General features: G+C 40.8%; 4 protein-coding genes and 2 long non-coding RNA genes across 16 annotated transcripts; 4 read left to right on the top strand and 2 right to left on the bottom strand.

Annotated features, from left to right (window-relative positions):
- Positions 1–28,033: 28,033 nt before the first annotated feature.
- On the top strand, positions 28,034–91,775 carry ATP2B1 (ATPase plasma membrane Ca2+ transporting 1). Of its 8 annotated transcripts, XM_075080678.1 has the most exons (22): positions 28,293–28,450; positions 55,993–56,404; positions 61,947–62,144; positions 63,016–63,270; positions 63,349–63,474; positions 63,831–63,974; positions 66,867–66,905; positions 67,970–68,131; positions 69,777–69,991; positions 71,150–71,392; positions 73,784–74,025; positions 76,985–77,222; positions 78,145–78,324; positions 78,408–78,495; positions 78,789–78,895; positions 80,799–80,990; positions 81,195–81,408; positions 81,539–81,750; positions 83,511–83,618; positions 85,472–85,654; positions 85,988–86,101; positions 90,303–91,752. In XM_075080678.1, the coding sequence occupies exons 2-22, from the start codon at positions 56,200–56,202 to the stop codon at positions 90,612–90,614; spliced, it is 3,777 nt and encodes a 1,258-aa protein (XP_074936779.1). In that variant the 5' UTR covers positions 28,293–28,450; positions 55,993–56,199; the 3' UTR covers positions 90,615–91,752. The 8 variants fall into 8 exon arrangements, with proteins under 8 accessions (XP_074936773.1, XP_074936776.1, XP_074936779.1 ...); XM_075080672.1 differs by lacking the exons at positions 28,293–28,450; positions 85,988–86,101 and adding an exon at positions 28,034–28,130 and having other exon boundaries at positions 90,303–91,775; XM_075080675.1 differs by lacking the exons at positions 28,293–28,450; positions 85,988–86,101 and adding an exon at positions 28,184–28,226 and having other exon boundaries at positions 90,303–91,775.
- Positions 91,776–113,539: 21,764 nt separating this feature from the next.
- Positions 113,540–172,711, top strand: POC1B (POC1 centriolar protein B). 4 transcript variants are annotated; one of them, XM_075080680.1, is made up of 13 exons: positions 113,540–113,654; positions 113,925–114,009; positions 122,645–122,816; positions 123,629–123,808; positions 125,665–125,772; positions 126,708–126,823; positions 127,204–127,337; positions 128,093–128,161; positions 132,516–132,668; positions 141,885–141,971; positions 167,549–167,731; positions 169,583–169,690; positions 172,136–172,711. In XM_075080680.1, exons 1-12 carry the CDS (start codon positions 113,640–113,642, stop codon positions 169,685–169,687), a joined length of 1,407 nt encoding a protein of 468 aa, XP_074936781.1. In that variant the 5' UTR covers positions 113,540–113,639; the 3' UTR covers positions 169,688–169,690; positions 172,136–172,711. The 4 variants fall into 4 exon arrangements, with proteins under 4 accessions (XP_074936781.1, XP_074936784.1, XP_074936783.1 ...); XM_075080683.1 differs by lacking the exon at positions 172,136–172,711 and having other exon boundaries at positions 169,583–170,643; XM_075080681.1 differs by lacking the exon at positions 172,136–172,711 and having other exon boundaries at positions 113,575–113,654; positions 113,928–114,009; positions 169,583–170,643.
- On the top strand, positions 113,933–118,997 carry GALNT4 (polypeptide N-acetylgalactosaminyltransferase 4). Its single transcript, XM_075080679.1, has 2 exons — positions 113,933–114,009; positions 114,503–118,997. Exon 2 carries the CDS (start codon positions 114,525–114,527, stop codon positions 116,271–116,273), a length of 1,749 nt encoding a protein of 582 aa, XP_074936780.1. The 5' UTR covers positions 113,933–114,009; positions 114,503–114,524; the 3' UTR covers positions 116,274–118,997.
- Positions 172,712–203,829: 31,118 nt separating the features above from the next.
- Positions 203,830–206,342, bottom strand: LOC142051530 (uncharacterized). The gene is made up of 2 exons (XR_012658532.1): positions 205,639–206,342; positions 203,830–204,065 (listed from the first exon to the last, which is right to left on the bottom strand). It is a non-coding gene; the product is annotated as an uncharacterized LOC142051530 (long non-coding RNA).
- Positions 206,343–206,384: 42 nt separating this feature from the next.
- Positions 206,385–211,317, top strand: DUSP6 (dual specificity phosphatase 6). Its single transcript, XM_075080684.1, has 3 exons — positions 206,385–207,320; positions 207,939–208,376; positions 209,791–211,317. Exons 1-3 carry the CDS (start codon positions 206,918–206,920, stop codon positions 210,096–210,098), a joined length of 1,149 nt encoding a protein of 382 aa, XP_074936785.1. The 5' UTR covers positions 206,385–206,917; the 3' UTR covers positions 210,099–211,317.
- A 3,394-nt stretch (positions 211,318–214,711) lies between these two features.
- LOC142062647 (uncharacterized) lies at positions 214,712–230,796 on the bottom strand. The gene is made up of 3 exons (XR_012662553.1): positions 230,490–230,796; positions 229,081–229,180; positions 214,712–215,320 (listed from the first exon to the last, which is right to left on the bottom strand). It is a non-coding gene; the product is annotated as an uncharacterized LOC142062647 (long non-coding RNA).
- Between the last annotated feature and the right edge of the window lie 57,562 nt (positions 230,797–288,358).

The following is a 288,358-nucleotide window of genomic DNA, read 5'->3' on the forward strand; positions in this document are numbered from 1 at the left end:
TTAGGCATAGAAAAAGAAGAGGATGGTAACTGCAGCAGAAACACAATTTCACTAGTCCTTTGGCAGGTATCATCAACCAACCTACAAGCAATTAAAACATACATGATTTGGTTGAACCAGTGTCCATCCTCCCACTGTGGTTACAGTTTCAGCTGGAGAATGGTTTTGTTAGCTTTCACTGTTGACCACTTAACATCCAATCACTCACTGTCAACCCAGTCCAGTGATACCCTATCACAATATTCATTTGTTCCTCTGGACTCATTCTTTAGGCATGAGTGGCCAGATTCCCTTTTATCATCGTTCCAATGAAATCAGCTACTAATTGGGCTTGAGAAATTCATGTTCTCATGTTTAAGGGTTGTAGACACTGCTGAATAGTTCAAGATGCTGACCATGGAAAAGGAAAAAAAAAGAAAAAAAAAGCCAGTAATGAGAATTACAACTTTATATGGAACTCTAGTGCTCATGCTTGTCTAGTCCATAGACAATGCTGTTGATGTTAGCAGAAAAAATAAACAAGGAAGTGAAGATGAGAATAAGGGGAAGAGAATGTTGTGTAAGTATGAGACACGTATTGAACTACCGTGCTTATACATAGGCCATATGGTGCGGACAAAAACAATGTGCGCTTACTTTACCAGCCTTATGCAGTCTGTAACCTCCCTTTCAGATAACTCCTGTCTGCCAAATGTTTTTGCTGCCTTTAATACTACAGATTCTGTAGACATGAAGCCTCAATGCTTATATATTCCAGAGCAAGACTCAGTAGACAACCTTTCCTAAACTACATCCATTTTCTGCTAATAGTATCAGTAATAGCTAGATTGCCTTTAATTTTTTTTTTAACAAAAAAAAGCTCTTTTGCCACTTTTGTTTTAAAGAAAATATATACTTTTACTGAACTTTAATGTGCAATGTCTATTAAAGGCATAGATTTTTCAGGCAAAGAAAATGCAATTACAATATAATCGTTGCCAGACCTGATGCTTGCCATGGACTACAACTGCAGGGACACATTAAGGTTTTTATCTGGTATTACTGTACATATGGGTTTGAAAATCCATGCCCAGCTATTTGGCAGCCTATCTTTGATCTCTAGACTTTTGTTGCTAATTTGCTTTTATGGCTTCTGAAGACCCAAGGACTGCAGGAGAATACCTTCAGGAGCAAATTACATGCCATCTCAGTCACAATGCTGATAAATGTATAGCTGATGATGAAATATCAAGTGTCCTTAATGTAGCTAGCACCTGGTTTTAATTCCATCATCTAATATATCATTTTGTCATTAGCCCATCTTTTACAACTCATTTCAGCAGTACATATATTGATACTTTGTAAAAGTAATGTAATAATCTTAAAATATTGGGGTCTTTTTTTTATTCCATTGGCCTGCTTGCATTTTATTTTCCAAGAGCTTTAGGAGTAGTACAAACTCCTGCAAGAAGATTTTCCTTTTCAGATTACACCTCCTGTATAAATCAGCTTATTTCCATTTCAGTCAATGAGTGTTAGGCCAGTTTGCAACGTATAACACCCTACTGCAAAAGTGAACTTTTTGGATGGTCAGAGAGAGGTCTTATCTTCCATTTACTGTGCTTGTCCCTAGTAAGAATGAGATGATAGTTCTAGCAGAGTGCCATGTTACCACTGCCTCTCTACAGACCCAAGTCTGGTAGCTGTATGGTTGAAAATATCATGACAACTGGGTAACAAGTCAGATTTTTCCCTGATAGCAAGCAAATTTTTAGGATCTAGTGAGGCTTTGTGCAGCCCAAACCCCCGTAAATCAAAGCTAGTCTAGAAGTAAGGAGTAGACAGGCTCAATACTTACAAACCCAGATCTCTTCTACTCAGCCTTCTGAGAACAACCAACAAAGTTATCCATGACTGCAATGGGGGTAAGCACAATCTGTGAATTCTATTAGGATTTCCACAGCAGTGTCTGTGACATTTTGTCCTGCTGCCTCACTTCCATTTCAGCTCCTGCCCCATTTGTTTCTAAATCAACAGCACATTGTTTGAAGGATTACTATATCATCTGTTTCCAGGAAGCTTTCTGAATTTTACATTACTTTTTACTCCTGCAATATACCGAGCAGGGAGCTGAAGCTGAGTAGCCCCTTCCCCCTCACAGGATTTGGCCTTAACCACCAAACTGCCTGCAAGGGACTTTTGCCAGAAAACTTAGGTTCCTCAATAATTTGAGGACCCTGTTCAGATCATTCAGGTCTATTTCTATTTTATTTATCTTATTTTATTTTATTCTGTTTTAAAGATTGCACATTTTAGTATAGAAACCTAAGCCTATGCTGCATTTCAAAAGCCAAGATTCTACTTCTGATATTGCTCTTTTTGTCCATTTTTTTAAAAGGTACTTGTTTTATTTTCAGGCTGTGAAATGCTTGTAAGTGGAAGCAGCTGTATCACGCATACTGCAATGCTAAGCGCATCAAAACCAGGTTAGCCTAAACTGCAGGTATGGTCTAAAGATGTTGTAACTCTTCCCTGTAAACAAGCTCCAAGATACTTACAGTATTGCGAGGCAGTTCTGCTCAGTTTATGTTCTGTAACTGCTATTGTAAAACACCTTCCATGCTGCTTTCCCCCTCAAAAATGCAGAACCAAATCCCATTAATCCCCCAATGACATTACAGTGAGATGTAAACATTATTCTCATTTTCAGCATATAGAACTTTACTTGTTATTATTTCAGTAGTTTCTTTTTCTTTTAGACCAAACCCAGCAGTTCATCAAAACACTGACGGTTGTTTAAGCCTCTGTTGATCTACACAACAGCTTCTGGGACTGTACCTAGAAACAACCTAACAAAACATTCAGAGCTGGTAATAATGTAAATCCATTTACCCTAACAGATCCTATATGCTTACAGCCTGTAACCATGCAACCAAATAAGTATTTTCAGTTCCTAACCACAAGTCCTCATGTATATTTTTAGCTTTTTTCAGAAGACAGGATAGGTGTGGTCAAAGTGATCAAACAGCATTTTGCAGAAAAGAGATCACGCATCTGCAAAATGAATTCTCAGTCAATGCATGTTTTCTCTATTTTCTCTAGCATCAGTGCTCAAGACTAAAGAAACCGTTAAAGCTCTTGGATTCTTAGTAACTTTATTGTTCATTGTTATTTTTTTGCTTACGAGCAAGCAGTGTGGTTCCTTACATGTATATACCCAACTCCCTCTCCCCTCATCAGTTCTGTCCTGGAGAGGCCATAACCTGTGAACTTCATGTCTGATGGTAGAGGTCACAAATCTCATTATAATCAAGATGATATACTAGCTGAATTATGACTTACTGTATACTGTTACGTATTGTTAGGTTATGTTATGTGCACCATGCTCTAGGTGTCCCTGCTCAATCACGGGGGTTGGACAAGATGATCTCCAGAGGTCCCTTCCAACCCCTACCATTCTGTGGTTGTGTGATTGTGTGATTGTGTGATTCTGTGATTCTGTTATAGACAAAGCCATATTGAACTTGAAGAGGCCACTCAAACCCACCACTCTGCACTAGATCAAATCTCATTTCTATCTTCACAGCTTTTATTATGACATGTAAATCATGCCAGAAAGGAGGAATGCTCCCCTCAAGTATAGATCAATTAGAGTTTATGCCAGTCAAATGTAACTACTATAAATACATTTCTCATAATCTCTTGACTCTGGCAGTTCTTTCTGACCATTCTTTTCTCTCTAATCTAAACAAAACGATACAATCTCTTCAGCAATGCACACAGTAATCAAAATTCCCATTGCTATCACAATACATGGCTTAGGATGCACTTCTAGGAGCAGGGATATATGCAAATAATTAATAAGATAATACAGGAAAATGTGTCCTTTTGAATGATTCTCTGGTGTATTTGGTTTTTACCAAACCTATCTTTATTTTATTCGTCAATATGACGCAGTGTAAATCCAGCTTAATCAACCAGTTTTTGTATTGTTAAAACATGGTGGTCAAGTTGCCTTTCTGCATTAATTTCCATACCTTGCTGCCATCAGGGTGGCACAATTCACATGCATGTATAGAAAAATGGTTTAATTCGCTGTTAAAACTGACCAAAAAAAAATATGTTGTCTTTTTTCCACTCAGCTGAAAAGAAACTAGAACTGCATCAATATTGAAACTCTCTTTTCAGGCTGATTCCTGCCCTGTCATTGCACAGATATGCATGCTGCTGTCTGACATTTCAGAAAAGCATGAGAAGAAGAAAAGCTGAGCTGCTGAGTCTGCATGTTACATGCAGTCAGAGAGGATTAGCTCACCATGAAACATTCAACTTCAGAAACAGATGCAAGATATCTCCCAGAAGTGTTAAACAAAATTAAAAAAAAAAAAAAAAAGAAGATTAAAAAAAGACCTAATTAGTAAACGCAGACTCAAACACTAACATGCAAACCAGCCAGGCCCAAATGGACAAGAGACAAGCTAGACCTGTCAGCTCCGTGCATGATACTCCAGCTCTCACCCTGCCTTTCACTCTCCCATTGTCAGACGCACACCAACGAGTGGAAGGGATGGTGGTCTTCAGGGCATTATCTGCATTGGTCATTCAGTCCAGTGGAAAGACAGACTCAACAATCAATTCCCTCTTTGCCCAGATTTCTGTGCCTCTTGTGAAGGTTAATTCATTTGTTGCCTATATTTCCTGGCACAGAAGGTCTAGGCTTCGCTCAGCTCATCCTCTTCCTTTCATTTGTTTTTTCAGATCTGCTGAGTGACACTCTCAGCATTCAAATGTCAGGCTCCTGTTAGCACCGATTAACAGATTTGGTGCTGGTGATGGGTCTTAGGGCACAATCTGGCGCTCAGGGCAGGAGGAACCCCCTGACAGCAGGGCGTCCCAGCACACCTCCTGGCACAGTGTCTGGCACAGTTCAGCCCCACGCAGCGGCAGGCGCACCCATTTACCTCCAACCTGAGGCTGCCAGCGGCATGCGATTTCAGAAGCCATTTTACAACTCCTCATTGCATCTTCAATTGTTATGTGTGGGCATAAAAGATACAATGGAAAAACTTATTCATGGAAAATTATGCAATAATTGCCTCCCTTCATAGCCAGTTATTACTATGATAAACAAAATGAGCTGGTGATAGTAACTCACCTTTACTCTTTGTTTAAGATATTAATATTCCATATGCCTTCTTTCCTTTTGAAAGTGTATTTATGACGTGTTTGTGATTCATTGTGAATTTATGCCAGCTTACATCAGAATAGCTTTATTGACCTCAGGGATGTTTTTCTAGTTTGCATCTATGTTTACATTTATTTTCTTTAAATTCTGTTGATGCCTACCTATTCTTTGCAGCTAGATATAAGCAGATTATTGCATGGACTCTGCTTGCAAAACAAATATATTCACAGTGATAATCTAAGTCATCAGTTTTAATCCAATGAATTACTGCATGAAGCCCATAACTTCTGATTGACCTACAATATCTTTAGCAAAGAGAAAAACAGTCTGTAGGGGTTGAACAGAGAATCCACTCTCTCCTTTGATAAATTATTCTAATAGTCCATCAGGCTTGTTTAATGTGCATCTGTGGCTCAGAGTTCTCTATCTTGGACACAGTTGCTTTTGACCTCTTGAGATAGTTTATTTTATATTTGGTTTAAGGGTCATCAACACCAGCATAAGGGGGAAGACCAGCGGATCCAGTCCAGCAGAGTGCAGAAGGCAGACAATGGCCTTAGCAAGCCGGGTGCCGTCTGAAAGGAGGATGGCAGGGAAGCCATGGTTGTATAATCTGCATGTTTCTTGGTAACATAAGACTGAACCAGATTCAACCAGCTTCCTTTTAGTAAGCGGATAATATCTGCCAGGATCTTTCATAGATAAGAGGTGGTTATATGTGATATGACAGTAATGTAGCATAGCTGTCTCTGGTGCTACAGATGACACTAGGGTAGGCCAAATTACTATAAGCAAGGAGTGGAAGCAAGAGCAGCTCTGAGCGGGTGGCAGTGGGAAGATGTAAGCTGGAGTTACCCTATGACATCTACATGCTTTTTGGTGTCTTCTTACATTACCCTTGTAGCAGGTATTTGTGGTACAGCTCCATGCTCCCACCTGCTCTGTGTGGCAGTTAGGACCACTTTAATCTAGGCTGATATAGAAACATGCAAATTTTATCCCCATGCCACATCCGCCACCTCTTGAACTGCTGACTTTGCAAATATCCTGAACTTTCCATTCCCATGAACTCACAGAGTACTCATATCACGGACAACTGAAAAAGTGCTGATTTAATTCTCTCTCTTGTGATCTTATTAAAAGAGACATGAGGAAGTAAGATGGAGGCAGCCCTTCCCCTTTCCACCGTACCCTAAGCGAAATCTGCTTCCAGTCATGTTACAAGTGACTTGTTGGTTATGCGGTTGTGCAATCCCTGCACATCCATCCACAGGGCAGCAACAGCCAATAGCAGACAATTCACCCGGTTGTAGTGACCTCAAGGAAGGATCTGACCCTGATTTGGGAAGCTAAACACACAAACAGGGCCATGTGTGTCTTCACAATATCTCAAAATTTTACTTCTAAACAGCTTTAAATTGCTTCTTCTCTGCCTTCCTTCTGCCTCTCCCTAAACCCTGAGGCAAATACAAAATAAAAGATAATAATTTATTGAAAACAGGAAAATCAAACTAAAGGACTATACACACAAGCAATTTTTTTCCTTTAAATCACCAGAATATGTTTCACTAGAAATCAAAGACAATACAAACAAATGGAACAAGATAGCAGATTAAATCAATTTCAAATGTTGATGTCCTTAAAGTTTACTGTTCACACCCTAGTGCATTGGCCAAACCTAACATGATATTTATGCAGATTATTTATTAGGCTATGACTGATTTAATGGAAAGCATTCTCTAAGATGTCTGGCGTCAGAAACCTGGCATCACAAAAAATGCGGCATTTAAGTATCATTCACAATACCTGAGCATATCCATATTGTTCAATACACACTGATAAACTCTTATTACACGTCAATAACTGAAGTTGTTATGAACTCCTGACTTCAACACTACCTACAAAAACCTCACCTCGTTTAAAACCTAGAGGAAGCAGCATGCAGTGTAAACATAGATGATGTTTGAATATCAATATTTAATGAAAATGTAAAACCTGCCAAGCAAAGTCTTAGATCAATGTATTTTTTTTTTTCCAGCTAAAAAGGAGTTGCTATTCAGATGCTGAGTAGCAAGTCTCAGAACTCAGTCTTGTTCATTTTGGCTTCACAAACAGATGGAAAGAATGGTTTTTAAGTTCTCTTGCACTATCAGAATAGGGAAAAGAGGGAGTAGGATTGGTATTGCCCAGTGACTTTAAGCACAAATATGTTGAAACTAATGTTTTGTTCATAACTCATTCCCAAAGGAAAAAAAAAAAAAAAGAAGAGAAATCCACTAAAATGTTAGAGGATTGAAGAGATGGAGATTCTGTCAGAGAAAAAAAAAAATAAACAAATGTCTAATAGAACTGGAAAACTTCAAGTGACCCTTTGTGTCCCCACATGCAGCTTTGGCTTCTTTCTTCATTTCTTTTATCATTCTGCCTCTTTCAACTTCTACATTTGCTTCCTATGTTTGGAAGCCTCCCACTCATTGTCAGCCAAGCATCTTTCTTTTCTTTCAAGCCCTATTTAAAACTCACTACCTCACTGCACCTTTGCTAACATACCCAGTTTTTGTTCATGCCTTCCTCTTCCGCAACCTTTTTCATGTTCTGAGTTGTCCAAAGCTGACCTTTGGAAGATCATCATGCTTGGAACCACTAATTTATTTTTCTGTTGTTGGTTTTGGTTTTGTTTTTGGGAAGCATGGAAGAACAAACCAGTTATTCAACATTCTGGGGTGCTTGAGGGTTTCTTGTGGAAGCATTCTGCTACTCACAGCACCTTCCTGAGATATGCCGCTGTGTCAATAAGGGAGGAAGGGAAGTCAACTGGTGCACATTTTTGCCAGTTAAAATATTCATTCATCCAGACCAGCTAGTGACATTTCTCCCACTTCATCTTCATTTTTTCCAAGTATATTTCAGGATGGGCAAATTGACACCCGCTATCCTGTGGTCTTACCAAAACCTTTACACAGGCTATAAAAGAGATGTTATTTGCTCCTTCCACACCCTTGTCTGTCTTCTACAACCATCTAAGGGAGAACAAGATTTGCCTCTTTCTCGTCTTCCTTCCTCATACCCATATTAAGTATTTTTACAACACAATTGAGATAAGCCTATAATATGTTGCCAGAAATTAAATACTGCTTTAGCATCCCACAAAGCATGCTTAGAACTTTTCTGTTTTCAATCATTCCACTGAATCTAGTCAGAACACAAAAATACATAGAATAAGTGAAACAATGACACCATATACGGTGGTGGGAACTTAGCAACAAATAAAACTTGCAGAAGAAAAATAAAAGGACAAATCTACAGTACTTTGAACTAGCAACACCAAAGGACAGTGACAAATAATTTCTGTGTAGACTAAATATCCATTTTTAGGAATATTATCCTAAAACTTGAACATGAAATGCCAGTTGAAATTAAGTGAGAGTCTCCCCAAGATTGTCACCTAATAAACAAGAATGAAGTTCAATCAAGCCTTTAAAGTTTACACTCTGATAATTCTATGACAAAATATAGTTTGAAATACACACAAATAGCTTAAAGGAGAATAAAGCTTAAAATAACATTGATGAATACATGAGCATTTAAAAAAGTATGGAATATTCAGTAAAGGCAAGACAAAAACAAAGAAAACATAGCAAAGCAGATAGTCAAGGTGTCACCAAAATAGCCAAGGGCCTCTGTCAAGCTTTCTGTCCTTATCACCCTATGTTCACATCTATTTTTATGTCATGTAAGGTATAATAGAAGGCACTGTGAAGCTCTCCAGTTGTGCTTTATATCAACCTTTTTTTTCCAATCTCAGAAAGATGTTTTCTACGTTGTACAATGTATATTGACAAAAATATATGATTTACAGTGCAAAGCACCATATGTGAGCATTCACAAGATCAGAATCTGATTTATGTCACAGAAGCTAAGAATTTGACCTGCTGAACACAAATAAAAAGTTTTAATAGAGTCATCTACAGTTTAATATTGTGAAGTGTGTTCTGATCCAATTGAAGTCCAAACTATATTGATGTAACCTGGTTCATTTTCTAGCTTAAGGTTACTAGCTTTTAACTGAAAAAAAGAAATTCAAGTAACAGAAAATCTGTGTTACATCACTGATAACAATTGATGGCTATTCTTCTCAAATAGCAACCTCCTGTCTGGACCAAGATTACAGGCAGGTTTTCTTCAGGGCCCACCGCATGACACCTCTTGCATTCTTGCAGAACATCCTGTACTTCCTACCATCAATCCAGCTCTTAGAGAGTAGTTAAAATGTGTTACTACACATTCAGGCTGCAAAAGCTGCTTGCAGAGCATGGCCAGCCTGGTGGAGGCAGAGTGGACACTCTGCACTCTGGGAGCAGACTTCAGTGAAAAATGAATGATAAGCCTCTAAGCCATGGCAACACCTAAAATCCTGACTGATTTGCCTCTCCTATTATCAGTAAAGTTGAGAGCCATAGCATAAACAAAGCACAGACGGCCTCTAACATTTTAAGCAGTGTTGATTAGGGCTGCTCCAAATAGATAACAATGTTGAAAATTCTGGTAGCTTTGTTTACCCCAAGGCTGTAAATGCTGCCAGCACCTGAGGAGCAAACCAACTGTTAACCGCACTGGGACAGGTTTGCAGCATTCTCCTGTGCCGATGAGACTTAGAGCTCTTGAAATGTTTGACCCATCTCCCTCAAGCAACATCTGCTGCCAGGTTGGAGAGGAGTTAAAAGAGCCTGCAGTCCTTCCCTTTAGATTAGACAGTGTCTTCTCTCAGCTTTATTTTGGTTTTGAATGAAACAACTGACAACCTATTTATATCAACAGCATGGAAAGAACCATCCTATCCCAAATAGTAGTTACAGACTAGAATACTTAGGAAAAAAAAATTTTCCTGTCCTTGTTACAAGAAGAGAAGAAAGTCAGTTCCACTTCTGGGAAACATAGGATGAGGAAAGCCTAACACCATTTGTGAGAAGAACAGATGAGTTGAAGAACTGAAGCAGCCCAAGCAGAAGGAGCTCTCCTTATCAGCCTGGGAGGAGGGTCACAATGGATGTTCAAATACCCACTGGAGCTGCTGGCACCCTGGATATGGCCTCACCTAAGTGAACACTGTGTTTCCACACAGTGACTTTTCTTTCTACTCTTTCATCAGAAGAGGCTGCAGGAGCCCAGCCCAGAATACCCTACCAGTTTATCTTCAGACTTTCACCAGGAAGTGGCAGGTTGAAATCCCGTACAGAAAGGAAACCAGACTCGTGTGCCCCATATACCAGGTAAGCGATTTAGCCATCAGGTTAGCAGTTAAAGGGGGTTCTTTCAGCATCACAGTTGGGGTTTGGGGTAAGCCTTCTCCAGCTGGTGTTCTCTGAATACATACAGTGGGTTAGCTGAATATTCACACTTTGGAAGCTGATGCCTAATTTATGCATTTCAATGACTCTTTCAGCCCTGTGAGTTCGTCAGTGCCTCAGAGCACGTTCAGGTCAGACCTACACCCGCTTGGGGAACCCTACTGGTAGAAACAGACCCATCTCAACATAGGTGTCAGGCAATGCTAAGTTTGACATTTCATATTTTGGAATTAATTAGTTACATTTGCAGCCTGTAAATAGCACTTCAGCTTGCATTCACTTTCTAAACTTGACAAGAGCAGGGTGAACCTCTGGGGAGGAAGCTCATCTCTTCCAGGATCAAGCTAAACTCTGCAGGAGTAAAGCTTGGATATATACAATGTAAATGGCCATTAGGTCTTGGCTGGAGGTCAGTGTCAGAGTCAAAAGAACTATCACCGAAGGCACATACAGATATATGCGACTGCTCTGGATCACAGGCAGGAGGATATTTTCAACCTGACATTCCAAAATCCACTTAAAAGGAGTTCTGACTACAAATGCCGAAGCTCAGGATATTTATTAAATCCACTGTGCAGAGAGGACTGTCTCCTCAAAGCAAGTATTTTAAAGCATGATCACTAATGACACTGCCATAAAACTTCTAAGCACAAAGAAATTAAACGGTCACTCAATGAATACAGCAATGTCTAATTAAAAAGTGTTTACATAATAAAATCTGCATATTAAGACTAGTTTTAAAAGCAATTTGCTCTTCTAGCAAAGGCCGCTAGCAGACTAAAGGCATTTTCAACACTCAGGGTGGCTGGGTGCTGGCCCTATCTACTTTGTCAGCCATAAAACCCTGTGCAGAATGGCCAACAAGGTTTCATGCTGTCCTTACCTAACCTAGAAACTCCATTTAAGTCAGGTTTCATTTTCTTTACACTTCTGTACTGGCCCTATTCAGTGATCTCAGCTATTGTGTTCATTCTGCCTCAAAGTTGTAAATAAGGAGTATGTCCTCCCCCTCCAATCTGTTCCTTCAGTCAAACCTTCTTTTGAGAGTTCTGTCTCAACTTCCTGCTTCAGGATCAGAATTTTAGACTTTTTCTTTCCCACCAGTACATAAATATGTCACAGATACTGAGCTTTAGGCTGCACTGATCTAAAAGTAAAGAAGTCCTACTACATAGATGGACAAAGCATTGAAGAAATCATTATATCATTAGCATTCATTTCATCATTGTGACAACACTGTCATTATTTTGTTATTGTATGTCCCGTTTTACATATCACACTATTTTTTAACAGTATTTCGTGTTCAACAGAGCATTAGATTTGCTTTACCATTGTATGACTGGAGGAGGCTATGCAATCTTGGCATATTGGCCTTGACCCCCTTCAGGTTTTGTTCATGTTTAAATGCTTACATATTTCAATTGTGATAGTTACCCTAACTTTCTTTAAGTCATTTCTTAAGGCACTTCAGCTGCTGACGTACTTTTTGGGAGTGGTTCACAAACAGATATAGAAGAGCAGACCCTTGGCAGAGGAGATATCCCAAGAACATAACCTGTATTGTTCACCATTGTAACACCTAAAAAAGCACCCAGTTCTGGACACTGCCATGTAACTGAGGAGTTTCAGTTGCTGACTCCCATGTTGAGACCCTTACCATCTGGACAGAATCCAAGTGCTACTTTTCAGTTTGAGAATATAGACCAAATATCTTACATTTCTCCTAAGAGCCAAACCCATAATCTGGCTATGTCTATGTAGGATGCAGCTCCAACAACCACCATAATTTAGACATACATTTTCTCAGAAAAAAACACACAGTAATTATGAGCAACTGCACTTCTGCATGACCTTTTCAAGCCTACTCATTCATTTACTCGAAAGAGAAAACAAAGATAGTCAGAGATTGCTTTATAAGTAGCAGATCTAAATACAGGACTTCTAAGCCCATTCATCTTGAGAGCCCTGAGGGCCCAGCAGTCAGCAAGGAGACAGGAATATTTCCTTTTCTTCAGACTGCTCTTGCAGAAAATTTCTCCTTAAGTAGGCTGTCAAAAATGAAAAAGTATATGTATTTACTTTAGCTCTTTCTGTTCTAAACCTTCCAGTCTGTCTGTCAGACAAGACCCATCAGATGACAACAAAACCCTGCTGGACAAATCTGTTGACCAAGCGATCTGTACAGTTCTACTTCGTTTCATAGAAACTAACTCCTTCCTCTACGACTATTTTTTTTCAGTTAGCTAAACAAACCAACAGAAAATTCCACTGAAATGTTAGTTCACTAAAAAATTGAAACGTTGTGGGACAACAAAGTATGACCATATCACTATTACAGACAAAACAGAGTTGCAGTCTGCAGCTGACTTGTGTATGTATACCTCATAGCATTAACCACTATCAATCAACTATATGTAGCTAAATACACAAATCATCACAGATATGCATTTATATTTTTATACTTGAAAACCAAATGCAGAAAAAAACCTCGAAGACATACATGACTATTGGAAATACTAACATAAAACTGAGATCCCAAAGGGAAATTTATAAGCCCAATGATAGAAGCAGCAGCATATATCAGTGCTCACAAAGGAGGACTGCTTGTCTAATTTTACTGCTCTATTGTACCTTGTAGAGGAACTGCCAATCAACCTTTCTTTCTTTAAAAACTGTAGGAAAGGTAAAAGAAGACACAGCTTTCTTGCAATAGCAAAGAATGTGCAGATCCAAACTGCTTGCTCTTTTCCTGGAGAACTGATCTTAGTGTTGCTGTGAAATGGCAACAATGCAGAAGAATTTGGGATTCTTCAGTGTAGCCCACTTTGCTTTATAAACCCCTTATCTAGATGAATAAGAATACATAACTTATAGGCTTAAAAAATCAGGTTGGCAAATGCAAAGTTATCCTATTCAAGAATTAGGGATGTGGAACTCTGCATAAGCCATATTACCCTCCAGATGAAAAATAAAGTGTTTTTGCCTGCCATGCTATCAATAAAAGAATGTCCAATTTTGTAAAGTTATTTGTGAAGTTATTCTTAGCACATTGTGGTGAGAAATATTTTTCATTGTCACTGAACTATTGTTTCCATGGAAATTTTCTCACTAAACTCCTGTTTTATTTGCCCTTACACAGAAGAACAATTCTTTTAATGTCTAGTTATATAGTTACAATCAATTCAGAAATCTCACTGAATTCATTAGTGCTTCTATGGAGAGGAAACAAGAGAAGGAAGAAAAGAAGAGAGGAAGGGAAGAAGGAAGAATGGGAGGGAAGGGCAAAAAGGAAGAAAGGGAGGCAGGGAGGGAGGCCGCCTGTTTCTGAATACAACTGATTAAGCTCCAACACACACCTCCAATCTCCTCAAATGAAAAAAAGATATAAATAAAAAAGCACAGATGTGGCTATAACTAAGCGGTCTTCTCTGTCCTAAAGCTATACATGGAGAATACCCCAGCTGTAATTAAAAAAGTGAGCAAGTAGGCAGTGGCTCGATAAATACATTGAACCAGATAAGCAGCTGAGGTCCTGATAATCAAGAAAATGCAGAAATCAAAAGTGAAGCCTTAAAGACAGGAAAGCCACAGAACTAATACAAGGCATACCAATCAGATCTTTACATAAAGGCTCGAACCCTTTCCTTCTTAATCTGGTTCTGTTTACTGAGACTGTAAAACCCTGCAGGCTGACAACTTCCTAAGACTGTGGGTTTCAAGTACTTGCTATGCCTTGAAGTGCTGTAGAGCAAAGAATGATAGAACTGGCATGATTCAACAGCCTCAGCAGAGGGTTAAGATTTGTTTGTCATGCTCCCTCCCAAAAGCTGGGAGGAGAAAACTCCTTATCACGGCCAGAACGATGTGGTAAACATCCTAACGCTGCTCTGCACCAGCCTAAAAGAGGGAACAAGTCTGTCTCTTGCTAGCTGTGCAGCCCTGCATGAAAGGTTCGTGCCTGCATGGTAAAGTCTGTTCCCTCGCATGTACTGATTGGTCAGACTGTGTCTTGTGCAACTGAAACGCTGGCGCAAGGGTGGAAACTTTTGGCTGGGAACATGTTTAATGCCTCGAAACACAGGAATGTTACATAGAGAAAACAACTGTATCAGGGCAGGGATACATAAGCTGTTACAGGATATATTTCCACATTTCACTAGCTGCAAGTTCTTATTGTTTCCTATGTTAAAGTGCTTCGCTAGTTCAGATGTGCTTTCCATATTTCTTCTTTTTTTACCTGAGACCACGCATCAAACAAGGCACAATATGAAAAATGATCTAAAAGGGTTTCCAACAAGACCTATGAGAATGTTGGGAATTCAGAAAAATTACTGAGAAAGTATGGATTTTTTTTTTTTTTCAAATTAAGAAGGAAACGAAACAAGAAATGAAATGAACCAAAGACAATATATGACAAAATGAGTAGCTTGAGAAGTGCTATTTAAATCGGAAGTAGCATTTCACAGGCAAATAGTAACTGTCCTAAACTGCATGTAATAGAAGTACTAAAGTCTCATGAGGGACACTTCTTCCTTTTTTTCTTCTCTATTTTAAATATACGATGAAAAGTGACAGGGCCATTGTTTGTGTGGAAATTATGAAGTGTGCTGATTAATTAAGCATGTAATAATGAGGTTACGAATTACCAACATGCTGACAGAAATTTAGGTGTCTGAAAAAAACATTGCAGAGATGTGGCTATGAGTTTTCCCTTCAGCTTCTTCTTTCATTTATTTTTTTTCCTATGATAACTGAACATATGGAGATTAATTTAAGTGTGGGAGTGACAGTGTGGATGTCTAATTAATTGCCCTAGAAAATAAAAAATGTTTCTGCCTTACTCATAGAGGCCATTTAGCTGAAGTGGTGCCTTACATTATAAAAATCTGGATGTAATATGCAGTTTTTGATGTAAAAAGGGAACAAAAGGCAGAAATATTTAGTTAAGAATGTGACTTAGCCATTAGCCAGGTTTTCAAGCTGGAGTAGGTAAGCTGTGCTGTCACATTTGTGTGCTGGTTACTGCTGTCAGCTACTGAAGAACTACAGATATGAATAGGTGCAAGTAAAAGAGTGATGAACTTACGAATAAACCAAATGGTATGGTCAAATAGAAGTACAGGTGAGTTTCCCTTCTCATCTTTTGCAGAGGGTGTTTTCAGAAGAGGTAAGGCTGAAGCAGAATGTGGTTTGTTCCCCTCAAACATCTCAGGTAGATAGATACTGGATTTACATTTCTAAGGTTTTGGGCTTTACGGTTTGTTAATTCTGGCCTTATTTTTCCCTACCACCAGTTTCCCCACAGCTTACACAATCTGGTGTATAATTTTTGATAAAGCATTTTCTGAAAGACCTTTAGTGCCATGCTTCCTACATTATGGGGCTTTTTTCTGAAGAATAGCTGATGGATGCTGTCATTACACTGTGTGCAAGTCGCCTCTTCTAAGGGGAATATGCTCTAAGGGTTTTCAAGCTGTTACATGAAAGAAAGGTGTTTCATGGATAAAGCAGCTCCAACAACAAACCAGGAGAGAGTGTCTCTGAAAAATCTACCCAAAATATGCAGTGGTCTCTGTCAGATAGACTGTAATACTGATGCACAAACTCGGTTGCATCACAGCACTTCAAAGTGGAGCCTGATTACTGGTCTGATGAGTAGACACTGTACGACAGACAGCTCTTGGATGACTACATAACTAGCTAGTGACAGACTATATAACTTAGTAGTAAAAGACCATATAACTTATAAAATAAGTTGGGTATGATTAAAGGAAGACAATCATCCATCAAAAATAGAAACTTCAGTACTTCTCCTTTAAAGTGGCTCATAGTGATCCTGCAGAGGCACAGCCCTCATAGGTTTATACTGGCTATGAAAGACAATTTATATCCCATTCAAGTCTTCGGAGGCAACACTATTTTTCTTCTGTGTTTTCCATTTCCAAAGGACATCACCCAACAAATCAAATGTTTTGAACCTTGCAAGCCTGACATCAAACATCCAGAGTTCAGGAGAACACTTAAGTGTGCATTAAACGAGAGGATAAAAGAGTGTGATGAAAAGGCAAATAGTTTAACCAAAGAATCGGCAGTATTGCTGCGGACAAAAAGAAAAGGATATATCATGGAAACCTTTTGTATGAGTAAAGTAAATTGTTTAATTGCAAGGTAATACTATCATTAAATAGGGAGTAGCAATTATATAAAGCTATATTCATAAAAATATATCCCTGTTATTATCTTGTAAAATTATATTTAATGAGTGAACAATATATGAAGCCTAAAGTGTATCAAAGGACAACAAACATCTTTTTGTAGATAGGATTTTATCTTTAAAATATAGGATTGTAAACTTTATTAAGGAAATTAGAATTTTAAAATTTAGAGAACAAACTGGTCTTATGCACTGCTGATACATACATTCTTTCACTTTATCATCTGTTTCTCGAAGCCATATTAAACCCATTGTTAGGATAAATATTAACTATGGAGGAAAGCAAATATCAGGGAAGACAAGAATAAAATGTGAATACCTTTCCCCCAGCTGCTCTTTAGACTGCTAGAAACTTGACTCTGCCATGCTTATTCTGGGTGAATACTGCTTTATTTATTCACCTACTAAACTGGCACTTTCTGGCAGTTAGTGAATGAGTTTTTCTAAAAGCTGTTGCACTGATAGTCCATTAGAAGGCTGTTCCCTTTTTTAACCACAATAAAAAGTTAGCATATTGCCTTATCAATGTACACGGACATTATTTTAGCTCATCTGAACCCTTGTGATAAGTCTTCCAGAGGTTATACAAATATCACCTTTTCCTCTTTCCTGCATTTGATTTTGATAACATGAAACTTCTTATTCAAGGAAACTTGAATATATTTTAAACTTATTTTTGGCTTTGTAATCAGATAAATCATAACTAATGCATAAAGTATATCAGAGTGTAAAAATGCTGTAGAAGAATAAAATGAAAGCAACAAATACTAAAAATTATTTCTCTGAAGACATTTAGTATATAGTAAAATATGGTAACTATTCCGTAATGGTTGTATTATTTAAAAAATTCCTCCAGTCATCAGCTAAATATATGTAATTTAGAGATAACAATGGAAAATGAAGCCAAAAATAGAGAACAAATAGGCATTATCAGGAAGGAAGAAGTATTGTATAAGCAGCATAGAGAAACCTCACGAGTCATGTTTAAAAACAAAATAAAACAAAAAAAAAAACAACCCTGTGTGACTAAACCCAAGCAGAAACAGGCTATGCCATTGATGTTTATATAGATTTTGTTGGAAAAAATGCAATATCTGCCTTAAGCACTAAAAGAGATAATTATTTGAAACATAATTTAGGTAAATTTGAATTTACTACACCTCTTATTTCACTGGAGGTTCGAAATATAGATCAAAGAAGCAGGTGAATGCCCTTTATATGATTAATCACTTGTATTTTTGCGCTCAGCCAGTTTTTAATTCCTGTAGACTGATAGAGTACCTCTAAAGACAGCCCTGAAAAATAGGAGGTGGCTAGATTGCAGTGGTCTGTGAATTAATACCTAAGATACAATAATTCTGAGGCTCATGCTTGAGATCCATTACCCCTCTGATTTCTCCTTACTCTAAAGAATTAATAAATGTCTTTCTGCTATAATAGGTCAGCATATACAAAGTGGTAGCTGAGTAGGGGTGTGTGGAACCAGGACTTCGTTAATGAATTTTCTTCCTTCCTCCCTCCCTCCTACCGCTTCTTGAAAGGGGTGAACACTCAGCAAAGACGTTCATCTTTTCCACACAGTGGGCCATGGGCAAAAACTGGTGAGAGTTGAACAACAAAATAAATTGGACCTGCCCAGTGATTTCTATTTTAAAAATACTTGCTGATCCTTGTAACCCTGCTGAAAATGACACACACTGTGAGGCTTCAGATACTTCTTTGCTGTATTTCAGGAGTGCAGTGAAGTTGAAATATATTAAGAAAAATACCATTCCATGTTCTCATAACAATGGAAAATAAGTGCACATGTTTAAATTTTCAAAGGAACAGACTGAAGTTCTGGCGAATGCTTTTTAATATTGCAGATGGAAAACAATGACTATACTGAGAGAGATACAGAAACTCCCTGATACAATGCAAGCAATATATTTTCATGAGTTCCTTTAGGCAGTTTATGTCCTAAACCTGCAAAGGCATGCACAAGTTTAACTTAATCTACATACATGTTTGTGTTTGGAGCTTGCAACAGAACAATAAAAAAAACCCTCATCTAATACAAGTATGAGATATATATTATATTCATTGCTTTCTCCCACATAATTTTATTTACTTTTGTCAACCATAAAAGCAAAAACAAAATAAGACTACATTCCAATGTGTGTAACACATTGAAGGAGAATATAGAAATGCCGTAGCAAACTATCTGAAAAACCTACCTCAACCTCAAAACCAAAATTTTGAGGGAAGGCAAAAAATGATGGGTCGTCTTACCTATCTCAGTATTACGGCAACAGTGAGAAACCCCATACAGCAAAAGTACTGCAGTATGGGGTAAAAGTAATGTTGTAGCTTCCTCTATGAACTTCCTGGCATTATGGGTTCAAGAGAGGTACTTTATCTCAGCTTTACTTGTCTGCCAATGTAATGTTTTGTGTAGTTTTTTATCTAATTTAGAAATTAAGAAAAGATTGGGGACTGGACAGGGTGGACCCGAACTTACCTGTATAACATTACCTTTTTTGTGGTTTTAGAGGTCTTAATTAACTCTTTCTGCTTTAATTTCTCATGTTTAACACCCACTGTTTACCACAAGAGTTCTGGTTCCTTTCTAAAAAAAGAACAAAATTTTATATGGTCCCCATATAAAAACATCAGACCTCCTAACTTTTTGTCTAAAATGGATATATTTTCTTGTCTTCTCAGCAAAATTAAAATGGATGGGCATATGCATGAGAAAAAAAATGGTAATAAGGGAAGGAACAATTTTGGTTTAGGTAATAAGGTGCATATTCTAATGCTGACAGAATTTATAGACATTTTACTGTTAGTTTATACTTTTTACATTTTTATTATTTTTCCTTAATGTAATACTGGTTTAGAGTTTTAGCTGGACACATTTTAGATTACAGTTTCCTTCTAAAGCAAGTTCTCTTTACGTATATGTATATTTTTATATTTACTTATACACACCAACACTACATTTTTGAGGGGGATTCTCGACACTTTTCCAAGTGCTAACATTTCCCTGCACTTTGGCAGAGCATCATGGACTTCCACAGAACCACATAAAGGTGGGAGGCAGACAAACATATAGTGATTAGAAAGATCAAAGCTTAAGTCTCAGTGCCACTCAAGCCTCAGTGTCATTTTCAAAATAGGCTGTGATAGTGCTGACAATTTGACACTGCATCTCAAATCTTTTTCTTAAGGAACCCCGGTATGGGACCCACACTCATTTTCTTCCAAAGGCTGGCAGATCTAGCCACAAAGTACACAGTCTCAGGGGACTTTAGTCTAAACTGAGTCTATCAGGACCACGTTCACCAGCTCAGTGGAATTCAAGCCAGAAGCCATATCCTGAAAGCCTTCTGCACGCCAATACCCCTTTCCTCACAGATAGCTCCACTGGGCTCAGACATACTTCGCTCACATTGTTACTTAAGATCATGTAATTTACTTCATAGATATTATTCACCTCAGTTCAAGTTTCCACGCTTTTATTACTAAAACTTGTTAACGAAAGTTGCACTTATTAAATAAGTTGCATTCCTTCAAAATCATGGGCAATGTATAGTTTTAAAACCTGGTTCACCTAGTGTATTTTTCTGCTTTTGGCTTCCTGGCATACATTCTCCAGTTCAGTGGCCACTTAAAAATAATGGCCAGTAGATTAGGAGAGTCCAGAAAATCATGCAGTGTGAAAGAGAAGTTCATCTCACATACCCACCGAGAACCTTCTAAGAGTTAAACATTTAAACTTAAACTACTCACTGTTGTTTGCCTCCAGAATTGAAGGAGATATATAGACAACTGCAGAATTATCCTAAATATTAAACTTAGAATGACATATATTGCCTTCTGGAGGCTGTGGATTCTCACCATTGACTATAAAAGGAGCCTAGGGTTACTAGTACAGGTCTAGATGTGTCCCTTTAGATGCCCATATGAGGACAAAATAAATACCATCCTACTGACAAGTGGAGGAATACCATACACGAACAGCACAAACTGCAAATTCATCATCTGATGCATTAGTTCCATGGGATGTTCTTGGGGTTTGGTTTGGTTTGGTTTGGTTTGGTTTGGTTTGGTTTGGTTTGGTTTGGTTTGGTTTGGTTGGCAGGAAGTGTGGGAAAGGTGTTACTTAGGAGAGAAAGCTAAACTGAAGGGAAAGTGAGGGAGAGAGTACATAAAGGGAAAAGAGGCAAAGGGAGTTATGCAAAGGAACAAAGGAAGTGGAAAAGTGTGGTTCAGCATTTTGGTGCAGGGCTGGGCAAGTCCTGAAAAACGACCTCTAGAAGATCCCAAATGCCCACCTTGGCTATTTCTGAAACTGCACTATGATGTGACTGAATCCTTGGTTGGATCACCTCTGTTTTTTTCCCTGTGTACAGCAGAGAAATATGAACACTTGGGTCATCTTCTTCATAAAACAAAAGTCTCCCCTCTAGTATATTTAGTCCAGAGCAGACAATGGGAAGAGGTGATTCCAGCTGAGCTTGATTTAAACCTCCCACACTCCAGTGCCATTACAAGTCCTTCTATTGTGACCTGTAGAGCAAGTAGTCCTGTAGAGACTGACTCATTAACAGCAAGTAAATATGTTTTTTCAATGTATTAAGCTAAAAACTGCACAAATGTGCTAGAATAGTGGTTCTCAGATGCTTTGTTCCAGTGGTTTAACATTTCTAAAAACCATTGCCTATGCTGTCAAGGACATCACGTACTTTTACTCCTAACTATAGTCCCACAGACCAGCTATGGGCCCTTTCTGGTATCCTGGTGGACCATTCTCACTGCATGGCTTGCAGTTCAAAAGCCACTGCTGGGGGGTGGGGGCATGAACGTGAAAGGTGCTGAGAACTGGCTGGAAGAGAGAAGCAGGCCTGGTTGTTCAGGCCTGAACATCAAGCTGAGTGAAACACAAAAGACAAAGAAATTTAAGATTTACTGTAAATCTCAAACTGAATAGATCTCAAAGCCTTTTATGGGGATTGATTTTTAAATGCCTTTTAGTAATCCAAGGTATTTTTAGTAACATAGGTGTCAGTTTTAGTAATTATTAAGCATGTGCAGCTCTCACTGAATCCAGTCAGAACTGATGATAACAAAACTGTCAATGCTTGGACTGCTGTCATGTACAAAATATTTTTAGATCTTTAATCCACTTCTGCCCTAAACCAAACCGCCTTTACAGCTGCATAACATGTTGTAGCTTGAAAATAACCTGCAGCAGTCCTATTGCTAGATGTGCCCATAACATGATATATTTGAACTCTGGTGGTTCAATACAAGGCTGCCATGTTATCCAATAGATAAAAGGGAACTTAGGGGGAGGAAAATCCTATTGATCTTTTGTACTGGTACATAATGGAAATGTAGATGATGTCACAAGAACCCAGTTTCCTCATTTTTATGAGCTAACAAGCAACATTCTAAATTATTTTTAAAAGTTTGTTCCTACTCACTTTAATATTTATAGCTTTATTATTACCTGGTAATAGAGACAATGTCCTAGTTGAGACTTTCATCTTTTGACTGTCCATGATCTACACATAAGCACTCTAAACATTATTTGTTTTATATATATACAAGTATAAAGATTTCATGTAATTCTTTTACTATAATTTATACTACTATGAAGAGTGATTTATTTTGAGGCTTTGATACTAGACATTTTGTATCCATACCTTTTCATATATATCCAAATTTTCATCTTGATAATCTTCAGATCAGTTACTTGTAAACTGGAAATGATTATTCCTGAATAAGGCTTGCAAGGCTGAGCCCAGAGTTTTAAACTATGCATGTGAAATAGGCCATTATTAATATTTTTTAAATGTAATTTTAGGTAGGTGGGATATTTTTCTTAGTATCTTAAAAACAGCCAAGATGAATTAGAGCTGTGTCTGATCAACAAAGGAAATAATATATTCAAGTATATTCCGGTCATTGTTTATCATTTGAATGATTATTCTTGATTAAGGTAGTGGGAATAAGGTAGTGCATTTTTTCTGATACTCTTCCTTGAGGGAAATGCAGAATTGGAGCTATTAGCTCTAATGATTCTTAAATGTTTCAAAACCATCTTGAACAATCACCAAGGGGCAGAAATACTGATGTTTGCTGAAGGAATCTAAGACTTAACTGAATTATCTATTTTCTTATCCAGATGACTTTGAAGTAGCATTGCTGAGAGACAATTTATTGTTCTCCTCAAGACAATTACCCAGCATTGAAGAGAGGGGAGGGGCTACATTTACTCTTCCTAAAACCAATTTTTGTGAGTCAGGAGTGTGACTCAGACTGGTCAGTGATGTTGATGTTAGCCTCAGAGAGAGATAGCTTGGTTACCCCTGTTGCTTCTTATCTTGGGGAGGGGAAGAAAAATAAACAAAACCGTTGTCACTTGATCACAGAGGAGCAGATCACAACATTACAATTTATGAGCCAGATATTCAGCCAGCAGGAATTGGAACAGGCCCACAAACCCAGTGAAATCAATGAAGCTTCACAAACTAACATCAGCTGATGAGAGGCTCTCAAAGATAAGACTGCAACTTCATCAGACAAGTTCAGCAGAGAAGCCTTAAAGAGCAACACATCTAAAGGTACCCATGGTAGCATAATGCAAATGAACTAACACTTTTTATTTCAACACAGAATTGTACATACCATGAACCTCTCCCCCCCAAGCACATTTGTACCTTGGTAATTACAATGGATATTCTCACATTTTGAGTTTTGGGGCGATAGGTAAGCTGCCTGACCAACACATATCCTTACTTAACCATGGAGAGGTGATGGCTAATAGCAGCTTCAGGGAGACAGGCAACAACATTATTTTCCACAAACCCATCTAGTGAACTGGACCAAATTGCTTCCAGGACAACCTTGCTTGAGACTTTGGCCATCCTTTAGGAATTCAGCAATGAAGAGACAAAGGTCTAGACCTGGGGGAGAAACTATCAGCTCCAAACTGGGAAGTGCTACATGGGAAAAGCCACTGCAGCGGAGGTAGCTGGGGGCTCGCTGTATGTATTTTTGAGCTCTGCTAGTACACTATTTGCAGACTAATAACACACATTCATTCACCGGTCATTTCTCCCTTTCTAAGAGGCAGCCATGGCCATACTGTCTTATCACATCCATACTTGTTTTTATTGTCTAATGTTCTATCATGAAAAGTTTCCTAAACATGTTTTTTTCCTGCTCTTTATAGCAGTGTGAAGTATGGTTACCCTCCCCTGCTCTCTTTTTTTCCTTTCCTCTCTCATGCCTGATCCAAGTCCTTTAACTGGTCAGATTCTCCATCAATTTCAGTATTTCACACTTTGTTATTTTTTTCTTTGCATGTCGACACTGTGCCTTTGTTCATGAAATATCTTTCTATTCTTTCAGCTGATCTGGGGCTGTAAATCTGCTGTGCTGTGGTGGCACCTGAAAAGAACATGCAAAGAAGAAACAGTTAACATATGAAGTCCAGTGTATTTTTAACATATATTTCAAGTATATAAAAAAGGGATTTGTGCCATAACTGTTGCATCTCACATTCCTTTGGTTATTTCTTTTTTATCTTTCACCCTCCTAATCCTGCAGTATCACAGTAAAAGAACATAAAAATAAAGGAAAAAAATTAAACTAAAAATGTTGTGAGGGAAATTGAATAGAGCAAAAAGAAATCAAGTATTTAAAATTATCATCTGCATTCACAACAGGAAACAGAATATGCACAAACCCTGAGCTCCTGAACAGTCAAGAGAAAGAATTTTGAACTGATAAAAATGCAAATGTTTACAGATAGGCCTCTTTCCTAAGGGAGGGGTGGGCTATTTCAGGATGAATTGTGTGATACTGTTTTGTTTCACAAGGTCATTGCTGGGCTGCAGAGATGAATGATAGAGCAATTTGGTCATTGTGACACCTACAAGATGAGCAGAGAGGTCAATTGTTTGCTTATCTAGATGGTTGTGTGGTCTTTTAGGCAACAGATTGATCTGTTAGAACGGAACCATCACATGATGCGGCCCCCACGGCTGGCAGGAATCGGGGCAGGCCCCAGCCAGGAGTACAGGGAACAGGAATCTTCTCCAGGGTGGTCTGCAGAGAGTGGACAAACAGTAGCACTGGGCTGAGAAAGCTGACTGGGGGAAGTGCAGCTGGCATGGAAAATGTTTGGCTCTGCGAGCCCTGTGGAGGCTTTGGACGCTCATCTCTCTGGGCTCTCCCACACAAATATTCTCCCAACTCCTCACGCTTCCTCCGTGCTCTCCAGTTTCATAAAAATTAATTCATTGACTGAGTTTGAACAGGATCAGCATTAGCAGGATAGTCAAGAAACCAGTTTCAAAATGAAATAAAGTTTAGATCTGTGCACACACTACAAAGTCTGTTTTCTACTTTCATTCTCAGGTCAAGCCCACCATGCGGTTTTGCCAAGTGGCCCCTACTTTGTACGGGACGTTGACGTGTTCACTCAGACCTTGGCAGCCTTACTCATTTTTGACCAAACATTGCAATGATCCAAATACTCCAATTCATACTCTTTATGTTGAAAGTCTCAGGTAGATCAGATTCAGGCAACCCACTCAAATTCTCTGTGACACATTTTCTGCCTCTATTAAAACGTATGATACTTCTGTCATTAGAGTGTTGGTCATGGAATGAGTTGAGCTATTGTCACTGATTTGTCAAGCCTGGCCTTTCCAAATTGTCTGCGATCCACACCGGATTTTCCCAAAATGGTAATGCTTCCTCAAAAGTTAAATGAAAGATCTCCAGAAATATTACTTTGTGCATCTTGGTTTTGCTTGCTTTATGCAATTGGTGACCTACATTACATGGAATGTTTTCTGTTAGTCAGTTACATGTCCTAACCTTTAGAAATAGGAGGAGCGCCTATTTTCTCACAAAAATCATGAAGAGTATTGTAGCTCAAGGATTAATTTGGAAAACGTTTTGAAATCCTCAGGGAGAAGATTCTGTAGAGCTAGAAGAAATTTCTTCTTAGTTTCAGTCGATGTGTTGCATGTTTTTGTGCTATCCTGGTATATCAGTGCAAGAGGAACATTAAATAATAATGATTTTGTGCCTTGAAATATGTACCCACTTAAAGATTTCTGCCATAACAGTATCTCAAAAAAATGCATGTTGATATGTACCCCTCCCGCCTCTGCTTCCTTCCTGCAAAGGAAGTAGGATATTATTCCCATTCCATAGACAAAGAACCGAAGCACAACCTACCTACCTTCCCTCAAGACAAAAGGAAGCAGGTACAGACACGTACCCAAACTGCAATGCGTTAAACACATCATCTCCTTCTTAGCTGTACCAAAGCTAATTTTGTCTGCCTGAGAGCTAGGGGATATGACAGAGCCGTGCAGAACACATCTGCCAGTCAGTCTTATAAAGCTGTATCAAGAAATGCAATTTCCAAGTGCCTGGGGAAGCCTCGCTGAGCTACAGCGATCGGTGCAGAGGAGGGTGCTGAACTGCAGACAGATTGTAAGAGAATTTGCTTTATATGTGTTGAGATAGTTTTATATTCTCCTTCTGGGAAGAAATGCAAGAAAACTCCTCAACAGAACAGTCTGCAGGATTGCTTACCTCAGTGTTTTGATTTTTCAATTGACCTCTAGATACGGAGAGGTAAGGTAGTATTTTTAGCAACATCCAAATCGGGCAGGAGCCATTTACTGCTCACAGTCTCTTTTGATTGCCTCTCTTGAACAAGGAGGAAAATGTAACAAGCATTCAGGTAAGAAAGAAAGAGACAATGAGGCTCAGGCAAGCCATGATAATAACGTAGTTAGGATGATTTATTTATTTGCCAGTCCTTGTGGGCTGTTTTGTGCTGACTTCATCCTGTTGCTTTAACCCTCTAGGCTCTGCACCACCTCGGGTCTGCAACAGTAGCGATACATGAGCTTCTCCCTTTCATTTCTTTTGCAGCACTGGCTCTGGCAGCAGTGGGATTTGAGCGGTAACAAAGGAGAAGCAGGGTATTTATGGCAGGCTCGGAGAACCTGACAGCCTGTGGCACAGCTGGCCAGTCATTCCAGCGAGATGCCCAACAGAGAGGCGGGCAGGATGTCAAAACAAGGCTCGAAAAACCACACAAAGGGGTTATAGAACTACGTAGGGTTTATGGATGGGGATTTTTCATTGGGGTGGGCGCGGGTGTGTGCGTGTGAAGCGTGATCTACCGCATTGGAAGAGGAGAACTGAAATCAGGGTCTTTATTTCCACTTTCATTCCCAGCCCTGTTATTCACTTCCAGCGTCTCCCCGGAAAACTCGCTTGGGCTCAAACGTTCACAACCCCATTTATTTCTCTTTCCCCAAGCGAAGAGCCTTCGACTGGAGGCAGGCGAGTGCTGAGCACCTGCGGCCCCCGCACCTTCCCCGCCCTCCTGCGGGGGTTCTCGGGCCCCCCGAGCGGCGGACGCGCCGGAGGGGCGGCTGCACCCACTGCTCCCCGGTCCCCGCCGCCGGCGGGGAGCGACACGCCCGTTCCCGCCGCTCCAGACCGCAGCGGCCCCGCGCAACAGGGGACCCGACAACCCCCGCCGCGGCGGGATTCCCCGCGGGGCGCCCGGTTCCTGCCCGCAGCCGCCGCAGAGCCTCGCCCGGGCTCCGCCGCCCCCCCCGCGCCCGCTGCTGAGGAGCCGCGAACGCGCCGGTGAGGTCCCCGCCGCTCCCACGGACACCGACACGGAGCTCCGCACCGCCCGGCTATCCTCGGGTGGCGGGGAGGGGAGGGGAGGGGGGCGGGGGGCGCCGCCGCGGGCCCCGGCACGGCACGGTGGGGCACGGCGCCCCCGCGCCCCCTGGGGCAGGGGAGGACCGCGCCCTGGGCGCGCCGGCGGACCGTTAGGGCGGCCCTGCGCGGTCACGCCTCCCCTCACGGCGTCGCCGCCGCCCCCGGGACGGCCCCCGCCCACCGGGGCAGCCGACGCGCCCCGGCCCCGCGGATCGGCTCCCTCCCTCCCTCGCGGGACCGCGGCCGCTCCCGCCGCCGGGGGATCCCTGCGCGCCCTCCCACCCACCCACGGGGCAGTCCCCAGCCCCGCAGGCGGCGGCCCACGACCCACCAGCGGCGGGACGCCCCGCCCCCCCCACCCCGCGGGAGCCGCTCGTGGCAAAGTCACCGACCCCCGAAGCCCGCCGGGCTCCATCAAACGCCGCGGCCCCGCCCACCGACGTCATGGAAACAAGCGCGTCAGGCCGCCGTCCGCCAGTGGCGGCGGCGGGGGGGCGGGGAGAGGCGCGGGGTTCCGCCCCCGCAGGCGCCGTGCCTACCGGAGCCCCTCCTCCTCCTCCCTCATTGAAGACGCCGCACGTCGGGACCCCCCCTTCTACAGCCGCGCGAGGGGCCCCGTCACGTGACCGGCGCTCCGCAGGCGGTGAGGGGGGGGGGGGGCGGCGGGGACCGGCGGCGGCGCCGAGAGGGGAGGGGGATAGGGAGGGGAGGGGGCGGTGGCGGCGGCGCGAGCGGACAAGTGAGTGACCGCGGCGGGGCGGAGGAGGGGGGCGGGCGGATCGCGGCGCCCCGCCCCGCCCTGCCCGGTGGCGCCCGGCTCCTGTAGCGGTTGCTCTGCGGCGCTGGGGCTCGGCGGCGCGCTCGGCGCTGCCCGGTGCCGGCGGGGGGAAGGAGGCGGGCGGGCCCCGGGGAGCGGCGGCGGCGGGAGCGCCCGCGAGGAGGGCGAATCGCTGGTTCCTGCCGGTGAGGCGACGGGGGCGGGGCGGGCTGTTCGCGTTCCCCCTCCTTCCTCCTCCTCCTCCTCCTCCTCCCCCCCCGGCTCTCCCCGCGCCGGTGCCCCCCCTCCCTCCTTCCCTCCCCAATTCGGTCGCCGCTTCCCCCCCCCGCCCCCTCTCCCCTCCCTCCCTCCCTCCCTCCCCCCGCGGCCGCAGGGCGGGGGCGGCGCGGCGGGGCCGGCCGGCCGTGGGCAGGGCGGGGAGCGCGGGGACCTTGTGCGCTCGGCGAGCGGGCGGCGGCGGCAGGTTCACGGGCGCCTTGTCCCGGCCGGCGGCTGAGCGGCGGCGGGGTCGGCCCCGCGGCGCCGAGGTAAGCGCGGCGGCTCCGGGCGGATCTCCCGCCGTCTGGCCGGGGCGGGAAGCGGCGCGGCGGCAGGTGCAGCGTTGTCCCGCTCCAGCCGCGGGCCGTGGCCGGCCTCGCCCGGGGAGGCGGCGCGGCTGGTGCGGCGGGGTGTCCGCGGCGGCAGCGGCGGGGCCGGGTGCCGCGCTGCCGAGCTTTCGCCGGTTTTCCCCGCAGGTAACCGGAGCGCGCACCTGGCCGCTGCCGTGCAGCCGGGGCGCGGCGGCGTGACCTTGAGGGCAGCGGATGCGGGGCTGAGCCTCCGCGGGAGCGCAGCCGCCGGGCGCGGCGCCGCCGCCGACCCCGTGGCCGGGCAGGGCCGGCGCGCCGCAGCCCCCGGCGGGCGAGCGCGCACACGCCGCGGATTAAGCCGGGTTAAGTAGCCGGGATTAGCCCGCTGCGGCTGCACGACACCGACATCCCGGGCGCCTCTCCGCCGCCCCGCGGGGGCCTGGAGGCCGGCACCCGCGCAGGCTCCCCCGCCGCCGCCGCCTCCTCCTCCTCCGCTTTCTCTCCCTCCCTCCTTCGCCCGCCGCGCCCCCGGGGCGGTGTTTTTGGCCGCGGCCGGGTCGTACGCTGCTCTCCCTCGGAGCGGGCGGGCTGTTTTGATTTATCGATGCCGGGCCGGGCGGCTCATCGACCGGCGCGGGCGGGGAAGGGATGCGTCGCCCCTTGGGGAGCCGGGAGCGCGAAGCCCTCGCCGGCATCGCGTCGCGGGTGAACGTGGGGCCGCTCCGCGGTGGGAAGCGCCTCTAACGGCGGTGGCGGCGGTGTCATCCTCGTCCCGGCGGTACGTGTGAGCTTCGGATGCGGCCCCACGTGAGTTTGGGAGCGGGCCGGGGGCGGGCAGCGGCCGCCGGGCGCGGGAGGGAGCGCTCGCCGCTCACGGTGGCGCGGAGGGCGGGTGTCCGCGCTGCCGCCTGCCCGGGCTTCCCGCCGATCCCCTCGGGCTGCCGGAAAGGGCTGAGGTTGGAAGGATTTAGGGTCTCGGGAGGAAGGTCTCCTGGAAAGCCGACGGGCGGAGGTGGTCGCCTGGTGTTGGGGAGCGTTTCTTTCGGCGGGGCGAGCGGTGGCTGCCGGAGGGTGGGGAGTGTCAGCCTCAGCCCGGTGCAGCGATCGGCGATCGGGAGCTGTGGGTGAGTCTGCCCCGGGTTTTGCAACCTGAGGGACAACCTATTCGCGCAGATGTAACAGGAATCTATGCGGTGCTATATGCCTGTTCCACACTCGACATGAATCCTTACTGATATTTAAATGTTTCTTTTACATTTTGCTTTTTAATTTGTATGAGAAGGGGGGGGGGAAGAAAGATGTACAGTAAACAAATGTCGGGGGCTTTTTTTCCCTTGTCATTTTAAGATCCGCATTACAGAAATCCTTAAATATCTATTACATATGGCATTCTTAAATTGGTAACTTCAGCTGCTGAGGCTTTCTTCTCAAGGTCTGTTCAAAAGGAACTGGTGATAATACCTTATGCCTTGTCTTAAACCGTTGTTCTGAGCGTGTGTTTTCACTGGTATCTGGTTTAACAGTGTTTGAGGGGTGTGATTAGCTAGGTGAATATTCAAATCATGTCCCTGAACGTGTCCCTTTTTGGAAGTGAGGTCCCAAGGCAAACATACCTGTGAAACATGTCTTGCATGATTAGCGACTGGCAATCCTGACGTGCTGGGGGAGAGGTAGAGTGTGCCTTTGGAAGAAACTCCACCTGTCCAAAAAGCTGCTGCATCTTTAAAAACCCCACGGGTCCTAATGAATTTGAGTTGAAATAGCGTTTTTAAGTGCTTGAAAAGATCTTGGCTACATAACTGGCCAACTCCTTGGTTCATCATACAGTGTATTCAGAAGGTGGTAACTGTGGCTATAGCCAGTGCCCTTTTTTTTTACTTGTTGTTGGAGCTTTTCGAGGATTTCTTCCAAACATCACAAATCGTGAATTCCAAAAGAAGTAAACTTGTGTATCTTTAAACTATTGGCTCTTTTGGCAGTAATAGCTTCCAATGTACTAGGACTTTAATACTTATGGCATAATGAATGGAAACTCTCTCGGTGTCAGTGGAAAAAGTGGTCACTGAATTCAGTGAGGGGAAAAAAAAAAACCTCGTACACTTCAATGTGAAATTTTTGGTCTGGAACAGCATCATTGGGTCGTTTGGTGTATTGAACAGAAAAAGGAGCATTATGGTAACCCACCCAGGTTGGGTTGTCTGAAGAAAAAAGGGGATCCTGTGCTGTGTGCAGATGCTTGCAGGTTTCCCCAGTCAGTGTTGCTATCTCGGTGCTGAACTGCAACATTATTACTTCAAGTCATTCAAAGAAAAATGCTGCTTATGATGCAGATAACTAAAATGATACAAGTCAAAACTAATTTTAAAGGGAATTGTGGCTGTATTCTGTGTATGCACACATACAGTGACTCACTATTGCATATTAAGCAGATGTGTTTGGGAACTTAAAGCAGAAAGCAGACTAGTGTCACATTAGCATTGGGTAAACTGTGTGTTGGTTTCTTACAAAGTTGCATTACATACAGAGAATGATACAAGCAGAGGATCCCTGTTCGTGTAATATACAATCAGCTCATAATCTGTGAGTGATGCTCCCAATTAAAATGTTCTGCAGTCTAATGTCAGAATCTCATTTAGAAAGTAGCTCTTTCGTGGACCACAATATAGAGAACTTCTGTCAGCTGTTAAAATTGAGAAGGTCTAAACCATGTTGTGGAAGCTTAACAGGAAGCTGAGAGGTGTGTAAATGTCCTGCAGCTCACAGTTTTGGGGGGTTTTGGGGTTGTTTTGGGTTTTTGGTTTTATTCTTTTTTTTTTTTTTTTACTGTTTGAGTTTATTTGGAAAAGAATAATATGATAAGCTGGAGTCAGTCATCAGATAAAGATATTAAGAAGGAAGAAATATAGGCTGGATCTGCGGAAGCCACCTCAGAAACGGATGCTTTGGAAGAATTAACTTTGCCAACATGTAAGATTTTAGAGCTGGGAACTCGGTATTAACTGACAAGTTCAAAATTGACTTGGCAAAGCAATCAATAACATTCCATAGCAAACAAGCCTCCCTTGACATAAGGGTGGACAAGATAACCTAAAGTATCTTCTAACTCAAATTTCTTCCATTAAGGTAGACTAAATATTAATGGCACCAAGCATTCTTTACCGCTGAAATGTGACCTCAGTGATGTCTTTCAGTGTTTGAACTGTTTATTTTAATATATGTTCGCTTCTGGTTTTGAAGGGAAAATAGCATTAGTGCAACAAGGATGTGTATTTTGCTCTGTAGAAGTCAGCCTTCAGTTAGCAAAATTTAATCTAATACATAATAATGAACAGCCTTGATTAGCCCAGGCCATTTAAATGTAAATATCCTTTGAGACATAAGGAAGACTACTTGACTCTATAGTGGGTTTTATTACTGAAATGCATGCTTACTTTCCTCCAAAAGGATCAATAAAATTGCAATAATACTCTTAAATTTGTACTCTTTGGTATTCTCTACTTGTCTTAAAATGAATAATAATAATAAAAAAAATACTTGTTAAAAGCTGCTGTTCGGGAGATAATGATCTTTCTTGTAGACTATTTTAATTAAAAATTAGATAAAATCTAGGGGTTGCAGTATTGTGTCTAAAAAGCTAAGGTTAGCCCTGCCTACTGGCTTGCTCTAGTGCTTGTAATAGTCTCAGGTAGGGGGTTTTTTGTTTGGTTTGGTTTTTTTTTTCCAACCTGTTGAATTTTCTCTTGAAGGTATCCTTTTTATTTCTCCTTACAAAGTTAACTGATTGAAAGACAAGGAAGGCAGCGGACATGAGATGATACTGTTGCCTGTTTGAAAAAGCAAAGTGAACCTATGACTATTTATGTAGAGGATGGGTAGTTCTCATGAGCATTAAGAATTACTGATCTAACTCAAAATGGCTTGTCTTTAGATTTGGGTATCTTCACTTTTAAATAACTGTCACTAATGGTAGTTTTCCCCTAGCTTTGGTTTCAAATAGCCGAAAAGACCATGTTCACTAATTGCACAGCAGAATGATAAAAAATAAGGAAGGAAGGATTTTTTTGTGTGTGTTCATGAAGCTTCCCAGACCTTTGTATCCACATTTAAAAACTAAGAATGTGTTCAGCATCTCTGAAACAGGGCAGTTCCACAGAGAAGATGGAAGCAATGATAATAAGCAGTGTAGAAGGAGGATTTCTGGGTGGTACCATGTACAATGAAATCAACAGGCAAAAAATTAGGCTAACCCATCCGGGAATGGTTGTACCTTTTCACACTGAATGTAATTTTAATACAAGTACATGGTATTGTCTAGTTTGTCTTTTATTTCTAAATTATCAGGCTTTCAAATGTAGTTTATAAAAATGAGTTACTAGTTTTCATGACAGGTTTCACTTGATATGGACAGTAAATTTGAGGGATCTGCCTCTTCAGGCTATTCATATTCCAGTAAACATTATGAAAGTGATTTCTGCTGCCACTTATAAATCTTATTCTAACTGACAGATGACAGCAGGAGGTGTTATTAGTTTAATTTTGGTGAATTGCAAAGAAGGCATGAGGCTTTCTCAGTTGGTATTTCAAAGGTCTGGTGGGAGAAGAAATATAAGGAAAATGTAGGAGGCATTTAAAATAAATAAAAAAAAAAAGCCAGAAATAGCTCTGAAAATAAATCCAAATTCTTTTTGACTAGTGAGAGGTAAGATGTAACAGCATATTCCAAGACAGGCAAAAAATATCTGCCCTGCCTTTGGAGAGGAATGGACTGAAGAAAAGGGTATACCCTCCCCTTACTGCTGTTGGCAACCATACTGTGCAGTTCAGGAGTGCATGGATATGTTTTTGGGATGGCAGAGTTGACAAGTTTTGGTGCTGGCAACTAACTCTGGCTGGTTTTGCCACTTAAAATGTGAGCCGTGTCTCACCCTAGGGGTAGTGTTGGCTTATTGCTGGCTATTTTCTGATACTGCTTTGGAGAAGGAGAGAGCTAGGCGAGTTCCTGTATGGCCTCCTGCTTATGCAGATCAGTGAAGTTCACCATATCTCATTTTTTTTTTTTTTTTTTCAGCGTTTGCTTACGAGCTGGATACCACCTTAATTCCCAGTAAGCACAGGAAACACCGTGTTCTTAAAACACACTTCTGCGGAGCCTATCACTTGTAATCTGCTACCCTTACTTGTGCCCTTATATTCACAGAAAGATAAGGTGGCAGCAGGCAATACAACACTGAGTTCTGACCACTTGGTGTACAGTGTCTGGTCTATGAAGAGGAGGCCTGGGATGTAGCATGCTCTGCATAGGTGATAGTGACAAACCCCATCTCAAGGCAGAAAAGGTGATTCAGCCGCTGTTGCTTTAAGCAACTATTTAACTTCCTGGGACTCAACCCAAAGTTCACAGTGATGTGCTCTTTTTCTGCTTGTCTTACGTCTTCATTAAAATTAATATCAAAGTTTGAGTTTCAAGATTTTGAATCCAAGATGAACTTAATCGCCTTTACAATACATGCACCAGTGGAAGAAAAATCAAGTGCTCTTTTCGCTGGAGTGTTAAAGATGTTCCCTTACACAGAGATTACACAACCTTTTGTGTGCTTGTTATTTGACAAGTGACTGGCGGCTTTTCCACGTGGCTTTTTCAGGATTGCTTCTGTGTCTGTGCAAATACAAGGATGTGTTGCTTGCGGTGTGTACTTTGGCTTCCTGTACTACTGCATTTCTAAGGAAATAAAGACGTCTTGGGTCTTACGTGACATCAGAATATTTATCTGGATTAAAAACAACTGATAGCTCTGTATGGTGAAAGGAGGAAGAAGAGACATTAGCTATGTTTGGTGTTTTTCTGCCATAGAAAGAAACAGCCATAGTGCTATGCTCTTTGAAATAAGGAGCTTAGCCACCAGCAGTAAAGAAGTCTTATAGCTACCGCAAACTTTTTGTAGCAATACTTGTAGAATATTATAAAGAGTTAAGAGGATGGCCACTGTGACTCTCCAAAAGCTTAGAAAACATTTGATTTTGTATGGTAGGTGTTTCAAGAGGTGGGAGTCTTTCAAGTCCTGATCAAAACACTTGCTAGATGCTTCTGTTAATGTAAGATGTTTGATTGCTTTTTTTAATATTCCAAAGTTATGGCACACTTTTATCATGGCCTTCTGAAGCTGCTGTGTTGATCAGCATAATGCAAGAGACTGCGAGGACAGTGAGACAGCCTCATTTGTACTTGCCTATTTGGCTTGTCACTGTGATGGGAAAGTTTCGTGGGGTGTCTGGAGGGGCCTGATAGCTACTTTCATTTCCACTCTGGCCTGGGCTGCTCAGTACGCCCCCTTCCTTTGTGCCATCTCTGCTCCTTTGACTCGCTGCCCCAGTAGATTATTTGCGTTACGCAGTCCTCATGCCCAGACCGGGCTCTCCAAGGTGAGAGGCAAGGCTTGCACGAGGGAAACAGCGTGAGTGTTTGGATCGGTGGTTTAGGAACATTCCTCCTTATGTGGTCGTTGGGTGAAGCTGTTCCCTAGAGAGTATTCACCTTTTCACGTAGAAGAACTTGAAGTTACTGTTTTGAAAGTAGATTGGAAAGTAGTTTGAGTGCCAGCCTTCAATTAATGGCTTTCTAGAAAAGTGTTTTTGTATTTATCCATAAGGATCTTTGCACTAAGTAAAATATTGAAGAATATTACAACACTTTAGCTATATGCCTAGGTGTTTTCTGATACTGCAGTGGAGGAAATTAAAAATATGCTTGTCATATTGTGCATCCAGACTTGCTTTCTGAGGTTTTTACTTAGACAAAACTGAGGAGATAGTAAGAAGAAATGGGTAGAAAAAATGACAGGTATGGTTAGCCCTTAAAATATCTCAGGAAGGGTGATATTTTTGAACCTCTCCTGGCTATTTAGGTACAGGAGAGACTAAAGCAGGGTCTTCATATGCATATTGAGAAGGAGTTTTTACACTTCTATCTAGGTGCTACTGCTTTCACTCTTGATACTGCACTTTACATCCTTCCTTCTACATTCCTTCACATCTCTTGGGTCTGCCAGTTTTCCTTCACTTGGGAATGAAGGTGGTGCAAAACTTCATGAAGCCTATGGAATACAGTGCAAATCAATACTTAAATTTGAGCAGTGTCTAGCAGCTTCACTCTGGTGAGGTTGTGTGAAACATGAAATTATTTAAACTGGCTGGCAGGATCTGCGCCAGATGGATTTCAAATATACATAGTTGAGAAGCTGAGGACTGACAGCTGGGGAAGGTGCTCTACCACTGATGGCACAACTGCTTTACTTCTGCTTTACTAATGACTCAAATCACTTCAGCTTGTGTTCACCTACTTCAGCTCCAAAATCCTTGTAGGTAGCAGTGACAATGACTTTCTTGTTCTGCAATGAGCTTGCTTTGCATAGTGAAATGTCTTAACATCTTCACAAAGTCTGATTTCAGATGTGTGTTTTGGTGATATGTGCATCTGGCTGCAGTGACTGCAGATCTAGGGGTTTGTTTCTAAACTGGAGCTGTATTTCTAAAGCGAGTTGAAAGGGATTTAGTAATAAAGCTCTAAATTATCTAGGATTTGAGAAGGCTTTCTTGCCTTTCGGATTTTCTTTTGCATGTTAGTTGGTTTCTGTTAGTGGAGGCACTTGCAGTGGAGCTATGCTTCAGAAGGAGACGGCCGCTCATGGTGCATACCAGCTTACAGGAACCTTTTGAAAGAGCTTTAGTACAAACACACACTTTCAGAAATGAAATACCAGCATGTAAAGCAGTGGTACATACCAAGGATATCATCTGCCTGTGAGTAAACAATTCACATGTGGCTTTCTTTTTTCCCTGTTGATCCTGGCATTGCTGGGCACCTCTCAGAAAAGGTTGTCTTGGTTATGCAAAGTCTGACACCCTAAAGCTGCAGTGTGAACTTAAGCTACCTCAAACTACAGGAAATCAGTTTTGCAGACCAAAAAATACAAGGGGTCGATACTTGAGGGAATTACTTTATATTTTCTGGGAAGATACTCTAGTAACATTTTTGGTAAGTGAACTGCTCACTCAAACTGAAATGCTGAATTTGTGTAGGCTCAAAGTATTCTGTTCTCATTCTACTGTCAGATCTAAAGCTAGATAAATCAATATGGAGAATAAAGCTATATATATAGCAGTGGGCAAAATACTTTGAACTGGACCAAGTAAATACATGTTACTTTGAAGCACTGGGTCATAAAACAGGCCTGTTTCAAGCTCCTGATTGGAGTTGCCAAAGGTCACTCCTGAGCATTATTGAGCCAGCAAAGTGATAACACTACTGAAGGGCTTTCCTCTTTGCTGTGGTGGTCAGCAGTAGCTGCAAATGGTGATATGTGTCTGGTGCTGGACTGTGGTGGCAGGGCTGCCGGGTGGTCTAGCTCCCTAGGGGTAAGGGTGGACAGGGAAGATGGGTCTGCCTCAGCTGCCTGGCACCGGCCTCCCATTCAGTGAGGCTGAAGGAGGAGGTCTGTAGGAAAGATCTTGACCACCCTACTGGGTGGGGGAGCTGGAGTCAGCAGCTGGGTGCTCCTGTGCTGGCGAGGACGAGCCCATGCTGGGCTGCATTAGCAAGAGCGTGGCCAGTGGGTTATTTCCCTCCATTGTGCTTGTGAGGCTGCACCCAAAATGCTGGCCTGTTTTGCACCTCTCCTGACAGAAAGAGGCTGGCAGAGGGTTGCTAAGCTGGTGAGGGGCTTTCCTGTGGAGTGTGGGGAGAGGTTGACTGAGTTGGCTTTGCTTGGCCTGAAAAGGAAAAGGCTAGGGAGGGACCCTGGTGACAATCTCCACTGGGATCTCACAGAGAAGGTGCAACCAGGCTCTTCTGTTCTCTTCATGTTCTGATGAACATGAGGGTAAGGAGACCTTCCGTGATTGACTTGAGCTGGTGAGGCCTGTTCTGTGCTGAAAGGAGACAGTCCTGGTCTACCCATGTGACCTTCCGGAGGAACTGCTGGTGTTGCCGCTGTCTTCCTTGTCACCGCTTCTCATCTAGGGCTGTCCCCTGACCTTGTGGTCAGGTGAGCGTCAGTGCTGGCACAGGCCAGGGCGCAGGACTGTACCTTCTGGCAGTAGTGTAGGCTCAGATATTCCTGAACTAACTGTGAAACCACATCCTTCTTGCATGTGCCTGCTTTGACGTGGTAATGCAGCTGCTTGATATGCGAGTTCAGCCCAGCCTTACTTCAGCAGTGCAATCCTGGCCACTTACATAAGCATCTTAAAAACTGAAACTAGTTGCTGTGGGCCTCTTCTGCTGTCGAAGAGATACAAGCACATCTAAGATGAGATTCATGTGACTGTTTTACATCAGGTCCTAGGTGGCTAAATTTAATCTTTCAGCAGAGAAGTCGTAATTTATCCATTTCCTATCTAAATAAAAAACAAAAGCAACAACAAAACCCAAACTTAAGTGCCTACCTTAGATATAGGTATTACCTTTTGGTCAGGTGAATCTCGGGTGTGATGGGAGGAATGTAAACTTTTAACCTGTGGAATGCAAACAGGTTTCAAAATTAGATCAGACCTCCAGGTGGTGAGAGGAGAAGGGGGTGGGGAAGGGCACAACTTCAGCATTGGCTTCAAAAAAAAGTTCTTGCATCTGCTGCATGCTGTCTGTTACTAATTATTGAAGTACTAAACCTTGGGAGTGATTAATACTGGAATCATTAATTGTTCGGCTGTATACTAAACGAAAGGTCTTGGGCTTTTCAGGTTAAAAACTGGGATAACAACAAAACTCTGTAGATCCTTAAAGGCAGCTGCAGTAATTTTTGAAGTGTAAAATTCTGCAAAATTTGTTGAAGAAACTTATCCAAGAAGAAAAGTGCTCCAAGCATACTCATGTTTCAAGGGGCTTTTTACTGCTTCCCCACCCTACCTATTCCATATAAATGGATCACCTGTTTTAACTTGCTGATTGGAAAACTAATGTCAGTCTCTCAAATGTAAAGGGTATAATAAATGTAAATATATGCTATTAATAAGTTCCCATTCTTCTGGGACTAATACAGAAGCTTGAGGTGACGTACATTCAGCTGTCTGAGATATAGTTTTTTAAACTAGAAAACGTTAAAGATTTAGTATCTTATTAAAGATATTAAATTATTTGGGAGCTTAATGACACTCCAGCTGCAGGATGAATTAGACTTGTGGTATCATACTCAACCAATGAACTGCTACAGGAATTTTTGGCATTCACCTTGCTTATACCACCCATTTGTGACTTTGTAGTCATAAATTGTTATGTATTTGAAAAATCCTGCAAGTATGGCTTCACGTTTACTTTACTTGGGCAGGTTCAGTGTAGTTCTGTGCCCTGTTTTGAGTTGGCACTAGTGTTGGATTATCTGTGTGGTGAGTCTGGTTAGGTAACCAGTCTGCCAAAACCCAACATTTTTCCTGCCTGGATCACCTTCTTGTGTATCTCCAGAAACTCCACTGTTGTTGCAAGAGAAAATTATTTGGGGAAGGGCAGGATGACCAGACCGGTTGGGATGGATCTTGATACTTGGGTATCACTGTGTTTGTGACGAAGAGGCAGGGCTTTTCCTGCCATGGTTGCCCTACATAAAGCATACCGAGCAGCTTGGCCGGAGTCCTGGGAACCAGCCAGGTACAGTATGCAAAGGCAAAAGGGTGTGGGAGCCCTGAATTTTGAAAGAAAAACTGCGAGGTTTTCTTCACTCATGCTGGTGTGTTATATCATATTTAACTGTACGCTCTGTAAGATGGGAACCAGTTTGACCCACTTTGACTTATTTGTTTAGTGAACCTACTATGGGAAAATGAAGCTGGGAAGCAAACACAACTTTCCTCTAGGAAGTGGGGAGTAGAAGCAGCCATCTAACATGCTGAAGGGTGGTTCTTCTATTTTCAAAACTTGAAACAAGTGAATGCTAAATTCCATAGCTACAGGCACATTCTTCTTGGGTAGGTAGTAACCAAAATCTAATGATTCAAGCTGTCAAAACTTCTTAATGTTCATGTGAAGTTTAAGAGGACTGAAATTTATCTTCTTCGGGGGTAGGAAAGTGTGTTGCTGCTCTTCTAGTGGAAATTTTGAGACTAAGGAGTTAATTGCATTTGTGTGAGCTTTTAATGTACAAAGTTTTAAAATAGTGAAATTTAGAAATAACCACACAATAACATAATTTGATAAATGCTTAAAATTGGCAAGAGTAGTATTTTGTCTTGTCTTAGCTTCTTGCCAACAACTTTATTAAAAAAAAAATCTTGTCAAAATTTTGCGGTGTAAATGAGCAAGGAGTGTCTGTGTTTGGAGATTTTGCCAGGAAGGTATGTTGTCTCATGTTGGCCTAGAGCTTAGTGTTCACCTCCACGAGATGGCAAAAAACTATCAATCTGTCTGCTTAAAGCCTGTTCCTCTTTCAAACTGTTTCCACAGCCTCTGCTGTGTCAACACTGTTCAGTCATAATTGCCAACTCCAGAGCAGGCTGATCAATGAAAATGCTAAATAAAGCAGCAGAGCTGTTGCCTCAGAGGATGCGTAAAACCAGATTTGCCAGTAGGTGCGTGCCTCTGCGAATGCCAGCAGAAAGGTTAGCTCTTTGTTTCCTTCCAGTCCAATGCCCCGCCGTACCTTCCTGGCTCCTTTGCTAGTGGATCATCTTGAACTTTGAGCTTCTTAACTTTCTGAAATCCAGATGAAGTTGCTTTTTAAAAAATGAACAGCCAACAGGGTTTAGCTTTTCTGAAATTGAGAAACAGCAGAATACATAGGAATAAAACCTGTTGACTGTCTTGAACTGTAGCTATATAATGGCTTTTTTTTTTACGCATGTGAAGCATCAGGCTTAGGGTACTTGTTAGTTGATCCTACCATTTTTGTCAGATATGAGACTTTGAGTGTGACTGCTGGTTGCAGATCAGAAACAAAACACCAGTTCTACTGGCCATTGACATAAGTGTCTGTGAAAGCTTGAGGAAATTCCTGGCAAGCTTAAAACTGACCGCATTAGGTTTGCAGGTGCAGATCTTTTAGTGCTTTCTTACAAGGTGAGTATCTTTTCCACAGCTGATAAATAAAATGATGTCTGTACTCCCTCTGCTGGCTCTGCAAAAATAGCTTTCGTGAGCTTAAATAGTCGAGTAGCACCTTCTACAAATATGCCTGTGTGAAATTTTGAGTTAAGAGCAGCTTAATGAATGGAAGAGGGATTTTCCTGAAAAATGGGTCACCAAATAGTTACTGAAAGCTAATCAGGTGTCTCAGATGCTATCTCCTGCTATAATGGTAAACACCGGTGTTGTATATACCTTTGTAATTGTAGTCTAGTCTGTTTTTGTATATCAACGATTGGATGGGCTATCCAAATTAAGGTACCACATACTTCTAATCATCCATCTGAGCCCTGTTTTTATGGGTATTGTGTGCTATATGTACATAAAGAGGCATGGTAACTGGAAGCCTCCCACAGGGGAAGATAACTTATATCCTTACATAAATTACAGTGCTCTGTACATGTATTTGCTTATTCTGAGACTGCTGGTTTCATTCTATGTGAAAAGATATCAGACATAAAAAAATCTCAGCCAGAAGAGATTATGTTCAGGCCTTGAACAAGGTCTTGGTTAAGTGTTATATCCATAATCAAAACAATTGCTCTTGGAGGTCAACAGACACCTTTACATGCCAATGCACTGCATTCTGTTTTCTGATTCTATTACTCTACTACTATTATAGTTATTTTTGCTTTCTGGAATTTAGGGATGGTTTCATAGTTTTGGAGGACTGAGAATAACCTACCCAGCTATACTGGTCAGTAACTGGTCTGAAGAAGGATAAGTGGAATAACAAGCCAATCTGCCTTTTTAGCCTTTGCTAGTTCAGGATATCTCTGAACAAGAACCCCTGAGCCAAGTGTTGTGGAGAGCCTGGCCTCTGGTTGCTAAGTCTGAGGATGTTTTCTGGCTTTTCATGCCCTCAAGGTACACTTCCTGGAAAGCAGTCTTTTGTCCAGACATTTGCTTGTATAATTCATGACTCAAAATATTTCAGAGTGGTGAGACTACTGTACAGACCCAGTTTAATTGGTGCAGCCAAACACACTAGTTGCTTCTGTTAGATTTCTCTTTGGGTATACCTGTGGCTGTCTGCAGATGTCTTTAGGCATTGCTGTACTGAGAAGGGACTGCTTGGCTGTATAAAAACAGGCAGTTGCCCAGGTGTTCACGCTAAGGTTAGAACAAGTCTTCCTCTCAGTGAGTGTGTTCCCCCGGCCAAATATCCTGCCTTTCTAGTTTTCCCCTTTGGGCATGCTGTTGTAGATTAAGGTCTTGAAGTTTAGCTCTATGACTTGGATATCCCCTGCTTATGACCAGAATTTAGAGTTTTACTGTCACACTCAATAACTTTTGTTTTAATGTCTGAAGTTGTATTTCAATAATGTTCACATTAGTTGACAACTAAACTACAAAACTTGCGGACCCATATAATATAGGCCATCAAATTTAGCTTAGCAATGCCTCCCTTGAACCCTAGTCTTGTCAAGCAAGAACAGCTGAGGATTCTCAGTGCGCAAGGAAATGCTTCCATTTTCTAGGAAAGCCTAGTGTATTTTAGAAACCTCCAAGTTAAGGAGACAGAGATTCCTCATCTTAAAATAGCTTAAAATAATAAAACAGCTTGGTTTAGGCTTTCTTTGAGCAATTTTGCTGTGAGGCAATTGTTTAAATACTTGAAATTATTCAGTGAAAAATACTTTTTGACAGCTAATAGCTTATTTTAATAATAATTGCTCAATAACAAGGTCATGTTTTAGTAAGTACCAACTTTTTGAGTTTTAAGGAAGAAAGCTGTCTTGAAAGCTGTTTATTCTTAATTATGTGCATAAAGCATCATGCCACAAACTAGATTGTGATTTTTGACAGACAGCTGTGTAACTGCCTAAAGTTGTTTGTTCCTTTATACTTAGTTTGATTCTGGATTCTGACTGTATACTGTTTGATCACATTGCCAAGTTCCTTTAATTAGATAACTGCTCTAAACTGTATTAAAATACCAACAAAATATCCCCACCACCACAAAAAAAAAAAATCAAAGAAACCTCAATTTCATGCTGATTTGGTTAGATGGAAAGATTTCTGTAGGAATGGATGGATACACGTGCAAAAATCTGACTCCTGTAGTGGGAGTGTAGCACACCAAGAATCAACTTGCTATTAATAGTTTAGAGAAAGCTACTAGCTTCTGGTGTCCAGTCTGTAAGTGAAAAATACAAAACTACACATAAATGTTCACTGTAAATGTATGTTTGTTCTGAAGGTGAACTTGAAAGCCCTGTTTATAAGCTGTACTGCTATACCTGTGAATGTTAAACATACGAAGGATATTCAGGATTCTGTTGGCATAAATTTGTGTCTGCCTTGAAGTATCCCTTTCTTCCAGAAAAGGAGGAAACTGAAAGCAATGCTGTAAAATATTGAAAGTTGAATTAAACTAAGAATTTAAGTAAAGATGTATTAGACACCACGGTAAAACTTGACTTTCAAGCTGCTTGACACAACGTACAGACTTGAATATGCATGTCTCTTAAATGAGCCAAATTCATAATATAACTTTGACAAACAACCATAAGCCTCATTCCAATGTGTAGGACACCTCAGTAAGAAGTTTCAGTTCTTCTGAACCAGTGTTTGTCAGTCTGCCTAGACAAAACTTAGGAAGTCTGAAACTTGTTACTGTGAAGGCTAGCAGACTTCATACTTGCACTGTTGTTTTTCTGAAATCTTGTCTTCCTTAGGTATGTTTTCGGAAATGCTACTGAAGTGTTCCTTAACTATAAAGGTTTTCAGATGGCTTCTTCTGTACTTCCCTTGACAAACTAATTAAGTCATTCTCAATAGGACTGAAATAATAAGCAGGTTTTTGGAGAACAGTCCTAGCAAAGCTGCTTTCTAGCAGTCTAATTTCCCTTCGCCATTGGAAATGGAGACAGACTGCTATGTGTCCTTTGAAGGTGCTGAGAAACCAGGTGATGGTATCTTGGGAGGAAGACAGGAATACAGGAGACTGCTTAGGAAACTTACTGAAGCACTAGGAGGCAGAGGGGGGACTTCTATGCATCTTTCAAAATTACCTTTAGAAAGACTGAGTGCCTAACTGTGGGAGTTTTGGTAATTCATGTTATTTTTTGTTTCACAGTGCCATTTAACTCTTGTTTCATGATACTCTGGTGCTCTTCTCAGTCACTTCCCTCCAATGGGAAACAGTAATGTCCCTGAGTCTTGCTAACCTCAGACTAGAGGAAGCGCATGACTTCTCTACTCTGCTTTACCTGTTTGCTGGAGTAAGGAAAGCTTGTGAGCTGCAGGGATTATATTAAAAATGTAATCAGCTTCTGACTTATCAGGGCGGGTCTGTGAGCCCCTACTTGGCTGTATGGGGAAACAAACTCATGCTGAGCTGAGGTGCGCTGTAGTCAGATGTGTAATTGCATTGGCCCTTTGAGGAAGTTCATTGGAAACCATGAGTTGGACATACAAATCTTGTTTCTTGAGAGTTTGTGCCTCCAGCAATAGCCAGTTGGAATTTGTCTAACGTGCATAAATTCAACAGTTTAGCAAGTTGCTTGAAGTTTGTCACCTGAGTGGAGGAGCTGATACAGCCCTTCCCAATTCCTTTTCTTCAGAGATACGGTATACTATTGCTAAAAACAACCTGATTGCAGAAGTTGCAGAACATAGCCCTGCACCACGGTAAAATAAACAAACACTTGCGGGAAGTAGTTTTATGTGGAAAGAACAAAATGGGTCTGACTTAACTGAGTCAGAACGACATTCTGTAGTCCTTATGGATGGGTAGACTCTTGTCCTTAAGGGTCAGCTGCAGCTGAACTAATGGCAGTAGGCTCCCAATTCAGGTGCTGCCTTTTGGAAGGAGGAATATTGCCCTTATTGAACTAACCTTTAAGAATTACTGCTAAGAATTCAGAGCTGCCTTAGCAGGAGATTGACGCCTTGCTAGGTATGACCATGGTAGTTATGCTCTGGGCACTTGAGTGCCTGCTGGTTTACTACGTTATTTCTAATGGCCTTGTGCTTTGACTGGACAGGGGAGTGAGGGGAAACAGATATCTGATCCTCAGCACTGAATAGGTCCAGCTGGTTGCTGTGAAGTTTTTCAAGACATGGCATTTCCTTGCCTAGAGGAATAAGCATTGTGCCAGAGCTAAATAGACACCTAGTTCACCTCCTAATTTGAATGATTGCTGTTCAGACGAGAAGCACAACCATTGACAAATTGTGTTAGGATCCATGGATACTAGTGAAAAGTTAAGACCTTCCGTTTATGGGAAACTGGGGGAGGAATTTCCTTTACTGGATGGAATAGGACTTTTAAATATTATCATGGAATATGGCTCTGTTTGCATTCTTTTCCCCAGTCACTTTTTTCTAGTGAATTAATCATGCAACTGATGTCTTTGTGCTCTCAGAAACCTAAAGAGTTATACACAGGACAGATCTTAACACCTGAAGACACTAGCAATGAACCCACAATTTTTAATTGCACCTAGCCAGTTTGTACAGCAACTATTAAATTGCCTACCAAAACGGAGAAATTAATTAAGTTTACTAAAACTGCTTGAGCTGCTGTTTGGCAGCCTGGTGATTTTGCTATTCAGTTCAAATGGTGTCTGGCCTTGGCCAGTGAAGTGATGTATCATGCAATTTGTTTAGTGCCATGTCACTTTACCTGAATTAACAGAGGGAAGATGAACCTTTCCTTGAATGGAGATTAATGATATCATAGAGGTGGCAGCAACATAGTTCCATGATGAAGATGCTCCCAGCAAGAGCTGAATGTGTATCCCTTAAGTTGGCATATCCACATTGACTTTATGACTCCTACAAATAAATCAGCTATTCTGGCATTCTGTGGAAAAATAAAATGGGGAATTTGTTGTGGTAACTTATTCAGCCAGTAGAAACCTTGGCATTTAAATCTTCTGGCTTTATTTTGTGGCTGGGTGGGGGGAAATGCTTTTGGGGTGACTGCTTTCTGCACCAGGCTGCTGCAAGTAGCCCACTCTTAGACTGTAGAGAAGTGAAATGCATGGCTACGGTCACAGCTAGAGGGAGGGTGGGGGCTTGGGAACATGTGTGGTGCTTTCTATCTCCTTGGATCTGAAGGGGCAGATCAGATTGCTATCAGAAAATTGTCTGTTCTTAAAGATCATGGAAGTGCAGGGAGAAGGCAAGAGCAGTGCAAAAAGGATTAGTAAAGGAAGGGATGCTGAAACTGGTTGGAATGCTGTGTCCCCCATGAGAGTCAGACTTAGAACAGGACCCGAAACGAAGTGCTGTCTCTCAGTGGCTGCAGTGCTGTGAAAGAAGAGTAAAAGGGCGCACAAGAAGTGTGCCTTTCTGAGCCCTGGGTTGCCTGTGTGACTGTTGTGGCAGCAGGCTTTCATATAGTCTATTACTTCATTAATGCAGCTGCCAATTAATGTAGGTGGCTTTTCCCAGTGCAAAAGGATAAGGATGGCAGGTGTAAGTTGCAATTTTGTTACTGTCAAATAATGAGAGCTCCTTCAGGACCTGTGTGGGTGGAAGTCTTATGTCTGACACTGTAGCACAGCTATACCTTTGGTCACCTGAGAATGTGACAGACTTGCTGCATGCATTGTTAGACCCTATGAAGTGGTATAATGGGAATCTGTTCTGTGCATCCTGTTTACTAGCAGTGCTTACACATCCCTGTCTATGTTAATGAGACAAACTGCTAAGAGAAGAATTTATTACCTTATGTTGAACGGTGGACCAAGGATTGTCATGTTGAATTAAATGCTGTGTGATCAGTAAAAGTAGCATCAGTCTATGGACAGATACCAATAGCTATATTGTGGTAATATTTAGATGTATGCCAAAAAACCCAAACCAGCAACCAGCCCTGCATAAATGAGAAAGTTCTTTAAAAGAAGTAGCTAAAAGAGGAGAACTTAGCCTTTAAGTGGGTATCAGACTTGAGAAAGACCAAAAAGTATAATCATGAGGAAGGAGATGTGCCCGAAGGATAAAGCGGTATGTAGTCTCACTAAATGGTAAAACACATCAGATGATACTATGAGGTTCAGTTTACTGAAGATACTTCTTATATTGTACCAGAAAGAGGAAGCCCACTAGAATGGATTAGTGGGGTAAGCTCTTAAAATTTGTCATAAAGACCTTAAAGGAATGCTTAGTATAGTCATAATGAAGAAGTCTGCAAGAGATTCCACACCTATGTTTCATGCAAAGCCATCCAGTGGACTTTCAAATTCAAGTATCAAGGTTAAAAAACAAAACAAAACAAATAAAAACCCCAAAACAACCACCAAACCAAAGAAAAACAGCAAAAAAAACCCCTGAGCCCCCTCCACCAGCATGCAAAGCAAATGTGTGCAGTAATTCTGAAAGAGCAACTCAATTGTAGACTAGTTATAGTTGAATTAAAAAAACTTCAGCTTCCTAAGAATGGATGGCAAACATAATTGCAGTTTTTGAAAGGGGCTTTCTCAGAATGGCTCTTTAGGCAGTTTTCCTGGTGTATTTTCTGAAGCTACCGTAACTTTCAAGTTACACATTTTTTCAAGAAGGTTTTTTTAAGGGTTTGAGAATAAGGATAAGCTGTGTTCCTTTATTTCCAAAAGGCTTTTTAAAAATGTGAAGATGAAGGCTGTTAAACTGGCATGTTATGGGACAAGAGGGAATCTTCTTAAACTTTGGCCCCAAAAGAACAAAACAGATATCCATTTAGCATCATGGTATGTGCTCATTGAGATGGGTGACTTGTGCTGGGGTTTTTGTTTTATTTTTTATTTTCCAAACCATTGCTTGGCAGGGATGACTTGGAGGATCATATATGGATGATTTACAACATAAATATTACTATTTGTGTCATGTGTTTACAGTTCAATGAGCATATAGAATATTTCATAGTACGGTTTCTACATAGCAGTAAGCTAGTCCAAAGTAGCAAAAAAAACCCAACACCAAAACTAAGCTAATTTTACCGCCCTAATAGAAAGGAGTCAGTCATAGAGTGACTTTATGGAAGTAATTAGGCTTAATCTCATTAGCCATAAATATTTCCTAGTAGTTTTAAGGCTAATTTTATATTTATCTTGAGGTTTCCTGAATACAAAAAGAATCCGGTAAGGATGGACTTTTGCCCTTTGCCTGAAGGCTCCTAGCTTTAAAGAGCTTTTGGCACCTCTTTGGTACCAGGAAGCATGGTTACAGTCAAAAGCATACCACTCTGCTTAAATGCATATTAATATAAAAGAATACTTTCTAGAAGAAAATAGGGGAGTGTTCAAAACAGGGTGAGAGGGTAAATGTCTGGTTCTGGATGAAGTGTTACATGCAATTTAACTTGATCACGTTTTAATTTAAATGGGTCCAATGTGTTCTGAAATGAGGCTTCTGGTGTTAAGAACTCCTGAAGCTGACTTGGAGCATTTCCACTAGTGCTACTTACTAATGACATGGGAAGGGAGGAAAGTCATTGCTCAAACTGACTAAAGCAAATTCAATGGTATGCACATACAGTATTCAGGGAATTAAAAGATGGAAGTGAAAATGGAAGTAACACCTGAAATGTGTATTTAGCTCAAAAGGTATTGGAAGCAGGGTTAAGGAGAAGCACAAAAGTTGGAGGCTTTCTGAAAAAAGGTAAAAAAATTTCTCAAGACAAGTAATATATACCTGTGGGAATCACTGTTATGAGGACGTCAGCTGCTGTTTTGCTCTGAGTCATAATTATTGTCAGAACTGACGAGCTGGATGCATTGCTTACAGGCGTACACTAAGCTTTAAATGCAACAAGTGACTAAAATCCAGGAATGCGATTCCAACTCTGTTGGATGAAATTTGGTACCATTTCACTTGCCCTTTACTTGAAACTTGGCTGCATATAAAGATGTCATATGCCTCATTTTACACATGCCTGACAAATTTTGTGACTGGAATGCATCTTGTAACTTGGGAATGCAAGCGAACTCTGTTGTAGTCTAATAATGCATAATTTTAACACATAGGATGTCATGCTACTGTGTCTTTTTGAAAAAGTCCAGCTTTTTGTATTGTAACTTTTTCCAATACCATTTTGATAAATATTGAAGAGAAACATGTAGTAAGTTGTTCCTGAACTTATTAATGTGAATATTTGTCAGTGGAGATGACTTTACTGCAACCACACCCCCACCCGCTAGCCCTCCCCAAAATATCTCCTTTTAGGGTTATGTATTAAGTTATTACTATGATAGACCTGTTAATAGAACTTATTTACAACATAATTATCCTGAATAAATAGGATAAAAGCCTGAACTGTGCAGGATTAAGAGATTTTAAATCCTTAGTCATCTATTTAGGACTTAATGGATCTGAAGTGAAGGAAAAGATTGGTGGACATTAGACAAACATTTTTTCCTTGCATTTTAGATGCTAGTAGGTGGAGCCTTGTGATATACCAAGTTTACCGTCAGCCATCAGATGCCTCAGTCCAAATGATGGGAGCTCCACTCATCTCAAGTTATCTAAGGAAGATGATGCACACAGTAAACACATTTTAGGTACTTGAATATGCTAGAAATAATGCTAAACGGGACAGTCACACCTAGAAGTTAAAACTTTTTTCTCTGTGATTATAGCCTTGGAATTACCTGGTATTATAAACAGCCCTGTCAAATCTAGCCTTTCTGTTTTAGTCTATGATGTCATCACAGACCAAAAAGTAGGTGAGCCTAGTAAAAAGAAGTACTGAGAGGGAAGCTTCAGGTCCTGTGGGTGGAGAAGGGAGAAACTGAGTGCTGGTCAGAGCTGTGGACTGTAGGACACCCTTCAAGACAGTGCTCTGTTAATGGATATCTGGAATGATTAACTCCTGCTTCCAGAAAAGTGTTCTAAGTAGGTAAAAACTCAACTCTTCTGTATGGGTTTGTGTCTCGAAGTGTTCCACTTCTTGTGGACAACTCAGTGTTGTAATATGAAATAGGAGAGTATGAAAGCTAGTATTTTAAATACAGGGACACTTGACACTTCCTGTAATGATGATTGCATTAGTTTTATTCTAGGGGCTCTGCAGTATGTCTCAAAGCCTGATGTTCCTTGAAAGTGTTCATAGGTTTTTCTGAAGCCCTACTTGTTGGATCAGTCTCTTGTATCTATTTAGTTCTCTCATCTTCAAGTTAAAATACCTTAAATTCAGAAAGCTGGTGATTAGTTTTTGATAAAATAGTTTTTCTACTCAGACTATCCTATACAGCACTTTCCAACCTTCTTAATCCAGCTGTCATTTCAGTCAGTTGACTTGCTTCGTGAGTGTGGAAAGGCGGTGGCATGGGGAAGGCGGAGCAGTCCAGGCCTGTGTGGTTGGTGCATGGTATAAGACAATGTCTGATCAGTTGCCGAGCTCCTTGCAGAGGCTGTGGAGCGAGCTGCTTTGGGAGGGAAGGTCGTCTTTGTGCCGTGCTTAACCATTAGTTCAAATGAAAGGTTCTCAGCTGCTTGATGTATATAGTAAACTGATCCAAATTTTGTTGTTATTAATTGCCTAATAGCTCACCTTCAAGACTGCTACAATTTTCCCTTGCTGCTACCAAAATAGGAAGGAAAATGTGCAGGAATCCTTTGCATGAACATTGCTAACTTGTACTAGTGAATTGACTTCAGGCTCCTAATTTGTTAGCCATCACTTCAATATGAAATAATTTGGGGTCTTAAAAGAAACTACCGTTGGATGAAGCTGCTACTACAAAAGTGGCAATCATGGTAGGCAGCAGCAATCCTTTATCTAAAAGTGTGGTAAATGCCAGTGTTTGTATCCACTGCAGAGTCTAGGAAGAGCAGCTGGTTTTTATTTCAATGAAGTGAATACACCTGCCTCCCAAGGGATTGAGCTTCAGAATGAAGGTAAATTTCTCTTTGACAACTCAGCAAAACTTGTGACCTTTGAATTTACTGTTTAGAACACAGGAGTTATAATAAGGGAAACTTGTCATTACAATACTGTTGGGCACATCTAAGGCTGAAGGTCGTGTATTAAAAACTTTCTGTTGCGGAGTATCTTCCACAATTGTGCCCTCTTCCTCTTAGCTGTTCAATGCACTTGTAATTGTCTCTTTGTAAGCCAAGGCTTTCCCAGATGCTTGCACTAAAACAGCATGCCACTGAAGTGATTTAACTCCTAGTTGTTCAGTTAGGCACATTTAAACACATGGGTTAGGGATCCATAAATGCATACTGGTCCATGTGAACTTTCTGTTTTATTAGCATTTGTTCCTATTTCTTGTGGAAAAAGCAGGTGAGTTTCTGTAGCCTTTCAAGTAGGTATGAGGGTCTGCCTCTTGAAGAAAACTGACCCTGCAGTGCAGAAGATCTCAGACTTTTTCAGTGTGATTTCCAGATCAGTTTCTCAGTTAGAATCACTTTCCACTATAATAATATTACAGACAACTTATTCTTTCCCACCCCACCTCCCAAGGAAAAATGTCATGTGACGGCTTGAAGCTGTGGAACACAGCCAGTGCTGTGGGTTTCAAACTAAAGTATGCAAAAGCATATTATATTTTTGAGCATCCTAAAAGTGTGGGTTTTTTTGTGTGTTCTTTTTTTTTTTTTAAACAGATTAAAATGGCATGACAACTGAAATGTGTGGGGACAGTTTTTTATTACTGTAACCTCTTGGTATGTAGATCTGTCCGGTCTTTGCTGAACTAATTAGATTAAACAAAGGCTTTCCTCAGATAATCACTTTGCAAGCCTTTTGCTATGTTGCAGCAACCAGCTTTAGTGTTGTTGAAGGTCAAATGCTAGTACTAGCTAATGCTTAATATCTGAATGTATAGTGTTCAAGCAGATGCATAAAGTCAATTGAATGACACAGGATATATAATTGCCTGAGCTTTGACTCTTGAGGTGTGAATTTGTTGAAGTGCTTTAAGATTTAATTTTCTTAATCAATATTAAAATGCATTTCCTGTAGGTTGGTGAAGCAAGTATTAAATGCAAATTCAATAATAGGAAAGGCTTGGATAGGGGTCTAAGGTATGCTGGGTTCTGTGCATTTGGGCAGTAGTAATTATGCCACTCTTAAACCGTGCTGTTCACATTTGATCATCCGTGCATGGCCACTGCAAACTATCACTTCAAGGTAGCATTAATTTTAATAAGTGTAGAACAGAGATTATAGCTTTCTTCCAAATAGAGGGAGTTACTAAATCACTAATTACTAAATACTTTCACCTATGAAGGACTATTTCTGGAGCCCTCTTTGAAGCATGCTTAATCTTAAGGGCTGCCTCAATAGTAGCTGCTTTTTGGGGCGGGGGGAGTAACATGGGTTTATATTTAAAGTGCTGTGGTCAGCATAGCATGTTCTGGTGGCATTAAATAGAGTTGTAATCTATAGTCTTTTCATGCTTTGGTAAACATCTGTATATGTAGACTTGTGTGGTTAGAGCTTGTCCCTTTTCCATTACTACTGTGAGGTTATCAAACTTCTAACACTGCTGACATTATCCAACCTTTGTTTCGTGGGTTATGGTTTTGAATTATTGTCTTTGGTAACAAAGTATACTCAGCAATAAATACCAGTTTGATTTGGGTAAGGAATTTAAGATGCAGTACTTCTTGCAGGCAGCTGTGATGACGTATGTCAGTGATTCTATTACAGTCATGGAACAGCAGAGTCTTTTCAGAGAGATTTGCGCAAATATCTGAATCCTGCCTGTGAGAGTATGTGCTGCCTACTCTAAGGTGCCTCTGCCATACAGGACTTGTAGTTGCTTAAGTGTGACGGACAATAGCTTTAAAGTTGCTCCTAGTCTCAGTGATATGTAAACAAAGGATTATCCAAAAGTTGATGTACCTAATGAATGACGGACTCCTCTATATCATCTTGCATAGAGCTTGTTTAAGATGGACAGTAACGTAACTTCAACCGAATTAAAGTTTAAATAATCTGGAACTTCAGTAGCGGTCTATAAGTGACTTTTAGTTATGATAACTGTTTCCTGAATTTAAAATGTGGGATATTAGCAGATTGGAAGTTTGAGGTGAGTGGGTCTTAACTATTAATGCTTCAGAGCTTGCGCAACTCAAATAACATATCTCAAATGCCTGCTGCAAGAATTGAGTTGAGAACCGAAACACTGGTCAAAACAAATAAAATATTCATCTAGTTGAAGAGATAAATATTACTAGATGATCTGTGTAGTTTAAAAATATGCTTTCTTTTATGATGCTTGAATGTCACCGTTTACAGTTGAATTATGAATCGCCACTTTGTTTCAAAAGTGGACTGTTGGAACTTGCTGTAACAGGAAGCGATTGAATGTTGCAAGATCTGACATCAAACCACATTGAGCATATTTCTTAAAGAAATTTGTAGCGAGATTTTTCTGTAGGAACCAAAGAAACTATGTTAAGTCCATTCTGTACCCATGTGCCGAGAGGCTTTTGTACTGTCCATTGAAATGCCTGGTAAAAATGGGCTACTGGAGCAGACTTTCTGGTCTGGTTTGGTGTAACAATTGCTAATGTTTAACCAAGGTTTTATGATTTGGAGCAAAACTGCTCTTGCTCAGTATTCAGAATTTGAAGAGTCTTCATGCTGTTACTCTCAATTTTCCAGAGCTATTTTCTAACATGGATGTGCCAAGTAGTCTGTAATGATGCTAGAGCTGATCTGCAGAACCACACTACTTTTGTAGTGCTAATGTAAGCTTATTGAACTTTTCTGTGAACCCCAAGGGTCCATTGGTACCTAAGGACACCATTGAGGTACTTCAGAACATCCGGGAACCCCTTTCAGTATAAACTGTTAGTGGTAGCTAATCACTGGACTGTCACATCTTAACAAAAATGAATCTAGGTCAATAGAGGTGATAGAACTGGAGTGCAAAGCACAGTATGAGCTATGATTTAAGCAAGGTTATTGCTCTTAAGATTACTTGCACATGAAAGCGAGTCTTGCCTTGGCCCAGTATCCAGTCTCAAAGCTTTCCAATGCCAAGTGAGCAGTGACTAGAGCTGTAGCTTTTCCTAACCTCATGTCTGTACTTGGATTTGGGTGTATTTGGGCCTGAAGTGTAGGGCTGCTGCTAGAGGCTTGAAGAGAGCTTTTTTAATTAAAATTCAATCAAGTTTGATGTAATTAGTTGTGGGCATTCTGCTTGGTCTATTTTTGCCTAATTAGCAGCTGCAGCAACTTCTCCATAGCTATACAAACTCATTTGCTTGATCTGCTTCTTGTTATACTGTCATAGCTTGTGACCAGATGCCAATCGATAAATCCTCCTAGGCTACTAGTTTGCCAACAGCACCCAGCTTCTAGGCATTAGATAAAGATGTGGCATGGCTTTAAAGAGCACTCTTTCATACATGATTTGCATGAATTTTTTCACTTACAAGATACTGTAGCAGAACATGTTATAGTGAGCTGAAGAATGTGTGTTAATCAAAACTGCAGCCTGGCATGCAGGTTAACACCATCATCATGGACTCGTCAACTGTTGTAATATTTTTCACAAGTAACAGAAAACAGTGAAGATTTAAAACCAATTTTTAAATTGGGTACCTTGTTGGTGTTACAGGATGTTGAAGTTCTATGCATATGAATATTGATTGCTTTATGCTTTTTGTTGCTCTTCAGAAAACAGCCATAGACAGTGCTTTTCTCAGAATCTCCTAGTGATAGGAAGAGAAGAGCAGTTGTATTTCTGCTGGAGACAGGACTGTCACTTGTGGTTGGGTGACATCAGGGTCTTTCAGCATCAATCATTGTCTTCAGTGCAAATGCAGTACTGTGGCCTGGTGGTTAAAACAGATTGACTACAGCTGAAGCTGATTGTTTCCAGAGCAGAGAACTGAGACTTTCCTGGAACCAAGACCTTAAAATCCTAGTAATTAGGTTCTTATACCTGGACCTCAACACAGACACTTGTGGTTTAGCTGAACAGTCCTCTAACCTGGCAGGGCAATAGCCAAAAATCTTTTCTTTGCTATTTGACTCTTTACCTTCATAAAGCGATGCAGTCAGTGGTAACTGTCTGCCTTTGCTAGGCATATGACACCCGAGGGTCTCGTTGACCTGGAAGTGTCCAAGTTATTGTTCATTTGAGTCTGGCAGTCATAATGTTTCATGGGGGAATATATTGTTACTTGTGCCCACCATGCCCTGTTATGTTAATAAAGTTGACTTACATGATCAGACTTCTGTCTTCTGCACACAGCATCTTTGTATAGGCATGAAGTGTTTGTGCATTCACTAGACTGTTGTGTAGAGACATGTGTACGTGCAAGATGTGTCAGTTGAGAATTAAGTACAGAGTGCCTGTGCAGGTTAAGCATCCTGTGGGCAGATGTTAATTTCTCATCTACAGTGCCTGATAATCAGACAGAAGAGCTGCTCTTAGTCTCCGTATCATTTCTGTAGGAAGGTGGTATTGTGCAATTTTCCCCTCTGTTCAAAGAATTAAATGCAGATATTGTGGGAGGCTTGTTGTGATGAAATGGGCTGACGGGGGGCTCAAAGTATTTGGAAATGAAAATGCTTTAGGTCTGCCTGAAGATATACTCCTGCTTACACTACAAAAGCACTTCATGCGTGGGCTAAGTTAGTGTTGAAACTGTTTTCCTTGAGGTTTGCACAAATGAATTCATGGGAACACACAAAAGCTTGCTCATCCCAAACTCTGAGGTGAAAGCTTCAGTGACAAATCGGGATTTTTAACTTGAGTATGTTCTTACCCAGTGTGACATCAGCAGTGAATGATCCAAACTCCATTTCCCTGGAAACAGATTTACTTGCAGGAGTTTTTAAAGGTTTCTTCTTGATGAATCATATGGATGTACTAAGCAAAATGCAAGACTTCAAGGCAACAGCTGTTCTAAGAAGTTAATGATTTAAGAAAATATAATAACGCGAGGTCATTTTGGGAGGGGGAACATCCATTTTATGCCTTGTCACTCTTGCCAGCTGAATGCTAACCAAAAATATTATAGAAAATATGAAGAAATTGTCCTTAAGCAGAAATTTGTTCTGTGACCTCAATATGACGAGTAGGGTTGTCTTACAATGTATTTCACTATAGCTGTTATGTAACTGAATGTATATTTATTCTTTCCCTAGACTGTTCATGCCATTTGGCTTGGGGAACAGAACACGCCATGGGACAACCTCAAAGATATCTCTCCAGACGGGGTCTCTTACTTGGGTGATGCGTCTGCTCTCCTGACTGTCTTCATACCCCAAAGGATTTATTTTCCTTTTGGAAATATTTTAAGTTGAAATCTTGTTCCTTACTGGAAACTGTCTACACTAAAGACTGCACGCATCATGGGTGATATGGCAAACAACTCGGTTGCATATAGTGGTGTAAAAAATGCTGTAAAAGAAGCTAATCATGGAGATTTTGGAGTTACTCTTGCAGAGCTCCGTTCTCTTATGGAACTTCGAGCTACAGATGCACTGCATAAAATACAGGAGTGCTATGGAGATGTACATGGCATCTGTACAAAATTGAAAACTTCACCAAATGAAGGTAAGTCAATCTTAACACTGTTATGGAGGAAACTCCATTTAGAAAAAACCTTAGTCAAGCAAGCTACTAGTTTTTTTTAATATAGCAAAGTTTATCAAAGCATTTCAGTTACCATGATAAAATATTGCTTCTTACTTCTCCTAAGGCAATGGTATTCAATGGTAATAAGTAAGCAAGAGTTTTTTCATTTGGCTGAACTGCATGTGAGATGTTGGAGCAGTGATGAAGTTGCACTTTGGGATAAAGTTCACTGACCTAGGCATCTATATATGAAATAGCAATGCAACATGGCAATGCTTAACTTACTGTGAAAGTGTAAATTTTGTGAATAGCTCATATGACCTATAGTTCACAATTCAGATCATGCTGTCGTAGACTACAAGGTTTGAATAGTCTAATGCAGGGCTTCTGTGTTGCTACCTAGTTCTTGTATTCCCTAACACAATGATTTTTGAAACTGGTGACATCTGTTTTCTGTTTGTACTATACTGAATTCTTAATAGCAGGGTCTAGTTTTTAAGTCTACAGTATTTCTGTAGATTTCATTTGATCTACACAAAATAACTATCAGTACAGCTCTAGGCACTAAGAGGTAATGTCAATGTTAGAAGTTTTGCGAAGTGATAACATGATCTTATTCTCTAGAAATAGGCATCTTTAAAGAAGTCTTTGCCGTGTTGGACTTGATGGCATTCTGTGAAGTGTGGCTACCTGGTGCTTTTGCTCTCTAGAGTTATTACTCCAAGATGGACTGTACAAATGTGAAGAAGGAAATAAATGTAACAAGTCTCCTTCCTGAGAGCTTTCCAGAAGTTATTCCTTAAGATCTGTCCCTCTTTTACTACTCTCTTCCAATGTAAATGAAAGATATAAGCTTTAATTTGTGAAAGATGCAAGTCATATTGCTTAAGATATCTAAACTGTAGTATCCCGCACAAGTGTTCTTACATATTTTTATCTAACATTAACTCAAACTTAACGTGAAGTCCCGATGTTAGTAATGATTGAAAAGTACCAAAATCAAGATTTTGGCAAATTGCAGTGTCTTAGCATTTAAGCACTCACATAGCTTTTAACCGCTGTGATGTCGTGTTGGTGGCAGTAAAGTGCCTGCTGTCTTAATCCTGGAGAGCTGTTGCTTTCTGTTCTTCAGAAATGCCATGGAAAGGCTTGTCTCCTTGGATCAAGAACAGCCTACTAATGCCATAAGGTACCTCTGGGTACATCTGCATTCAGCATGTTTTGGCTTGATCTGCTTTTGAAGCCAGACTCCTGATTCCCAGGCTTTTGAAATTATCTCAGTACGTGAACTGGGTTCCTTGTACCAGATGGAAAGTAGCCAGCCCTCACGCCTGACCTGCCAGTGAATGGGAGTAGACCAGTTTGAGGCTAAAGGAACACGTAAAACACAAGGAGTGCAAACTTCTGTTCCTTGGCATCCATGGAGTTGTAAAGTTTAGTGCAGGCATGTGAAGCGCTGCTGTGTACAAGCAGTGTTAACACCTCTTAGATAAGAGCAGCAGTCTCTCATTGCCCTCTTGACCTGTTGTGTAGTACTGAAAGCCGGTCTCCATTCTCAGTGAAAAGGGCTGTAGTTTTCTACAGTCAGGAACTGAACTGAGAGTTGAATCCTGTTTTACATTAATCCACAAGATTTAAGGCCCATTATTACCACAAGCCAGGTGGGTGTATGATTGTAGAAGGCCATAATGCACTAAGCACCAATACCTGGTATACTACAGAATTAATTTCATGTCCCTTAATGTAACAAGCAGGTTAACACATGGGAATGATGAGTGTCAGCATACTAAAACTAGAAAGGGTTAGATGCCCTTTCCTGCAGATTGATTCTGCTGTACTGAGGACTGTGATCACAGCCTTTCCTTTTCAAAAGGATTTGACATTTAGATGTACTGTCCTGCAATCTATTAAATACAGTCACTAACTTGATAAAAGGGTGTCATCTTTTCTTTTTTTTTTTTCTTGGTGAAGTGTGAGAGCAGCTCATAAACACAGCGAGGCCTCAACAGTCGGACATGATAATTAGCTCAGAAAAGGTTAAGTAAGATGAGTTAGAGCAGTGTCCTCTACAAAGGTGTCATTTTGGCTCTAAATCACTACATGAACCTTTAGAGAACCAGTCTCTGTCAGGTAAGCTGCTATAAATTTCTCAGAGGTGCTACTGGAGAGCTCTTGTAAATGTAGAACTAGGTCTCCTCTTTTGTCAAATTCAAGTTCTAAGTATAGAAATGGAGACATTTCTAATGAGCCAATCTAGGCAAGATGTGTGCAGAAAACTGTCTTACACTAGTTCTAGCTCTCTAAAAGCTCTATGATACTTCTTCCTATTCAGAAGCTTTTTTTTTTTATAATATAAAATGCTAACTTGTGTAATTACCAGTGGCTTCACAGCAAAAGTACAGGTAGTTCCAGAATGCTACAGTGGCTGAGTTCAGCTTGTATAATTTTTTGCTTTGAACTTGGTGACAATGTAAGGCAATGTCTGTTTTCAGGTGAAATCTGGATCAGACCTACCTGATTTGAAACAAGAAATGGAAACTGTCCTTTACCAGTATTACTAAAAAAAAAAAAAAGACACTGAGCAGATTTTACTGCTTAGTATTTAAAGTTTATTTTGTCCTACACATTTGTATACATTTGTACACATGTAAATAAATGAATATTTGACATATCTGTAGTACTAAAAGTCCTTTCTATAATCTGGAGAGGTTGACCGCTATCAATATTTCCACAGGTCTACATAATTTTGATTGTCTAGTAATTTCTGCTTCTAAATTTCTAATAAATGTGTATATGAAGCTTTAACTAGTTCCTTGCGTAATATTTTTCAAACTTAACCCCAAATAACATAAATTGCCCTAGTTAAGAATATAATGGCAGTAGTTTTTACCTCAGGACTGTAGCTTGTGAACTGTAAAATTGCCAGCTGTGTGGTAAATGTAGCAAGTTCAGTAATGGTGCATGGTGTATTATGCCGAACACTAAAAATACAAGTGCTTTTTGACTTTGCTAGGCTTATTAAATAATCTTCACTAAGTGGTTGACTTTATATAGCCTTGTTGGAAAGCGCTTTTCATTCTTCAGAAGTATACAGCAACCATTTTTGTTCTGCATCCTGGTACCCTGTGAAGGGAGGAGGAAAGTGGTGCCACTGACATTATGTAAATAACTTTCCAGACTTTGCCATACTGAAAGGAAGAGAGAAATGGTATCTATTGCAAAATAGCAATACGGTCCAGCCTTTTGGAATGGCCAAGCTGTCCTGAGTTTCTCTAGATCCTCTCTTAGCTTGATTTTCAAAATGCTCTTGCAGTGCTGTTTGATTTGAGAGCGAAAGTAAGCACCTCAAAGCTTGAACTTCAAGAAGTGTAATGTTATGGCTAACCAGTAAAATTGTTCCTTTGTATTAAGCTTCTGAAGATATGAATTCAAGGTGAATCTAAGAGTGTTAGAATAAATCTAATTTATTATATACAATAAAAGTATGTTTAATTTATTTCACTTTTGAAAAGATCTGCACGTAATATTCTGCTTTTCAATTAAGTGATTACACAGCAGCTGTTAGCATTTAAAACTGAGCTTTGCAGTTCAGTTGTCTTTGCAAAGTGTCTTGAAATATCATGTGATCGTCCTAGGAAATGTCTGTTAGAGATGTTAAATACCCTGCTTATTATAAAAGCCGGTTGCAGTGGTCACTGTTCTCATTGGTTACCCAGCTGTTTGCAATGCCTTTATCATTAAGCAGTTGAGTTGACTACTAAAAAAACCTGCTACTAGTAAAATTGTTCTCTTCAAGCAGGTGCTGATCATAACCTTGGCAGCAATGTGGCTGGAGTATCCAGACCTTTGCTGTGAACATGGCTGGACCCTTGGCCATTTTGCTTTATAAAAATGAGCTAGTGGCTTAAATTCTGAATGGCTGGTTAGGCAGCCAGAAACTGTTGAAGGAGTAAACAGGAGGTGTATTTATGGAAGACCCCGAGTGCATGACCTTGCACTGAATATACATGGTATTCCTTTATTTTTAAGGACGTGGCTAACTCTTGAAGCATGCAGTGTCTTTCAGTGAAGGCCCCTCACTCTTGCCTGGTTATGTCCCTTAAGGATGGTACAAGAATTGAGACAGAGAAGAGGGCTCTGAAAGAAATAAGCCATATAAGAAAGAAGATAAGTACAAAACTGAGGTGACAGACCCTGAAGGGTTCTAAATATGGGATCTTTCTATGTGAGAGGAGATAGAAAGGGAAGCTTCAGAAGCACAAACAACTGCTGTCCAGGCAGAAACAGCATCATTGACCCTGGGCCAGCAATGGGCCCCTGTGGCCAAGAAGGCCAACGGTATCCTGGGCTGCATAAAAAGGATTGTGGCCAGCAGGGCGAGGGAGGTTTTCCTCCCCCTCTACTCTGTCCTAGTGAGGCCACATCTGGAGTACTGCGTCTGGTTCTGGACTCCCTGGTCAAGAAAGACAGGGAACTACTGGAGAGAGTCCAGCAGAGAGCTATGAAGATGATCAGGGAACAGGAGCATCTCTCTTATGAGGAAAGGCTGAGAGACCCGGGTCTGTTCAGCCTGGAGAAGAGAAGACCTATCAGTGCTTATAAATATCTAAAGGGTGGGTGTCAAGAGGATGGGACTGGACTCTTTTCAACAGTGCCCAACGACAGGACAAGGGGCAATGGGCACAGGATGGAACGCAGGAAGTTCCACCTGAATATGAGGAAAAACCTCTTTTGAGGCTGACAGAGCAGTGGAACAGGCTGCCCAGAGAGGTTGTGGAGTCTCCTCATCTGGAAGTATTCAAAACCCACCTGGACATGGTTCTGTGCCCCCTGCTCTAGGTGTAGCTTCTCAAGCAGGGGGGTTGGGTGAGATGATTTCCAGAGGTCCTCTCCAGCCCCTACCGTTCTGTGATCTGGAGAGTGGCTGCCTCTCTCCACATGATGCCTGGAGAGCTTCAGCAGCTTTTAATAGTATTTTATATAAGAATTAAATAATATAAAAATATTATCTTTATAGTATTTTATATTATTAATTATATTAAATATTTCATTATAAATGTTACATTAATTGTAGGATCCTAGGATGTTATCTCTGAATAGAGAATCCCTACAGTGGGAACCAGAGCTGGCTTCACAGGCTGTGGTCATGCTAAAGCTGCATGGTGCTTCTCAGTCTCGCTAGTAGTAACTCTACTAATGATCTTGTCTTGCAAACTTGTTTACTTTGTACAAAGGTATGTCTGTTACTATTACTCTGTTGCTATGTCATATTAAGTGTAAATAGGTAGACCATCAGCTTACTTTGTAATGGCAAAGTGTGAATTATAAAATACAGCTGGTTTTCTATAGTGACTCTGATTTATGGGTAATGGTTGTATATTTATATTTGAGATACAGCTTTTTAGTATCGTTACTGAAATATGGAGTAGGATTTGACTCCGTGAATGGGAAACCTCTGTCATTTCTAATGTGAGAGCGAAATGCAAGTACGTGTCACTAATTTTGTCTTATTATTGAATAGGTTTAAGTGGAAATCCAGCAGATATAGAAAGGAGAGAAGCAGTTTTTGGGAAGAACTTTATACCTCCTAAAAAGCCAAAAACATTTCTTCAGTTAGTATGGGAAGCACTACAGGACGTTACACTAATTATATTAGAAATTGCAGCCGTAGTATCCTTGGGCCTTTCTTTTTACCAGCCTCCAGGAGGAAATGAATCACGTAAGTAAAATTTTTAAAAAGTAGGTATCTACCTGTGTTATCCTATTGATGTTCCTGGTCCAATATGCCTATATTGTAAATCTGATGGGAGGACAGTAAGTCAGTGGAAAAGCAGCTTATTGTTCCTTATTGAGAGAACACTACTAGAAATCTAGCTTGCCTTAAAAGGGCAACATGAGATTTCCGTGGTCATGATCTGCGATCATTCTGATCAAAATAATGCCAAAGCTAAAGTGCAAGCAGCAGGAACAAGGACTTGTCTTAAATCCAGCCATGTCACTGTGCAAGTGTGTTTTTTTTTTTTAGCTGTGTCTGAAATATGAGAGCAAATGATAAATTGCGTAAATATGCTTTCATTGGAAAGACAGCAAGTCTTAAGTTTCACCTTATTTGCAATATGGCACTGGTAACTTTCTAATTTAAGAAATGAAGCTATATTTATACTTCTAAATGGAAGATGAAAGGATCTGGTCTTGATTGAACTGAATTTTTGTAATGGTATCTGGCTTGTTAAGTTGAAGATAAAGCGGAAATTGTTGAGAAAGCAGAAGGTGGTTAACGAATTGTCTGGTCTGGCATTCTTACATCATCAAGTTAATAAGGGCAGGTAACTGTCTTTATCCATTTCTCTTATGTTCAGATAAGCAGGGATGTTAAATTCTAGGTAGTTTAACTTCCTTGACCTGCTCTAGCTTTCAGGTTCTTTAGCTTCTTTGTGTGTTACCCTTACTGAAAATAAACATAAAATTGTAAAGAAGGCTAGCATGGAAAATGTTTAGCAACTCTTAGTAGTTCCTTTTGTCTGGCAAAACGTTTTTGCTGTCGAAATAATTATGTGAACTTTCTTAAATCTAAAACCTGTTTTCTGCAGTATGTGGATCAGTAAATATTGGTGAAGAGGAGGAGGAATCTGAAGCGGGTTGGATTGAAGGAGCAGCAATCCTCCTATCTGTAGTTTGTGTGGTATTAGTAACAGCTTTCAATGACTGGAGTAAAGAGAAACAATTTCGAGGATTACAAAGCCGTATTGAACAAGAACAGAAATTCACAGTCATCAGAGGTGGCCAAGTCATCCAAATACCAGTAGCTGACATAATTGTTGGAGATATTGCACAAGTGAAATATGGTAAACATTTTTAAAGTTGAACTTTATTTTATTTTTAAAAAAGGAACTGCACTCAACATACCCAGTGATCTCTCGTAGGTGATCTTTTACCTGCTGATGGTGTACTCATTCAAGGAAATGACCTCAAAATTGATGAAAGCTCACTGACTGGAGAATCTGATCATGTTAAGAAATCTCTGGACAGAGATCCTATGCTGCTGTCAGGTGTGTAACGTATAACAATTCTTGAAGGAAGTGGTTGATTTCTGGGGTTAAACTGGTTATTTAAATTTTGAGGTTAAAATCTGACAAACTGGCTGACTCCTAAAAGTATCCAAAACCAGTGCAACTAGTACTAAACTTGGTCAAAGTGAGAAGACTCTTAAAATTGACTGACATTTCGTACAGTTGCTTATGGTTTTATTTTCCAGATAGTTTTGGCAATTAAAGCTCTAGGGGAACACAGTGGTTTATACACACATCTTAGGGTTTTGTCAACATGAAGTTTGAGAATTTATTTCCTTTGTGCTCAGCCATATAACTGCTCAAGTCTCAGTGGAAAACCTGATTCAATCTTTCAGGTACACATGTGATGGAAGGCTCTGGAAGAATGGTAGTTACTGCTGTAGGTGTGAACTCTCAGACTGGAATCATCTTTACCTTACTTGGAGCTGGAGGAGATGATGAGGAGAAGGAAAAGGAAAAAGAGAAGAAGGACAAGAAAAGTAGGAATAATAACCTTAAATCCATGGGGAGAGAGGGGAGAACTCCTGAATGTTACTAGATAAAAACATGTTCTAGTTATCTGAAACCTCATCTTTTCAGTAGGTTTCACAGGAAAAAAAACTCAGGTCCAGTGACCTAAGAGTACTAATAACTCATGTCACATGAAGCTTAATTAAAAATCCACATCTCGTTGATCAATTAGAGATTGGAAAGCTTACAACCCCTAACCAGCCATACCATGTATAAGTTGTTAAACTGCCATCTTGTGTAACTTCAAAGTTCATTCACATCTAATAGCAAATACTTGTTTATGGCAAACAGGTTATTACCAGTAACTCAATAAATATCTAGTTCTGCTTTTGACAGATATAAAATGTACTGTATAGGGAGTTCTTCTGTGACACATAAAGGAGAAAAGCTTCTATCATTGGTACTGCTGAGTTTGTGGATATCTTAAACATATATAAGCCTGATTTTGATAAAGGTGAGCAGACCTCTGCTTCTGCCACTCCTTTTCTTCCAGAGCTGAAACTTTGAATGCTCAGATTTATACACAAGGCAGATCCCTAGCAGCACTTTTCCGTAAACTTTATTTTTGGAGGGATGAGGGGCTTGTAATCTGGAGCACTTCGGAGCCTTTCTGCAAAGTGTGAAATGGGCTGTCCTCCTTACTCTGAAGGACTTGTGCAGTAGCTGGTATTATAAGGTCACTCATCTAAGCCATAGCCTTTATCCTGAGAATCAAAGCTTAGGCATGGTAACCAGTAATATTTTGATACTAGCTCTCACAAGGTGTGTTCAGGACCGAGCTTCACCACAGCAAAAATTTTTGTAGAAACTGTTGTGAGCTCTGCAGGATGGGATGGATTCTGAGGATTCTTGGCATAAAATTATGCTTTTTCATCAGAGGACTATGAAACAGTAATGGAAAACCATACAGAAATGTGCTTAGGAATCTCAGTGCCTTCAAACTAACAAGGCAATTGTTAAAAAATAAGTGCTTTGTGTGCAGGAATTAGGATTGAACTGTGCTTTTTGTCTTCTTGCCCAAATCCACAAATACTCTACAGTTCTGATCTTTCTTGAAACTTAAAGCAGTAAGAGTCTTCAGAATTAAGTTACAAGAGTTGTTACAAGAAGAACTGAAAGGTCAAAAATTAGTTTCAAGCTCAAGCATGGTAGTGAAGAGTAAAAGCTGACCTGCAACATTTCCAGGGATTAGTGTGGAACAGTTTCTATCCTTTGCTTTTGCCCTTACAGAGGAAGGAGGAAGAAGCAAGCAACAGTACCAGCTGCCTCAGGAGATATGGAGAAGACTATAGCTCATATTAATATTCTGCCAGTGTCTGTTATGCTATAAGCATAAGTCTTTTTGACTAGTAGCATCTTGGTGTATCCTAGGGCCTGGACACCTGTGGGATTTTTTGTCTCCCAAGATAGACAACTTCCTCTTTTCCTTAGGTTAGGTGCCTGATAAGATTCTCCTTGGTAAAATTCAGGTTAAACTAAATTAGCTTCTCTGTGAATGTTAAGGAGATTAAAGTGGGTATTTTTAGTTGGCTGTGTGTGGCTTGGTTCAAAGTGAAAGCAAACATATATGCAAGGAGTTAGAAGTAGCAGGAGTGTAGAACTTTGCTATTGTAAGAGGGAGAGGAGCACTAGGAAAGAGAAAATACTAAATTAGGAGACAGTGATGAGTTCTGAGGAAGTCTGGCATATTCTGGAGAAGGTGAACATGCCTTTTTTCTCATCAACTGGTCAGAGGATGCTAGGGAAGAAATCTTATATATAGAAGTGAGACTATGTCTACACTAATGATGTAGTGGAGGTGTTAAATGTCATGCCAGACAGGCTGCTTGATAATTTGATTTCCTTTTACCTGACTACTCTCATGCATTTCAGTCTATATAACCTAAGTTGAAAGACTTAATGAATTACCAGTGACAGTGAAAAATTCTGGGTTTTATTCTAGGTTCCTCAATTTTGTGCTTTCATTTCAGGTTATTGCAAATAGTAATATAAACCTTGCTTTCTCTACTTAGGAGAAAAGTTTGTCGCTTGCCAAGGTAGTATCTAAACTTTATCTGAAAACCCAAATGAGAAAAGGTAGTGCCCCAGCCCCGATAAGCTACACATGATATGTCTGTCTTCTAGTTACCTTTAATGTTTCTCTTATCAACTTCTTTCACTATTTTACTGTCCTTTCTTATGATCTCTTGTTGAACTCCATTTCTTACCAGAGGTAGGAGTGATATTTTATTATGAATTTGAACTATTCTTTTAGTGGTGTAATATTGGTATGTTGCCAACAGATTATAGTCATGCTTGCGTAAATAGGGTTATCATAGATCCAGTAATCCAGTGCTGTACCTCCATTAAGCTTTGGTGTGGATTTATAAGTATTTTATACTACAGTACCTTCTGCAGTGTTGTACAAAAGCACTGATTCTGGAAGAGAGATCCTACAGTTCATTTACAGTAGTAGTCAGATACAGTTGCCAAGTGTTGGAAGAACAAGACTGAGGCCACCAGAATCACTTTAATGTCACAAATTTATTTCCTAAAAAAATGTTTAGGCAAGCCTTTTAAAAACTTTCCTCACAAGTAATGAAGTAATAAATGTCTGTATCAGTAATTTGTGCAAACTTAACTATGGTAGCATAACACTGCAGCAGTCTTGTACAGGAAAAGTCAAAAAAACTGATGTGAGCTGTTTCTGTGAGTTGACTTGTACTTTTAAAGCTTCAGTTATGTCAGCCCTCTGTCTCTAGCTTGTTCTACACTTTTTTAAAATGCCATTGCTTATTTCAGCATATGGTAATGTATGTATTATATTTGAAATTATCTCTGCACAGCCAATCTAAAACACAACTTGTTCCCTTCTCCAACAGGTAAAAAGCAAGATGGAGCTGTTGAAAACCGTAACAAAGGTAAATGCAGGTTCTCTGATACTTTCTTGCAAGTCCTTATTTTCTGAGCGTGTATGTAATGAATACATACTTCACTATAAAATGAATATTGAATACTTAGATCCAAAGTGCCTATGCAAAAGATGGCATAAGTGAATCTGTGCAAAACAAATGCTTAAATGAACTTGGTAGTCTCAACACAGCTAGACACTACAAAAGTAAACTTTACCAATGATTTTCAAGCTTGTTGAGGTGAGTTATCCTTGGCTGTCTGCCTGGTGCCCACCTAGTTGCTCTCTTACTCCTTCCTCAGCAGGACAAGGTAAAAAATAGAATTAAAAGCTTGTGAGTTGAGATAAGGACGGGGAGATCACTTACCAATTGTCTTCATGGGCAAGACAGACTCAACCTGGGAACGATTAACTTTGAATTAAAAATAGAGTAGGATGGTGAGAAAAACAACTAAAAACATGTTCCCCCTTGCCCCACCTTCCTTCCAGGCTCCACTTCTGATTCTTCTACCTCTTCCCTCTGAGGAGTGCAGGGGGATGGGGAATGGGGTTTTTTGGTCAGTTCGTAACACTTGTCTCTGCTGCTTCTTCTTCCTTACACTCTTCCCCTGCTCCCTCATGGGGGGCCCTTCCATGGGATATAGTCCTTCATTAACTTCTCCAATGTGGGCCCTTCCGCCAGGGTACAGTCCTTCAGGACAGACTGCACACGTGTGGGTCTCATGGGCCACAGCTCTTGCCAGGAGCCCACTCTAGCGTGGCCCTTCACAGGCTGCAGCTTCTTTCAGGGCACATCAATCTGCTGTGGCATGAGGTCTTCCATGGGCTGCAGTATGGATATCTGCTCCACTGTGGTTCTCCATGGCTGCAGGGGGACAGCCTGCCTCACTGTGGACACCTGGACACCTACACCCAATACACTTGTTTAAACATTCACGTGCAGTATGGCATCTCTAGATACAAGGTCCTGTGCAGTACTGGTGTTTAGTGGAGCCTGGTGTTATCAAGCTTTTCAGGTATCATTGATTTTGGGGACTCCCAAATGACTAAATTTTATTTGATCTTAACTTCTAGCTAAAGCTCAGGATGGTGCAGCCATGGAAATGCAACCACTGAAGAGTGAGGACGGTGGGGATGGAGATGAGAAAGACAAAAAGAGAGCAAATTTGCCAAAGAAAGAAAAGTCGGTTCTCCAAGGCAAACTTACAAAGCTCGCCGTTCAGATTGGCAAAGCAGGTATGATGTATCAGTACCCTCCTTATGTTGATGTCACATGTTTGAATAAAGTTGGAACATGCATAGTTTGTGAGGGGATAACTTAAGTAGCTAGCCTTGACTGGTTTGATTATTTTAAGTGCAGAATTCCAATGCACGCAAATATGCAATTGTGCTTGAGTGTGCTGATGGCTTTTCAGACTGTGTCGTGTAGATGGCCTTATTTTCCTTGATTTAAATAGATTCAGGCTTTAGTGTGTTAGCTTCTGGTAGAGAAAATTCCAACTTCATTACATTGGACAATTGTTATGAAAGATCCTTTTAGATAAGATGTGGCATTTAGTGATGTACTTAGAGAACTATAAATTGACTGAAGTCTGGAAAATGCCGTAGGTTATCTTTTGGTACTTCCAGAGGCTTAGGAGCTTCCACTTAACATATGCCTTGCTGATATGTAATATTTTTATTGACTTTCTACTGTCCTTTAGCTTGTGTTATTCTTCTATCAGCTAATATTCATCTGTCTTGTCAAAACATTTGATAAACCGTTCATTCTTGAAAGTAGAGTAGAACAACAATGCAGTTCTGTGTAAATTTTATGCAATGTTATTGGCATGTAGAGGTTTAATTCAAATATTTCAGGATTTATTTTGGCACATGTAGAGTGTTTGAAAGATTTAGGCTAGAAGAAACTTCTAGAAGGCTCGTAGCCCAGCCCACAGCTCCAAAAAGGGCTGACTTCAGCAGCTATATCATAAGACAGTTATGGTGCGAGGACAAAGCAATTAAGCTTTTAGCTTTAGCACTCCATAGTTATGTATAGCAATGTTAATTTTTCAGAGAAACTTTTACTAACAAACATTGACTAAAGCTTCCATGGTATATTTAATGTAAAATACTGTTCTTATCAAACAATTTTTCACGTCTTTCATAAATGAGAGCTCCTGTTTACCTTTGTGCACCTTTTGACCCAGTGTAATTCTTCACACACCCTTAATGTTCATCTACTTCATGCATGCATTTTTGCATTTTTCAGTCTTTCTGCTTTGGGATGGTCCACACACTGAAGTATCTCGCTGTAAAAAGCTGACACTTCAGTGACTTCTGTTCCTTTATTTCAGTCAAGTCCATTTTGCTTCAGTGTTACTCTGTGTTGGCTTAAGTGTGCTGTTCAGCTTGCTAACAGCGGTGCCGATTTGTCTTCCCAGTTACTCCCAGTTCATTGAACACTGTGCTTACCTGCCATATTTAATCCTGCCTTCAGGAGGAAGCAGGGTGCAGACTGTCAGCAGCTTTCTCTGCTGAATAAGTCAGCAGTACAATTGTTGAAGGCCTACTGAATTATTTCAGATCTTATTCTGCTTAGTCAATTGACCACATATTGGTCTCTCCTGTTGTAATTAGATCTACACTTTTCAATTAAATGGGAAGTAAAAAAGAAAATATTTTAGAAGTTTCTGGGCGAAATGCATGAGGAAATACTTGCTTTGGAAGTTGGAACACCTCTGAGAACTACCTCAATGTTTTCTGGCTTGCCTGTTTAAAACCTTAGCTATAAACTAACTTCTATAAAGGCAGAAGTATTTGCACTTGACTTACCCACAGTCTATATTGTCATAATATTTGAGATAATTTCTGAAAACTGTTTATTCTCTTTTTTAACAAGGTTTATTGATGTCTGCAATCACAGTCATTATCCTTGTGTTATATTTTGTAATTGATACCTTCTGGGTTCAGAAGAGACCTTGGCTTGCTGAATGTACGCCAATTTATATTCAGTATTTTGTGAAGTTCTTCATTATTGGAGTTACAGTCTTGGTGGTGGCAGTACCAGAAGGTCTTCCACTTGCAGTCACTATATCTCTGGCTTACTCTGTTAAGGTAAGTGGATAGATGGGGACCAGATCTTACAGGTAGGTGGGTGTATTCATCGGCTGTAAAATCTCAGTTGAGACATGCTGCATCAGCTATATATATAACAGATGGGGGAGAAACTTGTCTTGCTTCCCTGAACTGCATAAGAAATCTGCCCTAGTATTTTTCTTGATCTCTGAATACACACTAACATGAACAGTGAGCAGTAACAGCCTGTTGTCACCAACTAAATATGAATGGGTTTAGCTCATAACATTGTAGCACTTGCTTAAAATAAATGTTAGAGTTGGTAAATAACAAACTCTTCCGTAAACCTGAACTTGTACCTAACTGACATGTTAAGCAACTACCGCAAAAGTTTCCAGATTGGTTCTTCTTGAGGACTGGATATTGTAGAACGTATAGCTTTCTATTTATTATACAGCAGGTTTTTGACTCATGCTCTTTGTTCTCTTAATTTTCTTTTTGCTTCAGTGTGCCTGGACAGGTTATTGATCTGAAAATCTAATTGTGAAGACAATGGCTCTTTAGGCTGTGTTCTAAACTTAATAACTTCACCGTACTAACTAGTAGTGGCCTCAGTATTGTATCATTTGAAATTACTCTGCCTCTTTGAGGTTAAAATACTGTCCAAACCTGTTAGGTCAAACGTTGTTTTAAATTATTTACTTATGGAGTTTTTGTAGCCCTCACTATCATAGCTTAAACATTATGCTCTCAGTTTGTATCTGATTTTAAGTCTGACTCTAGCATCTTTGAAATATATATCATTTGATGTTCAGATAAGTTTGTAACATAGTTTACTTGATCTTTCTCGTAGAGCAGAAAGACTTTTTAAAATGTTGTGTCTGGTAAAGCTCAGTCTGTATTTCTCTATTTCTAAATATCATCATAAACTACTTGCTCATAAGAGTCTGACTAGTATCAGTAGTCAGCATGACATGCAAATACAGGAGATTAAGACTGTATTTATAACCGTGTTCAAAATAAAGTTTACTGTGACATGATAGACTTAAAGGAATCCTTAAAGAATGTAACATGCCAGAAAAACTTGAAGGCTGAGTGTCTTCAAAACTGCTGTGTAAGACTGGACACCCAAAATGAGAATTTCTGAAATGTGAAGCAGTGATCGTGGCTTGCTGTTGACTGCTTTTATTCCTCTAGAAAATGATGAAAGATAACAACTTGGTGAGACATCTGGATGCATGTGAAACAATGGGCAATGCAACAGCTATCTGCTCAGATAAAACGGGAACATTGACCATGAACAGAATGACGGTGGTCCAAGCTTACATCAATGAAAAACATTATAAAAAAATTCCAGAACCTGAAGCTATTCCAGAGAAAACTATGGCTTACCTTGTGACAGGAATTTCTGTTAATTGTGCTTATACTTCCAAAATACTGGTAAGTGGATTTCTTCATTCTAATCAAGGTAACTAAACAACTTCCTCAAAAGATGCAAACTGTCTGGTGGTCACATGGTAGGCAGTTAAGTGTTAGTGTGTGGCAAAATGCAGTGTTTTGGACCTGCTGTAAATTACTCAACTGTTCATTTGAGACTAAACTTCAAAAATAGCTTATTTCAATTACAATTCATAACTCAGATAAAATCTCAGGAAGATAACTTGCTTTAAGTTTGCAGTTGTATCTAAATTTGTTTTTCTAAGTGGGCTGTTTACCTCACTTGAAGGCATCTTCGCTCAGTTTGAGTGCTATTTCAAAGTAAACATGTAAAAGTAGCATAACATTAGCTAGAATGTAGTGAGAAAATGCAAGTACAGTCGAGGATTTTGATGAATTTTTTATTCCAGATACTGTTATATGAATTTGTAGACTTTAGAATTGTAACATCTTTGCCCACACTTTGAGACTTCCAAAATATTTTAAAATAAAAAGAATAATGAACTTTTCCACATCATAAATGCTGGACTACTCTGCACTTTTGCATGCATCATTTTCTGCGACTCCAAACATAGCTTCCTTGCAGTGTTTATTCCAACATGTTATGTAACTTATATTCTTTAAGGCAGCAAAAATAATCATTAGGATTTAGCTTTAAAAAAAAATAAAAATAAAAATTGCACTTTAATTTAGTATAAGCCTCTACTATGAATGCTTTGTGCAGGAATAGTAGTAAAACCCCATTCCAAAAGCTACATTTCAGCCAACAAAGGTGGTATCTCTGCAAGAATTTCCTCAATAGCAGTACTTGAGGCAGCACATCAAGACCACCAGCACCGATTTCTCTGAAACAAGACTGAAATACCACTAATGAGTAATAGCATGTGAGGAGTTTCACAGTCTATTTTCTAAAAGATCTTTTTATGGAAAGAAAAAAAAGTAGCTGCCTGTCAACTGAGCAGGTCCCTTACTAGTACAATTTTAATCAAATTATATCCAATGCAGTCAGAGTTAGTCTGTTTTACAGAATCACAGAGGGCTAAAAGGGACGTCTGGGACCAGAGGAACTCAGGTGCCCTGTTCAGAGCAGGGTCAGCCAGAGCTCATTGCTCAGGGCTATGTCCAGTCAGGTTTTAAGGATCTCAAAGGATGGAGACTCTGCAACCTCTGGGCAACCTGGTCAAGTATTTGATCACCCTTAGAGTAAAACGTGCTTCCTTATGTTCAAATGGAATTTCAGAGTTTCAGTTTGTACCTGTTGCCTGTTGTCCTCTCGCTGGGTACCACTAAGAAGTCTGGCTTGGCAGTCTTTATTGTTGCTCTACCCACCTGCCCCATTCAGTCATTTAATACACACTGATAAGTTTCTTCCCCAGAGCCTTCTCTTCTCCAGCCTGAACAGTCCCAGCTCTCTCAGCCTCTCCTCATATGTCAGGTGCTCCAGTCCCTCTATCAGCTTTGGTGGCCCCTGGCTGGCTATCCATCTATCTTGTCCACTCCTGGGCTCTCCAGTACATCTTAAACTGCACAGTAAAGTGAACATTTTGAAAATGTGAGTATTCAGTACAGCCAAATCCAAGATCTTGCAGAGCTGAATGATGAAAATGGATTACTGACTTATGATTAATATAGTTCAGCTCTAGCTGTTTGAGACATGTTAGGCTGAGTAGGTGCTTCTGCCTTTTTTGTTACAAACTACACTGCAATGTCATAGCTATATCAGTGCAGAAATACTCCTTTACTTATAGCACTAGTATATGCATGTTCCATATTGCTGAGATAAGAAACTTGTTCTGGTATTAAAGGGTTGGAAACTTGTTTCTGAACCCTTTCCAGTTAAATAGGGCATGGCCTGGAAACGGAACTTGTAGTGAGGCTTAAGAAGCTTAAAGACTTAGTTTATTCAGTAGGAGGCTAACAGGTGATGTGATCATAACCTAAGTCATTGAGGAAGAGTTATTACAGGAGAGGATACTTTAATTTATCAGAAATAATGCCATTTAGCTTGCTTAAATCAGTTTAAGTAAACTTAGCTGTACTCTTAAAATGCAAAATAATTATTTAGGGGCTACACTTAATGGATCAGATAGGTATTTCAAGCAATAGAAAATGCCTTTTAGAAGGGTCATGTTGGGATTTGATACAAACTTAATGGGCAATTTTTGAGTCTGAGAAAGGGACTGAAAGTTCCTAAACAGGTACAGAAGTAACTTACAAAAGCCAGCAGTATGACTTTGGCTCATGACTCATAGGAATTTATAGAGTAATCATTGCAAAAGTGAAAATTCCCCACCCCAGAGCTAAGCTTGGTCTTAGCTTTCTTGTTTTCTAAATGCTGTACTTCAGTGATTCATAAGTTAACATCCTAATCAGCAAAGGTTCTTGTTCTTGCAGCCTCCTGAAAAAGAAGGTGGCCTACCACGTCATGTTGGAAATAAAACTGAATGTGCCTTGCTGGGATTGCTCTTGGATCTAAAACGTGATTATCAGGACGTAAGAAATGAGATACCAGAAGAGGATTTGTACAAAGTGTACACCTTCAACTCTGTTAGAAAATCTATGAGTACTGTGTTAAAAAACTCTGATGGCAGTTTCCGGATATTCAGTAAAGGTGCCTCTGAGATAGTTCTTAAAAAGTAAGAATGACTATTGTTGTATTTCAGCACTTAAATTTGGCTAAATGCTGTGATAGGTGGGGGGACTGATGTGCTAAACATCATTGTGCCATAGCTTGAGAAATATTTCTGTCGCCCTATTCACAAACAAGTGCAGCAATCCTATACCCTTGTGACTGCAGCCAGCTTCCCAGCTTGTCTCCCTCAATTGTTTGGCTTTCTACAGTACGATGGGCAAGTAGTGTTTCTGTTACTTCAATTCTCACACACAACCCCCACCCCCCCAAAAAAAAGAGCTCGTCGTCACAGAATCCCAGGTTGGAAGGGCCCTCAGGGATCATCTAGCCCAGCCTTTCTAGGAAGAGCAGAGTCTAGACAAGATGGCCCAGCACCCTGTCCAGACAACTCTTGAAGGTGTCATGATTCATTTTAACCTGTGATCTCTAATCTGATACAGGAAAGTCTCTATGAATTGATCTATTGTCTGGTTAAACTATTATAGTTTTAGGCGTCCTTGGTCAAAATGCTCACCCATCTTCCATTAAAGTTCCAACAGCTGATATGCCTAAATTCCAGGGAAGATTTGTGCCTTTTAAAAGTGATTACTTTTAAGATTTCTTTCAGTTTCAAAAGACTGCAAGTCGGCATTCAAGTTGATAATTTTAACAGGAGGTTGAACTTGGCCAATGGAGAAACTCAAGGTTTTTTAATGTGACAAAGCAAATTGCTTCCTTATGCATCTGCCCATCTACAGAGGATTTATTAGAATGAGATTAGAGTATTAGTGAGAAATTAGTCACTACTGGGACAAACCTTTAGGTGTGAAGGCGGCTGTGGTAACTCCTAACTAGGTGAGGAGAGAAGTCAAACATGTATATATCATGTTGTCTAGGAACAGCAGTTGTAGCCAGTCTGGTTTTGGTTCTAACGTCAGACTATTTCTAATCTGAGTAGCACACAGGTTATGTTCATCAGTTTGATCTACCTTTTTGCTTGCTACTAGCCCCCCAAATTGTTATCTGGGAAAGTACTAATGCACTAAAGAAAACAAAGATGAAATCTTCCTTCTCCTCAACTAAATGCTGACAATAGAAGGTCAATCTTTAAAGGAATCTTGTCCATTTTGACCTGGGACTTGGATTTAGATGTGAATTTTTTCATAGCTAGATTTTAAGCCAAGTCTCATCAGTGAATAAATATGCCTATATTTGCATTACTTCTCCCTTCAGAAGTGTTTTGTACCTTATCTCATTGAGCAACTGAACTGGAGAAGTTGCTAAAACTCATTTAAACCAGACTCACGTGGTCCACTTGGCTTCATAACTGAGATAAGAAAATAAATAATAACGACATTTCGCAAAGAACAAGATAACCTACACTTATTTGGATACTATTGGAATTGTTGTTACTCTAAAACTATTTCAGAGTATGCACGGACTAGGAAAAAGCCTTAGCATCATAAACCACTTTGGCAATGCATAGGTACCATAACAGAAATTAATGTCGGATCTTGTAGCCTGGTTTGTCAGTTGTGCTGCTCATTCTTTATTTTCACATGTATGACTATTCTTGAGTACTAAAAGCTTAAACATGAATATTTAAGACACATACAAGTTGCTAATAAGTGTAGAAGAAATGCAGCAAACTTTTTCTTTAAAAAAGCAGAACAGTTTTATTCTTCTTTCCTTACCATCAAGTCAAATATTTGAAGGGAGTTTCAAGGAAATCTCTACATAAAGCTTACTGGCTTCCATTTAGTCATCTTGGAATGTTTTGAATTTATTACAAGTCCAACGGCTGCAGGTTACACAAGATATCCCTAGTGGCTGCTGACATTTGAACAGATAACCAAAATCAGGAAATTCAGATAGACTTAAAATATCATTTTTGATTAATATTATGACGCTTTAAGGGACTGCTTTGTTTTTATTTCCTAGCTGAATTGGAAACTTTTAAAAATATGTATTGCACCTGGGAATTCCCTAAACCCTTGGTCTAAATGCTTGAATATAACAATAGTAATTTTAGCAGATCTGCCAGGTCTGAACTTAATATTTTTTTAAAAGTCATAAATTCTTTTTCTCAGTGCCACGTTAGTATTAATTTGTAAAACAAATGCTTATGGCATTCCCTTATGGCAAAACTTTGCTAAGCACGCAGATGAACAAGACTAAATGTAATGTTTCAAAATATTTGGTAGTGTTATATTCATGGCATCAATGTTGGTAAAGTATGTGCGCTGTCTATGAAACATTGGCATCTTTGGCATGAATAAACATAACTAAAAGTGCATGTGTTGAAATATTAGAGTACACAGCATTGAATCTACGTCTCTTTTACAAATATTGGAATCAGATTTAAGTATTTGTTTTTCCTTTAATACTTCATATTAAGAACTCTGTGCCAGATGCTCTCCAAATTCTCTGCACTTAGACTGGGGGGCAGGAGGGAGAGGTGGGGGGAAACCTTACTATTAAAGATAGCATTGGTTCACCATGGTACCAGAGTTTGCTTTTAGTGCTGTAAGTTGACTGCTTACAGCTGTTTAAGCACCACATGCATGTTCTGAAACATATTGTACTTCTGAGGCTTGTATAACAGTTAACAAGGTGGGGTTATTTTGTTGCACTTGAAACTGGATTGCCTGACTCAACCAGCGCAGACACTGGTCTGTTTATGTGCAATGGAGAAATGGATACTTCTGGGAGGTAACTGTTTGTGTCCTAAATTCACTGGCCAGTATTTTCATCCTAGGATGAGCGGCTCCATTAACTTTCTACACCTAGTATGTTTTGCAGTTGGGAAGAGATTAAGTGCACACGGAGGAGTTTACCTTAGAGATCCTGCTACTGCCTTTTTTTTTGTGTGTGAGTCTGGTGAAAACAAAACTTGTGGAAACTTACTGGAGTTGAATAACAATCCACTGAATGGGCTGAAGTTCTGGTTAAAATCTGATAACTCCTTAAACCTTCCTTTTCAGGTGCTTCAAAATACTGAGTGCTAATGGAGAACCAAAGGTGTTTAGACCTAGGGACCGCGATGATATCGTGAAAACCGTAATCGAGCCAATGGCTTCCGAAGGGCTCAGAACCATCTGCCTGGCCTTCAGAGACTTCCCAGCAGGGGAGCCTGAGCCAGAATGGGACAATGAAAATGATATTGTTACTGGTCTGACATGCATTGCTGTTGTTGGGATTGAAGATCCTGTGAGACCTGAGGTAGGGTCGCTGACTAAACTGCAGCGATTCTGTTACAACAGATATTGACTCATGTTGTTGTTCATCACGCAGCGAGTTATAAGGAACTGAATTGGTATTGTATGCCTTCAGAAAGTTGATAAATTAAAATCTAATTTCTTGGGGGGAAAGTTAATGGAGCTGTAAAAGCAGATTAAAACTTCTTAATGTCGCTTATGCTGTGTTACTGAAGCTCTGTACAAACTAATGACTTAAGGCGCTTACTGTGCAGGGTCTCAGTAGATGGAACAACTTGTCTTTTTTTTTTTACCAGTTGGAATATTAGGAACTATTGTGTAGGATAATATTAGCCATTGTGTTTGTTGCCGGCTTTTCCTGGGGAATGATGGAGAGGAGTGTTTGTCACCTGAGTACTGAGGAAAGGAATCTGGCTTGTGGTTGAGATCTAAGGAGGGCAGTATTTTTCAATGGTGAAAGCTTTTATGCCACATGTAAGTGGAGCTCCAGCCTGATCTGCCCTATCATCACTTCACACTAAAAGTCATGGCTGAAGTAGTGGAGTGTGAGCTATAGTTTATTTCACATAATCATAAATTAAAAGCCAGTACTCGGTACCTTTGAATACTAAAGCCTAAGATGTCATGAGGATTTTTTGTGGTATTTGAATACTGCAGTATTTGACAAATGAAGGGAGGGAGGAGGGGACATGACACAACAACAAAGCCCCTTTGCCAGAATTGCCTGTGTTTTTCAGGAAAAGAATTGTGGTAAGCTACTTAATTTTTTTTTTTCAAAATGTTCCATAACAACAGTTTTGATTTTAAAATAAGAGTTATCCTGGATTGAGCCAAAAACATTCCTTTCACTCACATGTTTAGATTTATTCAGCTAATGCACAGTCTCTGAGATCTTTTTTTGTTGTGGTTTTTTTTTTTGCTTACAGGTACCCGATGCAATAAAAAAGTGTCAGCGTGCAGGCATAACTGTACGTATGGTCACTGGCGATAATATTAACACTGCTCGTGCTATTGCATTAAAATGCGGTATTCTGAATCCTGGTGAAGACTTCCTGTGTTTGGAGGGCAAAGACTTTAACAGGAGAATACGCAATGAAAAAGGAGAAGTAAGCATACTGACCATGTAAAGTAGACCAGGAGATATTCTAAGTCTCATAACTGTAAAATATAATCAATGCTCTTTTTGCAGATAGAGCAAGAACGAATAGATAAAATTTGGCCAAAGCTTCGTGTTCTTGCAAGATCTTCTCCCACTGACAAACACACTCTAGTAAAAGGTAAGTAAAAACTATCTGAGTTTCTAAGTAAAGCTGGATTCCCACCACCCACCCCCCAGGATAAAAATCTAGAACAGAGCAGTGAGAAATGCCTATGAGGTTGTCTTCATTTGCCAATTGATGGGGGTTTTTTAAATTATTTTTTTTTCTGCTTGAAAAAAGGAGATGCCTAGAACTATCTGTTATTATTTTTAAATTACTCCGAGGAAGATGAAAACTGGGTTTCTTTCAGGTTTAATCTGTGATGTGTTGTCAATTTTGAACTGTAACACCAAGGTATCATTTTATTTTAGGTATAATTGACAGCACTGTCTTTGACCAGAGGCAAGTTGTAGCAGTAACTGGTGATGGTACCAATGATGGTCCAGCCCTGAAGAAGGCAGATGTTGGCTTTGCTATGGTATGACTTTTTTTTAATTGTCACTATTTTAGAGACCTATTTTGATGAAACAATTTAGCAATTCACTTAAAAGATTAAACAACCTTCCTTGTTTCATGAGCCTAATATACAACTAAGTTAACGGAGTCAACATCTCTCACACTTAATACTAAATAATTTTTCCTTCTCCCTCAGTCTTCTAACTTAACCATGTTTTTATTTGATGGCAAATGTCCTTGTGGCATTTGCCATTGAATGAAACTTAAACGCAGATCCCCAGTCACTTACAAATCAAAATCTTTGTATATAAAGAGTTGTTGCAAAATGTAGTAGAATTACTTATACTGAAGATTTCTGAAATGATATCTGTTCAACATAAGGCAAAATGACTTTAGGTGGTAAATAGCACACTATGTTGACTTTGAGTAAAGCTTATATATGCAATATGGAGTGAGCTTATTAATCTCTTTTCTATTAAATGATGCATAGGAACAGAGAGACTAGAATGAGAGAGATGGCCAGTTGATGTTTAAAAAGCCTTTGGAGGCTATACTAAGAGACATCTCTGGTGCAACTGAAGTAACAGCATTTTATGATAGTCTAGGATCTGCGTTTGTTTGGATGGTTCCTTAGATTACTTGGCTTTCTCAATTCAAATTCTCAACTACCCTTTCAAATTGTAGCCAAACCAAGTCTTGGCTTTAAGTGCTAATATTAGACAGACTCATGCCTTAAGTACGTAGGCTTCAGCTTTCTTCTGTCTCTTTCAAAACACTGTAAGAGAGATTCCTCAAGCTTCATCTTGCCTCAAGATTTCTCCTCAGTCTTAAGCTGAAAAGGTACAGTTTGGTGCTAGTAGGTCACTTTAGTCTTTAAAAAAATCTTTATTAAGCATTCAAGGGAAAAAAAAGTCTCCACTCCTCCTACTCCACAAGCTAATCTTGAAGGAAAAACTGAGAAGAGGAAGAGCTTTCATGTCATTCTCAAGGAGCATTTTTCAAAAGCATGACTTACAAATTTGATAGCTACACATGAAATGTTTGCTGGATTGTAACAGTCTTGATTTAACAAGTATCTGGTTTGTGCTGTTGTATAGCTGCTGTAGCTGGCACTGTCAGGGACAGATTTATTTTCATTTTCCAGAACTTAAATGTTTCCAGCAGTTGCTGTCTATGTTCATCTGTGTAAGAAACTAATTTCTTTAACTACTTATCTAAATAGCACTTAAAATATACCATCTACTATATGATATTTAAACGTGCACAAAGCTGTGCAAGTGACTCATTTCCATGGTAAAATGACGTGTCAAGAATAACAATCATTAAATTTGCTATTGCGTTAGTGTTTCTGAAATGCCAAAAGCAAAATAAACATCCTTGAAGCAGGTATTTCACAGAACTCAGCTTAACTGTTTGATACTGTAGGAGACTACAGGTGCTTAAAACTTAAGAATGTCAAATTGCCAAAAACCTTTTGTAGAAGAGCATTAGCATGAAACAGTAGAATATGCAATGTGTATCATCCTGCTGCGTTATGAACACATGCATTGCGCTACTGCTGGAATCATATAGCAAACTTGTTAGGGCATAAACTGAACTGCAGGACTGCACCATCTGGTGGCCTTTAGCTTGAACAGGGTTTAGTAACCTTTCTTTGGGAGAACTTACACAGTGTCTTTATTGTTAACTTGAGGACTTTTATTAAGGTCTTTATTTTAAAGACATTGCCTTTTTTTGTTTACACTTTCCCATGTTTGAGTAGAACTTGCAAGAAGAACTGATTCAGTAGAACTGCAGGTGCTTACATTAAAATAGTACTTCAAACGTGGAGTAAAGTGAATGCTGACCAACGATATAGTAATAGCTTCTATTATGTAAGTTGGTGCATCCTGTTATATTTCATCGAGTTTTTCTTTTTCTACCAGGGCATTGCTGGAACAGACGTAGCTAAAGAAGCTTCTGATATTATCCTTACAGACGACAACTTCACAAGTATTGTTAAAGCAGTTATGTGGGGACGAAATGTGTATGACAGCATCTCCAAATTTCTTCAGTTCCAACTTACTGTCAATGTAGTAGCAGTAATTGTTGCTTTTACAGGAGCATGCATAACACAAGTACGTAATGGTGGTGGATTGTTTCAGCTAATAAAAGTTGAAAATGTCTTGACAGATTAACTCGTGAATTCAAGCTTTCAGTTAAATACTAGTCGGAAGAACATATTGCTTTTCTGAACATGCCCATGTTGTATAATAAATGCCTTTAATAGCTGCAATTTCTTCACTTATATTTATCTAAGGGTTGATTTATCTATCTTACAGGATTCTCCGCTTAAAGCTGTGCAGATGCTGTGGGTAAATCTCATAATGGACACATTAGCTTCTCTTGCCCTGGCAACAGAACCACCCACTGAAGCTCTTCTGTTGCGAAAGCCTTATGGTAGAAACAAACCTTTGATTTCTCGTACAATGATGAAGAACATTTTGGGTCATGCATTCTACCAACTTGTAGTGGTCTTCACGCTCCTGTTTGCTGGTAAGAATACCAAGGCTTTTCAAAGTTATTCTAAAAGTTGTACATAGACATGATCTTAAAACTAGTTTTTTGTTGTAGAGTGTGTGTAAAGACACCAATTAAGCTGCTGATAAATGCCTTTTATACACAGGTGAGAAAATTTTTGATATCGATAGTGGAAGAAATGCACCTCTGCATGCTCCTCCTTCAGAGCATTATACTATTGTATTTAATACATTTGTGATGATGCAGCTTTTTAATGAAATTAATGCCCGAAAAATTCATGGTGAAAGAAACGTTTTTGAAGGAATCTTTAACAACGCTATCTTCTGTTCTATTGTTCTGGGGACATTTGTTGTGCAGGTAAGTAAATTCTTGGAGGGTGGGGGGAAAACGCACTTGGTACACTGATGTACTTGCTTACCTTGGAAATGCTAATCAGCTAGTGCCAGGCATTTCATTTCTGCAACGTGAAAAACCTTCAGTGTCAAACACACTATAAATCACTTGGAAGTGCTGCTTGACAGGGTTTTCAGCTAAGACCTTTTTGAAATTGGTAAAACTGGAATGTAGGAGTACTTGTACCTTTTGAATTTTCTAGTCCTTCAGTTTGATCTCAGTGTTCTAGTCTCCTGACAAAATGTGAAGAAGCTGTATGTTCCCCCCAGTCAGAACTCTTCCTTGTAGTATTTGCCTGTGCATCTGAATGAGAGCTCATTTAAACAATTATAGAGAAGTTAAAACATCTCATACCTTCGTAATGAGATTAGGACATGAGTAAGCTTTAGAAAATTATGTATCAGTTTTTACCTTCCTGATGCAGAAATTAGTTATCTTTATTGGTACATATTTTACAGTTGTCTTTACAGATGCTGCTGGTTTAGGTGAAAAACACTGATGTCTAGGGACCTTCTGTTGGTGCATCTGGGCAGATTTGTAAAAGCTAGTTAGTTAACTCAGTATATGCTAACAAATGAAATTAAATTATCTGAAACTGATGGAGTTAACAGACTGGTGTTGAGAAACACCAAGTCAAAACTGAATCTAAAGAAAATAGTTTACAAGATAGATTCACCTTCTAAATGGCCTTAACTTTTAATTACCTCTTACCTTAACTTACCTTAACTTTTAAGTACTTCTGCTTCATGTGAAGTTAGTTCACTTATTCTCCCAGGTTTAGGGTTTTTCACATGACACTTCTTCAGAAGCTACTCTTATTTTTAGGGTTGCATATGCAGCAGACTGACTGTTCTCATGCAACAAAGCCAAATGTGTAGAAATTACTTCTGACTGCAACTTTCCCTTTAAAAACTTGGCGACTGAACGCCTTCCCAAACAACTCCTGAGCTGTCACCTCAGTGTTCTATTCTGTGTTAATATAAGAAGATACTCTTGGGCTTTTCAGCTGTCAGGTGTCCTACTTAACGGTCAATACTGTTGCCCTCTCATGCCTGCCCTGCTACTTGAATTGTTGATTCTTCAGGGCAGACTTTCATGTATATAATCCCTATGCAGAGGGATACCCTGCTCATTAGGGCCTCTACAGCTTGCTGTAATGGGTATGTCAGTAGGAGCTCAGTTAATTTAGCTCTGGAGATCTGTCCCCTCCCCCCAGGACTTACTACTTGGGTGTCACACTGTGATGATTTAAAGTCCGATGTTTAACACTGATGGGATACATTGTAAATATCCTGTTAATTTATTTCTGAGATGTTTCATGTCTTGTGGATCTATGCCTTGTATTAGTAGAGGTTTATTAATCAACTTGGTTCTGAGATGGGTGTTCGTATGATAAATAATCACTGTATATTTGTAGCCTCGAACGCACGCTGTAATTGTGAAATGAAGGGAAAGAACTGCAAGCAAAGTGAAACAGCCAACAGGTTTTTGCACGTGTGACATCTGAATACTAAATGGGTAGTTCCTGGAGTACTGAAAAGCAGAAGAAGATGGCTTAGGTTTGGGAACTCGCCCAAACTGCTGAGGCAGTGGAAGTGTATGTTTAATAAGATGGGAAGTCCTAAGTTCTAATGCAGAGTTGTTTGTAGTGAACTGGAAGCATTAAGGAATTTTCTAGTAACAGGTCACTGATACATGTTGTTTAATGATGTTGCTCTTTACAGATAATTATTGTGCAGTTTGGTGGGAAGCCATTCAGTTGCTCAGAACTCTCAATTGAACAATGGCTGTGGTCCATTTTCCTGGGCATGGGAACACTACTCTGGGGCCAGGTAAACTAGCTTTTTCAAAGTTGCCAAGTATCTACTTGCATTAGAATACTTTATATGGGAATGAACAGTAAATACTGATTAAAATTGGCAAGTACAATAGCTAGAAAGTCCTTAGTTGTTGGATATTCCTGACTCTGACTTGGTCAATCAGTTACCTTTCATAACTAGATGCTATGGCTGGCTTAAGTTTAGTAACTTCTTACTAGAAGCAGCTATAGCTACCTTTAAATATGAAATAGTATCTTTAGCCCTATAAGTACTAGAAGAAGTTCCGCAAGAATACAGATGCAATGAACATGTTTCTTGAAATTTATTTAAGTATTGAATGGTTTTCTTGAAAAATCAGAATTGTTACACTTGCTAGTATTTTCTTGATTTAAAAACTTCCTGGAGTAGCAAGAAATGCAGAAAAACTCAAACCAACTTTCTCTTTAGTCTTCATTTGCATGATTGTGAAATAATTGGAAAGTTTTTCCACCTATTAAGCTATTGCACTTTTATCACCACCCCTACCCCCTCCCTCCCCAGGTTTCATTACTATTGCACGCCCAACAGTGCTTTTAAGCAGCAAGCCTATTTAAATGAAACTTTAGAGCTACGGAGTTTTCCATTATTTAATGACATACTTGTCTAAACTTTTCATACCACAAGAAGAGTTTTCCATTACAGTTTCTTTCCTTCCATTTTGTAAAGAACACTTCAGGTTTCAGTATAAAATTGGTAGGGTGAATTTTAGTTGTAAACACTTACATAGACACATATTCTAAAGGAGGATATAAGCTTTTTAATAAGGTTCTCTGGAAAATTAATTATTTAAAAAAAAATCAAATAGAGACACTCTGAGGTTTAAAAGTAGCCTAGAAGAGAACTGAGATGCCTTGAAATACCTTTGACCCAAAGTGTCTTGCAAGGGCAAAGATACCCTGCTGCGGTTCATGCTGCTCTAGCATCTCATTAAAGTCAAAGAACTTTTGACTTTCTGAGCATAGTAGAAACTGAAGTGTGATCTGTGAGCATTCATAGTAGCAATTTCAGCATAAAGGACTGTTTATCTTGCTTTTGGAGCAGTCTTTTTCCTCTGCAGCTGCTGAAATGGTCTTCTAGGTTTGTGATGATCAAGGAAAGCAGTCTTGGAACTGATCCGGATCTGCTAGATGGGACGTATCAAAAGATGACTTCCCTTAACTACATAGTTCATCAGAATAGCCCTAAAGGTGGGGATGAAAAGGAAAGCTGGAACAGCCATATGTAGCTTTTGTTTAGTCAAGATAGAAGAACTAGTGTACACCGAGTAGAAAAGTAATAGCTTGAGATAAGGATTTTGGAAACATCACTCACCTTGTAAATGGATTGATACCTTCCAGGTCACAAAAGAATGCATGTCTGCTCTGTGTTTCTGAATTAACGGTGGCTACTTTAATTAAATGATGTAGTTCTCACTTGAAGTAACACATCATGCTCATCAAACTGATGGAGCTCTGAAAGCTCTAGATACAAGCACAATCTACAGAATTAATGGCTCTTGTAGCTTCAGTACTGCTCCTTCCTGGCATAGTCAAGTAATGATAAGGTAGAATTCTCTGTCCCTAGCAAGGATGTTTTGTTTTCTAGGTTTGTAGTCCAAGTTCAATTTCACACCTCAGTTGCGGTGGTAAGGATATTCCACAGCTTTGCAGCTATTGAGCTGGAGTGATTGCTCTACATTGATGCAGTCATCCCATTTACATAATTTGTTTTTTCATTTTTTTCAACTCTGCTAATTGTATGCAGGGAATTATGTTAAGTCTTAAGTCTGGTATTACTTTTTTTTTTTTAAAGAATAATCCTGACTTATATTTTCTACTCACCGTTAGTTGATTTCAACAATTCCAACCAGCCGTCTGAAATTCCTTAAAGAAGCTGGTCATGGAACACAAAAGGAAGAGATTCCTGAAGAAGAACTAGCAGAAGATGTAGAGGAGATCGATCATGCTGAGAGAGAGTTACGTCGTGGTCAGATCTTGTGGTTTAGGGGCCTAAACAGGATACAAACTCAGGTATGGTCTTGGAAAAGGTAGGATGCAGTGGGTGTTATGAGGGAAATCTCTCCTCTCCATCTCCAGTACTTTGACTAAGGTGGCAGTTCTAACTGGTGTGACTGAGACTGTCAAAAGGGGGTACGGATGGATGTGTAATCCTTCAGGGTCCTCTGTTTTCTTCAGCTCTAAATACAACTCTTGCCTGTGTATCTGCTCTATAAAAGAAGTGCCTTTTTTCTTTACTTTTTGTGTGTTATAGATGGGATGGTCCTTTCTCTTGTTCTCTCTCTCTCTCTCTCTTTCTCTCTCTCTCTTGCTGAGCAAGCTGTCACAATCTCTGATTCCTTGCAGATGGATGTAGTGAATGCTTTCCAGAGTGGAAGTACCATTCAGGGGGCTCTAAGGCGGCAACCCTCCATCGCCAGCCAGCACCATGATGTAACAAATATTTCTACCCCTACACATGTAGTGTTTTCCTCTACTACTGCTTCTACTACTGTGGGGTGTGAGTGTGTGTTCCTAAAGTGCATGAAATTAACATTTCCTAATTCACGTACCTAACGTTTCTCATTTTCTCCTTAGTACTTAAAATCATCGTTCAGGCTTTTATAGAGCTCTTCCACAAAGTGGAGTCCTCAAGACTTTTTTTTCTTAGAGGGCTGAGAACAGGTGGAACAGTTTCAGCAAAAGACTTTAATGTGAAAGCTGTGAGCCTGCACATCCTGTGCCTTCATCCATTTGTGTACAGAGGGATATTTAAGATAAAACGGGAAAACTGTTGTAAATTTTCGAGTATATGCCTCTTAGGGTGACTTACGTTGAATAAGTGAATTAACTGTATAATCATGGACCCAGATCAACAAAAACAGACGTGTTGCACTGCAGCGCAAATGACACTTAAGGTAAACAAGCTCATGGGAAAGCAAATGGTATGTAAAAATATGAATGTAGTTAGAACATGGAGTGCTAAATGCATTTTCTTTGTAGCCTGTAAGGAACTTCTGAATCTCTGCTTTTTGTTGGACCTTTTTATTACTGAATAACACAACTTTCTCAACATCAGGATTCAGGTGGCGAAACAAAGCTTCTAAAATGTGTACAAGTCAGAAGAAATATTTAATTAACTAATATAAAAAGGAAAAAAAAAAAAAGCTTAAGCATTGAATGGTGAAACTTTCATTCAAATCTGAAGGGTTTTTTTCCTCTCTAGGTTCTTCTGGCAGCAGTTCATAAGTCATCAGTGAAAGTAAAGTTTGTCTCACCTTAATTCTGCCCTCTTTATATTGTGCTCTAAGTGGCATTTCAGTTTCAGCCTTCCTCTGTAGAGGCTAGAGATTTAATTACTCGTGTATACAGGCTTAAACTCTGGAGCCTGAAGATGCATAACAGCTGTAGTTGAATACTGATAGCTAATATCTATTGCTGAAAGAGTTTTCCATCTTAATTATATATTACATGTTTAACTTCCTTGTCTAAATTCCCAGAGAGTGGTTAAATAATTGTGTTTTAAAATAACTCTAAGAGGGCTTCTTTCCCATCCCCTTGCTTTTTAAACTTTCAGATTACCAGATGGATGAAGACCCTTAATTTCAGGAGCTGTCTTAAAGGAAATGTTTTCTTCTGATTTTTTTCTTTTTTTTTTTTTTTTTATTTGTCTTGGCTAAAATTCCTGTGTGAGCTTGCACAAGCATTTATTTCTGTACTTATCCTCCATTGGCGAGACAGGTATTTCGCTGCCTTGCAGTAGTATTGAGAAGCTCAGCTCACAAATTCTCATGCCTCAAGAACACAAAATGAAAAATAGTTTTAACAAGGATGCACAGGATTGCATCTCCTAGATAAAATGCTAATTAGTAACCTGTATCCCTAACCACACTCAAGAACATTAATTAGCCATTCAGAGAGCAACTTCATGCCATGCTGCCATTTGAGCAGAAACTAATGGCACTGCAGCATCTCATTGCATCAAATGACCAATGCAGATATGGAGCTACTATAGCAGAGAACTAGTTTTTGGTCCTCACTTAGTAGTACAGCCCTCTGCTATACCATCCAGAAGAACAACTTCTGATAAATAATATGTATTAATGGGAGGTAGATGTGTTATTTTACTGTGTGTCTCTTTTGGAGCTGTTTGTTGGAAAATAGTTCAACTGCTCCTACGAAGTGAGGTTGCAACCCTTAAGCAGCCATCTGGCTAGGAGGATTTGGAGTGCTTACTGCATTCCTTGCTATTCTGGTACTAATATGAGGAAGGCCTGATGACAGTACAAACTACACATTACAAATTGTCTTGTTTGCTCCTCACTTATGCAATTTATTTATAGTTACTTCTCTTGTCTAATTATCTTGAGTAGTTGAAAATAAAGCCTTGAAAACACTAGATTTTCCCTTTTGTAAAACTTAAAATGCTGACAGTCTGATTTCTGCCTTCATGGCTGGACTCTTTGAGGGTCCTGGGTTCATAGGAGTGTCTACACCACTTGTTTAGTATGCATTCTGCATGGGAGCCAAGCCTTTATTGTGGATATGCTTATATTCCTATGATAATTACAGCTGTCCTGTTAAGCCAAAAATTGTTTTCCGTTACTGCTTATGTTCTAACTTACCATCTGTAAGCAATGAAAAACCAGTCCCACGAGGCAGTCATATTTCATTTTGCCACATAAATCAGTGGCACAGTGGGATGCAACATGCCAAATAAAGGCATCGCAAACTTTCAGTCTGGCATTGTCACCATTGATTTTCTTGGGAAGTGCCAAGATAGTTTATGCAGCTTTCTGGACTTACTTAAAGCTGATGTAACACGCCAAACCCTTAACAGCGTCCTCAACTTTTTCATGTGATGAACAGTAAAGTACTAGCTACTGTTGTAATCTTTTACTTCTCAAGCACATTCACACAATTCTTTGCCCTCCCTTTACTGGTAGTTATGTCCTCTACCTTGCGTGCGTGCCTCTCCCCATGGTTTCCATGGGTAATGGGGTTCAGCCATGTACTTGTAGGATAAAAATGGGGACATGATACCTTTTGAGTAAAATATGTTGTGCAAGTGCTCTGAGGGGGTATGGTCAGGGAAATGATGCTGCTTCTGGAGGTCAAAGAACAGCCAGGACCTAAGACTCTATCATGTGCAGTGATTCTCTGGTAGCAAATTTGAAAATGGCATTGCTTTTGGGGATCCCTTCTCTGTGTTTACAGTGAGGTTATTTGGTGTATCTTTGCTGTTTTGAAGTCTGTGCTCTTGATCTGCTTGACCTTCCAGCTTCATCCTTCCCCTAGAAGAGACTTTATTTTTACTATCAAGGAACTCTACAGAAGCACTAGTCATGATGTATTTCTCAGCTTGAAACAAGTCATCTTGGACGTGCAAAAAAAAAAAAAATCTTTAAATTGGACTTACTGTTTGTAACAGTAGGCTCTTGTTCACTAGAGCTGCTCTGCTGCTTACTACACAACAGGAGCTTTGGGATTGAAACTGTGCTGGGGACTTAATCAGAGAAGAGGTGCTAAGAATTGAATAAGGAACTAACAGAAGGGGGAAACTATCTTGGCGAAAGTGTTGGACAAAGGGGTCACTGACTTCTGCCTAACCTTATTTGTTTTATCAGTTCAAGAATGAATCCTGAATTCCTGTAGTTGATCAGGGAAACATGTGGAGCATGGGAGGAGAAGTGGGGTGTGGGCAGGTGGTTTCATCATTCAAATTACAGTATGGAAAGCTTAAATTCATGTCAACCTGGACATGAACAATTTGCAAAATGAAGCTGTATTTGATTCAATCTAATTTCACTCTGAAATGTTTGTTTATTAATTCTGTCAACTTAGCTTTCTGATTTGAAAAATGTTAGTTAAACAATGAAAAGACTTGGAATAGTACTTAGCCTGGGAATTTGGTCCATGAATTCAATGTAAATTGAAGACTCAAGCAAAGGCTGATCACCTGCTTTTCTCATACTTTATGTTACTTGAATACTCTCTTCAGAGTTACAACCTGTCATGGCTACTTAATTGTACAGTGCAGTATTCAATTTCCCAGTTCTGGTCTTAAGTTTCCAAAGCACTATTCAGTAAGGAACCTTGTTTAGTGTGGTAAATGGGTATATACTCGAATATTTACAGCTGTTACAGTGGTATCCTTTTTTGCATGACTCTTTGTAAATGTCCGGTCATTGTGACATTGGCTTACACTTGCTTGGCTTTTTCATAGTCAGTTGACATCCTAATTCCTAGCATGAGAATTAGTAACCCTTTTACCCTCTAACTTATTTTCAGCCTCTCCCCTCTTTTCCCCCCTCTCCACCCTCCCCCAAGTATTCACTAAAACGGTCATTGAGGTTTAATTTGTGAATAAGTAAATAATTGTTGACCTCACTTCTTAAAAATGCTTAGCCCATGTTAAATAATTGAACAATTCTAGTGCCATGTCTGAATTTTTAGGCCCTTCAGCTTTTTGCAGTACTCTTACAATCTTTATTCCTACTGTGTAGACTGGCAGTGCTCTACTGAAATGCTCTTCATTTTTTACAGTTTATTGCAAGTTCCACTGCATCACATACAAATTTGATTCACTCATGTCTAGCTGTTTGTGGATTCAAACTCATAAGAACCATGCCATTACCAGTAAATCTGCGCTGTTTTAACAACCTTTTTTCTTTTTTTACAGATCCGAGTGGTGAATGCATTTCGTAGCTCCTTGTACGAGGGGCTAGAGAAACCTGAGACACGAAGTTCAATTCACAATTTTATGACGCATCCTGAGTTTAGAATAGAAGACTCCGAGCCTCATATTCCCCTTATTGATGATACTGATGCTGAAGATGATGCTCCAACAAAACGCAACTCTACTCCCCCACCCTCTCCCAATAAAAATAACAATGCGGTTGACAGTGGAATTCACCTTACAACAGACATGAACAAGTCTGCTACCTCTTCATCCCCAGGGAGCCCGCTACATAGTTTGGAAACATCACTCTGATTGTAAGCTGAATGTTAACACACTAGCTGCATTGTAAAGAAATTGAAACTGGGTCTCTTACACATTATGATGGACAAGATGATATTCTTGTCTTGGACTTCAACAGAAGACACACTTGTACGAATGTAGATTTATTTTTTTAAAAAAAGCTTTCTGCCAGACTGGAGGGTGCTTTTCTGGGGGTGGGAGTAATAATGAACTCTGACAGATAAACAGTAACTCAGCATAAGTGACCTGTGGATCATCTGTTGTACTTAAGAATGGTCCTGAACAGTGTGTTAGCAGAGCTTTAGTTTATCATGATCCTTTTCTGAGGGGAAGGCTGGGAAGGGCAAGGAGGCCCTGGATCATTGAATTAATACTTTAATTTCTGCTGTTGGCTGTTAATAATTTGGATTATTTATGTTTATAAATGATACAGATCTGTTTACAAGGTTTGTAGATACTTTTTTTGTTCCTGTTCATAGATGGGAAGCTTCCTTATAAATGACGCAGAGACGAAAGAAAAAAAAAATAGTCCTTCAAATACTGCTGTATTTTCAGGAAAAGGGTGTTTCTATTGAAACTGTACTAAATTTTGCCTGCAATTTACCTTGTTAAATATTGTAGATAAATTGCTAATACTAATAGCCAAATAGATAACACTAATGCTTTGTAAAAACATGAGCAGTGGTGTTCTAATGAAGTTACGGCCTCTGTCCTAATTAGTTTCTTAAATACATTTACTACTTAATGGTTTTGAAACAACTGTTTAATTTTTAAAAATTTTGAGAAACTTACTGAATAACTTTTGTTCAGAACTTAGTAGGATTGTTTAATGCAGGACATCAATATGTGATGGAACTTGCTTGAAATATTTCTGTTATCTCGGGCAAAATGGATTAAATCAAAATACATCAGAATCTTAGTCCTTTGTTTTTGTCTAAACATGTTAGTTTAGTGCTGTCTTGGTGAACTGTGAGTGGAACTGTGATTTTTTTTTTAATTTTTTTTTTCTCCTGATCTATAGAATCCTTCATGCAGCATGAGGGCTGTTGGCATTTTGAAAGGTTGTTAGTGGGTAGCATACATGTTCTCCTTTTTGTTTTTGAAACTTGTTTGTAAACATGAATAAATCTGCCCTTTTGTTAAAATAAAATTGCAGCAATGGTTTCTTACAGATTTTTTTTCTCAGCTCCTTCACTGGAAACACTGAAAAGTACTCTCTTGTATTACTGGTTAACTTTAAATTGCAATTTCAAGATGGTAACAGCCCCACTAAAAATAGTACTTTGGGTAAATGGAATGATGGTGGCTGCCTCCAGAATGAATGTAAACTAAGGTACTCAAAAGTCTTCACTGAGCCGAAAGGATACTTCTTGGGAATGAATAGGTCTGCCTGAAATTCCAAGACTTACTGTGAGTACTGCATTAATAAACGTATCCCTGACCACTTAAGTGAGGGGAAACTGAGAACTGACATGTAGCATGGGTGAAAATGCATTTTTCAGTTAATATCTTATGTACCAAAACAGACCTGCTAGTGATTGACAGAAGAACTTATGGTCTGCCTCAACTGTATTGTTTAAACAGCGAAGGATGATGGAACAGTACTTAATCTGGTACTTCCTCATGTTTTCTAGATCCAATACTGCTGAGAAGAGCAACCAAAGAGATGAGTTGTGAACTCTGGGTTTTTTTTCCCCTTTCTTCTTCCAGCTCTGTGTCCTTTGAAATAGTGAAGTTTTTGGTTTTGATGTTTTTGTTGTTGGTGGTGATTATTTTTTTAGGTTTGTTTGTTTTGTTTTTTTAATAATCCAGAATTTTGGAGATTTTTAAAGGGTTCCCTTCAAAGGAGTGCAGGAATTAAGTTGGTAATGAAGGAGGAGATAATACTAGAGCAAACTGCAGAAATGAGCAGGTTAGGAAGCTCAAGCGTGTCTTTCCCTTGTGGTTGGATACATGCATGCTTGGGTTTGTCCTTTAGTGGCTAATGTTCAACCTGTAGCACTGTATCCCACTGTCAACCACTCCTGAATTCAGATTTTTCTATTATACTTAAGTAAATACGCTGAATTCTAGGTAAGGGGGGTTTGCACTTGACACTTTGTACAGTAATTTTGCCCACATGTTTCTAGCACTTCCCTTACATCATAGTTCTTACCTAGAGTGCTTGGAAGGGGGATCAGCTTTTATGTAAGCTGTTTTTCCCCACTACAAAAGTCAGATAAGCATTGTTTTAAAAATTCGGAGAGTTTCTTTACCCATTAAATACATTGCCATATGAGAAAGTATCTTCACTTAACTTCATTAACGCATCATAATTTGACTTCATTTGAAAACAGACTTTAATTTTTCCCTCTCTTCTAACTGTGATCATGACTGTGTGTTATCTTTTTTGGAATAAAGTCTACACTTAAGCCTTTGGCGGGGGGAGGGGGGAGGGGTGGGGAGGGTGAATGTAGGCTTTGTACATCAGTGGTCCCTCTTGATTCTGTTCACATCAGTGTGCTGTTCTTACAGGAAATTTCCTTACAGAAATAAGGAAAAGTTGTTTTAGAGGGGGGGTATGCTTTCTTTGTGATCTCAAGAAATCATAACATGCTGCCTAGATTATGAAATGGTTATCACTAAGCTCATGAGGCCTTCATTGCCTTTCTGGTTGTAAGGTTTACTTGTCTTTCTTCTTGTAACTGAAATAAATAAAAGTGCTGTTCATCTCAGTCTGTATGGGGACTGAAATTCTTGAATGCCAGTACAGTACTGATTTAAACCTGAAATGCATGCCAATTCTATAAAATAGCTCTTGCTACAACTTCAAGCTCATTCCCTTTCAAGAGGTCATGGTGTACATGGTATTGTGACCAAGCAACAGTAACTTTTAATATAAATGCAGTTCTAGGCTGACTACTGTTTGAAGCGGCTTAAAATTCAGTATCCCAGGTAGGATGTCTACTATGCTTGTGTGTAAGGCAAATGTTAGGACACCTCATCTTGGCTTTGAGGGAGGGGTAAAAATTGTTATATAAGAGGACTCATTTTTTTTTTTTTTTTTGTATTGGTCTTAACAGGAAGAGGAAAATGCTGCATCACGGAGTAGTCTGGAGAGAACAATGGAAACAAATGCCTTTATGCCAAACCAATGGGTAAATGCAGGGGTCTGTAGCAAGTGTAAGCAGCCAAAAAATATGAACTAACAGTCTCAGACCTTCTTAGAAAAACAGGAGGTTTTCTAATGTGTTTCAAAGTAAGCAAGCAAATGTAATAGTCATGGAAGGATAACTTGTGTATGGCTGACTGTATTGGGAAGTTATTCCAAAGGCCTGATAAGTTCAGTTGCTACTGCCAGTAGTGCCAGCCTCTGCAGAACCCTAGAAGAATCAAGACCATATTAAGCCTTGTATAAATTAAGGTAGAATGTCTTAATGTCCATACTGCTTTTCTGATGCAAATACGTGGTTCTAAAGAGCTCCTGCTTTTTTCCACCTCCACCCTTTCCCCAAGCAGTGCATATCTTCTGATTTTACAGATTTCAAGCCCTCACTGAAATACCTTAACTTTGTTGGATGAGCCTGGCCAGCATGGAGGGTCCAGCTCCGACTTATCTCCAGACTGAACTGGTCTGCTTATTTGGGGCTATGTCATGAGAAATTCTGGGCCAGAATCAAGAGCCTTAGAGCTGTTCCTGCTTATCTTCTCCCCTGGACTGTATGCAGAGCTACCTAACCACCTTCTTCAAGAGACTGCAGCATTCTTCAAGGAGATGTGGCTTATACTATGTCTAAACCAAAAGCCTCCTACAGGTACTACTTGTCCTTTTTGTACAAAGTGAGGTCTAGGACAAGGATTTGCTTAGAAAAATGTGGGATGGGCTTAAACACCTGAAAGAAAACAGCATGAAAAAGGTAGTTCACTGGACAGTGGCAGCACCATTCTAGTTGCAAAGCATAAAACTACAGTTGGTGCTTACACTGCAAATCTGACAAAGCTGGGAATACCCCTCAGTAGGGGAAACAAATTGGCCGTGGATCTTAAGCTTTCATAGTAACTCAGCAGCATTAACAGATTATATATAAAAGGAGAAGCTGATATAGGTTGTCTAAAACATGAACAGCTGCAAGGAAGCAAGCAGGTTTCTCCTGCCCTGCATGGAGTGGGCACGGAACTTTGTTCTATGTCCACATACAACTTTGACACTTGTTGGTGTTCTGGGTGTATTCCTTTTAAAAGATAGACAAGGATGCTTAGCATTACAGAAGATGGGCAGTAGCTTGCTTCAGCCATATCTGATCTTCAAGATTTAGTGAATTCCTCTAACTCTTCACTACTGTTATCTGCCCCTGACATCTAGTTTTCTAAAGATCTATAAAAATGTTAGGCTGTCAAGGGTTCCTTGGCTTGCCCCTACTGGAAGACAAGGGGAATTCAAGTACTCTGAATATAGTCATCTGTTTTCCTAGGCTCTCTCTCTTACAGGGTGTGAAGCTGAAGCATGCTGGAAGACAGTAAGTACGATCACACAGAAAAACTCTGTGGCTTCCTCCTTAGCAAAGGCACAACCTTGGTGTTGCTCTATGACATTGCTAAGGCACAAAGTGAACAGTAGCTTTTCCTGTTCAAAAGCTTTCTGTGTCTCCTGTAGAGAATCAGACTATATAGTTCAAATGCTTCTAAACTTTGTGTGAATGGCTTCCCAAAACTTCTGATTTAAGGTACTACCAAAAAAAAACCACTCTACAAATAAACCCTAGAAGATACATCTGTTACCTTTGACAACTTCAGTTTTGTATCTTGACATTTTCCCTCTTCCACAAGTTGGTTGCTCTGATGGCTGTAGCATCTTCAGTTATGACCTAAGCTAATCCCCAGATCTCCTGAAGGTAAGCCACTATTTGGCTGATGTTTGTGGGGAAATACAGAACTGACTTTGAATACTGTGCTGGCAGATACTGCATAGTGTTTAGTGCTATGTATTTTAGGAGAGAACTGCAAAACTATCAATTTAGAACATTCAGATCCTTGTCATAGGACCTGTCAAAGGATACATGAGTCAGGCATAGACTGCATGAAAAAGGGAGGTCTTGGACTTCATATTTTGGTAGGAAGCGATAGAATCACAGAATGGTAGGGGTTGGAAGGGACCTCTGGAGATCATCTTGTCCAACTCCCCCCGCCTGAGCAGCTACACCTACAGCAGCGTGCACAGGACCACATCCCAGCGGGTTTTGAATGTCTCCATTCTCCATAGAAGGAGGCTCCACAACCTCTCTCGGCAGCCTCTTCCAGTGCTCTGTCAGCCTTACAGTAAAAAACCTTTTTCTCATTTTAATTGGAACTTCCTGTGTTCCAACTTGTGCCCATTGCCCCTTGTCCTGTCACTGGGCACTGTTGAAAAGAGTCCAGTTCCATCCTCCTGACACCCACCCTTCAGATATTTATAAGTATTGATAAGATCCCCTCTCAGGATTTGCTTTCTGACAACACTGCTTTTAAAGATGCAAAGGTATGAATTTACTGACTTGCCATGTATTCATTGTTAACATTCTGATCAGTGTAATAGTCTAATTCATTGAGGACCATCATCCAACAAGCACTCTATTAGTGTTTTTAAATAGAAATAAAGTACTCTGGAAAAGGTACGTTCTGTTGTATTATAATTTCCAAAAAGATGAGCAATTCCTAGTTTTTTTTCCTTTTACCAAATCAGCTAGGCTCTGTTCTAATAAATCTAGCAGTAGTACGGACATGACTTAAAACTTGTTGTCTTCTCCTTTTTCCTCTTTCCCCTCCTAGTCTGCCAAGGACTATTGTAGGGAATCCGTGAAGGACAGATGGAGTAGGAGGTGCAATTGTGGATTTGTCTCCTTTATCAACCTTCTACCCCACCTTATGATCTTCTTCAAGATCTCGCCCACTGTCACTAAACACACTGGAATACTGCGGTGCAATGTGACAGTTGGTGTTTCCAGTGAAGAGTCCTTAATGTGCTCCTTCCACTTTTTTAATCTGTGTGAAGTCTTGAAGAATTAGATTTTAGACTAAGAATGAACAACGAATGAACATAAGAACAACCACTAGAGGATGAACATTTAAGACCAAATGGTCCTCCCAGGTAGTTCATAAAAACCCGTTACCTAGCTGAGCTCTTGATGTTTGTTTGTACCTCTGTGCCTACTTATATGAAAGCACCTTGGCATATACACAGGGTTCCAGCTCTACACATAGCGGGACTTTGGTCACACTTGCAGATGTACAGGTGCTGAGAATTAGAATAACACTTTTAAATTTAAGCCTTGGGCAGGGAACTTCAAAAGCGTTATGCCTTACAGTAGACTTCTGTCAGGTATATCTTGAAGAGCTACTTCTAGTAAGAAGTCCTAAGGGCAGGGTTTTGAAAATGTGTATAAAAGGCCTACGAGGACTTAACAGGGAAAATACATGCAAAGGCAATGTAAGGTAGCTATATAATAAAACATCTACTTACTTGAAAAAAGCATAGTGATCCTGACCTCCAGGCCCCAGTACCTGGAGGAGTGACTGACCCACAACACAATTAACGTGAACAGGCACAGGCTGTGCTGTGCTGCAGATCCCTTGGCTGCAGGTAGCAAACACCTGCTTAACAGCCTGTCTTCCACCCCACCACCCAACCCCAAAAGCAAGCGTTAAGGTTTTCAGCTTTATAGGGGTCTTATTTAACCACAATGTTGCATGTGTGATGGGTGGAATCAAAAGGGGAACCACACTCTTCTCAGTGGTGCTGACTGACAGGACAAGAGGCAATGGGTACAAGTTACATGTGAAATTCTGCCTGAACACAAGACAACCCTCCCTTTTTTCTTTTTCACTGTGCAGGTGGTCAAACACTGGACCAGGTTGCCTAGAGAGGTTATGGAGTCTCAATCCTTGGAAACTCTCAAAATCCAACTAGACACAGCCCTGAGCAACCTGCTGTAGCTGACCCTGCTTTGACCAGGGGGTTGGACTAGATCTGCAGAGCTCCCTGCCAACCTTGGCCATTCTGCGGCCCTGAAAATCTTAAGCAGGAGGTGTAATTCTATAGGGTTTTCCCATTAGCCTCATGGATATTATTTCTACATATAGGTGGGATTCAACACAAATCAATCACTGAGTGATCAAACCTGAGCCAAAGTAAGGAAAGGAACTCACACTTGTCTTTCTCTTATCTTAAATTGACCTAAGCAATAGGCTTGCTGATATTTGCCTGCTGTGATGCTTACTGTGATAGCAGAGCTTGGATCACTCCTGCTATAGTAAACCTATCATCTTCTTACCAGTTGAAAATGGAATAAAAAGAATTAAAAGTTTGTCTTATGGCTAATATAAGTAACATGAAGCTTACTGCAAATTGTTACTTATGCGAACACGAGCCAGCAGCATGTGCCGTGGAGGCCAAGAAGGCCAACAGCATCCTGGCTTGTATCAGGAATAGTGTGGCCAGCAGGAATAGGGCAGCGATCACTCCCCTGTACTCAGCACTCATGAGGCCGCACCTCAAATACTGTGTTCAGTTTTGGGCCCCTCACTACAAGAGAGACATCGAGTTGCTGGATCGTGTCCAGAGAAGGGCAACGAAGCTGGTGAGGGGTCTAAAGAGCAAGTCTTCTGAGGAGCGGCTGAGGGAACTGGGGTGGTTTAGCCTGGAGAAGGGGAGGCTGAGGGGAGACCATATCACTCTCTACAACTACCTGCAAGGAGGTTGTAGTTGCGTGAGTATTGGTCTCTTCTCCCAAGTTACTAGTGATAGAACAAGAGGAAATGGCTTCAAGCTGTGTCAGGGGAGGTTTAGACTGGATATTAGGAAAAATTTCATTACTGAAAAAGTGGTCAGGCATTGGAACAGGCTGCCCAGAGAGGTGGTGGAGTCACCATCCCTGGAGGTGTTAAAAAATGTGTAGATGTGGCACTTCAGGGAATGGTTTAGGAGACATCGTGGTGTTGGGCTGACAGCTGGACGTAATGATCCTAGAGGTCTTTTCCAACCTTAATGATTCTGTGTTTCAGTGTTTTTACAGCTCTTAGAGTTGTTCTTTAGTGAACTGAACTTAAGCTAACATCTAATCTTGAAGTCTTCGGTGGCGATGTTTTTAAATTTCAGAGATGGTCAGGAATTAAGTTACTGGTCATGGATGAAAAACTCCTTGTAGGAAGCATTTTCTTTCTTTCTTAATTTATTTATTTCCAGTGAATCTTAGTAAAGGTAGGTGAATCTTAAACTAGACTTGAGATTTGCTCTTCTCCTGTTAGGAAAGAAACCTGCAGGGGAAATAACACAGAGCTTATTTGTTACTGCTCAGTGCTGAACTGCACAGATTTCTAATCCTTGCCTGTTCTCCTCTTTCCTGAGCTTATCCCATTACAGTGCAATGCAGTTCTGCAGACAGCTGTCTGGGAAGATATTCTGAGCTGTGAAGAGTGATAATAGGTTAAATCAGTATTCAAATGTTCAAAATAACAGCTTATTCAGTTATTCTTTTGTGGAGATGGAAGACTATTCAGCAGAAAACTCTTTAGCAAGGAACATTCACACCCTTTTTGTCTTTGCAGGCATTAAAGGAATGATGCTTCATTAAATAATCTGAATGAAACTTCATTAAGTTCTACTGCTTTGAGCAGGAGTTTGCAGTAGATGACTTCCCCAGGCTCCTTCCTACCTGAATTATCCTGTGATCCTATTTTCAAACTGTCTTCAGTGGGTATCTGTTAAATTTTGCTTATGCCTTCTAATATTTGTGTTTCATACTACAAGCCAGACACACTTAGCCACTTCAAGGTAACGGTCTGTAATTCATAGGAAAGCCCACAGATTTTAACGTGATCTCCAGAAAGCTCTGCTGCAGACCTGTGGAAAGCAGCTGCTCCTCAAGGAAGAAGAGGATTTCTCACTGTTATTTAGCTCTTTCAAACCTTTCAGGTATATAAATAATAAAAATTGTAACTATTTCTAAGGAAAATGAAAAGCTGACTTATTTGCAGGCTTGTGTGATTTCACTGCCCTGCTCTCTACTTAGGACTGTCTTGCGAGAACCTGCTCCTTTTTGTCAAAGCTTCTGTGGTTTTTCTGGTTTTATGTGTTTAAAATCAGTTTCTGAAGAGAAAGTTCTCTTGTAGGCATGTAAAGTTAATGAAATCTGTATTATTTTTCTAACTGATCAGGAATAAAGAGCACTGAAACTTTTTTTTCAACCATAGAAACCTATAATTTAAATGAAATTGAGAAGGTGACTTTTCTCCTTGACTTAGTTCATGGCATGGTGTTGTTACAGGCTTTTATCTAATTGAGCAAAGTATCAGTGAAATTAAATTAAATGCAACATCAGTTCTGCTGCTACATTCAAATGCTCCCTCTTTTGCCTTGAGTTACAGAAATGCTTTGTTACACTTGGAGAACTTAGTGTTATATCAGATTTGGAGTCCCTTTTTACTGGTTCTCAGATAACTGCATATAAAACTTTAAATGTTAATGTAGGAAGCCTGACATTACAAAACTGCCATTCTGGTCTTAAAAAGGATGTAATAGGAAAAAGCTTCTGTCAAATATTCCATGTATAAGCTGTAGAATGAAACTAGCTGGCTGGCTGAACAAATGTTAGAGTAATGTGAGGTGTTTCAAATAGAAATTTGACATTCTAACTATTGAAAAAATAGCTGAGTTTCTGCAAAACAGTTGTCATAGCCTTTTTTTTTTGTTATAAATAACACATTGCTTATGAAACTAAAACAAATTTAAAATAAGTATGTTTAGAAGATGTGGGGGAGTGCCTATACCACTAAATCTTAATATGCTCTGTTCTGGCTTTCTACCTTAAAGGTGCAGAAATAATTTGAATTTTCTTCTGCAGGGCCAGTATATTGCAGCAAGTTTAATTTCAAAAGTATTAATGTTTCAACAAAAGATGAACTAAACCCTACAGCAGGAGGTTAAAAGTATTCTGAACTGCCATTTTAAAAGAGCTTGGGATAGCAGGGGTCCCCAGCCATTCCTCAGGCATGTCAACACTTGAATACAATTATTACAGCTTTAACTCTCACTGACTTCATTCTTTTGAAGAAAGGGCCACAAACAGTGCAAGTCTGACTATCAACTAAATGATCATGTGTCAGCTTGATACCAATCAACACAATCTGTATTTTATATGTTGGAATGAAGAAGTGCTACAGGCTTTTTGATCACTGGATGAGAATTGTGAGCTGATAAAATACCACTTGAAAGCTGATGTAAAGTAGTATGCTCTTCATTACTGTCCCCGAAGGCAATCAGCCCAACCGATAGACTCCTCGGTGTTTGTTTTCCAAAGTCGTGCTTGATCTCTGGCAATCATTGTCAGAAAGACTGAAACGCTGAAACATACTCCTGTATGCCATCGTAAACCCGGTTTGAAATGTTGCACTTAAAATCAATCCAAGTTCAACAGTTAAGCCGTAGGCAGTTATTTCCAAACTGACGACGTTTGAGATATTGCCAAATACAAAACAAGTGCTCCTGTGGCTTTCTTGCCTTGTTTCAGTCTTGCAAGGCTTGATGGTTGTACTGTAACTTAGAAATCAGGCCTTTGAGGAAACTTCATGGAGAAATACATTTAACCACTAACCACCCAAATAAAATTATACAGCTCAAGAGGTTGGGGGGGGGGGGGGGGCAGAATAATGTTATGAAATAAAAGGGCCTAGCCATTTTAAAGAATGGAATTCAAGGGGGAAGTGTTATTTTTCTGTTAATGTTTATTGCTGATGATACTCTATCATCTCCAAGCTTTTGAACAAGCTTTGACACTTGTCGGGGTGATCTTCTGGTGCTGGGGATGTCTTTTGCTACCATAGTGGAAAGCATGGACAAGTTGCAACCTGTTAAGTATCTGTATCGTCAGCCTTGTCCGTTGTTCAGCAAAATTCTCTGAAAATTGTACCTTTCTGAGCAAATTGCTCTGCCTGGTTGCAGGGGGTGGGATCAGGTTGCAACTGAGCCTTTCACACAGCAGGATTGTAGTCCACGATGCTGGCTCAGGTTACCTCCTCTGCTCCTCTCCTCTCTTCCTGCAGCATCCCCTCAGTTGTGCCATTTCAACAGCTGCTGTGACAGTGTGGTGAACCACACCGGAACCACTCCTGGGTAAACTGCTGCTGCAGGCTGATGCTTGTAGGATGCTATTGGCTGCATGGGCTGGTCTCTGGACAGCAAAACTCAAGCAGAAGGATAATCCCCTCTGTGGCTCCCAGTGCCCCAGCAACTAGAGGTGGAGGAAGCAGCAGTTAAAATACTGTGAATGAAGGAAGTGGGGATTTGAAAGGGGACAGTGGAAAGAAAAGCATGAGCTGCGAGGAGGTTGTTGAAAGCTTCGAGGGAAGCAAAGCAGAACAGGATAGGAGTGAGAGGAGCAAAAAGAATGAATATACAATTTGAAAAGCATATATCTTAAAGCAAGCTCCACCAGCTTGAGGCATTAATGTCAGGAGTGCTTCAAATTACAGCCTCTATCATTTCATGCTTTTCCTTGAGCATTTCAGTCATCATCTTGTTTTGGTTTGGAGGAGAGCCTACTATGATCTGTGCTGCGAATCTGAATACTGAAATTCGACAACCACTATGGATCACTGTATGATTTCAATTAAGCGATGATAGGTTGGAGGAGTGTAACAAGACTAGAATACTAAATTTTCTAAGTAAACTGATGTAAGAAATTTAATCTAGTGATTTTTTTATTTAAAATACCAAAATTAAATGTGGGTGACATAATTAAGTGGTGTGTCACAGTAAAATGTGCCTATCTGCAAGTGTTCATCAGCTTTTGGTGAAGACATAAGTGTCATGATAATATTCAATACTATGGCAGAAATACTTCCTTGCAGCAGGAGTGATCTTGAAGGCAGCTCTTGTAGCAAGTGTGTAGGACCCTTTTCTGACAACAACTGCAAAATTCAAAGCACACCCTGTCTGTTCTATGGGTGCAAGAACAAGGTGTTTATACTAACAGCAAGCTGTGTTCTTCAAAACAAAAATCTAGTTAAGGATGAATTCTCTTAAACTAGAGTGAAAGTAGTCAGCAAACAAATTCTAAGTAAAAATTAGTGCAAAAAAATGCAAGCAGTGCACAGGGTAAGTTAGGTGCTATCATCTCTAACATGCTACCTTGTGATCATTTTAGCATGCATTTAATATTTTGTCTCTGTCAGAGAGATTGTGTGGTGTGAAAATACTTGTTAGATTGCAGTTTCACAGCATACTGAAGGAAAACTGTCAGGGTGAGTTGTGAACGGGCGGAAGCCATCTGAGCATGCTTCCTGTACGACTCCTGCTACTGCATCTGCAAAAGCTGTCACACCCCAATATTTATTCTAATGTTGAAAGGAAAGGTGCTATGACTTCTGTTTTCTTTTCTGTAGTGCTCAGGGATTACACTGATACTGATGTGCTGCATATCTTGCCTGCTGAGGCCCTATTGACCCTCCCCACATTTGGGACCAGTCTGCATAGTACCTGTGTGCTAACTGCCACTGTAAAATGCCCTGTGGAATCCCAACTGGATTGTGACGGAGGTTCTGGATATAATGTGTCCATATGCAGCAGCCTCGCGATTAGAAGTGTGAAAAATTATAAAAACAAGTAATGTGTTGCGATACAACAGAATGCTACAGGGAGCCCGAGCAGTGTTCTCAAAAACTTGTTTTAACAAGAAAATTAGGGTCATTCCTCCCTGATCCATTCTGTGATACTAAGCAGATGCCACCTTCTGCTTCTCTCCACTTTACAGTATATGGGTTGTTCAGCCATTCAGAAGTCATCACTCTCAAACAAAATGAGTCATTATGTTGAGTCCAGCATAAAATTTTGTAATATTAGAGCCCCTGCAAGAAGTCTTAAAACAAGCTGACACACGTCTAGCTAGGCATGTATACAGCCTTCCTGCAGGAAAGGAAAGGGAGTTTAAAAGCGTAAGGCGTGGAGTGAGGAAGATATTTGTAGTTTGGACTTTCTACTCCCAAAATGACTCACTATACTTACACGCATCATCAGTGGAATAGGGCCCATTGGTTAGATTTTTATCATTTCATAAGCATTTGACAAGATGTAACTACACCACTTACCCCAGTGTCTAGCTATCTCATTTGTGGTAGCAGCTTTTATACTCAATCTAGGCACACAAACAGAACAGTGTATTTAATAATAAAACTCCTGGGAGTCTAAAACTACTAGTGCCCCTTCATCTTTCTGCATGTATCAGCCACGCAAGTAATATTCAAGAGAAAATCTAAATGATAGGAGCAGGAAGCATCTGTGGTACTCTGTCATATTGTGGTTTTGCCAACTGTCATGCTGGAAAGCTCTTCCTGCCCAAGCAGCCAGTGCTGCAACAGCAAAAGAAAAAAAATGAAAGTACAGATGGAGGCTTTCCTTTTCCTTCTCCAGACAAAGTCCCTACCATGCTCTGGCATAGCAATGATGAACATGGATCAATCAGCATTTAGGGTTGCCTATGAAGTGGCAAAAGTGTAATCTGTAAGGTTTTCTCTCTCTCATGTGACCTAGTCTTCTCTGTAACAATCCTGAATCTGAAGCAGCTCCTACTGCTGGTCAGAAACACCTTGCATTACTCCTGTCCCCCCGAAAACTAAACTAAGGGAAGAGAGGAGTCAAGTTCTCCTAGTTCTAACAAAAATCTAGTTCAGCCCTGGTAAAATAAACTGGTGGTTCAGTCCTTAGATACATGCCACAAAGGGGCAGCAGAGGAGAGAGCAATGACATTTCTAATTCAGTGCCCAAATCGTCTCTGCACCAGTCATGAGATACAGAGTCAAAGATCCTTTTTAGAGGATGCATGGGTGGTGTGGAGCTGGGAGACTAGCATTATGACAATGCTAAACAAATGCATATTATACAGTCCTGTGCTAAGCACCTGAAGTCTCCTGGTGGGTGAGACCCTGGCCTTCAGCAAGCATTTGGCAGAAGAAACTAATGCCACAGGTAAAATGTGGTATGTACACCAGGCGGTGCAGTTGAAGACCATCCCTGCTTCACTGAGTGCACTCTTGTGCTTCCTTCTACATCTCCCTGGATACCATGTTCCCCCTCCTTTGTCACCATAAACAGACTGGTTAAACTGGAAGTCACAGCGGAGGACCCAGAAGCTCGATTGGCCTGCTGACCTCCCCTTGTGATTTTTTAACAGCTACATACTCCCTCCACTTGTAGCTGCAGGTGTTCAGGCACCAGTAGGTTCCTTGTTTTCCAATAATAGCTGCATATTGGTTTTGCTCACTTGTTTCTGTAATAACATTTGTTATCATTTCTCATCCTTTGTACCTGGCAGTTCTGGTCATTGGTTTTAAGCACTTGCTTTAGTTTTTCTGTTGTACCTTCACTGTTCACTCATATTTGATGTTTATGTGTGTTTTCCCTTAGTCTTCCTTGGGTAAGTGCAGACAAGCAAGCTTACGAAAGACAGAAAGTAAGGCAATTTCCATTTTCCCCTCCCAGCAGCAGCAGAAAAAATAAATTAGCATAGGAATCATGATGGTGGTTGTTACTGGTTGAGCATGAGGTAGCAGCTGTATGCTGACGATACAAGAAAAATTGTCTAAGGGTGTAGTTTGACAGCTTCTCTAGAACAATGTTTTGGCTAAATATTGCCAAAAAGAGCAGTCCCACACTCAGCAGCAAGCTCCAACTGCTTAATTTATGCCAGTTACCATTGATCTGATCCTGACAAGAACCAATTCAGTACACTAAACTGGTAGAACACTAAACCAACAATAAATAAGCAGCCACCACACTACTATTCATGGTGGTTTAGCTTTCTAAACCATTTCACTCCTAGGTCAGATGACCACAAATGCCAATGTGAAAAGAAGGAGCGATGATCCCCCTTTTGGCAGCAGCCGACCACTAGATTTATGTCTGGTTCGGTACTACATCTAAGTATAAATATGGTACAGGGATGCAAGAACATTCAGAATTAACAAAGTAACTTGATTTTAAAAGCACCTGAAATGAGCTAGACTTAAACTAGCATATTTAGACACACTGTCAATGCACAAAGCTTGACATACCTTACTGATCCCGGACTCCATATTAAGCTTCAGCTTGAGCTAGGAGACACTTAAACCAAATTTAGAATTTATCAACATAAGCAAGAGGTATTTAAAAAAACCCTTGAGCTCTGACTCAGGCCTAACCCACACCATGAATCCAGGCACTGCCCACATACCTATATACCTCTCGCTATAAACTGCCATATCCAAGGCAAGAAAGTTAGAAACAGCCATTCCCTTCTTCCTCCATATAACTCTGATACCACCAAAAAATATCCTCAACAAATAGCTAGTGGAAAACAAAAGCTAAGACATACTCAAATACTGGTGTGCATTTACCCAGCTAAGATGACAGAAGTGACTACCTCTCTCTTAAACTTAATGTAAAGAAAAAGTAAATAAGAAATGGGATCTGAACAAGGCATGACACAAAACATGGGTTGAATCTGCAATAATATCAGGACTATTGAACAGAAAATGTCATTAGCCAAGTGGGACTGTGTTATGCTCATTTATAGGTAATTTTGGTAAGTGGTCTAACTTAAAAAACAATGCTTATATTTCTGAATTTTATTTCTACACTATTTTGGGGGTTAAGTATTTCCTGGAGGAACAATAGTAATTTCTTGGGGCCCTGAAATCAGACTTGGGAGTCAGACATTAATTCTCTTTCTGATTTTGCTATAATCCCACATAAAATTAGTTTCTTTGGAGCGTGCATTCTCAACAGCAGTCTTCCAATAGCTTTCATCACCATGTATGCTTCTATAGAAATGTGAAAGCAAGCAAATCCCTACCTGTAGAACAACTAATAGAACTAGAAAGATACTACACAATCTCTGAATAAAAAGTACCATATTAATGTATCTGATTATTTTTGCTATAATATGCATGTCTTGCAATTTTTCATTCAATCCCACTAGTTCCCCAAAGCCTCATAGTAACACCTACACATCCCTTTCTGCTTTGTTCCTTCAAGTACAGAAAAACCCACATTCTTGTCTTTGGGCTTCACTGGTGTATCATCAACTACCCAGCGTCACTGATATACTCTGCATTATTACACAGCCTTCAGTTTATGTTTCTGTCTCATACCCTGTTTGTCCATCTACGTACAAAAGAAAATTCATTTATTTTTCTGAGTGTTTCTAACAGCTTTTTCAGTTCCTGAAACATACTGATCATACTGTAATTGGAGGCGGTAAAAACAGGTGCTTCACTACATTTTCTGTATAAAGCTAAGCTTATGGTAGTTTTCCTTTTGAAAAGCTGAGTCAAACATCATGTATTGAGGTGTTATCATGCCTTGTATTCTCTGTGTCTTCAGTTTTACGGTTGAAAACCTCACCCACACAGTTTTAATGTAGTCTGGTTTAAAACAAACCACATGAACTTATAAAATACTTACTAATATGAATTTTGCTATGTGCAAATACCAAGTTCCTTGTTAACACCCAGCAAACAGATTTACTGCCACCCTCTATTCACAAATCTGTCAGCTAAGCCAGAATTTGGTTTCACAGAGTTTGGACTTTTTTTTCTAAAACTAAGTGATCTCTGATACCTAGAGCTTATTTTTCCAGTTAAATTTCTTGTTTTAGTTTCTCTTCATGCTGTTTATTCCATTCCCCAGTTCATTCTCCTTGCCAGATTCTTTAGGTGAAGTGTTGCTTTGTGATACATACCTAAACAGATACTTTACCAAGCTAGGCATCTCCATGTAACAGTTCACTGTTCATCAATTTTCATCAACTCACTCTTGCAGTTAATATCCACATTATACTAGATGATGCTGTTGTTAAGCAGTATTAAGTGGAAGATATTCTATAAACACCATTCTATACGGCATCTGCTGAAGCATTAATAAAATTGTTCTAACCTTTAGCTACATTGTACTAAATTCTTCCAAACTTGTTCTAACACTCATGAACCCAGTAAGACACATGAATAGCTCTTGATTTTAAACACATATTACCAAACAATTTGCTAAAGTGACTTGACTCCAACGCATTTAATTTTGCAACGTGACAATTTCTCAGGTATTGTACTCAGTGGCAAAGAGCCATCATACCACGTGTATATTTAGAAAACAACTGCTTTACTTATTTTTAGAAAAGCTAGATGCAAGTGCTTTGAAATAAAAATATGTTTACCGACATACCCATGTTACTGGCAATGCAGCAGACATCACTGGTATTGATTATCTGTTAAAACATCACAAAAAAAAAATTAAGAAGGAGATAGATGTTCTTTAACTTTGGAATTGCATGTGGGTATCCAGCCAGGTAGTCATGACACTACTATAAAACACCATAATAGGATTCTCCCAGAAAATTCTGTAGTCAAACCAGTCCCGTTACCAGAAAACAATGTGGCTGCAAACATTCTCAGGTTCAAATAATGCACATGCATTACAGAGAGTATGAGTTATAATGTGACATTGGAGGTAACACTAAGAGAGTTTTACATGCAGCTCGGTGTATGCTTCAGCTGCACATTACTATGTCAGTATTTTTACTGTGCTGTTTTGGTCCTTAGGGAGAAACATTAAGGAATATAAGCCCTGTAGCCATTAGCAATATATGTAGTTTTTATACAAAAGCATCTAATTGAAAGGAACAAACAGAAAAACCCCTTTGGATAACACACCCACTTCTATACAAAGTCTAACGACTTTAAGACAAGTTCTTTTGCAGAGTAATTGTCACCCTCAGCTTCTAATCCAGATGGTTATTCGGTTTAAAGTGCTGGTTTTAAATTACGCAGTTTTCCTTTACACATATTTTCCTTCAGGCAATTTTAAGTTCTCCTATTTATCCTTCAGTACAAACACAATCTATACACTGAACAGGGAAAAATCTCAAATATCTGTCAGCTACAACAGCCCTCTGATCATTTTTGTGGCCCTCCTCTGGAACTGCTCTAAGAGGTCCATGTCTTTCTTGTGCTGGGAACCTCAGAGCTGGATGCAGTACTGCAGGTGGGGTCTCACCAGAGCAGAGTAGAGGGGCAGAATCACCTCCCTCGACCTGCTGGCCATGCTTCTTCTGATGCAGCCCAGGCCTTCTGGGCTGCAAGCACAAATTGCCGGGTCATGTCCAGCTTTTCATCCACCAGTACCCCGAGTCCTTCTCCACAGGGCTGCTCTCAGTACCTTCATTCCCCAGCCTGTATTGATACCAAGGGTTGCCCCAAGCAACACCTTGCACTTGGCCTTGTTGAACCTCCTGAGGTTTGCACGGGCCCATTCCTCAAGCCTGTCAAGGTCCCCTGGATGCCATCCCGTCCCTCAGGCTTGTCAGCTGTACCACTCAGCTTGGTGTCATCCAGAAACTTGCTGAAGGTGCACTCAATCCCACTGTCTATGTCATTAATTAAGACATTAAATAGTATTGGGCCCAAAACAGACCCTTGAGGAACACCACTCATTACTGGTTTCCATTTGGACAATGAGCCATTAACTGTAACTCAATGGATGCAGCCATCCAGCCAATTCCTTATCCATCTAATAGTCCATCCATGAAATCCATATCACTCCAATCTAGAGGCAAAAATGTTGTGGGGAACATATGAAAGGCTTTACAGAAGTTCAGGTAGATGACATCAGTTACTCTTCCCTTGCCCACTGACGCAGTCACTCCATCATAGAGGGCCATTAGATCAGTGAGGCATGATTTGCCCTTGGTGAAGCCATGCTGGCTGTCTCTAATCACCTCTCCATCTTCCATATGCTTTGACATTGCTTCCAGCAGGATCTGCTCCATGATCTTACCGGACACGGAGGTGAGGCTGACTGGTCAGTAGTTCCCAGGGTCTGGGTGTGTTATTCCCTTTTCTGCAGCCACTGGGGACTTCACCTGACTGCCATGACTTTTCAAATATGATGGAGAATGGCTTAGCAACTACACCTGTCAATTCTCTTAGGACCCCAGGATATTTCTAGACCATATGTTTCTTAGACTAAATGTAACATCATGTATATTCTAAATCATCCTTGCATTTCAAATCTATATGTACCTACTTGATATCTTTTTCTTTTCCATGTTCTTGCTGCTGTTGGCAAACAGACTTTAATGGGATTTTGACAAGAAAATTTCAACACAACCAAAAAACCACCAGTACTCCACAAGTTACTTTACAGTCTTAATATTTACTTTCATAACCATTTTGATGTAGGAGAAAAAAAAGGTAGGATCAGAGGTTGGAAAGATGCTGGGGGCATACGGTATAATGGTTCTAAAACTGCAAGACAGCCTGTAATTAAATCTTTGTGCCCTGAGACTACATTCTTTTCCTGCATGTAGGTGGATGAATAACCGACACCACGCTGGGAAAGCGTATCTCACACTCCCCTCTAGAGCCCACAGCACACTACCGCCTGCTTCTGTCCCCTATCTGCCAACAGCCTGAGGGCCAAAGGCCTCTCTGGGGGTCTGTCTGGGCAGATCTGCTGCTAGCACAGCTGCTCCCAGTATGGTCCCACATAAGTAAAGTTGGTCTCCTCACATTTATTTTGAATTAGGATTGACATTAATTTAAAACTCCTCATTTTAGATATGCCAGAATTTTAGGTGGGCTAGTATATTACATTTGCACCTTGTGTACATGCATTTGATTATCTCGATTATTATGAAATCATATGTGATCAGTGTAATTCATGTGTGCATTGCAACATACAAGCACAAAGGCTACCAAGTTTGTCTATGTGTCCTTGAATTCCACATGTACTTTTACTAGATCCTTTCCTACAGTGACCACACAGCCTGCAAGAACCTTGAGTTTCAATCTGAAAGCATTCCTCCGTATACAAGATTTCTGTTTGGACATACATTACCTTAACACAGTACCTGAGAATAAAACTTCACAGCTGCTGAAACAACAGCCTACTGAGACATGACACTTGGAAGATATTTTCTGATGCACCATTTATCATTGCCATCACAGTGCACAACTTAATACAAGATTGTACTTGTGTATCATGGAACAGTCATTCTCAAACTTAATAAGACAATGCCAGCTCATAATTGAATTAGATTATTAGGAGTTACAATAATCTTAAAATCATTCTAAAAATAAAATCTATGCATGCTAATGAGAAAAAACAATCAGCAGAGAAACTATTACCTGCCACCTTTATAACTACAGTCATTATAGGTAATTATATGTCTGTGGCAAGGGAATACTTTGCTTCCTACAAGCATTTGGGAGTCTTCAAAACACTCTCAGGTGAGGAGAAGCAGCAAAGAACAGACAACTTTGTAAGCCCTACAATTTGAGAAACACTCTTCCAGCAGTTTGTACAAAGAGGGATGCTGCCCTCTTTCTCTCAGTAATTGCAGTCCTTCCTTTGCTTTATGCCTATCACCTGGAACTTTATAATTCAGGAATTTTGTGGGCAGGCACAGATGCCAGTTCATAGCTAGAACCCCAAAATGAGTAAAGGATACTGAGCTGCTGGAAGTGTGGCAGCTGTGAAGAAGGCAAATGGAAAAAGATTCAGTATGACTGGGAATTGTCATTTAGCTCAGCTTGTAAATAAAAAACCATGTGCTTCTGCCCACTGGGTTTTAAGGCGCTTCCAGAACACATCTGAACCTGAGAGCTTATGGTACCAGAAATACTGAGATACCATAATACACGATTACAACAGCACAGAGGGTAGTTTCTGTCATTCAAGAGAAGGAAAGGGAAAGGGAAATGGAACAGAGAAGGGGAAGGAAAGGAAAAGAGAAACAGAGGGAAGTGGAACATGGAATAACTTAAGATCACTCAAAGTTTAGTACTAAACCTGCTTTCCAGAGGGATAGGATCTAAATGCAGCTTGGCTGCCTCCCTGCTGAGAGGCATCGTTCACAGCTGATAAACCCTGGGAGAAAGAGGATAGTTGGGAAAACAGTTGAGAAAGGACTGGAAGACTTCAACAGTGGTGAAGAGGCCAAGTGAATTAACTAGTTAACTCACTGCTCCTGCAACGTGGTTGAATGTGGGACATCTAAGTCTTATCATTACCAACTTTTTTCAATGCTACATTTTCCTTTGTGATAACTAAATCATGGGAGCTAACACAAAGGGATGGGTGAGTAAGCGGTGTAGAAAAAAACCCCAAATTAAACAAAACCAAGAATAATGACATAAAACTGTAGCTTTAGTTAGGACCAAGTTAAAGTCAATGTTTCCTGTCCCACCACTTACTTTTTAAGAAAACTTTTATGTTCTGAAGCTGTAAAGGCAAATTATCAGCCTGCAAAACATCAATGTAAGGAGTTGCTAGCAGATTTTCACGGAAACCTTCTTATATACTTGGTGTAGTAAACCTGCTTTTTTAAATCACTTTTAAAATTATTATTTTAAATATGCATTTCATGGTTAAACACAATTGATTTGGAACTGCCCTATAAATGGCAGATCTTACACAGTGGCCTAGTTACTGAACTGATTCTGTAGATGTAAGAGTTTAATATCAGACGAAACTGTGTAAAATGCACACTGGATTTAAAAAAAAAAAAAGGTAGTTGCAGTATAAGTTACTTCTTCACAAACACTTGCATATTGAATGACAGTTTTGCTATCATAGCCTTGACGTCAACCCTCTTTTTGCTAGCATAGTGATTGGAAGAGTACTTTTTTCAGTGAGATTGGTTCCCTTCTCTAGCTTACCATGAAACTGCATAAACATTCACAGCACTAACACCAACATTTCTGTGGTTTTATTTTTTTTTAGAGGGAGTTGTACTTTTTTAGAGCATTAAATGACTGTTTAAAGACAACTCTGTATGATATGAACACGAGTGCTGACTCAGAAATCCAGAAAGTATTAACAGGCTAAGAAACAACTGGAAAAAAGACAGAGGCCAAACTACCCAAGGTGGTGAGAAGGGGCTTAAGTCGTAACTATAAAAGTTTAAGTATTGCTTAGCTCTACTGCCTAATATTTATCTAACTGTGATACAAGATGATTGAAACGAAGAGTCCTGAAGTCTTGATTAGGACAGAGGCTAACAATTAGCAAGGAGGCCTGGAATCTCCCAGTGAAGGATAAATTCTTGATACGGACAGAAACTTGCCTCAAGAACCAGCTAAAACCGACCTTGCCGTTTGGACAAGAGCCAAGAGTAATTGAGTGTGCGCAAAAACAAGGGGTTACTAGCCGTGACAAAGAGGAATCGTCAGCCAAAGAGGAATCATCAGCCTCCATCCCCACGACCCCCTGCGACCACCGCCATGAGGCACTGCGCAAGCGCAGTTGGGAAAGATTTATGGAAATGACTCCTTTAGGCTAATTTTAATATGAAGCGGGGACAGGTCATGAATATGTATAGGCATATTGGGAAACCTTATGTATATGTAACACTTTGCTGTATAAATCCAAGACCAGCTACCACGTGGGTGCGCACGATTTTGGCTGGATGATCCCCTGTGCTGCCCAGCACTGAATAAACATACCTACCATACAACCTTAGCGGTTGTGGAGTCTGTTTCCGCACGTCAGTGGCTTAATACAAAATCCACCTGAGGTGTTCAACAGGGCTACCCTGCATCAATTGATAAGTCACAAAATCGAGGTGACGCGGGCCAGATCTTCCACTAACTTTAAAGTTTTTTCTTCTTTCAGGTTTGCTTTTGGCTAACCCGCAGGAAAAGGCCCCCAAGGACAGGCAGGCGAAAGCGCACTCCGCCTGCAGCCACGCCAGTCGCGGCGCCTCAGGGCCCCCGGGGGCGGCGGCCCAGGCGGGACCCAGGAGCCGTTGCCAGGAAACGCGAGGGGAGCTGCTGTTCTGTGCCTTTAAGAGGGAGTCGAGCACCTACACGACCGATAGGCGGCTCTGAGGCCCCGCCCCCCGCGGGGCGGCCGGCCAATGGGCGGATGGAAGAACGCGGCGTTGGCGCCGCGGACGAATTCGGGGCTCGGCCGGCTGCGCCTGGAGCGCGGGGGGTTTGACGGGCCGCCGCTCCGTTCCGCTCCGGCAGCTACCGTTGCTGCGGTGTCCCGCTCCGCCCATGGCCTCCGCGCTGGTAAGGGGTCGGCCCCGGCCGTGGGCAGCCGGGACGATGCTGTGGCGGGCAGGCGAGCTGCGGCTACCGGCCTGCGAACGGGCACCGCGGCCGGCGGGTGTCGCCCGGAGCCGCGGGCTGCGCCGCCGCCGCCGGTGGGAGCGCTGAGGGCGCCGGGCCCGCTGGGGGCCGTACTTGCGCTGCGCGCGGGACGTTAACAGCTCCCGAGCGGGGGAGCGGGAGGGGGTTGTTCTCCCGCCGGAGCCTGACGGCGCGCGCCCTCTCCCCCAGGAGGACCCCGTCCTGATCCGGCCGTTCCGAGGCCACAGAGCTGCGGTGACGGGCGTCGCCTTCAACGCGGACGCCGCGGGGCTGGGTGAGTGCGGCGGGCGGGCGGCGGGGCCAGGCGGCGTTTGCCTTCCCGGGCGGGGCGGCTCCCTCCCTCCCCCCGGCAGCCGGCCGGCGGAGGCGGCGGGCAGGTCCGGGCGCGGAGGCGGGGCGGGCTCCCGCGCCGGCCGGGCGGGCCGGGGAGTCTCTGCCCCTTTCTTAAGCGACAACTTTTTGAGCAAACCACAAGGCGGGAGGAGGGGTTTGTCCCGCGGCGAGAGGGGAGGAGGAGGAGGAGGAAGTAAGCGAGGGGAGCGCCAAGGCCGGAGGGGCGGGGGGTTGCTCCGCGCCGCCGCTGCTGCCCCGCTCCCTCCGCCGCCCCCGGGAGCCTCTGGGCCCACCACGGAGGGACCGGCTGCGAACTCGGCCGGCGGCCCGGGCCCGGAGCTGGGAGGGCCCGCAGCCTTCTCCATCCCTCCGTCTCTCCCTCCTGGGGGCGTGGGGGCACCAGCAGTAGTTCACGGAGCTCCCCTCTCTGCTAGGGGCTGCTTTTAATTGCCTACGATGAGGATCCGACTGGCCAGAAGATGGACGTGGGTCCGCAAAAGCTGCGTGTTTCTCGGCTTCTTGATGATCGCTTACTTTGTGGTCGAGCTGTCGGTTTCTTCCTTCGGTGCCTCCCTCGCCGGGGAGAGCATCACCAAAGGGAAATGGGAGAGGCGCTTTTCTGACAGAGCAGAAGCTGTGGATTTGGCTCGTCCGGTTTATGACAAATCCCCGCCTGATCCTTATGCCCCGGGAGAATGGGGAAAGCCCTCTCGCCTGCAGCTGAGTCCTGAGGAAAAGAAACACGAAGAAGAGCTGATTGAGAGGTATGCAATTAATATTTACTTGAGTGATAAAATCTCTCTCCACCGGCACATTGAAGATAATCGACTGAGTGGCTGTAAAGCTAAATCTTATGACTACAGAAGACTGCCCACAACATCTGTTATAATTGCTTTTTACAATGAAGCCTGGTCAACATTGCTGAGGACGATACATAGTGTTCTTGAAACATCACCTTCAGTGCTTCTAAAAGAAATTATACTGGTGGACGACTTGAGTGATAAAGTGTATTTGAAGGCTGAACTTGAAAAATACATAAGCAGTCTGAAAAGAGTTCGTTTGGTAAGAACCAACAAACGAGAAGGACTGGTTCGTGCACGCTTGATTGGCGCTACCTTTGCGACTGGTGATGTCCTCACGTTTCTGGACTGTCACTGTGAATGTGTCTCTGGCTGGCTGGAACCACTGCTTGAGAGGATTGCTGAGAACGAGACCGTTATTGTTTGTCCAGTCATTGACACTATTGACTGGAAAACATTTGAATACTACATGCAAACGGCAGAGCCCATGATTGGGGGGTTTGACTGGCGGCTGACGTTCCAGTGGCACTCAGTGCCTCAACACGAACGTCTGAGGCGCAAATCTGAAACTGACCCAATCAGATCCCCAACTATGGCTGGTGGCTTGTTTGCTGTCAGCAAGAAGTATTTTGAGTACTTGGGTACCTATGATACAGGAATGGATGTTTGGGGAGGGGAGAACTTAGAATTGTCGTTTAGGGTTTGGCAGTGTGGAGGCATGTTGGAAATTCATCCGTGCTCCCATGTAGGCCATGTGTTTCCAAAGCGTGCACCCTACGCTAGGCCGAATTTCCTTCAGAACACGGCACGTGCTGCTGAGGTGTGGATGGATGAGTACAAAGAGCACTTTTACAACAGAAATCCTTCAGCAAGAAAAGAAAACTATGGAGATATTTCTGAAAGAAAGATATTAAGAGAGCGTTTGAAATGCAAGAGTTTTAACTGGTATTTAAAAAATATATTTGCTGATTTGCATGTACCAGAAGATCGTCCTGGCTGGCATGGTGCTGTCCGCAGTGCAGGAATAGCTTCAGAATGCCTCGATTATGTCTTACCAGAACATAATCCTACTGGGGCTCACCTTTCTCTTTTTAGATGTCATGGTCAGGGAGGCAATCAATTTTTTGAATACACATCAAATAAGGAGATTAGATTTAACTCTGTAACTGAGCTATGTGCTGAAGTTCCTGAGCATGAAGACTTCATAGGTATGAGGAGCTGCCCAAAAGATGGATCTCCTGTCCCAGAAATTATTATATGGCATTTCAAAGAAGATGGGACTATTTACCATCCTCATTCGGCAAAGTGCCTTACTGCTTATCGTACGGCTGAGGGGCGTGCTGATGTGCAAATGAGAACCTGTAATGCTGCAGATAAAAATCAGATTTGGAAGTTTGAGAAATAATCACTGCCAGTGATATGGATTGACTGGACTGTGACCTCCAAGGTTTTTACATGCATGAACAGATAATGACGTTTGATTGTATACCTTGGAATGTCTTCAATCATTTCTGTAGTGGTATAAAAACTGTATCTGCTGTGGTGAACTGTATGGGAAGCAAAAGTAAATACTGGGGTTTAGTTTCTAAAATGTTGAATACAGATCTAATGTCCTTTATTTTTGTAAAATTTTGATCCATTATTTTCTTACTTTAGTCTGTCTTGATTGTGGTAAAACAAAGCCTTTTCAGTGCCTGAGGAAGTTTGTTTTTGTTCTTGATTTTTTTTTTTCCCCTTAAGTTATATACGTTAAATCTGGAATATAATGTTACATGAAAGTAAAGGACCTGTACTGGCGGAAGTAAAGGTTAAGGTTCTTGCAGTGGAATTGGCTGACCTATGTTGCAGATACATTATAACATATGTGTCTAACAACCTAAGTAATGCTACAGTATCATGTGATTGGGTTGACATTGATGTGGAAGGTTGAACCTTAAGCCTTGTAGTATTCTGTAGTTTTCTGGGAATCTACATGCTCTTAAGGGTTTCAGGGTGACAACTAGCTATATTACATTGAAAAAAAAGGAAGGTTTTTTTTAGTAGATGGGCTTTGGCACTGTTGTGCAGTCTTGTGCCTATTCTGGAAAACTTAGCTCATGAAGGTGAGTCAGGAGCTCTCCTGTTTGGAGAAGGGCGTGGTAGCAGTGGAACCAAGGACATGCTGGTGGTACCGCAAATGGGAAGAGATAGGGATGGCTACAAGTAAGAATTCTGTTTAAAAGTAATGAAGAAGGAAAGAAAGCACAGAATTGCATTAGCTATTGCTGTTTCTTACTCTAATATTTACATTGCCTCTGTGTAAGCTTTCGCAGGTAGAGTTTTGAATTAATGCAGCATATGCTGCCACTTTCTAGGCACCATAGTACCATGGGAGACCTCGGGTAAGGTTGGGTAGCTGGAGATCCTGAAGCGAAGGGAGTTGAAAAGGCAAAAGGGAGCTTGGAGGAAACCAAGATTTGTTGGTTAGATGGTTCACAGAACAACTTATTTAAAATGTTTTCTGTATCCTCTTACACTGAGTTTTGAAGAATATTGATTCTTGAATTATGTCACTAATCTTTTGAGCGTGATTATAGACAATAGATGTGATATATCTATCATGTATTTGAGAAAAAAATCTTGTGTTATTATCTGTGTTTTGTGCTTTATATGATTTAAGTTGAACACTTATCTTAATGTTTCAGGCATTCCAGCTTTTTTGATTACTTTCACTGAACTGATAAATGTTCTTCAGTCGCCACAGTGTAGTAATTCTTGATGTGGGGCTGGTAGGTAGGAACTTGAGCTAGTGAGCAGTGAGAATCTGGACACTTGAGGAATGTAGTAGGTGTGCATTTGCTGCAGGTGTTAGTAGGTAGAAGGTTTAAAAGGAAGCAAGTGAGACCTGAAATAAGTGAAGATTTGCTAAAAGTAAAGCAGGACTAAATTAAGACATATTCTTGAATCTTAGTGGGTTTAAAGAGTTGAGAGGTTTGGGTGTAAGAAGGTGAAGATAGAAGGGGAACAAAAGCAAATTTGGAGCTGTGGATGTAGCGTTGAATCGTGCTAAAAATGCTTGCCACTGTGTGGCGTGGATTGGTTTAAGTCTTGAACTTATTTTTAGGAGGTTACTTGCAGTTTGATTTTTTTTTTTTCTTTTTTTCCCCCCAAGCTGATTTTTTTGTTTTTGGAAAAGGGAACTTTTTTACTATATAAGGGAGACATTCCTGAAAAATTCCATTCCACTCTGCAGCAAGGAATTCTTTTGTGGACCTACAAGTTATAAACTGTTTGTCAAATTTCAAAAGGCAGCCAGTCATTATGTACTGGGCCAATAAATTATACTAAGTATGTGCTTTTGTGAAAAGCTTGCTGTGAACTACTACAGTCAATAGAAATGACAGGTAAAAGGCCTGAGTTCTCCTACATGGTAGAGCATAAGTTGTATGTGCAATGCATGTTTCCTCAGATGAAAGTTATTGAAGTGTGAATAGAGACTATGCAACTTTTGTACAATTAACTTTTTTAGGACTTAGCAAAAACTACATTTCATATAAAGAGCTACCTTCGTGTTAAAACTGACATTCAAAGTGTTCCTTATCTATTTAAGCAATAAGTCTGAGTGAATCTGCCTCTTAAAGTTTGAAAAGTTATTCTCTCTGTATGCATCTGAACACTTCTTCCTTCTCCCCCCCACCTCCCATTTTGTTTTTGTAGTTATTAAAAAACTAAAAGTGGGGGAGAAAAGGCAAAAGTAAATAACCTGGTCCTCAAATAATTAAACAAACTTATTCTGAATGGGAATAAAAAAAAACTTTGGGGATGTGGGGGTGGCTGGAGAAAGAGAGAAGGAAAAAAACCCAGACTTGCCATTGCCATTTCAAGTTCAACTAGTTTAGAACTGAGTTGCAATTCTACAGAAATACTCCAGTCAGGTTGTTTCTCAGTGTGTACTGATTTCTGGAAAATCTGAAACTCTGAAAGATTTTCTATTCTGTTAGACTTTGGAAGTTTGGGGAACACTTGTGTATATTTTAAGCTACTGATTTTGAGTGACTTATAGGAAATTGAATGTAAACTTAACACTGAATAAATGTGGGAGGGCCTTGGGGTTTCTTTTGGAAAAATAAAATCCAGAATGAAAATTAAATGCTGACTAGTGTGCTGACTCTTTCCAGTTCTCTTCCACTTATGTAAGTACATACAGTATACAGCAAAAACCATAATGAACTTGAATTTCATGGGAGCTATTAAAAGCTCCTCATAACTTATCCACTGTGCTTAGAATCCCAGATCAGGTCCCTTGACAGAGGTTTGATTAATAACTGTTTTTCTCCAAGTTGGAAATCTTGCAAATAATTTAAATGTGTGTTTATCATGACATTGCACCATCTCACACTGAGATTTGCAGGGTTCCTGTAAAGCATGTGGGATTCTAGTGGTTGGTGGTGTTTGAATATTCACACATACGTTATGTGCACAGCCCTGTACTCCATTTGACCTGTAACTCTTGCACTGGGCAAGTTAATTATATTGATGATGCTTTGGTATTTGGGAAAACAGGGTGACCAAGGGGTACATTGAGCTATTACAGCCTGGCTGAGTATGTTTTTTCTGATCTTGTGCACAACTTTCTTATTGCCATTACTGTGGTACTGTGGGAAATGGGAGTGTAATGGTAATTCCATACTGTGGCAACTTACCTCATCATATATACATGTCTATATATGAAAATGTATACTATCAATATTCACAACTTATAAATTGAACTTGGTTTCATTGCGAATACCATAGAATTTTTTTCATGGCAGATATCTGTTTAGAGAACTGCAGCAAAGCAGTGTGTAAACTCGGTCTTTGCGTAAGGCTAAGTCTTTATTCTTTGGTGTTAAATTGTTATGACTCATCACCAGAAAAACAAATTACCTAGAGATGTGTGAGCTATGCTTGGGTGTGTACAGAAAGCACTGATGTTTAAAAAAAAGTCACTGAGGTTATAAATCGGGTTAAGTTGCATATTGGAGTCAGCTCAGTATGAATTTTCAGCTTCTTTCTTTCTAGTTACATTTTGCAGTTGATCAAATATTTTCATTGACCAGCAAGGACAAACTTTGTCTTTCACATCTAAAGATGGTTCTGGCTATGTCATGTTTGCTCTGAGGAACATGTGCAACAGACCTGTTGGTGGTACAGCCCATCTTAAAAAAGTGTGCTGGACCTCTTGTTTCAGTTCCTTGGATATCTGCTGTGGACCACTTACCGGTGGTTGGGTAATTGAAAGTCAGACTGTCACACTGGCATGCTTAGCAAGTGCCTACAGAACCGAACAACTGGATCTGGTCTGCATTGCTGTAGGACCCCACATGTAATCTGTCCTGGAAGGTTCTTACTCCCCTCCTTTTGAACACTTAAATGTATAGACAACATGAACTTGAGGGGAGTTAGGGGCATAAAAGGATAAAGAAGCAATTCTTAAGATGCTGTGCCTGAGTAAATTGAAGAAGTGTTGTTATAAAGTAGGCAAAATCCCTCAAAATGGAATAAAACTAGAGAAGTTTATTTGATAATAGTAGATTATCCAGTAGATTTTTCATGTATAAAACTGTTTTTAAGGTTAGTATTCATAATGGACCTTATTACTGGCAATGCTGTTACCCTATAGACTCGTGTATTTAGTGCCTGTGGTTAGCTAAGATACAATGTTTACCATCCAGCAAAGTGCCTAGGTGTTAGCCGTATGGACCAAAGTTGATTTTAGTTTGCTTGCCTAATCAATAGCCTGGCTTGGTTGAGCCTTGTTAACGGTAAAAGAACCTGGCTTCCTTGGCAGGATAGGGGCCAAAGTTGAATGTAGATTCAGAGTTTTGGCTTAGAGTTTCCATATCTGGGTTTATGCCTCTCATACTGTTTGGATATAGGCTCACATCAACCTGTGTTCCTTAGGAAAATAATTCTGCTATGGATCTCAGTAACTCCCCCTTTCCTGTGCAGGTTCTGAACCTCTGCCCTCTACCAACCCTGGGGTGGTGTCAGCTGGACTGGAACTGCAGTATCAGAGATAATAATAGCCTTTGAGTGTCATGGTAATGAGCAGGTGGATTCAACAGAGAAACCTACCTCAGGTTGGAGAGAGGATGCTGTGTGAGTGTAGGCAACAGGGAATCCAGAGGGAGAGCAAGGAAGACACTTGTGGATGTCCCAGGGAAAGGAGCGCTTCAGGTCACTGCTTGTCTCATTAATCTTGTGAGAATCCATCTGTGAGAGAGCAAATTACAAGAAATCAGGCTTTGAATTTATTGCCATCTTTCCAAATATTTCCTTCAGTTTTTAGAACTGAAAGCAAAGAGGGCTGGTATTGCATACAGTTCATGAAGCGCCTTTTGGTGTTTCACAGGTAACTGGCAATTTGTGTGTTGTTTCAGAAACCATCAATCTTGTCTGTTCCATGTTTCCAATGTGGTGCCTTCAAATTCTGTTTTGGTTTACATTTCACACTCTTCTTTCTGTTTTATGCCACTCCAGGCCACATTTTTCTGAATCAAAGGGAAAAAAGAAATCATTCCAAGTACAATTAGAAAGAACCTGCTGTAAAATAGAGTTCTGAAAAATTGGAGGGGGGGATATTTTATACTTCTGTGTCCAGTTTAGGCCTATTAATGTGGGTATAGGGATAGTCTGGTCCCACGTGTCTTACAGAAGCTAGTCTTTTGGGAGAAAAATAATACCTTTGTGCCAAATCCCGAAGGAGAGTTTAATATCTAATATTTTGTTTGAGGCTGGCCTTGATACACATGCTCATAAATAGACTCCATTCCTTTGTGCTATGTTGGTGTGTGAAAGAGGTTGGGAAGGGAAGAGCCATCCTTTTTTAGTCATCTTCAACTTCCAGGAGGTCCCTGTTCTTCTTGTCCCTCCCTTTCTGTACTAGGGGTAGGAATTTTAAAATTGAGGGGTGGGAATGTGAATCCCTTGGTTTTATTTATGACCTGCATACTAGCGCTTAGCAGAGATGAAGATAATAGGGGCGTAGGAATATCCCAATTGTCAGTTTAATTCAACTGCTCATTGCTTTTGCTGCTTATAGTTTCCTGAAAATGATCAAGCTCTGGTAAAAGCTATGTCTGACTTATCAAATGTAGATAGTATGGTCTACCTGTAAAGTGACTGGGGGGAAAAAAAAGTTAATCTCTTTCCATTATCAGACTGACAATTTCACATTGTGTTTTGAACTAGACAAATCTTAGTATTAAGACATTGGTACTTAAATAAGGTTACATAATTATATACAGATATTTGCTTTAGTGTAGGTATCTGAAGTGTTAGAAATAGTATCTTGAGTTTAAGTTGATCTGTCTTTTCAGAGTTAAACACTTGATGCTTGAAACAAATTCCATCTCAGATCAAAGTGAGATCACTGAAGAATTTGTCTCTTGTTCTTAGTATTTTGTAATGCCAATTCTGTATTCATACTTAATGATGTGTGCATAATGTTCAGCTTTGGATTTTTTGTTCTATGTCTTTAAAGTACTCATAAACCAATTTGCTTAATATGTGGGAGAGCTACCTGTTAAGAATTACCCTTTATTCCTCCCAGTCTTCTGATGTCCTTCCAAAAGCCTGGTGTCGGCATTGCTGGTTGCCAGGCTTCTGCTCAGGCCAAGTATCCATTAAAACCCATTAACTGCTCCCTCTCCCTAATACCCAGTAAGTTCACTGGTAAATTCAAATCCATAGTTATTAGCTCTGGTTTTTCTAAGAACAGGGAGCAGACTCGTAATATCTTTTATTTCTTGCCAGCTACCTCCTCTTTGGATAGGTTTCTTATGGTGTGGAAGCTGAAGACACAATGTAGAGCTTACAAATTTGCAGGCCACATGGAAGCGGTGACCAGTGTACAGTTCTCACCAGATGGGCAGCTACTTGCTTCAGCTTCTCAAGATCGTACTGTGAGACTATGGATTCCTTGCATGTAAGTATAACTGGGCAATGCTGGCTATGTGTTTCATTAATGTGCAATGTGAATATTGGAGTTGTTATCCAAGAGAAGTTTCTCTTTCCTTCCTACATCTCTACTGAGCCTTGACAGAAACAGAGATTGGGAGCACAAGCAACGTGGTTCTTTACTGTGTTACTTTGTTCTTTACTGAATATTCTGTAGTTGCCAAAGAAAAATATAGCAGTTCAGAGGTTGTAATTTCATGTGTGTAGGACTATGCTTGGTAGATTTTCTCTGGTTTAAAGGTTATATTTCTTTTAATAAGGATTGCATGACTGCACTTAGTTTTGGGGAGACAAGTGATGAAGGAAAGAAAAATTAGCATTTTTGGAAAGCAAAATATTTTAACTTTACTTTTGTAGACTATTCTCAAGTAGTACTGATTATGAGCTGTTCAGAATGATCTTAAAGACTGTTGTTACTTTAACTCTTAAGCATTTTGTAGATTACTATATAAAAAATATAATAAATTCTCTTTCAAATACTGTATGGAGCTTAATGCTGCTAGTTAATTGTACTGTTTTCTAAGATTCGTCATATAAATACAATTACTTCAAAGTCTGTTATTCTAATATTTAATTTACAAATAAGGAGAAAAATATTGGCAACACTAAGATTTAGCCTGTATACATTACCTTTTCATTTGGATAAGATTCCAAATGTGTTAACTTTGAGTTTTATGGGATTTTAAATTCTTTCAGTTTAATATAATCTTTTGGTGGTTTTTTTGTGGGCTTTCTGTTGTTTTGTTGGTTGTGTTTTTATTTTGGTTTTTTTTTCCCCAGTCATGGAGAATCCTCAGTATTGAAAGGCCATACAGCACCTGTTCGTAGTGTGAGCTTTTCGCATGATGGCCACTTTCTAGTTTCATCATCCAATGATAAATCAATAAAAATATGGAGTGTTCACCGTCAGCGCCTTCTGTTTTCCCTGTTCCAACACACTCATTGGGTTCGCTATGCCGAGTAAGCATTGTTTTTATTCTCTTTGTAAGGAAGCAGAACTCCTAACAAAGGGTTTTTACTTCTCAGGGCAGAGCTAAGAGAATAAAAGTCTGTGAATGATAAATGACTATCACTAAAAATAAAACTTTAATAAATCAATTTCACACACACGTTTTCTATATCTCCTAGTTGAAGTCTGAAAACTTACTCTGTGTTAATACATGTACATATTAAATCTGTTGCTGGGTGTTGTCATGGTTTAGCCCCAGTCAGCAACCAAACACCACACAGCCGCTCGCTCACTCCCTCCTGGTGGGATGGGGGAGAAAATCAGAAGAGTAGAAGTGAGGCAACTCATGGTTTGAGATAAAGACAGTTTAATAGGTAAAGGAAAAGCTGCACGCAGAAGCAAAGCAAAACAAGGAATTCATTCACTGCTTCCCATGGGCAGGCAGGTGTTCAGCCATCCCCAGGAAAGCAGGGCTCCATCACGCGTAACGGTTGCTTGGGAAGACAAATGCACTCACTCCAAAACATCCCCCCCTTCCTCCTTCTTCCCCAGCTTTATATACTGAGCATGACGTCGTATGGTATGGAATATCCCGTTGGTCAGTTTGGGTCAGCTGTCCTGGCTGTGTCCCCTCCCAGCTTCTTGTGCGCCCGGCAGAGCACGGGGAGCTGAAAAAGTCCTTGACCAGTGTAAGCGCTACTTAGCAACAACTAGAATATCTCCACATTATCACCGCTGTTTCCAGCAAAAATCCAAAGCACAGCCCCATACTAGCTACTAGGAAGAAATTTCACTCTATCCCAGCTGAAACTAGGACAGGTATTAATTCTTTTACTTTAAAGGACAAATAAGGTCTTCTGTATTTATTTTCAGTCAGTATCCTGTCTGTTTCCCCAGTCCCGTATGTTTTTGTGCTGTATTAACTTATTTCACAGCGTTCACTTGTTTCTAGATTTATTATGCATGGTAGGGGTTTTCCTAACTATTCTTGGAACAGTAGTGGCATAAAAGAATGATCATGAGTCAAAATGAGTTAAACTTATGTAATTGGAAAAGGTAAAAGAAATAGCCTCTGTAGTGCAAGTTAAGATTTGTACTCTATTTAAAGGCAGGGCAGCTCTTCAAAGACAAGAAAAGATTGTTCTTTTATTTTTTTTTCTTTCCTCTGTATTAATGGAAAATCTGCAGTGGAAAGAGGCCTGATTTAAACCTCTTGAGATAGAAATTTAACACTGGTGAGGTGCAGAGCCCTGCAAAGTTCCAAAGTATCTTATCAATGAAAATAAAAATAATTTCCTAGAGCTTTTGTACGTGAAAGTTTTTCAACAGTGTTCTAATGTCCTTGTGTGGTTGTTCAATATGAGAAATAATAATGATTGGTGAAAAGATAGACAAATCAATTTTCTTAGACTAACAGACTAGATTTTTAATTGTGAATGTTTTGCTGACAGTTTAAGTCTAGAGGGGACTCCCAGGAGAATATATATGTAGGTTAAAACTGAATTCTAGGTTCTACTGTGTCCTCTTTATCTTTTTGCCTATAGTTTTCCATAATAATCTCTTTGGCATCTGAAGCGACAACCTTAGGCTGCTGTTACCTCCCCCTTCCCCCCCCCCCCCGCCTTCTTGCTTATGGTTCTGTTTTTAATTGTAGTTGATTGTGAAATGGAGGGAGGAGAAGTGGGGGGAGAAGCTTTTCTTTACAATTTTATTACTCCCTGAGAAATATGAAAATTCAAATGTCCTTTAAATGTTACACATTTTAATTCCAAACAGGCTTTCTTGGTTCTGGTGTTTTGTTACTTATGTCTAATGCTAATCTAGGTAGTACCAGTTGTTTAGTAATGTGTGTACTTGCATGTTCCAGATTTTCACCTGATGGAAGACTAATAGCATCTTGCAGTGAAGATAAATCTGTTAAGATCTGGGATACAAGAAATAAAACTTGTATCGATAGCTTCTTAGATTATGAAGGGTAAGTGTTACTAGAAAAAAGAAATGTAAATGTGTAATTTTAATGAGATTAATGTTTTGTGGTATTAACATCTATGTATGTTATATCTGAAAACAGAATGAAACTTCTACCGCCCATGAAAACTGAAATAATTCATTTCTTGTTTTTCTAAAGAGGTTAACTGGCTGCACTTACCAAGTTGTTTTCCAACACTCAAGAAATAAGCCAGAGAGAAATCAGATTGTTCTTGGATTTTTGAACATTTTCATGTTTTTCCTGTTTTGATAATTTTATTTGATATTGGATGTTTCAACAAGAAGAGAATTTTAAGAATTCTCTAGCTGTTGATGAAAACAGTATTCTGTTAGCTTCAGTGACTTGCCTTATTTAGATTTAGAAAATCCTTGCTTTTACTTATCTGCAGTTTTCTTAAACATCTTGGAACCAGAGTTTTAATTAACAAATGCATTAGGATATTAGTCTTGTATATGTGCTTTTCTAATTTCATGGCTGCTGTGTCTATCATTTTTTCCAAGCTAAAAGGTTGTAATAGCTAGATATTCTGTTCTTAGACAAAATTATTTTACTTGCTACTCTCAAACTCTTCGCAGCACTTTCTTCTAGGAATTTTGTACTCCAACACATGCTGTGAAGGTTTGAGTTAGGACAATAATACTATCTTTTTAACAAAAGCCAGATTATGCAGTCTGATTTATCATGCGCACCTTGCTTTCTTAGGCTTATCTCAGTTAGCTGAAATACCTTATTTGAGTTTCCACACATGTAGATTCCACACAAGTTTGTGGCAACTCAGTGTTTCTCTCTCTCCCCACCCCTTTCCCCCACCCACCCCCATACAGACATGCACGCACGCACACACCCCCCCATATATACACACACACCCCACCCAATATTTCTATGGAAACAATTAATCTATTTTTATTAATTATGTTTAGATTTGCAAATTTTGTGGATTTCAACCCAAGTGGTACATGTATAGCTTCTGCAGGTTCCAATCATACAGTGAAATTGTGGGATATTCGTATGAACAAGCTACTGCAGCACTACAAAGGTAAAAACAATGTAGTTTGTGTTTGCTTTAGAATGGAGCTCTTTGCAACAAAATGTGATTTATTTAGATTATAGGATTTCATTCCTTTCTGGGGAAAGTAGACAAACAGGTCCTATTGGCATTTTGTAAGTAATCCTTTTGTAGTCTAGCAACCCTAAAAATCCAGTCTGAATCCTGATTATTCCTTTGCAATGGTTCTCGATTTTGAGAACAGAACTAAGCAAATCCTTTGAGGAGTCAGCTGTACCCCAACATTTTGGTTGTTTTACCTTAAATCAAGTAGATTATTCTTTGGGAAGTAGAAAATAATGAAGAAATAGAGTGTACATTTCCTGTCAGTAGAAATTTACAGTCTTTGAATATTGTCTTCTGTAAATCAGTTCACAGAGCAGGGGTTAATTGTGTATCATTCCACCCTTCTGGTAACTATCTCATCACTGCTTCTACTGATGGTACCCTTAAGATTTTGGACCTCTTAGAAGGAAGACTTATTTACACACTTCATGGACACAAGGTATACGCAATAATCCTATTTAAATGGCGATCTTAATAGATTATTCAGTATCTTTTCAAAACAAAAGTAACATTTATGCCATTGTGTCTTGTGTCTTGCAACTTACAGATAAACTTCAGTGGTCAGCAAAGTGTTATATTAATACACCTTGTCACAAGTGCATAAGGAAATGCATTAATTTTATCTATGACCATGCATACAATATTGACGGGTTAACTGCATGCTTAACATTAAGCAATAGATCATGTTCTGAATTAATAATTCACTTTCTTGATTGTCCGAATTGATTATTTGACACATTAGTATTTTTGTCTATTGAAAAACAGGGCTTTCTAAGGAGGGGGAAGCTTATGGAACATAACTTTTGTGAAGAATGGCAGACTTTTTTTCCCTTTCCTCTTAACGCAAAGCAAACCCTACTTTTGGTAATGAATCACTCAAACACATTGTCTTGAGTAATACAATATATATTTGATAACTTTTCATTGCAGAGTTAAAGCATAACATCTAAGCAAAATGCCACTGTTCTCCTAGTATTGATTGTAGCAATTGTAATACACCGTCTTACAAATATGTGCAATATTAACTCTTCAGTTGAGTTGTTTTGCAAAAATTTTACTGAGTTAAATGGTTCCTTATTTTATTAAAATTGAAAAACCTATTTATATTAGATAACAGCATAAGTGTTTTTACATTAAAATACAATGTTTACGCTAATAGTGTAATTTTACTGTATGCTAACATTTTTCTTTCAGGGACCTGTATTTTCTGTGGCTTTTTCAAAAGATGGTGAAAAATTTGCCTCAGGTGGAGCAGATGCTCAGGTTTGTGGCATTGCCCCTTTGAAATAAATGTCTTAACGTTTGCAGTGGATGAGAGTTAAATAAATTATGTCACAGTAACACACTAATTACAGTATGCTGATGTGCATTCTGTCTAGTAATGTGTTATATAGACTTTGTTCAGCCTAAAGTTACATTTGAAGAGAAAAATGATAAATATGTCATTTAAAACTTGATCTTAACTACTTTCAGTTGGATGTTACAACGAGAAGGCCACAATACTAGCCACTTCTGTCTTACATACTAAAATGAAGGAATGATTTTTAAACAGAAATATTTTTGGTGTTGCAATTTAGTGTCAACAAGTAGGTGTGTTACAACTAGTATTAACACCTGCATGCTTCATTAGGTTTTCATGTCTTCCAAAATCACTATTCTGTAATTGTAAGAATTAAGTTGTACTACTGGGAATAAATTTGGCTAGAATTAGGAAAAAAAATCTTTAGTTTTAGTTTAGTTTTGCTAATTTACATTGGTGAAACAGCAAAATACTGGATTTCATACAGGGAACAGTTGTTTGAGCATTTAAAACAAAGCTATTTTAAATTAAACAGAAAATTGTACAATTTATCTTCATCTGCTGTGATAAATCTCATAATTACAAAAATACTATTAGGCTTAGAATCATCTCTCAGGTCTTTACATTCTCTAAAAAGAAAGAACACTTGTAGCCCAAGACTTAGAGTTTCACAGTCTGACATGTTCCTTAATATTAGTTGTCTTTTTCTTTGTCTCCTGTTATAAAACACTCAAAGCTCAATGTAGACACTGAAAGCCCTCCTGCAGCAATTAAGATCTTTTGAATTTACCATAAATTATGTTTATATTCTGTTAGGTGGAGTTTGAAATACATTTCAGCTAGTAACAGAGACAGTCTTGGAAGATAATAAATATTCTTCAATTAAAAACTTCAGTATCATTAGAAAGAATACAGTCTGTTTCTGTTTGTACCTGATGCTTCAGGCAGGACGCTTTCTAGAATGACTCAAAAGCACTCAAAGAAAAAAATCAAGTTTTTTTTTAAGTAAGAAGCATTAGTAAGAAGTACTGCCAAGACCTGAAGTTATTGGAAAAGTGAAAATGTTAGCAAACTTCAATATTTTAGAAGCAGAAAAAAACCAAGAGTGGGGGAAAGATATTTATTTCTTGAGCCACAGGTCTTATCTTTTACTTTTCCATAGTAAAGGGTTTTTTATGAGAATTTCTCAGTCCAGAATGAAACTTTGATTCCTAGGTAATCCTGAATTGTTGACCTTACTTTTCATGAGTACTTTCTTCTGAGTTTTGTGACGATTGGTATATTATACTTGAAGAAGTGAAGTCCATGTAATAAACTAGGTCATATGGCAGAAGATTCATCTGACAGGCTATGATGATGGAAAGGACCTACGGTACTAAGCCTAACTCAGCTTCCCGAATAAATGCCAGCATGCCCTGGGAATGCCTGTCTTATTGCAAGGTTCCTTTGAATTTGGGGGCCCCGAATGACGTGTCTGTTCAGTGCAGTCGTGTCATTGCCTTACTCCTGCTCTGACACCATGCTGTAGAGCTGGTGGCATGTGGGATCATGGAGGGAGTACTATTATAGTGCACAACCTAGAAGTTGACTCATGTTACTCAGTAGTTTGGTGTAGTGGTCTCATGCTGAGTGTATGAGAGGGAAGATCCAGTTTCATCAGGAAGTGCTTTCTGAGGTAAATGTCCAATTAAAAAAGTAGTCATAGTAGGTCTAGTAATGAATCCTGGGTTTATTTACCTTTTGGAAAGGCATGTTTTTATCTGTTGAAGTTTTTCCCTTTTTCTTGTGAACATTCTAGTGGGAGAGGGCTACTTATTTTGCTGTAACTTTCACTTTTGTGTTGTAAGTTATAAAATGTGCAGTGCTAAGCATTGTAACTGCCTATGTATATATCTTTATCTATAGTAAACGTAAGAACTTTATTCTGTTGGTGTATACACACATGTACTCTACAAACATCCTTTTTTGCTGACCTCTCCACAGCCCTCTTCTACATCTGCCAGAAAAATAGTTGTGGGACTGCTTCTCAACTCACTGTGATAGGATTAAGTTGGTTTACTGTAAATGTAGGGTGTATTCATTTGAAAAGTTCTGCTGGCAGATCAGCTGGTCAGCAGAGGCTGGCCATAAAAGTATAATTTTCTATCCCTCCTGCAGTATCCAAAAGATACCATCTGTCCCCATCATCAGTTGGAGGCAGCTGATTCATTGTAAATTTACCACAGATTATTTGCTCTATACACATATTATTTCAAGACTATTACATTTTCAAACAACAGATAAAAATCTGCTTCTCCTCTGTCAAAGAAGGAAAACCAGTATTTCTGCTTCTAGTTGCAAGGTTTTTTTCCTGATTGGTGCACAGAGCGCTGAAAACGTTGTTCAGAAGGACATTAAGTATTTGAAACAAGCACTGGATACTCTTTTTTTTTTTTTTCCCTGCCTGTTTGCTTCTTTCCTCAGTCAAAAACACCTGAATATGTAGAGTTCTGAAGTTCATGTTCCTCATACTTCTTGGCTGTATGTCCACATGACAGATTGTTTAATTTACCTGCTTCCATGGAAGACATAACACCTTTTAAGTGAAAGAGCAAAGTTATACCTCTTTCTGTGGAAGGTAGCATCCTGTGCTGCTAATTCAGCTCTTACCATATAGAAGAGGCAACTCATTGTCTCTGGTGACTTCCTGGATGTAAAGGGAAATACTTCCTTATGGAATAACTATTTTTCTAGGGTTGTGCGTAGTTGCTTTTACACTCTTTGTGTTGCAGTTGAGATACTAAAGGCATATATAGATGTTTCCATGCTGGTTTCAGTCTTACTAATTTTGTTATCTGTAATGATGAAGCTGCAGTGAAATGGCCTTCCACTTTAGAGCAAAGTGAAACAGAGCCTGAGCAGCTCAAATGCTCACCACTGATGGAAGGTCCTACTGCTGCTGCCTCCTGCCTATACCCTTCTTTACACTTGGTGCTGAGCCAGTTCAAATTGCTAAACCAGCAGAAAATTAGTCTGATAAAATGGGTAAAAACCACATAATAATGTGATTAACTTTATGCTGGATTGGGTGGTGGAGGTAGTGGAATTACGTAGCTGAGAAGAGGAGGAAGAGAAAGCAGGACCTCCTTCTTACAGCACAGTGAGCTGCTGTGAATCAGCTAATCTAACACCTAAATGTCCTGCAAGTGCCGGGTTCTGAGGCAGGTTTATGTAGTTTGTACCGAGATCCGTGCATCCCACCTGCACTGTTACTAATGCCTGAGTTAGTTTGGGTCCATCTTTACTGGTGCACTTTGTCTCCTAGCACATATTTAGGGTCTTCCACTCAATGGAGTCATGAAAGATGTTGAACCTGAAATGAATGTGTAACAATGCAGCTACTTAGGAGTATATTTAAAATATTTAGTCTGCTTGGGATTTCTGTGAAAAAATCTGGTTTGTCCTGTTTATGTATAGCTTATTAACTTCTGAAAAACTTTTAATGGTTGTAAAAAATAATTTTTGGCTGGACAGGCAAGTAATTTTAAGTCGGATCAGTCCCATCTTTGTTTTCTCTTGTTTAGGAAGCAGCTATAAATATCAGCATTGGACTTCTGGAAACTGCCATCTTTTAAGTGTTATGAGTTTCCTTTTTCATTTTCTTTTTAACCTTAGCACTTAAAGTAACAAACACGACACGAATCATGTAAACTTGTGGTAAACCTAATTTACTTATACATACAATTGTTTTGTGACACAAGAGAGCAACATTGTGTGTTATGGTTTGGTTTCCAGGTCTATCCATGAGGCTAGATAGACTACCTTCTGCTATCTTGCCTCTGCGTTCTACTACCTTACTTCTGCATTTGGCCATTTTGTGATTGTTGTATATTGTTCCTAACTTGAATATAATTGGACAAGGTTCAGAAAACAGATGCCTGTTGCTAAAACACTGGAACCAGGTGTTTTAGAGTTCTGTGGAACTCTTTCTCGTTTGACCTGCAAGCCTCTGTAGGGGACAGAAATTTGATAGTGTATGACCCTCAATTTAGCAGAAACATAACTTAGTCCAGTCCACTGGGACAGAAGTTTGCCTTGGTTTCTGATTATTGAGACATATTTTAGAGAATTTTTTTTGATGAATTGGACCACATCTATTAGACTTGAAGAACAAGATACTCTGGGGAAGTGCCTGTCTTGTAATAGAGATCAGACTAAGTGATGATCACAACATCAGAATGAGCCTGCTGTCTATAGCAGTAACTGTCTTTGCTAAATAGTTATGTTTTGGGCACTGAATAGGCTTCAAGTAGTTACTGATATGATGGCTTCTTACAGGTATTACTATGGAAAACCAACTTTGATTCATTTGATTATAAAGAAGTTCTTAAACACCATATTAGAAGAACACATATTGATGATCCTCCTCATCTTCTTGATATTTACCCAAGGTCACCTCATCTCCATGATGAAAAACTTCAGTCGGTTGAGGTGAGTGCAGTAAGTACTTTAATATAGGAAACCAGAAGCTTTTGTAAACACTATCTGTATAGCATTTATGATTAAATGTGTTCCACATATACCAGAGAACTTTTTGTTGTTATGTATAATACTTTGGAAGCAACCATAACTTATGAATCCACATTAAGGTTACTAGGCTAGCTGATGCTGTCAGATTTATCTTGGTGAATTCCCTTCATGCTTGTGTAAGTCTACTCTACGTCTGATTTAAACAAAACTTAGGTGATAGTCTGGTTTCTGAATTAACATGGCAGTTGTTGCAGAAGATAGTTGAATTTTCAGTGAGGTTTAGGGTACTACTCAAAATACATCATTATAAGCAGGACAAGGTGGCATTATTACTGAAAGTCAAATACTTGATTGTCACAAGTTGTCCCTCTTTCCAAGACCTTTAGGTGTTTTGAGAAGATCTTGATATCTATCTAAAAGTTTAGAAAGCCTTTCTAGGCTAGTAGTGTGATTTATGTCACTATGTGGTCTGATTTCCTGATAATTTAATTCTTCAGCCGCTTTATTGTCAAACCTTCTACCAGCAACCCTTGGAAGTATTGGGAATTAGGGAACTGAAGTGAAATGTCAAATATTCTGTGTCAGTATTTGGAAAATCCTATGTTTGTCAGGTTGTCTGAAAGCTATGCTAAATAGGTAAGCAGTACTATGCCTTAAAGACAGCTGTTTTTACTAAAACCCTAGGGATGTATTTGTGACTGTCCATGCAGAAGCTAGCCAGATCTACCAAGGTGATTACCTACACTATTATCTCTTTTTCATATTCTCCAGGTGGCTCTAGTGTCCAAGAGCTGTATCTGATATAAATCTAAGAACTTTTTGGTTGCTGTCATATACTAATAGAGTACTATAGAATTCACCATTACGTGGTTTTGTTCATATAAAATGCAGATACAGTGGCATTTGTTTCCTGCTCTAAAATACTGAGATTTGAGGATATTGAGCTTTTTGATGTGTGTGTCTGTATGCAATACAAATATATGCAATATAAGTAGTATAAAACTCAAAAACATTTTGACGGAGGAGGGGAACCCTGATAGAATCCATCACTAAGTAATCTCATGTGTCAGGTTCTGTTGTCAAGTTGGGTGTGAAGCTTTCTGACACTTAGCATTTTGGTCAGAGCAGGACAACTGCATGTATGACAAGCTTCATAAACAAACTTCTGACCCTTCATTGTAAGGTCAATGAAAGAAGTTTAGTTTACTGGTAGCAGCCTTCAGTATAGGTGGTCAGTGCTGGAAAAAACTCAGTCACAGCATTTGCCAGCAGATTTAAAATACTCCGGCTGCATCAACAGTTTGCTTCAAGACCCATTCAAATTGCACTCAGTTTAGCACATGCTAAACAAACACAGAGCTTACAGCTGCAGGGTTCAGCTGCTTTCTTTTCAGGTCAACTTTTCAGACCTCTGCTGCTCAGATGCCTGGCAAATATACGAAGATTTCCTAAAGCAACTTTCCAGATCTCACACACAAACGCACACACACACACATACACACACCCACCGCACCCATCCCTGGTCCAAAGTAATTGAGAAGCTTTGGAAAAGCATCAGTGAGTTCAGGCTACAGTTAAACTAGAGGCTAGGAAGCACCTCATTACCCATATTGAAAGGGCACATAAAAGAAATTTGGTAGCACAACATCAGTAAATTATCAGTTAGCTTTGACAGATTTCACTTAACTTATTGTCTGCATTTTTTCATGGCTGTAACATTTGTATCAGCTTATAGGCTGCTGGGTTAGCTGCTCCATAGTCATGAAAGGGCTCTGTGGTTTTGTTATTTGTTGTAGCAAAGTTTTGGACTGTTGTAGTATATTTCCGGGCCTGATTTCAGGATTTTAAGAACAAGGTTGCTGTGTTTAGTTTTCTATTAACATCACATTACCTGTAGAGTATCTTCCTCTCAGATCAAGATTGAGAAGATAGCAAAAGAACACATCATATTCTTTGAGACAGAACAGTGTCTGATAGTTTCAACAAAACTGCACTGTAATGTACTATACTTCTATATTTGTAAATTAAATAATATAATGATTAGGAATTCCTTTTGCAGCTTATTTTCAGAACTAATGTGATAATATAATAGTTAAAGTGAAGCTATCAAGTTTTGCTGCTCCATATGTCTTTTCCTTTTTTTTTTTTTACTGCCCCTCTTGTCTGTCTCAGCAAAAATTATGGGTGGATTTTTTTGTTGTTGTGGCAGGGAAGAATGGACTTCACCATCTGGATAGAGGCATAATTTATCCAGACAAAACTAGTATCAGGTTACTACAAGCAGTAATATCCTTTAGTGGCACTAACTATGCTTGAAACTTCTCAGTGTTCCATCTTCTTAAATATTTCCTCTTGTAACTGAAAAAAAAGCAGCATTTCTAGCCCCACTGTGCTATGCTATACTCTGGAGAAGAAATAAAGATTTTTGTCCCTATTCAGTTAGAACAAACATACTTTTTTAATAATATCCCAACCTCTTTTTAAGCAATAAGCAACAAAGAATTTTAGCACTAGGCAGTTCCACTGCAATACCACCCTCATCTTTCTATAGCTCATCACAATTCTAACATACCAGGGAAAGGAGGAATTGAATCACAGACATGTCAGAGGGAGCTTATGGAGGTCATCTAGTCTTGTTGCCAATGGTACATCAAGCCAGCCGTGGCTGTGCCTAGTCAGGAGGCCTTGAAGTGGGAGTGTTGATCTGCTTGAGGGTAGGAAGGCTCTGCAGAGGGACCTGAACAGGCTGGATCGATGGGCCGAGGCCAATTGTGTGAGGTTTAACAAGGCCAAGTGCTGAGTCCTCTACTTTGGTCACAACAACCCCATGCAACGCTACAGGCTTGGGGAAGAGTGGCCGGAAAGCTGCCCAGCGAAGAAGGACCTGGGGGTGCTTGCTGACAGCCAGCTGAACATGAGGCAGCAGTGTGCCCAGGTGGCCAAGAAGGCCAACAGCATCCTGGCTTGTATCAGGAATAGTGTGGCCAGCAGGACCAGGGAGGTGATAGTGCCCCTGTACTCGGCACTGGTGACACCACACCCTGAATATTGTGTGCATTTTTGGGCCCTCGCTACAAGAAGGACATTGAGGTGCTGGAGCGTGTCCAAAGAAGGGCAACAAAGCTGGTGAAGGGTCTAGAGAACAAGTCTTATGAGGAGAGGTTGAGGGAGCTGTGGATGTTTAGCCTGGAGAAGAGGAGGCTGAGGGGAGACCTTACCACTCTCTACAACTACCTGCAGGGAGGTTGTAGCCAGGTGGGTGTTGGCCTCTTCTCCCAGGTCATCAGTGATAGAACAAGAGGAAATGGCTTCAAGCTGTGTCAGGGGAGGTTTAGACTGGATATTAGGAAAAATTTCATTACTGAAAGAGTGGTCGGGCATTGGAACAGGCTGCCCAGAGAGGTGGTGGAGTCACCTTCCCTGGAGGTGTTTAAAAGACATGTAGATGTGGCACTTCAGGGAATGGTTTAGGAGACATGGTGGTGTTGGGTTGATGCTTGGACTTTATTCTAGAGGCCTTTTCCAACCTGAATGATTCTATGACTCTATGAGAGGGATGTAGATTCCCCAATCTCCCTGGGTGATCTATTGTGGACCTATTCCACTACAGCGCAGCAATAATATATACTATATATTATTAATAATATATTATTAATTTCATTAAATAATATTATATATTATTATATATATTATATATATTATATATTATTATATATACTATATAATAATATATACTATATATACTATAATAACACATTTTTTCCTAGTATCTCATCTGCGTCTCAGATAAAATGCAGAACTGCTTGCTTTCTGTTTATTTTCTTTTCTATGAGGAACAGGGGAAGATGACTGATCTTAACTAAGTTGAAATAACAGTATTTTGAGAGTTGGTAACGTGCAAGAGTTACAGGTAGGCAGAGGAGGCAGTTCAAATATGGGATATTTAGAAGTATAGGTGACTTTCTAAGGCTTGCTACAAGCTACTACAATGTGATCTAGACACTTGATGTGTTATAATACATTGCCCTGCGTTATGCTCAGCTGGTTAAGTTTAGTCACCTCTATAGCAGGAATGAAGATTGATTGCCTTGGGTAAAATTCAAAGTGGTAGAACACAAAGTTCAACAGATGTACAGGAGGAACTCAAGCAGAAAGTAATTCTGTCCATGCTTTTTAAATTCCTAATCTTTCATGCCTTTCCAGGTTTCTTACTGCTTTTGAATAGTTGTTGCTTCTCTATCCCTGCTTCCCTCAATGTGGCAAGGTCCCTACTATTCCAGAATTCGATTCTGGGAAAATACTACACACAAAATGGAGCTGACTTTGCTCAGAATTCATTCAGTTGGGTTCAGAGAGAGACTTGTAGTGTTTTCGTGTGTTGGAAATGATTTTTTGAAAAAAACCAGCTTGCACAAGGGCGTTAAGAATTGCAGGTATTATCTGGTATTTTACCTTCAGGATAGTGACTGAAATGTGGAGCTTGAGTGTACTTCAGGTCTAAATTTAGCGGTAATAAATCTCGGTCATTGTCTCCCTTTGAAATAGGAGCCTTTGGAGATATTTGAAAATAGTATATTTAATCAGTAATGCAGTTTCAGTGCAATATACTAAAAGAAATGCATTCCACTTAACAGTTGTATTTCTGAATTTCCTGGGTTTGTACATAATTAATCTCTCATGTACTACAGATCTCTTTAAACCAGATGGAAGATAGAAATAATGATTTCCTTTGAAAACATAGCATTGGGGTTTGAACAATCTAAGATGTGTAGAGTTTGTATCTTGAGCATGAAAAGCTACTGTTGATTTAGTTTCATCTTAAAACTTTCAGTGTGATACCACCAGTTGTATTTTCTCAGATGAAGGGGGTCCAAATAGGCGCTAGGTGGCAGTAGAAATAAGACTATATGGCTTGCTTGGCTTGAGGGCTCCAGTCTAGCACAAAGAGCAGTGTTTTATCAAATTGAAAGATAAATTTCTCTTGGCATGTTTGGAGAAACAATTTCAAAGATAGCTACATCACTTCCCTAGGAAACACTTTGAGTTATTTACAGCTTCCTCTTTTAATTTTATTAATTTTTAGGTTTTTTTGGTACAACAGTAATGTCTCATGAAATGCATTATAAGAATAAAGTGAAGCAAATGGGGGGTGGCGTTGAGACTGGATATACTTTAAAACCAACAGAGGGCTATCCGTAGGGGCATAATCATTTACTTAAAGCATATGGCTGAGAATCGCATACTTGGTTCGGTCTGCTTCTTTTGTTCCTCCCCTAGTTCTCTGTCCTAAGCAGTCATCCTAATTCCTGCCTGTCACTTTATTTAAATAGTATATTTAGGTTTTGCTCTGTTTCAGTCTTTAGAAATATGTAATTCCTTACATGAAAGGTACTATAGAAACCTTCAAGTGTATTTTCTTGTGCTATGGATCAAAATGTGATAACTGTATCATCATATTGGAAGAAGATAATGAGAATACTTATATATCAGTTTACCAGGTAATTAAAGGAAAGCTTTGCAAGAATGTTTCTGAAAACCTTTAATACATGAGTTCTCTCTACCTTGCTTTTTAGTGTTCCGGTTTTTCTTACTTGTTTTTTAAAGTTAAGTTTTTCCAAATATGTTTGGTGAGATTATTTAACAGCTAACTACATTACCTTGTCAGGAAACATCAAGTCATTTGAAACTTTTACACTTAGCTTCATTCCATTACCTCATGAATTTTTAGTGCAATATTAAACACAATTACAAGAAGGGTTTAGCTACAGCCTTCGTGCTTTTGTACTTTTTTTCTTTAGACACTTTGCTATTTCTGACTTGGTGCCTTACAATTGTATATATCTATATATAGATATATCTTTCGTTATGGCCTGTGACAGTTCCTGAACCCTTAGTCGGTGTTTGCAATGCCCCTCGTTCTCCCTGTATCTCTGATAAAGCAATAAGGAGAACTATATGCAGAGGAGACTTTCATTTCAACTCCAGGATGTGATACTTCCACATAAAGAGCACATGTCTTAAGTTAATCATACCATATACTTATTTAGCAACCCTGTATCAAGAAAAGCATTTAACTCATTCTACAATATCTCTTATTTATATAACAAGGAGATATTATCTCAAACCAGATGTTTCAAGAGCTATTAGTAATAATACTGTGGTAGCTCCTCTACATTAGAGTAGTGATAGGTGATCAGCACCTGCTGTCCTTCTGTAGAGTCCTGCAGGTGCATCGTCCTCTCTTCAGTGGCCAAATGATGCATGTCAGAAAAAGACTTTAGGCTTAGCTGCCCATACTATGATTGACACTCAGATAATGTGTTAATTATATTTATTACAGGACTGACTGAAGGTCAGAAGCAAATGACCCTGCTTATGCTGGGCACTAGATAAATGTAAGCTCTTTAGGACAGTTGTCTGTTTAATCTAAATAGACAGGGTATGTATAAAGGGGAAAAAAGTAATATTTGCAGTTCACCTCTTCCTCACCTTAACTCTGATAAAGTGGTAAGCAATACTATATCCAGAGGAGACTTTCATTAATCACGTTTCTGTAGATAAGGAACTAAAGGAGAAGTCCAGTTAAAATGGTAGAACTTTCAGATAAATGGAAAGCTATCACTTAGGCCACATTACTTGGCTTTGGTTCTCCTTTATTCCTTTCTTTCCTCCAAGTCCATTTGAGAAAATTGGAAGAAAGACAGACTTGATTTCAGCATCTACAAATTGAGGGAGAATTTTAAGTTATCAGCTCTGGTGGCCCTGTAGCAGGATGTGTTTCCTAATTGTCTCTGGGTAGCTCATTCTCAATTAATACAAATATAATCTGAATTAAAAGACAGAATACTTAAAAAAAAAAAGAGCCCATGGATGACAAATGGCTTGTTGAAACTGAATCCAAGAAAGAGCTAAGTACTGCCAGTCAGAAAGGTGAATTAGCTTAAAAACAGAATTAAGATCTCCCCTTAAGGAAGGCTTGTCATCTCTGATTTGTAAGTGCTGCAAAATGTGAGGATCACTTTCAGCTTGAATAATCAGGTACCATCTGTATTGAAACATCTTTTTTACCTTCTAGCTTGCTAGTAAGCTTTGTTCATGTCCCCACCCCACATCTACTGAGGAAGATCTTCTATTAGTTTTAACCAAAATTTCTGTGTATAAGTTATGGAAATCCAAATGAACTGAATGAAAATGCTTCTGGCAGCACAAGATGCTATTGCCTGCCTTCCCTGGCTACTAATTCCAGTTTTAAGATCTCATTCTAGCTACTTAACAAATGGATTTTTGCTTGTTACATTGTGAACAGCTCTGGCTGAGGCAGAGTTTTGACAGTCTTCAGGTGAAATGGTAGGCTCTTCCTCCTTGAAAAGGCAAAATAAAATGATGTATCTCGTAAACTTTCAGCAACTAAAATATAAACTTGTCAGTAGGCAAGTGTGGGTTTGGGGGTTTTTCTTTAGATTTTCCACTTTGAAGTAAAACGGTTGGAATTAATGGTGCTTCTGATAAGGCCACAGTTGGATTACTGACAAAAAGTTGAAAAGAGGAAAGTTCATTTCTCTTTACTACGCCACATTTCTTGGTGACTTGAAAAGTCATCTAGTCTTTCTGTGAATTTTGTCAGTTGATAAGATAAGAATAGGGCTTCCACACAAAGAAAATACAGTGGTATGGAAAATACGCACACAGATTTTTAAGGGAGGATATTCTGATCCTTAAGTGAAAATATAAGCAGCAGCTGTCTCAAACCTTACTTTCTCTTATATTTTGTTAATGCTTCACTTCCAGAAAAGAACATTAGCAAAATATTGCTAAAGTTATAGATTGACTTCTATAACAAACAATAAGTGAGTAGTCCAACTGTGAGATTGATCAGGTATGTCATTATAACATCTGCAATTTTGACATCTTAATCAGCCTCTGACATTATCCCAGTAAAAAGCAATTTTTGCTGTGGTTTTGGGAACAGCATGGTTTGTGTTTGGCAGGTTAACTTATCAGAGTCAGTGTTACCTCCTACCTGTTTTCCACAACAGTGTCTTTCAAGTTATTTTGACAATCAGAGTTGGCATGTAAGAAGCAAGCATATCGACAGTCTGTCTTGTTTGTTTGCAATAGATGACTTGAGGAACTTGAGTGTGAGTTGGTAACTGATCAATCTGGGCTGCTAAGCATGTGCTCACTTTCAGCTTTGGTGCTAATGATGTACCCATGTTAGTAAGGCAACTTGGCCTTAGGGACCGGCTTGGCGCACACCTTCCTATGCATTGCTGAGCCAGAGTGGCTGCAACCACATTGGTCCTGGCTTGAGCGGAATGGTAGTAGGATTTATAAGCTGCAGTATGAAACTGTGAGTAAGGATGTGCCCTAAGTAAACTACAACAGGCAGGAGACCAGTGTAGCATTAAAAAAAAGGAGTGCTGCATAGATGTATATGGAAACCTCCACAAGTGGAGGGCTACTGCTGTCCTGGGATTGTAACAAGCTAATTGAGCATCATTGCTAGAAGGCAGCTCTCAAGTCTAGAGTTATCCAGGGCTGTAACCACTTCTGCTGGGGACAGTTCTGGTGGAAGGAGGAATAGGAAAAATGGCCTACAACAGTACCCACAAGTGACTGATGCTGGAAAGTAAAACTCAAAGGTAACTTTCAGGAGCCCTTATAGTTATTTCACATGTGTAAAAACTTTCAAAAGCATCTGCAAATGACACTTAGAGTTGGGAAGTTCCTACTGTTCAGTATTTCAGCAGCATCATTGGCCGCTCTGTCAATTGCTTGGCTTTGGCCTTGGGCAGCTTTTGAGTTAGGTGTCTTAGCAAATCCATTTCAAATTAGTATTTATAACTTCATTTTTATTGATTTGTTATACAACTGAACTTCTTAATACTTGCACCTCTTGTGGTAGAAATCCCAAGTTAGTTTTGGGTGATGGATGTTCATGAAGTATAAATTATATTTCTGTAATAAAGGTGTATCTGAATTCTCTTTCTGTATTTTGTGATTGATTTTTGTACAGTTGGAGGGTAACATCCTACCCTTATTTTTACGAATTTTAAAGCCTGTTTCCAGTCCTTAGTGAATAGTGATGCCTTAATGTAGCAAGTGGTCATTTTTATTCCAGTCTTACTTCCCTTTCTCTGCTGGTGCTGAAATAATAATATAATTCATTTTCAACAGGTCAACCCTACCTTTGATGTGACTAATACACAAACACTTGACCCACCTGTCATAGAAATTAGTTCTTCTTCGTCTTTCAGTACTCTGGTAAGCTGCTGTCTGAGGGTGGGGAGGGGGGAAGATAGGGTATAGCTTAAACTAAAATATTATCAGAAATGTGCTCTTTCTATCTGTATGAATGATATATATTTTTTTCTAACAATTGTCTACTGCTCAGAGCTCAATATCCTAACTTCTCAAGCTTTCTCTTACAGTTCCCAAGGCTAACCAGGAGATGGTGTAATAGCAAAGCTTTCACGTTATATTAGCAATTTTACCCATATACTAAGCAGAAATTCTAATTATAAGCCCATGCTAATTATATCTAAATATTTCTGTTAAAAATTGTGGCTTATTCTCAAATACCTTTTTGTAACTCTGTCTTTACTTGCAGTTAATGGGAAACCTAAAGAATAGTTGCCTCATTGAAAAATTCTAGAAGTGATGTTTTAATTTTTCTCCTTTTAAGGCATCTAGTAGCTCTCTAGGAAAAAAAGTAACACATTTTATGACAGAATCATAGGATTAGATCCTTCTAGTGTTAGCTTTTCATATGACATTGGTATGGCATGTGGGAGGAAAGGAAGGCAATGTTTTAACGGTAGTTTCGTAGGAGGAGAAATATGCTCTCCTGATATGAAATCTAGAAGACATACTGTTCTAGAATTAGGTTAAAATGAGAAATTCTCTTTTAGCTCTGAATCTGTTCCTGTGAAGGCATAAATTTTACCTTGAGCAATTTTAGTTACCATAACAAGAGTTTGTGTGGCTGAAGGGTTAATACATATGAATAGGCAACAGGTGTGGCTTCTGCTGTTCTGTTTTGTCATGAATGCTTTATGAAAAGGTATGTTGTGAAGGTATTTTATAAAATTCTTTAGGGTCATTTATTGAAGATCATGATACAGAGGTTGTTGTCTAAAAGAAATCTTTTCTTCAAAACAAACCTTTTCCTCAAAAAAACAAATGATATTTTCAAATATCTTAAGGTTTAGCAGTTGTCGCTGTGTTTTCATGATGTTTCTTGTAGTCAGGAACTATGGGGTTTTTTTAAGATAACTTCTGTCAAAAGTAATTTGTAGACTTACAGAAATCTCTTTAGTAGTCTTGACAGTGGACTGCGGTGGACATAATTTATTGGCTATGTGTAACTTTAAAATACTCTGTGGCCATTATTTCTTGATCTTAATACTGATCGCAGAATTCAAATGTATGATTACAGTGTAATTCTTTCTTACATACCTCTAAACCTGCCAATCATATAATCTTCTTCATTAATTCTTTTGATATGAGAGCAGTTTACTGGGCATACAACATCCTTTTGGCTGCTGGCTGGCTTTACAGTCTTCCTGACTACAAAAATATTGCTTCAAAATTTATGCCTTTTGACTGTGTCAGTAATCACTACATTATCTTTTCCGTTATCTTGATCTCGGAATCACCATTGATTCTCACCTTTATGCATCTCAACACTCACAATATGCATCTTTTTTCCATCTAGCAACGCTTCTCTATCCTTGTTATTTGGACTACAGCATTAAGGACAACTGCTCTGTCCAACACACCACTATTGACACAAATCCAGAAGCCATTTGCATGTCTTCTCTGCTACTAGCATCCTTCCTTCCCCATAGTAAGTAACACTTTCCCCAGCTTTGCCAACCTATCTGGTCCTCCCTACTTTCTAATGTCAACTCATCTCTTAGAGTCATTATCGTGTCCAGTGTCTGTCTGCTGCATTACCAGCTTCTGTTGTTTGTGGAATTATCACCTGTTTCTTAATCAGGCCATCCATCCAGTCTTTTTGTGCCTTTTTTCCAAAGGGTTCTGGATCTCAGTGACTTGGACCTTTTCATCTGAACCTGGCTCAATTTCCCTAATGTATAGAGGCCCTGTCTGTAGAGGCTTTGTGTGTTCTAAGGGGGAAAGGTAGATGCTGGATTTCTTCCCTGCCAGATTTCTTCCTGATACTGTCTGTCCTCCCTTGAATGATACTGTGTTTATGCATTTTTGTTTTTTTTTTTTTTAATCCTTCTTAACTTGAGGTTACCAACCTCTAGTCTCCTCCCCCCACCCCTGTTCCTTATTCCAGCCCCCCTGAGCTGCCCTTTTTCTACTGGTTATCGAAGACAATATCATTGTATATTTTTTCTTCTTTTTTTCCTGCAAACTTGTCAAGACCCATCTTAAGGCTGTTTATGGATTTTTGGTCCTACTTTGACTGGAAGAACGGTGTTCAAATGACTGAAAATCTTTGTTCAGGTTGCCAGGTTAATTTACAAATGTCCTGTATTTACCTACTTACTCTTTCTGAAGTGTTTTGGTCTAGCCTAAGCAGATTTTCTGCCCTTTTGATATGTGTAGAGAGAAAAATGCACTCTGCACTTACATGTCTTTAGGAGTTCTTGTTCAGTGTCTTTTTATCATGCATGTAACACAGCAAGGCCCTAAGGGTTACTTACAAAACACCTTGGCAAGTCCCTGGACCACTGAAAGTAGCTAATCAACATTTACTTTTTCTACTGCCGAAGAGAGATACAGCCTTTCTCTGATCACTGTCTTAAGTATTTAAAGACCAGCTTCTCTGGGACAAGTTACAACATCAAAGCTTTTGTAGGACCTATGAGCTCCCTAAAACCTTGTAATGTTTTGTTGAATGGCTATCAAAATTCCTAATGGTAAGCGGACAAACTCCCAGAGATCTCAGGCTACTCCAGGAAACAGGAGAAAGTGTTCTTCCTATTGATGAGAGTCTCTTCTGCTATTGGAACTGTGTCCTGTCCTACTGGTCATAGGAAATACACTATTACTGCCCCTAAGATGACTTGTGGCAGAGCAAAAAGGTATTACTTTTCTTCCATTCTGTAAAGATTTGTTAATAAAAATGCTAGAGCAATATAGGTTGAGAAGGATGTCCAGAGTCATTTCAACTAACCTCCCCCTTAAAGCGAGGCCAACTTGGATCAGGTTCCTAAAGGCCTTGTCCAGTTCATTTGTTAATATGTGTAAGGATGGAGATTCCGCAATCTCTCTGGGCAGCTTGCTCTAGTGTTTAACTGGAGAAAATATTTTTTTTCATAATACGTAGCTAGAATTTCCTACGTACCAACATGTCTGTTGCCTCTAATTCTACCACAGTGGTCCTCTAAGTGTCTGGCTCTCTTCTTTCTATCCACCCATTAGATATTTGAGATGGCAGTAAGATCTCCCTGTATCCTTCCCTCTTAAGGCTGAACAAACCTGGTTCTCTGCCTTTTCTTGTATATCATGTGTTCCAGCCCCCTCACCATCTTGCTCGCCCTCCACTGGACTTGCTCCAGGATGTCAATGTCTGTCTTGTATTGAGAAGCCCAAAACAGGACACACGACTCCAGATAATTAAGGTGCAGAAAAGTATCTCTGTCATCTATTCTTGGCAACAGTCTGCCTGGAGAAGATTTGAAAAACAAATATTTAAAAACCTAACACTCTTGATTCTTTATTGTGAATTTGAAATATGTTTGATATTTTCTTAGCAATTCATTTACATTTTGAGCTTTATCTGTATGAGGAAATACTGGTATTATCTTTTCCTCCCACTCCTCCTCTTCTTTTCAAGGAATTTTTATTTGTTCCTTCATCAAAGCCAACAATCCATAACAATTTCCACTCTTAAAGTGCCTACTTATGTGGGTTTTTAAAATTTACTTGTATTATCTTGCTTCAAAGATTAAGCCAAGATATGAAGGTATGAATGGTCTCATAGGGATTTTGCTAGAAAACACTTAAATCATCAAACTCTCTGAACTCTAAACAGCTTATCTTTTCAGCTTGTGTTCTAACCTAAAGCTGTAAGGCTGGTTCTTTTTGAACACAGTGAAAAACCTGTTTACATCTAAGATTCACACTGATACATACAACTTCATTTGTAAACTTAGTGAAGGGAATGTGGTCATTGTGTCAGTGGAAAAACTTCCATGTAATCTTCAGTATGGAGCTGCTTTTTTTTCAACTATAACTACAAAAACATTAAGAATTCCTGTCTCTGTATTATTGTCAGGAAAATAGCTTTGAATTTGATGGTTCATTTATTTGGTTCTCCTGTGTGTTACTGAAACCAGTATAAAATAGGCTACATATGCTTAACTAACTGGTATTTGCATGATGCCCTTTTCTAATGGTAAGAGCCTTCATATGTTGCAGTTAATAAAAATGTGGTGTGTTCTATAGCCTTTTACACTCTGAAAACGTTCACTGAATTGGGGTCAAGGTTTGGGAGCTGGGGGTGGTGTTTCTTTCTCCTTTCCATCTCATTGAAAACTCTGAAAGCATTGCTGCCTCCCTCCCACCCCTTCTTCTTCGTGTGTCAAGGAGCTTAATATTGCCTTGGTTTTCTGAACTATTGAAAAGGAAAAATCAGAAGTCATGTTTCCCTTTGGGACTATTTCTTCCTGTTTAATCCTCTGATTTTACTTTTAGTTTTGAGGGAGGTTGGGTTTTTTCAAGTCTGTAAGGCAATACATCGGTAACCTCCATTCCCTGATAAGCTGTTCAGAACAAGGGAAAGTTGATGATGTCTCGGTAGTTTTTACTGACAGCAGCAGGAAATAACTGCAGAGGCTCTCTAATGTTCCATCCCCTGACCTTGCTCATGTAAACAGGATTTGGAGGAAGCAAAGCAGTGTACTGTAATCTGGAAGTCAGAATGTCTGTGCTGGCTGGGAGATGTTTGCTGTTCTTTCTCTTCCAGTGCTAGTTAACACTGAAAGCAAGGCATGTTTATTGTTCATTTATTGTACTATTTCTACAAAGTTAAGACTGGATTAATTATTGGAAGGCGAAAGATAAGGATTGTTCCTCTTCGGAGCAAAAGGAACATCTATGTTTTAAAATAGAAAGTGACCAAATAAATTCTGCCCCCCCCCCAACTTGTAAAATACGTGAAAGCAAATAAAAGCATGTGCAACTTTTACTCCTCAAGGTAAGACATTGGTAGTTTATCTGTACAGCATTTGTAGTAGGTGTCCTGATGCAAAAAAAAGCATCTGTACTCTCAATTTCTTCTATACACATTGTTTGCCCAGTATGTATTTTGGGGTTTAGGTATTTTTGACACAATTTTTTCTGCCTTTGAGTACAACAACAACAAAAAATCCCCAACCTAAAAAACACCCCATCTATTTTGCAAAGACAGCAATTATGGATGCAAAATTTGCATGTATTCTTCCATCTCTGTGTACATGAAGGCTTATGCAACTATTCGTCTTCACGGACACTTATTCTTAAAAGATCTTGGAGTAATGTCTCTTCCTCGCATGGCTTAACATAACTCCAGAATCCTGTAGAAGAGGATGACAAAAGAAATTTTATCTTAAAAAAGCTAAGAACACTGCATGTTTTCCTTACCATACAACTTCAAATTTATTCTGGTTTACATCCTTTCCTGGCTCCAGCCTTACATGGAAATAAACACTAACTGTCTTCAGTGAGGTTAAGGGGAGGGGAAAAGGAAGAAAGGAAAGAACAGGAATTTTATACATAGATCATCTCCTCTGGGGCCCAAGTTCAATTCAGAAGAGAACAGCCAGTACAGCAAAACTCATGGCACTTCACTGTGCACGGTGGTTGCCCTTACTGTTTGTTATAGTTCATCTGTAAGCACAACAGCTATCTGTAGTTCATGGATATTGAGTTTTATTGGGACCTCAGACATTTAACCTTTCACTTAAACTCTGATCATTGCATGATATTCATACATTTTTCTCTACCAAAGGAAAGTTCTGTCACTGTCCATTTGAAAGGAAGACTGGAATCATTATCCTCTAAGAGAGAGAATGAAGTCCTGCTTGTGTTCCTTGTCCAAAACTCAATTGCCAATTAGACTGAGCTCTGTGCTGAGAAGTGATCCCACCAGGAGAAGGGCCTTGATAAAAATCAGTAGTTCCCAGTCTCTCCCATCACCTTACCTTCCTTGCTCCCAGGCAGAGAAATAAGAAAAGTCACTTCCTGAATACCTATGGATTTTTTAATATACTGCCATTCTGTTGATTACCAGTAAATGCATAGTTGAATGAACTGCCAACTCCATGATCTGAACTCCAAATCACAAACACAGAATGAAATTCGGGACTAGTTTGAAGAGAATCCTGTTTCTCCAAAGTCTTGACATAAAACTGCCTGCACCTTTCCATAGATGAGCATACCAAAAACTCTTCAATATGCTCTGAATCTCTGATGCCTGGTCTTATGAAAACATAGAATAAATGCTGTAAATAGAGGAACTTGGAAGTGTTTAGTGCAGCAGAATAAAAATAAGAATTTGTAAACTCTGCTCTTATGCCTTTGCAAATTAATCCTTTTCCCTGTCCAGTCTTGCTCTTAGACAAGCAATTTTTAGTGTCATGTTGGCCTACAGCACATTCCAGACCTACCTTCCTACCCTTTGCGCGCTATGCAGGTACAGCATATGGGGCTGGGGGAGGAGGATAGGCTGCCTGCTCCCCACAGCTCTGCAGCCTAACATGTTTCAGCTGCTCTCAGGGAAATAAAGTCTCCCATCCCTCCCAAAGGCTACACCTAACCCATCTGGAACAACCATGAGACAGTATAAACAGCTTCTTCTGTTGCCCAGCTAGGGGCCTTCCAAAGAAGGTATGGTATATATGAACAAAACGGCTCATCTTCTGTCACAAGTGGCAAAAGGATGAAGCGTTTGGCATATTGAACTGCGAGTTTCTAAACCTGCATTGTGAGCCTCTGTAGAGGCACAGGAATGTTTAAAAAGATTTGTGTACTTAATCTTAAAAGCAATATGCTTTGATACTACTAGCATCAAATAATGCTTAAAGATCAGATACATGAAGGTGAACTCAACATTTGTAATAAAAGAAGAATATGATCCAAATGGCCCTTGCATTTTGCAGTGATGCTATTCTAACACAGCATGCAACCGCTGGTTTACAAGGAGAGAACAGGAAATGTGTTGTGCCGCTACATAATTAGGTAATAACACATGTCTTGATGTTCCTTAATAGGCTTCATTATATTCTCTGAGTGAACTGGAGCTTGAGAGAAAGTCAGGTTTTCACTGGAGACAGAATTCTGAATTTGGGCACTAGAGAGTGCAAGAATATAATATTTCCTATACTATTTTTAGCCTGCTTTCCTGAGGAAGCCTTATGAGATCATACTGTTTATTTGTCTCTCTGTCCTATCTTCCTAATAACTTTTGAATCAAATAGTTGGTGGTTTGTTTTTTGTGGTGTGTTTTTTTTTTTGTTTTTTTTTTTTAAACCAGGTTTGGAAATAAGGGGTTAGTAGAATAAGGAAACGTTAGTGTTGCCACTGAACAAAAAGCCAGTGGGATGTGACACTGAATTCACTGATACAAGATTAGTCACAGACTAACTACCTGTCCTATAAGAGTGTCACAGGACATACGGAGGGAGCTTGAGTTACCGTAGGGCAGGAAGCTCAGGAGAGGGACCTAACAGGGAAAAAATCTGCACACACCCCCACCCCACCCCACCCCCAAAAGATTAAGCTTTAATATTTAGTTTCCTCGCAGTTATGTTGCCTTTGCCCGTAGTGACATCGTTAACAGATGCTATTTCTGGACTGCTGGTACTGTTTTTGTAAGATAACTGGCTTGCTGTAGATGACTTTTAGAACTGGCAATATTTTACTCTGTCGGGTCTTACCCATGGCAACAGTGCAATGCTTCAGGAACACTTTTCAGGTTGACCCACGTCTGTATATTGTTTCTCTAGCAAATCAGCACATTTCTGGGAACTAGAGGGATGGAAGTTCCAGGTATTATTTCTGTTTCAACTTCCTGAGATACTGTATGTGTATGCTCTGACCTTGTCTGCCCAGGCAGTGTTTTTCCCTGCTTCAGCTGGGAATCTAAGCTGTATTCACAGTTCTCACAGCTGATTCTGTGGCATGCAGAAAATGCCCGACAGCTATCAGCCCACACATCCAATAACAACTGGTTCCTTCCTCTTCCTGGGGAAGAGTAACATCCTCTGAGAAGAAGCGTCCCCTGAGGAATGCAGGAACAGCAGCAAGCCTTTCACACAGGAAATTACTACTATAGCACTTGTAGAAAAGTGTTTCTGTCACTTGGATTGTCAGTCTGTAATGAGCTTCCTGCTGACCTAGATGATGATTTACTACTGATCTAAATGCCATTTGTGAGTCATTTAGCTTAATGGAAGTTAATGAAGTTAGCATTCAGTAGCTCTGTTACTCTGTAAACACCTGTTTCAGTTGTTTTCATGCAGTAGTACAAGTTAAGTTTTGAACTTCTTGGTATTCATGGGACTCTGATAATTCTGAGATGGCACATTTTGTGGGAGTGAGAAACAAGGGAATGTTTAGATTAGTTCATAGTGACTCTCCTAGAGAAGGCTGGAAGGTCTTATTGTGTTTTATCTTAAGTTGGATAATAAAGCTGAGCTACAAACCAAGTGTGTCAGAAAACAAGACGCTAAAGCTAAAATGCTGCCCTTGAATTATCCTTTGTTCTTAAATACTACCGGAGTCTAAGTTTAGCACAGCATGCTTGCACGTATGTGGTAGAAACTTGAATATAAAATGAAATATATATTATAACCGATAAGTTATTTGAAACAGTTAATGTAAGTTTGTTACAAGAGCAAGCACTTTAAATCTTTAGTTATTGTTCCTAAATGACAGTGCTTGAACAAGTGCTAGCAAATTCTATTTATTACTTAGTGATATCTAAACGCAGAGGGTGCTTTCTGCCTAAAAGCTTGTGTGTTTTCTAAATACATCAATTGTTCTAATACAACACATCTCTCCTTGCGAACCTTGCTGCATTACTATCTACTTTGCCGTAAGAGATGTAGTTACTTGTTTCATGTGAGATAACGGAAACACTGAGTCAGATCCAAAAATTACATAGGTTGCTTAAAATGGGATTGAGAGAGTGAGACTTTTCAAATAAAATTCATCACCAAGGGCAAAAATGTTCCTTCATCAGATAGATGTTTGATATAGGAAAAACTCTGAAAGCATTTTGGCATGTATCTTAATCCAAAATAGTTTTGGGGTCAGAAATTAGGTAGGATAACATTAAAGGATGATTTCACAGTCACTTTAACTTAACAACCATTTTTGTCTGGTTAATTCCATCCAAGTCAATTCCCTGATTTGCTCAGCTATCCGAACACTAATACCAGCACAAAGGAAATAATGAGAAAAAATTATCTGGAGATTAAGTAGGAAATTAGTGCTGGCCATAACCTAACTGAGGTTGACTAATGTCTGTGGAACATTGTATCCAACGTGATTGTGCTCTAACATATGCAGGTGTGTTACACGCATGACACATCTGAACATCATTTTTCTTAAGATGCAAAGGAGGGGATAGTAATGTCTGTCTTTTGTTCAGGCAGTAGGTGTGTTGATTTAAGTTATTTTTTTCAGCCTAAGAGAATTCAGCTTGCTTTCTTCTGTCTGCATGGCTATAACCTAAACAGCAGGTACCTGAGACAGAGGCTTGAATTCGAAGCACTGTAAAGTAAAAGATGAAAGTGTATGGCATCAGAGGAAAGCAGGCGAGCAGCAGTCTATGGTTAGTGATTAGGATAACCTTCTGGAAGAAAAACACTGGCTTCCATTGCCCGTATGCATTTTGCAGTAAATAGTATTGGGGGGGGGAAGTAAGAGCTGTGTGACTGACACCATAAGGGGAGATATATTTCATCACTGTTCTGAAAAGCTGTGCTTTTTTTTTTTTTTCTTAAATCCCCTCACAATATGGTACTCTGGCTGTACCATGCTGGGTTGGTGGGAGGGAGGGATAGATAGATGCTGTCCTCTGATGTGTTCTAACTGCGTGGAGATTGCCCTTCCTGAATGCAAAGCTGTCAGTTCCACGCTGCACATCAGATACCTGAAGCATAGGCATTGCAGTGCAACTCTCAGCTGACTATTGGTAGTACTTTTATTATAGAGGAGAACCCCTTTCTTGACATAGAGATTTAAGAGAATGCATTACTTTATCCTTAACCTTTTCTTAGATAAACCAGTATCAAATGTTCTTCACTGAAAAGGTTACTTTTCCAAGCCATGATTCATTCTTAGAGGTGTTTCCTCATTTCTTACACATCTCTTAGGACGGGAATTCTGTGTCCATACTTTAAATTTTTGCCAGTGTAATGTAATGGTATAATACTACCTCTTGCTCAATACTTTCAGCCTGTTATAACTACATGTAAGAAGTTACTGTAATTCTTCACTCAAGAACTTTAAGATCAAAGTTTTATCATTTTACTTAGTTATATATTATGTCATTGTAATTCTTTTCAACACCTCTGCTTTCTATGGTGTCTTTATCTTGGAGATCTTATATGTGTACATAAGGTTGCATTCGGACAGCTGAATGAATTCAGATTGCTGAGTAACCCTGACTATTTTAGCGGCTTGCAATATGACTTTTTGTGTCCACTGGTACATTTTGCATGGGACTGAAACAAGAACGTATTTCAGTGGAATCACTAAAACCAGCATAATTCTGTAGTAACCTTCTGATTTAACTGTTTTTGAAGAAACATTAGCTAGATAATTGACTTCATACTGCATTACAACCTAAAATGTGTCAATTAAAATTATAGCATGCATATTATGGATTAAAAAAAAAGTAGTTTTATCAGGAACAGTTTGGCTAAACACTAGAGAGTTTTTCAGTTTGATGGACCATTTCTTTTCTTTCTCAAACTGTATTGATTTCCTTGACATTATGCCCAAAATCTTTGCTATATATGTCCTAAATCAACTTTTCAGTGTTTTTCCCTGACTTGGTTCTCAAGCTGACTGTGACCTGTGACCACACAGTTATCCTGTTTATCCTTTCTAACTACTGATGGAATGTCAGCTTCCCCAGTCCCCTGGTATTTCTCCCTTATTCCAGGATATATTAAAAATCAACATCATTACCTTACTTGTTAAGTTATTTCAAAACCATTGAGTTCAAGCTATGTAACCCAGGATTTAAAAATATTTACATACAGTGTAAATTGTTTAACAGTCTTTTTTGCTACGGTTGGAATAGAAAGTATTTTGCCAGAAATACAATTACAACATGTATTATCCGAAATGGAAGGTAAAAATACTTCATTAACCACTGTAAAAAAAATTTCTGCGTCACTCTCTAACACCTCTAGCTAATAAGTATGCCATTGCTAGCAATTCTTTTGTTCCTAATATTTGTAAAGTACAAATAATCTTTGAGTGTCAAATTATGTAGCCTAGCTTCCTACAAATCTGTGTTTCATAGCTGACTGTAAGGTTTTATTTGAAGCTTTTACCTTGCCTTGAGGTAATTAGAAGTTCTGTTCCTCTAATATGCATTCTCTGGTCTCCAATAATGTATAAACTTATGCCAGAGCTTTTCTCCCAGTGGGAGTACTTACTGATTTCTTTCCTTTACCTGGTAATCTGTTCTCAGGAAACTTGTATGAAATCAGCTCCCTCTAGGATATCTGTTCCTCCATCAGACTCTTAAATCTGCAACAAGTTCAAAACTTAAGTGAGGTGTGGGGACAAGCAGATGGAAGCGATAGTCTCAGCATTGTTTCCTTAGGAAAGTGGGCTACAATGTCCTTTTTATTGCTCCTAATTCTAATGGCTGTAGAGTTTTTGCTGAGGTCCTCAATTTTCCTGATCAGCTGTGTTTCATCACTTCTAATTTATGGTCATTTGAATTATTCTGCCTTTTACAGTTGTAAAAAGTAACAGTATATTTTATCTGTGAAGACTCTAAATCCCCAACAGGAACTTGGCATTTAGGACCGGAATGCCAGCTGTTGATCTGGGATTATAATGCCAACTGCTTTCGGTTTTATTGTCATTTTAACGTCAAGTATGGAGCGTGGCACACAGTAGGGATATGCCTTCTTCCATATCCCACTGAGTGTGGTATCTCCACATCTTGACTAGACCACTACCTGTCATAACTGATACCGTACAACTGATTACACATTGTTTAGCTCTTTTATGCCGTTGCAGGCATGCAGTCAACCTTAATCAAATGAAATTAATAAAGGGGATGTAACAGTATGATATTCTATTTTACATGCCTTTTAGTATAGTTGTGTTTATATTTCTTATCTATACCCTAGTGGATACTATGTAATGCAGTTTTTCATTAATGCTAACTTAGTGAAGTATTTCAATATCATTTATATCTTTATATATCTTTCTTTCCATTCAGTTATATCCCTAATCCAACTCTAACCCATACAACCAAACTATTTAGAGAAATGTGCTTTACTTTCAAAGAAAGTGCCACGCAGCCGTGAGCACAAGGGAGCACAAGTGCATCCCAGAATCTGAGCTGCTGCTGTTAGCAGGAATATTTTACATGTAAGTGTTACACACTCTAAGATGATTGATCTCTAGAAAAGATTTGTGTTAGTGTTGCCCATTATTAGTATTAGAAATTATTTTCCTTAAGATGCAGGGACATAGATGACAGGGAGTGCCAGTGACACTGTGTTTTCATTAGAGTATGGGAAATGATACATCCTTTTATACCTTGCATGAGCACAGTTCCATAAATTCTTGCTATCACTGGGCTGCTGCTGGTGATAGTAAAATACCGAAGTAATCTTCCTTTCAGAAGTTTTAAAAGATCATAGTATTAGTACTATAATACTATATAGTATTATAGTATAAGGGAGTTTTTTCTAAAAACAGAAAAGTTGTAGAGAGACTGCAACTTAGTTATCATTACAAAGCAAGAGGGCTTTAAGTTGAATCTGTAGTGATTCTTAACAAAATTTCTGTTCTGTTGTTCAGTAAAGCATCAGACCTCAATGCTAAAGAAATGGCAAGCAGGAACAGAATAAAAGTGTGAGGTTTCTCTTTGTCCTGGTTTAACCAGAGGCCCATATTTCCAGAGCAGATGTGTGGTAGTTTACTGAGATATAGTGACACGAGCAATTTCTGCCTCTGTGCTTCAGCTCCAAGTTGTAGTTGTGGCTTTCAGTCCTACCTGTGGAATATACATATGCTCCTGTTTTGGCTGCCAGTGTGATTAGTCCCATTAAATGGATGTTCCTTTACAACAAAAAGAAACAGTTGACAATGTAGATTTATTTATTTTATTTTATTTTTGTCAGGACTTTGATACAGCATTCATACAACAATATACTGAATTGTACAGACAATTGATATTGAACACTGTATTAGACTGTGATGGTTCTGATCTGGGTGTCACTAATACAAATATAATTCCAAGACACTTTTTGTACATAGAGCAATAGGAAGGCTAAACAATGACTTAGTGTATATATAGTTGTGTTGTCATATTTTTTTCCATTTTCAACACATAGAAAATACTAATGGTAATCAACGTTTTAAGTCTGGCTGTTCAAAACAAACAAAAAACCCCAAACATACCACAAGTGCTAGTAGTGTAGCAGCAAACGTAATTAAATATGGAATGCGTGTAGAAGAATTGCATGGGTGTTCAACAAATTAATTTACACTTGGGTGGTTGTATGAATAAAATAATACTGTGACCAGTGGAATTCAATATTTATCTTCAAATGGTAAATCCTTTATTTAGATTTTTCCATTTATTTTCCAAATATATATACATGCAGTTTTAAAGCTTTGCATGTTATAGGGGACAGAGTTATAGGTTATTTCTATTCTGAGGTAGTAAGAGTTTGTAAGGTGTTTTATATAAGTGTGTGTATGCATGTGTGTATATATATGTTTAGATATATATATGGAATATATGTTTATGCTTTTACTTGGCTAGAACATGATCTGTATAAACTAACTTTTGTCCAATTTATGCATTTTAAAATTAAAATGAATAGTCATAAAAGAAATTCACCGTGGGAGATTGTCAGTTGAGCAATATCTTATTTTGCAATCAGAGTGGTATAAATACAAACTCCTCCTTGTACCTGAGGACTGGACTCAGTGATCAAGACCTCTTCTAGTAGTATGTTCCTGTGAAATTTAAGAATAACAAATGTTCTTGGAATTGTAAGTCACTGAGTCGGCCACCATTCCTACCATCCCTCCTGCCCCGACCACCCAAATTCAGCCAGAGTGGTGTTGCCATTTATCCCATGCTGAGTTAGTCACATCCAATGGTTTGTTAATTTTTGTCACTTAATGTAGGAAGAAATTGGCTAAAATACAAATACGAAGTGTCAAATAGGGAGAAGATAAATCTTTAGAGCCTGATAGCTAATGAATTGTTTGAGCAATGAAACCCACTCTTTTGGTTTATCACAGATTTCTTTTTTTCTTTTTAAATTGAGTTCTGATTTTAATGAACTGGCAGAACTGCAGAACATATTCTTAAATCAGCAAGGTGTTTATTTTGGTTTCCTTAAAGTTCCAACTGTCACAGCCCAACAGTGGGAGAAAATTATGAAGCATTTCAAAATAAAGCTATTATTGGCAACCTTAATGCTTTGACTGTAATTTTTATCATTGTTAAATTCCTTTTTTTAATACAGCCAAGCAGAACCTATCTACCTACCAATCTTATGTGCCAACACATTTAGCATTTTAATTGGTGCTGAACAATGTGTGTATTTTGACAGAAGTTTGTAATAGAACACTAATTAAAAGAAATTATTTTTTCAAGAGTATAACAGGCATGTCAGACCACTCCAAAGTTAACATTTTTTGGATGTTTGTATGCAATTCTCAAATTTCTCAGTTTCTGCAGTTCCCTGATTTGATTCCTATCACAGTAAATTGTAACACTCAATTGGCTTAAGTACAAAGTTATGTTAGTGCTGCTAAAGCAGTTTTTGAAAATCCCACCTCTGAACTAACCTCAGCAGCACCGAGTATTGTTTTCACCTGGACAAACTGGACAGCTTGTCCAAACCTTCAGTGTATTACTAATGCTGAGCACTGAAATAGCTTGGTGTAGACTTTTGCTTCTTTCTCTAGGTATTAAATGGAACCTAACAAAAGCACATAAATTTGACTTTTCAAGGAAAACTTTGAAGCTTCATAATTCTTATGGGAGTTTTCTGTGGCACTATTGTTAAAGTAGTTGATGTCCTTGTCAAACCTTTCTTCATCATCCGTTATACGTGGAACATTTTATTAACAAAAGCCTTGGTCAAATGCTGTTCCTTTATTGCACAGTAAAATACCTTTTTTTTTTTCTTCTCTGGCTGTAGTCGGGGGATTTCAGTTCCAACTTGAAATATTTGGCCTTCCCCCATCCAACAGTAGCATCTGGGTCTTTGGCAAAGTCTTCAAGCAATTGTGCTGGCCCTGTCAGATTTAACTTTGGACTCTGCTATGTTGGATGGCTACATTAGTTTCTAATGCTTTTTACTTCTTGATATTTTCTTGTAAACAATTTGAACTGGAGGAGATAGTTTGCTCCATAGAAGTAGGAGTTAAAACCCAGTGGTATTGTGGATAGCCACCCAGTCAAGTGCTATACCCTGCTGTTGTAACCCCTGCCCGAGGGGAAGTCAAAGCTGCCAGATCTCAGCTAACCAGAGAAGATTTCTCACTGAGATCTTGTGTGGATACCCTGCACCTCTCCTAGCATCCCCTAACAGGAGGCAAGCTATGTTTGTCCGTACAACAAAGTTTTATTGACACAAGTTATGTTGGTATAAAGTACCAAAAAAACCCACCCAATTATACCATAGCACTAACAGTTAACTTGACAAAAAACAGTGGTACAGGTGCAGCTGTGCAAACAGAAAGAAGCTTCTGTTGGCTTTGCCTATAACTTTGAAAGAAGGTTGTGTGTAGATATGTATATGTGTATATGCTTATGTGTGGGCTGGCAAAATGTCTTACGTGCTCCTTTTACAGTAGGGGGCTCTGCTAACATAGTATGTGCTGGTGCGCGAAGGGAGGCCTTGCAGCATAGGCAGCTCTACGCTGGTTCTCCTGTGCAGCACCCTCCCACCCTTGTGAAGCAGACCCCTGGTCTGCTGAGGCTGGAGCATAGGGACTGCAGCTCTTCTCAGCTTTCTGCAGGGTTTAGGAGGCGATTACTCATGTCCTTCAATCCTTCTCCATGTCCTGGCAGAGTCTGTCTCTTCAGGAGTTTGTCTTTAGTAATTTTTTGTTCATTCTTCTTGAGAGGTGGGTTTTAAGACAGAAGTGTGTTCCTTTAGCTTTTCTCATTTACATACAGTGTAACTTGATCAAGATTAGTTTTGCCCCAATAGGTTAAATATAAGAGTCATTTGTCTAAGAGAAATCAATTACATACTAGAAAGTATATGATTTAGTTTGAAAAATTAAACTTAAGAAAAATGGCTTTGGTTTGGTTTTCCTAGGAGTAAACATACCTTCAAGAACGAGAGATTCCTTCAGGTTTGTTGAACAATCTCTTTTCGTTGTAAATTCATTTTGGACAATGCCAATGAGTATACTAGGTGACTTTGCCAGCCATTTGAATGAGATATACAGGTTAGCACTTCATCTATATATTTTAAGACTCTGCACAATAAATCATACTGTTGCCAGCTATTGTTTCTTTGTAAGGTTTAGTTAGACTTATTTAGCTGACTATTGGTCTAAAGCAGAGACTTTCAGTTTCTTAAGTAGGGGGAAGAGGACAGAAGGAAGTCACGAGCAGGGAATCCAGAAGAATGGCTGTCATTTCTCTGAGTAGATGTGGTCCTGGTGAGGGTGCTGTGCCCTCGCTCACACTCAGGTTACACGGGTAGCCCTGCCTCCTTCTCTCTGTGTATTTGATGCTCTCTGTGAACCTCCACAATCTGCTTCTTGGAGTATATGGTGTTTGCCCACGTGCTAGGAAAGTCCTAGGTTTTTTATTTGTTTTTATTCGTTAGCATTTGTAGTATCAAATATAGCAGAATATTCTATTTATAGTATTAAAAAGGAGGCCTTGTCCATATAGGGTTTTTTATTTGCTGTCACTATTTAATTTCTAGTATCTAGTTCACTATGTTTCCAGTTTCTGTTACAATTATTCCTCCTGCCCTAGTATGGATAAGAAGTTCAAGCAGAGCGCGTAACATAATTTTTATTAGGACTCTATGTGGGTAAAAAGAAGTCATCACTTGAAACTTTAGCATTGATTTTTATCTACAAGATGTTCCCTTGGATGTGCACACATGCAGTCCAAAGTAATTGGCCTAAATTAAAATTGCCTACTTTATTTTGTAATTGTGAATAGTGGAAATGTTTCTATGGTTTCATGTCATCTGCCCTCAGCTTTACAAAGCTTCTTTCTGAATCTGAAGATACACTGAAGATCATTTATTACCTTCCTTTACCTTTATTCCATAGGGCACATATTGTTATTTTTAGTGCCTGTGGTGCAAGTATTTTTATAATTTATAACAGTGTCTGAATACGGTCTTCCTGAACTGTTATATTTAGAATTGACTTCCTGGCAGGGAAATTCTTACCTTTGGAAATTGAACCTCTAATGATTTCTGTCTAGTTTGTGTGGGATGTTCGTGTCATTTTTTGTCTTTGTTAACTTTTCAGCAATATTGCTTGTTTTGTGGGGGGAGAGCCTTAGTTTTCTCTAAATTCTTAAAATGTATTGGTTTGATTAGGACATGTTTGAGGGGGCTGTGGGTTTTCTTCTTCCTTTAGAAGCTGTATAGTTACTGCACTTAGGTACTATATTTCATTTTAAGGGTTAGGTTTATCTAAATCCAGTGGAAACAGAGGATAGCTATTCAGTTTTTGTAGGTCCCTTTACTGAATCAGACTCTGACTGTGCAGGGAACTATTGATGTTAGAAATTAACAACAATGAGGAAACTAAAAAAATTTTGTATCTTTTTTTAAGTAAAGCTTAGATATTTCTAATGATCTAAGAGTACAGAAAAATTTTGGAAACATTTGTTTCTAACTGGGTGCACTCAAACATTTGCGGACTTCTATGAGGTTTTTTTGGGGAAATATAATTAATTTTTATATTTTTTTGAGAAAAGACTTATCTTTGGTTCTTTTTCTGTGTCCTCTTGACATTAATCAAATATGGAGAAAATATTTTTTCTTCTATACTAGATTCTGTACACATGGAATTGCAAAATACTCAGTGCATTGGATGCACTGTTTTACAGTGTCTTCTCAGACCATCAGCAGCAACCTGGGAAAAAGCTGACGTAACAAAACCATATAGCCAATTTCTCACTATGTGTGTGAAAGAACACTTGTAAAGTATGATACAATTTCTCTACATAAAACTATCTATTCAGGATATCTTGAGATGTGCCTTTGAACAGAAGAGTTTCTTATTTCATTCCATCACAGCAATGCTAAATTTAACATAGCTGTAATCCTGATGGAAATAAATAAATATGATTAATCAGACCATAGCTGTGAGTACATCAGGATTTCAGCTCATTTTGTACTGATGTTTAAATAAACAAAACAACAAACCCAAGTTAGCAACTAGTTTTCATTGTACTGTACTGGCCTCATGACCTCTATAAACTCAGTTAGCTTCAGGATAAATTTGTTGTTTTCAAGACTTAAGAAAGTGCTATTCCATTTTAGGTGAAAATGCCTGTTTTGCTAAGGAATACGGTCTGATAGTCTGGCTTGGTTTGTTGGCTGTGAGTTAATATCCTGACACCACTGCTCATGGTCAGGTTCTAAACTGAAGGATGTGCTACCTTCAGTGATGATACCTGTGCCAGAGAGGAGGAGAATTAATATTTCCTTGTCAGATTGCATGGGGCGCGCTTAGATTAAGTGCTTTCAGTTTTTGCTTTTAGCCTGGACATTCTTTTAAGAGCTAAAGAAGACTGAGATGCGTGAGAAGCCACAAAAGACTCAGAATTAAGTGTGAAATTCTGTGTTAGGAGCGGTTTGGAAAGAGGTCTGCTCAAGCTCAAAATGCTTGGTAGAACTTTGTTTTAGATGCGCTGCATAGTTTATCTGTATTTTGCTGCTTGAATGCAGAACTTGAATTAAAGTTTGCAAATAAGTTATACCAGAACTATCTCATCAGATAGCAAGGGGCCGAAAGCTGCAGTTTGGCACATGGCAGGTTTTTGCTGTGCTGATTCATGTGCGTGCAAGAGGAGAGGAAATGAAGAGTGCTGTCATCAGCTGAAACTACAGGGAAGTTTTCTGCAGTAGAAACTGATAAAACAGATTGTGATTTAACATACTCAGTGTTAGCCTAATAGATCAGAGAGCTTTGCTTTATGTGGATCACTTATTGACTGAAAAAAATAATTTCAAAGCAACAGAAGCAATCTGTGGATAATTATGGCCTATGGGGGAAAAAAAAAACCTGGAGGAAAAATCCATCTCCCAAACAGTTCAATTTAGCATATCCACAGTGAACCATTTTCCTTTGAGGGTAGGTTCACAAGATGGTGGAAAAAGCAGTGACAATGATAGTACTGTTACTTCTCCAGAGAAACTTCCCATGATTTCAAATAACCAAAAAACACAGGAAATCAAGGTCTGGTAGGGTAGGAGACTGCTCTGTTATGCTTTTGCTCTTTGGTCTGTTTGAGCTTAATGCCCTACTTATGACTAATTGTTTGTAGCTGTTTTAATCACAGTATCAGAAATGTTTTAGTATTAGTAGGCAACTGTACCATGTGTTCAAAATTTAAAGCATTATTTTTAAAAGGCAGACCATGCCAATTTTTGTGATTCATTAGGAAGCTTACCAATGTCACTTTTTCTTATAAGCCCGTCTTAATTGTGAGATCATTTGGAAGCTGTTGTATTTTCTGAATTCAAAGGTCTTAGAAGATTGAAGAGTAATGATTTTCAGTTGTGTGAGAGACTTGTATTTTTTCATATTTTTTGCCTTGAGGGAATTTTTTTCTCTATCGATAAAACTGCTCAGGCATCTTAATATACGGACACATTTTACTCTGATTCTATTCTTACACATCATGAAGTGAAGAGAGACTGGGATGCAGTGTTTTTTCTATCTGATCTGTGAATGTTTCGTGGGAAAACGTTTGGGAATAGGCAGAGGTGACGAGGTTACGTGTAAGGATTTTTCACAAATTGATTAAGTACCACCCACAGAGTTTTGGCTATTTTGCTTGACAGAAAACAAAGATGAGCAATTATGGTTTGCTGTTTGTGACATCATTTATAAGCTAAATTTAATTTTCTACTGAACATCTGCTTGGTAATGTCATGGTAATATCTTCCTATTGATTAATTATATCTGTTCCTTCTCCTCCTTATTTGTAACTCGCATGAAGTTGCCCAAATGTGAGTCCATTTTATTACTAACGGGCTGTGAATGGAAACACTGTACACATTTTAATTTTCTTTTTAGCTTTGCTCAGAAGTAACAATTTAAAATTGATTGCCTTATTCAAATTTACTTTCTCAAAATGAGCTAAGTCTTTCAGAATAGTTTGGTTTTTTGAATTATGAGGCATTTTTACTACATTGCTGGCAACATATAGAAATGTTTATGAATTGGTAGTATTTAAAGTACTTTAGAAGGGGCTAATTTGAAGGAAAGGGAACATCTAGTTCTTAACACTTTATTTAAAATAGGCTGTTGGGTAGAAAGAGTTTCTTTAAAAATAACTTTTTAATAAAAGATTACGCTGTGTGAAAGTGGTGGACGTGAACTGATCGGTATCCAAAAGTAAATGAAATCTACTGAGACTACTGCCGCTCCTTTATAACAAGGATTTGGCATTTGAGTGTTGCATTGGATTTCAGCAGTTTTGGACCCTTCACTGAGCTGGAGGAGACTGTATATTTAGATACTAGGCAAGGTTAAAATATAAAGCAGGCACCTCAAGGATATAGCAGCATACTTGATGTCTGACAACGTTTTAAAATCTCTACAAATTTCCAGGATATGATAAAAATAACAACCATTTTGTCATGACTTAGATAAGTTGAAAGTTTGAAACTGTCTCATTTAATTTCTCTTACTAATTTGGAAAGTTCAATTATTTGCTTATCTGTATTTGATCCTTTCAGATTTGAAAAACATTGAGGCCTTTGCTTTATTTATGTAAGCACTTTCGTGTCACATTGTCCCGATACGTCTTTGAGTATGTAACAGAAGAATCTCAATTTCCTGTTTAACCCACTAAATTGCAAGACGACTTTTCCAGTACTCTGATTTGGTGATGCTGGTGGCAATTTACTGAGCTACAAAGCATTTTTCACAGCTTATTTGTCTGATATGTTGAATCTTGGATCGATTTTACTGTAAGAAAAAAAAACGTTTGGTGAGATTTTTAGTAGCTTAGCATTTGCTCTCTTTACCTGAATTGACAGCTTTCTTCCTTGGGTTGGAAGAATCTGTTTAGGTTGGCTTTAATAGCAAAATTTGTAATCACTTTGTGGGAGCTTAAACTGAAATCTCTATTTTCAGTCTGAAACACAGCAGGCTTGTTTTGAAGAGAAACTGAGAAACACCAACCTCAGAGCAGAATTGTATTTAGAAGAACTTGTCAATGTCTAATAACCTCAGATTGTTTTCCTCTCCTTCTCCATAAATTTAAATTAATTTTAAATCCTAATACTTCAAAGCACAGGCAGCAAATTTTTGAGTGCCATTCAATGTTAAATCTATTTTTTATTATTTTTAAGTACTTGAGAATTAATAGATTATCCATAGGACACTGAACTTGCAAAGCAGTATGTCTTTAAGCAAAGTCAGAGAGTATCAGTTGATGTTTACAGTTACATCTGTTTTGGCAGTGTTATTTAATTACTTGATCCTTCAAACAGCAAGAAAACTAATGTACTTCTGAAAACATTAGCACAAGTGGCTTTTTTAACACTAGACAAACTACACTAGGTTTTTTTCCAATAAGCTTATTGATACTGGTGTCTGGGAAGACATGGGCTCCAGCCTGGGTCTTTCTCGCACTTCTGGAACTCACATCCTTATCCCCCTTCAGAGCTAAGGAGCGTGACCTTGTAAAGCTGCATTAACTTCAGGTGGGTAACTCTGGCAGATGGCTTCCTGAAGCTTTCGGGACCTTCTGAGACCCCTACCTCTTCATTAGGTTTGATTAAGATCAGCAAAAGGTGCCAAAATTTTCAGAGGACACATACAGGTGTCTACAAAGGATAACTGCATAAACTTTACAAATTGTTCCCATACCAACTGGCTGCTTTTCACTGACACTTTTAACTTCCCTCATCAACTGGCTGCATTTCATAAGGCATGTGATAACCGGGCAGGTTTACTGCTGCCATGCAGAATATATAATGCTTGAGTTCTACCTGTCTTTCCTGCAACGTGTCATATCTACCCTGCCTCCAATTTTCCTGAAATTTGTTGCAACTTAATCAGTGTGCCCTCTACCTCTCTGTCAAATTTAGCTAATCCTGGTTGAGATTTGGAAGCTCCTGGGCAAGCAGTCAAGATTTGCAGACAGAAGCAAGGCTTCTGTCATCTCGCCATCTTTCTATAGACATCTCACTACGAAGTCTATTCTAACAGACTCTCCTGTTGTAGTTAAATACAAGGAAGTTCTTCACAGTATCGTTGGTTGTAAGGCAGGAATTCTCTAATGTATGGCGATATTTTTTCTTTAACAGTTGAATGCCAAATTAAGCTTAATCTTTTCCACGTTACTCAGCATTTGAGACTATCTCTATCTTGTGATTTAGTAAGTTTGCCAAAAAGCTTCCGTTAATCATGTTTCCAAGGGGCCTGAGATATAACTTGGTAAGTAAGAAATAACACAGTGAATTTGAGCTCTTATAGGATTGAATGAATGGTATCTCATGTAATGAAATCTGTAAAGGGAAAATATGGACAGTCTTAAGAAGCAATAATCCTATATACTTCATGCTCATCTAAAAGTACATGGGATACATTGTGAGCCAGAATATTCTGAGATATTCAGAACACTTTCTTCTGAGGACTTCTAACACTTTAAAGCAAGGCGCTAAAGCAAAGTAAAGTTAAATCAGAAATTTGTTTTCTGCCTACCTTGTTCAAAAATCAAACCATTTGTATTCCATTTGCATTTGCTAACAAGTGACTCCTTCACAATGTACAATTCTGTGGAATAATTTGAAGTTGACAGCACAAGATTTTTCATATTAAGAAAAAATTGAAATTCATGGTACTGGAGACAAAGATGTAATTACATCATCTAGTTAGGAGTGGAGAAGCTGTGGGTTCAAATCCTTTATCCTATGGAGTTTTTGTTCATTTTATCGCCTTATATATAAAATAGAAAGCTTCTCATGGGAACAGGACTTACCTACCCCTGACTGAGCATGCTAACCACTGAACTGAAGCTGCTTTCTGTTGACCAGTGGCAGAACTCAAACAGCATGGCTGGAGACAGTACCCTCTCTTCCACAGTTTTATGCCTTCAAAAGGCAATGGCCTGGCTGACAAAGCATTGCGCTATAAGCCATGAGTTTAAATAGCCTTAGACTGAGAAGACCAGTTCTGTGTAGTCCAATGCAAATGTTGTAACTATTAGGACATTCTGTAGAACAGCCTTGGGTGTTTAAGGTTTGAAATGTGTAGTTTGCTGTCTAGCACGCTTTTATTTCTTGACACAACACAGTATCAATACAAATCACTGATGGATTTCAATCAGACTTTTATAACTTGACAAGCTTAGTTCATTTGCATAAATTAGTCACCAAGCACAGAAGCGAGGGCTGAAAGGGAACTGGAGGTATCTTCTAGTTCATTTATCTGTTTCTTTCATCATGATGAAATCAGTAAAAATGACATATCAAATACCACAGTACTATCAAACCTTGAGACGGGTTCCATGTGGTTTGGTAGCCTTGTAAGTTAAGGTCTGAAGTATATGCTTGGGTGTCTACCCTTATCCCTATCGATTCCATGCTCTGCATTTCATGGGTTCTTGCTTGGGGGCCGAGACCTGTCATTGAAGAACTTAACTGCACAATGGAGCTTTTAACCCAGAACGGGTGGTGAGACTTTCTTCTTTGCCGTCCTCTTCCTAAGATATGAAACCCTCTTACCCCACCCCAGTCTGAGCTTTCAGCCATTCCCGTCCCTAGACCCACAGTCTTCCACTGACTCTAGGTGTGTAGCATTTTTGGTTTGCTTTTGTGCTTTAATAGTGAAAAGAAAAGCCCTTCTATCTGACGGTGGACACAGCTTCTCTCTTGCTTACTTGACTCTTGTTGATGTAGATAGCACAACCCCAGCACTTAGGGAAGAAAAGATTTTGGAGAATTAGTAACAGTGAGGCCAGAGAACAGAGCACGTTAGCTGGTCAGGACAGTGCAGGATGGTACTGAAGACACAGGAATAGTATTGTGGATTATGCAGCAGTGTAGGTTCCTATTTAATATTATCATGATTTAGTATTACTTATATTTAAAAACATGACATTATTGTAATAGTAGTATTTCATCCATCACTCCTGATCCTACCTGATTCAAAGGCAGGGTCAACTACATATAAATGATTCTTGACAGAAACTCATCAACATGCCCAGGTAATCTTGTAAAGGTTTGCCACTAATTCTGCCTAGCAATTTACAGTCTACAATATTACTTTAGAGACCCAGGAGAATGGTTTTTTTAATGGCTGACAATGATTTTAAGACTCCTTTTCAACTTTACAACATAAATATATTTTGGGTACATTGTAAATATTGTGTATTTTAAACACATCAGGTAAGACTAGAATCTCCCCTTTGCACAGCTAATGGATATTTTCATCAGCTGTTGATAAATTTTGGACAAACAGTTAAATTGTAACCATTTAAAAGGTTTATTTTGTAAATGTTGTGGATACTGGAAATATGATTAGAGACAAAACTTGACTACCTCAGTTTATTTTAGTGTAAAAGAAACTAAAATTATCTGAAGGAATAAGAAGTTTCCAAAGATACCTCAAAAAGTCATTAATAAATCAGGTAAACTTGTTATGAAGGACCTTCTAATGAATTAGTGATGATTTAACCTTTCGTGACTCCAAAGTGCCATTAAGAACTTCAAGGCACAAACAAAACCAGAAGTGATGGGGAAGATCATGCTCTCTCACTTACCTTGGAGCAATGCTTATACATCAAAGTTATTTCTCTCTTCACTTTGCATTATGTTGGTCTTTTCTGTTGTTTCCTCCTCCCATTTTCTGAAGGAATCAGTTTCTCAGAAAGTAATGCCACTGAATAAACAACTAAAAACTACTTTTTTTTTTATTCTGAAAGAAAAGGTTAATTCATACTAAAAAATGTTTTATAGTATGAAGTTGGAAGGAATCCTTGTGATCATCTAGTCACATATGGATTTTTCATCCATATGACTGCTGTGAATTAATCCCTTTGTGAACTAGAGCTATCTTTTTGAAGAAAACTTCAGTCAGCAATAGTATTTATATGAGCTTTAGTTCAGGCTCTAGTAGTGCAGCATGTAGTTCCTCAATCATATGTACCTGAAACTGCTGAGATTTCTCTTATTGCCTCATCCATCACAGCTGAAAGTCTCTCTTAGGTTGGAACGAATTGAAGTGTTACGAATTGGACCTGGTACAAGACGCAAATCTGAAGGCCCTTGTGTGTGTGCATATATGTGTAAATAGATTTTGGCTTTGTTGTGTTTTTTTTTTTAAATTAAAAGCCAGTCTTTTCAGCTCTCTTCTTGTATGGTTCCAATTAAGTGAAGACAAAGACAACTGAATCTTCAAATGGTGTTTCTGTATTCAAGGATGATGTCAGCAGTGAAGATCTGCAGTATACCCCTGCTTCAGTCTTGGCACCAAGTTCAAAAAGGAAGTCAGAGAATGAGAGCGAATCAGCTGTGCATAATGTGGACAAGCCAACAGGCATCTCCCCCTCCCTGGGTAATGCTTTGGAGCACATTGTGGAGCAGCTGGATGTTTTAACTTTAGTAAGTATGCAATAACAGATAACACTTGCAGTGGAAAATTATAATGCTGTCAATGGGTAAAAAAACCTCAGGAACCATGTTCATAAATCAGAATATTAAAGTCTATGTGGTTATTTTGCAGTTGTATAGCCACGTGACTGTTCTGGGTTTTTCCCTTTCAGTAAATATTGATCGCATGTATTGTGTTTGCTAAAGTGAAAACTTCACACTACATAATCATAAAGATTATTGGTGTAGATTTAACTCTGGAGGGAAAGAGCCACCATTTTTCAGTAGTGAGATCTAGAGTAGATTTGCCAGAAGCCAGTTGTTTGCAGATGTTATCAGATTCCAGCTTGAACAGTCATGCATTAGCAGGGCATGAACAAAGTAAATTGGCAATATACCATTAAATCCCTTTTCAAACTTAATGTTCAAGGTGTTATCTTAGGTAGGAATCTAAGCAGTGGAATAATTCCTGGTGTCAGTGAAACTGCACAAAATACTAGTCTCAGTCAGTGATTCTGAGTCACTTCTTTGTAAATGCTCAATATTTCAGTGTGCCCAGGTGGCCAAGAAGGCCAACAGCATCCTGGCTTGTATCAGGAATAGTGTGGCCAGCAGGAGTAGGGCAGTGATCACTCCCCTATACTCAGCACTCGTGAGGCCACACCTCAAATACTGTGTTCAGTTTTGGGCCCCTCACTACAAGAGAGACATCGAGTTGCTGGAGCGTGTCCAGAGAAGGGCAATGAAGCTGGTGAAGGATCTAGAGAGCAAGTCTTCTGAGGAGCGGCTGAGGGAACTGGTCTCGTTTAGTCTGCAGAAAAGGAGTCTGAGGGGAGACCTTGTCACCCTCTACAACTACCTGAAAGGACGTTGTAGCAAGGTTGGTTACTAGTGATAGGATGAGTTACTAGCGATAGGATGAGAGGAAACGGCCTCAAGCTGTATCAGGGGAGGTTTAGATTGGATATTTGGAAAAATTTCTTCACTGAAAGAGTGGCCAGGCATTGGAAGTGGTGGCCCAGAGAGGTGGTGGAGTCACCATCCCTGGAGGTGTTCAAAAAATGTGTAGACGTGGCACTTCGGGACATGGTTTAGGAGACACAGTGGTGTTGGGTTGGCAGTTGGACTTGATGATCCTAGAGGTCTTTTCCAACCTGAATGATTCTATGATTCTTTTTAGTAATCCAGATTTAGCCTGTCTATGTTTTAAGATACTACTCTATAGTCTGCAATATATTAACAGGAAACCAAATCAAAAGGGAGTAGCTAAGGGTTGGGTTTTTTCTGCATTATTTTGCAATATTTGTTAGCTCAAGAAACAAGGTTTGGGAAGTAGAGAGTCAAGTCATCATCTGAAAATGATTTGTGTAGTAAGTTGGATTAAAAAGAAACTGCCAGCCTGTGTCCAGAAATCTACCTTTTCTGATTATGGTAATGTCTTGGAGGATGCCTTTGAATAGTATTTTTTTTTCCCTCACTTTTTTGGGGGATGCCTTAGAAGTTTCTTTTAGGTTTTTGGAAGACAGCATTTGGGGTCACCAGTGATGACTTTTTCTATTGAAATAGGGATGCAATTTTTGCATAGTATTTCAGAGTAATTTATATATGCATGTATCTGTTTCTCTCTTTCGCAGATAAAATATTTTGTGAAAACAGTTTTAAACCTTTAGACAATCTCCATAGATACAAAGCCATTATTTTTAAATACAGTTGTAAATAGTGGAATAGCTAAGGAAAAGGCATCTTAGGATATTTTTTCCTGTTGAGTTAGAATAATTTTTCTTATGTTACAATGTTGCACACTTTTAAAATACTGTGTAAGTAATATAAAAACAAATTGAAGTTACTGTCCTCTTCGTGCAGACTATTTCAATCCTGGAACAACGTCTGACTTTGACTGAAGATAAATTGAAAGATTGCTTAGAAAATCAGAAAAAAATGTTACTTCAGGGAAGCCAGGAAGAATAAAAGGTGAAAACAAACTGTATTGATGAATACGTTTCACATATTCACAAGGAAATAATAAATGTTACTTCACTGGGTTTTGCTATAAGCAAAAAAAGAGAAAAAAATCCTCCTCTTCAAACAAGTCAATGTAATAAAAACTGAAGAGAAAAAATATACAATGCATTTTAAACATCGGTAGCAATATTCTGGTTACACATTTAATAAAGTGTAGCCCAGCCAGCACTAATAGTTTCTAAGATCATTCCCATTGAATGTTACAGGACTCTTATTTCAATCTAATAAGATCTTTGAATAAAACTAAGCAACAAACTACGTATTTTTAGATGAGTAGCAATTATTATGGAAGTGCACTATGCAGGTTTTTTAACTCAAGTAAGGATTGTGAAAATAACGCTCTTTGTGCTAAGGCAGCATTACTCAAGCACCTAAATTAAGTAAGACCTAATTAGCCCTAACTCCAAAAATGCCAGAGGTTTTCTTTGTTCCCTACATATTCTTATATATTTTGCTAAAAAGTAACAACAGTTACTCTATATCTTAGAAATATTTTAGTAATGATTGTAAGATGTAGTGTAAAAACTTCTAGTTACAAATATGAAAATGAAGTCACTTAAACTTTGAAACTATAATTGCATCTGTGTGAATTTAGCTGCAAGACTTGCAGTCAAGCACTTCTGCTTATCTCATCCCCATCAAAATTTATTTTTCATATTTAGAAAAATAAAAATCAGCTTCATACTTCTGAAGAATATATTTGAACCAAACACAAAATGTTGTGAAATCTATCATAAATACAAAATATTCTCATCCTCCAAGGATTTCCACAGGTGCTCAAGTTTTCCATACTATGAATGTCCCCCATCAGTTAATGCTTTATGAATGAAGCCATAAAACAAGAAAGACTTTGCAATGTACAATAATTTTGTTTTTATTTTTAATAAAATGCAATTTTTAAAGAGACTATTGTAGGTCTTGGGTTTTAATAGAAAACATCTACGCTTCTTTATGTCTACCTATTTTTTTAAATGGCAATTACAGAACACCTGTTGTAAATCCACAATGAAAACCTGGTAGTCACCCATTTCTGTAACTTCACATTCTGTGTGTTGAAAAATAGGACACCTGAAATGGGAGTAGCTTTTTAATCCAATTCTCCAACTGACTGTATATAGATAAAGCCCATTTCCCAGGCTGAACCTCATTAACATCAATAGAGTTCAGCTTAAGTACAGAAGCTCACTGTGCAAATGCTATTGCGGTTCAAGCCAAAGCAGTGAGCAGTCCATTTTTCTTTTATAACTTCTCATTTTCTCTAATAGTAATCACCTTCAGATAGCCAGACGTCACCTGGCTTCCGTGGTAAACTCTGAATTTTACCAACAAGTAGTACGTATTTTCAGCTCAGTTTTAAGTAGTACTGTTTATCACAAAGAAGCAGTCTCGTATAAAAAATTTTAGATGCAACTATTTTTATGCAACATCCTAGCCACACATTTTTTGTGAAAGGATAGTCTTACATATTCCAATGTAAACAGCCTGACCTTTGATTATGCAATTTTTTATAATGCTATATAACACATAGTTATGTAAATACTGTCTTTTAGGTCAGATGTACTTTGCTTTATGTGTTTGCAAATACTCTTGTGGTCTTTACCTTTTATTGGCTCCATTAGAAGGCACAAAATCATGTAGATATTAAAAGCCTTTGCTTGTTTCCTGTTTTGTCTAGGTGGACTATATATATATATGTATGTTTTACATTTGTAGATTTTTTTAAAGCTTTTCAGGATTATTTATCTATAAGATTTGGAAATTTCTTTTACTTCTGTATTTTTTAATAAAATCTCTGCTGAAATTTTCCTTTCTGCCTTAGCTTCTATCTCACTAATCCTCCTTTTTGATGCCCGTTATCTGGAGCATTTACCACTTAATCCAGTTTATTCCTTTGCTTTTCTCGAATCTGGTGAACTAGCATAACATTTCCAAATTCAAACGTGTTCTTGTCATTCTATCAGGTGGTCTGTTAGTATTGAAACTCAACATGCACGACACTTGGGAGATGGTTGTTTGAGAACAGGATGGAGGTATTTTCCTAAAGCTGTTTTGACTCTCCTAAAACACAACCGCAACCAGCTGACGTGATGTTTCTTTTAAAGGAACATTGATGAAGGCTACTTATCTCATTCTCTTGATCCATATAATTTCAGTTAAAGCAATGGAATAGAAAAACTTCCTTTAAAAGCACCTGAAGAGGCTGGTTAAACTCTCAGAAGCATTTACTCTAGGGTTTGTGCTCTGGCAAATAACCGGTGACTTGACTAATTTGCATTATCTTATAGAGCTAGAGGAAAATGACTGCTGTTTAGCCTTAGCTGTGCTTCTGTACCATGTGAAAAAAAAAATTGCTCGGGTCTGTAAATGATTATGAAAAGTATATCTGTGTTGCAGGCTGCAGTGAAGCACTGAGGATCCATCCATACTTGTTCTAAACAAGCTGAACCACATACCTGAAGCAGTCCAGCTTTCCTCAAGCTAAGTTAGCACTCAGATAGTAAATGTAAATAGGCCACCCTGTTGGAGAAAGACTGCTTCCGGCATCCAGGCCAGATACTGCAAAAATGGCTCAATTACTTGTTAAAAAAAAAAATAGTGCCAATGTCTGAATGACGTGCAGTTGATCTCCAAGGTTTGTGGGGGGGGACAGAGAAGGTGGCAGCAGGAATAGCCTCCCCTGCCAACACTGCTGGAAGACTGTCTCTGGAGGAACACAACTTCAAATTCCTCAAGTGTCAAAGCGTTATGCAGCAGCTCAGCAACTCATTGTACATGCTTCTGCAGACGTTTTGCAACAAAAACGCTCTTCCACATTGAAAGAAATGCTGTCTGTTACTACCGGGTCTTAAATTGTGTTTGTAACTCCCATCAAGGTTTAGTGGAATTTTAATGGAATTTTTTTTCTTGGGCATTACATAAAGCATGATGTTTATATAAGCATAAAGGTATTTTTCTCAGTTTTTCATTCTGGATGGCAATATGCGCTTTCTTTGGGAGCACATTTAAAGGTTCTTAATTATCACCATGGGGGCAGACACCAAATGGCTGAAAGTTGCAATGTTGGACCTTAAGGCACTTCACTTTTTCTTTTGATCTGAACATAGAGGTTTTCAAATACCAGGGCAAAATCAGACTGAGATATCAGTTTATGCCAATAATCTGTTGTGTTTTATGGACCAACCTGACAACTCAAACTGTATTCTAGGTTTTCTCTTTTTTATTTTTCAGAGGTTGGGAGGTCGTTTCATTTTTGGTTTTGGGGGGGTGGGGGTGGTGTTTGGTTTGGTTTGGTTTTTAAAACTCATGACTGCATTCTCCAAAAATCTTCAGTATTTACTCTTTAGTACTGCTGACATATCTTTTTTTATAAACTCATGTTTTTGGAAAACCAGTTCCTGGAGGAGAATGTATCTGAGCACCTCTCTCATCTTTGGGGGGGTTGTTGTTTCTTGCTTTTACGTGTGTAAGATAATAATTCATTGATTCATTACCATTACCTTTACGGCAAGGAACTTATTAAAAATTTAAAACTACAGTTTAAGCTGATCTTCTGGCTGGAGAAATTGTGGAAGGATAGCTTCTCCTCGCAATTTTAGGATGGTCTGAATGGATCCCTGTAGCATAAGGGATTTGAGAAATACAACTTCCCACCTTTATTTATTTATATTTACTTATTATATTTTATTTAGTTATTATTACTTAAATAAATAAATATGCTGTACTATTTTTAGGGCAAACGGGGTTTTTTTCTTCCTGAAAGTCTTACTACAGCATTGCCAATTTATTTTCATTGCCATATCACAGCACAAAACCACTCTTGAGTTTTCTGCTGAGCGACGGTAGCTGGGATGTGAATGTATTTCCAAGGACATAGCTTTATATAACCTGTTTACCTTGTAAGACTTGTAAAAATCAGAAATTCTGTACTCTTTGCCCCAAACAATTAATGAATATGTATGTTCACTTTGGATCCAGGAACAGTATGTTTTTGTCAGAGTGCCCCCTCGGGGACTTTTGCACGCTTCGGATGCATAATACAATTGAAGCTGTTTCTTTGTGAGAAAATAGGTTAATGACTTGCCAAAAGGCAGATGTTAATTGGAAAAAGTGCATGCGAGTCCTTTTCTTCACAATGTATATGGGTTGCATTTGTTATGACTTGCATGCAGGAACAGGTGCAATTTCAATTGACTCAGCTAACAGGATGTGCTGAGTACACTCCTCACCAATTTCACCAGAAATTTTAAATCCAGCAGGAAAAAAAGGAGTTTCTAAACTAGTCAGTGATAAGATGCATTTATTACCTGTTACAGAACATATTTATAGCTTAGTACTGTACTTACACTTAAACTTCTTAATAATATGAAAATAAGGTCTTTGATTCTTTATTGGTATTGAAGAATTTTACTGGTGAGACCCAAGGAACCTTACATGAGACAAAATGTGTCATCCCTTCCAAAATATTTCTTTTGTAAGAGTCAGCAGTTCTAGACGAGGTACCACCTGTGTATTTATAAATGCAACTGAAAGCAGAAAAATTGCTTGTTTCACTAACATGTTTCCTGCCACGAAGCTACACAATCAGATTAAGGTCTTCACCTTGCCTCACTTCATTTTCCCTGTCTTCAGAAGAGCCGATGTTTCATAGCTTAATAGTTTGATTCCAAGGGTCTCTGGGAATTTCTAAGCTACTCATATGAGTCCGCTGGAGCAGGGGCTTTCGTCTGGATCCATGTGCCTAACCTAACCTCATCCTTCAAAAGTCACTCTCCCTCACCTGAGGAGGGCTGAATGTAAGATTTGGCTGTGCGGGAAGCAGTGACAGCCTAGACTGGTGCAGGAACATCTAGCTTTGGCATTAATGGGGGTACTGAGTCTGGTGGTGACTGGGGTCACACCATTATCCCACGCCTGTAGCAGGGAACTGGGCATCAGAGGGCTCTGCACTTGCAGGGGCAGGAGTGGGCTGAGAAGAAATGCTGGGGGTCTCAATGCCATCTAAATAATGGATTCTGTGACTCAGGCTAGTAAGTTAGGTTTGTAGTCCCTTTATGGCCTGTGCCCTTACATACTGGGATAAAACAGAGGGACTCAACTTCTCTTTAAAACTGCTAAAGAGGAAGCAATGGCTAGAAGAGAAGACAGCCATTAGCTATCTTTTTCATACTTTTGTGCTTTGTGTAGTAATGAAGTAGTACCTCTGTCTCAAGTTTCTTCTTCCTTCTAATCCCCAGAGGTAATCCCCTGCTCCTTTTAGAGAGGTAAAACATTAGGACGAAGAGAAAGTAGCAGGAACTGCCACCCTCTGTGCTATAGGCTGTCACTGAAGCCTTTTCTGGCCACAGTGATGGAAGCCAAAGGCTTACAGTGCCTACTCCAACATCTGTATCGAATGTCAATTCTCTGGTAAGATTCAGAAGAAGATTTATAAGATTCATAAGCAAAGCATGTTTGCAGCTGTTTATTGGGACTTTATGAACAAGTGTCATAGAGACAGAAGTCTGGGAAGGTCCAAGCAGTAAAATCCTTCCTCTGATTTCTTCTGAGAGAGATTCAGGTGAGCCATATGCAAAGGGTCCTGCTGCTTCGTGCTACCTTCATCTTGCACATCTCAAAAAAACATTTAAGACGCAATGCGCTTGGGTGGTGAGAAGGACAGAACACCTCTGGCAGCAATTCTTCCTCATGAGACCACTTGTCGAACATTTTTTAATCATTCTTTTATTATTTTCACTCTGTGATACATGCTGGGAGTGCAGGACCCAGAGCCTAAAAAGAGCAACTTGAGATGAGACAATCGCTGATGGTTTCTGAGTATGTCCAAGTTCTGCACTGACTACTGGGGATATTCTGTTAAAATTAAGTTACGCTATACCTAAAAATTGATGTTGTGGGCAAAACCAGGGTTTAGTTCTTAATCTGTAAGACTTGAAAATTCCTGTACTTCACAAGACCAGCTTTCACGTCTAATAAAATTTTATAAATGTATAAGATGACATTAACTTTTCAGTTAAGCAGCAAGTGTAATCAAGCAAAGCATAGTAGTTTATAATATTTAAATTGTATGTAACCATACTGGGTGATTTCAGTCTGCGCTGATGTCTCTGTAGCTTCATTGCTAAAACACTGTGTGCTTTTGTGCAGCTTCTGCAATCTATTCAGTATAGACCTACCCTATAAATAGCTGCATTATTGAAAGGCTGTGAGAGGTTCATTAGAGAAGTTGTGACAGCCTCGTTCGAGCCAGGGCTGATATAGTACCACTCCAAGTTACCAAAGAGTTTCAGCATGTGGGTAACGCTAAGCACGAAGCTGGGCTTTTGGCCATGCAGTGGAGTAGATGCCCCTCCAGTCATCCCCTCAGTCACCCCGCTGCAGACTAAGAGTATGCTGCACTTCTTGCTGGCACAGGGATCTCTTTCCAAACGAAAGCATAGCATGGGAACTTAACTTGTGGTCACACTGATCTTGTCCCAGCCCAGATCCAGGATGCAGCCAGGGCGTATACCCAGGGGCCAGGGCCGCAGGACGTCCTGCCCGATGTACCTACCCGCCAGCGCAGACACAGCCAGGGAGATTAGTCATCTCAAAATCACACGCAGGCGTAAGTACTTTGCTGACTCAATAGGAAGTCGCTGGCTGAAATCAGTGGGACTTCTCACATGATTGAAGTTGCATGCTGAAAACGTCTTAATCTTGTGCACTGTATTCACATAGCTGGGGGGCAAAGGAAAAAAATTTAAATAGAGGCTGATGGCTGTTTTCTTTCAAAGGTATATGGAAAACAAATATAGCCATCATAACTTCAGCTTCTGGTTAGTTTAAATGGGTACTTTGCTATTTATTTCACAGCTATCTGAATTATATCCTCCCACTTCTGGCACTGGGGCTCAGGTAAATGAAAAGTGTGCAGGACTAAGTCCCCAATTTGTATGCAGGCCTTATCCTGTCGCCTTTTAGGTACTGCTTTGGAAGAGATGCAAGAATGAGAGAGGTTTCCAGCAATCATTCGAATTCATGAAAGAGGAAATATCCCTTATTTTGTCTTTTTTTCTTTTAAAAGAAAAATGCTCTCAGCTATTCAGCTACTCCAAGTTGTGTGTGTGTTTTCCACATTTCTCTCTTTTCTCTAAATGATCAAGTTAATAATTTCAAAGTGAGAGAGTTATGCCCTCGTTACATAATCTGAGCACTGGGAAGGAATTATCTGTATTTTTCTGTGTAATGGATTTGGGAGGAACAGGGAGGAATACAAAACTAACAATCTAACATTTGAAAAATGCTATTCAGAGTGAAAAAATTATGGATACAATAAAATTGCTCTATCCTCACCCAGCATCTCACCAGTCCTTTTACATTCATGTACGTTGTAGGGTAACAAAGCTGAGCCTTCGGCACTCATTGTGAAAACAAAACCAGATTGAAATGCCCGAGGTCTCATTTTTAAGATTTGCCCCATATAAGGAGTCACTTACAAAACTATATATCATGTAGCCTATTAATGTTAGCTATGACACACCCAGTTTCTTTCTTCTTTTTTATTTAAGGAACGATTGTGCCATAAGAAACACTGGCTGGGAGGTTTCCAACAGCGCAGGTTTTTGTCAGAGAATGCCGATTTGTCGTAAGCAAAATGTTTCGCAGAAGCGTCTCTGGATGAACTTCCGATGAAACACAAGCAGGTTTCCATCACAAGCCTGCCTGATTTCCTGCCAGCTTGCCTGGCAGCTCTCCAGGCTCCACGGCTCTGGGACAGCTCTGGACTGAACCTGTGATTCTTCCTGACTTCTTTTTTTAATTTTTTTTTTTTTTTAAATTAGAGGGAAAAGGTCTTGGGAGAAATCACATTGGCTCTGCCTGTCTTTTTCTGATTGTTCAGTATTAGGTATTTCGATAACGAGGACATCGCACAGCCCAGTCTCTTGGTTTGTTACATGGGAGACCCAGAGCAGTTTTCTTCCTTTCCAGAGAAGCTGCTCAGGTTAAACTGCCCTGGAAGTGTAATACTCTTTCTACCACATTGAGCTTAATTTCTCAGCATTTTCAGGAGACCTCCCAGTGCCAATATTGTCTCTTCCTTTCTATTTTCTAAAATGCCTAATTGCATTGCGGCCTCTGAAGCAGCAGTGCCTTTCAGCACTGTCCCCTTCACTCGCTTCTCCCAGGCCAGTTTCTGGTACAGAGGCTTCATCAACCTCTCTAGTGTCTTCTGGGCACTTGTGGCTGCTGGAATCGTGGATGTGCGGTGGTTTCTTGGGATGTTGAGCACAGAGGTCTGCTCTAGAAAGCTGCGTCGGTGGCCGGCTGCTTGTGCTTTGGCTGCTTCTCCCTGGCTTATCTGCTCCATCTTCACTTGGAGCCAGAGATGTTTCTCTGCACTTCAGTCTGAATCACCTGGCGGGTGCTGGTAGTTTCATTTTTTCTCTTTAATGTGGGGTTATCTGAGGGCAGGACCTTGTGCAGACACGTGCCTGGGATCCTGGGGGCTCAATGGGTGAAGCAAGCTGGGGAAGGCAGATAACTTCTCTCACTTCAGGGCTCACACTCTAGGCAGCCAACTTTATCTGCCTTTGTACTCCAGACTCTCAACCTCAAGCAGTCTCCTATACATTCTTTTTCCCTCACCCCATGAGTTTTACCAATATGTGAATTGTGTGTGCATACTTGGGTTAGCTTGGCTTTGAAAAGCATCTGACTGAGAAGAAGCATTCAGCCAACATTGAGAAGATCTGATGGTTTAAACTCTGGTGTTAATTTGGTCTTGGTATTACCAAACAGCAGGATCCAGCTGTAAGCATCATTTTAATATTCTCTTTAAGCATTAGAGTATCTATCTGATTTTTTTTCCAGACATCTCAGTTTTAATGATATTTTCTCAATCAGGAAACTCATTACATCTGAAAGTGGATTGTCCGAGAGGGTAGGGCAGCCAATGGGATCAGACTATGTTGCTATCACAGGGGCTATGGCCCTGGCTATATCCAGGGGCTATAGAAAGAATGGGGAAAGAAAGGCATGTGTCCCAGTGTCATTTTTTAGGCAATGCTGTAAGCACTGCCAGATGCTGAAACCTCCAAGGAGAAGAAAAAAGGCTTTAAGTTTTAGGGTTGTGAGTGGAAGAGGCAACACCAACAAAAGCTGAATGCAGGCAGAGAGAGAGGACAAACATGAACCCCATTCTGCTTAAATACAGCCTCTGACAATTAGGTTGAACGGTCTGCTCAAACGTTCCCACAACCTCTGCCTCCTGCACTAATACTTTGTCCTGCCTATATAGTCTGTCCTGTAGCCCATCAGTTCTTTGCTTATCTCTTCCTCTCTCTGCTTTCACCCTCTCTTCTCTCCCATCCTTTTCCCCTGAAAAAAATATTTTTGCAGCCTACAATTAGTGCGCTTGGCTGAAGTCTTGTTGGGCATATCAGGAAGCTTTCTGGATCACTCATGGGTGGAGTTTCCCAAAAGCATCAATTTGGTATTAATGTTGTATAAACAATGGGTCTGCCAAACCCTGAATAGAGTGAGGCAACCTCAAAATGTTGTGCCTCCTTGCAGATTTCTCTCATAGGTCACCTCACACGACAGAGACACTGTGGCCTCAACAGCCACACAACAAAAGGTGACCACAGGCATAACCTCAGCATACACCGGGAGGAATCTGCCTCTTGTCCACCCGTTTCTTTTGGTCAGCCTGAAGCGTTGGTACCGATGCTGTTCGGTAGCTGCCTGTCCAAGTGGCCATCAAGAAGTCACGATGGATAAGACAGAAGTGCAGGCACATTTTCAAAGTTGCGTGTGAATTACCAAGCTAATTTCTGCCAGCTGTTGTGGGATAACGAGCTGTATAATAATGGCACTGTTTGCAGCAGCTATGGGATTGAGTTTGAATCAGTACATTGTCTGCAAGAGGACTTAAAGGAAATATTACACTTCATAGAGCACTAGTATGGCTTGACATACAGAATCACTTAGCTCATTTGGAAGCCCTTACTCCTGGTTAGGAAAGCAGTGGGCAAGAGCTCCTATAATTATTTCAGCCAGACTAGGAATGCCACAAATAGCCCTCATTTCCTGCATTTCTTTTTGTAAGAGGCCATTCCCACAAATTTCCCAACATTTGATCGAAAGTTTCCATGCTAGGTATCCTTTTCAGGAAGAAATTTTCTAGAAATTTTCAGCCTTTTTGAAGAACAAGATAACACATGACACCACCACATACACACACACCCCCTTTGGACCTTTTCTGAAGACTTTCTGGCATCAGGAAGCATACTGACAGGTGATAGGAGCGACTGGTGTAGGAGACATTTCTTCTGAGGACATAGGCAGACAGTTCACTGAAAGCCATCAAAGAGAATGACCCAGGCCAGACAAAAATCAGATACAGTGGGACAGAGACTAGCTTGGTTGCTTCACCTGCTCAAGAGGCAATGGTTGATGTGGTGACCCTAAAAGCATAAAGAAAATACATACAGAGAAAACTATCTGGAACTGTATGTTAAAATCATTTTACTAAGGCAGCTCTTGAGAATTGGATTTTATCTCTGCATCTGTATCATCAACCTGGCAGCTGTACTCTGTGTAGGAAGCAGTGGGCTGGAGATGTGAAAAAGCTGTCAAGGAGGGGGATGTAAAACCCGAAACCTGGAGACTACGAAGTTATAAGCAAGTGGTTTTTGAATTCTTGGTTGAGATATAAGAGATGCTACAAGGGAGGAAGCTATAGAGTTTAAAGCAAGAGACAAATAATGAAAAACAATGCTGTGATTATAGGTCCAGTCAATAGCTCTTATGTCAATAGGAAGATGAAGAGGAGGGGAAAGGGCCTTTAGAGGGAAATAATTAGTTCTGCATTAGAAATGTGAAAAGCAGAAACGTGAAAAGCTGCAGATGAGGTTGCCTGCTATCCTGCCTAAGAAAAGGGTTCTGCTGTCTGTCTAACCATGGTTTTATGAACTGTAGACCATATTCATCTGTTGCTCTTCCTATTCGATTTTATAATGGTGAATGCATCCTTTTGCATTTTTTAAAATCAATTTGGTGCTTGCAGATTGATTTGCTACGCTAACATCCTCTCCCACTCTCAATCCGTGCAGCCTCTAATGAGCAGTCCATGCTGCTTTCCTTTCATGTGTTCATGACCCCGCTGACTCCAAGGCATCTTCCAGCTTCCTGAGTATGCTACATTTTTCCCCTGCCTCCTTCTTGCCGGTGGCACTGAGCAGGCATCACCTTGGCTGCCATGCCTGCTGCTCCATGCCTGTTGAAGGCAAGAGGTCCCACTTGTCTGCTAGATGCTTCCCTGTGTGTATTCCTCAAGCACGGGAAGCTCCATGTCTGGGAAAGGTGGCGAGATAAGCACAGCATCAAGGGAGAGCCTTGATTTCCTACAAAGCCCAGCACTGCCACTAAGAACGCTTTACATCAGGCTGTGTCAGCTGCCTCCCAGTTTGCTTTCTGCTGGAGTCCCTGGCACAGTGCACAACGCCTGGCTGTATGGCAAGGGGAGACAGGGCTCGCTTTGGAGTGTATGGCGAGGGTTTGGAGCAGCAGCCTCAGGTAGACACAGGGGCAAAGAGAAAAGGAACCTGCTCAGTGAACTAGAAATTCCCACACTCTGTTGTCAAACATGCTTGTTCACTGGTGTGGAAAAGGGAAGCTGAGGAGAAGAGAAATGAATCTGAATGCATTTTAATTGGGATTACGGGCATATGGTGCAGTGCCATTTGTTTTCCTCTTCCTGTTCTGCACTGGGGCTCTTCACACATTTGCCTTTATTTGTCATGTCAAAAGGGGAGACAGCAAGTGGCTTTTTTCCCCCCCCCTTTGGGGCCATGCTAACAGCTCTCATTTCACCCTGAACTTTGCCAAAGGAACAATCATGATTTTCAGAAAAAGTGCAGCCAGATTGCAAAAGCAGATTAAGCAGCTCCGACTTATTTTTATTAAACTTTTCAGCAGCTCCTTGGAGGACCTTTGCTATTTTCCAGCAGCAGAAAGGGATGGATTCAAGGGGAGAGAGGGGACATGATGTCCACGGTACCACATGCACATAATTCACCAGCAGCTGGATAGTTAGGTTTTATTGTTATGATAGTATATTTAGTATTTTGTAAAAAGCTACTTAGGGAGCTGTTTCCCTTGTTGTACAGCAGTTTGTTAGCTGTAAGATTCAGACATAAGCCTTTAATTATGCCTAACATCTCCGCAAAAGCAATTTCAGTTCTCTCCCCTGCCTCATGCAGCATCTTGGGATGCTCTGCATTTGAATATGAACAAGCTATTGTTTAACATGGCTTTATATCATTACAGAAACGTTCTGTAGCATCCACTGGGAAAGCCTGCTCCCATCTGCCCTGTTCATTTCTCTCAGTTGCTTTGGGAACCAGGGCCAGTAATCACAGAAATTTTGTTTAAAGGTTAAGCACAGACTACCATTATCTTCATACACTGTGCAAGCCAATAACAGGTGAAGGTGTGGCTCAGAAACAATATAAAAGGAATGTAAAGCTTAAGATTAAGCATCTTTCCAGGCTTTCACATAAGCATCTTTCCATTCATTTTCCAAAACTATATATGATACAGTACAGGACTTGCAGGGGACTTAGAAGCTAATGCCCACCTAAAATAAAATGGCTCTAGCACAGTTGAAGCCAATCTGAATCTCCTCCTGCCTCTCCTAACACAAACCCTCTGCAGTAGACTTCAGTCAACTCAGTGCCACGGCATCCCAGCCCAACCCTAACTCTACGTCTGTAGCTCCTGAATAAAAGTTGAGACTTTTATTTTTCTTCTGAGAAATATGTATTTTTTATTATGGCTTAGACTTGCAGAAAAAGTATAAAACATTGCCTAACGTTATTCAGCATATCCTATATTTGATGCTTCTTTTGTCCTGGAGTTTCTGTTTCAAATAATGATGAAAAAAGTTGTATTAAATTTACATCAAAGGAAAGTTGGGGAAGCAGAAACATGAATAACAAACGCATGCATAATGTGATTCTGAACAAAGAAACCTGTGCTGTCAGTGCGGGGGTAGGCCACGTGGGAATACATGTATGTCATTGCAGCATATTGCTAACACATGTAAGGGGGTCATCCAGATAAGTTTGGGGGCAGCTGAGATCCCTGTGTGAACGTAATCTGGTTTGTAGGTATTGTGGCAATGATTGCACTTTACATCTTTATAGAGTGGTTACCACAACCATTTATGTTCTGTCCTTTACAGGTTTCCATGTACAGGGTGTGCCAAAGGGAGAGCGTAAAGAATATGTTAAGATTCACTGAAAAAAAAAATTACAGATGATAATAACATTCTGCAAGTCGTTCATAGATGTCTTTAAAATGAATAAGAAAAAAAAAAATTCATTACATTGTAATGAATTTCACCCACCCGGATCTCAGAGCTCCAAAGCAGTTCAGCAGCTTTTCTTCTTCAGCAGCTTGCGGTATAAACAGCTCTTCCAGGGAAGCGCAGAGCATGGCCAAGGGGCCACAGCTCTGCATGGAATTGGGGATACATTTGCCAAAGCAACAGGAAGGCTCTGGATTCAGGGTCTTAGTTCAGAGCTCTTCTGCAGGAGCTGAGGACACGCTAGGCTCTTGCAAACACAATTCAGACTGTTTGCTCTGGAAGTGATTTAGTGTTTTATACTAGTTACGCAGAAATAGGTATGCTTGACATTTCTTAGTAATACTCCTGTTTTGGTTTGATTTTGCCAGGTATTTGGAATCTTGAACAGACACTGTCTATTACTGTGAACGCATTTCTGCTTTCCTTTACTATCAGCTCTGGCCCCTGTTCTGCTGTCCTTCACGTCACCCTCGAACTGATACAGCACTCCACTGACTGGCTGGTCTTTATCACCAGATTTTCCAAATGTTCAGCACCCGTAACATTGCAGCAGATTTTCAGGAGCAGGCAGCCGTCAGCTACAGTAATTACAGTTAGGGCCAAATTCTCAAAAGAACTTGGCATGCTGCCTCAAATCTGGTCCCAGGCATGGATACATAGTGCTTTCCTGCAGGAATCACAGCTCCAGTTTTGGGAGTCACCTAATTCTGTGCCCCACAGAGGAGTCCCGGCTGGGAGGCAAGTGGTCAGGACGAAGGTGGCAGGTCACATGTGGTGATGCTGGTTTGTGATGCTTGCAGTGCTGGAGGACAGAAAAAATGAGAATCCAGCTATTACAAAATGATAGTTACAAACAGGAGGAATCCATATATACAATATGCATTTTATGTTAGTAAAATCAGGTGGCTGGCCCACTGCATGCAGGGATTGACGTGAAAATAACCACTTAAGTTTTGGCACATTATAGCTAAATATACTAGAGAAGGTCTTTAAACCGTGGGCCCCTAAATTAATTTTGATGGATCTCCTAAAGGTACCTAAGGAAACCAAGATTTATATTCATTATGCTAGGATCTTAAATTTCCATCTATATTATCACTGAAAGATGCTTAGAGCTGCACAAATTCAAAATAGTTGAAAAAAAAATCACGGGAACAGAATTATAATCAACCTTAAAATAGTAGTTTTCAAAACAGTAACCACTAAAGTCAGTTGTAGAAGTAGGTTTCTTCAATTTCTGCCTCACCAAAGGCAGAACCAAGGGTAAAATAAACTGGATGAAATCACTGAATGTAGGATGAGGGTCATCCAAGGGCCTTCTAATTGACCCTTAAAAAGTATCCTACCTGTTTGGGGAGCAAAGTAAATGAAGGCAATTCACCAATTTTTATACTAATCCAAACAAATGTTAAAAAGACAAACAAACAAAGAACACGTCCCCAAGCCAAAACCAACCAACCAACCAAAGACTCCTGCCAGTCCCTTGAGGTAGACAGGGTCACTGCCTGGATGTGCTCTTGTGACTCACAAGCGAAGCTGCTCCAGCTCAGATGTGACGCAGAAAAACAAGATAACATGGCGAGATACCACTGCTGGCATGTGGGGCTTGGCTTGAGGACGACTGAGGACGAGCCCTCACTCCCCAGCTGTATTTCAGTGCTTTGCTAGCATGGCTCAGGCTGCCGTCCCACAGGCCTACAGTGAGTAAATGTGCTCACAGTGTGCCTGAACGCTTGCACAATGTCCCACGACATGCACAGGCAGTTGCTGAAGCCCTGCCCTGCCAAGGTCAGTGGGAATTTTTGTCGTTGACTTTGGTGCAGGCAGGATTTCCCCCCGTGGACACACACCTCCTCCCGGATGCATGTGCATGCGAGTGTTTGTGGATATACATGTGCTTTACAGTACAAAGTACTTACAGGAAGGCATCTTCTCTCTTTAAATATTTTTCTTCAACTTCATATTGCATGAAGTCAGATCCTCACTGTTGCAGCCACAGTTTCTCACAGCTTAATGGTGTTAAAGAGCCCTTCTTGCTCCCAACCACTGCAATAACAATCAGGCTGGGAGGAAGGGGAAATGAGCAGTGTAGCACATGCTGTACCTTCCAGCCACCAGCTATTGTTAAGAGCACGTTGCTCCAGACAGAGTGGCAGCAATGCACGGGGTGGGAAGCAGGTGTAACCTGCCAGGAACACCAGTCTAGCAAAAGTCGATTTTTAATTCAGACAAGTACCTCTCCTTCTCAACTGCCTCTTGCCACCAAACCAAAAGAGGTTTTACATTCCTGTTGCTCAACACTCGAAAGCTTAGCAAATGCCTTTATGGCAAACCAAGAGCTCATTTTCTCATGTCGGTGCTTTGGTCTTTCATCTGCAAAGTCACCGACCTTTTTTTCTTCAACTCCCTGTCATAACATAGCATTTCACATGCAACAGTTTGCTCTCAGGAAGCATGTTTGCAGACGCTTTGCTATAGTTTGGGTGCTTTACAGGGGAGCCTGATATCTTTCCTTGTTTGCCCTGCTTGCCCAACTCATTTTTCTTCTGCTCTCTTCAGAAAGTGAAAGTCCCACCAGCAAAGGCTGCCCAAGCTGTGGCGGCCCCAGCGCAGTACTTTGCTCAAGCAAGGTCCACACAGGTGAGTAGCCTGGCATGGCCAGATGGGTTTGGACTGCTGCTGGGTGGCCCAAGCCCAACTGAGTTACCTCACCCCCTAAGTTCAATAGCAATGTGTTGCTGGAGAACTGCTCTGCCCTTCCTGAGCCCCTGTGCTGTTCTCAGACACCCTCTGGATAGTTTATAAACACCAACGTAGTAGTCCTTGGCAGAGTGCGTGAAGCCAGCAGCCCACACATTCAAATTCCTCCTTTGCTTTAGTGCAGGATTTACTCTCCTGCAGTATAATATTAAAGCCTATTTGTGATCAAATTTAGTTCACTGTGCTCTTGATCTGCAGCCTTTATTAATACCTTGTTTTCAGATACCTGCCTCTGTTTGCTGAGCACTCACACACCATGCAGTGAAATATAAATGAGCATGTTCAGCCCAGCTGCCACACCATAAACAAGCATCATGAACGAACATCACATCTACGTCTGCTACTAGCCATGAGGACATTATGTCTGCTCCCTTTCCTCTGCTGAAGCCTGGAGATGAAGTACTGCCTTGTACACAACCCACTCATGAAACGCCTCCCCTGGCTGGCTGTTCCCTGTCCAGGATTATCCATCAGCTGCAGGACACAGCTGCTTAGCAAGGGAGTCAGTGGACCATGAGAAGGCCTTGCATTTTCTGTCCCTTAATAAGCATTTTCTCCACTGCTGCCTTACATTATTTCTTTTCTCCTCATACCTATTGGTCCTCTTTTACCATGGGATTATTTTTGGGAAAGAGATTCCACCCCATCTCCTCCTCCCTCGCATGCACCAGCTCACAACTTCAGTCAGGCTTTGACTGTTTTCTTCAGGAGTTAGCTCAACACCCTGCCAAAGCCCACAGGTACCTCCCCCAGCAATTTGTCCCTGATGGTCTTCCTCCCCTTCCCCAACTGCTCTTGCATCACTTATCGGTGATACTGCCCTGCTCCTGGTAGTTTGGCTTATTTGGCTGGGCTGGAATGATGCTGAAAAAAAAGCCCTCAGAAATGGTCTTTCCCCCAAGGAAAATTCTCCTCTTTAATCAGTCCCTTTGCATTTGAGAGGTAAAAATACAATTTTTATGTCATTAACATATGATTCCCCAGTCATCTGCACTTCTGAACTCTGTAGCTATTTTATGTTCGCCCCTGATACATATGATCTATGCTGGAGCTACGATGTATAGATTTAGACTACAAGAAAAGGACTGAAGGATCTGCATTAGTAATCAGTTCAGCTTTATTTCACTCAGTGCTGACACTGGACAATAACAACTTACAGGCGATTTTGGACTGAACAAGATGCATCTGTCCCTACGCTGCTGCGGAGATGCATCTGTCTGCACCCCAAGAGCTGTCATTGTCTCCTCATCTATCACTTCCCACTTGTGGCATCACTTCATCCGGTCAACAGTAACTTGCCATCTGCAGTGCCAAGAAACTTTGAAAATGTTCTGAATTTCATACCAGGAAAGGCTATAAGGTGCACTTTGTATGTCAAATAATACCTCAGAAATTGGTTCTCTGCTATTGTAAGCACTTATGCAAAATACATGTGGCTACAGTCCTGTATTAATCATTAGTTGTTTTTCTTTTACTGTGTTGTTTTTGAGCACTGGTACCCTAATAAGTCATTTTACATTTTGCTTTGCACCTTTCAGCACTGAAATGAAGATGGGAAGCGGTAAGAAGCCATCCTCTGGCACAGCCCAGGCCACAGCGTATAAACTCAGAGATGCCAAGCCCCATCTCCCCTGTACTGTAAGTGCCCTTCTAAGAGTAACAAACTTGCCTAATTCTTACAGAGGTATCATGATGCCAGCTGGTCTCCCTGAGCCTGTTTCAATCCCAGTGTCCGGGCTGCTGAGCTGTCTGGGGGACAAGTGCCGTTGGGATGATGGCTCAAACCAGCCGGGAATGCTGGCTTGGGGGAAGCACCATGCAGACTTGCCTGTAGTGCATCCAGAGCCAGATGAGGCAAGAAGTAGGATCACTGTGTCCCTATGGGGCTAAGCCCAAACCCCTCAGCTCTATGCAGAGCTGGCTGGGACGTGAGTGTACCACCTCCTGACACGGAAAAAGTGGCTGGGGTATGGGGCAGAGAGACCCAGGCTGTCTCCAGCATGGCTCTGTCGGAGCACAAACCCTACACTCAGGCCAGCTCTTCTTCAAGCCACCAAAGTGCCAGTGCACCACATTCTGCACTACCAGCCCAGCTCCAGGAGGATTTATTAGCTGGAGCGGAAAACCTGCCCGGGGAGCGCTGGTTCGCTGCCACCACAGCCAACAGGTCTCTTCAGAAGCCAGATTTCTGGGAAGGTGATGTGGCAATACCTGAACCCTCTGTGACAATTAGGAGCAGTTGTATCTGTGTTATCTGTATTATTTCCATTACCAGGAGTAGCCAACCTCCTGTAAAGGAAACCCATATGTCATTTTATAATGTTAGGAAAACAGAGATTTACCATAGTAACCCTTGCACTGATGGCTCCATCATCATGCCTCGCAACTCAGGTACTAATGATCATAGATGACACATATCACTGGAGAGATGTTTACCCATTCCCCACAGCTCTCATCTTCACAGGTTTTTTTTGTTTTTAATTCCTTGTGCTAAATAGCATGCTTTAATTTGGGCTTGGCAAAAGCACTTGTGTATTTATCACGTTCTTTTCCCAGAAGTCAATGATCACTTTAGACGGAGCAGCAGTGCCAGTGCTGGCCTTCTCTGAGAGTCCTTCCTCAAGGAATAGTTTGAGAACCTAGATGGCCAAACTATGAACTGAGTCCCAGAATAAACGTGGAATAATTTTAAAATCAAATTATCTAAAATAATAAAAGGAAGTTATCAATGAACATTTTGCTTTGCAGCACTATTTATAAAGATTAATGAAACATTTACATACTGTACAAATCCTTTTGGGGATGATTTCTAATTTGTAAAAAAATCTTGACACTACTGTAACTTGTCTATATTAGAAAGAATACGAATTTCAACATGTTGAAAATTCCCCCAGAGTGGAAATTCCCAGTTCTAATCTACTCTGAAGATCACACAAACAACATTTCATATTTTTATGGCAGTAGATCAGAACAGCATCATTCCTTTCTTCCACATGGCAGGGATAATGCAAAATATTATCTGGAGCAAGAAAAAAATAATCTGTGACTAGCTGGAATACAAAGAAGAACTACTTCATTGAAACAATCTTTACAGAGCACCATCCCTTGTAACTCAGAACCTCTCAGCACAAGTTTGGCACGTGCTGTGCTACACCAAACTTCTGGCTTCAAGGCTTCAAACTTCAGGCTTGCTTCTGCACCGCTGACAGCTAGAGGTGCAGAATCTGGCCCTGGGCAACCTGCTCTGGCTGACCCTGCTTTGAGCTGGGGCTTGGACTCAATGGTCTCCAGAGGTCCCTGCCAGCCTTGGCCTGTTACTTAAATAGCCACATTTCCCAAACCTTAATTCCCTGCCTCCTCTTTGCTCTCTTCCCTGCTGTCGTCTGTCCAGAAGCCACCTCCCAGCAGCCAGCTCAGGGACCAGTGGTGGCCATGACTGTCCCCTGCCGGGGATGCCAGCATCGGGCTGCACCTCTTCGCACCCAGCAGCATCCTACTGCTGCCTGGCCAGCCCTTACAAATGGCAGCGCCCCCCTGGAGAGGGGGTGGTATTTTGTAAAGGCTGTGTTTTCAGTGCACAAAACTGAGCTTTTTTCAGGAAAAGAGCTGGTTTGAATGGCCTTTTTTTGTCATTGAAGAAGGTCTGTGCTTCCAGGTGTTTGCAGGGCACACAGGCATGGCAGCCACTGAGAGCACAGTACTTAGCTAAGCTAGAGACCCCACCGGGCAGGAGCAAAATAGCCAGTTACTTCATAGCCCATTAAAGAGTGAACGGCCCAAAAGCTATCCTGCACTAATGGCATCAGTCCTCCATGATTCCCTTCCAAGAGACTGAGGTGAACAAGTCATTCACAAGAGTTAAAATGTCCTCAAATAAAAAAAAAAAGGCTCGTTAGATCCACCATTCAAATAAAAAGTGACAAACAGAAGCCACTACCTCTTATGTAAGACAGAGCTATGGGGAAAAAAATAAATTTGCAGAAATCTAAGCAGCTGCCCTGAACTCACCATTTTTTAACATAAACGAAACATTTTTTTCCATGTTAGATCTCCAGCAATGTTGCTTCTGCTGTGCTCCTTTGACAGTAAAGGATTCATCCTCTCAAATATAGGGCCTGGCCCCTACCAAAAGGCAGACAAGTGGCTTGGATTGGTGTCAGTGGTTCGACTTCATGTTGAGGCTTTGAGAGGATGAATCCTTTACTGTCAGTGGATTTTACAGTCTGCTGAATCTGTTTCTGGCCACATATGAACGCAAGCTGCAATAAGTTGTTATTTCAGTTCTGAGGGTGTTTGACTTCAGAGCAGCACTGAGGAGAAACCTGCTGTAAAGGGCCTGATGCTGCATGCACATCCCAGCACACTTATCGCTACGGGTATCCCGCTGGTAGTACACAGGTTGCAGTGGGAAACCTGTTCAGTATTTGAGTCTGAAAATTCTGCCAACAAGCAGGAGTTGTCAACATGATCAAGCCTAAATAACAATATCTTAATTCCTCAAAATAGTATTTGATTTTAAAATTGACCATCAGAAAACAGCAACAATAGGGTTGTCAGGCTACGCATTATGGTAAGCTCCCTTTATGATTTCAAGGTTTTCTTTCTTAGGTATGAGGGCTCAAAAGGCTTCTTTCAGATACATGAAAACCAAGATTGTCATGAAATTACAAGACTTGAGGAACTAAGTCTTAGTGGAAAACACAACATACGTAATGAGATTCACACTGAAACTGGGAAAGTGAGCCTTGCTGCAGTATAACCGCAGCACAGGTGTGCAGAACTGCAGTAACTTTATCATCAGGAAATACAGTTATGCAGTAGAAATGTCTCTTAACCCTTTATTTTATACAATTCTGAAATGATGCTTCTTTACAGCCACTGAGGCAGCTAACAAAACTTGCAGAGCCCATGCTACCCTCCCAAAGCCTCCATACTACTGGTACAAAGGCACACAGGAACTAGTAGGCAACTGCTACTCAAAGCTGCACTGAAGCTGTGTTTTCACAGGGTTTTTGTCCTGGGGAATATTAAGAAATCTTTCCCTTCAGTTTCCATATCAGGTTTTCAGATCAGCGCACTTCCCAGCCTCTCCTCCTCTGGGCTGCTCACAGTGTGGAGTGCTCTTTTCCTGTTTACCCTTACGTCCCTTTTTATTACTAGGCGGGATTTTTTTTTTTTTAAGCACACTCAGGCGCCTGCTTGTTTTTCCTAAAGCTCTACGGGGATTTGTTGGCGTCTTTTGCAGCAGGTCATCCTGTTTTCAGACAAAGTTCCTGTCTTGTTAAAAACAATCATTTCTGGATGTCTCTGTATGGCTCCTGCTTTTAATCATCCTGAGTCCTTGAGCCATGCAATCCACACTCCAAATATTTAGGTGATGTTTGTTTGTAGCTAAAAAAAAAATTAAAAAAAGATAAAGAAAAGAAAGAAAGGAAAAGCCCACAGAACATTTTCAAATTGGCGCCCTTCTGCAGAACAGGAGACCTCTGCACGCTGCAGTAACAGAGGCCAGCTGTGCACAGGCGGTGGCACACTCAAGACAAAGGCTAACACTAGCAGACAAAACGGCGGCAGCAGCAATAAGCCCCTTTACCACCGTTCAAAATGCCCTTGCTGCTCTGGGTAGAAGCAAGCTGGCTGCAGACGCCTGAGTCTTGAGTAAGTGCTGGCCAGCACAGCTCCCTGCAGCCACACTCAGCCCCAGGGGCAGACCCACGGAGCACAGCTACAAAGATGGGACTGGCCAAAGTAGGGCTGGCCCAACTTTTACACATAGTCTGCACTCTCAGCACCTAACCAGAAAGAAGAGAGTCACACTGTCTTGTACAATGGCATCAATTTTCAGAGCAGATGAAATCTCTGCATGGCTTTCAAACCCATGGATGGAGAGTAATAGGGCCAGTGTAATGCTATATAATTTGTTGGGTTTTAATTTTATCTTGAGAGAAAAACTCAGACAACCATCTGTCATATTCCACCTCTGTTAATTCTGTACATGCCCCTTACCACTGCAGCAAGGGCAACTCTTCAAAAAGTACAGCCATGCTGACAACATCTCCTGTGATGAGGGGATCGCTATCATTTTAATTCCACTGAGGCTGGGACAGATACTGTACATGGTTTTGTTTGAGGCAGGGGCAGGAGATTACTCTCTGTGGCTCTCTTTGTAGCCAGCGGTAGAAGGTATTCTCTGCTGGGGGGCAGGTAGTGCCCCTAAATTAGGAACCCCTGCTGAGCTCTGCTCTGTGGAGTCTCTCCTCATTACCCCAGTGAAGGGGGCCAGGGTCCTACCTTTTAAAAGTTAGAGGATGTGAATAAACTCTCAATAATTGGTGATATAAGATGCCAAAGTGTTTAAGAAGCATATTTAGTACACTTCACATATAAATAGATGGGGGAAGCTGGTTCACAGAAGGTCATGTGTCTCACATAAGCTGGGACAAGAAGTCAAGTCTCTTTTATCTAGGCTCAAATGAAGGTCTTGTGCTGCAGGGAAGACTCATTGGAGCATAAGAGTGAATCTCTGAGCTCCTGAGCTAGCACTTTCCAGGCTCTTACCTACTAGGAAATTCTGTTATTACAATGGCAAAAGAAAAAAAAAAAAAAAGACAAATAACTTATTCTCCTTACTGACTTCCAATCTGCACTGCAGCCAGCTGCATTTAAATGCCCTTGGGTCACCTCCTTGGAGCCCAGGGAAAACTCACTTTCAAGTGTACCTCCAGGGTTTTGTGTACTGTTGTGTTCCAGGAGGTGATGAAACATGTTTCAAAATATGTATGTTTAAAGTGCCACGGCCTGCAGCTCCATTAAAAGAAAGGGTCTATTGTGTGCTTCCTGATGCTGAACGCTCATGCAAAATGATCATCAATCAAAGTTTCAGGCTTTGGTAAATTTACCCCTGACAGTTCTTATAGGAAGATGTTACACAATCCCTAACCCAAATGCTTTGATCTCCTAAGTCAAAGTCAATATGTCCAGCTGGATAAATAGCATTAAGCCCAACACTGCTTCCTGTGTAAGTGATAAAAAATTGATAAAATCCTGACTTTCAGAAGCACAGGTGCTTTAAATCAATGGAAAACAGTTCACCAAAGCTATTAATACCACCCCTGGAAGTCCTGACTGGAAGCAAAAAGCTTTGAAATTTTCATGCTCCTTAGTTCAGAAGCAGAGTTTAAATTAGGTCGGTTTTAGGCGGCCACAAACACTGAACTGTACTCTGGGCCAGTATCAATCAGAACCATGCCATTTGCTAAACTAGACCAGAGTCCCAGAGCTGAGATTCAGCCTCCTCCACTGCCAGCCTCCCTGTAGCACAGCAGGATTAGCTTTCAAGGATGTGCTTGCAGAAACAGATTTACAGCCTTGTCCCTAGTCGCTGGCCTAACCAGTCCTCTCTTCACACTCATTTGATGTGTTGTCATCATACCCCTTTCAGGGTCCTACTGTTTTTCAAACCCCACTTAGTCTCCTTGGACCTCTAATTGACCACGGTGAGAATGCTTCCTCCTCCTCCTCGTATTATCATGAGCCCACAGCCCCTCTTCCTGGGCAATAGCAGGGCTGATGGGGTTCAGGCAGGTTTCCTTCCCTCTGGCTTACCCAATTCCCAGCATCAATAATCTGTTACAGATCCTGTCTTACTGCCCATTCCCCTCCTCCCCCAATAATAATGCCATTCTTGAAAGCCTGAGATAAATATCCTGTTACAAAACAGATGATCAGGATGAATATTACTTTCATCCTCTAAGTCACTGCTTGTGGGGGAGTGGAGATAGTCTGTTTAGCCATATGGATGGTTTTCCATCATTCACAAATGTCACTGACAGTGGGTCAAAAAAATTTTTTTTGACGTGAACTTTGGGTTTCTTCAGCTGAAGTTGATCGTTGGAAGGTAAAATTTACCCTGGTCCAAGAGCCACTCCACAGCAAATATAGCCCACATGTTCTTATGAAAGCCCATGAAACATATGGGAAATTTCAGAAGAACATGGACTTTGTGCTAAGAAAACCCTTGGAGGAAATCTTTGACATACCGATCTCAGGAATTCATTTTGATTCCTCTGAAATGATACATCCATCTTCTCTCTTCCAAGTATATACTGGCTGTAGGTTCCCAGAATTGCTATGTCTTCTTAAAAAAAACAACCAAATTGCTTCCTAGTAACCCTTCTTTGGACCTGAAGGAAGGAAGGGAGTCAGAAAACAGATTTCTCCTTGCTCTTCTTAGGAAGCATTTTGTACTTCCTCCGAAAGTGAACTATACCATGCCCACAGAGAAATGTGAGGTGTCCTCTCACCCAGCAGCAGAAACAAAAGAGACACTTTGAGTTTCAACAAATGCCTTTGCTGGGCAGATTATGAAGAGCTAAAGAAACAGGCTTTATTAAGAATACATCGGCTAAGGCTTTTTCTCCTTATGTGGGTAAGGAGAGCTCAGACAGAGACCTGACTGAGTGGGCAGCCTGTTCTCAGATAGAGAGACCACATTTCATGGAGGGCTGTTATCTCAGATTCAGCAGCCCCATTTTGTCTAGCCCTTGCTCCTTCCTGCCTGACCTCAGCCACAGGTCATAACACCACCCCAAGTGAGCAAGACATCTCCTGGCTGCTCCCAAAAGGGCTCTTCCTCTAAGGGGTGGCCTTAGGCAAAAACAACCTCAGCAAATGCTCAGTTCCCTCCTTGCAGGCCCGTGTAACCCTTTCATCAGCGTGCCCCATGACAGTGCATGTAGGACACACGTCAGATGCCCAGGAATTGCTCGCAGGCAAACTCTTCAGCCCATAGTGAATGGAGGCATCTTGTGCGTTTTTGGAGGCCTGAGTATGAAGGTCAGGTGGGAATTTGGGAGAAAAGGAGACAAGGGGCACAGCACTGGAGCTGCACAGTTCCACAGGGCAGCTGTTGGCATAGAGGAGGTTTTGGGGTCACGCTCACCATACTTGTAGCCCCTGCTCAGAGCTCGCCTTGTCACAGCTGGCCCTGATCCCTCTGGCATGTTTTTCCCATCTCACCTCTACTGTCTCTATGGTCAGAAGTTCATTTTCCCCTTCTTTCTAAAGGCAATTGTGCTGAATCCAGCTTAATGGGTGATCAGAGCCAGGATGATCAATTCCAAGCCCTGAGAATAAAAAGCCCTTGGTTGACTTCTCTGCAATTTTGGCCTTCTAAAGTAATATGCAATATATTTTTGCAGGGGATCAGTTGCAAAATCAATACGGGCTATGCTTGTAAGCAGGAAAAGACAGCCAACATCATGGGTCCTATTCCAGGCACTGCTTTTGCCTTACTATGCCAGCTAACCTAGCCTGAAAAACTGCTGTAACATCACTCACAGGGAGGTGAGGCTCCACACCTAAGATGGTTTTCACAGCACAGACTGCTGTTATTCTAATGTCTATGAATTTTCCTATTGTTTCTTGCTACTATACTAATGTTACAGTTACTATTTGCTGTAGAACATATCAGTGAAGAGAATTTGATCAATTTACCTACAGTTGCCTCAGCACTAAACCAGAACACCTACTGCTCTATTTGTTTCCAGTCCAATCTCTAGCTCGAGAATACAGATTGTCTTACCCAAATGAGATAAATAGCATCAAAGAAATGGAATCAAGCAATACTTCCTCAGTAGAGACAGACAGGTGTGCATGTGACAATTAGCAGATTGTAATCAGTATTTCCCCTAGCAATATATCTCTTAGCTTTACCAATTAATAACGCAGCATTCATACATTTACTTTTGTAGGTTTTCAGAAAAAAGAAAAGAAAAAAAAGTCCAGCAAACAAAACCCTTCAAAGGAAATATCCTGTTGTAGGTTTCTGAGTTGCCCTGCAGCCCGAATGATGCAGGTAGGTTGACTTTTCTCTACCTGTATGTAACAGTTCTTGTCCACCTGACATAGCAGAAGCATCACGTGTGTTGTTAATGAGTCTCAAAGGAGTGGGAGCAACTGTGTTAAAATAATTAGTCTGTGTCTGAATCTAAGAGAGATTAATTTTATCAGTGAGCATAGAGAGCTCTTGGTATGCAAGAACTTATGCTTATTTGCCTCCAGTTCTCTCTGACTAACAACATGAATCAACACGGGTGGCAGTTGAAAGCACTGGGCTAGAGTGAGGAGTGCTCTCATCCCAAGCACTCAGTGCAGAAGTCTTGGTTCCTTTATTTACTTTGCATAAATCCTGGGGAGGAAATATGAGGCACTGAGAGACCCTTTGTTTTTGCTCATTGGATTTAAGCAATTCCTCCTGCACAGATCAGAACAATGAATCCCTTTAGTCCACCAGGCTGCAAGTGATATAAGGCCATGGATTCACACTGCAGATGTCCAGAATTGTCTAAGTTTTGGAGAAGAGATTGGATGATTGAAGAGACTTCAGGTTCAAACTTTGAGTCTGCTATTTTCAAAGACAAGTGATAAAATGTACCCCGTTACTCTGAGCCTGAGCTGGCATAACATACATATCATTAAGCCAGAACATCCAGGCTGAAGTTGTCTTAATTAGGAAAATTCTTGGCCAAAAAATATATTGGTTGGAGCCCAAAGAACATAGGTTATCCCAGTGATTCCTCACCACATACTGTCACTGGTAGAATCCTCATCATCCATACTTCCAGCCTCGGTAAGGACTTGCTCAGACAGCCAACGTGCTGTGTGTGGACAAGCACCCACACAGGTGGTAGGTTCAGTTCTCCCTCTGAACCCACAGAGCACATAACGGAGATCTTCTCTCTGACTGACTCCAGAAAATATTTTTTTTAGGTGAGAAACATCCCACAGCAATTTGTTGACTCTCCAAGAGCCATGGAAAAATGCTGTTTTGCTAGACAATCACTCAGGCAGGTCAGCTGGATGCCCAGCACCATTCAGAGCTGTGGCCTGGCTCATTAATTCCACCATGTAGAAGAGAGGGTATGTCAAAGTCATGATCATTTGAGAGATTTCTTTTTTATCCAGAAGAAAAAAAAAAATCCATTGGCTAGTTTCACTGGACGTTTTTGGTACTAAAGGCACAACTTGGATAAAATAAGAAAGATAACAGTTGTCAGGATTTTTCTTTCATATTTAATCTTTAGGAAGAATTCTTCTCTGAAAATGCCATTTGGCCACTGACCTAGTCTGACTAATTTTGGTATCTTGCTCTTGGGAAACAAACCAGTTCTCCTTCTTTCCTTGTGTAATACATGTACAAAAGTAGTTGCCTCATCATTTAATCCACTTTACTTCAGCGGGGTACTGAACTTACCTTGAATATAGGCCATAAGGCATTTCAAGGGTTAGTTTGGGGGTTGCATTATCATTCTTTAGCCCAAGAAATATCTAAGCAAAAAAGTCAGGCAAACTCAAACTCAAAAAAAAAAAAGGAGAAAAGGTGTTGAGGGTGGGTGTGATGATGAAAATGCTGATGGGCCCTTGCATTCTGTGGCAGTAATTAGCTTTACCATAGTAAATTCCAGGCATATGGCATAGCAACTTTCGCACCCTCTTAAATGATTTAAAATGGTTCTCACAAATGTTCGTCTCACTGTAACTGTGAAAAATCTCCTGTTTTCTCAAGAATAAAACCGTTCCAATATCTTGCTCTGACAACTGATGCTTAAAAAAATGCCCCCCAAATCCAGTTAAGGCAATGATGTGTGTTTAATGCAAGAGAACAACAATTAGTATATTTTTGACTGAAAATAACTCAGTTAAGCTGCCAGAAATGTCAAAAGTTCCTCGCTACCCTGACACTTACATAATTGTTCTGTGAACACCCACACGCCGGAATAGACCTACTCCACCAAAAATTGCAAGCCTGACTCACTAAGCGTTCCTCTACGTATTTGAAGACCTACCCATCTAAGATACATCATCTATAGCGTAATTCTAATGTGATTTCCCTGAATCAATAAAGTAAGACTTCACTCAGGGGGAAAAAAAAAAGGATAATCTATATCTTTGGGATCCTGCCCACCCACCACAGGGGAAGCAGCCAAGAATGGCAGCACTGAGGAGTGTATCTGCTCTCTGAAAACCTGCCTGAGTCCCATATAAGGGCAAGGCTGGGACTAGATGTGATTGGCTGTGGTCTTCTGGATTCTCCTTGCTGAAAAAAGATACAGAAGCAACTGTACCTACCACCGACTCAGTTTTGACCTCCATGCTGTGTAATGTTTGCCTTTCTGAATCCAGTTATTACAGCTGGTCATGAACTTTCTTATCTGCAGGGCAGCACTTCCCTCCGTGCAGCTCATCCTAACCCTGTGCTGAAGCACTGACCTGGCACAGATTGGAAAGGGCCCAGGGCACTGCTGGTTCCTGGTCCTTGCTTCCTGCACACTTCTGTCTTATTCCCATTCAGATTCTGATGTGATCCAGAAATGCTTAACTTCTCTGATCTGATGGGTTCTGCCCCATGAAATGAAGAAGATTGATGCAAAATGGGACTGAAAGCAAAAACAAGATAGCAAACGAGCATTTATAAGTTACTGGAGAAAACCTCTAAGAAGGAGCAGGGAGGCTCCAACACATCACTGGAAAGTGTAGGGATGTAGGTCTCTCTACAACAACCTCTTGTGAACACTTGAACAGAGATTTATGTGCAGTTTAGCCAGAATAGGTTTATCCTTTACTGCTATACTACAAAACTGCTCAGAGAAAGTAATAATTTAATATAATTTACCTTTGCAGTATGCTGGTGGCACCAATGCACCAAATGAGTAACACAAACTGTGACCATGAACAGTACTGTAATCATCATGCCATTGTGCTCTGACACACCAAGTGACGAGCTCGTATTTGGATGGGACAGTTCTACCATTAAGTCCTCATAAATATCTAAGCATGCTAAAGCCCAGATAAACTTAACAGCAGTAATCCTCTTGCCGACATTTGCAGAGATTACACTTGTACACATCCAGTCTTCAAGGTATATTGTATACTGCAGAGCTCTTAAGTGCTGAATCAAAGATGAAGAAATAGCTACCGTCCCCATTTATGGCTATACCTTGAGATGTATGCCTTTCAGGAGGACTGTACACCTTAAATATATATACTTTCCTAGTAATGTGCACAACCCAGTATTGCCCCAGCCATTTTTAATACTGGCCCATGTTTAGTGCATTATTCTTTCTCCGTCTGTCCTATTTACACCAAATTCTTTCTACTGGTTTCCCTCTCCCACTGACCAATGCCTGTTGAGCTTCCAGATGAAATTACTAGGTTGATCTGTGGGGCTTTGGATTTGTAGTGACTGACCCCTCGAGACCTCTGTACTTTGGCAGTTTTCTTACCTTCTGTTCCTTTTTTTTTTTTTTTTTTTGAGGGGTGGTGGTGGTGAAAAATGTAGCAAACTAAACCAGAAAGCTGGATCCTTGCATGGCAGGACACAAAGACTTATGTCACATGCTGTCCCCTGGAAGTCAGCAATGCCGCTCGTGCTTCAAATTCAGCATGTGATTTGAACTCTGTTTTTTAACAGAGTAGGACATTTTAGCACCTAGCTCGGGCCATCAGTTTGCTGTATCTCCCTTAATAAGCTTTTACCAAACTGTGTTTGACAGCAGCAGGTCACCAGGGAAACCCCCTGCCCCAGTAAAAGAAAATTCTTGCCTCTGGTCCATGCATTGACCCCATTTGGTGCAGGTCCTGCCTGGCCCAGGAGAGGTCCCCATGCGGGTTACATCTGTGAAAAGGAAAGCAGATGTGCTACATGGGAGTTGCAGGTGACAAGACATGTATCTGTCCACATCTCTCCCTGAGTGACATCCTGGAGCCAAACTGTGCGCTCGGCTCCATCGAGTCCCCAGGACACATTCCAGTGGCCGTATAAAAACCAGACAATGGAAATTGAATTGTTCATGCCTGGGTTGGACTCCTAATTGCCTCTCTTTGGAACCAGAACATAAGATATCTGTGTGGCATTTCTTTTCCTGAATATGCCTGTCCCAGGATGAAGATCTTTTTCTTACATAATTTGCTGTCCCTGCTCTGCTCTCTGCACAGCTGATTTACCCTGCACTGTGCAAACGCAGTCCTTGTTTACTCTTTTCATGGTCCAGAACAAGCCTTCAGTCATCCCAGGGGCAGGCTTTATTCCCATGGTCAGAACAAGAGAGAGATCTGGGATCAGGGGACCTCATAAATGCAGAGGAAAATAAATCTTTAGCATTGGGAACAGAAAGCTGCTTTCTACACTTGCTTGATGCTGTCAGGTTTGCTTCCTTATAGGATGATTGAATGGGATGAAATGGGATGGTGCTATTGAAGGAACATACTTTCACAATAGCACTAATACTTCCCCAGGTAAACCCACGTGTTAGTGGCTAGTAAGCCCTTCCAAGCACATGAAAATGGGCAGCACTAAAGAGATTATAGCATTTTCTCAGCAGCCTCATCTGGTGTGATGTATGTGCCCAGTATAGCATGATACAGGCTCCCCCTGAATAGCAGGCAACAGCAGAGAGAAACACACAAAACATGAGAATACACTTTGGGCACTACTGGACTCTTTGGTATTGGCAAAGAAATAATACAGGCTCAGTGCCATCCCTATACAAACAGCATAATATTACTGTACTGTGGATCAGGACTTTTGAAAAATATTCCTCAGCTAAGGAAACAGAACCATAGAATCTGGATTCCAAGCAGAAAGCTACTTTATTAATTTAATCACTGCCACCAAATTTAAGGGTCTGTCAGTATTTTTATGCAATCACGGTCTCAATGCCACTTTAAAAATTTAGTCTGCCTCTCTTTTTTGCTTCTATTATACAGTCCATCTTTTATTTGAAAGCTTTCGAATTAACATGTAATTAATTATAAGAAAAGCATGCACGCACATAGCCTTCTGTTCTCTTCATATTTATTATTTTTAGGACAGAGCTGCCCACCCATGCTATGTTTCTGTTGCAAGCAGAGTGTAAACCACTGCAAAGTGATACACAGGTCAGTGCCACCAAAACTGCCGCTACAAATGGCAGTATCGGGGCGGGGGGGGGGGGCGGGTGGGAAGGAAGAAAAAAATTTAGAGTGCTGGCTTGCGTGCTTGGCCAATACACTGTGAGCCTGGCTAAATGTGTGCCTTGCACTGCCTGTCTGCAAGCTTTGTTTTATCCTCTAAGAAAGGAGAACCCTACAGCCATTAGCAATCTGCTGTCAAACAAAACTGCTCACCTTTGCACACCCTGAGGAACCATTTGAAGAACTCACGTATGAGCTACGTTCAGAAGGGAACTTACTTTATATGACAAGAAGTCAAAAGAAAACAAAGCCTCTTGAATAAATGCATGCATGTAGTAGCTGTTAAGTCTATTTCAAAGTATCATTCCTAAGTAATTGCTAATTACATTACTTTATTACAAGGCACAATTAAATATGTGTTTGAGGTCATCCAGCTATTTGCTGTTTCAAGGAAAGCACTTGAGTCAAAAGGATTTCCTAAATGGAGTCATTCAGTGTTTTATTTCTCCAGCTTCAGGAATTATTTCAGATGTGAATAATTAGACGTTGAATAATCAGTTAAATGCCATTTCCATAAATTGTTTGTGCTTTACATAAAACAAGTAAAATGCTTTATAGGGCACTTTTGTTCTCCCTTTCAGGCACCCTGCATTAACCAGTTTTACACCAAAGGCACTGTACTTTATGGACAGTTTGGTCTAGGATGATTTGTGTATTTCTATCTTCTATTTCTATTCACACAAACCAACACAGACAGACCCTTAATTCTCACTTTAACTGAAATTAAAGGATCTGTGAGAGGGACTTACACATAAGCCTAGAGGTGACAGTCACAGACTATAAGGTAAGCACCTAGAAGTAAGGTCTGGTTACACTAGGCACCATTTAGAGACAACAAAGGGAACTGAGCAGCTCCAGAGTGTAGTTTGTCCCCTCTGAAGACCCCCTGGAATTGATTATTAAGAGAAATAACTAGCTAAAATGTGAACATCTAACTTCTGACATCTAAAGCTGAATGACTACCTAGCTGAATCACAGGCGTCTGTTGGTTCAGTCAAAGCTGACAGTCAGGATCCTCAAAATTCATGCCTAAGTGTGACCTGTCAGTGGAGAAACCTGCCTCCACCACATTTTCCAAGCTCCTGCATTTCCGGCGTTGAGCTGAGTTCAAATCTCAACCAAAATCCTAATGCTCCTTGGCCTTCTCCAGCAGGCAATCCCAGAGTGTACTTCACTCACCCAACACTAAACAGTGCAAAGACAGAAGGTGTCTCTGCCACTTTGATTCAGGTCATCAGCGGGATGTGAGAAACCAAGGCTGAAGTCCCCGCTTTCAAAAATATTGATCAATGCAACATGGGAAAGGTCTGACCAAAGAAGCAGAAAAATCTTTCCTATTTTAGGCCCCATCTTATAGAAAGACAGGTACTTATCAAATTCTTCTCCAAACCAAGTAGAATAGAGGTGCGAACCTGCATCTTTAGAGGAAGAATACACTTGTGTAAGGAAAAAAACTTTTCCCATCCCTGATGTCTAACTCAAGAAGAAAATTCATCAGCACTTAGCATCCTGAGGGCGCCTCTGCATCGCTGCCTCAGTATCCCAGACTGTGAGGCATCCCACAGTGGCTCAGTTTCAAAATGTCATAGATACCTGCCTTTTTGGTACTTCTCTCTTCTATTACACTATGTAGATAGACTGTCTGCCTAATCCAGAGCCAGGGCTTCTACTACACAAGAGACGTGAAGGAATTGGGCAAAGCAACACTGAACTCTAATCTTCATCACCTATGTGAGGCTCTTGTCCTCAGTGTCTGCATCTCTGGCCAAGATAAGCTCAGGTTATAAGCACTCATGGAGGTCTACTTGCACCTCTACACATGCTAAGAATGAGCAAAAGGTTTATGGTCCAAAAGCCAGCAAAATAGGGTTTTTGTGGTGAATAAGTTTTGAGTTGGGCTGAAGAAGTTTCATTACAGCCAGGGAAGTACAAAACCAAAACAAAATAAAACAAACCCCACCCAGAAATAAACGTTTCAGGGTTCAAAAGCTAAGTCTGCCAGTGACTGGATGAATGAGGGGATCATGGTTAACAGGAATAGGCTCTTCATACTGCCTAGGCACTATAAAAACTTCTGAAAGTTGAAGGAAAAGTGACCTTCTGGTGAGGCTTCGATGGTAGATCTGGTCTCTGACAAAGCATCAAATAAATGGTGGCGTGGTTAACTGACTCCACTCCTGCATTCCTCGGCAACTGACAGGACAGCATGGTTCAGAGAGAGAGAGGAAAAGTGAGCGCATACGTGCACGCGAGCACAAAGATAACAACGTGCCACACAGTTTTCATTCTCCTGTAGAGTTCTTCAGCTGGTATGTGCTGATGGATGTACTACTACAAATTTAAAAGGCGTAATTTGTATTTTACTTGTTTAACTCTGCTGCAGTGCAAAACCTCCTGCCTGGCTGCCCAACTCGCCAAATGCCGCCCTCTGACCGCTGCCATGCAGCGAGCTGGCTGTAGAGATCACTGTTACATGTCTCTGCCCCCAGCTCCGCTTGGGAAATACAACTGTCTTGAGCATGCTTCATCTAACTTTTTATTGCCTTCATACACTTAACCTTAATGCTCATAACATTTCAGTCAGATCTGACAGTACTAATGATAAAAATCTCTTTAAATGCTATCATTATTTATTGTTGCATTACTACTAGGCAGGTATCTCAATGGGTTTGATAAATTGCTTGCATAATATGTAGCTTTCAGTTAAAATGTTGAATGACTAAGATTTTTATTTTAAACCACTGACATAAAACGTCACTGAAAATGCCCTGAAGTTGATAATCAGAACATATTTTCTTCCTAAAATATTTTAGTCATCAGAGAGGCAAGTTTACCTTATATGAATGTGGAAGTGTTTGATGGAAGTAATTTGGGGCTTATTCTGTTTTCTTCAGATCCTAATTCTGCGATGTGCTGATATTTTTCTGTGCACCTTCATTTTTAAAAATGTAATCAAAGTACAATGTAACCCGAAAGAACCACGTTAATTAATAATAACATGTATTACAAGGAACAAATTGTATTTATCATTGTGTCAAGGTTGCTGGGAATTGTCACAACGTTAGACTGAAATTGTCCCTGTCTAACTTCCAGGTCACATTCACTATAGTTTAATATGATTCCTTCTGCGTGTTTTCTAAGTTGACTCCTTAGGTGACAGACGATCATCTGAGGATTCTTCTGGCTGTGGCTCCTGGGGGGCTGAAGGTTACAGAGAAAATAAAGCTTCTATTAGCATAAGCGAGCAATAAGAAATGCTTGAGAAGGTTGTAAGACAAGCATTGCATTATACCGTGCCTTAAGAGATAACTACAGCTGAGGTGGTTTGAAAATTTCTATTTCAGTTGGCCATGCATTGCAGAATTTCCGTTTCCAGGACTTTCATTTCTTAAGCCTGAAATCCATGGTTAGTAAGGTTGAAGTTTGGGTTACATTAGTTTGTAAAATTTGAACAAAAGTTGATCTGATACACTTAAGAAGGATAAGGAATAAACATGGTGCCAATTTTAAGGGGAAAAAAAAGTAGTACTTAAATTATGACCTGATTATTCATTTTACCAGGACCGTGCTATTTGTCATACTAATGGAGTGACCAACAGTGCCAGAGCCAAAGAATTTGCTGTCCTGCCTGAGCCCTGACACAGGTGAGACTTAAATATAGTGTGTTTGTGTGTGAATATCCACAAATAAATAAATACAATTCAGAGGCTCCTGCTTTGATCTGTTACAGCACTGAACATTTAGACACCATACCCTGAATACATCGAGTTGTACAGCAAGTGAAGCACTGGGCAAGAACAGCCTGGAAATTCTTTAGTGAGAGAAGGCAGGACCGTGGTGGGCAAGGGGGACTGGACAATTTGCCCCCACTGAGCAGTGGGACAAGTTATGTGGCGCATGTCCAGTGAGTCCCACATCAGCCTGGCCAAATCCCCCTGCTTAGGGGCAGGGTAAGGTTTGTGTGACACTTCAGTCCCACTTGCAAGCCTTCAGAGAAGGTAGCAAGAAGGGATCCTCTCAAAGTCCCTGCTGGGGACGATGTCGTTAATGCCATCCTGGTGTCAGCCTCGCTTGAAACTGCAGCGACCGACGCGCCAACTTCAATTAACATCACGGATGTTTTCTGTGCAGAACTCACAGGACCGTCCATGAAACTACCTGTTCCCAAGGTCAGCCCTCTCCAGCCACTTGCTCCTTAAGGAACCTCCTTCAGCTTGGGTTAAAAATAACGAGCCCTGAAGCACAGGAGCGGCGTAACCGAGATTAGCCTCTTCAGAACAATTTTACTCCCAAGCAGATGTTGGCGACGGGATTAGCAATTAGGCCAGGCTTCTCCCCATTTATTTTCGCTCCTCGCTTTTCACTTACCCATTCGACTACCCGCACCTCGGAGCACCCCCGCCCGGCTCGGCCCCCGGCGCCGCTCCGCCCGCTCCCCGCAGGCCCCCGCTCCCCCGGCGCCGCTCCGCCGGGTCCCGCACCCACCCACCTCCCCCCCCCCGCTTCCCGGTGCGGAGGAGACCGCAGTGTCCTTCCGCCCGCCCGGGGCCGGCGCTGGGGCCGGGACGAAGCGCCGGACGGCGGCGGCGGCGCGGCCCCACCCGCGGGAGGAGCCGGTGGGGCAGGCGGGATGCTGCCAGGTGCGAGGGGCCCCCCCCGGAGCCGTGCTGGCGGCGGGCAGGGCGCTCCCCGCCCCGCCGGGGGTGGCTGCGGGCTCCGCGCCGGCGGCGGCCCCGCGCCGCAGCCGGGCGAGCGCCGTTCCGTTACCGGCTACCTGGAGGGGCCCGGCCGCGCCGAGGGAGGCCGCTTTCCCCGGTCACGTTTTTGGGGTGGCCCGCCCGGGCTTCAGCAGTGCCCGCAGGCTGCTCCTGAGGCGGGGCCGGCTCCCCGGCTGCGCTTCGTGCGGCGAATAAAGCCGGGCCGCGTAGGAAGAGATTAGCTCGGGGTTTACCCTTCACCCGCGTCGAGATCAGCTGAGGACAGAGGCTGCCCGCCTCCCTAAAAATGGGATTCCCGGAACGCCCTAATGAAAAGCCGGGCCGGGATCAGCGCTGGGGAATTAGGGGGGACGCGGCCGGCCCCGCGGCGGGCGTCGGGTTTGGGGAGAAAAAACATGGAGGGAGAGAAAAGGTGCCTTTTGTTCCGCCAGCGGCGGCCTCGGTGCCGGTGCCAGCGGAGGGGAGGGGGAGGGAGGGCCGGGCCGCGCCCCCTCACCTGCCCCCGCCGCCGCCCCCGCCCGCCGCGCCGCGGCCGCCGCTTGTTTGCACTCGGCTTATCCGGAGCGGAAATTCCTTTCCGTTTTTGTGAATGACAAACTCATTAACGATTCATCAACACAACCTGTTCCAGCCGGCCCGTCGCCGCGGCAACAGCCCCTTCCGCGCGCCCCCATTGGCTGCGCCGGAGAATGTACCCATTGAGGCGTCCCGCGGTTGTACCCATTGAGGAGCCGCCGGGCTGCGCGGGGCCGCGGCCGAGGGGCGCTGCGGGCGGGCACGGGGCACGGGGCACGGGGCACGGGGCACGGGGCACGGGGCACGGGGCACGGGGCACGGGCACGGGCACGGGCGGCCGCCGCACCGGCGCGGTGCTGCCGCGCTGAGCGGGGCAGCCCCGCTCGGCGGCGCGTTAATTGGATTTCATTCACTCGGGGCGGAGGAAAAGCCCAAGGGCTCGGGCTGCAGCGGCGATTAGGCAGGTTCATTCAGGGATTCATTGACAAAAAAAATACCCAACAGAGGAGACCGGGCAGGCTGACTGCGCGCACGCAGGCACACACACACACGCAGGCGCTTGCACTTAGGCACACACACAGACAGACAGACACAGACAGACACACACGGGCCGGGACCGCTTCTCCCTCCCCGTGACTCCACCGCCGCCCGGCGCGGGGGAGGCGGCGCGGGGGGGGCTGCGTGATTCATTTTCCTGGGGCGGAGGGAGATAAGTTGCGCGGAGTTGAAGGGGTGCAGCCCGCCCGCCGAGCCAGCCGCATGCCTCTGTGAGAGAGAGGGGCGCTTCCAGAGCACGCTCCGCTCCCCCCGTCCTTCCTCATGCTAGATACGTTCAGACCCGTCCCTTTCGCGTCGGAAATGGCGATTAGTAAATCCGTGGCGTGGCTGAACGAGCAGCTGGAGATGGGCAACGACCGGCTGCTGCTGATGGACTGTCGGCCGCAGGAGTTGTACGAGTCGTCCCACATCGAGTCGGCCATCAACGTAGCCATCCCCGGCATCATGCTGCGGCGCCTGCAGAAGGGCAACCTGCCCCTGCGCTCCCTCGTCTCCAGCAGCGAGGAGGACCGGGAGCGCTTCGCCCGCCGGTGCGGCACCGACACGGTGGTGCTGTACGACGAGCACAGCCGCGACTGGAACGAGAACACGGGCGGCGAGTCCGTGCTGGGGCTGCTCCTCAAGCGCCTCAAAGACGAAGGCTGCAAGGCGTTCTATCTGGAAGGTGAGAAGGGCCGCCCGGGCTTGGGAGAGAGATCGCCGCCTGCCTGGGGGCCCGGCCGGTGGGGGACGGGGAGGCGACCCCGCGGCTCGGCGGTGCTGCTCTCCGCCCGGTGGGGTCGGGGGGGGGAGCCGCCGCGGTGCCCCCCGGGCGTTGCACCCTGACGCTCCGGGGGGACAGTAGCCTGGGCGGGGGGCCTTTCCCCCAGCCCTCTACCCCCCCACCCCGCATCCCTGTCCTCGCTTTGTTTAAAGACGCTGGAACCCCTGTAACGGCGTGGGGAGGACGGGGCTAACGGGGCTGCCGGCATGAGCCGGGGAGGGCAGGAGGAACTGCCGCCGAGACAGCTCTCGGAGGTCCCCGCAGGGCGAAGCGGCGCAGAGCTTTAATCTTGAATGTGCTGAGCCCTCCGCCGCAGCGGGCGATTTTCTTAAACCTTCTGTTAGGGCAGTCCGCCTGCGTGACAGTGTGACATATTTTTTTTCCCCCTCTTTTTCCCGGGGCTCGAGAGGGTGGGAAACAGATGCCCCTTTGCAGGCAGGGCTGTACTGGGGGAGTAAGTCGGTTTGCCATCTTATATCAGGTTGTATTTCCCCCCCCTCCCTTTGCTTTTCTCCCCAGGTGGTTTCAGCAAGTTCCAGGCCGAGTTCGCCCTGCACTGCGAAACTAACCTAGATAGTTCGTGTAGCAGCAGCTCTCCTCCTTTGCCAGTCCTGGGCTTGGGAGGCCTCCGAATCAGCTCCGATTCCTCATCAGACATTGAATCTGACATTGACAGAGACCCCAATAGTGCCACCGACTCCGATGGCAGCCCTCTCTCCAACAGCCAGCCTTCCTTCCCGGTGGAGATTTTACCCTACCTCTACTTAGGCTGTGCCAAGGACTCCACTAATCTGGACGTTTTAGAAGAGTTCGGCATTAAATACATCTTGAATGTTACCCCCAACCTGCCTAATCTCTTTGAAAACGCCGGCGAATTCAAGTACAAACAGATCCCGATCTCTGACCACTGGAGCCAAAATCTGTCTCAGTTCTTTCCTGAGGCCATCTCATTTATAGGTGAGACCCGGTTATTTGCTAACAGCTATATGTCAAGCGAGAGAATTCGGTTTCTTTTGCAGAATTCCGGAGATTTCGGGCGACAAGTGGTATCAGCGTTTCTGGCAGACTCTGGAGGTTGCCCCGCTTTTTGGTTTTAAAGCCGGCTTAAGTTGAGGGGCGGGTGGGGACTGTTGGGGGGGGGGTGGGTGTCATTGAGGAGCCCCGGTGAATTGTACGCGACGTTTGCAGGTTGCAAACGCATATCTGGTTTGGCTGGTTGGGGGATTCCTCCCTGAGCCGGTTGTGTCGGAGCTGGCGACTGAGCAATGCGCAGGATGAGGGATCTTTTTAAATCTCTTCCTGGAGGGGGGAGGTAAATGAGCCCTGGGTTGATGGTTTATTCGTCCTTTTTTTTTTTGTTGGGTTTTTTTTTCTTTTTTCCTTCTTGAGGTTATGGAAGAGGAGTATAATAAAAAGTAACGATCTGGGAAGCTAACTTTAGCTTTTAAATACAAGTTATTCATATGCGGTATCCCTGGCAAATGTATAGTCAGAGCTTTAATTAAATCTCGTGGTAATAATGATATACCTCTCGGGCTCGATGCTTCCGTTAGCCAGCCCTTAGACATTATCCGTCAGCTTTGGAAAAGCGTCCCCTCGGGCTCAAGGAGTTCTGGTTAAAATTTGCACTCCCCTTCTTTTCGGGGAGGACTAAAATCCACCCCATCGGGGTGCGGTGGGGTGGGCATCGCATTATCTGTTGGAAAGCTGTGCTGTAATCCGGTTGAATGATACCGGTAACAGTGGAGAATGTAGGTAATCTGAGCCCAGCAGGAAGAAATGTGGGCTGGAAGCCACAAAGAAACTAATCTCCAGGCATTGTAATGCATTTCCTATTACAAAGGAACCCATTTTCAACCAATGTTGACATCCTGTTCCTCCTAATGGGCTGTCCCCTGTGACTTCCCTCATTCTTTTAAAATGCCTGAATACCTCCATTGTTAGCTGCACAACAGTTGGAGAATAATTTAATAGACCTTTGCAGTCTGCTGGTCTGTATAAAAGGCATTCAGTGACATATTGCAGGATTTCCATGCTGGGGCAAGGGGACTGTAAGAATTTAAGGCAAATCTCCAGGTGAAAGCTTGTCTCTTGAAGCTGACTTTTAAGTGTGTCATGCAGCGTATCCTGCTCCCTTTGATTCTTACTTTTCTCAGCTCTTGGACTTGGGTACAAGGTATAGGTAGGGGGGTGGATTCTCTTCTTGTCCTGGTTTTAAGCTGGTGAAGTTAACTCTTGTGTTGCTCTGCTGGCCACTGGGCTCATAATCGTCCTTTCTTCCTACTCGATAGTTATCTCACTTGTGTTGAGAGATCAGTTACCAACCCCCTGTCTTATGTGTCCTTCTCTGCCTCTCTTTGTCTTGGTACAGATGAAGCACGGGGGAAGAACTGCGGTGTCCTGGTGCATTGCTTAGCAGGGATCAGCCGCTCGGTCACAGTGACGGTGGCCTACCTCATGCAGAAGCTCAACTTGTCCATGAATGATGCCTACGATATCGTCAAGATGAAGAAGTCCAACATTTCGCCCAACTTCAACTTCATGGGTCAGCTGCTGGACTTTGAGCGGACTCTGGGGCTGAGCAGCCCCTGTGACAATCGAGTGCCGAACCAGCAGCTGTACTTCACCACCCCTTCCAACCAGAACGTCTTCCAGGTGGATTCCCTGCAGTCCACGTGAGCTCCCACCGCCTCCCTTCTCCTGTCCATTTCATGGGATCACTCCTCAATGGTTTCTCTTTGGCAGTGATAAAGAAAACACAGCTTTCTCTTTTTCTGGCCTCTGCTCTCAAAAAGCAGCTGTCAGTGCAGACAAGGAAAGGTTACACAGTATGGAATCGGCTATTGCGAAGGGAGGGAACGTGGTGAGCTCTCTGGGCAGGACCGTGGTGACCAGGCGGCAGGTGGGCAAGCACGCTCATCCCTGCTTGTGTAGTGGCTTGGGTCCGAGGACTTCCAGGGGGGTAGGGTAAGGCTGGACAGGCTGAGCACGTGTTCTCTAGAGACTGAACTGTCCTGCTTCCCTCTCTGCTTTCGGATCTGACACACACATCTTTGTCTTCAGTGAAGACTGGTTATTTTTGTTTGTTTGTTTTAATTTAGAGGAGCCAAAGAAAGAGATTTCTGCTTAGTGTGTTTGGAGTACTTGTTTGCCGGGAGCTCGGTAGTATTCTACTTGATCAATGTAAATATTTAATCTTAAATTGATTTGCAATTTTTTTTTGAATTCACATGTATTCAAGAAATCAATCCAAGGGACACCTGTGTTTTTGTTCTTTTCATAAATTCTGCTTTATTTGTTTGTTCTTTTTTTTTTAATTACAAAGAATATATTTGCAGCATGCTTAATTTTATTGTTCGACTGAAGCAAGCTTTCCAATGAGGGAGAAATGGCAATGGTGAGAAGTTTGCAAATCATATTTTGTGAGCAAGTACGGTCTCTTTTTTCATATATCTTTATTTTCCTTGTGGTGATTTTTTTTTTTCCTCACACTCTTGATATAGTTTCCACATGACATATATATATTTTTTAAATTAAATTAATTTTTTTGCCTTACCTTTTGTAAATAGTTCATCTGGGAGGTGGTTTGTCTTTGAATGCGAAAGATTTTTTGATCACTTTTTAAAACTTTCAGATGTGCTAAACAGTGCATTACCTCTGTACAAATTCTTCAGGGAGCTTCACCTCAAATGCAATATTTTGCGTCTTTTTCTTTTTTTTTTTTTGTATAAAACTGGAAGTATGTGCGAGCATTTGTACCTTTGCGTACGCACAGTGAACCTGCACATGGTTGCCAATAAGGGAGAGTCTAATTCACAGTGTAAAAGTTTTAAGATGGAATTTATTATAAGAATGTAAAACCTTAAATTATTAATAAATAAATAACTATTTTTGGCTATTGAGAACCTGGCTGGTTTATTCCCCCTTTCCCCTCTGTGTGGGTGTGGTTAATTGCACATACCCATATGGTTATGTTTAAAAGTCCTGATTGCTTTCAATAGCTTTTGTACAGCCCCTAAGACAATAAAGCCTTGATTTCCCCTTTGGTCCGCTGGTGCCTAAATGAATAAACAGTGCATGTGCTGGATTCTTGTCTCGCTTTGGTGGAGGTGAGGCTTTTGAAGGCCTGTAGGTTAAATGCAAAATATTCCAGCATCCCTTTGCTACCCCAGGGATACACCTGATCCTGGGCCTTAAGGGTTTTTTATTTTTGTTTGTTTGCTTGGTTTTTTTTTAAGATTAAGGAGCTGCTGTCTTCTGGGTTTGTTTACAAGTTTTGGCCACTCTATTACAGATGCCAGGAGATGGGTTAGTGCTCTCCTTATCTGTCTGTCAGGAACTCATTTCACACAGATCCTTCAACAGTCTGCAGCCTGTAAATGATTTTTCCATTGCTGTTCAGCTGCATTGCAACTTAGCAGGTGAAGGCAAGGAGGAAAAGTCTCTATATACCCTTAGTCACCTCATTTCCTCTTTAGACCCTTCGAGTAGTCCTGTCTCTGCAGAAGGAAAAAAGGGGATTATAGCCATTGCAAAACTTCCTGCTGCAACTTATTTTCATTAACATCCTTCCTGGTGAGAAGTGGCCCAAGGTGGGGTGGTGCCAAAATCTGCGTGCAGTACCACGGTGATGGGCTGATGCTGCAGCTGGGGCTGTCGGCTGGGGTTCTGCAGAACTCCTGGCAGCCGGTGCATATTTCAAGTAATTTTAGAAACTGCAAGTGTGTGAAATGAAAAGCAAACAAAACATGGGAAAAAAGTGAGTCAGTGTCTCATGCAGTAGTGGCCTAGATTGAGTGCATAAACTGTGAAAGTAGAAGTGGGTTGCAGTTAAACTTGGCTTGTGCTAATCCAGTTTTGAATGGTTTCCGCTCTTGGCATTCCCTATGCTGCTCTGTTCAAAGTGGAGATTTGCAAGCAGCTCTAGCAATTTCCTGTCCAGCTGCAGCTCAAGTGACTCCCTTGTTTTTTTTTCTTTTTTTTTTTTTAAATACAGTCTGCAGATAATTTTAGCCAGTTTCCTCTTTGTGGATTATTAATCTGCTTTCCTTGTAGAACCTACATAGCTGCGTCCCTACTGTTCTGCTGAAGTCAACAGATGGCCTCCCCGCCACTTCCTCTCGTTTCGCTGTGGGTTTGTTGTCAGGCCACTTCTGAAATTAATAGTGTTTTCTGGCTGGCTGCCACAGGCCATTACCACAAAGGGGAAGTAACACATCTGAATAGCAGGAAGCTGGGCAGGGTCACAGCGTGAACTGAACCTGTTGAGCGCAACTGGGCCTCTCCCGTTCAGCAAGTGTAGGGCTCCTCTTCTGTCCTCCTTTTTAATACGCCTTGCACAGAGAAAGGGCTGATGCCAAATACCTCAGCTGTTTGCACTGGGCAAATATTTCCAGCTGAATAAGTTGCAAATGTTAATTGTGACTAGGTGCCCGTTAAGGTGAGGAGGTAAAGGGCAGTGTGCAGGGATGTAGCCTAGGGGAGGAGTGCCTTGGCTTTCTTTGCAAGCTGCTTTGAAAAGTTAATGCTCACAAGGGCTTCCTGCTTCCTTCCTGCTTCACTGAGTGGCTAACACCAAATGGGTACTTCTGCAATTCATCATTTCTCAGGACAAGCAAGCAAAGGCGACCAGTTTTGCTCTCACACACACATACAGCAGAGTCAGGCAGAAAATTTGTTCCAGATTTTTCCTTGAACAAGGCCTGAGCCAGGGCTGTTTGTCAGAAACCTTGGCTGAACTTGAACCAGGACTGGGTGAGAACAACTTTGGTCACAGGCAAACCCAAACCAGAACTGGACCCAACCCAAAACCTGGTTCAACCTCTGATTTTGCTGGGGGTGTTCACATTTGCTCACATGCTGGCTCTTAATTACAAATGGGTTGGAGGGAAAAGTGGTGAGGGCTCTCACCAGCAATGTTCACCGTCCCCACACAGGCTCCCGGGTAACTCTGCCTCAGCACGGTGAAGGGAATGGCTCATGTTACACAAGCACTTGCCAGCTTTTCTGAGGCTGGGCTCTGCTTGCTCCTCCGCTGCCCCCCCTCAACACTTGTTTCAAAATAACTCGCTTCCTCTCTCCTCTCCCTCGTTTCAGTCCTTGCTGGGATGGGGCAGAGGTCTTGGGCTTCTGGGGGGTTTGGCAGCTATTGCAGTTCCTCAGCTGGTAAAGTAATTTGTAAAGGGAAGAATAAATCCTTTGTGCCTGTAGGGACAGGCCTGATGTGTACAGGGGAAAGGGGGGGGAATATCCCCTTAGCAGCTAAAAAAAATCATAACCTGCTTCATATAGTAACGTAGGAATGTGAGGTACTGAATTCCTTCAGAAGCTATGGAGGTACTATGAAGGAAAACTGTACCCTCAGGTCTGATCAGAGCTTTCTCACATGACCCATCTGTGCCTTTAACACAAAGGGTGGAATCGTGTACTATGGCATCCATGTCCCCTTTGCTCTGGTAAGGCCAAGGTTCCCCTCAGTGTTTGGGTGCAGATGAGCACTTCATTTTCCATTTTCTGTTCCATAACATCCTGTAGCTCATCGTGCTGGTTCTCCTTCTTGCATTTCCTCTTTCCCACTCACGCTCTTTTAAACCACTCTATGGCCACCTTCAAAATGTCTTCCAACTCCTCCTGGTTTTTGTTGTTATTGTAGACATAATTTTCTCTTTCCCCATTCTCTTGCTTGCCCTTTTTTAATGCTCCTCTTCCCCCTATGCCTTCTGTTCTTCCACAGACCATTTTCTAAGCTCCATGGTCTGCCCTTACTTTTCTTTTGTTTTCTTACCCTCTTTTTTCCCTGTTACTCTCTTGCTGTTTGTCTTACGTTTCCTAAATAAACTCCACTTTCTTCCAGCCTTAAGCCTCCCTGCTCCTCTTCATTTTCACAGTGATAAACAGCATGAGTCTCATGGACTCGGTCAGTTGTAGTGAGCTATAGGAAAGGTGTATAAAAGAGGAAAAAGTAAAAAAAAATTACCACTGCTGCCCTCTTGCCACTTGCTAGCAGATGACCTTATTCCCCATTTCCATTCCCTGTCGCTGCATAGATTTGGCTCCGCATGGCTTCCTCGGGTCCTCTATAGCACCCAGCACTCCGCCACTGCTAACAGGGAAGGTGGGCATGAGGAAGCAGCCTTTCCTCAGGGCCCATCCAGCATCACAGGGCACTGACCCCCCTCCGAGGAGTGGGGAGTGGTGAGGAAAAGTGGGAAGGGACCGAACACATGGCCGCCAAAGGTGGCTCTGCTAGCAAAACTGAAGCCAGGCTTAACAGTCATGTGTCTGGAGAGCATTTCTTCAGCTTTTCTGAAAGCTTATCCAAATTTTTTTTCCTGTTGAGAAGCATGATGGCACTTTATTCAGAGCTCCAGGAAAAACAATTGCATGTGAACATTTAAACAAGGTTACAGCTTAGGCCCTCTCTCCACGCAACTATAAATCACCAAAAGCTTTGCCTGAGTGAAGATGGTGGAACAAATTGCTAAGCTCAGTTCAGTGCCCCCCTAGACCTTGGGTGTGCGTGTTCAGCATTGCTTAGTTACCCCAGGAACACAGCTATGGGGCCAGACCGCTCCATCATGCAGCAGCACATATAAGTGACTTCTGGGACTCCAGCGCAATGCTGCATTTAAGTAAGGTGGCTGAGTTTGCTCCATACACCTCATAGCCGAAGGGAAATAAAGGTTATCGACTGGTATTTTCTCATGGTGTGTGGGGAAATTGGGGTATACGAACTCTGCCCCTTCCTACCCCCACTAACAGCCAGAAACAGATGGTGCGGCATCATGCGTCTACTTTCTTCATTGCCAAAACTGAGAGAGAAGCATGTGCTGTAACTTAGTAGATAGAACAGGCAGAAAGCTGGTATGGGAGCTGCTCTTTTTTGAGTAAAGTGCTTGTCTCTGTAAGGAAAGGAAAAAATCATGTTAGATGCTTTCTGTTGTTTGTTATCGTAGGGATCTGCAAGTGCTGAGGGAATTTAGGAGTGCTCACAGCCACAGCTTTTCCTCATAAGGCAAAGATGAAGGATGTTGACTTACCACAAACACAAGGAGATGATTATCAGATGGAAAGTGGGGGTATGGAGTCTGTTTAGGAAATATTGCTTAATGACAGAAGTTGCATTCAGGACTATATTTGAGAGATGCAACAGAAAGTGAGCCTTGCTCTACTTCACAGCTGCGATCCCCAGGACGCAGGAAGCGCACAGAAATGCTGGCGCTCTCCCATCCCTACGCTTTTCCAGCACTGCAGATACCAGTGACATAAAATGATACTATGTGGGAGGTCTATTTACCATAATGCAGAGACCATGGTGAAGCACTTTGCTCATTTTGCCAGAGGCACAAGTGTTTTGGGAAGTCCTGCTACTGAGATCTTCTGCCTTCCCAAATGGGCAATGTCCTTGCTTAACTCCAATACTTTTATTTTAATGAACTTCTCTGTTTTTCTGTTAAAGCCATGTTTTGGGGCATTACGGAAGTCTCTTTTTTCATCTTTTTTTCCTGCTGACCTCAACTCGGTAGGAAATAAATTCCCATCTGCAAGTGAAGCCATCTGAAAAACATATTGATGGCTGACACTTAGTTTACTTGGGGCAAAAGTCCTTCATAGTTTAAAGGTGACATCTTTTGCCTTGCTGGGAAATTATGTCCTTGCAAAAACATACTGGAAACACTAGTATTTAGTATTTGTGAAAACACATTAGCCGTTCAGTTGGTAGGTTGGACACTCAAATGATGTAAATCAGCATAGCAGGAGAGACTACCGCTGGGGACTCCACCACCGACTGGGGATCATAACACCCTCCAACCCCTTGAAGACATCATCTGTCTCTATATAGAGACCATTAGGGACATTAGTGATTTTTGTAGACCCTTCTTCCCTGCATACAGTAATATTAAAAGATTCTGAGCTAGACATAGAGCTAGAAAGTCCAAATGTCTCGATGTTGCAGTGAGAGACAACTTTTCTCGTTATTCTAAAAAATGATAATTTTACTGTCCTGGGGACCTACTAACACATAAAAAAATTCAGGATCACTGAGACCTCAGCTATTGCTTGATTGATTAGGAATTCCTGCGCTATCAGTGATCTAAATTGCATTTTCTGTGTCAGTATTTCTACCACAATCATTTGTTTAAGGGGTTTCTAGGCCAACCCTGCTTTCTGTGAAGAAATGTAGCGCAGCATCTCTCATCTGGGCTGAAACCCAGCCCATACTGAAGCCCAGCACTGAGCTGATATTCAGTTTAAGCATTAGGAACTGAGCAATGGTCAGAATCTGTGCAGGATGTTTCTGTTATAAATAAAGACAAAATGTGTCTGATTTCTGGAAATACAAAACAGGATCAACAAATTAGACTTTCACACACATCTTTACAATCCCTCACCCAGGTTTTTTGTTTTAAGTGAGATTTTGCAGGTTACTGTATGTGAACAAAAGCTTTTTTATATTTGCAAACTACCATCAGAGCAGACAGTAGACGATGTCTATTATTAAGGTGGACCAATGCTTCCTTTTAAAAGAGGACTTTTCTTTTCAGAAGTTTACAGCTTTGCTAGACTTTGTTTGGACTCAAATATAAATGCCTCAGGCTGATCTATAAAGATGAAAAGAAATGAATATCCCTCTGAAAATGTCATCCTAAAAGACTTGGCCCCTTTTTCTGAAGAAAATGCCTTATTTTTTGTCTGTGTAACAAAATCTGTTACTGTTTCCTTGAACATCTTCAGCACTCTGTGCCTGGAGGAAGGGACACGAAATCTGGCAGGGTGTGTCGGGAATGCGCCTGGCGCTGCTTCCCTGAAAAGCTCCTTTTGCCCAAGATTTGAGCAGTTGGAAGATGGTGATTTGCACATGCCAAGCAATGGCATCTTCAAATTTCTCTGTAAGTTAGCAGCAATAAAATTTAGTTGAGCCGGCTCCTGATGTTGAGCTGCCAGCCCCACAGAGCAGCCATGGTACAGCACCCTGGGAGGAGGGAGGGGATGCGTGATGTTGTGTCAGTGAGGTAGAGGATTGTTTTGTAAGTCTGCCCCAAAACTGGTAAGTTTGATTGCACAGTTCTACTGTTTCTCTACCTGAGCAGTACCAATCACAGCTGTCTCGAGTGTCTCTGCACCGTGTAGTGTAAATGCTCTTTACATCCCTGTATTCCCCGGGCAAAATATGGATGAGATCAGTCACCTAAAAACAGCTTTGGTGTTAGGCAGAGGAGAAAATGCACGTCAGCTGACAGAAAGCAGGGTACCTTGGTGATGTTGCTGGAAAGGCAAGAGTTGAGAAAACGCAGCTGTTTCTGGGGTTCATCAGCAGTTAAACTTTGTACGCTTTGAGGTGTCTCAGGTGGCAGCTAGGTGCACAAGTTCTTCTGTAAGCTTCAAAGTGCTTGACATTGCAACCTTAATGATATTCTCCTAATAGTGTTTTTACTTCATGCCAGCAATACATATTTCAACCTCTCTGCTGAGGGCTAAATGAATGGCATTCCTATGGCTTTACACAAGAGTAGCAGAGATCACACTCAAGCCCTCAGTTTGTTATTACAGTGTTAAAGTTTTAAAAGACCCTGTCGATTACGGTGGAATAAAATTAACAGGATTCTCATTTTTTATGCTTCAAAGTGTATGTAAGCTTCCTTTGGCAGGGATTTAATCATCTGGTATGTTTATACAGTACCTTGGCTAATGAGAGCTGGTTAGAGCTATGGGACATTATTGTGATGTTAATAATAAATAAGATAATTATCTGAGGTCAAAAGAAAATTTCCCCTTTTCCCGAGTCCTGCACAGCCAGGTACAGTGTGTAGCTTGACTTAAATAATGTGCATGTTGCTATATTCCAGAGAGGTAGTTCTTATCTACATCCTTGGATTGCTGAGTCTTATTACAGAGTTCAGTGGGCTTATTCCTGTCAGTAAAGTTATTCACATGCTTAACTATTGGCAAAATCAGTCACTGGGGTGTTCTTTTGGCTGTGAAAACACATTGCACACTGCAGGCTGCATAGTAATTGATAATATCCACTAACGATTGAAGAAGCTAGGAATTCTTGTGCAGGGCAATTTCTCATATTAGTAGAATTTTCTGAATTAACTAATGAGCTAAATGTCCTTGTGTTTTGGCCATTCAGCTTAAGGGAGGAAGAAGCAGTTTGTTTGGGAAGTGCAGAGCCCTCGCACCCTGAGGAGCTGGTCCCACAGAGGAGCAACAAACAGGGAACTTAGGCAACTCAGTCCTAAGTCACAAGGCACTTAAAAGTCCATCCTACCCTTTTGTTTTTGAGAGCATCACAGACAGGACTCATAGTTCATGTTGTTGCAGCACTATAAATGGAGTCCCTGAAATAAAGCTGAAGTAATACAGTGATGAATCAGGCCCAGGAGCCGTGTGTGTGAGTGCCATTATTTGGGGGAAAAAAGGAAAAATAGACTTTCTAATGTATTCTTGTAAATGTGCGTTACTGTTATTCAAGAAACATGGAAAGGAACCTGTATTGTTCCAAAGTGAATGTCAAATGATTCTGTTCCTTGTGCCTTCTACCTACGGTGATGATGAGGATTGATTCATTCCCTGTAGAAGTTTCTAGCTGTTTTCGTATCTTGGGTGTCTGCCTAAAAGTCACAGTTTTTGTCAGGCAGGTCTTTGATCTGTTGGAAATCACAGACCTGGTTAAAGAAAGTGGGTTTGCTTCTTTCAGACTCAGTACTGGAGAGTTTAATAAGTGCTCTTTTATACAAAGATGGTAGGAAGCAGATATGGGTTATGGCCCGAGGCAAGGAGTGCATGACAAAGCTTAAGCAGTACTAAAATACTTGGTCAGTGTGTGCAAAAACAAGAAAATGATGGGCAAGCTGTTGTTTATACAGAAAAGAAAAAAGTCACCAGTGTATAAGGGAAACAGTCATGGTCATCACACTGAGATGGATCAGACAGTCAGGGTGTAGGGTAAGTCTGATGCTAGGCCAGGCAATCAGATGATCAGATGCCTCTGAAAAGGCAGTCTATTCCCTTTCTCCTTCTTCTAACTTTTCAGTTGTATCCTCTTGTTTTTTTCCTTTGCTATCATAAGAATTTGCCTGCCTGCAAACCTCTGCAAAACTCAATATTTCTTCTGGTGATCTAGCCTTGATGTAGCACATCATGAGGTCAGAAAAGCTTCAGACGCAGTGCAATGCCAGGAATAGGAGGATGCAATTAGTGGTAATAGAGAGATGGACAGAACTGAATCTTTTGGCATTTGCTTGAGCTGAGATTGGCTTAGCTGTAACATCCAACTAGGGCCCCAGTGTCTGGGCATGCAATTAATTGGAGAGACAGGCTGGGGGGGTTTCTGGGCAAGAAAAGTGCTTCCTGATGTCTGCTTCTGTTGGATTCATGGAAAAAATCTTCAAGAATTAAAATGGGGTGGTACCAGAGGGCACACCAGACTAACACACTTGGCATCTTTCCTGAAGGAAACAAGCCTGTAAGACCACCAAACCGTCTTGCTAGCTGCCTGACAGGGTAACACCCATGTGCGAAACTACAAGTTCCTCACAGAAGGAGGCCAGGTTTTTTATTCTGCAGCATCATTTTCTGTCTACTTTTTCTTCCCATTTTGAACAGACCTTTGTGTAACGGCCACAATGTGCTTATAAATCATATTCTAAAACCAAAAGCTCTCCTAACTAAAGAAGTATTGTGTGGTGTTTTGATGGGCAGTTTTCACTGGTAGCTGCAAAATGCCATTTTGCAAAGTTAAAACAGAAATGCATATAGATGGAGGCATTTGAATTAGGAGACAGGTTTGCATTTCATTCTGAGAAGTATCTGACTAAAGACCAATTTGTTATATTCACACAAATACAGAATTGCTTCATGGTACTGTTACACTGGTTAGTTTAATCTGTGAGGCATTTAAAACAGACAAAAGTTAACTAGTTTTAGTGTTGCTGCTAGTGCAGCAGAGAGCAGTTACTTCTAATCTGAACCTTGAAAAAACATATCCTGATGTCTGTTGCATCATGAACACTGCTCCTGTGCTAAGTTTCAGAAAAAAAGGCACCCTTCACTGTCGTGGATTTTAGCATTGTTATTGTGCCATCTATCTGGGGTAACTCATATGGCCATAATTAACATAAAAATGCACTTGTCATCTTCTATCTCCATGTCAGAAGAATGCTTCAAAAGAAAAAAAAAATGCTTTCTGTCCACGATTAGTCATCACCACTAATTTATTTTATTCTGATATAATTAAAAGAACATATATGCAAAACCTACCCATCACAAAAGAAAGCTATTACTGATGAGACCTGTTTCATTTAGCTCATGTATGGAGAAAGTCTACATTTTCATGGAAGTAATGCCAGCCTGGGGTTTCTAAAATCCCTGGGAAATGCCAACAAAATGACAGGGGACTAAAGAAGACTGGCTATTGCTTTTTTTTCTGGAGCGACTGGAAGGTCGTCTTCTGTCCACAGACCAGGGAAGAGCTCTCGGGTACCACCTTCTTGGGAGGAAGATGTGGAGCTGGAGATATCTTTCCCTGTGCACTCAAGTGTCCCACCACAGAGCTGAGAGTTGTTTTGCTACCATTGGTCTTGTACAAAACACTTTTTCTGCCATGACGGTAGCTGTACCAGCTACTCCAGGAGCCTTCAGCCTTTCAGAGGACCCACAAGAGGATCCTTCTGATAGCTCAGCTTAGAATCAAAAACCCCTATCTGCTTTACTGTGCTTGGTTTAATTCAGCTAGCAATTGCAGCACCATTAAATACATCTTTGCCCTGAGAATTGAACTGCAAGGAAATTCCACTGCTGTGCTAATTGCCATCACATACTGAGGATTTCCAAAGACACCCTTTGCCTGTGTCAGCTGAAGCATTTCCGTCCATTTCCCAAAAGTGAGGGAGGTGGCCAGGGTGCCGTGGCGGAGCCCAGTGGGACCTGGCACGGGAAATAGCTGTCCTCAACATTTCCACTCTTGCAATCCCATATAGGGACTCAAAATCCACTGGCAGCAGCAGGCAAAGTCCTGCTCACAGCAACGGGGGAGAACAAAGTGCCGCCAATCCAGCCGGAGCTGTCAGCTTTGATACCGGCAAGGGGGTAACGGAGTAGTTGTTATCCTTGATGGCAGCGAGCGGAATTAATTTTGGAGTGACTCCACACTATGGAATGAGGGCTGCCCTACTCTGTGATGGATTTCCAGGCAAAATCTGTGATCTTATTTTGAATTTTTAAAGATTTTAGTGATTGGGCTCTAATCCTTCGAAAAACTGGAATGTCTCCTTGACCTATGCCATATGCAAGAAGCAGAGGCACAAAACCCAGCCTTGTGCTATATCCAGGACACTGCACGGACACCACTCTCTTCTGGAGCATGTTTCCTCCACTGTACATGTGAGTCTGGGCTTGTTTATCCTTCCAGCCACCCAGCAAGTCCCATTTGTCCTCAGAACTCTTAAGACAAGAGCAGAAATCTCTCCATTTCTATTGAATTTTTTGCTGGGGCTGTTGGGGGGGCGGGGAGAGAGAAAGGGAGAAGATATTTAAGAAATGGCTTATTTAGTTTAGCAAATCAAACAGCTTTAGGAAACAGGTTGGCCCAAATGCAAGGTGACATAAAAAATAAGGTCTTTTCCTTTGTCTTACTGAATAAAGAGAATAAAAATAAATTCCCCAATGAAAGTAAGTCAATAGATCCTTTACTGCTAACTATGTTTTCACCTTTTGAAAGAAATGCTTTAGCCTTCCCTTCACATCTTGCATTCAGCTAGTTTCCAGAGCAAAAGCAGTCAATTCTGCATTATCTCAGTAGGACAGTTTTAATTTTAACACTATCTGCCCTGATCTCTCTTTGTCCGGTTAACATTTCCTTGACCTAGAGTTCAACCCCTTTTACAAAGTAACCTCAGGCTTTGATGGCAGTAATTCTACCTTCACCCCAATGGATTCTGAATACACAACCTCCAGGCCCAAAGGAGAAGATTAGCAGACTTTACCCTAATTACTTGTTATTGTGTAGTTGTTAAAAAAGATTTTGGCTCCAGAAAATGAGGCTGTAGCCAGACAGAAGTTAGCCTGGGGTTCAAAAGTCTAGCAATCTTTGGCTCCACAGGCCTATAAAAGCAAAGTGTTGACTGAATGCAAACAGCCTGCATGGTGAGAGGCCCCCTCAGAGGGAGTGACAGCAGGCCATCCGTCACAGGAGGCAGCGGGGGTCGGAGGAGTCCCTCTAATGACTCCTTGCTGGCCTGTTAATGGATAGCTCCATTTGATTCCTCCCTTGGTGGGAATGCCAGACTTTGCGATGGCTGCAACGCGCAGACTTTCGCATGCATGCTCTGTTCTTGGAATCTTTGAAAGGATGAGCCATGTTTGACACACAGCTGGAAAAAGTCCCCCCACCCAAGTGCAGTAGGTGCCTGCAATGTACTAACCTTCCAGTTCTTTAGAGGCTCATTTTAAGTTGGTGTAATGAGCACCTATCAACAGCTAATGACGGTTGTTGCATGGTGGGAAGGATCAGGAGTGCCTTTGGTGAAGTGAGAAGCAGTCAGTCAACTCCTCACCTTCAAGCATTAAATGTCGTGAGAGGTCAAAAGGTTTTGTGAGGAATGCAAAGTTTGGAATATTTTTAATTAAGCTACATCCTTTGAAATTCTTTCAAGTCAACCTTCAAACAAATCAGGTCTTAAATCAACACCCTTTAAAAACACATACACCTCTGGTAAGTGCCTTTTTGCAAGCTCTACTGGGTATCACAGAAAGCAGTTAATTTAATTTTATGTGAGTCATTAAAAACCTCCACTTATTTTTGTGTTCGTTTACCATAGGATATACTAATATTCCTTTTCTCTGAACACCTAAATTCCTTATCCTATGTAAAGTTGGTGTGTTTGTGTCTGAATGGGTTTACTATCTGAATTTACCAATGCCTTAAATACAAGGGTTACGAGGAGAGTTTGGAATATTAGTGTTTTTGTTAACCTAAAACATGCCTGCTTCTTTGTTTGTTTTTTATAATCTATTTTTATGAAATGCCTGTCTCTTAGAGAGTTACTGATTGGGGGATATTTTCATCATCCTATAAATAGAAGCTGCAGTTGACATACAAATAACTGTACTCGTCACTGGAGTTTAAGGCCCTTTTGGAAAGTTTTACTTTCATGAAAAGATCCAGCAGCTGGCTAAATCCCACAACAAATTACATAAACCAGTGAAATCAAACTTGACCCAAACATTTAAAAGACATTAACTGCCTTTAGAAGGTAGTGGCTGACTTGGTTTTCATCCTGGCTGTCATTTTCAGATCTGTATACTTTCTGTGTTATTTTTGTGACTGGCACACATGGGATTCAAAAGACTCTGCTAACAAAGACCTTTGATCCCTGGATTAAGTCTTCTAACACTCTTCTTAAGCAACTAGGAAAATAAAATTATTACCTCATTATCTATTTTGAGTGAATATTTTAACCGGCCTCTGAGGAGAAGGGCTGGAGGGGGCGCCTGAGCCTCCCAAGTGAAAGCTGACGGTGAGAGGTGGCACCTATCGGTGTGAATAGTTCAAATTCCAGCCATAAGCCTGGAAGCAAAGCCCTTCTGTTGGGAGCTCCGGTGTCTGCCCTGGCTTCTCCGGGGCCGCGTCTGGGCTACCAGGGCGGCTGCCCCAAGGGTAGTCTCTGACCGCAGGCCAAGTGGTGCAAGGTGACCCCCACCCACATTGCTCAGGAGTAACTACTCACTTTAGGGCAGCGTGGCTGGATTTGGGGTAGTCCTTGGCCCAGGTGTCCTCTGGCCCCGTATTGCCCTGAGAGTTTGTTATTAAGCATTTGTGATTTACTAAGTCAAAATATGCATTGCCAGCTTTGGGCATGCCATGAGAGCACATAGGGGATTTGAGGACACAAGGCCTACTGGAATAACATCAGACAACTGTCAAGGACTGAGGGAGTTAAACTTGCTACAGTCCAAGTCCATTTTGTCTGTCTGGAGCAGAGCCTGGAGCAAACTATTCTGTCAACTGCGTCCAGGCTTCCTCTCCAAGGAAACTAGTCATTTTGCTTCAGAAGGCAGCCTGGGAGTGAGCAAGCATATATGCAGCATGAATGATGAGAGGATCAGATGCTGGCAGCAAACAGGAAGCTGAAGTATGTGACAGTGGAGACGTCTGTTGATCTTTGACGGGGGCTTGTTTCATCCATGGCAAGGGTATCATTTATGTTTGAAAATAACCCACATTCAGTACTTGATGCAGCCAATGTTTCCTTAGTTTAAACTCAGATACTCAGTTTTCAGCAGTGGAGCTACTCAGCAAGGGTCTTTACTGAAAGCTTAGCTGCATGTCCCTTTTCACTCTGCATACAGTTACTGCACAGGCACAGCTACATCTGTTGTCAGATTTGGCCTAATCTGGAATGAAGATGGTATCTAATGAAATTGTAGCTTGGCTGTACTCTGAAGGTCTGCATTTTTGCCACTGTACTTTGAGCTGGTTCAGTTCAAAACATGTCACATACCCTGTTTCATGAGAAGCAGAACAAGGAAGTCAAACTTCCTATGGATTTTCATCTAACCTTCCCATGACAATCACAGTTTCTCTCAAAAGTCCATAAGGCTTCCCCAGTCCCTTCATGTCTGCTACACATCCTCACATTAATCCTAACTTACTCCTATTTTATCTATTTCCCTGTATTTTTGTCACCTAATTTCACCTCATGTCCCTTAACTAAGGGCTGAGGAAGCACAGTGCTGCAGATGCTGTGGCCCATATGCATGCTGATCACAAAGCAGACACATGCATGGTGATTGTTCAGCCAGAAGGTCTTGTGGAGCTCGTAATGAAACTTTTCTCTGTTTCTCTTTTCTCTGATTTGCATCAGTTGCTTTCCTCTGCCCACCTGTTGATTTTCACAAGGCATGTAGGAGCTCATCTCCCCTCGGAAATTCTCCCTTTTTGTCAGACGTGATTGTCAGCAGCTGTCAGATTTAAAAGCTACCGGGGAAGGAGGCGAATGACAGACAAACCGAGATACAAATGGAAAGACAACATGAATAAAGAAGCTCAAGTTCCTCAGGAAATGAGGCTAAAGAGAAGGTGATGGTGAGATCACCTTGGAGCTCCGCCGGCAGCCAGCACAGAGAACACAGCTGCCAAGCAGGGCAAAGCTGTTCCTCAAAGCTGGTTTCTGCCAGTTTTTCTCAAAACATAATGTGACGAGGGTGAAAAAGAAGTTCCTTTAACTGTGATTTCTTTACGCCTCTTGCCAGGTTGGCATATTCACAAGGAATGTCACTGCAGTGTCTGGGAGACACTGATATCACCATATCACCAGTACCAATGGGCAGAGTTCAAACAATTAAGCCAAGAGGTTGTTTGCGTATGTAACAATGCAGTGTTACACATTATATACCATCTTAGCTTCACATACATCTTAAATAATTAAGTCACCTATGGTGAGTTAACTGATGATAATGCATATGAAGCAAAGCCATTTAGATACACATGGTGAAGATTTGTTCTCAGTTACATGCCTCTGAAGTCAGCTGGGTCCAAAATCTGACACAGTGCATATCCAGAATAATAGAATCCAGAGACCTTTTGCATTTGTACTTTTGATAAGCATTTTTGTGTGGACAGAGTTGACAGTTCATGTTTATTTTTGCTTTTGGACTTTACAGCTAACGTGTGTGACTGGACCAAGGGATATATACCACAGAGGACTGTAATCCTAATGCAGGAACAAAGTGTTTCTGAGGTGTCTAAACCTAAAATCATGATAGCAAACCCTGTTGGTAGAAAAAGCTGCTAACCTCAGTATGTACTTCTGTCTTTAACCTGAAATTTTCCTGGTGCCTAGAGTTACAGGTCTGTGCTTTGTCACAGAGATCTCTTTTGAGCAAATGGACATGCAGGTCTCATCTGAGACCAGCAGCAGCTGTTCTATCATCTAAGTCCCTTGGGAGACATCTCTTGCTTAGAGCATCCTTAATATATGCTGGTAGCATAAAGCCTCCTGTAAAAGCATCACTGGCTACTTTCTTTTGAAAAGCTAGGGATTTAGGAGTCCAGCTTTTGTGTAGTGGCTTATATTTCTTCTCTAGAAGACCTGGAGCTCTTCTCAGCACAAGAGATTTCAAACCCAACTCACGGGAAGACTCATCTGTTTTGTCAGTTATGCCACTGTTCAGCGAGGGGCCAGGACTGCAATGCCTTAGCAGCAGTCGTTTTGCAGGGCTCTCCTAAAAGGAACAGGCTGACTAATAGGACTGTGGAGTCATTCCTTCCCTTTCTTAACAGTCTTTACTTCTTTGCTTCATACTGGCCTGGCTTTAGCAGAGGGATAGAAGAGTCTCCTTAATTCCAGACTAATCAACTACCTGCCTATCCATGTAATCCAGCTTCACAGGGGAGATACATCTTTAATTCTCTGCAGGCAAAAGAAAGAAATTACAACCACTGGAAAAGGTAGGTTCCTTCACCCTATCTAGAGGTGAGAGTCTTGGGATTTGGACCTCAATGATATTGCAATATATTTCCTTGCAGGTGCCTTTCAGAGACCTTAACTCTCAAACTCTCAAACAAAAAAAAGTGATTTCAAACATGACCCTAATCTTGGTGTTTCTTATTGACTAATTCTAAATGATAGCCTCACTAAGTGGGCTATTTAGATTACCTGTCTGAGGTGGGTAATTCTAGAAGCTTGTACTGGATGTTCAGGTGTCTGAGGGACTCATGTCCCTAAAAGTAAAGCAGTGTGAGTATAACTTTATCCTATACTTTTAATAGGTGTTTAAGCCTGAACAGAGGACATAAGCCAGAATTTGAGCCACAGAGAGTATTTCACTGGAAAAAACTTCTTGGGTCTTCTACAGGGCAAGTAGTCAAAGCAGATAACTCAAAAACATAGTCAGACCATTCACTCCATAAATCAGCGCAGCCCAAATCACTCATCAGAGAGGAACATGAGGTCTATAAACAACAGCTCCTTACCATGGACAAGTTGAATCAATGATAAAGATCTGAAACACATAGTGCGTCAGAGGTTTCCTCCTTTAAGCTCTCTTGTGTATTTGCCTGCCTCCATTCTTACACAGCTCCTTTTACAACAGAAACAGAATGGCTTTTTTTGCAGGACAGCACAACCCTTATTCAGAGAGCCAAAATTAACGAGTTTGAGTGCCAAGCGTCCTTCTGTAGCCACATCTCTTCTATGTCGTAGGAAGTATTGATGGCTTTTTGTTTGTCATTTCAGCTGCACAGACTAGAAATATACGTGGCTTCACTGTGAACTTTCTATTCCAGGCATGAATCCCATTGGCCTTTCACATGCAGGAACCCCTAGTAACCTCAGCTGAAGTTCTCTAGGGTGAAAGAGAAGGGTTATTCAATGGCTGGAATGCTACTCCAGGCCTTGGCAGGTCTTGCTTGTGATCTCTTCACAGTATTTCTATACTAGTTTTTCAGTGAGTCATATAGTCTCCCAGGTCCCCATGTATAAAACAAAGGTAAGAGCACTTCACACAATACCGTGAAGGTTAGTGAATTATATTCCTTCAGCAAAAGGGAAGACTGCTAATGAAAGTAGACCATACAAAAATTACTACTGATATCTTATTTCACCCAACAACCCGCAACAGTTCTTGCTTTTACAATTAAGCCACACAGATGCCTACCAGAACTACAGATCTGAACAGAAATCTTGGTGGTACCAAGAAGTGTTTATAGAAGAAACACTGTTATCACTATATTTTCTACCTGTGGAAATCTTTTTTAGTGTTCACAGAAAATAATCCTAGGTTCAGCTGTTAGCGGGAATAAGCCAAGAATATGAATTACCCTGCTTTGGGAATACTTGTGCATCGATCAATGTAATGGGCTACATTTATGAAGGTAAATATGGGGTGAAGGGGAAGGCAATGAAAAACGAATTTGTTCCATCCCTTCAATGCCCTTCTTACTGTGTGGTGCCACAGCAAGGCAAAATATTCTCTCAAAGATTATGTCCATCCTACTTCTGGCTTACAGTCTGATTGCTAATCTGTTCTTGAACTTGCTGCAACCAGTTGTCAGTCTCAAGGGCTGGTGGCAAAACTACAGTTGGGCCCCTGAATGACCCAGATTCACCTATCTACTAATCAAAAACACCCCAGGAGGTCTGAAGTGAAGACTGAAATCAACGTATATAAAACTTCAGCAGAGAAGTGCAAACCTTTTTTATCTCAGGTGGTCACATTATATTCTCCTCTTTACAAACTCATGAAGCTCCACTGCAAAAGCATGGTCCCGCACTCACAGGGAGAAAGCTGATCCAGGTCATAATGTTCTGATGGTCACAAATTTTTTCCTGATTTCTAGGCTATGTTGACCCATGGCCAATTTATACTTGGCCTTAGTCATCCTGACATTGTCATCTAGCTCTACTACTTTTTCTCTCTCCTCTGCTTTACCCCTGAGGTGCAGCAAACATATCACTTCACAGTTCTTGTTTTGCTAGACAAGTTAAGCACTTTCAGTTGCTTGTTATTACCTTGTTCACAATGTTTCTTTCAGCTCACATTCATCTTTCTTGAACACAAGCAATCAGAACTATATACGGAGGAGGTTTCACAAGTACAATGACATTAATAGTTTCTCATCTCTCCTGGAGAAAGGATTTATGGGGATTGCACTTACCTTCTTCACAGTCAGATCACATTGATGGACCATAATCATCCTGTGAGCAACTGATGCTCTCAGTTATTTCTCCCTCTCATGTATTTCCAACCAGTGTGTTCTAGCAAAAAAATCTTATTAGTAATTGAAAGACTTTACAATAATAATGTTGCATTTTATGCCATTTCTATTACTCTAGACCTCAGTTTCCCAGTTCTTCCTCTAAAATAGCCTGCTCCCTCACTGTGATGACAAATACTTTCAAGTAAGAATTTTCATCAGCTTTCATTAGCTCAATTCTGTTTCTGTGCCAAATTCTCTGATGATCGTATTGAACAAGATGGCCCCTGACTGATCTTTTAGAAACTCCTTTGCTAGTCATCCTCCAGCCTGAAGTTCCACTTTCAACATTACTCATCATCTTCTCTTTGTTATTCACCTATATTTGCAGTAAGCTTCTTTGTTGAATTAATAATTTCCCAGTGGCACTGCTCAAATGATTTACCCACCTTTTATTTGTCCTGAAAGACAGTTATCATGGAAAGATATCAGGATAGCCTGACATGGTAAACAGATGTTGTACTTTATTCGATTTCTTTATTTTTTTCCTCATCTCTCACATTTCTTCAAAATGCTATTTAGATACTATTACTTATTTAACAAAAGCCACAGGAAGCATTGGTATTTGGTTCTGGACAAAAGTTGATTATCTGGAAATTGGAATCTGTTTTTAACTCTCTAAACTGGGAGGCAAAACAAAACAGTGAGGCAACCTCATTGTTGAATCAATGCAGGAAAACTGCATTGATTTCCCTGCATCTACTCTAACTGGGGGACTTTATTTTATGATCTATGTAAATGTCACCTATAGAAAAATACTTCTTTCAAATAGAAAGACAGTACTCTTTTCAGGTGTAATAATTAAACACCTAAAACCATTTCAGATTATGATACTTTTTAAGCTTTCTGCTCTGACCCAGTGTGTCTCAGTGACACTTATTTTAGGTACTTATCATTATGAATTTATGGGGCGTTCTTTTCAAGAGCCCTGATGGCAATGAATAAATGAGATATTTGTCTAGATATTGATCCTAACATTAGCACTCATAATGCATTACCCAATGGGGCCATGAAATACAGGAAACAAACTTCCACTTTCTGGATGGCTCCTTTACAAAATAGTTGTCAAATCCATCCCTAGCAGAACTTTACACATAACTAAACAATGATCTGCTAATTGACCTTTAGGGATCACTTTAGTTCCCACTGAAATTAAAAGAAAGTTTCCCATCTATTTTGCTGAGAGCTGGGTTATGCCCCTCTTGAGAAAGGAGCTTGGATCAGGAATATTAATGGGAATTAATTGCAACTAAAACTAATCTAAAAAACTTCTATAAGAAATGCTTATGCAAAAAGACTGTGTAACTCACCTTGCTTTAGAAGCACTGTGTTTGATCGAAGTCTGTGGTAACAACCTCATCATCTGGGGAGAAATTGGTTTAACTAAAGAAATATCTTATTATAAGGTTTCTAATTTCCCTGTTTAGCACTCACAAAGTACATGTTCTGAGAATCAAGATAACAAAAAATTGCACATATCAAATATTATCCACTGGCTGAATGTTGTCTGTAAGCAAGGATGACAGTTCTTTCTTTGCCATCACATCAGGACCTTGAGCTGCTACTATTCAAATTAAGGAGCCAAATCTCTACGGCATGAGTCTGCAATATGTTTGACTTCTGGGTTTTGTCACAAAGAGGGATTTGTACCATACATTTACCAGAAAGTTAAACAATCTAATCAGAAGTTTGTAGAGCTGTCCAGTTGCGTAAGCCTGCTGAAATTTAAAATAAACATTACGTATGGGGAAAGCAGCAGGAAGTAGAATATCCTTTAGAAGTCAGCTGTCTGTTTACTGCCTGTCTTCAATGAAGCTGTTTGTTTTTAAGTTGGATGTCACTTGTATTCTGAGCTACTCAGTTAATACTGTATACATGTGACATAACCATTAACATAAAGGTGTTTCTTACGTCTTCGGTGTTTCTGTGTTTAGACACATCTCTATTTGTGGTCATCCTCTCCTCGAGAAATAATTGGGATGAACAACCATAATAAGAGTTAGCTACTATGAAGTTTGGAAAGGCATGAAGATCAAGGACCAGTCGTTCTGGCTGGGTGAAGAGATGATGAGCAGAGACAAGTATGTGATAATCAACAGAAGGTGCAAATATTTTATTTCAAGTGAACCAAATGATGAAGAAGAATATACAGATTTTTTTCTTTACCTTATTTATGCTTTTTATAAACTATAAAAATTATTTATCCCATGTTGGAGGTCTCATCCAGATTTGGCATTCATACAAAGACTATGCATGCCAATGAAGTCCTACACCTGATACTCCTGTAGAACATAGGCCTCTGGGGAGGCTGCATCAGGTGTATTTATCCACAATGTGTACCTCCTGACTCAGAAAGCTCGTTTTACAACTTTGCTGAGAAATATGGGGAGTGCCTGGGTGTGGGACTGCCCTTTTGTCAAGAAAATAACCAAAACAAACTTTATAGCAAGGAGTGTTCGGAGCAGGTATCCTGTATGAATGAATACCCTGTGTGGCCTGCAGGCAAGTTATGTCCTCTTCTCATTGTTTGCTAAAGCACTGTGGTTCAGTGTATGCATGTATTTGTCATGTCTACAAATAGAAAGTGGAAGTCCAACATAGTTGGTCTAGTTTAATAGGTAGTTCACTAGTTCAGTAAGTCTGGCCAATTAATTTTTTCCACAGAGAGATGCATATCTGCTTGGTGAAATTCCACCTAACTGCCTGCTGTTGGTTACAGATGGTCACAGGTCAGGCTGGCAGGCCCTGGAGCAATGCAGCTGTTTCTGAGGCTGCTTGGACCTTCAGTGGACCCAACTGAAAGAAACAACGTAAAGGGCTGTAATGTTTCTGATGGTGTCCACCACAGACACCCAGTGCAGACCTTTCTGTGCATCCTAACAATGCTCATGAAAGCTGTGGCATCAACGTCCACACGCTGCAAGAGGGCATGGTGGCTGGGTTAATCTGGCTTCAATGAAAACTTGTTCATTTAGCTTACAAAAAAAATATATCCACTTTCTTGGGTCAGAAGGTATGCTAAAGTGGCTACCCATGGGGACCTGTACGCTGTGTGGTTACACAGATTCCTGGGTAGATGTTCACTGGGCAAATTGCTCTCAGGCTTCTCTGCAAGGTGGGACAGTTGGCCTTTTCAGCAGACCAGCAAATCCACAGGTGCTTGAAGTGGGGAATGGGCATAGTGGCACAAAAGCAGAAACAGGCACGGGGCTCAGGGTCTTTCTTCCCACCACATAAAAAATGAGGAATTAAAGGTATGAGAGCAAGAAAGATGTGATAGGCTGCAGCCACTGCTTTTCTATTTTGCTCCAGGAAGAGGGTGGTGCAGGACATGCCAAGTAGCCCCACCATCTGATCCTGGGACAAGGACAGCAGGGACATGGCTTTAGCCCGTAACACCCCTGACATGTCAGGGAGTCACACAGAATGTCCCCCCTCAAAATCAGCTATAATTTGCAGGCTGGCATTTTTCATAAACCAGCCCCGATACTGGGTGGAAACCGGGACTGGAATCTGTGGTGTTTCAGCTGTCCCAGGCTCAGGGCAGTGGTGTGCATTAGGAGGGAGGTACGTATACACAGCTGGGGAGTAGCTGTCTCAGCCACCTGTGTTTTACCTCCTGGAATGACTCTGTCACTGCCCTAATTTTCACCTTTAAATTAAAGATCCTTTTAAGGTCTCAGATTTTTGGCCAGCATTTTAATGAGGTTTAAAACTTTTAATAAACTGTTGGCATTATTGTGTCAATTGTATCATTTGGGTAAGAAGCTTAACCCAATGTCTAAAACTGAATGCATTTGTTGAGTCTATTTTTAATCTTTAAACATGAAATCTAAATATATTTCTAGACAGTCAGAAAGGTGATTATCTCTGTTCTCTCCATCTAAGGCAATGTGCTTTCCTAATAACGTTATTTATAGCTAGAGGCTGTTAAAGTGTAGCACAGACAGTCTGCCTACATACCATGTAAAACTGCTTGCTGGAGTAATTACACATATTTCTTAAGAAATGTGGTAACAGAGAGATGGCTGAGTACTAAATAGGTGCTTGCCCAGCTGCTTACCTGCATGTCCCAAAAGCTCAGTTCAGCTCCAGATGTGCTGGAGCTGAAGGATCTTGCCTCACTCTGCTGTGCTCTCCCTTTATGGATTTTCACAAAATCACTCTGATGCACAGTTTACAGCTGTAAGTCTCATCTGACAGGGTATCAAACAGCAAAGTGACCCCACACTTTCCAGACTTTAAAGATGTTTTATTAAGTCCAGAAGTGAGCCACGCAGATGGCTGGGGAGTAATGCAGCGCACCACCACCTGTCTGACAACTGAGAGTCTGTGCTTGGAACCTGAGTGTTGGTCCCCAAATCAAATATTCTGTGGGTCTGCTTGTGGTGTTCCTGGATGCCTTTTGGAAATGATTATTCACCTCCTTTGAGACAAAGAAAGATTAAATAGGTGAGAATTTGAACTTAAAAAGGAGCTGGGGCCTATGGAAGAAGTTCTAATATCATATATGGTGAAGGGAAGAAAAGTTTGGAACCGTGTTTCACTATTTGCAGCAATTTGGAAACAAGACCATACGCAATGAAGTGATTTGGTTTAAAACACACACAAAAAAGGAATTGTTTTTACACAGCGCATACATACATAGCAGAACTCATTGCTACAGGATATTCTGGAAGCCATAATATTACACATGTTCAAAAAGGGTTCAGAAAAACTCTTGCAGCAAAAGCCATTCCCAACTATTTTGGATGGAACCCCCGGCTCAGGAAGTCTGTAAGCTGACTATCAGAAGCAGGTTGGATACCTTGGGGAAAGACCACTGAACTAATTGCATATGCTCCTGCTATTCCTTAAACAACTTTCGATAGCCATTATCAAGATTGGTATACTGGGCTAGGTATACTTTTGATCAACCAAAGTACATAAGTTCTTATACGTTAATGTTCTGCTCCATGCCTGCCAAAGAAACAGCATCAACCAGATAATGTTTTTAGAGGTAGCAAAGAAAATGTAGAAAAACGGCAGACTGAAAAATGAAAGATGCACAGTCTCAAAATAAAGAAATAACATATGACAAACTAGGCAATAAGTGTCATTTGAACTGATAACTTTTCCGTAATGATGAATTGTTGCTAAATGGTGAGGTAGATAAATGGATTTTAGGGATGTCAGCAGGGATATTAAAACATGGTCCTTGATCAAGAGTTGATAATCATGCCTAAGTAAATCTCTAACTTAATAGTGTTAACTATTTTGTTCAAGGATGGGGAAATAAAGATGAAAGAGAATTCTAAAAGCAGCAGAACTGGCCAGGGAGGGAAAAAAATTAGGAGAGGACCCATTTCCAGCAACCGGTGAGAGATAGATGAGTAATTTGAGATGAATTTTAAAATGTTAGCAAGTTTAAAGAAAACAAAGTCCAAGAATACTCATCTTTTCTTGGTTTTACTCCGTGTTCTATGTGCTTGGTACCTTTGCCGAAAATTATTATTAATGGTAGATTTGAATGTTGATTTTCAGATTACTGTAATCATGATTTCAAACAATAAAAGAAAACATTGGAACTTGTCTGGAATGACCTTAAAAATAGAAATAATAATAATAATAAAGCAATAGCACAATGACAGAATGATCTATGGGTCAAGGTACTGGGTATGCTTTGAGACATGGCTCCACTCCCTTTGCTCTGAGTGAACTTTCCTGAGTAGTCACAGCTAAGTTTGTTGTGTGCTTGGCCTTTGGTATCCCATGTGTGTGGTCTGTTTGCACTTCCTGAGGTGGGACCAGTCTCTTCTTCCAGCAGTCAGCCTGAGCAGAGTGTCATTTTAGCAGTGACATGGTGGTATAGCTGTAAAGCAGGTGGTACAAACAGAAAACAAGACTGCACAGAAATCAATAACACATCAGTCACTTTTATTATAGGAAAAACAGGAAACATCTGAAAGAGGCTATCAGTCTTCCAAAAGGTGGTAATTTGTTTGTAAAGACATTGCTAAAACTTTACAGTAATTTTTACCATATAAGGTAAAGAAAACGGGTTGATACAGGAAAGTTTTTTTCCTCCATAGGAAGCAGAATTACTCAAAGAAATTGAGATGTTATGAGAAGCAAGCTGAAAAAAGCAAAAACTGGGAGAAATAATAAAGGTCTTGTGCCAGGAAGGCTTGTTGTTGTCTCCAGGCAAAGAAATGAGTTACTTTAACCATCCTTTGGAAGGAGGGTTGTTTCATCACTCCCCAGAAGTTAATCTTGCTTTTACCATGTGAGTCGCTTCTATGGAATAGCCAGGAAACTATTGACTTGTGTAACTATCCTATTAGGGAAAGCAAAGCTGTTCATGTAGATCACAGTTATAGCACAGGATAAATTATGATTTAATTATAGCTATTAAATATGAAGTCACGCATGACTAATTGGAGGAATTGCCAGAAAGGATTTTAAAGGGAAGCCAAGGACTTCATAATCCCGGACTTTGAAAAAGTTTTATATGGAGTGGAAGTGAAAAAACTGTACTATGGATTTGTCTAGACAGCACAGGTACATGAGCTAGCTCTGCATGTGAGTTATCTGGGGACCTTGGCAGCAGCACAGCTGTTAGCACAGTGTAGTGCCCCTGAACCAGGGCTAATTAGCCCAAGGAGAGCATTGCAGTAGCATAACTAATGCTGCTTCCAGTTTGGGAGATATGTTGTTTAGCACCCACTCTGGGCACCTCTGATACTGCAGTGAAGTCAATGACCCTCCGAGGTTAGAAATGAAGTATGTTCAAAGAGTGTGAAGAAGTGTTTGGATAATCTCCATTAAAGGACAGATATCAACATTCTTGTAGAAGATATCCCAAAGATACCTAAAAGGTGAAGTTGAAGCTGAAAAAGGTATGACTATGGAGCATTTTTAGCCAGATATGCTACAGCATAAGTATCTGTCTCATTTGTTTCTTTCAGGAGATGTATGTTGAAGTCTATGCAAAGGAAATTAATCACTGCCATGGGTTAGACAGGTTTTTTTGTGCACTTAAAAGATACTTCTGAAGCCTTGCCAATTCTAGATTCAGGTTTAGGGATTTTTTCAGACTAAGACGAAGTAACAGGGCGTTTTTCCAACTAAGTTAGCTCAAGTTACCCAGCGTAATTTAATGGAAAATTACCATCCCTTCTGCTATAGCTCAGTGTCTCCTGCTCAGTTCTACTCAATTGGGCAGATGCATTAGAGAAGATTGATTTTTAAATCAGAGAAGACCTTACTGATATTCCTGTGCTGACCATTTGCTGGACTTGTACTTCATCTAGTTATTCAGTTTATTCTAAAGTAGAGTTGGGCCTCAGATCATTACCAGGGTGGCAATCAGGGCGTAGAGCTGGATAAATGAGCAGGGTTGCTGTTATAGGAGGTACCAAGACAGAGGGAGGGAGGGAGGGAGGAAGGGAGGAAGGAAGGAAGGAAGGAAGGAAGGAAGGAAGGAAGGAAGGAAGGAAGGAAGGAAGGAAGGAAGGAAGGAAGGAAGGAAGGATGGACAGACAGGCTGGACTGGGTTGACCAGCTGAAAAAGTAAAGGGAAAAACAGTAGCTGTGTAGTAGTCTTGTGGAGTCTGAGCATTTAGTTTCTTGCTACTGGTCAAATGAAGTTTGGGCCTTTTGTCCCTACGGTCCCAGTTTGGAAGAACTGAAAATTTTGAGAGCAAAACCCTACTGGAGTGGGTGATGAGGCTTAGCTTTTGGTCACTAATATTATATCAAACTATTCTCTTCATGACCAGTATGCATGTGTATGTGTGTGTTTGTGTGTGGGGTGTGTGTATTTTACCTCAGTGTGACTCATGTTTCATAGCTGTGATTGTGTTTGCTAAATCATTCCTCTGAATTTCCCAAATGGATATAAACCTTCACAGGTTTAAAATGAAAGGGCAGCCACAAGTTATTAAAGTAGCAGTGGTTAACTTATATCTGTGGCAACAAAGAAGATTCAGTAGATTGGTCCAAGAGCCACACAGAAAAAACAGCCTATTAAAAAAAGTAAAGAAAGCAGGTCTGTATTGTCTGGGAAATTAAAAGGATGGGAAGCCAACGTTTCTAAATGAAGAGTAAGGAAGATGTTAATAGGCTTTTGGGAGTCATGTCAGAAGGAAATAAGAGAGGGAAGTTATCCTGTTAAGATGGTGTTTCTTTAAACAAAGATTTTAAAAATATATGCTATAGATATAACATTATTCTGAGAGAGAGAACTAATATGTGCACACAGTGCTCAACCGAAAATGAAAAAATCTGGGAAGATAAAAAAGTCAGTTGGAGGAAAAAACCCACCCCAGATCATGCTTGCTGACATATCGTCACAAAATGTGCTGTAACATTCTAGATTACAATTACAAATAAAATATAAGTAGCTGTGGGAGGGAGGTAACCTCCCAAGACATGTTTGGGACATTAGCAATATTAAAGTTATGGTAATGCATTAATTCATGGTTTAAAGAGTTGTTGTGACATATTTCCACGAGCTGGTAGCAAAACTAATTTCTGTTTTTATACAGAAACAATAGCTGCAAAACCAATGCAAACCCACAGAACGATAGCTTAGGGACACTCGTTGCAAAGCTGCATGCCAAGACACAGTAGTTGGGGAAATGGCAGGTGTTACCTTTTAGTATGTGTCATCATTTGGAGCTTGTCTGATGCTAGTTTCCTGGCACCTCATGCCTTGGAGTTGCTACAACAAAATATTTGTCCTCAGATATCACTGCGCTGATTATTTCTTGTCATGTCATACAGCAGAAAAGAAAAAGGGAATCTCAGGTTTTACTTCTCTTTTTGTTTCCATGGACACAGTTTTCTAATTCTGTAAGGAATCAAGATCTGCTGCCTTCATTAACTTCTTTCTTGGAACAAACTTCCCTATTAGATTTTACAAGCTCTTGAAATAATTTGGAAAAGAAAAAGAAAAAGAAAAAAGAAAAGAAAAGAAAAGAAAAGAAAAGAAAAGAAAAGAAAAGAAAAGAAAAGAAAAGAAAAGAAAAGAAAAGAAAAGAAAAGAAAAGAAAAGAAAAGAAAAGAAAAGAAAAGAAAAGAAAAAAAAGAAGAAATGAAACACAAGACTGAAAATAAACCACATACTACAATTCCAAGTAAACAGGAAGTTGTAGGTCAAGGCTGTTTAGAAAACATGATTTAATAAATTGTCTTAGAGGGAATTTTATGAGGCTGTAACACCATGATTCAATATAAAAGCCCTTTTCTTTGAAGGTAGATTTTTGAAGATAGATTTTAGACTGGTTTGTTTTTTGCTTGCTAGCATAGTTTATAGCTTGTTGGATATTATGTGTAATATATGTTTGTGCACCTTGCTTGCCAGGAATCTGTGGCAATAAGATAGCTGTGTTTATAAAAAAAAATATTTAGGCATTTTCATCTGGAATGCCTCTTAAATAACACCTTGTTAAAGTAACTCTTAGTAATTTCCCATTATTTTACTGTTTCTAAGGGTTATTTCTTCATACGTGCAGAAACTATTGTTCCTCATGGCAGACTAAACCCATGGCAAGTCTGACATTTAAGAAAGCAAACTTAGTGTCCAGTTGTTGACTAGCCTTGGGTTTGCAGCAGCCACAGAAAGAGCTGCTCAGAGCTAAGGAAAGGGTTTGTTCATTGAATGGCAGGGCCAAGTGAACACAATAGGGTCAGGCTCCATCTGCACCATTTGCTGCAGAATTTCCTTCCTTCCCTGTGCTGCGCATCTGCTGGGAGCTGCTGCTTGCCAGCTGCCAGTTCCCACTGTCCCCCTTCTGCCAAGAACAAGCTGAGGTAGGTGGGCTGTATCGGAAAGCTGAGGTCTGGGAAAGAGGAAGAACTGCACTGAGCCAGAAACATCAGGAATCAGGGAGAGGTGACTGAAAAGGTGTGTGATTTGGTGTGCAACAGAGAGTCCAAGCTAATTTTTGCAAGGGGTATCTTGGCTGAGGATAGAGGACAGGAAACAAGGATTTGTGAGGATGGATTTAGAGGTGTGAGTAAAGAGTATTTAGAACAACACTAATATTAAGTAAATTTTGAATTTTACAAATATATTAACAATACATTTCCATCCAGTGTTGCAGTTCAGTCATAACAGTAAATGCTAGTCAGTGTTTGAACATTTTTTATGCTGCATTGCCACTGCTGCTCACCTGGCTGCTGAAAGATTTCTACATGAGGAAACCCTAAAACAGATCCTTAAAGAGACACATTGCCCACTAGTCTTTTGGATAGTGAGTGTGCTAAACATATCAGATTCGCAGGATTTGTTTCTTTTTCTGTAAGCTTTACACACAGGTGATTAAATCTATAATTCAAGTATATTTTGAGGCTAGAATGTATTTCTGAAAGCAAAATGCCTGTTGTATGTGCTTCTTAAAGTAGATTTTTACCAAACTTCTGGAATTATTTGCTTTTGACTGAAGAACAAGAAATTATAGCCCAAAGGTTAATTTTTCTGCAAGTGGCATTGTAGTGCCTGAGAGACTTTGAGCAAAACCAACTCTTCAATTAAAATGATGGTTTCTTCCCATCAAAATGTACACTGCAAAGTAACATCAGTCCAGCACAGCAAAATTCACTTAATGGAAGTTTGGCCTTGTTCCGCAGAGGTGCACTCCCCTTCTCATTGCATTCCTGACACCCAAAGAATTATTGAGGTTTCTCAAAAGAGCTGCTTCTCTTTGAACACACCTTACTCACAGATTGTTCTAGCTGTCAAAACCAGCCTACCCTTATGGAGGCTTGCAGTCCAATGCTAATAAATCTATCCAATGCATCTAACCTTAAAACTCTGAAGTTTTGCACTGCAAGAGGTGGGATAACATCAGTACCTCTCAAACCCCTAGAAAATGTGACACACTTTTATCTTATCTTTGTGCCATCTCCTGAGCCAGCAGAGGTTCAGTTCCTCCTGGGCAGGAGAGTAAGAACCAGCTAAAATGTCTGCAGCAGCTGTTCACAGTCATGCCTCCACCCTGGAGGACCTGGGCTGCTGCTGACAGCTGCAATCCTCCCTTCTCTGAATCATCTTGCAAACCCCAACGGAGGCCACAACCGCAATTGAGCAAAAATAATAGACACACATATGTCAAGGGGATATTTTGAAGTCCTGTTTTGGAACTTACTTGTCTGCAGATGTATGAATGAAAATGCATGCATATTTAGTGATCTTAAAAGTACAGGTTGTATACCTGCTAGCAATTTCTGTATGCGTAATCATATGTGTGCATGTATACAGATATGTGAATGTATAGGAATATTAAACTTACAGCATCCAGGCCATATAATAGGGTCTCTTAACTTTAAAAACCAGACAGAAATTATTAAAATGTTGCTTAGAAGAGACTTTGGTCGTCAATGTGTACTGCCTTCCATACAAAATGGTTGTCTGTTGCCATCACCAGATCAGGTCAGCCATGACTTTGTCTAGCCAAGTCCTGAAAACCTCCAGGGATGGAGATCCCACATTCCTCTGGGCAGCCTTGCTCTGGTTCTGCACTTCCCTTCTCATGAAGAAGTTTTTCCTAAGGTCCAGTCTCAGCTTGTATCCCTTGCCTGTCATATTTTCTAGCAGAATAATTGGACATGAAGTAAGACTTATAAAAGCTTTTGTGCTTTAGGTTGCATAGGAATCTGTACTTTAACACAACTAACACTACTGAGCCGGCTAATAAAGCTCGCCTGAGCATGTGTTTTTATGCACAAATCAGGCATCAGCCCTCCTACTAGCTGCTCCATAAATGACTGAAATCATTGTACATGCTCTAATTGTGTATGTGCTACTCTAACCACCTGGGATTTTGAAAAAACAGTTTTGAAAGTGTGAACTTGCGATATCTGTTTCCTTTAAAATCATAATTGTTCCTGGCTTCAGTTTATTGTGCCAAATGCAGCAGGAAGTAAATGTCAATAAAGGGTTTTTAACTGGATGTAGACACTGCTGAGGTATACAAACATTTATTAGAGGTAGTCATGGTAACTAGAACAATGTATTACACAGACTTAATATGCAATTCTTATAAATGTAGTATTTCAACTCTCCAAAGGCAGAAACTTTTGACTATTCCAGATTCTGAACTGGCTATTCAAAACTGGTGTCGAATACATTACTGGGAATAAACTTTTAAAATTCAAAGGAGAGTTGAAGCTAGTTGCACTATTACTTAAATTCAAGACTCAATTTAAAATTCGCACTTCAGAGAGTGGGAAATATCTCATTCTTCATCAGAAGATGATGACCTGAGTTAAAAACCTCACAGGCATGTTATAAAAATATTTCCAGGATCAGATTATCTTGGATTTATAATATTTATTTTCCTTCCAGTCAGAAATTTCTCTCCTCTGGGAACAACAGTCTGACTTAAATTTGTTACTTCATTGATTGGTGCATTCAAATTTCACAATGAACTGACGTCAACACTTGCTGTGAAAACTGCCTGCAGATGAGGAGCTGGGTGTTTGTCCCTGAACTTCCACCAATGGACTGTACAAATATTTCTGTGTTGAAGAATCTCTCCTGTGTGACAAATAACCACACCATTCTAGTGACAGGGCTTTAATTAAGTCTCTCTCCTGTGATCAGCAGAACCTGCTCTGCCTGACACGAGAATTTTCTGTCATCTGCTTTTGCCTCTGGTCATCATTAAGAGAATGAAAGCCTCAAAATCACTCAAAGCAAATGAAAAGGAAAAGGTTAAAGTACTTTCCAGAATGTTCAAAATAATTTTCCTCTTAAAAACATGAAAAACCCTATGGTTCCTTGCAGAATTTTATTTTGTCCAGTATTACATATGAAAGCTGACTTGTTATTAGTAGGTGCTTAAGAAGTCAAGTTGACAGGTTTGTCATTAATCATAGAAAAACAGTAACACAAGCATATTCTCTTAGAGGAAAAGCTCCTCCATCCCAATTACACTCATTCATTTTTGCAATACCTTATGCAGGTACTAGAAATAGAGGCCAATTTTGCATCTCTTAAGCTGAAGACTGCCCTTTTAATCTCTTAAATCTGAAATTAAACCGATGAGATGTGCGATGTGTGGGTGTGAATGTACATGTCAGGACATAACCCTGCAATTCCCTTAATCTTTCTTCAGAGCTGAGCACTGAATTATGCACAGCTTCTAATCTTCAAATGATTCAGATGTTTGAATCCTTATTAGTATCACTATCTCAGCCTGCTTTCAGAAAGAAGTAGATTAGCAAAGCAGGTATACAGCACTCTGCACATCTCCACAATGATTCACAAGTCTGGTGTCTCTGTATTTGCTATTGTCGGGTGACCCAAGAGAGGAACTGAAGTATTACAGAAAATTGCATTGAAATTCAAACTGTGGAGAGAGATTGGTGGAAAACCCTCAAGAATTGCACTGGGAAAAGGGGTCAATGGGTAGACACAGAGAAGGGACATGATGGATAGAAGAGTTATACAAGGAGAACGGAGGTCTGTAAAGATGAGGTCTGGTAGGCACAGACCTGGCTTTGCTCTATTGGCACCGAATGGTGGGTGTGATATTCCTTGTGACAGCCTCTATTGTAGCTCTAAGTTTTGTCCTTGCACAGGGCTTTTTGTGGAGGTTTGTTTGTTGTTTTTTGTTTTTTTTTTTGGGGGGGGTGGGAGGGGTGGGGTGGTACATAGTAATGGTGTGTTTCCTCTGAGCCCCTGGTGTAATGGTACAGAGTCATCTCATGTCTCTCTGCTACAACCTTGTCTTCTGAACCAAAGGGTAGCCAAAGCATGCACTTACAAGTGGTGCCTGCAAAATAAAAATATTTTCAGTCCTTCTGACTGCAGCCACATGAATAAAGTTTAACTGCTTTTGCCCCCCTTTCATTCCCAATTGAACTAACAACCTGAGAGCTGACAGAGCAGCTTGACTGAGTGTGGCAGAGTAGGTGACAGGATTTTTCAGTGGTAATCAACAAAAATCTCCATGGTGATTGATGTAAATTTCTAGGTTACAACCAAGGCACTGTGCAGCTCATGTTTTGGCATGCAGCTGGCCACTCAGGGCTGATTTGGTGCTTTTGACAGTACCGAGTGCATTGTGAACGATCCCATCTTCTGAAAAGCCTCTGTGATAGAGGCTGTTTCCAGGTCATGAAGAAGGTGGCTTATGGTTGCATGAAAGCATTTCAGTTCGCAAAAGCCGTTCCCAATTAATTCAGGAAAGAATATGGTCCTTTCAAGTTGTGGTAAATTATTGGCACCAATTAGAGTGTATCACCTACCGTATCTGCTACGATCCGCTAATCTACAATGCAGGAACTAACCGGGACTAAGAGAGATCCTCTGGGATGAACATCATTCAGTATGTTGGTCAGCATGATGTTCACCAAGTGACTCCTGCGCTGCTTCAAAAAACACTGCCTTCTACAAAATTACTTTATTTCTCTCAGGTTCCTGCTGTAAATCCACTGTGACAGCCTAAGCTGCACTGGCACCCTCCTAGGCCCAGGAAAAGGAGGTTTAAGATTTAAAAAGCAAACCTTATAACCAATTTATCATTGTTGTTTTCTTTGATTCAGAGGAAAAAATGAGGATAAATATTGAATGCTCATGAAAGTGTGGAACTGGAAAACAAAATTTAGACCAAGGAAAAAAGTGCAGAAAGTTTCCTAATTATTAAAAAAAAGAAGGTGCTTTACTGCATTTTTAATGGTAACTACTGTAAATGGGGTTTGAATAAGTTGGTTCAGCAGGCCCTTAGAATGATGCCATCAGCTAGTACTACTGGGCTCCTATAAACCTGCGAGAAATACAGAATTGTATAACAGCTTCATTAGGGTAAGAAGTGACCAGTCTCTTGCAAGATGAAGGTAAGATATAAGCAGGCCAATCTGTAGTTAATATCACTGTGTGTATTTGCACCAGGTAGTATGAATAATTATTAATAACAACAAAGCAACCTTGTCACATCTATTGTTAAAAAGTGGCAAATATTTTGTGATAAAAAGAAATAATTTCAAGTGAAAAGTAAGTTTTGGTGACTTGGTAAGCTTGGAATGATGAGTGTTCCCATAGATTCCAGGCTACAGGGTTTCTGATGTTTACTCCTTACTCTGAACGTTTGAGATGGTGTGTGTGGTTCAGGCTTGCCTGGTAATAGATGCACATGTACATGCCATCCTATAAATGTTGTGGCTGTCTATCTATGCACAGATAGATACTTCTAGATAGACAGGCAGACATATTTATGTAGCTGGGCAGATACATACATAGGTGTACATATTTATAAATATAAAGGATTACAGTGGCTGTATTACTCAAATGTGCTGCAGATCTAAATAGGAAATCATCATTAAAACAAGAGAAATGTAGTGCATAAATCATCTCTTGAAACATGTTAACAGGAGTATACCTTCTCCTACTCTATACTTAAAAAAACCCTGACCCTTAAAAGGGCAATTTCTTGCAGATCCAGGTAATGCAAAGCGACATCTTTATTGTTCATTACAACTCTTGTGCAATCAGCAGCTTCAGTCATGGAGATTGGATATGTTTACCAGTATCTTAATGGGCATAACAGGCAAAATCCTTTCCACGTTCCTCATACTGCCAAAAGTCCTATGTCTTTGACTTTTCACTTTGAACAATCATTCTCCACAGGCCAAGTGTGAGGTGATTTCACTCACCTTCATTTTACATCATTTGCAGTGTACAATGGAGAATCAGACTGAATGGCTCTATGCAGTTTGTTAAGTCATTCAGGATTTCCTCCATGTCATTTTGATTACCTAAAGAAAATGTGTATATTTTGGGGGACTAGCTTTATATAAAAGAAAATAATAGTCCCAAAAGGAAGATATATTTATGACTAGAAAAAAGTAGTGGCTTGTGCATGTGTGATTCACTCTGTGTATATTTATTCATCTATCTGCTTGGACAATATGTGCATAAAAATGTAGAGTAACTCAAATTGAGCAGAATCTGCTCAGTCTTTTTTAATGAAGCAGTACAAAACGATGTGCATAAGAGATTTTATACTGAGTTTCCTTTTATGTTCAGCTAGGAAGAAATGAAAAACCTGCAATAATTTTTTATAAACTGGGAAGATTTTGTGTATTTTTAGCCTGATCTGTAAGCAATAAAGATGTATTCCTAATTTCCTGCAGTACTTAGATTTTATGACAACCTGAATAAATCCTCCCAAACCTGCCAGTAGTGCCTATTAGATGTAAAAAAAGAACCAAATTCAGTGGCTACCCTCTGACTGGTTAGCGTGTAGGAGTATGTTAATTAAAATCCCAGATTGCCATCCTGCTGTTGGGAGGTCAAGTGACCTGCATTAACATTTAAAGTTAGAGGGAAAAGCCCTCGAATTTTGTGACTTTGAAAGTCCTTTGGTCCCCACAGGGCTGTCTCCAGCAGCCTTGGCAGGAGCAGCCCTACACTCACTTTCTTCCCCAGGCACCTGGACCATCCAGCCTTGGAGCTACAGCCCCAGCACTACCCTGAAAACACCTCCCTGAGAGCACAAGTGTCACAGCTGTTCTCATGTTTTAAATTAACCTTTTGGGAGTCTAAAGGAGAAAAAGGAGCTGAGGAGAGTGGTGAGGTTTCAGCCGTGGCAGTGTAGGAGAGACCAATGTCCCAGCTTCCCACTTCCTAGGCAAGAGCCTGTGGGATGAGGGATCATCATCTCACACTCCTGCAGGGAGACAGACAAAGAGTAATTTTTTCCTCAGCTCTTGAAAAGGGAGCTGTAGGAGAAAAGATGTGGGCTCCAGATCCCAAGAGGCTGGAGGTGCTTGCTGTTAGCTCTAAAGTGGGAACTCAACTTCTGAAAAGGGAATGAGTTGAGACACTTTTCTGTGCAATGTCTGATTGGTTGTATTTATGTAACTGCCTAATCAGACCTGGGATTCATCTTAATGAATGTCAGCTGCTTAGGAGAGGTAAATGCCTAACTCTGGGTTTGGGATTTCCCTCTGGGAACCAGGCATGTAAAACACAGCACAGGCATTGCAATACCCATCTTAATGTGCCTTGGCACTTTGAGTTACATCCTCTAGATATTTAACTAAGGATCTCTGCAAATGTTATATAAGTACAAATATAAGAGATCTGGCTTCAGTCCCTCCTGCCCCACGTCTTTTGTTTACTTGTAGATGGGTGTGGATCCTCATATACAGGATGTTCTAAAAATAATGATAAAATTCTTTTTATCTGAATTAGAAAAATCTTTGTAACTATAGTGTAATTCTTAGAGTTACACCACAGACGAACAAAAATAATACACGTGACAGCAATTACAAGGACACAATGGAGTTCATATTTCAGTATTTTCAAGAAACTGTTCAGAAATGGCCTTAGTCTGGTGCCTTTGCTGATGTCTCTTTGTAAGTTAAAAGTGGTGAAATGTCTGCTGAAGTCAATTTGCCTTTCTTTGTGGAAACCTTTGTAAACAACATGAGCAAGGGGCAGAATGAGGTCCCAGCAACCAACAGAGGAAGAGAGAGCCCTCCAAATACCGTGCTGATCCCTTTACCTGAGAAAGACATTTGCTCTTTGCCAGCAGAAAGTTGGAATTTGTCAAGTAAACCATTCATTATCCTTGTTCCAACCAAGCAGGTCTGTGACAGATACACCAAAGCTGTGAGCACAAGGGGAGCACAAGGCAAAAACCATTAGATAATAATTCGTATTGTTACAAGAATAATATAGTTGTTATGAGTGCTACAAACCATTAATCTTAGTAGCAAAGCACTAAAAGCTGAAATCCATCTTTGTTTTCCTTTCCTAAGGCACTAAAAGAAATGAACTGGGAGATCTACAGACCCCACAGAGACACGTCACATTTTCATTTCCTCCATCTCCTTTAGAGATAACAATGGATCCCTGAAGGCTGTTCCTCTTGTATAGTTAAGGTTAATGACTTGCGCTTGATGACATTAAAACCTGCTTCTGCCACTGTTTCATCTGTTTTGACAAGTGACTGACAGCCCACCAGAGCATGTGGGAGAAAGAAAAACCCACTGCAGCCTGCCACACCCGTAAATCTCAAAGCTGAACTCTGGCAGCTGGATACCAGGGAGCAAAATTGCAGCCATGCTGCCTGACCTTGGCGATCCCTTCTGCTCCCTGGGTCAAGGGGGTGGCAGGACTGAGCCTGTGGAAACTGCCAGGGGCAGGCAGGACAAGGCACATGGAGTTGGAAAGGTGGCTGGGAGAACAGCAGGGCCCCAGGAGCCCAGCGCCCACCACAGAAGAGCAAGGGGGGTGGTCATTTGCCTTTGTGCTGGTTTCAGTCACTTTCAGGGAATGTGAGAAAAGAACTTAATTCTTCCAGTCACGTGATGTTAAAACTTCATTGGAGGGGAGCAGGGAGGGGTGTCCGTAACCTTGACAGGGTTCTTCCGAGAACCGTTAAAAGAGTCTTCTCCCAGCTCCTCTTTTTCCTACAGTTTGGTTGAAAAAAGAGCAATCATTCACACATATCTTTGCTGGATATAATTTTCTTACATCTCGATCCTTAAAGATTAGCATGTCACAGGCATCTCTGTTACCTAGCAACTAGGATAAAGCCAAGAAAAGGGCCTAAATATCAATTCCTTAGGAGTAATATAAACAGTAATACAGTAAGCTTTAAAGTCTTAGGAAGTTGTCCTTTTATTACTAATGAAACTATAATGCCTTTTCCTAACATAATAAAGAATTTCTCCTCTTAATGAACTCTGCTGCTATTGATCCATGTCTATTTTTGAAGTGGTCCTTGTGCTCTTCAAATGTTTTGTTGGCACAGCTTTACACCGTAAATCTTTCATGTTAGCCACCGAACACCAAAATTACTTTGGTGACATCTGGCGTGATGAAAGTAAACAAGATAATTCCTTATCTAGAGGCGCCTGAAAGAAAACCTCATCTCTGAACAATCCCAGACATTGTGACAACTTGCAAACTTGATCTGTACCTCACATTTTGCCTCTGACCTTCCCCCTTTGTAAAGGGCAATGCTGTTTTGAGAAACTGCAGAATAGAAGTGGTACCACAGATCCTTCTTGCTGTGTTCATTCATAAAGCTATTCAGTGTGGTTAACAAAGTTTCTATTCTAGCTGCTCCAAGAGTCATTATATACGGGAAAGGACTGCTCATTAAAATGGTGATAGGAGCCAAGTCTCTATCAGACTCAGAAAAAATGCCGTCCCTTGGGGACTGCAAAAACACCAGCAGAACTTGTAGCAGCCTTCACAGTAATCTTCCAGGGAGAGGAAAATGGCTTTAAATTCCCACTCCCACAGGCCAAACATGATCTTCTGATTCAGTTGGCTTGCAGGCAGACCTTGTGAGTAACAGTTTTACACAGAAGCAATTAAAACCAGAAGTTGACCCAAAGACTCTTCTGTACTTGTATTCATAGAGTCGTAGAATCATTTAGGTTGGAAAAGACCCTTAAGATCATCGAGTCCAACCATAAACCATGTCCATAAACTACCAAGTCCACCACTAAACCATGTTCCTAAGTGCCATGTCTACATGTCCTTTAAATACCTCCAGAGATGGTGACCCAGCCACTTCTCTGGCAGCCTGTTCCAATGCTTGACAACCCTTTTGATGAAGAAATTTTTCCTAATATCCAATCTAAAGCTCCTCTGGCACAACTTGAAGACTTTTCCTCTCATTCTGTCGTTTATAAACGTGAAGTTATGAGTGTACCCCTGATCTAGACAGGCACACCACCACTCATTTCATCTGGCTTCCTCGCTCTCAGTTTGGTTGGTAAATCTGCTAACAGTCTTGTGTTGTTTGATTGGATTAGTCCATTGGTCTCATGGAGCACTCATTCAACTTCTGGGTCAGGTCAAGATGATTAAGACTTGATGCGATTCAGAGTCTTAATCTTTAGGCTTAGTTCTTGCATGTGCAAAACGGGCTGTTGGAGCACTTGTGGAAACAAGATTTCTGCAAGTAGCCCCTGCTGTATGTGTATGAAACCTAATTTTCTTGTCCCCATGGACCCCTTCCCAACAGATCTCAAATGAGGGGACGTAGCAGGAATGTCCTAAGGACTAGGTTCACCACCTTCGGCTTTGGCTCAATGCAATATTACAACAGCTGCTTGTAACAGTGCTCTCTGCAATTCTTCTGGGCCCTGCCAAGAGAATATGGATTCCTCACCCCAGTCTTGATAACGGAACGCTCTTGCTGATCTGACAGAGAGAGCCCATAAGGTCCAAACAGCATCTTCTTGGAGGGTAAGGAAAATTCCAGGGCCTATGTCTAAATCTTCTGCCTCTCTTGCAAATGGACACTCTTCCTGCCCTGTCATACTGAAGTTGGTACAACCATTCAACTATTGATTCCCCAGATTGTTCTTGACACATTGTCTGAGTTTTTTGCAGGTCACCTGTGTTAAAATAATGAACTTTAGTGGTGTCTCATCTCTGCGGTTCATCTTCAAGAGGGTCATCAGTAGTGATGTAGTGATCAGTAGTGACGTAGTGATCAGTAGTGATCAGGGGCCATGTTGGTACAGAGTCACTTTACCTACTTCCTCATCAGACTCATCTGGCCTATTCCAAATGTCTCCATCCCAGTTAGTATCATACATAGCTGCACGGACTTTTATTGGGTCTATATCGCTACCTTGTAACAGTGTTTCACAGTGTTTTCTTGCTTTCTCTATACCCTGCAGCACTAATTGTTTTTTTTTTTGAGATGTGCCAGTTTCCCAGATTTGCTGCCAGCCTTTAATTTAGCTTTAATTCTCAATCCTTTGTTGAAAATTCACTCTTTCATTTTCTAATTTCTTCTTCTAACTTCTCAGCCCATTAGTTCTGTTTTCCATATTGCAGCTAATAGCCAGCACATCCCTTCTTTCCCTCTGTCTTTCTTTATTTTACACATATCCTTCCAATTACTGAATTCATTCCATATGGCTTTCAGATCGTGGCTTATTGCCTTTAGTCATTCCTTATCCCACTTAGGATCTTGCTGTCCATTTTCCCTAAAATGGACCCTTTCGCAATAGATACTATTTATTAGGGCAATCAGTCATCATTCTAACCCAAGGTTCCTGCTGACTATGCTAATTAATTCTGTCACCCAACACTGTGGGGACAGGCAGATTTATTGGGGATCCTCAACAGAACGATGACACAAAAGGTTGTTGTTACAATTAAAAGTTTATTTTAACCTGGACCCTCTGTGGATTGGATCCTTTTACAAAACTAGTGTCAGAGATCCTCTGCATATCTAGTAATTTTAACAAATTAACCATGACTAGAACTCCAAGTACACATACAAAATTCACTTAAGCCTTGGAGGAAGCAGCCTGTGGTGGAGGTGGCACCAACCACTGGGGGACCGTAGGCCTGACATCCAGCAAAAGCAGCACTGGTCTAAGCCTCATGTAAGTTCCCAGGCACCCAGGACCCCTTTAAAGGAAAAGCGGGTACATGTCAAGCTTGCCCACATCTAATGGCCACCTGCCCCACAATATGACACACTAAGAATTAGGAGTAGGGGACACAGTTCACCGGACCTGATGCAATTGCCCACTGGTGCAGACCACTAGGCTTCCGACACTGCCCTTCGCAGCCACCCTGGCTGGGACATGGCTGTGAGGTGCACTATATCCCAAGAGAAGTAGCCCGCATCCTGACAGGATGACCATGTCCCAGTGAGGATCCCTGGGGGATACCCATGTTCCAGTGAGGTGGCAGTGCATGTCCAGGACCCTATGGGTCATATTCCTCCAGGAATAATTCCAGACTAATCACACTCATAATTCTCAACAGTTAAGACTTTTGTCAAACCAAGAATGAATTTTTGGCTCTCCTCTTAACATGGGCTGTCACTTGCCCCTAGGAGAATTTTGAGCAGAACTGTGTCATGGCTGCTAGCTGGGGCACAGCACTGAACACAGCTTGGATAGAGCTCTGGGCATAGATCCTTCTCGCTGAGAAGTTCAGGGCACAGCCCAACAAATGTAGGGCTCAGCTGTGCTTCCCTGCTGGGCTCAGTGTCCACCAGTGGGAACAGCAGTTGGAGAAGCAGGCTTCAAAATCTGACTACACAGGTCCTCCCTAGTGGGGTCAGGGTCAGGAGGGATATAATTCCTGAAGGCCTGAAGCAACTATCCAGTCACAGACAGCATGGCCTCTGAATGGACCAGCAGCATTGACTTTTGCAGACCACATGGCTGGGTTGGGGTCGGGAAGATTGTTGTTCCTAAGGCCTTGAAACAAATGCCCACCGATGCAGAGAGCATGGCCTCTGACCTGCCCTGCCCTCTGGGCCACCTTTGGGACTACCTTGCCCGGGTAGGCATGATGTGGCTTCTCTGCATGGCTTGGACTAAACTCGGCCTCTGGAGAAATGTGAAGAGACTCCAGGGACAGGTGAGAAATCAAGATCAGTCACACAGGAAGGGACCAGGTTGTGGGGAGCAGGGAACCACAACAGCCTTGGCCAAGAAGGCTTGCAGTGAAAAAACAAAACCCAGCACAGGCATGAAAGTCTCAGCAGGCCCTGAGAGGTCTTTTGCTTCTTCCCCAGAGACATGCCAAGCCACAGGGCTGAAACCCTCCAGGAACCCCAAGCACAACACAGGACCTCACAGAGGTGTCCTCAGCCCAACATTCTGCCTGGAGCAGTCCTGCAACATTGGAGTTCTTCCAGAGGAAGACAAGCCCAGCAGGACAATTCTCAGTCCCCGAAGCCCCCGCTCACTTCATTGTGCCCCATGCCCTGTCATTTGCAGGTAAGGGGACAGACAGCTTCATCTTCTGTGGAGACAGACTGCTGGGGAAAGGGCACCTTCATCAATTACTACATGCTCTGCTGGCTGGAGGCCAAGACCATCCCGCTGGTCAGGCACCTGAGGTGTGTCTACCACCTCCATCTGAAAAAGCTCCGGCATCAGCACTCGAGGAAGGCGGCATGAGTTCCCCGTGCAGCTCCAGCTAAAGCATGCATCTGGCTGATTGGCAACATGAAAGGCAGCAGTGCAAGTGAATGCTGCTGTCCATGCATGGTGGGACATAAGGCAGGAGAGAACAGGCATCCGTGGCCGTGGGGCACCCCATGGGTGCCCATGTCCCAAGAGGAGGGACTCATATCCTGGCAGAGTGCCCATGTCCCTGTGAGGTTCCCAGTGGGTGCTCATGTCCTGTTGAAGTGCCTGGTGTGTGCCCATGTTCCAGTGAGGTGTGTGGTGTTTGCTTCCCATGTCCCTGTAAGGTGGCAGTGGACAGTGCCTACGCATGACTTATTGGGTTCCTTAGGCCTTAGGACCTCCAAGGCTGGTACGAAGGCAAGCATCACACCAGGAAGAAGGGCAGGTGTTAGGAAATGGGTGGATAACAGTTCCAACTGTAATATTTTCATCCAGCTAACAGTGAATTCTCTTCAGGGTGACAGTCAGCTGGTGCATCACGATGCGCCTCAGCCCACTGATGACTCCTGGGCTGAGGGCACCTCCACTGACTACAGCCTCTTCTGCTGGCTGGAGGTCATTATCTCCCCGATATTCATCTGTTTACTCTCTAGGTGCCAGCAAATCTTGCCAAGAAGGACAGTTGGAAAAACAGTATTTTCTGAGTAAAATAAACTGATATGACAGAAGACTGTGAATTTGACTGTAGACCCCACTGTACCCTGTGTAATCACTTGCCATGGCAGTGTTGTGTTTAAAAAGTTTAAGCCAAATTCTGCCTCGTTCATTCCTATAATTCCACCAATGTCAAGTATTTTCCATTGCTCACATCATTGCTTCATAATGTTTTCCCTAGTTGAGGATGATTCTGGTTAAATTATATAATAATTGCCTTAAATTTCCCAGCACAAGCTACATAAAATCTCTTCAGCATCTCAACTTCTTAAATGCAACTCTTTCTCTCATTGCTATTATTATTATTTTCCTTTTCTGATCCTCATTCTGGCCTGAACCAGAAATACAGGAAAGCTCAAACTTGTGAATGTGAGAGTCCTGGAAAAGGCTATAATAATTTCATGGTACTTACTTAAGCCTGTCTAGATTTAACTTTCCCTACTCCCACGGGCATGTATTGTATGGTAGAAACTGATTTCAGAACACCAAACTGTCTAGTATTGTTCCCTGAACACATATTTCTCAGGAACAAGCCAACTTTAACAAATGACTTCAGTTTGAGTGGCCCTGCCTGTAACATGTTAGGCACAGTATCTGACTTTTTGTCTGTGGTGTTAGAAATTTGGAAAATATTGTTTTTATTTCCAGCTTGGGGATATTTTACACACTGCTGAGACAGTGCCTTAGGCTGGATATGTCCACTGTGCAGCCATATTCAGGGAATAAGAAGCAAGGGAAGATGAGATCTGCAGCGACTCATGTTTCACATGATCTGCAATACACATTTAGTTTTGAGCGGTGAGAATGGGAATCTTTTCAATTTTCTCCAAAATTCTTTTTTTTCCCCCTACCGAATCTTCCTTCTTCATGTTCCATGCAGCCATATGAAGATGCAATTAATCAATAAACTGTTTGGATATAGAGATTTAAGTCCTTTGAAATGAAACATTTGTTGCACTTATTTCTCTTCTTCTTGTTCTTGTTTTTGTTCATGTTCTTATATTGTGTTATTTAATTACTTGGGACATAAGGGAAAGAACTAATCTAGTAGCACTTGCATGGAAAAGGAAAAGCAGTTCTGTACAAAACCCTTAGTGCCTTTCCTATTCAACTGTCTTCTGTTATTAGTTTGATTAATACATTTGTTTTACATTATGATATAACTGGGAAATTTGAGCTTTATCTGGTTTTGGACTCCTTTGTGAAAGCAGAGAAAGTAGGATTTGGTGGTTGGGGATAGTATTTTCAGGGCATTATTCTAAATATTTTTCATGGGAACGTCTTCTGGGAGTTGAAGTTAAGTCCTCCTACAGCTTTGAAACTACTGTCTCACTTTGTGAAGGGAGGGCGGGTTTCCTGCAGATTATAGCTCAGGGCAGAATCCACACTTTTTTCCCCACATGTATGTAGGAAGTTATGAATCAGCAAGCATAAATCCAGAATGCCTTCTTAAGGCTGGCTATTTCTCATGCTTATGAGTCAGTAGCACCTTTTCCATCCAGCTTGACTGTCTCCCCACCTACTCTTCTGGAAAATAAAAATAATGTGAAGAAAGAGGAATTCAAACGATTTAATTCAAAACCCCCACAATACTCCCACACAAAGATTGTCCTTGCCAGTTTTGACGTACAATCACACAGGAGAAAACTCTGAATAAGGCAAAGACTTGTATACTGTTGTTAGAATGGACTTGCTGGCTACTTTGGAGAAGTCTGATATTGCTACACCAGTTGCCTGTTGGCTTTCTCCAGCAGTCTGTGTCTTTCCTCTAGCTTGACAATGAGAATGTTTCCTGTTCTTAGATTTGGAAACTGTGACAGAGACGGGCTTAAGCAGAATACAGAGCAAGAAGGCTTGAGCAAACTGGAAAAATGGTGAAGACACCTCCCCTAAGCTCCACAAGCACTGTCATCGCAGAGGCTAGTCACATCTGCACAGCAGTGGTTACAGTAGGAGTCAATGATGTGGAGGCCTACTGGGCGTGATGAGATTAAGCATCTGTAACGCCCATTGCAAATCTGCTCAGCATCCCTTCAGATGCCATTATCCTATAGTGCTTGATGTAAATCAACATGGACTATTTGTGTGACTTGAGAAATATATGCTCAGCACTCTGCCACACACTGAGTGTGGTCAAGAGAAAACTCTGCCACCAAAGGTGCATGAACATATAAACTATGTGGGATAGATACAATGGGGTGGACCACCCAAAGTGAGAGGTAGGGTGCTCTGGAGTAAGAGGAGCTGCTGTAGATGTTTTGGTATTTTAAATGAGAACAGAAAAAACCACAAAGCATAAGGGCAAGAGAAAGAAAACACAGGTTTCAGACCTGTAGGAGGTGGGAGGTACATATGGTGTAGTGACACTGAAGGTATCTATTAGTCCAGTATTACATTTTAGAATCTTAAAGATTCCTTGAAAACATGCTTAATTAAAAAAGAAATAGGAGATGCGCATAATTTATATAAACACTCAAAGAGTTTTGCACTCTTCTGCATTTGGTTCTATGGAAAACAAAATAAAGGATCAGTTGGATGGCATAGCTGAATATTTGTAAGAGCAGACACAAGATAATTAGAGTTGTATATGGATCAATATGATATTTAGTTACACAAACTTTTTTTTTTTTTTAGGAGCCGTGTTCCAAACAATGTACACTACTAGGCTTTTCTCTAGGAACAGATCAGGAATATAAGTGAGCAATCTGCTGTCCCAGATCCCTGCCTCAGTTGTGGAGAAATTTAGGTGTGTAGTGAATGAAGCTGAGAACATCAGAAACAGCAAGGATAATCTTATAGCTGAGGTACCTACAGTATGGCCATGGTTGACATGTTTGAACTTTTTCTTGTGGAATGGAAGTCTACTCCTGCCTCTACCAGAGACTTTACACATGGTGATAGGCCAGACTTTGACAAGGTGCCTCCAAACTTAGGTTCCTCATCTTCTGTGCACCCATGTGAGCCCGCTGAGCACTCCCACATACAGTCAAGGGGAGGTGAGCTTCACATCTGCAGTTGTTAAGTGGGCTAAAAGGTCAGGCTGCAGGTGTCTCAGATGAATAGTCCTTACTGGTAGATAGTTTTTAACCTTAGTTTGGGCCACAATTCTGAAATAAATAGGAAAATGAACCCTCTCCCCCACATCAGTGCAAGGAAAGGTAACACCTTGTTTCTACAGTGATGACAGCCTTATAAAATACTGTACGGCAATTAATTATTCTGCCTTCAGAGATGGTGAATAGTAAGCATTAAATAAGACTTGGGGAAATAACTATAGGAAAACCAAAATATTGAAGGCCTGCTGTTGAAATGGTATTGGTAGTTTAGGCAAGGACAGAGGAGGCACCTTATGCACATAATGGTAATGCATGATAATGTAATTCTCAGCTATCATAGTGTATACAGTTGTTCAAGAAAATCATCTGGACCTCCTTAACTCTCTGATTATGCTGATTTGCTTTCTTCATGTTATTGGAATATAGCATTTTTTATTTTATTTCATACTTCTTGAATCATAGAATCATAGAATCATTAAGGTTAGGAAAGGCCTCTAGGATCATCAAGTCGAACTGCCGACCCAACACTACCATGTCTCCTAAACCATGTTCCTAAGTGCCACATCTACATATCTTTTAAATACCTCCAGGGATGGAGACTCTACAGCTTCTCTGGGCAGTCTAAACTTTCCCTGATGCAGTTTGAAGCTGTTTCCTCTCATTCTATCACTAGTGACCTGGGAGAAGAGACCAGCACCCACCTGGCTACAACCTCCTTGCAGGTAGTTGTAGAGAGCGGTAAGGTCTCCCCTCAGCCTCCTCTTCTCCAGGCTAAACAACCCCAGTTCCTTCAAGCTGTCCTCATAACTTGCTTTCCAGACCCTTCACCAGCTTCGTTGCCCTTCTCTGGACACACTCCAGCACCTCAATGTCCTTCTTGTAGTGAGGGGCCCAAAACCGAACACAGTATTTGAGGTGTGGTGTCACCAGTGCCGAGTACAGAGGCATGATCACTTCCCTACTCCTGCTGGAAATGTGGAAATGTCAAGGTTAAATTCCATCATCTAGTATTATACAGCTTCTACAACAGGAACGTAGACAAATTAGTTCCAGTGGCAGATATCTATAGAGCCTCTGGAGCTAACAGAATAAATGATACCAGGCAGTTAGAGTATGAAATAGGTAGTTTTCTCTGCAAATTAGCTTTGGGAAGGTTGAAACCTGTGCTTTAAAATTGTTGTTTCTGTTGACAACAGGGCAAAGGTGCCTTTTTAGGGTTTGGAACAGAGGATGAGCTTTTTGGCAAAGCTCCTCCTGTCCTCTGGTTTCCAGTCTAAGTCCCAGTCCCGCTGCCCCTTTCTGCTTTTTCTCTCTCTATAACACATATAACTCCATCTTCTTACTTCTAGCTCCCTTTTTAAACTTCCTTCTTCTCATCCAGTCTCACACTCCACTCTTCTCCTGTCCTGTGCTCAGACAGTCCAAAATTCCCTTTCTCTCTCCTTGTCCTGATCTCATGGCCACCCTCCTCTTGCCAATTCCTTCAGTGACTCATATTTGGTGAAGTGTTTGAAAACAGTCTATTAAAATAGAAAGTGCTTGGCATTCTTCAAATCTGGAGGCATGGCAACTTTCACCTGTGCCACTCCTGTGGTACATCACTTGTGATGCACAGTGGCAACAGGCAAGCCTCAGATTTTCACCTCTGAGTTATTTCAGCCCAGCCACTTGAAGTGATGTCTGATTGTGCTCCTCTCAGCTCTATTCAAGAGGCCTGGAGGGGGACAGTAAAAACCTGAGTAATTTCAAATTGACAGGTATTCCTGAAACATCATGGCCAGACTTTACAGCCCTGCTCCTACATACAGGTATGTAAATATTAATGGTGTAGATTATATAGTAATGCATACGTTTCCGTGGAAAGAACCTCTAAAGCATACTTTTTTTAAGGCTGCAGAATCTTTCTTTTCCCTCTGTACAGTCCTAGCACACACTGGCACATGCATAAGAAATGGTATAAGGAGAGTAATAGGACAAACCAAGATCCATCAGCATCTCTGCTATTAGCTTTATATTTTAGAGTCATAGACTACTCATCTGAGAGCCAATACTTGGCACATAAAATGTCAGAATGAAAACCACTGCTCTATAAAAGATGGAAATCTAAACACTCCTATAAATTTTTAGCCTGTGAAGAGAAATATTGATATTGCAGACACTGTAGAGAAGTTTCAGTTTCAGACAACTCTTGTCATTCACCCCACGACTGTTAACAGTAAGGATTTACCTACATCCCTTTAGAGGGAAAGGGTCTGTTTTATGTACAAGGTAATTAAGACTGACTTAATGAAGTGTGGGTATTACTCTTTCTTTTGTGAATTGGTAAATTCACCTTGGAAGAAATGTGCTTCCTCTACCTAGTAAGAGATCAAAATGTCCTGCTAGCTGTCATGGGAAATAAAACGAGATCCTGTGATATTAGTATGGATGCCACAGTTCTCTTCTAGAGGATGTAAAATGTTAATAATACTCATAGATGTGCTAGCCTGTATCATAAAATAAAACAACTAAACACAGTCTTCCTGCCTTAGAAAAATAGTGTTTAAAAATGGCTGCAGCCACTGTCAAGAATGATTTCTCAGTGAGTCATTCATCACCGTAAAAAATGAGTTTAGCTTACCAAGAAAATGTTTGTTTCCTGCTATAACAAGAAATCAGTATATCAGCAAGAAAATTGAATCATCTCACTTGGCTGTAATGAACAGCTGAGTTATAGTGAAGTCATAACTAAGTACAGCAATCAAGAACCTCGGCAAACTAGAAGTGTTGATTAAGGTGAGCAACTGAAACTATTAAATCCTGAGTGAAAAATGGATTTGATTTAACAAAAACCAAACATAAGTGACCACAACAAGAAACTGCCAAGGCACAGTCTGGGTAATACACTGGGTGGTGATCTAGAAAAAACAGATCTATGAGGAACTTCCAAGAACTGAACATAAGCTCCACTGTATTCTTACCAGTGCTTCTGTAATTGGATGATACCTAAACCAATAGGTTTTGTCCAAATCATGTTAAGGACTTAGGGATCAAAGCTGACAAAAAGAGCAAAAAAGCAATCCCCACAGAGAATGCAAGAGGATAAAAACATATAGGAATACAAAGTGTCATCAATCTATTGCTGCTCTTTAAAGCACTCGTTCCTCACACCTCTAACCCAAGCACTGCATGAAACAAATCACAACAACAAAACAAAACAACAACAAAAAAAAACCAAAGGAAAAAAATATTTTAAAAAGGGAAAATGTGGGGACTGGAATGCCAAGGCCTGATATTAATTTCTTTTCTTGTGATGACCTTTTCTGGTAAGCTTGTCAATCAACAGTAAAAGGAAGAAAAGGACTACACGTGTGAACAGTGGTGGCAGGGAGAGAGAGCAATTACTGAAATCAAATAAAATCAGGGTGCAACAGCAGGTGAAAGTGCCTGAAGCAAAACAGACAGAGACGACTTTTTTTTACAGCATTTGTGAGCTTTCTTAGCCCAGAGAAATGTTGTGAAGGGCATTATTAGAAGAGACAAGAATGGCTGCCTTCAAAAAAAAAAACCTGTTACCTCCGCTCTTCCCAGAAGAGAGATGGTGCTCAGATGTGATAGTACTCTATACAGCATAAAAGTCTTCTTAAAGATGAGACAAACAGTAGGCAAGAGCAAGCCAGCATGAGGGAAACTCAGGGGTTTGGCAGTAATGGTGTGTCTGTGTGATACAGTATGATGTTCCCTGGGTAGAGTCTTGTATTACACAGTTGGGTGCTTCCAGTTGCTTAACTAGCTCAGTCACAGATAGCACTTTAAAGCCTATAATACTGTACTAGCCTGAATAAAACAACTGCATGTTCAAGGAAAAAGAGGGAGCTGGATGCCAAAGGACTGGTGAGGGCCTACTCTGACATGGAAGAAGTGGAGACCAAGGCTCTGCTTTTCAATTTGTCTCTGTGGAACTGGATATTAAAGGCATTGCTTTTTCTGAACTGACTGAAAAAACAGCTTTAGCAACCCTCCCTGCCCATCACTGCAGACCTTCCTTGAGGTGGGGGCCTTGGTGGCTTGGGCTCTTTCTTCTCCCTTTGATGTTCAGGCTTGGTCCTGGTACTCCTTGTACTTAGCCCTACCCAATGCTCCGGCCCTGTGTGTTGCGAGCAATTTGACAGCTCAGCCAGGGAACATCCCTGTTGGAAGCAAAAGTCTGGAGGGACTGGAAAGACAAATACAGAAGCAGAATTGGAGACATAGGGATAAGAATAGGTCACCACAGGCAAGACTGTTTGGAAGAGGGGATAAGGGTGGACCTGTAGAGAAATAAATAGAATGGGGAAAAGCACAGTAAGATGGGAAATGTGCAGGTGAGTAAGAGAAAAGAGCTTATTCTTTGTATTTGCATGCAGACTATCTCAAACATCATTATTCTCCTGCTATGTCACCCCTTGGGAGACGCCAAGAAATTCTCCATCCCCTCTACAGCAAGATTTTTAAAATCTCCATTAACAGAAGTGTTCCAGACAGCAGAGTGACTTATCTCCACATACCACCTCAAATCTGTCTCATAAACCAGTTCCTCTTTTTGAAGAGTTATCCCACTGCACGGAAAAGCTCACCCACATCTGTGATGCTTTCTCTGGAACAACAGAAACAGAAACACAAGATGACAAACTGGACAGAGCCTAACCTAATCATGCATTCAGTTGCTCTCTAAGCAGGGGGGTAAATCTGAATCACTCGCATAAAAGATGATCCCTTTACCCTTCAATATTAGCCAGTGACTATGGATACAACACTGAGACCACTAATGCTGTTCTCAGGGAGAGATAGCTGTTAATCAAATTGAAATACATCACAGTCCAATCAGTGTTAAGAAACCGTATTTCGTTCCAAAACACCACAGTTTATTTTTTTCCCCTAACCTTCCCTTTCTGAGCAATGTTACTTCAGGTCAGCAGTGGTCCATCTCCAGCAATATCCAGGCTATTACAGGGCTGTACGCAGGCATGGCGAGGATATCTACATGCTCTTCCTGGCTATAGCAAGGCAAATGAAGTTGAAATGATGGTGAAGGTTAAGAAGGTTTATAGTCAGTGTTGGGTGCTTACACAGGCAATTTGGTGCCAAGATTCATGCTTTAAAATTTTGACCATTGAGAAATCATATAAGCACAAACATTGGCAGCAGTAATATGGTCTCCAGGAACAACGTCTCTTAGTGTACCATCTTACAACCAGAATATCCAGTTATGCTATAAAGTCACATTTCAGACAGTAATCAAAATAGATTAAGAATAAGGAATACTGAGCCCTGCTTTTATGGACTTATTCATACTTTTTAATAGTGCATGTATAACCCTACAAAACCTGAATTGCTAAGCCGCTGCCAGGCAATTGGATTTGACAGCCACTTACCATAGGTATGACTGAAAATGTCCATTGTTACCAGCCTATAGGCAAATTTACTTTGAGCTATGGACACAGAGCCATGTGCTTTTAGTTCTGATTTCTGATGTGTCCTACCAGGGTATGCTTTACAGTAGCATTATACAAGACCAGATCTAGAGTGAGCTAACAACATGTGACACTTCAGTTGACTTAGCATAAGCTGAAAAAATGCCCTAAATTCTTGGGACTATTAAGTAATTGTGGAACTTGCAAGAAGCTGGAACTCTTCACATTTTAACAGCTAGGTTCTGTGGTGGTGATACATTCCGTGGGGAACAATGTCAATCAAATCCAAAATGCATTGCCTACTTGCTGGGGATTTGACTGGGACACTGTGTTTTCCTCCATGCTCCATCTTAACATATATATGTTAACATGTATATATGTATACTTGCAATGGAGACAACCTTGTTTTTACTGAAAGGAGGGCAAATTTAAGGTTTTGCCTTCCTTCACTGGAGTTGTGCCAAAAAAAATCTGCAGAAACTAACGTGGGCAGTTCTCTCTAGAGGCCATAATTTTTTCCTTTGGGGAGCACAGAACTGGAAGGGACCTCATGGCTTGCCTCTTCCAATCTCCTTCCTATTTTCAGTTACCCTCCTGCCTCATACACTGCAAGGCTTTGCTCTGGGTGATTGTGGAAAGTGAATTCTGCCCTGTGCTGTAGAAAAGTGCGCAGCACTTGAGTGCTTGGAGAAGATCTCCTTTCTGTCTGTGGACCATCAGTGAAATGGGAGGAGGCACATATTTTGCCAGCAGCTTCTGTGAATATTTGGCAGGACTGGAATGTTGAGTTTGAAAACTCTTGTTTCTTTACACCCTATTGAGGAAGCTTCCTGATGCGTGCTTCTGCAGTGCCAAAAAGGGGGACCAGTAGGAGCAGCAGCTACTTACTCTCAGCTCCTCCTTTCTTCTTGGGAGCAGTCACTACAAAAATGTTATTTTTTGTCTTTGTGGGCTCTGTAGGGGTTGGATTACACACAGCTTGGGTATGCAAACCTGGAGTTCGTTCATCAGAAGTGAGAATTTTTGCTAAATTTGTTTCTGAAACTACTAAGCAAGTCAACTGACAATACCTAAAATGGATTTTCTCAGTCTTAAAATGCAGCCAAATTTGGGAAGAGGAGGTGTTACAAAGATGGATTTGCCACAGTTTGTGTCACATTAGTTTAAATCCCTTTTGCAAATCACTGGGAACTTAAAGACCCTGTTAAGGGGTAGGTAAGGAGAAGGAGTAGAGACAGCAAAAGGCACTTGGTGCCTCAAAGGTTAGCACTTAGTCTTCAGGCATTTAGAAATGTACATGTGATCAGGAAAGATGATTTCTCTCAGTTCACTGTGTCTAGTTTCCAGCAATGAGAAGAGTCCAATGCCCTGCATTTTTGCAATAATAGCAGATCTGTTAAATAATTCTGTTGGATTATTTATGAGGCAGACATGCTACGAAGAAGAGTAAGGCTCCTGCCTGACCTGGGAAAAATTACCTTCTGACTCGAGATATGTTAACAGGTTAAATCCTGAACATGATAGTCTTACGAGTAGTACAGGAACTGAATGCCACCACGTGCCTCAGCACTTCTTGCCTAAGTCCTATCTCCAGCTGTGGCAAACCCAGAATGCTCAGAGGAAGATTGTCTTCTCCTTCACTTTGCCAGGATGGGCAGCATGTATGAGCAAGACTGGAATTTCTTTTCTGGCCCTTCCAAACTACTAGAGGAGCCCTGAAGCATGGCATGAAATGCAACAAAAATCTTCTGCAAAAGAATAGTGCAAATATCCTTCAAAATAAGAGCACACTGGGTGCTCAGAAGCTCAGGTCACAAGCATTAAATTTCCAAGGGCTATGAGACTGTTATTTCTTTGTGATTTTTTCTAGTCTGTTTGTTCTCTTAACTTTAGAAATGCTTAATAATATTCTGCAGACTGACAGTGCCTTGATGGAGATTTAACAAAGGAAAGGGCAAGCTATCTTAACCTCAGAATCTGCCAGGAGGACTGTGCTGCCACACGATCATCTGGCTGTCTACAAGTGTCTTATATTTTTTTTTCATTGATCTACATGGTATTTTCTTTGGTTTGACTTTAGGCTTCTGTTTTCCCTCCGGATTTTCTTTGAGTTCAGTTTTTTTTTTTTTAATTCTCTTTTGCTGTAAGCTTGCCATTCTCTTCCTCTCTGAAATTGGGTCTCGCTCTGCATTTCTATTTCTTTCTGGCTTTACTCACAGATCCCTTGTGACGGAACAGATCACAAATTCTTGCTTGTAGTTACTGCTCCAACTGTAATCTTCCATGATATGATAATGGTGTGAACAGCAATCTTAAATCTTCTGTTACAGCCCAGTGGAAAGTGCTAAATGAGGGACTAAACCTTCCAGCCACTCAGAAGGTTAAATTAGTGCAGTGGGTGCAGATGCCAATGCTTTGAGCAGGGCAGAGTAGTAAGAGTCTTTAACACTGTTGCACTGCAGTGAATAGCTCACCTTCAGGTTAAATTCCAGCCACCTTCCAGTCATAAATCTCCCAGGTCTCATCAATGGCTGCTTGTGTTTCATCTCCACTGTTTCATTCACTGACATCAATTTCCCTATTTTTCTTAAAAGTGAAGGTCAGGGGAGCCAGGGACAGGCCATGCCTTAGCTGTGAAACTTCGGAATTGGAAAAGCAATTAAGCTTGTCCACATTTATAACTTGTATGAGGTACCCTTTTTCTGTGAGCTTCCCTATAACTGCAAGCTCTGAAAATCTTCACAATTGGCCTTAAAGTGTAGATCTCTCTATCTATTTTTTATAAAGTCTCGTGATGTTGATGAAAAGAATACTGCTGCTCTCAGTATTTCCATAACCAAAACCAGCTTTCAAACCCCTTATCTCTATCAGTAAATGTCTTATAAGGATTCTGTGAAATAACTGCACAGTTATGTATGTTCGTGGCAGTTAATGGCTTCCTGTTTTGTGGGAGTTGCTTCCAGACTGCAGGAGAAATACCCACAGTCTGCAAATACTAATATTTTTAATGCATTTGGGTAATACTTTTACTTCTATAAAATCCTCAAAGGAAATTAAAGTCCACAAAGCTATGTTAAAATAACACGACGGATAAACTTAAACCCACAGAAGCTAGGAAATTGTGTGGTAAGTCCTCTGAAAACCTAGGCTGACAATACATAGTTAGAGTGTTGAGATATTACTAAGTAATGGGGCACACTACCTTTATAATTCTACAGGAAGTCATCCGATCTCTTCATACTTACATGCTGGTTGTAGGACAGTACATATAACAATCATTATTCTTAACATTAAAAATCACTGACCATCACTGTTTGCCATCCTTTACCTGTATGAGACGCATGATTCTGGAGCAAGGCTAAATTAAAAATGGGTACTATATATACTTCCATTCTAGATATAGGGCCTATGTATTTCTTAAGTCATGGGAAGCAAGATATTAAATAAATAATTAAAGCATGTTTGTTTTTCCTTATGTACCACATTCTTACAGATACTTTATAACTACCTGGCTTCATTAATGGTTTTAAATAATAAATGTAACAGCTTGTGACAGTCTGATACTCTGAGTCATATTGGGTGAGTCCACACAGCACTGAATATAGACTCTATAGGGTCAGGCTTATGCCCCATCCCAGACCTGTCTCATGCCTGTCCTGTGTTTATGCAGATCTCTGCTCTGGGTGAATTCCTGCTCTACGCTGGAAGTACTGATGTTTCACCACTCACTAGAAGAGAAGCCAGTAGCAAATAAATTCCTAATTTGCCACTCCTGTTAAGTGCCTGTAGTTAAGTAGTCTGTATCTTGTTTATAGTATCATGTTTATATGATCCCTTCTTGATCTGAGCAAACAGTGCAAGATTTCACTTATTTTCATATAAAGTTTTAGACTTTTCTTAGCCTGGCTGTTTTATATTTACTATCTATTAGACAATGTACAGAACAGGGCTGAGAATGACCTAAGAATCCAGGTTCCACCTGCAGAGTGCTCATATCACAGAGTTACAGGGTCACATCCCAGCTGGTTTCTCTCACATGCTGGCCCCCTATGCCTCAGATTCTATGCTATACACAGTGCTTTCAGGCAATGACCCTCTAGTCTTTTGCTCAAGGACTACGCTGGAAACGATGTGTACAAAAAATAAAATTTCAGTCTTGGAATATCTGGATTCCAGGTGCCTAGCCTTAAATTATACAAATTATTGTGGTGCATGGAGATAGTTTGGTGCGCCAGATGATGACCTAGAATATTGATCTACTGGGTTGCCTAGAGTTTGGCACATAAACTCTGGGACTTTGGTACTTCAAATAAGGCTGCAGGAACCTTTTGAGGTACCAGATAAACCAGTGTTAATGAGTTTAAAGACTACGATTTTTTTGTTTCCAAAGAAATGATAATGAGATTTGAGCTCATCTCATTGATGACTTATTCAAGTAAGATCATTTTCTTTGTTTACTCTTTCTGCTTTTGTGCACTTAATCTACCTTTAGGGCAGATATATACTGTCTAATTACGAACGCCTTCAGGGATGGAGAATTTGTTGTTGGCCCACAAATTTAGTTCACATAATATTTGGGAACTCTTAAGATGATAAATTCCTGAAAATGGTATCTACAGATTAAAAAAAGAAAACCAAAAGTGAGGAAACTCAGAGACAAGACTGCAAGACCATTCGAAGAGCAGTTCTAACTAGGAATCAAAAAATCTTTGTCTAAGTGCTAGGAGAGAGCTTCTCTATACTTGAAGCATTCAGTCTAGATGTGGCAGCAAGGACATTTTCCCTGATACATTATGAACTGGTTTACAGTTCTCCAGATGCTTCCCACAGCAAATGATCTATGGGACTTGTAAAGCTAAGAAGTCATAAGTGGTCTTTAAAGCCTGAAACTTGGGCAGATTAACTTGACAGGATGGGTGTTAAGCTCAGACAAGAACTGTAAGTTACTTGTGTCTCATGAATCTGTCCATGGAGAGTTTCATTGAGAAGGCCAGAGACATTTTGGCACCTAATATGCAATCACTCAAGTCTTACCATCTGAGGAGAAAGAAGGGCTGGGTTAGTTTGTTTTGTACTTTAATTTTCCTTGGAGCGGAAAAAACAAATAAAAAAATCAAAGAAGCAACACATGGTTTCGTACAGAATAATTGAAAACATCTGTAAGTAATTCTGCTTTACTAGTCCTTCCAAGGGCATGTGTCTGGTTAATTTAGTATGGCAGCCTCAATTAAACAATCCCTGGTAGCATGTTGTGGCTAATTGCTTACTGTTTACCAGAGCCATTTTATTCCTTTGAAAAAGGATCCTTCCTTTCTCCAAAGCACGCCTGTTTTAGATTGAACCTAGTGGTTTGAATCTGATTATTTAAATTTAAGATGCCCAAAGCAATAAAAAAAAAAAAGAAAGTCAAATAAATGAATTTACACTCCTTGCCATCTGCTTAGCAGGTGACGGAGAACATATGCTATTTTTTTAGTTTACTAGAGAATTATAGTGTGTTAGTGATTTAAAGTGTGCTATAACAAAGCTAACAATCATTATCATAGGTTTTGTATGCAGGACAGCAAAAAGAAATTTGTCCACCTGGAGTGTTCACAATAAACTTTGGGTTCAGTGTACTTTATTACTTTAGGAAAAAAGTCCCTATTTTTCCCCTTGCCCTCTCCTCCCTTGAAGCAGCCAGTTTATGTTTAACTCCTAATGTATTAGGTCAACAGCAATGAATGTCTTATATCCATTTTTACTTTTTTTTTTTAAATTGAAAGATTTATGGAAAATAAAAAACATTTTGGGGAAAAAAATTGTCACCTGAGAAACAAGAAATTGTACACTTGTTTTATTTTTAAGCATTCTTGGTATATCAAGGTATTTTTGAGAACAGTATTGGAATCTAATAGGTCTGTGGACTATCTTGTAACCCGCTGCCTTTAGTTGAAGCACTTTAGGCCCTTCATGTAAATCATGAAGTCTGAATCTGAAGTTTAAAACACCAAAATTGCTTCAATGCTCCCAGGAGCTACTCCACATATGTAGGGAAAACCTCGCTTTTCAACCTAGCCAAGCCACTGAGGACACTGAAAACAGGAGTTGCTTCTGTTTGGGCACTCTTGAAAGTTTAACTACTTCACTGAAATTCCTTAAAGGAAGCTTAAAGAAAGCTTGCATGAAAATCTAAAGATCATTGATTTTCATAGGTTAGGGGACATCAGAAAGGAGTAGCCACATCTCACAGCCCTTCCCGCTACCATGAGCATGTTCGTGCTCGCTGCGCTGCCAGTTTCCTCCAGGCTACTCAGTGTCCAGATTACATCTGCGTTCAAACCTCATGGCCAGCATTTCTTGAAAACGTGGTTTCTGCTGCTTTCCACAGCCATGCTTGAGCCCGGTCAGGTGTTACGCAGTTCCCAAATTAAGCTTTCATAGCTACTCTGAGCACAATGAATTTTTAGAAATTTCTGATCTGAGGAGAATGGAAGCTGTGCCTGCTAGAAGTGTCCAGAGAGCTGGTTCTCTGGTTCAGAGCCCAGGATCAAAATCCCTGCAAATCCCATCAAACAAAATGTTCTATTTACAGGGTTGTCAGTCCTTCTCATTTTCATTTTCATTATATTTAAAGAAATTTTAAAACTAATCACAGTTTGAAACAAATTTCCAACATTTCATTCTGAAAACACCCAAACAAAAGAAGAATTGTGGAATATTTTCCCTGGTTTTCTCTGCTTAAAGTGGTTTGAAGAACATCACATAGATGTTCTTCAAACAGCTATGGATTGTTTCTGTCAACTTGAAGAAATTTTGTTAATCACTTACATATACAGAGAATGCAAATGGCCCCAAAGATTTCTCCAGCACAGTTTTAACTGATTCTGTCCATTATGATGAAGAACTTAACCAGTGTCGGACTGGTTGTCACTGGATTGCCTCTAGGCACAGGCAGGTGTTTAGAGCAATGGACCTCTGGAGCTAGCAAATTGGCCATAACGCTTGTGACTAGTCCATGTTCTGTGGATGCTAGAACACTGTAAAGCCAGGTGTGCTGCTGTGGCATGGGAATACGTGAGAGCAGGTATCATGAGGGGTATAGCTAGTCCAAGAGGTAGCAATTACTGCTCCTACTCACCCAAAAGAATCAGCAAGGCTGAGTTTCCAGGGGTTTTCCCCAGCTCCACTTTCTCGGCAGCCTATTTCATCAGTAGGACGTGAACCAGTGTCTTTGGGCAGCAAAAATTATTTTTCTTACAATGCTGGCATGGTCATGCCTCACTCATTTGAAATCACTGGAGTTTTACTTACATCATATAAGTAGGGCGGGCAGAGCAGAGACTCACCAGATCTAGTTTCTGACCTGTAGCAGTGCAGGTGTATGTGAAAAGTGCTATGCCCTTTTCAACTGGCTTGCACTGGGATGTGCTGATGTGTCTAGCTGTGCTAGCTCTGGTGTCTCTTCGCTGAAGCTCATTGCACAGCATGGCCAAAACCAGCTGATTTCACTGTGGCTCTCCAGTAAGGTGGTCAAGAACTGCAATGGTGAAACCTGCTCTTGTTTCTTGAGGAAAAAAAAAGGGACTATGTATATGCCATATTTGCAATTTCCTTTAAAAGCAAACAAACAAGCAAATAAACTTATTTTCAATATTCACATGGAAACTTTCACTTAGGTTAGTTCCAGACTGTAATGTGCTGGGACACTGAGGGACTAATGATTTTCCAAACCTTAGGTGCTAACTTCCCCCAGCTGTAGAGGACAGAACTGGGAGAGACCTGTGACCTCACCATCCAGACAGGTACTGGTGTCCTATTCTTCACTAAGGACCACTATCATATTCCCAGGGGAGGGAAAAGTCTTTACATTAGATATTCAGTTGCTGGTTCTTCCCAAAATATGGTTTTGTCTCAGCAATTCCCTTCTGGTCCAGAGCTCAGGATTCGATTGGGACAATTTTGGATGAGTTTTTCCAACAGCTGTTGAGACTCAAATAAATATAGATGTTTGTGTAACACTGCACGGAAAGCTTTGTCCTTTTGTTATATGGGTTCTTCATGTTATAAGGGGTGTGAGGTGTGGGGGCTAAATCAGATGAGGGTTTAGACATCTTAACTAGGGCTTAGGTAGAAACAAAGGGTCTATACTCAGCATCATTACCTGAAAAACCCTTAGCTCTGATGGTGCTGTATGGTGCATCACTCTCGTCAGAATAGTAAACCAGGGACAGTTTCCTTCCGAGCACAAAGCAGGTTCAAACCTCTGTTCACCCTCCTCAAGGAGGCTGGCAAAGCTGGGAATAGGGTGCTGTGTTTTGTGTATTTAAGGGGCCACTGCAAGAATGCTGACTGTCTTTGAACATTAAAGCATCACTCACTGCCTTACAGAAACTCTCCTTGAAGATGGTAGAGGAACCCAAGTCATATGGACACAAAAATAACAACTGTACACCTTTACCATTTGCTACAATTCAGGCTCCATCTTGTACAGAAAGAGCCACATTTCCAGCACAGGAAGATCCAGGACCTGGGTCAGATGAGTCATAGGACAACACATAATGCTGCACTGGATCTCTCTGTTACTGTCAAGTCACTTGAATCTATCAGTCCATGCATGGCTATTCCAGCAACTTTAGGAAGCCCAAGCCCTTGACAAAGACTGTCGCTGCCTTCCCCAAGGTTGCCAAACATTCTCCAAACGTAAGTCCTGTTAACTCTTGGGCAAGATGCATTCATGTTTTTTCCCTGTCTGTAACCTGACTTGTGTGATGGAAAGCAATTCAGAATGAAACACAAATAGTGTTTAAGAAAGGCATACAACACCAGAAAGGAGATGTCCAACAAAGAACATTGAGATGCGCTTACAAAAGCATTCCTCTCTACCTGATTGTGACCATGGAAACACACTAATGAAAAACCCTGTGGTGTTGCAGCCTGCTCTTTCAAGGCATTCTTATTTGATCTACTTCTAGGAGAATCTGAAAGATTCTTCAGTTTATTTAAAACTCAAGGCCCCTGTCTAATCAATGTTAGAAATGTCACAGAAACTGAACCAACACTTTGCAATTATTCTGAACAGAACTAAAGTTTCAAAGACCTAATACCATTCCAAATAAAATCTAAGTAATAAACTACCACATACTCTATATCATAGTGTTCTTCCTCTGTGTTGATCTAATAGATCAACACCTTTTTTTTTTTGCCACCTGTAATCATGAGTTCTTGCCAAAGAATCAAGATGCACTTTGTCATACGTAACAGGCTTTGTAATTGGCATCCAGTTAAGGTGTTTTAGAGGTAGAGTGTAAGCATGTTCTGACAGAGGCATATTCTGAAAGTACTCCAACCTTCTATTTACCCTGTGAAGAACTGGAGATGGTATTAGATAACATTCATCACATGGCCACAATGAAAAGAATTAATAAGAAATTTCGGCTTTATCATCTCACCAGCTGTGCTTGCTGCTAAGCCGACCTCAGGTACTGTTTCAGTGGCTTGATCACTCATGACGTCCCTTTTCCCAGGAGAAAGCTCTCATTATCCTTTGAAGAATACAAACATACTTGAGAGATACAATAGAGGAAAAGGGCAGCAAATGCTGAGCAATATTTGAATTATAAGCATTTCTGCCAAGACAGAGTAATTGACATATTTTATAAATTAAGAGACTGGTGATCCTTTACTTCTTGAGTTATAATAATAATAAAAATTTAAAAAAAACCCACCCCATAGATGTTTCTCAGACCCCAACTTTCCCACCTCCAGATGCATTTGTTCTCTTTCAAAACTGGATGATTGCACGAGTTACAACTCTGCCAAAGTAGCTGTTCCAGAGCTTTCAGCAATAGGAATGGACTAACCCCCTGGGCTTGTCGGCATTAAGAAACCCTACAAAAAGGGTGATGCCCTTTCCATCATAATCACTGCTCACTCCTGTGTCAAGTCTGCCGTAGAGAGATTAACAGTTTATCAGCATTTTTTTTTCTTCTTGTTTTTCCAAAGCCTGGAGGAGACCATGTCTTCCCACTGATTTTTGAGGGAGGCCTGAGGAGGTTAAATGGTTAAATTTAATTTCTGTAGTTGATGACACATGAGTTCCTTCTAGCAAGATGCTACTGGTTGGGAGAAGAAGTAATGGTTTCTCCACTGTATTATTTAAAAAACTATAAATCTGCCTTCTGTTTTGCCAAAAGAATATACTAAAAACTTTCTATGCTATTTCACTCTGAATCTCATTGCATTCCCTGGGAAGGATTAGTATTTCACAAGGAGTGTTGTCAGCCTGAATTAGCCTTGGGATGAAAAGAAAATATAACAGAATGGAAAGCTAGAGAAACCAGGAGAATGACATGGAAAAATGAAAGACAAAACTAGAAGATGTTAGAGCAGAGCTGAAAAAGTCTTATACTTTCAACACCAATGTCTTTAGGGTCAAATAATGCGATTATTTCACTCTACTCAACATTTCCTAGTCCTTACCTAGATAGCGTGTTTACTTTTGGTCCTTCCAATTCAAGAGACAGATTTTAAAAATGTAGGCGGTCCAGAAAAAGACCAGGAAGATGATTAAGGAGCTGGAGAAATAGTCATATGAATCAAAATTAAACAAATTGGGATTGTTCAGACTAGAGAAGAGTGGGCTCAGGGGAGACATAGTCACAGTCTTCTTCCAAAATCTAAAAGGTAGTTAAAGAGAAGGCAGAGCTACTTTCACCACACAGATGCATGGTGACCGAACAAGGGGCAATGGGAGCAAGTTGTTTCAGGGTAAATTCCATCTGGTGTTAAGAAAATATTCTTCACCAAGAGAAAAACCAAACATTGGAATAAGTTGCCATAAGAAGGGATGAAAACATTCAAGATCTAGTTTAGCAGGGCCCTAGATAAGCCAGTCTAAGGCCCCATTTTCAACAAAAGGTTGGATTAGAATATTTCCAAATGTCCCTTCCAGCCTAGATTCTTCTTCTTTTTTTTTTTTTTTTAAATAACCCTTTTTCTTACATTAGAAAATAGAGTAAGATGATAGAAAAGAACCCTGATCTTTGATTTCCAGCAAAACTCAACCAGTTCTTGATGGCAGTAAAGGACTTTGAGGTTATGTTGAGTTTGCATATGTTCTCTTAACTAGCATCTCCAGGTGTTCTCTAGCACCGGTAACTAAATCAGTTCTACTTCTTTACTATCTCTGCATCTCCTTTCTCTGCTTTCACATGTATCAGCTACACTGCTGATGCTTCTTTAGATGTCTGCTAGCCCAGACAAAGCTACAGCTTTGACTAGGCTGTGGGAAGTCAGGAAATCCCTAACAAATTACCTTAAGGCATGTACAGATGAGCTCTATGGCATGCGCATTGCAGAACAGCTCTGCATACACGATACAGCCCACTGTAGCACCAAGACACCAAAGTGAGCTCTGGTTAACCTAACAAGGGTGCTGGAAACAATGCCCACACATGGCTTCTCAGCTCAGCAAATGAGTCTAGGCAAAGGCCCATTTTATAACAGTTAAATTTCTGGTACCTGAGTTTAGGTCACTTGAAGTGTACCTTGTTTGGAGTGGGAGGCAAAAAAAAGACTCAGACACTGTAAAAGTATTGACTTTGTCTCGACCAAGATTTTACAGCAGGTGCAAGCTAGGACTGGGGCCTAGCACCACTCGCTGGTCCCCACTCCTGTGACCTTTAGGACAAAAGTAGTTTCCATCTGTCATATAAAGAATATTCCTGTGTATCAATCTAGTAGGGCCAATGGCATGTTTTAAATTAAAAAATATTGATTCCTTTAAGCCAAGTATAAAGCCTTATGCCAAATTACTGTTGCTGCTTCTGAGACAGAAGATAGAAACTGAAATCCACCTACTGAAAAACACACATGCATAAACTACTTACCCTACTACGTGACTACCTACTACAAATATAACTTCTAATTTGAAACTGAGGCAATTTGTTGCAGATGTATTTAATTTTGCAAGTCCCAGTTTCATGTTCATTCAAGACATGGCAGGTGTACTCTATTTTATACATTACAAGAAGCTTGGGGCTGTACAGCTTGTGCCAAAAAGAAGTAATTAAATATTTAATGTTTCCAGCCTGTGATGTAGTCCGTCTTTTCTTGCTTCAGATGTGCTACATTTAGACAGAGGTGAGAAATATTTCTGAGCCATCAGTAAATATTCTGTAGCTGGTTTTGACGTGATATCGTATACCTTCAAAGGCGAGATTTTGCCAAAGTGCTCCCTCTGTTTGCTGGTTTATCACTCTGGTGCAACTGACACAGAGTCATTAGACAAATATTATTAGCACTTCTTGTATTCTGCCTGCTTCTTGTGATAAATTATTGGAAGGGAAAGAAAGTAATCTGACATTCAGGCAACAGCAGAAATGTGAGAGTTTTCTAACATAGACCAGATATTGATATTAAACCTATCAGAGTAAGAAATGACTTGGTTGTTTTGTGCAAAAGAAGGGGAGAAGTGGAGGGGAAGTTATCACTAAGGTCCTAGCGACCCAGGTTGCAGGGCCAGGTGTGTATAGCCCATGCTCAAATATGCCCTGTGCAGTTTCGTGTGGTTGTTAATGAAGCAAGAAAATGCTATTAAAAACATCAAAATACATGTAAAAGGGAGGGCAGTTTATTTGTAGTGAGTGTCAACAATCAGTGGAAGATAGAAATGAGAACATTAAACATTTTAATAGTAAGTTTTCAAATATATTTCAAAATTCAGTTCAAAATACACATCAAATTGGCAGTATTACAGCAGGGTTTTTATGCTGTTTTTCTGTAATCAAGGGTTTTGGTAAGGAGAACAGAAGGAAATGTAAGAAACTCGTGCCTGAATGATGAAAATTACTGGATCTAATCACACAACAGTGGCTGTGTCTTCATTAGCAAATGATTTGGCAAGAGAGAAGTGGATTATTATTTAGAAACAGGTGGCACAGAGGCCCTTACACCTTCATGTTATATGGCTCAGGGCATTTAACTGGGACTGGATTTTCTCTTGCCTCCTTGATCATATGTCCCCTGAACATGTGATTCAAAGCTGCCCCAAAAAGTGTGCTTTGTCTCAGACCCTTTGCCTGATTTAGGGCTTGCAGCACATAGAAGGGCATGTATTTAGCCTTCCCCAGGGGCAATCTGGACAAGGTGCACCAGAAACGTTCTGGGGCCAAATCAGTGTGTGGAAAGCGCAGACCCTCAGGGAAATCACTTCAACACTGTGCTAACACCCCAAACCAATGCACTAATATAGGCACTTCACAAATCCAAAGAAACTGGCCTGTGCTCACCTCTCCCCTGAAGACAAAGAGGAAAGAGATTCCTGTACACCTCTAAGAACTCCACAGACACCTTGTCTTGGTCTCATGCGTGGTTGCCATTTCTGTGGTTATTTGACAATAAGGTAAGATTGCACAAGCAAGACGGTGGGTAGGTGAAAGAAGAGAGGAGACAAGCCAAGGAGAGGGTGGCTCTCCAAGCATCATTCCCAGGGAATGAGGAAGTCCTGCCTATCTGTGCTGATTTTACAGGTCACTTTCCAACACCAGGAATCCTCCCAAGGGACTTGAAGGACCTGAGGAGATTGTTCTGTCATCAGGAAGGAAGGGAATAAAGAGTACTAAAGATACTGGAGATGCCTTGAGTTCCCCAGGATTTCCATCAGATCTGTGTGCTTCCTCTGCTCCTATTTCAGCCTGAAAAGGTCCCTTTGCTCCTGCCACTGCCACATGGAAGTGCTTCTAGATACTGTTTCGCCTTCTGGGTCTTCAAAGCCTCAGGCAGCTGAGAGGCAACAGCTGAGGGGAAGCGAGAAAAGAAGTTGCTTTGCTAAAGCCCTTTCAGGAACATTTCAGACTGGTGGATTCTGTGGCTGGGGGAAATTACTTTCCAAAGCAGCAGGACTTGCCTGTCTGTCTCAGAAGGATAACATTTTGTCTCAAAAGAATAACTGCTGGTAGGTCCTAAAAAAGAATTTAGAAAATTGTCTGCAAGAGAGATACGGACGACGGCCCTGAGTGGAGAGATGCAGGCACATCTGACTTCTGAAGATTTTTTTCACAGTTTGCAGCAAGATATATCTATGCCCAAAAGAACTACATGAACATGTCTTGCTTTATGAAGAAATACTATGATTTTTTAAAAAGAGTAAAAAATCATTTTGGGTTAGTTGAAACATTTCTCTTATTACATGTATTTGCTGCTATTACTGTAACCACTATTACTCTTTATTAATCAAAATACATAACCCAAAATCTTCTAAAATCCTAGTGTGCCAAAGGGCAGAACAAAACATGGTCAGAGGGACAGAGGCAGAGAGGTACAAGGGAACAGTGAGGTGATACATCTTTGCATAACAGGCAGTGGGGCCAGTGGCCTGCTACCATGGTTTTACAAGCAGTTTAAGCCAGCAGAAACCAGTAGCACAGTCAAAAGAGACCATCCTGCACTGTCTTTTTCTCTGGCTGATTATTCTGGCCTCTGTATCCCCTGTGACCTCTCCCTTCACCAACTACTCTAGCCCAGCACCAGCGTTGATGCAGCAAACAGCTAACAGAGCAAAATATAGTTATTTTTACCTATGTCAGCTTCCAGACTCTTCGCTATACTGTCACACAACTGTTTCTGCTGGCACATGTCAGGGCACCAGGAAGGGGCAAAAAGGATTGATCTGCATGGATGAGAGGGAAGTGCCTTTTTTAGTGGTAGTGTTCTCTTGCTGAAGGCTCAACCTGATGGTGAAATGAATGGCACAGTAAGTGTTGTAACATTTTTATAGGCAGAAAAGGGAAGTTCAAGAGTGGATAATGAATTTGCTTGTAGGATACTTTAAAGGAGCTCCACCCTGTGGAACACAGCGGACAGAGGGAATAATCATGAGTATTTATTAAAAAAATGTAGGAAGTTGATCATATTCGCTGGTACCATGGTTTGAATAAAGGCAGGAGTCTTCTTTAAAATTAATGAGACTTATTGGTCCTGCAGGGCCAAAAAAATGAAACAAAATGAATCTAGGTGATAACGAGGAGTAAATGGAGGGATGGACCAAGAGGAATGATGCAATTGAAATAACAGCTTTGGAAGCAAACCTTCACTATGCTTAAAACTGAGCATGGAATCTCACCTTCCCTCAAAGCTGAAAGTGCTCCTCTTTTTCTCAGTACAGAGGAAAGGCAGGCTAAAGTAATCTGCAGACATCCTAGAGCGATGCAGGTACACTCTGTGACTATTACCACTAGTTGAAGGAGATGTAGAAGCGTGTCATGATGTTTAGGTTGTGACAAAGTGATCTCCAGTAATCCTTGTTCATAGTGTGTTTTTGGCAGCAGGACTACAATGCCACAAGCTGTTCGCAACAATTAGCTTTAGAGATTTGGGTAAAATTAGTTAGGAAATGTTTGCCCATTTGGCTCATTATCTGTATTTTCATCTAGGTGAATGTATCTAATTATTTTTCTCCCTCTCTGAGCTCCCCACGTCTTGAACACTGAGACATTCACCACTTCTGCAGGAGTTCTTTACAGCCACTGCAGAAAGAGGGTTTTCCTGAAACAAGGACCCAATTCAGTGGCATACAAGGAAAGGGTTGCATTGCTGATAGAGAGCAGAAGAGCCTAATTATACTGCAGTATACACCTCTTGGTACCACAATGGCTTAGTCATTCATCCCCAGGGGACCAAGTAAAGAGGCACTTGCACTTAACACTAATCACTCCTGAAACAAAGACATTCCATTGCCATTCTCTGATGTGCAAAGGCAGGTACACCCTAAAGGTTTTGCAAGTTGCAACACTGAGATTTGGTATGCATTAAAGAGCATTGTTCAGAGAAAGTTGTTCTCTTCCATTACTAATTGAGTATCTGAGGCTCAGATGGGAGAATTAGATACCTTGGAGTCAGCCAGGAGCAGAATCCTGTTCTTCTGGATCCTGGTCCTCTGCCTTATCTGGTAGATCACATTGCCTCTTAAGAGTTTAATCTGATATTCAATGTGCATTTAACCATGGCTTAGCATACAACTAATTAATGTAAATTAAAACCAGTTGGGTATCTCCATTATATGCAACGGTGAGCTAATCATTCATAGGAAGTTAACTGAAACACTGAATGTGTGGACCATATCTCTTAAGACTATTCTTTAGGCCTCACTGGAAGCATTAGGACTGTAAATTGTATTAAATGTTCCTAGGCCCATTTGTTTTATTCTTTTACAATGACAACTCCGTTATTAAAGGCTCTAGGTTGGTTTGCCTCTGAAAGGATTTTTTTTTTCCACTGGAAATCCACTTTTCAGCTCCTCTGCATGAAGCTCTGTGAGCAAGAATCATGCATGAAAAGAAAAGAACACAGGTGCTTTAGGTTAACATCACTATTTAGGCACGGGCCAATGATCAAACATCAGCTTGTGTGGCGGGGAGAGTGCTGTATAATTTATAAACCCAATGCCTTGTCCAAGTAACCAAAAGACCCCAAGTAAATTTTAATCAAAAGTACTTGCAGGCAGAAAAGCAAAATATCTGTAAAATTCTATCCTGCGGAGAGTGTTGTACAGGGAGCTGCTACTGCAGTATCTTGGTCTGCAAATCATTGGAGCCCATTGACTCGAGGGTGATTTCTGAAGAGACATAGTAAGCTTTTGTCAGCATGGTGCTCATCCAATTTAAGAAGAGTCTGGACGACTGGAGAGGCGTTATTCTGGAAATGCCTTGGGTTATTTATCCAGTCCCTGAAATAACATTGTCACTGTAATGTAGTGTAAATATTCTTTCTATTCACAGAGTATTTTACCCATTGCTATCTTCCCTCATACTTAAGCACCAGTATTTCTCATAGAAAACTATAGGAAATATTCAAGTACTGTCATTATGAGGTAAAACATATTTTTAGGCCAGAATGTCTTTGTCCTGTTTGGCTTGAACATCCTTGTTACAGTGCGTTTTATGAAAACACTAGTTTTGTATAAATTTGTTTATCTTTAGCGTAATTGTCCCTTTTCCAGCATTCCCATGTGCTTTGCTGTTGCTGCCAGCACCATTGCTTTTTCTCCCTGCTAAAGGTGCAGTCCAGACAGCAGGATGCTGCACTGCAGAGGTACATACATGGCAGAAGAAGATACACTGAAGTTTCAGTTGGGAAAAACTCCTGTAACATTTAAAATAGAGCACAGCTTGCTAAAAGACACAGAAATCAACTGCTGGAGGTGAGAAACAGGCTGCTAATTTGCTCCTGAGACTGTAGATACAATTTCCACTAGCAGCAGCCAGAGTAACTCTGGCATAGGAACAAGTTAGGGAAAGCGTTCTGGAAAATTGTGGCATTGAAATTGCAGCTATTTCCTAATAATATTCTTCCCAAAGACTTGACAATAAAATAAGAGCCTGAATGTACTAGTGCATCTGTGTTTGTCTACCCAAAACAGCGTTTGGTTGCTGTGGCTCCACAAATACTAAAAGCCTCAAACTTTGTCACCTGGTGATGACAGAAACCTTTTTTCACCATGTGGATGTTAACAGCAGGTCTGTGGTTGGCGGGGCCTAGTTTACTTCAGGGTAGAAAACTACAATACTTTGTTTCCATGCAGATCATGCTGCAAGATAACTAAACACTTGCTACCATGTGGTAGCCACCTACAAGCATGGATTTTCTTAGTACTGAAGGCAAAGACCAAGGTTTTGCATCCAGATGTGAAATCAGGTCCAGTTGAGTCCTGAGAGGAGAGGAGATGTGAACAGCTGCCACTACCACAGTGTGTATTGGACCTCAAAAGCACAATTGCTCTGCTGTTCACCATGCTGTCCGAAGCTGATCTTCCCCTTCTGGTGTGTGCAACGGGTGTTTTTCTGCTTGCCAAATGCTTCTCAGGCAACACAGGGATGCCTTTGAGAAATAGTTCTTCCTCTGTGTCCCTCTGACATCATTGATTCCTTCTACATTGAGCTCCTCAGGTAGGGTGATACCTGCTGGGTCTTGGCTTGTCTGCCCTGGTGAGGTTTATAACACCTACCACAGAGGGGCTGGACAAAAGACCAAGTCACAGCATGTGGGCGACGCAGCTCTGGGCCCACACTTTCACCTGTTTACAACAGAAAAGCCTGGAGCAGCAATAGGTTTTGGTAAGGAAGATATTCCTGAGGTATCTTGCCTGGATTTTCTCCCTTGTCTTCCCACAGGTGAAAATCACAAATCTTGGCCCTATCTAAGCCTGATTCCTTGGGATTCAGGCAACTGAGCTGGATTTTGTGCACAGGCTATGCTACTGTGGCTTCATTTATTCAGCTGGGCCTGCTCTGATACCTAGAAAAGCTGTGCTATGAAGGTGTATGAAGACGTACTACCATGGCATCCCAGGGGAAAGGCTTTCCAAAAGACTATGCATCCCACTTTTTGGGCTGACTGTTACCCAGAGTCATTCTTCCCACTGCTGCAATGTGGAATGACAACTCATTGCATTAGGCTCTCATCCTGAGGATAGATCTGAGAGTTGGCTTTAAAAAATATTGAAAGCACTTTGTAGCAGGCATTCTTACGCCTTTTAGTAGGTCAGTGGCTTTCTGTAGCTTTTGCACTTTCAACTTGTACAGACACAACGGCGCTGATTCCCCCTCCCCACCCCCAACCCCCAAAATAAAGTAATATGAAATACTTTGGGCTTGAGCCTTACATTAAAGAAATAAAAATAAAATAATGTGGTTTGACAGCCTGTGGTTTACAATGGCAAAATTATAATGGTTCCTATTCATAAGGCACATGGAATATAATTTGGGCAATTTCTTATGTTGGGAAAATCTCTCTCTGTTAAGAATCACACTCTCCAGCACTGTTAGACTAACATTTGCATATTGATAGGGAACAGAAAATAGGTGCTTTTTAAATATCTAGTTAGCTTCCCGTTGAGCATGAGTTGTTGTCACTATAACTTTAGGCGTTTTGACTTTTTATTTTATTTTCCCTAAATTGTGGTTGCTGCTCCAGTGCATGAACCAACAGATGAATTATGAACACAATTCTGTCAAAGGTTGGGTGTTTGGTTGCTATCCTCAGATGTTGTGGTCCCCCCAGAGTAACCCTACAGGTGGCCATATCTTTGACCTTCTGAAGTGCTAATGTGATTTGAATTGATATATTGTATCGTCTCCTGACTTGACCTTTAGTTGTTTTGAGCAATACTGTTAAGATAAGAAACGTGCCCACAGAAGAACAATTTATCTTAGGTACAGATCACAGGAAGATAGTGCTGTAAGTGTGAAATAAACAGAGGTTAACTTAAACCACTTGCTACCTCAGGTTCAAATCCACCCCCACCTTTTTTGAGATGTAGGCAAGTGCCAGTTCCCAGTAAAGTTAGTGAAACAGCTTAGCGCCCTGTCTCTGAAAAGTCTTTACTCTTGGTTGCTGGGCTACTCTGCAAAGTGAGATCTTTTGTCTACTTACTAGTGAAAACACCCTTGTATACAAGCTCACCGTATTCACCAGTACTTTGTCCTAAGCTGAGAGGCAGGTGCAGGATCTATCTCCTTTGCTGTGTAGGATGTTTCTCCTGGTGACTTGTATTGATCCTGTGAGAAAGAGGGACAGATTTTGACCTGAATGATGACAAAAGCACCAAATGAGGGCAAAGAAGAAAACGTATTTGGTTTGCAGCGTAACTTGTAACATATTGGTGGAACCTCTTGTATAGGGAGCACATGGGATTTCACTTGCCAGAACTGGGAAGGGGCATAGAGAAAAGCAGTACAGCAAGTGTTTGTTAGACCAATCCTCCCATGAGTTATAATGTGTGTTACTCAAAACACCAGTGTTACAAGGCTGACATTATGGTAGCGTTTTCTGCTAAATGCAGCGTTGCCCTGATCCTGAGCAGCCTGATACTGAGCAGCACTGGTAGCCCCACTGTATCCCTGTTTCTGTACAGTACCTGGTTCACTGGTGGGGAGATGGCATCCTCCCATCCACAATATCACCTTATTCAACAAGTTTTGGCTTTTTGTCAGGCAAAGTGCCTGAGCAGAGCAAAGTTGTTGCATGTCTTTTGTGTGGGAATCTGTGGGGCTTGGGAGGGTCAAAGATGAGGCAGCACAAGGATCATGAGGGACATGAAAGGGGTCACACCACTGCTGTCATCTTGCAGCAGCCTTCACTGTAGGATGAAGCAGCCCTTTTGGCATACGGGACCAGGACCTCACAGGCAGAAAGATTACATAGGCTAAGCCGCAGATGACTACCCAGGAGACAGAGATTCTTGCCTCCTACCTCAGTAACCCAAGACCTGCTGACACTTGTCTGAGGTGTAGTGTCACTGCAAGAGTCAGGGTTATTGCAATAGTTCCTTGGCATCATCAGTGTCATGAAAGATTGAAACAGCACAGCTTAAATAATACTGCACAACATCAGTAGTGTCGCATAAAGGCAAAAATACTACACAGTCTGAGAAACCAAGTTGCATCAAGCCAACTTCTATAGTGGTCAGTATTAGCTCTTTCAGGTTTTTATGAGGCTTGCCCAGAGTACTTCTTTTCCCAAAGGAAAACTCTTAAAGTGAGGACACTTGTTGATTTTGCATCAGAATCTGCAAAAGTTTATTTGCATTTTCACTCTCTGTTAAAAAATTAATAGCATAACACACAGGAATATTCCAGAGAATATACAAATATGCAAAAGGTCTTGCTGCATAATTGATGGTTTGATCTAAAACCCTCTTTAGTATTATTCCTATCTCAAGGCAAGATTTACTTTTTTTCAAGTTTGCCACACTTCACATCAAACTAAACAAAAAATATCTGATCAAAATACAAGATGAGGGAAGATCACAGAACACTCTCAAATACTCTAACGTGATCTGCTTTTTATCTTTTGCCATGTGTTTCTTCCACGCTCTCTAGGATAAGTTTACAGCAAGCCTTTAAACCCCAGATAAAGATCCCAAGATAGATAATTAGAGGTCTTTTCCATTAGTGGTACTACATAATAAAATTAATACTGATCTACCACAAGAAAGAGGCTATGCTGAGAAATGAAAGCCTCAACCCACTAATGGCCACATCACTGACAATGACAGGACATAAATATATCAGACAAAGGCTTTAGAGATCCAGCATTATTACCAACATTTGAGGTCAAGTTGGTCTTTTTGGGAAAAATAATAGTTATTTTAGGTACCCTGGACAACAGAAAGGCCTGTTTAAAAACAGCTGTAAAATTTCACACACTTTTTTTTTCCAAACAAGCCGACCCTTCAGATCATCAGGTGCATGGAACCAACTGATGTCACTCTGAATAAATGTGGACTTCAAGCAGAAGTGGATTCCTCCTGCCCATTTGTAGGATGCAGGATATTAGACAAGTGATCACTACTGCCCCTTCTAGATTTAAAATCCACCAACCTGTCTTCAAAATATCATCTTCAAAACTATATATGCTTGCATCCCATACTATCTAGTTTGAATATATTTTTCAATTCCTTATGTTTTGAGAATCTTGTAAAACTATGTTTTAAAAAGAACATTTATAATGTATGTGTTTTCCATTTAGTCTCTATTTTCAGTCTCCTAGGAGTCACTAAGGCCAGACTTTTCTTCTTTCTTTACATATGGTTGGCAGCAAATGAAGTAGTTTTCATTTTGATGAAAAATCTCTGTATATAACCTGTCACCCTGAGGAAGAGGCACATCCTGTTTAACAAGAATTTCCTCCAAGTGATCCAAGAAAAGTCCATTCAGAATCTACATGTGACCAAAAGGAAAGAGTGGGGGAATGATTTGATTATATTATGCTGTAATGAGAGCGTGAAAAGCAACAAATAGTGTATGTGTGTAAGTGTAGAAGGCTTGTAGCCTTTGCTTCTCTGTACTGCTTTACAGAGAAAACACAGATACAGAAGAATTCTTTATTTGTTAAAGCAAAATTGGAATGTAATGAATTTAGCTGACACTGAATTTTTGTCCTTGATTTGGAGCCCTGTTTTCGGCTGACATAGAGTTAATTTTCTTCATAGTAGCTAGGATGGGGCTATGTTTTGGATTTGTGCTGAAAAGAGTGTTGATAATGTGGAGATGTTTTTGTTGTTGCTAAGTAGTTCTTACACTGGTCAAGGACATTTTCAGCTTCCCATGCCCTGCCAGGTGCACCAGAAGCTGGGAGGGGACACAGTCAGGACAGCTGACCCCAACTGAACAAAGGGATATTCCATACCATATGACATCATGCTCAGTATGGGGGAAGAAGAAGGAAGTGGGGGATGTTTGGAGTTATGATGTTTGCCTTCCCAAGTAACCATTGCACGAGATGGAGCCCTGCTTTCCTGGAGATGGCTGAACACCTGACTGCTGAAGCAGTGAATTAATTCCTTGTTTTGCTTTGCTTGCACATGTGGCTTTTCCTTTACCTATTAAACTGTCTTTATTTCAACCCACGAGTTTTCTCAATTTTACTATTCTGATTCTCTCCCCGTTCTGACTGGGGCGGAGTGAGCGAGCTGCTGTGCGATGCTTAGCTAAACCATGTAGAGGGTGACATAAGATGCCAATTAACAGTGATATGGAAAAGTCTTCCAACTTTTAAACTCAAGAAACTACTAAAGATTATCTAATTTGTTAAATTTTACCCTCATAGGCACTGTCAGACTTCCTTGCTGCTTGTGGATATGTTGGGGATGTTCAAGGAATGCTTGGATAGATCCAGTTCATTAAATAAAAATTCAGAGACTGAGTTGTTACTAGATATGAAGATAGTGTTTCTGGTTCAAGAAGTCCCTGCATGGTAGTTTTCTGCAGGTTGGGAAAGTATTGTGGGGTAGTACCCCTACACATGCTTATCCTGCTTTTATATTCTCACCTATGCATCCAAGATGGGTTGTTGCTGGGAACTGGCTACTGGCCTTTCATCCAGTACCACTTTCACCTGATATAACACTGTGGTCTCCATTCCTATGAAAGCATTAATCAGTTTAAATGCCTCTGTTCTCAAAACCTAGCTGAACAAACGAACACACCAGATTTGCCATTGTCTGAAGATACAAGAGATTGAAATGTCACTAATACTGAAAAGAAAAAGTTTTTAAAAATGCGCAGATCAGAGCAGCTCGTGAACCATGCTACATAAAAAGGCAAACTAGTTTACTCCCCTCAACCTCTCAAACTCCCGAAGAACCTCAAACAAGAAGAAGTTCCTTCCTTGACTCCAGATTTGGGAAGCTGTATGTCCCTGGGTCTGTGAACAATACACGCAGTGGGGGATCTGAGAAATTTCATTCTTTCCCCTCCCCTTTCTGTGTCCAGTCTCAGATGCTTGTTGGGAAGAGAACATCACTCTCCACCATTGGAGAGACTGCATGTAAGGAAGGATGGAAATGTATTCAGAGCCACAGGACTCTGCTCATTCTCTCATCACCCTTCTCATCTTCTGCTCACCCAGGCTGAAAAATCAACCCAGAAGGAACATTTGGTTGATTCTTCTAAATCTTTTCAAAACACAGCAAAGTTTCACATAGCAATTGGCAAATAGGTGGGAAAATATAGAAAAACAGAGCTGATGTCTACTATAAACATTCACACAATGGAAAAGTCAAGGGGTGTGAGGTTAGCCCAGGAAGCATAAAATACTGCTGAGTTTACCCCTTATTCTTTAAAATTTATTTTTAACTTCTGTCTAGGAAGACATCCATTAATAATTTCTTACATTTGAGCAGAGTTGTTTGTCTGCAGGGAGCTGGGAGATTTACTTTGTCTTTTTGCTTATGTTTTCTCATATCCAGATCTATGATTTCCGAGTTTTCTGCCAACTCAGCAAAGATGCAGTGAGTTGCTGATTCTGTTCCATCTTAGTTCTCATCTGTAACATGATTGTGAGTCATCAGACAGTGCCCTTACAGGCAGACTCTGGAGGCCCATTGGAATGATTCTATAGACATTTAGATTGCAGGGAAAGCATACAGTGACCAAACTCTTTTTCTGGAGGTAATCAGGGTTTGGGAAGAGATTTTTCTGTGGCTGTAGAGATACAGTTAGATGGGGAACTAGAATGAACCCTTCTGGTGTGCACCTGATGGAGATGGCAGGTTTGGAGTGGAGGAGGAGTCTTGGTTAAACGTGCAGGGAGACACCACCACATAGCTCTTCTGTTCTGAGTTACCTTTCAGAAACAAGTGAACAGCTGCAAGAAAAGCTTGGGTACCAGTGGTCTGATAAATAATGGAAGAGAATCCTGATTTTTGTTCTAAAAGTTTATCAGAAAATACTAAAAACAGAGCTGAAGTAAGGGTTGTACCTAACAAGAACATAAACTTTTGCATCCAGTAAAGTTACAGGATATGATGCATTTTCTCGATTAGCAGGTGAAAGATTCTTGTTTGTTCTCTGTTTTCTGAAAGTTTCTCAGCCACTTGAAATGTTTCTTCAATTCCCTTTTTCGTCTCTCAGAAACTAACCGCGTACGTATTGCTCAAAAACACTCAGTGGGACAAGTACCACATTAACAGAAGACAAGCACTTTGCAAGGAAAGGCTTTCCAGTGCTCTTTGCTGTCTGCACCCATTTCTCTAATTCAATGACCCACTTATTGAAAAACTTAGTCAGAAGTGGAAGGATATGAAACAGTACATTTAGATTCATCTATATGTAGCAAGATGGCCCTTGGGATTCTGATTCATGACTGAGTTCCTACGTGTAATGGTATTTCAAATAATAAATAATCATTGGCCTGTCTGAGTCTGCCAAGGGGAATCTTATTTTTATTTAGGTAGAGGATGTTTTGCAATTAAAAACAATTATTCTACGACAGGGAAAGTAGTTCTTCCTCGAGAACAGTAAGGCTGCAGGCTAATGTATGCCTCTCCTGAGAGACTCCTCCTCACTGCCTGCTGCTGAGCTTACTTAGGTGTAGGAGAAGAAAGAAAAAGAGGGACAGGAGCCTTGTGTGTGACTAAACCCTAAATGTCCCCCAAGGAATTGATTTTATGTGTCATTGCAATGGTGGTTCTGCAGTTAATTTGGTTCTTCCTATAGTATTTGAGCAGAGTTGTGTGAAGAAAGGTAAAGATATGCCACAAAGGGTTTCAGTCCTTTGACATTTGATTCTGACCTGCTGTGGAATGAGAACCACAAGTACCAAAATTATCTCTGAAGGCAAGAGGTGCCTTGAACCCAGGGCAGACCGGTGGATCTCAGGAGTCTGTTGCTGCTGAGGATTTGCAAGGCTGGGAGGAGTGGGAAGAGATGGGCTTGACAGGAAATCATACACATATTTTTGACAGAAACCTATGGGTTTTGAAATCCATCCCTTGTCTATTCCAAAGTCTGGTGAAACTGAAGGGCTTCTGCAGAACATTTCAATTTACAGAGGCTGTTAAAGCTGATGAAGTCAGGCATCTTTTGGATCAGCAGAAGTTATGAGCTATTTGAAATACAAATACAGATTTTAAGTCTATTTCTTTACGGCTGTGTAATCAAATTACTTTGCTTTTAGGTCACTGTGCAACAAAAATTTGCTTCTTTCTTTGAATAATCTGCTAAGATACAAGGAACTGCTTGGCTAAATTTTTGGTCACTGACTTTTCATCAGATAGGGGTCTAGCTGTATTTCCCTTCCCACCTCTCTCCCTGGACCCACAGGCTGTATCTCATTATGTCATGTCATATTGGGTTACCTCCTACTTTAGCAACACATGCTATGATGTGACACTCCATAATTCACAGAGATAGGAAAAAAGTACTCTAAACAGTAGAGTGATTGTGCTGCTGTAATATCTGGGACATCTGCAGAGTGCTGGATGATGGCACAGGTTTTTAGCTTTCTGTATAAAAGTTGGATAGCTCAGCAACATGCAATGCTTACTGGGCTAAACTGCAAAGGTAATCAATACCATCAAGAACCTGGGTGCCTGGAGTCTCAACAGCCCATGAAACAGAAAGTAATTAGCTCAGCCTTCTCCAGCAAGTGTCACTGCAGCTTCTACATGTGGCTTCAAGGTGCCTGAATGGATTCAAAGTGAAAGAGAAAAGTAGAGCAGAAATGCCGTTCGACCCATAATATCTTAGAGGAGTTGTTATTTGGAAATGCCTTGATGAACAGCACATTGATGACTGAGCTGTTTGTGCTTCTAGAGGGGCTGGCATATGAAATGTGCTCATTCTGTAGACTCCTACTGGTGATTATTCATTCTCTTTGTTGTGGTCTGGCTTCCAAAGAGGATATGACGCCCCCTGTGCTGCTGGAGTAATAATCCTAAAACAACATCTGCTCCACAAGACTTGCAACCTGAGATTTAATAGCAGCGAATTAATGAAAGGACACTCATTGCAGTACAAAGACAAACTAACAAGTTAGAGTAGTTTTAATAGTCAGTGGTCTTCACCAGCATAATCCTATTAAAGACTGCTATCTTGTAGATGAGTTGGTATTTCCAGGACTCACCTTCATGCAGTACATGGAAAACAGAGATCTTCTTTCAGATATGAGGCTAGTGTAGACAGTCTAATTTGCCCCAGAACAAGAGCAGGTCCTTTGTGAAGGAAATATTGGCTGTTTGTATGTTTCAGTCATGGCAGGCTCCTCCCCGCTGGTGTAAAAAAGCAGCAGATTTGCATTCAGCTACCTCGGCCACAACTTCTTAGCCATCCACACTACAAAAAGCACAAGGTCAGAACAGAAGGAGTGGAGCACTACTGGGGTTTCAGAAAGGTGAACAAAGGCAATCAAAAATGAAGCAGAAAAGAAAATGGTAATGGCAGAGTTACTGTGCCGGCCTACCTAAGTGACTGCCTGGCAGGAGCCTACCTGCCAAACAGCGGCTTAGTGAAATCACGGGCTCTGAGTTCAGTTCGTAGTGCTGATGCAGTGCCTTGTTTCCTCATCTGAAAAATGCACATAATTATGAAATTTCTGATTATCATTTATAGTTCTGAGGTCTTTTAGGAGGACCTGAATCTCTCTCAGTCATTCCTATGCCAGGACAATCCGGCCTCACTTAAAGTTCCACACTGAGCCACAGATCAGATTGTTGCTGCTTTATACTAACAATAATAGTTTTGTAAGTGTTAAATAATATCAGGAAAGACACTGGGAGTTGACTGTGCTTCCGCTGCTCTTTCCACTGTTCTACCTCAAACACAGAGAGAACATTAGCCTCTTTGATCAAGTAGATATATAAAATCAGTA

The sequence above is a fragment of the Phalacrocorax aristotelis genome, chromosome 1 (assembly GCF_949628215.1).
Source record: "Phalacrocorax aristotelis chromosome 1, bGulAri2.1, whole genome shotgun sequence".
Lineage (NCBI taxonomy): Eukaryota > Metazoa > Chordata > Aves > Suliformes > Phalacrocoracidae > Phalacrocorax > Phalacrocorax aristotelis.

What these genes read in the sequence shown, in the direction of transcription:
- POC1B (XM_075080680.1), top strand. An exon ending in CGCGGACGCCGCGGGGCTGG is followed by an intron (nt 114,010 to 122,644) that starts GTGAGTGCGGCG and finishes ATTTCTTGCCAG; the next exon opens with CTACCTCCTCTTTGGATAGG. An exon ending in CAGGTGGAGCAGATGCTCAG is followed by an intron (nt 128,162 to 132,515) that starts GTTTGTGGCATT and finishes GGCTTCTTACAG; the next exon opens with GTATTACTATGGAAAACCAA.
- DUSP6 (XM_075080684.1), top strand. Translation starts at nt 206,918, where the DNA reads ATGCTAGATACGTTCAGACCCGTCCCTTTCGCGTCGGAAATGGCGATT. An exon ending in CAAGGCGTTCTATCTGGAAG is followed by an intron (nt 207,321 to 207,938) that starts GTGAGAAGGGCC and finishes TTTTCTCCCCAG; the next exon opens with GTGGTTTCAGCAAGTTCCAG. An exon ending in TGAGGCCATCTCATTTATAG is followed by an intron (nt 208,377 to 209,790) that starts GTGAGACCCGGT and finishes GTCTTGGTACAG; the next exon opens with ATGAAGCACGGGGGAAGAAC.
- GALNT4 (XM_075080679.1), top strand. Translation starts at nt 114,525, where the DNA reads ATGAGGATCCGACTGGCCAGAAGATGGACGTGGGTCCGCAAAAGCTGC.
- ATP2B1 (XM_075080678.1), top strand. Translation starts at nt 56,200, where the DNA reads ATGGGTGATATGGCAAACAACTCGGTTGCATATAGTGGTGTAAAAAAT. An exon ending in AGATCCTATGCTGCTGTCAG is followed by an intron (nt 63,475 to 63,830) that starts GTGTGTAACGTA and finishes TCAATCTTTCAG; the next exon opens with GTACACATGTGATGGAAGGC. An exon ending in GAACACTACTCTGGGGCCAG is followed by an intron (nt 83,619 to 85,471) that starts GTAAACTAGCTT and finishes ACTCACCGTTAG; the next exon opens with TTGATTTCAACAATTCCAAC.